The sequence below is a fragment of the Oryzias latipes genome, chromosome 20, assembly GCF_053564925.1.
Source record: "Oryzias latipes strain Hd-rR chromosome 20, Olatipes_Hd-rR_3.1".
Lineage (NCBI taxonomy): Eukaryota > Metazoa > Chordata > Actinopteri > Beloniformes > Adrianichthyidae > Oryzias > Oryzias latipes.
The window spans coordinates 27,177,949-27,400,023 of NC_136256.1; the positions used below are offsets into that span (position 1 = coordinate 27,177,949).

General features: G+C 40.2%; 3 protein-coding genes and 2 long non-coding RNA genes across 10 annotated transcripts in view; 3 read left to right on the plus strand and 2 right to left on the minus strand.

The window, feature by feature from the left end:
• Positions 1-3,056, plus strand: part of LOC144988262 (uncharacterized) — a 3,305-nt gene extending 249 nt beyond the window's left edge. Inside the window, exons 1-3 of the long non-coding RNA XR_013652114.1 lie at positions 1-1,620; positions 2,055-2,201; positions 2,643-3,056. The exon at positions 1-1,620 is cut by the window's left edge and continues 249 nt beyond it. This is a non-coding gene — a long non-coding RNA (uncharacterized LOC144988262). The remainder of the gene's footprint in view (positions 1,621-2,054; positions 2,202-2,642) is intronic.
• A 9,686-nt stretch (positions 3,057-12,742) lies between these two features.
• ralylb (RALY RNA binding protein like b) lies at positions 12,743-164,796 on the plus strand. Of its 6 annotated transcripts, XM_023950099.2 has the most exons (11): positions 12,758-13,164; positions 13,625-13,687; positions 13,793-13,894; positions 104,139-104,412; positions 142,568-142,643; positions 143,486-143,533; positions 148,922-149,103; positions 155,710-155,823; positions 157,477-157,646; positions 159,979-160,017; positions 162,845-164,796. In XM_023950099.2, the coding sequence occupies exons 4-10, from the start codon at positions 104,157-104,159 to the stop codon at positions 160,009-160,011; spliced, it is 879 nt and encodes a 292-aa protein (XP_023805867.1). In that variant the 5' UTR covers positions 12,758-13,164; positions 13,625-13,687; positions 13,793-13,894; positions 104,139-104,156; the 3' UTR covers positions 160,012-160,017; positions 162,845-164,796. The 6 variants fall into 6 exon arrangements, with proteins under 6 accessions (XP_023805868.1, XP_023805867.1, XP_078794444.1 ...); XM_078938318.1 differs by lacking the exon at positions 13,793-13,894; XM_023950100.2 differs by lacking the exons at positions 13,625-13,687; positions 13,793-13,894 and having other exon boundaries at positions 12,743-13,164.
• On the minus strand, positions 130,532-149,578 carry LOC144988193 (uncharacterized). Its single transcript, XR_013652025.1, has 4 exons — positions 149,349-149,578; positions 131,221-131,276; positions 131,042-131,085; positions 130,532-130,962 (listed from the first exon to the last, which is right to left on the minus strand). It is a non-coding gene; the product is annotated as an uncharacterized LOC144988193 (long non-coding RNA).
• A 35,280-nt stretch (positions 164,797-200,076) lies between the features above and the next one.
• rbis (ribosomal biogenesis factor) lies at positions 200,077-202,353 on the minus strand. Its single transcript, XM_004081169.4, has 4 exons — positions 202,202-202,353; positions 200,879-200,994; positions 200,693-200,809; positions 200,077-200,617 (listed from the first exon to the last, which is right to left on the minus strand). The coding sequence occupies exons 1-4, from the start codon at positions 202,275-202,277 to the stop codon at positions 200,549-200,551; spliced, it is 378 nt and encodes a 125-aa protein (XP_004081217.2). The 5' UTR covers positions 202,278-202,353; the 3' UTR covers positions 200,077-200,548.
• Positions 202,354-203,503: 1,150 nt separating this feature from the next.
• On the plus strand, positions 203,504-208,862 carry LOC101168081 (carbonic anhydrase 1). Its single transcript, XM_023950104.2, has 7 exons — positions 203,504-203,751; positions 203,972-204,169; positions 205,162-205,280; positions 205,832-205,924; positions 205,997-206,059; positions 206,141-206,296; positions 207,615-208,862. The coding sequence occupies exons 1-7, from the start codon at positions 203,718-203,720 to the stop codon at positions 207,732-207,734; spliced, it is 783 nt and encodes a 260-aa protein (XP_023805872.1). The 5' UTR covers positions 203,504-203,717; the 3' UTR covers positions 207,735-208,862.
• The last annotated feature ends 13,213 nt before the right edge of the window (positions 208,863-222,075 follow it).

Sequence of the window (222,075 nt, forward strand, 5' to 3'; positions counted from 1 at the left end):
GATGTGTGATTGAGGATATTCCACCCTGCGACAGACTGGCAACCAGTCCAGGGTATCCCTTGCCTACGCCCAAGTGGCCGGGATAGGCTCCGGCAACCCCGTGACCCAGAAAGGGAATAAACGGTTAAGAAGATGAATGAAAAAAAAAAAAAAAACATTAAAAAGGAAACGAGATTTCTACAAAATAATGTTTCTGAAAACACTAATTAAATACATTATGGCCTGCATGCACTACCCTACGTTATGACCCTCATTACTGCCTTTCTGTCACTCTCTGCCCCCACCCCATAACTGCAATGTGTCCAATTGATAAAGACACATATCAAAATAGCAGCCTTTCTCTTGGTTTTATCTCCATAGCAACCATTTTGTTATTTGGGTTGACAAACAGGTGCTTTTTAGATGAATGGGCCAAAAAGTGTTTTGTTAACCACGCCCACATTCCTAATATGGCCATATCCTGCGTCATGTCATTTTTGTTCAGCTGGAGCCACAGATTTACGTTTCACATTTTCACAAAGACCTTATGAAAAAAGTGCGAGTAACAGTTTGCGAGTAATTGTCAAAGTAGCTCCCCAATGATGGTGGAGGAGTCGGGAGGCGAGAGATTTAAATAGTTTTGAATAAACGAAAATGTTTTTGTTTTTTTTTCTTAGATAGCAGCCTCTGCTTGAGGTCAATGGTCAAAGAAACTTCGACGAAGCTCAACAAAAAACACCTCCCATTCGTGAGAAAAGGCGCAAATCACTAAATTTCCCTTCATGCCAGAAAACGACCAGCAAGCTGTTGGTCCCATCATTTCAAAACTTCCTTTGGATCCAACGGCACACGTCTTTTGGTTTCAGCAGTTGATTTTGAATTTTCCTTTTCTCCTTTCATTTTTTGGAATGGTTTCTCTGCCTTTGATGTCATCATTTCTTTTTTTTAGGGGGGGGGGGGTCGTTCACTGTGTCAAAAATTCATTTTCAGCAGGTATGTGAGTTTCTTGTTTGCTGTGGTGGGGAGGAATTTTAGCTTAAATGAGCTGAAAGAAAGAAGAATGCTAAAACAATTATATATATTTTTATTTTTTTTATTTTGCGTTTTTAGACAATGTTTTGAACATTGAATGTCTGAAAGACATTGTGCCAACTTGCATTTTCTCATTGTTTTGAGCAAACACAACTGAGTTTCTTGCCATTCTGTGCACTACTGTCACACACAACAACTGCTATTGGTAACTCCTGATGTCAACGGTTACCTTGGTAACAGCATGCGCTGTTTGACACTGCAGGAAAGCCGGTGACAGTTAATTTGTCAGAAAATATCATGTTGGAGCAGGATGTGAATGTGTTTACAGTTCTCTCAAGCAAACAAATGTTCCTCAAATTGTTTCCTACCTTCCCCAATAGGACGGGGGTGGTGGGGGGATGGGGGCGGTGAGCTGCCACAGGGATGAAAGTGGCGGCTTTAACTCTTCATCCAGCCACTCAACAGGCTGCTTCTTCTTCCTCCGATGTCTCAGAGAACCCCTCTGATGGTTCAGTGGATAACAGCAAGTTGCTTCTGCTTGTGTTGTGGAAGTTCTCAGGCGCGTAGCCGGAGGTGGTGGTCTTTGTCTGGCGGTCTCGTGTGACTCAGGTATGGAGGAGGGTTTAGGATTTCTGCCTCTCTGTTCCTTAACAGCTTCCAGTCCCGTTTCCTTGATCTTCCAATCTTTTCCGCCATCGGGGAGGAAGCCCGATATGTGTTTAAATGCCATCTTTTATGGGCAAACATATATTTGGATCTGCTGCGGTGGTCACAGAGGAGACAGGACAGCTAATACAGTCATGTGGGCTGGAATGTTGTCTGGGTCACCAAGTAAGTCCTAAATTGTGAGTTTTATAGAACAAAAAAAAAGCTTTTACAAAGTGACTGTTAACAGTAAGAAAACTTTACACAGAGGGTTTCAAACTCAAATGTGCAGCCAAAAAAACCAAAGTTCAGTCTCACCTTGGATTAAGCAAAAGACAAGCAAAAACAATCCAGCTACCAATGAAACTGACAATGCTTTCTGTGGTTTCCCTTTCCAGACTCCATGGCTTCATCTTGTTGCAGATTTGGAAATTACACCTACAACAGACACTCATCTAGAGAAGTGAAATTGCACTTAGACGACAAGTTTGAAAATACGTGTGAGAAGGAAGGAGGCCCAATTCGACATATTTGTCTTTCGTCAGGTAAATTAAAAAAAATAAAAGTGCAGAGTTCCTAATAATAATAGAAAAAGAGTCAAACGACAGTTGTCAAGGCTGTGACAAGCCTCACCCTTTGTCGTGTTTCCCTGAACACAAATGGATCAGAAAAATGAGGGAGCTTGTTAACGTGAGTGACACTTTCAGGGGAAAACACTGATTTATGATGAAACATGTAATACAAAAAATGAACCTGTTTTAATGAGGGTATGAATGCCTTCTGTCGTCACCGTCTCAGCATCTTATTAATGCTCTTTGATGTAATTGCTTTAGGTTGTTTAAGGGGCCTACAGCAGTACCTGTTGTGTCTCGTAAGTCTTATGTTTTGTCCTGACTTGTGCACTTCTGGTCATTGTCTGTCCCCTGTGTTGTCTCGTGTTGCAGTTCGTGTTTTATTTTGAAATACTAACTCTCCTCTCGTTTCAGGCCTGGTTACTTCCTGCCCTACAGTATCCCTACAGGTGGGACTGTCTAATCCTCCATGGTTGTTTCCACCTGTGATTCCCTCCCTCATGTCTTAAATAGTCTTAGTCTCCCTTTGTCCTGACAGTACACAACGCTTGGTGGAAAGAATGTTAGATCAAGGCTTGTATGTATAAAAAATTATATATATAAAGAAATAACAAAAGAAAAGAAAATGGAAGGGAATTTGAAAAGTGATTTATTAAATTTGGTCTGTTGGCCTTTGGACCCGGATCAAATATTCTCATCAACGGTCACAAAAACAGCAAGCAAATATGTAACCAACTCACAATTTGTGTGCGTTTGTGTCTTGTTTGTGAGAATACGAAGCCACTAAACATATTGTTTGTCTCAACAGTCCGGGGGGGGGGGGGGGGGGGGGGTGAGTCAGCCAGCTCAGAGTGAAGCCATTGACAGAGATGAATGCAAATGAAGAAGCAACATAAACATGTGGGAGAAGCTTTCATTCCTGAACAAAACATAAAATCCATTGGATGACATTTTACCGACTGACCCAGCCTACACAGGCATATTTTCAGCCTTTAAATATCCACACTGCTGTGAAACCAAACCCAAAAAAGCCTTTTATGTTATGTTTCTTGCTAAAACTGTATACAGTTGATGCACAAATGCCTTTGGAGCTTATTCTCATTTAGAATTATTTGATATAATCCTTCTACTTTGGTTTTATAATGTCTCCAATTTATTGTAATGAGCATTAAATCCCCTTACAGTTCTATGTGCACACTCCAATTATGTATGATTGAAAGTATCCTACACATTTCCTGCAGATTCGTTGACGAATGGTAATTATTGAATACAAATAATCCCATTGGTTCAATAAGCAAAAGTAATTCAGTTTTGTGTTTGTGACGTGTGTGTTATGACAGAATTTAGAGACCAAAACCTCCTAAATGAAATGCCAGACAAGAAGAAAAAAACACTGCCACATTTGTTGTATTTTTATGAAATAAATAAATAAATAATGCTCCATCCATCCATCCATCCATCGTCTGGACCTCCATCTTTACAAAAACTTCCTGTAACCCTACTGGTAGGACCAGAAAGTATTTTTGGGAAAGCAGAAACAAGTGTAAAGTCCTCCCCTCTGGAACCCCTCCCCAGGGAGAAATTGGCAGCAGCTTTACACCAAGTTTTTTTCTGTCACAAGTGTCCATGACGTTGTTCTTTCGTTCTTAACCCAAACCTAATGGCCACAGATGGTAAATGGCGTCTACCTTCCTTGAAGGCCCAAAGCTCCTTACAGTCACAGTCCCTTTCACACACTCGTGGTGGCTTCGCTGACAAACACTGGCGCCAACCTTCCACCAGAAGCAATGTGGGGTTCAGTGTCTTGCCCAAGGACACTTCGACAAGCAGGCAAGGCGAGAAGCAAATCTGCTATCTTCCAACCATTTGACCCATTCTGGTGATTTGCCTAAAGCTTGGGGGGGCCCTGGACCAAAAGAACGGGGGACCTCAAATAGCTTCCATGTCCGACTCTGCACCAATCAGGATCTTTTCTGAGAAGTTTCAAAAGCTGAGGTGAAGAGCAGTGATCTGTGAGGCTGTCAGAAACTAAGGGGAAGGAAACGACAGAGAGTTCTGCCGATAATAAGTGTGTCTTGTTTAGCCCGCTCTGCTGGTCCTGATGGGGCAAAGCTTACTAGTCTGCTGTTGCAGTGAGAGCTCTGGCAATCCTCAGACTTTGCTCAGCAGCCTGAATACAAATAACTAACTCGGGGCAGCGCTTGTTATATTGCTCTCCAAGCACACACAGACACAAGTGCTTTTTTTTTTCTAGCACTGCTTTACTGGAAGCTTCTCCAAGTCTACTGTAAACACCGTCTCAATGCAGAGAAGAAGAAAAATATCAAGTATTCTCGAGTCCTGAATTTCTGTGTCTGCGAGCTTTCTTCCACCTTTGCACCAAAAGAAAAACAAGCAAGACATGAGATTCTTTCAAATCAAAAGCTTCAAAACCAAAATACTTCCTTAATAATGTGTTAGCCTGAAAATAAATCTGAAGTCAATCTTGAACTGCAAAGAAGTTCTTTCAAGAAATGAAATATTGGTCCTACAATGATAAAAATGCTACACAACCAATTTTTCACAACCATTAATTTATTTATTTCTTGTTTTTTTTCCTAAATTCTTAGCCACAACTGCCCTTAAGCGTGGAAAAGTCATGCCAAGAAATATCAAAGTCATAGATCGCAATGTGAGGGTGTAGAGTGGGGGTGGGTAAACCTTTTGACCTGTGGGCCACAAAGGCTTCTAAAATTTGACAGAAGGGGCAAAACCAGGAGCAGATGTGTAGAGTGTTTCGGGAATCCACCTCAGAGAAAGAAATAATATAGAATCTGGACTTAAACCTGCTTTAATTTTGATTGAAAATTGGTATTTATACATTATATATATATATATATTTTAAAATAGAACCTTTGGGAGTTTCTTATTTCAGAATTGTGACTTTTGTTCTCATTTTAGTGCCAATGGGTTGATGTACCTCAGGGAAAAATGCAAACATTGCAGAAATGGGTGTATTGTGGGAACGATTGCAAAAATGCCCATCCAACTGTGAAAGCACGTACAATTGTCAGAAAAACAAAAAATCTTCCAACATCACATGAATGCAGAATAACGTTCAGCACCTGAACACAGATCGTTGTATTTGTAGTGCATCATCTATGGGGAAACACTAGAATGACAGGGAAAATAAAACAATTAGGATTATCAAAATAATATATTCCATCTGGATGGGCTGGATTAAACAGTTTAATGAGCTGCATATGGCCCTCAGGGCGTAGTTTGCCCACCCCCGTCGTTGAGAGTATCGCACAACACCAATCACGTGTATGTCATAAGTGCACCTGTAAGCCTTATGAAACACCTCACAATACACTTACCACACGCATGACAATGGTACATTCCATTGTCATGACGTACAAGCCTCAAGGTAACTGTGAGTGACACCTGCGTTCCCCTTCAGATACAGCCCATCCACGGGCTTTGATAAGCCAAAAACCTGCGTCATCCGGGTGAAATCCCCGTTCTTCCTGCAGGTAACATCCATACATTATCAGCGCTCTTGGATCAGTTTCTACGGCCTCGTTATAACGTGATCAATGCTGGATCTAAAGAGCTTTATAGTCAAACAACATTTTTTCTAGGACTGGATTAAAATTGGAGAACTCGAGTGTTTGCATAATTTTTAGCTTTTGCAACAATTGAAATAATAATAATAATCAGTAAAAGCCAAAAACTTCAAAGGCTCCAGAGTTTGAAGCTGATTGAATGTGTTTGACGTAAGGCAAATGTGGTCCTTCCACAGCACAGTGAGTCTGGCTTTTATTCTGGGTGATGGATTATGATGATTCCTTTCAGCCTCATCTTTTATTTAATGTAGGGAGCGACCACAGCCACATTCACAGAGGCTGAGGCCAGAGATGGCTGAAGGGTGTGGAGAACGTGTACTTTTGTTGTTTTTATTGGCACCGCTTGTGAGCTCCTGGCAATCCAGCCATGTCAAAAGGTTGAGATGACTGATATGTCTTCCTTCAGATATTCATGAAAGTCATCAACCTTGCAGATCTCATTGCGATGCTCTAGCAGGGCTGATAACTGGAAGAACCGGCCTCAGGATTAACACATCTCCAGTTTTCCTGCTGATATCTCCATCATGTTGGGCAAGACTGATATTCTTTTTTATCTGTATGTACTCCACAGTGGCCAATGAAAGTTGAAAACTAAATTAAACTGAAAAAAAAGGCTGCTTGTAAAGATGTCAGATAATGTAGAAAGTTGTTTTTGGTCAGAGGAAGCAATAACTGTGTGCGTGAAACGCCTGCTTTTATTCATCTTCCTGCATTAGATGCAGCATTTTGAGTTTATTTGTACAATGGCCGACGCTCTCTGAACATCCCGTCTTCCATGACAGTGTGTGCTGTTTCTGAACAAAGAACCACAGGAAAAAAACAGGAGGAATATGTGATTACTGTTATTGGATGGTAAGCATTAGTTATTCTTTAGGGAGCACGGATTTCATGTTGTGTCTCCTAAAAGGCTTGGATGAGATTTGAAAAGTGAATTTAATTAGACAGGGCTTAAGGTGGACGCAGAGCACCAACTACAGTCCTGACAAATGCATGGTGACAGTTGTCTGCAACATTGTGTGGAAAACGGATTTGTTTGGAATTCTGTCTGACAACCACAGTCAGGCAGGAAGGCATCAATCACACATTATTCGTTTCCTGCCCTGCACAATCAGCAATAACCTACATTTGTCAGGTGTCTTTATTTAACATATGAGGGAGAGGGAGACAGACTGGGTATTTAAAGTCGAGTAGTTGCTAGGAGACCAAAATGACATCAAGATCCATCACACACCAGTTTGGTCTTTTAGTTGAAGAGAACTGGAAAAAAAACACCAAAAAACATCAATAAATCTATCAGAAATTCCAATCATTATTTAATAAAATATTACTGACTAGTTCTGTTTTTCTAATATTTTTCCTCAATCTGAGAGTCCCCCCCCCCCTTATTTATCAGACAACGAATAAACACCAGCTTCAAAATCTCCAAAAATCCTTCATTTTGCTCTTTTTTAAAATAAGCCGTCTGAAGTCGTTTTTATATTTTATCTTAAAAATGAATCAACTCTGGGTCTACAGCAGGCACGCCACAATTCTCAGGATTTATGTTCAGGATAATGCACGACGAGGTGTTCATCATTCTCACACTCATCTGTCTCTAGAAAGACAGACCACACAGAGGCCTGAACTGTCTGATGCAAAACAGATATACCATAGTTACTGTACTTACAAAATAAATGTGTATTCTATCAATACTTTGATCTTGTTATTGTTAGGTTTAAATTGCTTTTTTTTTTTAAAAAAAGATGACTATTTGATTTGTGGTGGGATACTTTGTCATAACAGCCTCGACTGAAAGCCACAAAGGAAAGCGATATATGTGCTGATCGCCATGATAGGTTAAAAAAAGCATCAGTTCAGAGAAAAGTTCACGTCTTACCTCCAGATGAGGAAGCAAAAGTTTGTTTCAAAGACACAAAGCCTAAAGTAGAAATGGTTCAATTCTCGTGTCGTATTTTCCTCTCTCTCTTCTGCCGCATCCAAGTCTTCAAAAATGATCAAAACAGTTTAAAGGAAACTATAAAATCACTCGTCTTTTTCTACTGTCTGCTGTTGTGATGAACTGTGGAAAATGGAATGACAACCTATGTGTGTTTTTAATTTGTTTAAAAAATGTTACCTGGAACACAATCTGACGTTTAAGACGGCGCAAATATGTGACCAGTACTTCTTTTTTAGTTGTGGTGCATCATTCTAATCCCCACCCTGCAGCCAATCAGAATCCAGCATTCATCAGATCGTAGCATAATTCTTGTTTTAATACACTACACCAAGCTGAGTATAACCCCATAAGTTTTTCTCAATTGTTTCCTGCTTTTTAGCAAATTTAATCAAGTATTTTTCCTTTCTTTGTTTTTGTTGTTGTTTGGCAATAAGAAAAAATCATTAATCAAGCCGAAACAAAACTGTGACCCAAAAATCAAGGTTTGATCCGAATCATGAGGAAAGTAAGTCGCTGCATCTACTGTAAGTAAAGCTCATCTCAAAACGAACTTACATAAAAAATAAAATGATTCTGTTTGTTTGTTCCTGTGCTATGTTTGACATTGTGATGAACAAAAATTACGTCACTGCAATGTAAACTCTATTTGGGAATTATATCCTTTTCCAGTTTATAATCTTAACTTTTCAGATAGATTCTGTCCGTTTGCAAAGAGAAGAAAAAGCGGAAATCCCGTAAATTTTTGGGAAAAAAATATCAACAGGAAGTTGTTTTAGGTTTTATTATCATCGTGTTAAAAAAGGAAATGCATGTAAGGACCTGATCCAATTATCTTCAAAGTGTTCCCAGTGGTAATTTAATTATAATTATGTCGTTTTAGCCTAAATCAAGTGAAGTGTTGTTTTCAGGGACATAGTTCCTGCAGAGCAACAAGAGCCACTTAGAAATTCACCTCTGAGTTGTGGTACCATTGGTGCAGAGGAACCCCGCCCCCCCTTCCCTTCCCCCGTTGAACAATTTTTATAAAAAAACAAACAAAACAAAAAAGCACACCTGGTTCAGGTCAAATTGAAGCAGCCGGATGGTGACTGTTATTGAAGGCAGGTGTGTCTGAGCAGGGGAACAATGTTTGCAGCTCGATGGATCCTAAGGAGCAGAGGTGAGAGACTCTCATGGTCTAAATCAGTTGTTCATTATGAGATGCTAAAACTAAAACAACCTTAAAGGACAAAACACGTGAAACAGTACTTTGACAAACACTTAAAATTAGCACACAAATTTCTTTTCTTTTTGAAACTTTTGAAAGCATCTGTGTGCATTTACGATCCACCATGTCTGCCTGTTTGATCTGCATGAACTGTGGTCTGAAGATGAAAACAGAAGACACAATTAAAGCTTTTCCATGTCGTTTTTTTTAACCATTTAAAACTAATTATTTGAAAGATTATATCAACATGTAGAATATGTTTAAGAAAATTGTCTTTAGGAGCAAACAGCCAAGAAAAGAAATATCAAAGCTGGAGAGCAAGAAACAAAAAATGATAAAGTCTTGTATTTTTTTTTACCACCAAAATAAAACATAAAAATAGAAGTATGTGCAACCCTTGTGCTGTCCTAGGCACTTTAACGTTGGGAGTTGGGTCATCTAGACCCACTAGACAGTGCACTGAACCATTTTTCTTCAATGATTTGTGATCTTCACTGGTGTCCATGGATTACATGAAATCTTTCCACCTTTATCCACCTTTGTCATGGTAGGGAGAACACGTCAATGGAAGGGTGGGGTCATCTAAGATAGCACAAGGGTTAAAAATCATGAGGCAATGTATGAATTTTCCTACCTACTCCCCAAGCTCAAAAAGAAACCTAAATAATGTGAGATGATCTAGTGTCCTGGATCTGGACGCCATGCCCACTACTTTTATTTTTTTTTAATGCAAATACGAGGTCAACGATTTCCTGAAGCAAAAACCTAAAAATAATTATGAACACATTTATAAATATGAACATTTTACTAAGACTATTTATAAATCCACTGTGTTCTGATGATTAAAACTTGTATGATTTTTTTAAAAAGCTAAATTTTCAGGTGAAAAAATGAAGTTTAAATAGAGTGCACTACTTAGCATCGATACACACTGGTTTTTTGCAAAGACTTCTGGGAAATTTCTAGGAATCCATGTTTTGTTCGTTCATTTGTTACTTAACCTAAAATGAAAAGAAAAAAAAATTTACTTGATTATCAATTTATAAACTATCAAAAAATGAACACTTTAATGCATACTTTATCGTTGCTTGCTTTGAAACAGTAAAAGAAAACTTGGAGGTCTGAAAATATGACAACGGATATTAATCGATTCTAATGATCTCTTCTTTTTTCAGTCACATCTTTCTCAAAATGTTAATTCAATTTGAAAAACAACTGAAAAATGAAACACGGATTTCAAAGCACTCTATTTTGGAATTTTCGATTTGGACAGCTCCACAAAACAGCAAATGCACTGAATTGTGCACTATGTAGTGAAGAAATTCAGACACAGTTTTAGAGAAAATGACAAACTAAAAAATATCTGCTTTAAACTCAGAATGATGGCAGGCTGTAGTGGAGGTTTGAACATCTGGGTGTTTTTTTTGCAGCCACAGACCTTGAACACCTTTAGTGAGTCAGCTATGGTCTCATCTGTGGTTTTCAGAAGGAAACTTGAGCTATTTTCAATCAAAAAAAAAAAGGTAAAGATTCATTTCTGTTATGCTACCCCATTCAGAGAGTCGCCGTTGTGAAGGCCAAGCATAAACAAACACCCATAAACCGCAACCGACCAACAAAACATCATAAAGAATAGTGAGCCGAAAAATCTTCCTCTACATTATAAACGATAATGTCATCCTGAAAATGATGCCTCTGTTATTGTAGCAAAAAGTGATTACATACGCCACTGAATTGTTGTTTTTAACACTCTGCTCTCGCACTTATGCAAAGCTTTTAAGTACATAATTACAAGGCATGATACGCTGGAAAGTCTTCTCAGAAGATATTTTTTGTCTGCTTTTTGATTTTTGGTGGAATGACTAGACTTTGCCTAACATTGTCGTTGAAAAAGAGGCATTGGGTTTTATGCAGCTGCATGTGAAGTATGATGTCTCCTCTGCACACCATTTCAGAATCATGGTCACTTTTGGAGGACATCCGATTCAAAGGGAAGCCACATGATGCAGAGCCGTTTCTACACTTTCAATTGAAAATTCGGAGGCCATTCATCAGCCTGAAGTGCTGTTTTAGTCGCTGTTTCAAACTTAATGCCCCCTTCGTCAGATTTACTTTAGGAATCACTAAGTAGGGAGAATAAATTGGACAAACGCAGCCATGTTTGCACACTTTGCAGGGATTGAAAGCTTTCAATATTTTGACTGTTTTCCTTGTTTAAAGTCATTTTTAGTTGTTGGGCTGCACGGTGGTGTAGCACTTAGCATTCTAACCTCACAGCGAGAAGGTCCTGGTTCCAATCTTCCTCCAACAGTCCTAAAACATGGTTCATAGGTTAACCGATGTCCCTAAATTGTCCATAAGTGTGCTGCTGAGAATGTGGCCCTGAAAAACAAACAGGTGACCTGTCCAGGGATGTACCCAACAGTTGTTAGGATTGGCTCCAGCAACCCCATGACCCTTAAAAAGGATTTAGTGGCTTCAGAAAATAGATACATAAATTAATAATTCAAACTTATTTCAACTGACCTCAGCTCTTTGGATTTACCTTGTTTACATCAGAACTTTACATGTTGGTCATAAATTATTTGTTCATTTAAAAAAAAGGGATTTACACCAAAGCTCATGAAGTATTTAACGTTCTTGTGTAAATAATAAGTAAACAATAGCTTTTGGAATGTTGCCTTTTATCTTTTAAGACAGTGGAGACATAAAGTGAAAACGATTTTGGAGCACAATATAAAAATGAACTACCATACATAATTTTACAATAGTAAAAGAAATTAGCTCCAAAGCTGTAGGCAGCATTGCTCACATTTGAAATCATCTATCAACACACACTCTCCTGCAGCTCATAGAAAGCCACACTGAAAAACTGAAGACACTAAATGACATCCTTCAACAGGAAGAAGCTTTAACTGTCTGAATTTCCAGACAATCTGAGAGTGAGATGTAAACGCTTATTTTCCACAACGCCATTGTTGTTGTCCGCTCAGAACAATAAAACCATTCAATGGATGTGACCATTTTCAGTATCTGACAATGACCCAGAGCTGCACAAATAGTGGTTGGCGCTCAGAATGCCCTGGTTCAAATTGCGGCTGGGATCTTTCTGTATGGAGTTTGCATGCTCTCCTTGTGCATGTGTGGGTTTTCTCTGGGAGCTCTGGCTTCCTCCCACGTTTCAAAAACAGATTGATTTTTATTTTCAGGCTAATTGGGTGTCTCTAAATTGTCCCTATGTGTGCTTGTGAGTGAGTGACCTTGCAACATGGCGACCTGTTCAGGGTGTACCCCGCCTTCACCCAACAGTAGTTGGGTTGGCTCCAGCAACCCCGTGACCCTGAAAGGGACTCAGCAGGTTCTGAATGATGATGCCTCCTGTTTGTCATTTGTCTTAAACCAAGCAGAAGTCTTTAGGTCTAATTTCCCAGGATAGTTTATTTAATTGTTCAATGTGCACGTCCTAAATGATGAATTCATTGCTATTATTATTATTATTTTGTTGTACATTTTAGGTTCTTCTGGAGTTTTCTTTTACCCTGAATGTTGCTCAGATTATATTTTTTAAATGGCATTTTAACATTTTTTTACAGTCCTTTATGGTAATGTTCAATAACTTGAAGATATGTATCGGTATGAGGCATGTACAGATGTGGGATAAACCTTCGTTTTGTGGCCATTATCTTTGATTAAGTAACGAATGATGTGGTGCTTCTTAATGCAAACCTTCAGTTTCAGCAGTTTCTCCTGAGTGCATTCTCCCACTGATTTCAGCACCACGGACAGCGCCTTTCATGGCGCTGTCTTTCAGCACCACGGACAGAGCTGACCGTCTCGTGTTTTTCCCCCGGTCCACAGAGCAGAGAAGAGGCACGCGGACCCCCGCGAAGGAGGCGAGTGTCCGCGTGGACCGTGACTCCGTGAGAGGGCTGCATCTTTAAAACGGCAGCAGAAAAGCCCACAGCCGGCTCAGTCGGAACCGCGGCTCGTGAAGGACTACCTCCTTGTGAGGAGAGCGCCGAGCATCAGCTGGACTCTCATTGCTGGAAGTCGAGGCTAAATCAGTCACATGACAGGACTGGAGGCAGAGCGCTAGAGAAAAGGCACAGCATTCGGGCTCGCACCGCCATACTGTATTTTGAACCATTTCACATTTTTATTGCAACATTTTACTCCCGCTCGGTGAGTACAGATTTCCACTGGCCTCTTTTTTCTAAAGCATTTTTTGTCTTTTGAATTGCTCCCCCTTTTTTTTGGTTATTTTTCCTCCTTTTGCTGGTGTTTGAATCGGGCTTTGACGTGGTGGTTTTGAGCGTTTTTCCCATCAAGTTTTGAGCATGCAGTCGTTCTGATCATCCGGAGTGCCAGCAGGGTAAACGGGTGCGTAATCGGTCAGGAGACAGCCTTGACTCGCTTGCAGTTTTGTTTTTAAGCATCAGGAGCCAAACAGGTTTGAGCGGTAATGAGATTTTTCCAAACGTTTTGATTTTTTTTGTTGCTGTCGACTTTTGCAGTTGCTGTGCCTGGGTTTGCATTTTGCAGTGGTGTTGGTTGCCTTCGAGTTTTGTCATTTTCCTGTCTCGGGGGAGTCTCAGCGATCCAACCCCTTCGCTTTTACTTTGTTTCTCTTTTCTTTCTAAAGGGAAACCTTTTTAAGCCCCCGTGACGTTTTAACCTGGTACTTTTCTTGCAGCTGAGCTCACAGGTTTGTGTTTTTCTTCCTTTTTTTTGTGTTTCTCTCATTTTTGCGTTATACTTTTGCTGGTGACTGTGTCAAGTATTTTTTGGATGTTTTTATTTTTCTGACTAGATGATTCTGGGTGGACGAGGGGAGTTTTGATTCTTGGGGAGAGTTCAATGCGTTTTTCTTTTCTATATCAACGAGGATGAACAGACACTTTTCCCCTTGCAGGTATATACATACATCCATACATATATATACCACTATAAATGTGAAAATGCGTGGAAAACCTGTGTGTGTTTGCAATAAAGAATGAGGTGACAGAAATATGCACCTGTGGCTGACGTGTTATTTTGTAGAGCTGGCCAGAGCGTTCATCAGTCTGAGAACCTAGTGCGTTTTAAATCATGTGCTGGTGCTCAGCAAGGAGATTAAAAATCGCAGCTGATTCCAACAATAATAAATGTAAGCAGCTGATAAAGATGGAAAGGATGCAAAAACGAAGATGTTTTCAATATGGATGCCCTCTGCATAAAACAAATAGGCAAAACTGCATGATGTGCAAATATCTTGCAAAACTAAAGTACTCTCTCCATGGTTGCACAAACTCAGATCAGCTTTTGCACGCATAAAAACTCCTGGATTTTGTCAAATCAGATTTTGCAGGAAAGAATAGAGCTACTGATGTGCCTAAAAGAGGACTTAATGTGAATTAATCCCTCAAAAAGGCAGCTTTACTTCAGATTACTGGTGTGCTGCAGAAAAGGCATAAACAACCTAATAGATGTGATGTAGTCCTAGCATAAAATCAAATGGAAAGGCTTGCAAACAACAGCTGGATTCATTTGCTTTGGCTTTCGAGTCACTCTGCACATCTGCAGGACAATTCCCTAAGTTTGGCGCGGAGCGGTGAACGTTTGGACGTCAGACGTCGTCAATTAGCTTTCCTGGGATCCACATGTTTTCATCTTCACAGAGCAGGACGGAGCCTCTGTCAGTGTGACATCGCAGACTCGTAAAACACACAAGAGTGGGACCATTAGGTCTGAGTATAGACTGTTAAGTTTCAGTGTCATTAAACAGGCTGCCACAGTAGATCACAGTCAGGTCAGCTTTAATGCGCCGAAATGGGATAATGTTAGACATCGACTGCAGAGCTCAGAAGGGGGAAGCTCCATTTTTAATAAGGCCGAATGATTACAGCAATTAAGAAGAAACATTTGATCAGATGCTGAAGGCTTTATCGGGGATCGATTTCCCTGTTCAGGCGGCGCAGGCCATAAAGCAGATGTAGATGAAGAGATACAGGGATGTTTCCATGCGTTTCCAATTTGTGAGACAATTTGGAAACAATGTGTAGGCGTCAGTCGGTGTTTGCGCTCATGGCGAGATCATTTATGTGTAAATCTGCCTCTCACTTATTGATATTGAGTTGACACAGTTTGATAACACTTCTTTGCTTGGACTTTTTCCCTAAAAAAGAAAAGCAGCCACACTTTTTCGTGTCGTTATTTAGGATGGGAGACGTGAAAGTGGTTCACTGATAATTAATAGAATCTTTTTCATTTTCAAGGCTTTTTGTCTGTTTTGGCTGGAGACCATTTCAATGCATCCAGATGACATTTTTCAGCAAATTCTCTCACTTTCCTCCGTGTTTCTTGTTTAATGCACCTCCTTTTTGCTTTTGTGCAAAATGTAAGATCATTTCATCTGCCAGCTTTTCCCTGGTCACTGCATCCTGACATATTTGGACGTCTTCAGAGGACCGGCTGAGAGGCGTTTCTGCCGCGCCACGCTGCCACGAGCTCCCCGTTCATCTCTCCTGCTAAGCATTATGATAGAGTCCATTACGTCCTGCAGTGCTGTGTCTCCCTTCAGGCAGGTTCTCTGTTATCTGGGCCAAGCCAGAGCTGCACCGGAGACTTACAGAGAGGTGTGATAGCTCATGTGTGCCTATACCTCTGCTGGCATGAATAAAACATCAGATGGGAACCAGCTGTATGCATCAAGCATGTGCAGACCATGAGTCTGTGACAGCATGCTTGTAGGCGGGAGTGGACTTTCAGCTTAATATAGTCCGAAAATTGCAGGTTACAAGCAGGCTTTGGACTTTAGACGCTGTACAGATGCAAACAGGACTAACTAGATTGGCTTTGATGCCATTTATCCTAAAAATCCTTAAAATGTTCAAGAAAGAGATCTTGTTTGAACCTTTAATCGTAAGTGATTCAAAGGAAATTCAAATTTCTGCTGATTTAAACTTTTTGCTTCTAAAACGTTCCTATGAAACACCTGTGGAATGCGTTACATAACAGAGATCATGCGTCAAGCCATCACACAGACCTCCACTAAGACAAAATGAAACCTGATAAATTTGCAAATAGTTTTGAATCAAACACTCCTCCTTCAACAATTTGGACTCTCATGTTGGAGCCAGATGTTCTCCCACGGCAGTGATTGGTCCGAGTCGGTCTGAGTTTTTATGGCAACCACTGTCGCCAATCAGGAGTGAGCTTGTTGGAAGGCCACACCCCTACCACTTGTCACCCAAACAACTTGGCACCCAAGTCAGGTGGTCTCCATCAGGCTCCACCTACTTTTATTGAGCCATCTGATTGGTCAGTTTATAACTTGAACTACACAAAAAATATCAAGAACATGTTTTTTTTTTTTTAAAGTATCAGACCAATAACGGTTATCCTGACCAATAAAATGACTAAGAAGCTGCTTAGACGTCTATGGGATTTTGGCTTCCCGGAACCAGCAGGTATTTCCTGTTTGGACTGCCAGAGGGGAGGGGTCACTCAGTCCAGCTCTCATATAGTGTCAATAAAAGCAGTAAAATCCGTAAATGTGAAATAAACCTGGAACCGTACTGATACAAATGAGATTAAAGCGATAGAAACAGGTGGGAGGAAAAAAGTACAGCAGTCTGGAGTTTAACTATGAAATATCTGATATTCAATTTTAACCAATGCAAGTCGACATACAATTCTTAATGTTCTTTTAATGCTTGTCTGGTGTCATCACATCTCAGAAACAGGAATAGAATCATTCAGTTCTTTTATTTTTGACTTGCATAGATATTTAAAATGGACCTCATGTCTGCTAATAAAGCTGATGAGGATGGTAGGATTTAAAAAAGAGGAAAAATGGAAAACAAAAAGGTGAGACCAGAACATTTCACAGGAAACAAAGCTGGTGAGTTTTAGCTGACAGTTGTTTAGAGAGGAGATGTTTTCTTCTGCAGCCTTGAAAATGGTGTAGTTTGGAAACACATAGGCGGATATTATCTTCATTTTAGCATAAAAAGCAAAAGTCAAAGTAGATGATGGCAAAAATAAGTACAACTATTTCAAAAAATCGACAGGAAAGGTTGGTTTAAAACCAAAACAACTGCCAGAAAATTGGATCTATGTGGATTTTGTTTAAATTATTTTAACATTTATAACATTTGAAGTATTTACTTGCTCTTTTTTGCAGAGATATACTAACAAATTTAAAATCTAAGTGTAATAAAAATATTTCTGAGGTAAAGTATGTCTGTAAAGCTGCAGGAGAATAGACAGAAAATATTGTTTTCTTGGCACAATCTCTCTTGACCTTGAATTAAATGCAGCAAAACAAGACGCACACTGAGAGCTGCTGAACTCGCAGGCGTGTTTCTCCACGAGAAATGGCTCCAAGCTGTATTAGTGCTGTTAAATTGGGGCCAGTTAGGCTGCAATTATGTTTTCCTTTATGGCAAGCGAGCTAATTTGAAGAGAAATTACTTTCTTTTCTTCGGAGGGAAATAAGGTTTGTTCTGTCTGATTAGGAGTAACATATATTCACACAGAAAGCTTCACATGTCACTTAACAACTTCCTGTTAGAAAGGCAAAGTGGGATCGGTTCTGTTGTCGGCCCGGTGGTATTGATCCGACTAACCCGATGGCTTGCAGGCCACGCGTGTCAGACTGAGTTAACATTTACAGCACAATTTTCTAATCAAGTCCTTATCAAATTACGGCGAGCAGCAGAACCGCGTGGGATCATTGAAAATTAGTTTTTAGATTACATATTGATTCACCATTTCTACCAGGTTACATACAATATGTTTTGTTTTTTTGGAGTTCAACATTAATATCCGAGCTTTTCTGCTGAAAAATCCGCGTTCCGAAGGGACAGCAATTAATGCGCACTTTGTAAAACGGGATTTCAGTGGAGGTGCACGCGCTTTATGCAACATCACACTAAACTTCTTTGGATATTAATGCATGTCTCTCCCATCAGTCTGCCAACAACTATCATTAAATTTTAACCCTCAGGCAGGAAAAATCCCCGCTTTTTCTTCTCCGGCCTGTCTTTTTCTATCAAAAAAAGAAGTGATGCCTCATACATATAAATCTATGGCGGTATGTTTGAAATGTCGCGGCAGAGCGCCCTGAAGTAGCAGCAATATGCAGAGCAAACAGGTCATGTCAGGCTTTTGCTGTTGTTAACCTTTAAATTCGTATTCAACAGGAACTTTTTGTTTTTATTTTTCATTTTTTTGCGAAATCTGTAATGTAGCCTTTAAGACTCCTCCCTACTGCTAAAAGGAAAACAGATTCTCATCAGATTTTCATCACCATTATAAAAACTGTTGTAACCTAAAAAAGGGAAGATACATTAAAGACCCACTTGGATAAAAGGATAAAATTGTCTTTTTGGTGTTTACAACACATTTGTTGTGGTATTTTTCTGATGATGGAGGACACGTCTTAAAAAAATGAAGGTCAAAATTGCATTTCTGAAAATTTCTTTATTCAAATTGTTGTCAATTAAAGATGCCGGTTAAAATATATATATAAATATATTTATATAGATCATATTTGTGAAGTAGAAAATACGATGTGTGGGCCAAAAGCTCACTGCTCCACTCCATTCTGATGCATCCACTTAAGGCCGTGTCACACAGCCACTATGTACATTTTGTGCATACTGCACGGATATAAATTGGTCATACGTGATTATACATGGAAAAGTGCGAAAAGTTGTAGTTCTTTACGTGAAATTTTCACAGATGAATCACAAAACCATGGAAGAATGAAGATAGAACGAGCGATTATATGCAATTTATTGGTGATTTGTGTGTCAATTACATCATTTTAACGAAATATGTGCATCAAATAAAAGTTAGACATCTGTGGTACATGATTAATAAGTCTGCTAGACAAACGTGGAATGGTTGTGGAAAGACACAAATCACACACAATTATTTGTGTATAAACTACGAAAAGATACGTGCAAACTGCGTGATTCTCAACTGACCAAAGATTTTGAACATCTCAAAACCGAATTCAAGTAAAGACCCGTCGGCCGAAACCCTCGACAGACGTCTGCACACGTCGACAAACGCAAGAAACACTTATGAATGACGTGTGTCACGCACGGATCACGAAAAACTGAAATTACATTTGTGAAAAATGCACAAAATAGCTGTGTGATACGGCCTTTACAGATAAAAAGATCCATGTACGTCTTTGTTTTTCTGTGCTGGCATCTGGATCGTAACTGTACGGCTGGATAGAGAGCTCTGGTGTTCCTCGCCATTTTTGTTGCACCGCAAATGTTAGCTAAAGATGTAAGCTAGCAGGAGAGTGTTTAACAAATAGATGGATGTCGGGAAGAGTGGGCGGTGGGGTTGTGCCAACAGTCCCGCCCACAACTCAGAGGTAGTTTCTAATGGATTGCTGCTGCTCTGCAGAAATTGTGTCCAATAAAAACTTTTTGTTTGATTTTGGCTAAAAACTGCCAAATTTTAATTAAAGACCACTGGGAACATTTTAAAAATGGATCAAGAAGGTGATCTGCGTGGGTCCAACCGGGTGAGACTTCCCCATCAACCTAAGTTACATTTTAAAGACGTTTATTGTATTTTGTTTGAATTCGAAACAAGATGAACGCTGATTTTTAAGGTAATTGTTACCTAAAGTCAAACAAAAGTTTAAAGTTTGTGCAATTAAGTTTGAGTGATTTTTTTCTTTTATAAGGCTTGCTCCCACAGCTGTATTTTAAGCATTGAGCTGCTCTTTTTCAGGCTGATATTGTGCGTTTAAGTGGATGTGAGAGGTTAGCTGAAAAAAAAAAAGGCTGAGAAGTGGTGGAGAGCCTTCCGAAGCAGGTGGCGGAGCCCTCCAGATGCCACGGAGAAGCAGCGAAGCAGATAATGTCCTGCCTAGATTACCTCAGGGACTTGATTACGGTGGAGAGTCCCCCTCCAGGTCAGCTCCAAGCTGGTTTCTGCAGCGATCAGCTGTTCTCACTGTGGTCCTGCAGGCCTCAGCTGTCGCTCACCTGCTCCAGACCCGTTTCAGCCGCACAAACCCCCATTACACCAAAGATTACCTCCCTGTATCATGACAGACACAATTGCAAGTTTAGCCACACTTTGCTGACGTTGCTTTGGGGCAGATTCTGGGGCCGAGGCTCAGTGTGACCCCAGGGTTGTCCAAAGGGTCTCGCAATGAGAGGAAAAAAGACTTCAGTCACACAAACTCAAAGGTTAAAGTCTGTTGATGACAGGAATTGAGTGGAACAAAGAAAAAAAGCCAAAACAAAACCAGTAAAAAGAGATAAATTCTATGTACAATTCTACACAGAGGATTCAAAAGGCGGGGAAAAACTTCAATGCTCTTCACCGGAAGGCAAAACAGAATTGACAGAAAAGACGCATAGAGAGGGACGAAATGACCACAAAGACAAAAGAAACAGGTGTAAACACGGCATAAAAGACCAAAGAAAGAAAGAAAACTGTCAGTAATACCTTACAAAAACAAAATGATGGTTTGAATCAAAGATGAAACCACAAAAAGGGTAAAATAACTCAAACATTTTGCATCAAACAACTCAGAATTAACTCTGTCATTAACTTTTACTTCACAAAAGGAAATGTTTGTTTCAAAACTTTTGTTTGATTTATTTGATTGGGATGCTTTGTTTTAAACTAATGTAGTTTGATGCTAAAAGTAAATTGGATTTGAGTCATTTTCCTATAAAACCTATTTAATGTTAATTATAGGTACAAAATACAATAAGTAATTCTATTGGCAATCATTTAAAAAAAACAGCCAACAATGAAATCTACAATTGGAGCAAATAAATGGTTTGCATAAAGATTCTAAAGTGATTTCAGGAGAATCCTCAGGATCTATTTTCAAACCCTTTTAATTATGACAAAGCCGATTTTAGCCTAAATCTAAAATCCTGTGTTGTTTTCCAGGACATAGTTTCTGCAGAGCAGCAGGAGTTCCTTAGAAATGTACCTCTGAGGTGGGATCTATGGGCGGGACCACCCCCTTCCCCTCCCTGTTGCAGAAAGCTCTCTGTTTACATGCTAGCATACAGCCTTTCACACCCCAACCTAACATTAGCGGTGCAACAGAAATGGCGAGCATCAGAATAGAGCAGAGCAGGGAGCTTGTGGCCCGCCCAGCATATGCAATTTTTAGCTTAATTTTCTTCATATATGTCCTTCGTCATCAGCAAAGCACCAAAGGTACCATTTTCATTGGACGGGGTCTTTAAATAGTCCACAAAATTTCACAAAAGCTGGTGTTTTTGTTTGCCAAGATGATGCTGCACTCCTCAAACTTCTCCAATGCACACTCAGATTCGTGGAAAGGACCCACAAATATTTTGCAGGAAGGATGCTCAGTAACAGACAGACTCTCCGGAAGCTTCCCGAGCAGATATTTGCAGGAAACCGAGAATAAAGAGATATTTCCACATAGAGGCGTCTTGACTGAGAGACTCACGGGGAGCATGACCTCAATTTTCAGCGTCTGCCGCTGGGAAAGCACAGGAGCAGTCCGGGAGCAGTGCTAGCTGGCTAGCTGCATCTGTGTGTGCTCTCGGGGGCAAGACGATGTCCACGGAGCAAATCTTTTATGTTTCTTTCAACAATTGCTGCACTTGAGGAAGCAGTGACCGTGCAAAGGCAATCCATCTGGCATTAAAAGTTTGATTTATTGACCAAATTTAAGAGAACTTTGTCCACATCTAACATAAAATGAGCTTCTTCTTTTTTGTACCGTGCAGTTTGTTTTTGTTCTCCTCGATTTTAGGTCAGGAGCAGGATTATAGTCAGACTTGGAGGCCATCTGAGCTTAATCTAAGTTCTAAAACAAGCAAACAAAAGCTCCTCCATCTGTAAGTACAGCGCCACACAACAACACGTTTATGAGCAGAACGCCGTCATTTCACTTCCCTCCTTAGCAACAAAAAAAGCAATCAACTGCTGAAACGCTAACAGCTTGTTGACATCTTGCAGTGAGGCGCAGTCTATCAGGTGTGTGTAAATAAGGCTTCGTTCTCTGTATTGATTTTTGTTCCAGGTTTTGACATCTGAGGGAGTCGAGCACGCTGTGGCGTGTTTGCAGGGTTTCCAACAAGCTTTATTTCTGTTTCCACTTATTTTTGGTCTTAAAAACCATAAAATGTAAGATCCTGCAGAAAAAATACCTTCAGAAAGTTTTGCATCACATTATTTTCCTTTTGTTGTTTTTCATTTCAGTAAAGTAAATAAAGGAAAATCACTTGAAAGGTAAAAGACACTCTTCTTTCACTCTTTTTACGCTGCATACAACTAAAAACCCATTTATTTTTGCTAAGTTAATTAACCAGTTAATTAATCTGTTAGGAAAATTGTTTTTACGTGAATATAGGTATTTATTATTTACGATTTATGTTAAAGATTAAATAAAAATGTGTCATTTTTGAGTAAAGGGTAGAGAAATCATCTCTGCTTTTTTAAAGAAAACAAACTCAAAAAGTTAATCATCTTTAGGGAGATTCACAGGTTTAGAGAGGATGAAATATGTCAAATAAAGTTTTTAAATCATAAATATAATTGTTTTGTATTGTAGAACCCATGTAAAGACTTGCTCGTTTGACGAAATCCTTGTGCAGTGGTCCCCATCATCTGGGCTGCGGACCGGTACCAAAACACTCTGTTTTATTAATAATCTGAGTCTGAAGGAAGTTTGATTTTGGAAAACTCCTGGATTCTCTCCACCACATCCCATCCAGCCAAGTGGGCCTCGTATGGTTTAAAAACGGGCGGAAAATGTGGGCCCCGAATGGGTTCGTCCACAGTTTCTGTGGTGGCCCACCTGTGTTTGCCCACATCGGCTTGAGTGGGGCTACGCTAGCCAGCCGCCCAGTGGACGGCGTCGAAAGATCCGCTGCCCGTAATCCGTAATCCCATGCGAGCGGCGCCGCCCAGAGGCCGGCAGAACTGACATCAAGCCGATTTGTTGCCTGAAAAAGAGGTTGGAGACCACTGATCTAGTGGATATTTGACAAACTGAATGTGACTCTAAAAAGCTTTGCTTTCAACCTGGAAGTTGTCGTCATTTGGTAGTCAGTATCGCCTGTTTGGAAAGTTTTGTGTTTTTGCATCATGTGTCCAGAAATTAGAAATATCAAAGTTGTTAAACCAGTTCATTATAGCCAATAATCTCATTTGTCTTTTCTTTGTCACAGTGAGTACAGAGGTAAATGATTTGCCAAAATAAACCCAACATTTAAGGTTTGCTCAAGCTCCTGCGATGTTTCTGAATCTTTTCTTTAAGCTACTATCAAGTATAAAAAATAAAAATAAGCTCTCAAGAGTTAAATTGACTTGAATTGATCTGTCACAACTCAAATTCCTGTCAACATTACAGCATATTTTGATTCTAAAACTACTAAAAACAAAAAAACTTACCATAATTTCCGAACTATAAGAGAGTTTATCAACTCAATGTATGGCAACTGTTTATGCCCAATAATTAATAAGCCTACACGTATAACCAAAGAATCAGCAACGTTGCTAGATAACATATTCACAAATAGAACTGATAAAGAAATTTTGGGAGGCCTTTTGTTTTGTGATATTACTGATCACTTGCCTGTGTTTGCAGTGTTGAAAAATGTGTCTTCAAAGAAAATGTATACACAGACCCAGGGAAAATGGATAAGGTGTTGCAGTTCTGATAACATTGATTCATTTAGGAGGGCTCTATGTAATCATACATGGAATGAGATCTATGCTTCTACCAATGTGAATGAAGCTTATGATGCCTTTCTGCATCGATACATAGAGCTTTATAATTTAAACTGTCCAAAAATTAAAATTAGTCATAAAAAAAATAACGAAAAGCCTTGGATAACCAAAGGTATTGAAAAGGCTTGTAAAAAGAAAAATGCACTATACAGACAGTTTGTAAAAGAAAAAAGTAAAGAAGCAGAAAATACATATAAAAATTATAAAAATAAATTGGTGAATATAATAAGAAATTCTAAAAAACAGTATTATCATAAGTTAATTGAGCAACACAAATTACACATGCAAGAGACTTGGAAAATAATAAACAAATTAACCAAAAAAAACAATAAGAAACAAGAGTATCCAAGTTATTTTAAAAAAAATGATATTCAGATCAGAAACACAATGCTTATTGCAAATGAATTAAATGAATACTTTGCTAGTGTTGGAAATAAACTTGCAATGGAAATAAAAGAGCCAATAAAGAAGTTGAAAGAACTTAGTATCCAATCAAACAAGTTCTCAATGTTTCTGTCTGAGGTTAGTTCAAATGAAATACTAGAAATTGTAAGAACATTTCAAAATAAAAGATCCAAAGATTGGAATGACATTGATATGTCGTTAATTAAAAATTGAGTTCATTTTTGAACCATTAACTCATATATTTAACATGTCTTTTAGGGAGGGCATTTTTCCAAATAACATGAAAATAGCAAAAATTATTCCCATTTTTAAAAATGGAGATCGCCATATATTTACAAATTACAGACCAATTTCATTATTATCCCAATTCTCCAAGATATTAGAAAAACTTTTTGTTAAAAGAATGAACAATTTTATTGGAAAGTTTAATTTATTGCATGAGGATCAATATGGTTTTAGGGCTGGTAGATCTACTTCAATGGCGATAATGCATCTAGTTGATTATATTTCTTCCTCAATAGAGAAGAAGAAATTTACTGTAGGCGTTTTTGTTGATCTTCAAAAAGCATTTGATACATTAAATCACACTGTTACTTAGTAGGTTACAGAAATATGGTTTTAGAGGAATAGCATATTCCTGGTTAGAAAGTTATCTTATTAACAGATGTCAGTATGTTTATTTCAATAACGAAAAATCTGATATGTGTCCTGTTACATGTGGAGTACCCCAGGGGTCCCTGTTGGGTCCTATATTATTTATTTTATACATAAACGACCTTTGTAAAGTTTCTGATTTGTTAAATTGTGTTTTATATGCTGACGACACTACTTTGTATTTATCTGGAGATAACCTGGAAAAGCTTCTTTCAGACATAACAAAAGAATTATCCATAATCAAACAATGGTTTGATTCAAACAAACTGTCTTTAAATCAAAATAAAACCAAGTACATTATATTTGGCTATAGAAAACGGGAAAACATCTCTGAGTTAAAAATTGAGGATGTTGTTCTTGAAAGAGTAAATGAAATAAAATTTCTGGGAGTAATCTTGAATCATACATTATCATGGAAACCACACATAACTTATATTCTCTCTAAATTGTCCAAATCATTAGCCATCCTACATAAAGTCAAATATTTTTTAAACACAGCTACATTGTATATTCTATATTGTTCCTTCATGATTCCTTATTTGACCTATTGTTTAGAAATCTGGGGGCATAGTTACAAGTCAAATACAAAACCTATTTTTATTCTGCAAAAAAAAGCAATTAGAATTGTAAACCACTCTTCATACAATCAATCCACAAAACAAATATTTCCTAAATTAAGGGCAATAAAATTTTATGATTTAGTTTATCTTAGTACTGGAATTTTTATGTTTAAAGTTAAAAAACAATGTGTACCTGCCAAAATACTGAGTTTGTTCGAAATAAAAGTTGATAATTATGATTTTCGAGGTAAAGATATGTTTAAAAAGAAAGTGGTCAGAACTAACGCATTAAGGAATAGTATTTTTGTTCAGGGGGTCAACATGTGGAATTTATTATCAGACGAACTGAAAAATGCAAAATCCATACTGCACTTTAAGAAAATGTATAAAGTTAAAATGTTTCAAAAATACCTTCTGGACTGAGAGACTTTGGTGGTTGTGAGGTCATTTTGAGAAGTGTTTGTTTTGTTTTTTGTTTTTGGTTTTTTCATCTTTTTTCTTTTCTGATTTAAGGTTCTAACAGTTTGTAGGTAGATGTAATGTTTGTATTCAGGGTTGGGGAAATAAGCCTTGGCTTCACCCAACACCTTTTTCGGTTAATTTTGTTCAATGTTTATGTTATGTTTATTTATTTATTATTATTATTATTATTTTCAATGCTTATGTTGACATTGATCAGTGTCAATGTTTATGTTGATGTTTTTAAGTTTGTTTGTTTAACTTAACCGAAATAAAGTTTCTCACAATGTCAAAAAAAAAAAAAAAAACTATAGAGTGCACCTGATTATAAGCCGCACCCATTACATTTTTAAAGGATAAAACATTTTGTACATACATAAGCCGCACCTGTCTATAAACCGCATGTGTTCACATTGAAACGTGTTGTAGAATGAGGATGTGTGTGTGCTTAAACCAGGCGCCACGTGTGTAAGAAAGAGGAGCGAGCGCTCTCACCCCCTCCTCTTACACACCCACACACACACACATACTCTTTCTACAACACCTATATAGTTAGTTCATTATTAGATAGTTAGTTGTTACTGTTATTTGTTAATAAAGAATAGTGCATTGTAATTATTACTGGTACCGGTATATTTTTGCCGCCTGGGGGTTTTGTGTTGGGGGGTAAACCGCGACACCGCCACTCCTACTGCTTCATCACTGCGATGATCAAAAATCCCTGTGACGCGGCAGTAACAGGGCAGCAATATGGTAGTAACAGCACCAGGGCTGGTTAAAAAACCATACCGGTAAAAGTCACTGAGAGCAGCGGTAACTTATAAACACGCGCCTCCTGTGCACTGAAACCATGGAAGTCTTCCTCCTCAGTGTCGGATTGGAATAGCATCAGATATTCTTCGCCACAGACTCTCTCAGTGTCTCCTTTATTGTCGTTGTCAGTGTCCCTCTGAGGTAAATTCTCTCCTGTTCTTGCGCTGTCCTCTCCGTCACGCAGCAGAACGGCTTTTCCAAACCCATTGGTGATGGTGGATTTTTTCACACTGCTTTTAATGATTGCTTTTAACTTGAACGCTGCATCAAGTGCATTTCTTCTTACTCATTCACAAAGCAGGAATTTACATTAAACTTGCATCTTCCTCGACACATATACCGTACTCCCCCGTCTCACTCTTACCCTTTCTGCTCGAGCGCCCCTAGCGGTTGTTAGAAAAAATGCATCAGTGAACAAGCCGCAGGGTTGAAAGCGTGTGACAAACGTAGCGGCTTATAATCCGGAAATTACGGTAAATCATTTCTTTAAAAGCCTGTATTTTTCTATCTTAAATGGCCTTTCCTGGGGTTTGCTCTTCATTTTTGGTCAGACTGGAAGGATTTTTGGCCTCCCTCTATTCTTTACATACTTGGTTCTTATTGTATATGAAAAAAAAAGGCTGAGTACGGGAATGAGGCAGGTGTGAGACATTTGTCTCGTTGTCCCTTTGAGGACACGCATGTCAGGTGGAATTGCAGCCGATTGTTCCTGGAAGGGTTTTGCAGAGGAAGCAAGAAGTGAGGGTCGGAGGTCACGCAGCAGATGAATACTTTGCCTAGTTGGTGATCAACTCTCAACGTGAATGGACACATCTTCTTTATTAGAGGAGGTATAACTTGTAGTTTTTCTGAAAGACTCAAACTGATAGACCTCAGATTGGAGTTTTACGCATTATGAAGTCAAAACATTGAAAATATTAAATAATCCAGCTTCCATATCGACTTAACATGTTCTCCTCTGACATTTTGCATTTTTCTTGACCCGTATCTGTCAGTAAATCACCTTAATGGTGCTTCTAGTTAGTATATCTTCTACAGGATGCAGTAAAATATTTTTTTGTTTTGTTTTTGGCATCGTTCACTCAAAGACACCTGTCCCTGCCAACAGTAGGGAATGCAAACATAATTAAGTGATCAAGCAGACACATTACCAGTTTAAATAGCATTAATTGCAGACATGGGTTTGAAATATTCATTCAAATTAGTCTCATGATTTAGGCACGGATCTCATCCGAGCGAGTGCAATCATGCCGCTAATTAGGTCAGTCAATGCTAGTTGAAATAATCTCAAAAGCAATTTCACTTTCCAATTACTTATAAGCAAAGAGAATGAAAGCAATATAGGCTGAAAATGTGTGAAGGAACAGGAAGGGCAGAGCGATGACAGAAAAAATAAACAAGTTTTAATCTTTACTTTTATTATAAAGAGCATGTCTTTGGATTAAATGCCGTCGAAACCGCTGGTCACTGCTTCCTTAAAGTAGTTTCCCTTCTCGGGGAATAAAATAATTGATGTGAGATTAAAACCTTCGCTTCTATAAAACATTTAAAATATTTATCTTGTTTTCCTGAAACCTTCATGACTCAGTTTCTGTGTATAAACAGTCAGAGATGTTGGTTGGCAAAGATTCATCCAGTTTTATGGACGTGAGGAAACGCAAAAACCTTCGGAGCTTAACTTTGGGAGGTTACCATGACAACACGATGCAAAAGTACCACTTACAGAAAGATGTGTGCTGCTTTAGGAGAGTTTTTCTTGCATGATGGGAATTAGATACCGACCTGAGATTCCTGCTGTACTCTCACATGAAAATAACGTGTAGGTTTTATTTGCTCTCAACAGACGCGTGAAAGTCAAATATTCATGATGGTTTTTTTCCTGCTATGCAGCTCCAGCAGTTCAGATGAGTCAAAGCAGAAGCTGCTTCTGATGCTCTTTATGAGTCTAGGTAGTAAAACGTCAGGAGCTTGTAGGCTCGGATCACTACATAAAGTCAGTTAAACAAAAATTCATGAAATGTAAAAAATGGCTCAGGCTCAGGCGGTTGAGCAGGTCGTCCACTGATCGAAGGGTCGGCGGTTTGATTCCCGCTCCCCCCAGCGAGCTGTCGTTGTGTCCTTGGGCGAGGACAGTGTTTTTGAGTGGTTCCATCAAGAGTCCTCTACAAAGTTTATAGTTCACACCAAATTATTTATTAACTAATCATACTCCTTTTATGAATCCACTGTGTTCTGATGATGAAAACTTGAATGATTAATGAAAAAAAAAGATGTCTGTACATTTTTCCCAAATGACAAATCATTGAAACGCATTATGGTTACTATTCGCCAAGTAAGAATGGATGCACACTAGTTTTTTACAGAGACTTTGGGGACATTTCCAGGCCTCTGGATTTTGGAATTGCAGTTTTGGACAGCCGGAAAAAAATGGAGAACACCTCAAAAATGTCATGTTCTGATTTCTTTTTCTATCATGTTGTTGTGTCAAATGCTTTAATGGTGATCTTATTTCCTGCTTTTTAATAATCAACTATTGTATTTTTTAGTGCTTTTCTATCATAATGTAGCCATATAAAGTTTGTGATTCTATATTTTGGTCACGGTTTTCTTGTGCACCTGCTCAGGGACTGCGGTTGCAAATTAGCATCAAAGCTATAATCCGTTATGTTTACATCTATGACTCTCTAAATAGATGCTTGTTAATATACATCGTCCCTATGAAATAAATAAACCTAAACGGTGCACAAAGTAGTGAGGTAATCTGGACATGACTGTCTCCAAGTTGCATTGTATTTAACCACAATGCATTGCGTTTTAACAAATTGTGATGTATTTTTTCTAAATCAAGTTTTCACTATCAGAACATAGTGAATTCACAGGAAGTCGTCGTAAATTGTTCATATATTTGAGGTTTTTACTTGAAAAAGAGTGATGTCACATTGATCCTATATAAAAGTGAAAAAGGGGGATTGGATTTCGGAATTGCGTTAAAATCCAGGACACAAGAAGTAGTGAAGAAATTAGGATTAAGATTTAAAATGGACTATAGCAGGAGAAATGAAGTTTATGATCATTCATGATTTCTGCATACATTTGTTTCTTGACTTATCGAAAAGAAAAAAAATTCAAAAATTCTAAGTTTTTATTTGGATTTAAGAGACATAAGTCTTTAGGATTTATTAGACGTTTATGTTAAATTTCTGTGAGCAGGACCTGTGACTAAAGTTTCTCCAAACAAAGCATTATAATGATAAAAAGAATCAAGCTTCACAGTCTTTTTTATAATTTTACTTACATTTTAAGGCTGATGACCTTATATCTAAAGCAGGGGTGCCCAAATCCAGGCCTCGAGGGCCAGCCTCCTGCTGGTTTTCCAGAAATCTTGCCTTATTTGCTGCTGATTACCTGGATCAGCTGTGTTTGGTCAATAAGGAGCTTCGATGGCAGGATGGTTGGAAAACATGCAGGACGCTGGGCCTTGAGGCCTGAATTTGGGGACCCCTGATCTAAAGAAATACCGGTACACCCAGCCCCAGGAAAATTCATCCAAAAATAACCGTCAATAAAAACCACAGATTGTTGGACATCTTTCTTTTTTTGTTGGCAGCTGTCTCCTCTCAGTGTTACCATGGAAACACAGTTCACTTAGCCCGTGGGCTTGTGGATAAACACTGACGAAATATGTCAGTCTTTCTTTTCATAAGTCTGTCAAACTTCTTTGACTGTCCCATTGGTCCGGGGAGCAGAATCCAAGCCGGTCCTTGCTTCCACGAGCGGCCATAGCTCTGTCAGCCAGCCAGTAACGTTGACTTCTGCTGGGCAGGGACGAGGAGCAAACTCCGGCTACGTCTGAGTGGAGCTAAAGAATGGCTGCAGCAGATCCCCCAACGGCGTTGCCGTGCTACAAACCAAAGATGAAACATCTGCGCGCACAATGCGATCACAGGTCTCCTGCACTTCTTTTGCCCTCTGCTTCCACACCTCTCCAGTCACATTATCCTCATTATCACTTTCCTCCTTCCCAGAGCACTTCCTCACTTCTTCTCCCTCACAGATCTCTCCACAAGCCTCCAGAAAGACAGCTGCTCCGTCCATTCATTCAGTAATTACATTCCTCTGCCAGCTCTTTTGCAGGATGATTATTTAGCTGTCTGCTGCCTTCTCTTTATCCTCTGCCAAACCCCTTTTTCCACGCTGACTCGGAAGCACAGATGACGCTCCTGAGCATCGTCCTGTCTCTGTTCAACAAAACCAACCTGAAAATTAACAATTGATTGATAACCAACTGAAGCGACTTCAAACCAGAACATCTGGGGAACACAAGCTGCTCCAAATAATTAGTTGCTTCTGGAGTCGCAAGTTAAAGTTAGTTTGAGAGTTTTTGCAGAGAAACGGGAACGCTCAGCCTTTAATTCTCGCCTTTTTAGTTTTTTTTTCTGTCTCCTTTAAAGTCAGGGCATCACCAGCTGTTATGGCAGATGGTCAAAGCAAGCAACCAATTTAACTCCTTCCATTTCACTTCAAGCACAAGAGAAACACGCCTTCTGTCTCTGCCTGTCTGCCTCACCCTCTGGCTCTGCCTTCATCTAAGCAGACTCCCTCCTCCTCTTCACCGAGGATGCAGCTTCGCTCTTTGATTTCTGCTCACAGATTTGGCCGGCATCGAATAAAAAGACGGCCCATATCTCTACTATATATTATGCAGTTGAACCCTATATACTATCTCCACTTGAGATTAAGGGGAAAGTGTGGAAAAAAACCCAATCCAGTTTGGAAAGAAAGGAAAGTTACTGATTTGCATGATTAATCGATGAGATGAATCCATCTTTTGGAACACAATCCTCTTGGATTTAGTCAGTTATCATGTTTATCCACATCCATTTACTAAAAATCACAGATTTTGTTGCAACTGATAAACAGCCTTGCTTTGATTGCATGTAAATACCCACAAAAAACATCAACTTTTCCACGGGGTCGAATCCAGACCAACTTAAGATGAATGAAAAACTAGGTTGAAAATGTAAATTATAATATATATTTCTATATTTGAAGGAAAACACAAAACCTGAATGAAAACACTAAATAGGCGAAAAATGTTGCCAAATGAAACATACTGCTGTTTTGTGTTTTTTGCTTTTCTTTTTGTTTGTTCTCAGTCCTGAGTTTACTGTTTGAATTCAGACTTCACTTTTTTCTGAGATGACCCTAATTTTACGTTGGGGCGGGGCTTCAAGCCAATTGGCTACCGGGGTATTATTGGCATCTGGTGATGGAAGTTATGGTGATGTCATTTTTACTCCAGAACTGATGATGCTCTTCCCAAGTTTGGTACATAAAGGAGGGATGACAGCGGAAATGACGTAACCATAACCAATGGGCTCAAAGCCCCGCCCCCACATAACATTACCATAAACCCAGAAAACGAAAAGTCTGAATTGAAACTGTAAATTTAGGACTGAAAGCGAAGAGGAATCGACACGATAAAACAATAAATGGGCTCAGTCTTTTTGTAAATTTTAATTTTAAACTTTTTAGTTTAAGTTTTCCACATTTCATCAATTATATTTATTTTTTAAATGTAGAATTTTTTCTTTCAAGTTTACAATAAGTTCCACCAAAAATGTTCTTTTTTCTCCTATCCAGTGGAGATAAATGAAAAAGGCTCCTCTTTATGTGTTGTTTTTTGGTTCATATCCAAAAAATAATATTAATTAAGATAATCAAGATACTTAAATTTTGACTGTTCCCTTTTTTTTTTTTTTGAGTCTTGATTTAGTTCATAACGGAAATAATCGGTTGTTAGCAGTAATAAAGTCTGAGTTCTATGGTAAACCTGATGCTTTAGATATTTGAGTTAAAAAACATGAGTTTGTGACAAAAATGAAAACGGAACCACTGCAGAAAATATTATTCTGTTTTCATATTAATGGAGGCGGAAAGAAGAATAAAAACATTCAGAACGTTTGTAGGAAATGAAAAAGTTTCAGCATTTTTTAGGCTGAATCTTCACATTGAATCCACAATAACCAGAGCAGAAACACCTCAAAACTAAACTTTGATCAAATCTTATCAGCACAGTAGTTACTGATCACTACAGAACCACAATGTTTTTCATCTATTTTAAAACAAAAAGATTTAGCTACGTTTAGCTTCAGACCACAAAGATGGATGCTGATTCTGGCATTTTTGGGTAAAATGCTTTGGAAAAAACTAATATTGAAATTATTCCTTTCAAAAAATTGAAAAATATTTTTATGTAAACATATCCAGGTCTGTCTTGTTTTGCAATCTAAAAAAAATAAGTTTTAGAAGCAGTTTGAATAAAAATAGCAGCCGTTGAAAGTTGTGTAAGATCATAATGAAAACCCATAAAAGTAAATAATGGGTTTAAAACGATTGAGCTTTGGAAAAGCCTGCATGGATGTCCAAAAAGACTAAGAGGAATTGAATGCTGGTTTAAAAAAATGATTTTTTTTTTGCTTTTACAGTTATGCAAGCTTGTTTTTAGGTCTACCCCGTTGAGTTCAAATCGAATGTTGTGCTTCTTCCTTAGCAGTTTTTTTACTTTTAAATTTTTTTATAGTATTTACTTGAAAGCGCAGTCAAAGGGAGGGCAAAGGGTCCAGCTCTGGGATGAAGGTGACTCAGAAGGCTGAACATGTAAAGGATGTCATACAAAGATTTTATTTGATCTTTTTCACATATTCAACCAAGAAGAAAAGATGTAACATCCAGCTGCTAAAGCAGAACTAACCAAACAGCTTGGTAAAAACGCATCCCAGTCTTATAGAGTTGAAAAAAGGGGAAGGTGGTGTTGGATCTGAAACAGTGAGTGTTTGTACACCTGCACGCCTTTATTAATACCGCCTCTGTTTGCCATGAACACCGGCTCGGTCCTTGGTGACTCGGATTCCACAGAAGCTTTGATACATTCCTCTGAGATTCAGCCGCACTTGATTTGCTCGCTGAGCGCTGAGCTTACACGCCACCGCCGTCCCAGAGGAGCGCAGCTCCATTTAGTCGTCTGCATCAACGTGCAGACGGCAGATCACACGTGCAGCCGTGAGGGGGTCCACGTTGGCTTCAGCACATATGACAATTGCTGCAAAGGGAGGGGGGGGGGTCAGAATGTTGGATGCTATCAGTCCTGCCATTGAACTTGGATTCCTCAACTCGTGCTGTGTGTTTTCTAAATGCCCACTTTTCCGAGCTGAAGCCGACTGTGCAGGGAGGGGGGTCCCATTTCCACTGCTGGTTGGTGGACGGGGTGGGGGGGGGCAGCAGGTTTCTCAGCAGGCTTCTCAGCTGCTGCTGCAGTGCAGTGGACATTTTCCTTCAGAGATACTTGTCTGCTCATTATGTGGTGGAAAGGTGGTTATCTGCTGCTCTCAGACCTCAATCCCAGCAGCTGCTGCGTTTTTCAGGAAACCAGCTTTGAGGGCCGCACCGAGACCCTCAGCAGAGTTCAAACCGCTTTGATCTAAACATTAACTCTACATCAGTACCTGCAACCTCACCTCACACACACTGACTGTATAAAGAGAACTGGACAGAGCTAGTGAGACATCGCCTACAGAAAATGACTTACTTCAACTTCCAACCAAATGAAGTCAATTCAGTTTTTCCGCTACATGTCCGTCACCATGTTGGAACATGACGTCCTCAGTAAGCTGTGAATGGTCCAGGTCGCTCTTAGTCTACATTTCTATGGCAACCCCTCTCTCCAATCAGTAGTGAGCACGGTAAAAGGCCACACCCCTTTCACTGTGAGTGTTCTCAGAGGGAGAATCTGTCAATCAAACACTTCAAACAGCTTTTATTGCGGCATATAAATGGTCAGCTTGTAATTTGAATAACTTGCACTACAAAAAAAAAAAATTAAAATAATGATTAGCAAGAACATGTTAAAGAAATAGCAGAGCAAGAAGGGTTATTCTGATAAATCAAATGACTGAGTAACAGCTGTTTCTCTATAGACGTCTGTGGGGTTTCCGTTTTGGGGACCAGTGGGAACTTTCTGTTTGGAATGTTGGGGGGGGGGGGGGGGGGGGGGGGTTCTCTTGGATACAGTCAATGTTCAGACATGATTAGAAATCCACTCTGGCAGTATTTATTTTAGATGGCCCGCAATCTACCCACAAATCCCTTCTTGTGCACCCCTGGTTGTGTCCCACAGCCATTTCGGACATTCTGCGCATTTTCCACATATTAAATTTCAGTCCCTCGTGATACATGCGTGATATAAAGGGAAAGTCCCATTTGTTCTCCGCATTTGACCCATCCCCTGGGGGAGCGGTGAGCTGCAGACACAGCCGCACGTTGGGAATCTAACCACTTAATGCTGAGTGTTTGGGTCCCATTTTTAGTCTTCGGTATGAATCGCCCAGCAATGGGTCTTTACGTGACTTCATTTTTCACCTCTTTTAAAATTTTTGGTTGGTTGAGAATTACAAAATTATTACATAAATCTTACAATTGTGTGTAATTTCTGCAAGACCCATATAAAATTTTGTGGCTTTCCATGGCCGTTTCATGAATGTCTAACAGACTTTTGATGCATGTTCCTACCAAATTTTAACTTTAATAACGCATATATAGCGAACATATGATGTTAAAATCCTGTAATTAATACACAAATTTTTAATTAGATTTGGCTTTTATCTTTATTTATGTGTTCTTAGCGTGTTTTATACATACTTTTCCATGGTTTTAATGTGGTTCATATGTGATACATCTGTGAAAATGTCATCCAAAGACCAAATCTTTTCGTACTTTTTCCATGGATTGTCACGTACGACCAATTTATTATTTACTTTTTTATACATTTTCTACAACAAACCGAAGTCCAATATTGGCAAATTCACTCGCTAACATCACATGTTAGAAGCTGTTCTGAAGATAAAGTTTGCATAAATTACAATATTTATATAGCTTTTATTTAATCTATTTGAATTCTGTAATGTAGAGGCATTATTATTCTGTTGTGTGGTCATGTCGTGATGCAGAAAAAGACCTGCAGAAGCATAAACATGGAATTTTCTGATCTTATAGTCACAAAAAGGGGATGTTTTGGAAAGAGAACTGTTGGAAATTAGGTTTCTATTTAAAGTTGCATTGACCTTTTGGGCTTCTTGCATGTGTGAGTTTGCTGCCACAAGCAGTGATATACAGAAGGCATCTTGATGCAGTTAAAGCCCAGCAACATCATAGTTAAAAAGGAAACAATCAGATGTTACTGGTAGAGTTTGCCTCAGCTGGGGGCACACACGCATACAAATGAAGGCAAACTTTGCTTGTTTTTTTTTTGCAGACCGGACTTTATTGTGAGTCAGCATGCACAGAAACAGTGCAGCAAATTGATCAACTCCTTTAGCACCGAAAGCAAAAAGAAAAAAAGTTTATGTTTCTACTGGAAAATAGCCAGAAATTGATTACTTATATAAACTGTAATTACAGGTGGGATTTAAACCCCCAATGCAGAAATTTGCACTTTAGAAACATGCAAAAACCTGTAGAAGTGTTAAGGCCCTGTCACACAGCCACTTTGTGCATTTTCCACATATAAAATATCAGTCTTTTGTGATTCATGCGTAATGCACGTAATTCTAGTGTTTCTTGCTTTCGCCATTCGTCGACGTGCGCAGATGTCCGTTGAGGGACGGGTCTCTAGGGGAATTTGGTCTTGAGCTGTTCAAAATATTTGGTTGATTGAGAATTATAAAGTTTATGGGTATTTTATGTAGTTTACACACCAATATGACATAAATCTTATGCCAATGTGCGTGATTTTTGCGACATGTTCCACACATGTTCATGTTCTATGTTGATGTACGTGTTCTTTGTGTGGTTTATTTGTGATACATCTGTGAAAATTTCACGCAAAGACCACAACTTTTCTCACTTTTTCCACGTATATTTACGTATGACCATTTCATCTGTGCAATATGTGCAAAATAGTACGTGGTGGCTGTGAGACACGGCCTTCAAAGTGTGCTCATGTTGCACAGAAATCTGTAACCCATGTGAAGTACCATTCAGCTTTTTAAAATAAATAAAAAAGCTTTTTCTTTTATGCACCATGAGGCTTTTTGTGATCAAAAATGACAATTCCACAGCCCGTGTTTGTAACCGCAGTGGAATGTCATTTCCTCAACAAAGTGCCTACTTAGTGAGCTAAAAATGCGGAACATTTTTCAAGCAGCTCTGCATCATGTGCTCTCATGTGAGAAATCAACACATCAGAAGCAACAGAGAACCCGGCATAAACTCTCTAGATGGGTTTTGTTGGCCTTGTTGTGCTTTCAAGTCTCGCCTTCGGATGCCGGCGTCACGGTAACGTGTGGGGATGTGTCGTCTTCTTATCTAGGCAGCACTCTCAGATGTCGAGGGTTGGCTTCTTTTGTGCAGATCTGTTGGAATTCTGCTCACAGCCTGCTTATTTTTAGACAGCTTCTTCTTCTTTTTTTTGTCGTTGATTGTGTTTTGAGTGATTCGATAAGTGTCTGGATTTTTGGGATAAACTTTTCAGGGCTGCAGGCAACAACCTGAAAAGGTCAGCAGAGATTAGTGAAGTAGAATGGCAACGTAACCTTTCCCTGCATGGGCTGACTGACGAACAGACAGAAGTGACTTGATTGCAGCCATTGTGTACTTTTCACGTTTGATGATAATTACAGATGCTGTTGTTTGCTGGGATCCATAAATATTTCATGAGCTTTCATTACAGATTTTCAAAAGATTAGAATATTTCCACAGTCCTACAACAGAACGTTGGGATAATAGATTTTCAAAGGAGCCCTCCTGCGTTTTTTCTGCTCTTAATGACTTCTCTAAGTGCAAGCATTTCTGGCCTCCTGCCCTCAATCTTTCCCATTTCTGAATCTTCGCCTAATGTGAACCATCTTGCAATTTCTCCTCACACTTTAAGCCACTGATTTGTGTGTCATGAAAATGTGATTAAAGGCAAACAATTCCTGAAAAGAGTAAATTGGTGGTTGTTTTTGGAGAGTTTTTAAAGGCTTCTTTTCTTGCTTTTCTATTCTCAATATAGAGCTGGAGTCGGGGCTTTTTCTTTCTACACCTTCCTAAATCACCTCCAATCATCTTCCTCAAAGTCTCACTCCGATCACCTCCTGATCTATTTTCACACATAATATCGTTTTTAGCCAAAAGCTTTCAAATCTGTGTCATTTTTAGGACATAGTTTCTAAAGAGCGGCAGGAGTTCACTAGAAATTCAACTCTGAGTTGAAATAAAGTAAGCCCGCTACCACTTCCCGTTATCCCTTTGTTTACATACTCTTCTGCTAGCTTACAGCCCCTAACAACTCCAGCCTAACATTACTGATGCAACAAAAATGGCGAGCAATATCGGAGCTATGCGATCCAGATTCCAGCTCAGACGAGGAAAACAAAGACGTACGTGGATCTGTTGCATTTTAATGTTGGCAGTGTTAGCAAGCTTGTTGTGCGTCAGTCAGGCTATGTACTAGACAACAATTGTGTGTTTTTCTTTTTAAGTTCGTCTAAAAATGTCATAATTTTAATTTAAAAATCGGGAACATTTTTAAAATAGAGTTGGACTTTAAGTTTAATTTTCTTTACACGTGTCCTCCATCATCGTGAAAATACTACAAAAACATGCTAAAACACCACATTTGGAGTGGGTATGCTATCAGTAAAAACTAAATACGTAAGGAAAAGGTTGTGTGACATAAAACCACTTCGGTTGTCTTCATAAATCAATGGTTTGGCTAAACTCCAGGAAGTGGAAAGATTGTTGCCGCTGCACCGTCTTCCCTGCTGTGTCAACTTTACAGATTGGTCTGAGTACAAATTTGACAAATGACTTAATTAGTGTGTTTAGGAGACCAGCTGTAGGCACATGTTTTTAGTCTTTAAGCTAATTAGCCGTGTTGTCACGGTGAGTACACAGATGTTGACTTTGTCCTTCCAAATGTACGTCTGGTCCCACAGGATCCTGCATACGTGCAACATCACTTTAGATTTACTTTCAAATAAGAAGTTACAGTTACACCTAATTTAGATGAAATTTTTTCTATTTAGCTCTTTCAATCTTCTCTATCAAACTCAGAGGGGACAAGAAAAGTCTCTCACCAGTCTTTGTTCAGATAAATTCAGTGAAATTTGGTCCTTTTTGTTGTTTAATTTTTTTCTTCTTTTTTCTCTTCCTCCTCACCCCTTCACCCTCAAACAGGCAGCAGTTCCTGTCACTTTGTCTAATATTTCAGTTCTTTCAGCGGATCTAACTCTGGAGAACACACACAGTAAATATGGGTTGTTGTTTTATTCCTACTTTTTAATTTTTATTATTAATCCATTTTCCGCTGTTTCTGTATTTTTCGCACATTGTGTTGCTTTGGACAACAAGTCACAGGAGCAAAAAAAAAAAATCATATAATAATTTTAGAGACAAATTACAGGACCAAGAATGGACATTTTATCTGATTTTATCATTATCTTGAAAGGCATTGCAGAATAGAGTAATAGGCTGAATATGTGCACGTTTCATTACCATAACTGCATCTACCTATCTTCATGAAATATAAGAGGAATCTAGTATATTAGGGCAACATATGAAACATTATTGAGATAACCGTTGCGAAAAGAACTTGTGAACAAGTCAACTAAACTCTTTATATCACAAAAAACCCTAAATTCATTGAATTCTTTACCCTCTGGGACACTTTGGAACAATTTCGCCTAGGCTGGCATAATACCACGCTTACGTCGGCCTCGGAAACGTGCGACCACTTCCAATGAAATGGAAAACTGTAGCGTTCATACAAAGCAATGCACGTTTTTGAGTCTGCTTTTGAGCAAAACCCTCGGCCGCTGAAGGCACGTTGAAAGTTAAACCCGTTGAACTTTGACCAACCAGGGACTTGCATTATTACACAACACCAAATCGTTCATATACAGAACTGTGAAAGAAAAAGTCTGGAGCAAGATCCACGAGACTTACACCGCTTTGACATTTCACACCAAGATTTTTTCAACTGTGAGTACAGGCGCTAATATTTGGTAGCGACATTCCAGTGCGAACATTGTTTGCCATATGCACATCACACGCCTGGTGTGCACGTAGCATAAGACTACACTTGTCTTCCATCAGTGTCAGTAGCAAATACTGATAGGTCCTCTATTGTTTGTTGCTATATATTTTTCAAAAATCCTACCTGAGTATAAGTCACAACTTGGGCTAAAATGTGATGTGAGCTAAAGAGAACCGCTGCAGACCGGCAGCTTCCTCGGTCTCAGTGTCCAGAGATCTGTCTCCTCTGTTTACGACGTTGTCACAAACTACCATATTCATCCACCCGTACTGATCGGCAGCATAAGCATAAGGAATATGGCATCTGGAGGCACGCTTGGATGTTGATGAAAGCATTTCTGTTGGACATCAGAGAGTGAATTCAGCCAAACGCTGTTTTTGTTCTGAGCAGAATAACATAATCTTTCTTTTCCGCTAAACTCCACTGTGATGAAGGATTTTCAATGTAATTTAGATTTTAAACCACAGCCTCAGTAACTCTTTTTTTTAAATATTCGAAGTTACTGTGGTTTTTTGTAGTTTATACAAGAACATGTTTATTTATAAACACAAAGTGTATTAGGGCTAACGAAACAGTAGTTATAAAAGTATCTGTCAAATCTGGTAAATTTACGAGAATTAACTCGTAGAATCACGAGTTAAATGGCCAATAATTTATGATAATAAGGGTATAATTGCATACGTTATAAATTGGTAATTTACTAGATTAAAGTCATTTAATCGGCAAACGTATGAATTTATGACTTTTTTCTCATAAATTTCATACTACTCCTGTGAAATTACCTTTCTCATAAATATATTACTTTATTCTTGTAGAAAAATGAATTTTCATTATTAAAACTTTCCTCACAAAATTATGAATTTTTTTGTTTTTTTATGATTTTTCTTTTTTTTTACAACCTTATTTTCATGAAATTACAACTTTTTTCTAAAATTTTTTACAACGTTTGTATCGTTGATGCTACTTTTTTCTTATTATTACAGCTTTATTCCTGTAAAATTACAACTTTTTTCTCATAAATTTACAACTTTATTTACGTGAAATTATGACTTTATTTTAGTACAGCAATTATTTTTCTTGATAAAAATGTATATGTTTATTTATTTTTGTTATGGCTCCAAAACTTAGTTGTTTAAAAATGATGCATTATGGTAAACTCTTAGTTAAGGTTAACTCATCAGCTCCCATGGACATATTTCCCCTAAATGACTAAATACTATATTAGTGTTGATTAAACCTGAGTTCCCAAGTATGTGAATTGAATACTTATTTATACAAAAACTCTGCCTTTTGCTCTTGAACCACTCGGTTTTCTCTTAGCACTTCAATCAATCAGCAGTAGGACTTCATTGATAGACTCCGTTAATCAGGGCTTGTTGCAGCAGAACTCCTGGGTGAAGGAGCATTTTTTTGTGAGCATCAACGTCACTAAACTAAAAGGTACAGAACGCCGTCTGGAAAATTAGATGAAACGGTGACCTCTCCTTCCAGCAAGGATTTTTCAGACCTCTCTGCAAAGAGGATTGCTGCTGAACTTCCTGATGTTCTTCTGAGTTTTACTGAAGAATTCTTTCAGATTTTTATTGTTTCCATCTTTAAGATTACAACCTTAAGAAAATCTTTACTTTCCCACACAATGCATTATGAGATGAAAGTGTATCGTTTGATGTACTGAAGTCACTGACCAAGGACGTTTCTTCTGTTTTTAAAATAAGTTTCACCTTTGGCCACAGAGCAGCTTCCTCTAAATACTGCATGGAGCTGCATTTTTTGCAGCTTCAATAGGCAAAATGTATGCCTGTGGGTTTATAGATTTATATCCTTTAACAAAACAATTGTTTAAATGATGATAATAAAACACAAAACTGCTGAATCTTCTAGAGAAACAATAGCTGTTCTTACATTATCCTCCTGAAAAATACCAGGGTAAAATGTTATTTTTGGAACATCTTGTGTTTTTTCTGCATCTCTTTTTATGTTTCAGAGCATTTTTTTTAATAATAATGCACCGTCGGTGACTGTTACAGCTCCGACAGGCAAACCTGTCCGAGTCTAGGTGAAATCACAATGGGGCCATTACATATGAAAGATGGACACCAGTAAGTTAAGGAACACAGTTTATTGAGTGGAAAAAAGAACCTGTGTCCTGTGTCCAGCCCCGCTGACCGTCGGAGTCAGCAGCTCCCTGCTAAGGCTGCCTAACAGAATCTAACTCCAGACAGGTTTTGTGGTGGAATAACTCAAACCTTTTGCAGCCCAGTACACGAAAAACAAACGCTCCAGAATTCTCAGGTTCATCATCACAGACCCACCTTTCCTGTAAAAGGTTTGCCTTGGTAGTGTGTCTGTTGTGGATGGCTTCTGTGAAGTGATACAATAGATGCATGTTTAAAGGAGACCGATGTAGTGCATGGTAATGGGTTGTTGTCCAAAGTGACCTGCTCAGATTGTTCGTCCATTACCAGAAGCTGGTACTGTAGTCCATTCCTGCTTTGGTTCCTTGGAGCACCTATTACTAAGTGAGAATGGGGTGTTAATAAACGGTCAAACATTTGTTTTGAGGCCAGTTTCTTCAGAGGGAATGCTGTTAGTCCCTTTAAAGCAGTCCCAGAAAAGGGTAAACATCCAAGCAGAGACGGATCAGAGACTTTAGCCTCATGGCCACCAATGCGAACATGAAACTCGACTGGCTGCAGGTTTCAAGATGAGCCATGAAGCTGTCACTTAGGTCTAGAAAGTCCTTTTCTGTAGATTCGTCCTGCTTCTGCACTGTAATAAATCCAACTTAAATTTTTTGACTTAATAAAATCTTTTATGTTGTAATACCTCTATAATCTAAGTTCTACTAATCAATTCAACAATTTAAGTCAGTTCAGCAAGTTAAGGTAGTCGTACAGTTCAACATTATTTACTGAGTTGTCTGTACTTATATATCTAAGTTGCAGTTCTTTACAAGTGTGATAAATTTCTGTGAACTTATCTTTTTTAATTGTGAAATACGGGAATGCCAACTTTTGGAGTTGGCATTGTCCACTGAGTGGTTTGTCAAAAAGTGTGTGCAAAAGTTTTAACTCTTATTTAATGACATACGTATTAGCAAGTACATATAATACGTTGTATCCCACAATTCCTTGCGGTGCCGATCTAACAGCAGCATCAAAGTTACACCTAGTTAATTGAATTAATTTGAATTGAAAGTAAAATAACTGTCTGATAACCACATGTCATTTTTAAGATGACTAAACAAAAAAATATATTTATCTTGACTGAAGCAAATAATTAAGTTAGATCGGAGTAGTCAAAGTGGTCTTATCACCCTCTCACAGTGGAAAAAGTATTATCTGAGCTTCTTCATCCACTAAATCATATTCAAATGGACACGCTATGCTGCTTCACCTCTCTGTAAACAAACTAACCTTCAACTAAACCTGCTCCGGACCAGGTTATGTTCAGAGCATGAGTTGATATGGCAACTTAACATACCATGAAACATACCTCCATTTCTGGAACCGAAAGCTGAGGTTATCAACTTCCTTAGCCTCAAAATTACCGTTATAACTATAACCTGCTTTCTGAAATACCCCCCAGGGCTTCAGCCATTTTGTAAACGTTTTGGTGAACTGGGCCTTAGCCCCGCCCATGGCAACTAAGACTCATGGGAAGTGCTGATTCCCACACCATGAGTTAGCGAGCTGTGAAGAGAAGTGACACCCATGTTGTTGCTGTCATAGAGTATGGTCAAATGTAAATATTTGTCTTGCTGCATACATGCAGGTGATCTGTGACTGCTCACCTGTGCCTCAATGACCTTGAAAAGATCTGGGTTGAATGTGGAAATGTCTATTTTTGGCAAGGTATAAATTATGTGTGTCAAGAGTAAGTCAAGAACAGAGGTGCACTTAAATCTCAAATTTAAGTTTTTTCAACCTTTGGTCAAGTCACCAATAATTGGAATTTACAGGTGTTACAGCCTAAAAATTTTAGTTTGTACATCTAAGCCTGAGTTGTGAAAATTAAGATTCAGAGTTAGGATTACGTGACATTTTAGGTCACTGTAACTTACATCTGAGTTGGTCAAAATTGTGATTCAAAGTTAATCCAACTTGAACTTTTAAGTTCATACAACTTACAACTGAGTTAGAAGAACTTAGATAAATGAGTTTGAAAACTCCAACACAAAACTTAAAATATCGAGTTTAGGTCCTTAACTCAAAATTCTACCGAAGTTTGTTGCCTTACAATTTTAAGTTCTACGAACTTTTCTTTTTTTGCAGTGTGCCTTCCGGCTCTGGCAGGAAAACCTTCAGGATGTTTCACAGCCAAATCAGAAACCTGATTAACAGATACGGGAACGACATGTTGGTTTATCAGAGTGTTGTCCACAGCTAAATCATTTGTTTTCCTGAGAAATCCAATATCTCCTCCACAAACCCCAGGCTTAAGTGCATATGCATGTAGTACCACAGCCTTCACCTTCTCATAGTCCAGACTCGCAGTGGCTGGCAAGGATACCAGTGCTTCCTGTGCCTTCCCAGTAAGGACTCTCCGCAGCAAAAGTGGCCAGACAGTTTTAGGCCACCCTAGCAGCATGCTCAAACAGAGCAAAATAATCATTAATGCCCCTGTCACCTACTGGAGGCATAAATTTAACACATTTGTCCACATCAAATGGTGTCAAACAGAAGGAAGGAGGTGGCTTGTTGCAGTTTGAGCTCCTTTAGGCAAATTTGCCTTTGGTTTTCCTGCTTAATTTTTCTGAGCTCAAACTCATAACTAACTTCCTTCTTCTTTATTCTCAAACAGAGGAGTTCAACCTCAAGCTCCTTAAGATAGAGAGATTTAGCAGAAGCTTTGCTGTCCCGCAAACTCATCCTGCCAACCAAATTACCTCCAATGGGACCAACAAAATTTCACTCAGATCAAAACAGTTGGTCCTCAGTAAACCGACATGCAGGGGCTTAACAAAGGAGTGAGAGAGAAGAGAGGGAGAAAAAAACTGAGGCAGGGGCAGCAGACACAGTACATAAAACCACAAACTGGTTTCCAAAGATGTGCAAACATATTCACACAAATGAGCAAAAAGGCTCAAACAAAGTGTCCGCACGAGGCACAAAAAAAAGCGCCCCAAAACGAAGTGCTAACACGAGTCACAAATGCGCATTTCAGCGCCCAAAAACCCAGGGCAGATAACAAGGACAATACAGGCTGTATAAAGACAGACCTCCAAATAAGTATTGCCACAAAAAAAAACTGCTACTGGTCAAGCAAAATATATCCCGGACGAGCCCCCAAATATGTTACAGCCCCGACAGGTAAACCTGTCCCAGTCTAGGGGAAATCAAAATGGGGCCATTACATATGAAAGATGGATACCAATAAGTTAAAGAACACAGTTTATTGAGTGGAAGAAAGAACCTGTGTCCTGTAAAGCAGAAAATAAATAATTTCTGTGCAGAAAATAAATAATTTCTGTGCTGGTTCCAACAAAAAGACAAAACCGAGGGATTGGAGCCTTGGCCAAACATAAAATAATTCAGGGAGACAACTGACCCAACCAGTTTGACCAATATTGTCATCATTTGCATATTTGTTTGTCCAACAATAACTCTCATCTTGGCCAGAGATATTACCTCTGTTTTTCACACTTGATCTTCTGAGTATTTATTGAGAAAATCTGGTTTTGATCCAGTTCCTTTAAACGTAGTTCTAGACTAAGTTCACTAAAATGCTTAAAATGTATAAAAAAATTGAAAAAAGACCTAAAATGAACAAATAAACAACACAAAATAGAACAGGGCGGCAAAATCCAATACAAATAAAAAATAGAAATGTAGAGGAAAGTATTTTTGGGGTTAAAATTGAGATCATTGTTTTGGTAGAAAGTGAAGCCAAAAAATAAATCTGATAAAATGTACAAAAAATGTAACTAAATAGTATTCAGTATTCCCTTAAAGGAACTATTCTAAAATATCTCTAAAAGACACAATACAACACTGAAGGGAAAGGCCAAAACCATCCTTACTTGGAAACACACAAAAAGTCTGTCAGAAATCTAACTTTAGCAAAAAGTGGCATCCAACTATTGGAGCAGAAAAACAAACCGAAAAAATATATTTTAAAAAGCAGATCAGTTTCTGTTTGACTTTCTTAATATATCAAATAACATCAGTTTCTTTTTACTTCCCCACTTTAATCATCTTTTGATGTATATTCAAATCAGTGGTCTTTTAATTAGGAATATACCAGATTTTAGCCAAAAATAGCCACATAGTTTCTGCAGAGCGGCAGCCGGTTATTAGAAATTCACGATTGAGAGAACCCCTCCCCCTTCCTTGTTGCTGAGAGCTCTCAGTTTACACTCTCTACCACTAGCTTACAGCTCCTCACACCCCCCAATCTAACATACAACGCATAGAAATATAGTTGCAGTTGTCCTTCACGTCAGATGGTTGTTTCCCCGATGAGCGTCAATGTCTGACAATGCAGACAATTATTAGAAAATTACTCTTGAATATAAGCGTAATTTTAAAAATAAAAATATTTTTAATTAAGCTATTAATAAAAAATCCCCTGTAGAACAAATTAAACCACTTATGTGGCCATGTATCTGTCAAGAGAACAAAAAACATGTTAACATGTCAAACCAATCAATTCCAATAAGTTTATTTAACAACTAAACCAAGAATTGTTGAAAATTGTAGTTTTTCCAGATGCTTTTGTCTTGATAATGACATTTAAAAATATTCTACTTGAAAGCGGGTCAGAGCGACCCCATTTTTGCTTTGTTAGCACAGCTTAAATCTTCTGTTGCAGAATGGCAAACAAGACACGCTTTTCACAAAAACAACAAACTAGTCTGCCTTTCCTTCACAGGAAAGGCAAAGAGGTGAATTTCAAACATTATAGTTGCATGCTGATACAAATAACATTAGCATTTACTTACAGAAAGACATTATAATAGTCACATTAACAGCCGACTTGCAGATACCATAAAGACCCACTCCAGTGTAAATTGTGTTTTTAACATCCCTCTTGTTGCATTTTCTCATAATTGAGGGCATTATTGGAAAGAAAAATGTAGAAATATAACTTAATTTCCTTGTATGCCAATTGTGATGAATCTGGAGGAGTGAGTTCTGGCGTAGAAACTGAGATAAATCAGATATTTCTCTCCATTTTTTATTGTACTGCTAATGTTAGGTTGGGGTTGTGAGGGGCTGTGAGCTAGCGGCAGAGCGTGTAAACAAAGAGATGATGGGAAATGAGGGTGGGCTTACTCTGTGCCAACAATCCCAGTCACAACTTACGGATGAATTTCTAGTAAACTCCTGCCGCTCTTCAGAAACTATGGCCTAGAAAACGATATGGGTTTGTTGATTTTGGCAAAGAATCAAAGACGATCGGGTCAAATCAAAAGTTGATCAGAGTGGCACTTTATGTGTTATTGTGAAAAAATTTTGAAAAAGGAAACAAAGGCCATGAGAAGCTGTTCAGTAAGCTCTATGTACAGCTCGCCAGGGAAATTGGTGCTGCAACATCAGTCTGCTACTTACATCTTTTTGTCATAAAAATCAATAGCTGGGTAATTCTTCCCCAAAAGAACCTGCCAGTCTCCTTTAGAGACAGAAATATGACTGTGAACCGAGGCATCGTGTGGCGAACACCCCTCCTGAATCCTGATAACAGAGGATTTTCTTTGGCTTCCAGTCCTTTTTCGACAAAATCAAGACTTTTTTTTAATCATGAATGTCTGCAGTTACATTAAAACGTGGTTTAAATGGGTCATTTATATATTTGTAAAGATTTTATTTTAAAACAATTCATGAAACAGGGTTGCACAGCAGAAAGATGTGCGCCTGAAGTGAAGAATTGAGGAGGATCTGTTGGCAGGGATTCTCATTAAGGGGAGCTCCACTCAACTCCCACTGAACCCACCAACTGGGACTAGAATTAACCGGGTTATGAGCAACTTGCGCGGATCGATGGATGTTTTTTTTTCATAATGAAGACTCTGAAAAACCTACATCTATCTACAGATTACATACAGGGGATCTCATCTGCTTCTGTGCTGCAACGTCACAGCAGATCCCCAAAAATAGACCCAACACCGTTTTTAGAAAGGGCCTTTAATTATTAGTGACGGTAGATTCTCCTGCGAGGGAAAAGGAGGCAGACGGTGGTTTTTGCCGCAAATCATCACGAGCACTGAGGCCTCTCTGTTCTCACGGCAGTCTTGATAGAAGCAAATGCAAATCTCCTCTGCCCCTTCTCTCTTCATCATGATATCCTTCATCATCTGACCCCAACAGAAAACATGCTTTAGATAAAATACGTCCATTTGAGTCATTGTGAGGCGTAAACATGTCTGTTATGCGTCTGGTTTGCTTTAAAAAAAAAAAGAAAGTTTTGTGTTTCCATATTTTCCATCATCAGAAAACATTCAGGCATTCATAACAGAATCCTAGCTACGTTTGCTCCAGTATTCAAGTTATAAGGATGGGAGGTGGAGTGGGTTCCATAACTTCAGACAAAACTGAGATCTGAGACATTTTTCTTTATTATTTTTGATGGATGGATGGATGGATGGATGGATGGATGGATGGATGGATGGATGGATGGATGGATGGATGGATCTCAAGTGTTAATTGTAGTCAAAACAATGAAATAATCACACAGATTTATCAAACTCATTACCGCAATGATGAAATGCACAAGTAAAACAAATAAACAAAAATAAAGACACCCTGAAGCCTCATTTGATTCATTAAAACAGTGATCATTAACTAAAGTCATGTAGAGTTTGGTTTATTGCTATAAAAGAATTGAGAAAAAGTGAACTTTTATAATCCCACCCCAACGGATTTAATTCATTTTGTAGTTTTGTATAGTTTTCGTATTTGGGGTCTGATCAGATCAAGCGAAATCAATCAAAATAAAGTGGTTATTGGTGATTGATTGATGATTTCAGTAAAACAGTAACCTGAATCATATACCATGTAACATATATGTTATACTCTTTCATTGTAATCAGAATACAATTTCATTAAATCCAGATATCATTGCTACACATAGCAAATTAAATTATCAAGTTACAAAATCGAGTCCTGACTCAGAAACAATTCTTACGTCTTTTCAGGAAAAAAATAATGATTCACATTTTAGGCGACCAATATGTAATTATCATTGATTATAATGAGAACACATGATCACATTAAAAGCTTATTAATAGCTTATTCATTGTAATTAAAAAAAAAATCAATAATCATTATTGCACATTATACAATGTAATATTCGTTGGTTGTAATAAAAGAGCTTTAATTATTTTACGACAATCAAGTTCACACATGTATTTGGAATTATTCAAACACCTGTTGATCCATAACTCCTCTTGTCTTCATATCCTGAAATCATTTTTTAATACTTTTTCTTGAATTTTTGAACATTGTTTGAGCTCATTACTTAACCCGCTCCAAAGTTTAGTGCCGCACACCGACACAGAAATATTTCTTTGTGGTTCTTATCTATTTGAACCACAAATTGTAGAGAATCCTAACAGTGTGTCTTAGATGAGGCTCGTAAACCCACCTCAATCATGAAAATGGAACATATCATTGTTGTGCATGTGGTAAGTGTTTCGTGAACTATTTGTAAGAATAAAGAAAGGTGATGCTGTGGTACAGTGTCCTCTCTAGCTGTTAGTAAGGTGTGCATCTTAGTCTCTTACTGACCATGCACATGCTTCATGCATGAGGTAGAATGTCTGTTGGATGTAGGCACAGACTGCTCTCTGATTGTCTAATTTTCTCATTTCTAACAGTCAGGGTGCACATGAACAACATGAACGGGCTACTCACAAAGTACACAGGATTTTCAATGGGCATGTTTGAATTTTTTTGGCAAATGGCAGGGGTCTCCAACTCCAGGGCTGGAGGGCCATCTCCCTGCTGGTTTTCAAGAAACCCTGCCTTATCTTATATGGCTGATTACCTGGATCAGGTGTGTTTTAACCAATAAGGAGCAATGGCAGATTGGTTGGAAAACATATCGGACACCGACCCTCGAAGCCTGGAATTAGACGCGCCTGGTGTTCACACTGGAGTGTCGCTACCCAATACTCGCTCACGTACACAGACCTGGAAGAGGTGTAAAATGTTAAAGCGGTGAAATCTAGCTAATCTTGGTCCAGGCTTTTTCTTTCACAGCTCTATTCCAATATATGAAAGACTTGGTGTCATATAATTCTGGCTGGGCACAAACTGCAATTATTCGATTTTGGACTCTACGTACAAATTGTGCATTTCGTAAGCTACATGTTTGTTTGTAGAGCCCGAAAACGGACTTAAAATCTGGCGTAGTGACACGTGGACGGTAGAGTTTTGAACGTGGTAGCCTGAAACTTGAATATACGCTCGCTTACACAGACTTTTTATTATAAATGGTCACTTGAACGTGAATTTCTGCGTTCATTTCTACGTAGCGTGAGATGTTTCATTGTTTGTCAATACCTGTTGCTCACAGCATGCCCAGGAAAAAATGTACTTGAACATTTTCTCTCTATAGTCTCACTGAGCAGTCTAAGACCTTAGAATTTCCACCTGCGTGACCTTTTTACTGGTTAGTCCATTTTTCGTCCACAGACATCCATCCATAAGGGCAGTTGTAAGGCATTAACACGTGAAACTTTAACCAAACTGCAAAAATGTTACTTTTTTGTTGCTTAAAATCAAGGGGGAAGACTTGATGTTGCAGGACAGGAAGAATTTCAGCAGCACTTTGTGAGTGTAACTGTTTGACCTTCTTGAGTGATTGGCTTTTGTCATGAAACCAAGGACTTCTGCTGACTTATGGAAGACAGACAGCTCTTTAAATGCTTCCTAAGTCAGTAAGCAATGACAGATGAGCCGTTTTCTCAAACTATGTCAAGGCTGTTGAGTTGAGCTTCACACATGATTTATTAAATGTCATACCTGAGTTAGCATTAAAGTCATGTCATTTCCGTAGTGTTTGATCACAGCAAATACTGTCTGTGACGCAAGGAAAAGGGCAAAATCACGTCTTCTAGATAGAAGTAAGCTAAAGATGAAAGAGGCGACGGTGACGGCAGCAGTGAGTTTAAGCATTAACTTGCCAGGTAGACATGTATCTTGAGAGGTTAAATGAGAGTAAATGTTGAATATAGGCATGTCCAGCCATGAATCCCGATGATTGTCAGTGTGGCTCTGCGTCCAACGCAGCAACTTGCACCACAGTGTTTGCAGGCAGAACAGAAACTACCATTCATTTTCTTTTCAAAGGCTTGTTGTTCCCGCGAAGAACTTCGGCTGGTTGTGTTGTAAATGGGAGGTAATGCATTTTCATCTTCACTGCACTCCAGCTTACGGACTTTGGTGTTGCATCCCTAAAAGTGTCAGTCATCAGATGAAACCTCAGGAACCAACTTTAGGGACAGGATCAATAAAAGGAGATATTATTTGTGTTGTTTGGGACAGATTCTTGCTGTTTTAGATCTTTGTGGAGAGCAAATCTGCAAAAATAACTGACAGATGCTTTGACTTTATATGAGACTCATCAATACCGTGAACAAAAGAACATCATGCTTTGTGCGTCAGACACATATGGGCTAGAGCATTTTACAATAGGGCATTTGTGGGTATACAGGTGCTTTATCAAAACACAACCTCATACTGTTTCTCTTCTACATGTAAGCTGCATCCAACCCAGATGATCGCCACTGACGCCACAGAAATCCACAGAACGTGTTTCTTATTCTCCGCAGTCCGGTGGTTGTGTTCTTTACACAGGTTAATCTGGTGTTGGGCATAGGGCTTAGTGACGTTAGGCTTTAGCTCACTGACCCATACCATATACCTCCTACCGCAGCACTTTAATTATGGTTGAAAGGAATATGGGAGGTTAAGAAAATGGATGGATGACTTACAATATTGATATATTATAATTGAAATAAAATAACGTTATACATTCTGCATTTCTTTTTAGTGATGTATTATTATTATATTACTTTTGACAGCAGCACATACATGTTCCTTTCAAAATAAAATACATCCTGTTTCAAATAAGATCCCGCTGCAGTTGTTTTGCAATTTTACTTTAAGAACTTTGCCTCTGAACTGCAACAAGACACAAGATAATATTAGTTTAAATGTATTCTGATAACAAACCTCTGACAATAGACCATCTCCTCATTTTGTCTAACGTGTGCACTTTGGAGGAATGTAAATCTCTCAAAGACTCTTGATTTAGTTTAATGTCAGCAGGTAATTTTTACTCATGTAAGATCACCTCAATTAAAAAATTCTAAAACTAGATGACAAAACGTAACTAACAAACCTTTTATTAATTCAAATTGTTATTATTTTCCTTCAAAACCAGAGAGCCACAATGGAGGATTGCCACATGAGCTTCTGGAGCCTCTGCTGAACTGGAGTGTGATACGTTATAAGTGTTTGTAACGTCCATTAGCCTTACAAATACTTCATGATACACTTACCACAGGCAGGAGAATGGTGCATTCCATTTTCATGATGACCCTTGGGGGCTGTACGAGCCTCAAGGGAACGGCAAGACACCATTGTGTTTCCTTTTTCTCTCTACGGAAAACAGAAAAACCAGCAGCACATGTACGTAAGTGACTGAGCTTTAGTCAGGGAATCAACTGTGTTTTGGATTTTAATGACCATCTAAAAACAGCTATATGTGACTTCAATTCTGCTTTATGGCTGCTTTGCATCCATTTTTTCTGAAAAAACAAACTATTTCTGCAAGAGGCCATGTTGGGACCCTGTGCATGGGCGATATCTGACATTCCAACATCTGACATTTGACTTTAGCGCAGCTGAAAAACAGACCCAGTGGTGTTTGCTTTTAAATGTGGCCCATCGACCCGAAAGCGGTGACCAACTCGAGCCATCTGAGAGTTGGAGTTCATGTGTTGCCCTTAAGAGGATGTGAGCATTCATCCACAGCTAGCCTTTCATTTTGATTCCTGGCTCCAGCACAGAGCTTTAAGGCTCACAAGTTGAGCTCATGCTAGAAAGACCTGAAAGCTCTCAGTCGTTTCAAGGGCTTCAGATCCCGTTTTAGATTTGAATACCGCTTCAAAAACAGAAACGATAAATTGGATAAAATAAAAATAAATACGTTTTTTTAAAGAATACTTTATGTATTTTTTTCTGCGATGGCAATCACTCCAAGATAAAAGGTAGCATCAGTGTCTGCATGAGTGATGTCTAACTTTAAAGGGACTCACTTCAAGTGAAAATAAAAAAGGTTCCCTTCTGAAAAATGACAGCCCCTGTTTGTTTGAAACTCCTCAGGGTTATTGGTGTAAACCATTTGCTGCATTGATTTTATTCTGTTATTTGAAGAAGAGAAGAAGTGCAGAGGGCAACAACTAAAAAGAAAACCGCAAATCTTTATCAGCCTCTTTTGCTAGACAGAAAAACAGCACGTCCTGTCAAACAGTCACAACTTGGACTTGAAGTTTTGTGATCGCCCTGCTGTGTGAAGCTTCTTCGTCTGTGATGCCTGCGCTGTTTGTCTGAAGCTGCAGGACTGGCCTGGTGGTTTCTGTCCAAGCTGGACCAGATTTGCATGCTTGTATGCATATTTAATCACGTCTGGCTCTTTTGAACAGGCCTCCTTCTCTTATCCCTTCAACTTAAGTTCCCCTTTTTAAAGTTTGGGGTCAATAAACCCAGCTGGGGTGGAACCAGAGGGCAGATCACAACATGCAGCATTTGTTGCTTGCGCCGTCCATCTGGAAGTAGCATTAAAAAGACATGCGTCTGAGCCTCTTCACTGAACCTTTTCTTGTTGTCTCTGGAGTTCCTGAATTATTAAATACGTAGACATTCCAAGTAAAGACTTTGGCTGTCAGCAATTATAATGACTCCTTTAATTGCACTTTGCTGTTACACTACAATGACTGTGCAGCCAAAGGGAATTGAAATGAGGGGGTGTGAGAAAGTATTTACAAATGGAGTGGGTGGGAGCTGAATGCAGTCTGCTAATTAAATATACATACTGTAGATTACATTTTCTGTTCATCTGTTGTGTGTGGTTTTTTTTTTTTTGTTTTTCTTCTGCTGGAGTCTGTTGTTTATTGCAGTTAATATTCAGGGTGAGCGGATGAAATGTGTCATCGTTTGCAGTATAACAGGGATGTTGGCACTTTTGGGACTCTTGCGTTATTGAAATTCTGCTCTTAAACGCAGGCTTTCTGAGGCCGCTTTGATTTGGAGCGAACTCTGCCCCTTCACCACAGGGGGTTGCTCTGATATGCACATTTTAAAAAGAAGGGAAATCAATTGAATCAAACTCCCAGTGAGCCCGGCTTTTGTCTTTATTTCTTTGCAGCTTGCAAAAAAGGTTTTGATTTGCTCACCTCTTCATATATCACTCCTGCTTGCACAGGGCAGCAGGGGAATGAAACCACTGCATATCTAATTCATGGCTTTGACTTGCTTTAGGACTCTGATGTAGAGCACCTTTATCGACTGAGGAAACCCAACATCCTCTATCAACTGATTTCAGCCATGAATTCAGAAAAATTGACAGCATCGAATGAATAAAACTAAAGAAGTAAAAAGCAATAGCAAGTGTTCAAATTCTCAAAAGCATAAAAACACCATACTACATGGGAAATAATTTAAACTAGATATTTTGTGAAAAAAACTAGCGCCAGGTTTCAAGCCGGCAAAGTTGTGCACCAAAGCTCACGTCATGCCACTACGCCACCAAGCAGGTGCAGCGGACAGGACATATAATCCATATTATCCTGGAACATCTTGAAAGGTTCAAGGATTTGATGAACGTAAAGGCATAACTAGAAAAAACTGAAAGAGCTGAATGTTTTATTAGTTGAATGGTTATAACAGCAGAAAAAATGTAGGAGTAAAGCGCCCAAAAATATACTATAATAAACCAGAAGAAAATGCAGGGTTGAATGCTATATTGCTGAATGAAAATGAAACTTAAAGGCTAATAATTGCCAAAAAAAGAAAGAAAGAAATGATCAAAGTTGACCATAAATAAAGTAAAAACAGCACAATCGCAAAACAGATATGTTTGTGAAAAATGCCAGAGCCGGGTCTCAAACCAGCGAGCTTCTGCACCAAGGACGCTCCGTGTATTTCAGTGGAGGCAGAAATCCTGGAAAATCTTAAAAGTTTTAGGATTTGAAGGAGCAAAATTCAAAGCTGGAAAAAGTTGAAAGAGCTGAACGTCTGAATAATTGGTTAAAATAGCTGAAAAATTGTAGGAATTAAGGAGTTAAAAAATGGCAGAAGATACTATAATAAAGAAATAAAGAGAAACAGGAAAACAATGGGTTGAATGCTTTATTGCATTCAACCAACTACTGGATGTTAAAAGCATTACGTTTTGATTTACAGCCAAAACTAGATATAAAAGAAGAGCATCAGAAAATAAATCAAAAACTCATACTAACAGCAATAACCATTACCAACTGTTAAGCACAGAGGTGGAAACATCATAATTTGAGCTGTTTAGTTCTTTAAAACACAACCTATATGCCTAAGTATGTAATTTGAGTCAATTTACTTCAAACTAGAAATGGGTCATGAAACTGGGTTTTATCTAGCGGAACTCTTCAACTGTTTATGCAATTAACCCACTTCCACTGGATTCTGAAGCTGAGAAACGTGGCTGTGCTGAAATGCAACACAGCAGAAACTGCTTAGCACAATAAACCAGATGATTCCAAAGCAGAGAAAAACCGTCTGGCACCAAAACTGCTTTTCGCTACTTTAGAATACATTGGAATGTCTTTAATTGTGCAACTGACATTGCACGTCAAATTCACAAAAGCCACCTTCCTTTTGACTTGATTGTGTTAGTAAATTTGACACTCCAGACGAGTGTGGGAGGAGCTTTATTTCAAAAGGCGTTTATTTTCTGTCCTCTGGGAAAGATTTGGTGTTAAATTGTTAAAGTTATCCCATAAATCCATTGTGCAGCAATTAGCTGAGAAGGGAATGAGACTGATTGACAGGTGTTGATTTTAAGGATGTTTGCTGCTGAGTCATGTGGTTTTCATCTGAGGCTCTTTTTTGTGAATAAGTATTAGATTTTTTAGTTTTCTCTGGATCATTTTATTTAGAAAAAACTAAACAATGACCAAACCTGCAGAAAGTAAAAAACATAATTTCTGTGACCCAGATGAACGTCCAAGATCGGCACTAATTCTCAGTTTACTGTAATTTTTGACTCCCTCCTCTAACGGCAAATTCATTTGACTGATCGGTTCTGCCTTGGCTATAATTACCGGGCTTACCGTTTCCCCTCAGCGAGGGACGGCCTTTGTCTCAAGTAGCTTCCGGCGTTATCTCCTCTCCCTTCCCGACACCTCCGCGGCAACAATGAGGATGTTTGTGCGCTGCTTTACACGGCGCCGCTATCAGTTCAATCCTGGGCACGACTTTGAAGATTAGTCACTGATCCGTGAAGAAGTGTTTGAATCGTTGGAGTTGCTTTGAAGCTCGAGATGAGGCGCTTTCATTTATTTATTTATTTATTTTTATTTCCCCCCCCAACCTTGTCAAAGTGTTGTAGAAAAGTTTTCCTGCTAGCTTTGAACATTTAAGCAGCAGTCAGCAGCAGGAACGACACGTGGCAGAGATTTGTATCATCAGCGTTTATCTGAGGGGCTTTCATGCTTCAACCTTATGTACATACCTTACAGGTCCTTTACCACTCGGCTGTCTGTGCTTCCTTTTAGACGCTGGCATCTCCTATAACCACAGGAGTCATGTGACAGCATGTCTAGACTGTTGTTGATCAAGTTTGTTACCTTTATTACTAAAACAAGCACAAAAAGCCTTTTATCCAAAATCACAAATGTTTGCAGTGAACATGAATGAGCAAAACAAACATTTTGGACTAAACACGTCAATCCATTTAAAACACTCTAACCCCGAATTTACACTGGTCCGTCTCATCTGCATGTCACTGTAAATATGAAATTAAGCCTTTTAAAGTTTTATTTTGAAAGTACAAACCAGGACCTGTTTCCGGTTCACCAGCTTTTTGCCATGAAATTTACACGTCGACGGACTGAAGTAGAACTCCTGCGTAAAGCTTTCGGTGCGGCACGGAGGGACGGACGTTGAACGTAGACATGATGGGACAACGTAAACATTATGATTGATTCATCAACGTTCTATTTTTTCGAGTCAACGTAACGGAGATGCACCACAGACGAACTAGTTCAAATCATAAGTCAAATGTACCTATACGAGAGTTGACCCGTACAGATACTACGGGTTTTCGGTTGTCCTGGTCTGTAAAGAGGCCGCATCTTAAGGGAAGCTCAGATTTGTCAATAGTTCCCTTGAGGTTATGAAAATGGAATGTACCATTGTGGTGCATGTAGTAAGTGTATCATGAAATCTTGAAGGCCAATGGAAGTTGCACACACCTATAATGTCTGGATAGCTCCAATATTGCTTGCCATTTTTTTTTGCACCGTTATTGTTAGGTTGGGGTTGTGAAGGGTTGTAAGCTAGCGGGAGACGGTGTAAACAAAGGGATGATGGGAAATAAAGGCAAGCTCACCACATACCAACAGTCTCCTCTGAGTTGTGGACTCAGAGGAGAAACTGTGCCCTGGAAAACGACACTGGTTTTCTTATTTCAGCTTAAAACTACATCATCAGATTCAAGAGACAACTGGGAATGCTTTAAAAATAAATCAAAAGACGATCGGAGTGGGACTTTAACATTTTTTTTGTGCTTTTTGCTCACCTCCAGATCAACATGATCATAAAAGCTCTTCAGTATTTGTTCTTCCTGTGGGGAGCAATAATTGACCAAAATAAACGTTGCCCCTATTTTTTACTTGGCAGTCAAAGACATTATGAATAAAAATGAAATTGACTTTGGAAACATTGAAGTAGGACAACCTGCCAACTGAAACCTGACGGTCACAAAAACAAACTCCGGGGCCAAATTTTCTTGGCCAACTCTTGGCATCACCGCTGAGTTTCCCTGGCTGCTTACGTCCAATTTGAAACTGATGAATTTCCCGTAGGGGGCTGCACGGTGGCGCAGTGGTTAGCGCTCTTGCCTCACAGCAAGAAGGCCCCTGGTTCAAGTCCCGGCTGGGGGACTTGAAAAATACATCAATGGGGGACCTTTCTGTGTGGAGTTTGCATGTTCTCCCCGTGCATGCGTGGGTTTTCTCCGGGATCTCCGGCTTCCTCCCACTGTCCAAAAACATGCTTCATAGGTTAATTGGCAACTCTAAATTGTCCGTGAGTGTGAGAGTGAATGGGTGTGTGACTGTGGACGTTCTACCCTGCGACAGACTGGCGACCTGTCCAGGGCATCCCCTGCCTACGCCCAAGTAGCCGGGATAGGCTCCGGCAGCCCCGTGACCCCGAAAGGGACAAAGCGGTACAGAAAATGAATGAATGAATGAATGAATTTCCCGTGACTGGATTGATTGCGTTGCTCGCGGCGTGAACGCATGACTGCTGCATTTCTCAGCAGATGGACAGCTTCAAAGTGCTTTGAAGGCATCACTCTCAGATACACAATCAGCAGAAATTTGCCCGCAGATTCTTCAGACACTTCCTACAAAACGGCAGCCGTCGCTAAAGGCAAGGACAGCAGCTGCCGAACACGGCCTCTGCCGACACTAGGGTCAAAGCGGCACTGCAGATGGCCGACAAGTTGAGCCGTAGAAACCACCAGAGAACGGGCGATGCCAACTACGCATTTTCCGTTTCATCCCGGACTGGTACAAGGGTGATGCTGCGCAGCCTGTAATGAGAACAAACCGCATAAAAAGGGGAAAATGTGCTTATACTGGTGACATTATAGAGATATAATTCCTCTTTTCTGCTTGGTAATTCTATAAACAAACCCTTTAATTTGAAGGTCATTTAAATTCCTCTGAGCTGCTGCCAAGCCTTTGAAGCCCAAAAATTGCCTGTCACTCTCTTACAATGAGGGCTATTGAACAGAGCGGCGCTCACGGGGCTCCCATAAATGAGAAATATCCTTCCTAAAACTGTTAATTGTTGGAGAGCTCAGAACCAGATTAATCGAAATGCCCCCCCCCCCTCTGTTGCTGCTGCATGGCTGTTGCTAACGCTAACGTCCAGGTTGCGGTTTGTGCTTTTAATTTTTGGCAGCAGAAAAGCAGCGACCTGCGCAGTTCCAATGACTTGTTGGCACTTATTGAGCTATGAAGGGGGCGGGGCCTTGGGTGCTCAGGACAGACCATCACATGGTTAATGTCTGTTGGTATGGGCACCCATCAGCCCGCCATGTCACTTTGGTTGGCCATTGGAGTTTCCCTCCTATTTGGTTATAGGTCTGAAGAAGTAAAGCGGTCGACCTCTGATTGGAGGATCGAAGGTTCAATACCTGCTTTCCCTTCCTATGTGTTAAAGTGTCCTAGGCCAGTGTTTTTCAACCAGTGTGCCGCGGCACACTAGTGTGCCGTGGGAGATGGTCAAGTGTGCCTTGGGAAATTGCCCTCATTAACTGATCTAAAAACATTTTCCATCTCCATGATTTCAGCTCTGTGTTCATCCAAACAGGCCCTGATAAAACACTGAGGAGTTAGGAATATCAAAGATCATAAAATACTTTTTCTTTGCGTTTATTTTATTTTATTAAAGACATTTTGATAAGGTACCGCGATTCAGCTGCACCTTCGGCTGTATTTTGGAAACGTCCCGTCCCTTTAACTGTCTCCACCAATCATTCTTGAAGGCTTAATCACATGTCATCATTCTGACCAATCAGAAGTGGTTAAAGTCTTCACTTCCTTGTCCCGATTTAGCTCGTAAAGTCGCTCAGTTCTAAAAAAATAGCAGCTAAAGCTCGTCTTTAGCGGTGTAGCTTCCCACAGAATCCGGTATCAGACCGTGGAACAAGTGAACAAAACAATGAAGCTCCGAAAGCAATCTCCGGCCGTTTTACGCACTACATCTCCCATGATGCATTGGGTTGTGAGAGTGACAGCGCATACGGAGATCTGTTGTTAAACGTCTTGAAACCAACGAACACACATCAAACTGTTTTTAAATCTTCTAACTTATCTTTTATTGCATCTTTTAGAAAAAAACAGCTGCAGTTTCCAGCTTTTTCTGCAACAATTATCTCAAAAATGCATGTGAGATTGTGGAGGGGCTGTAGATCAATACAGACTATGAGTTTCTCCTTTTTTTTTTATTTTTGGATGCTGGTGTGCCGCGGGATTTTATTTAAGGTTAAAGTGTGCCGTGGCTCAGAAAAGGTTGAAAAACACTGTCCTAGGCAATACACAGAACCCCTCATTACTCCTGGGGGTTATAACTTGGCGCCAGTGTTGGGTAGCAGAGCCACTATCAGTGGGTGAATAAGACTGTGACTATGAAGCGCTTCGGATCTTAACCCTTTTACATCGGAGCTTTACTTCCAGTGTTTACATCCTTTCAACTGTTACTCTTTAGCTGTTTACCCAATCAATGAAATTCCAGTGGATTCTGAGAAAAGCAGCCTTGTTCAGATAAACTGTACCTGTGGAGCACTTCATGTTAGTAATGTGTTGTATACTGGTCCAAAGCCTCCGCATCAGAACCAGATGATTCACCAGATGATCGATTGCATGAATTGTGGAAGAGTTACTGTAGGGGCAGCCAGCAACATCTCAAATGGTGAAGATTCAAGATTCAAAGGCTTTATTGTCATATGCACAGTAAGAAACGGGTTTCTCTGTACAATGAAATTCTTACTTTGCCGTCCTCTTTGAATGCCAAGGTTAAGTTAAATAAAACGAAGAAAAGATAAGAGTATGATATATACAGGAAACTGAAAATTCACTACAATGAATTGCAGGTCCGGAGGTATAAAACTGTTAAATCCGAAATGGTGCAGATCTTCAATGTGAAGCAGTGCCTGCCTGTTGTATGCCAGTCCTGCATGGCATCTGTGCAGTGTAGTAAACACACAAAACACGCAAAAAAATAACAAAAAGCCGGCAGAGGAAACACGTTCGCCTCAGGGGCGCCATGCAGGAAGAAAGTATAGAAGGGTCAACACTTTAACACCGGAGCTTTAGCTCCATTCTTTCGACTACTGTAATACTTCAGCAATTACTGTTACGCAATTCATTCTGAAGTGGAGAAAAGCAGCTGTGCGCTAATATGCAACACCTTACTGCACTGAAGTGCATTCATTGTAAACCAGCTGACTATGACGCAGATAAAAGCAGCCAATATGAAAAGCCACTTGTGTGATTCTGAAATGTGTCAGAATCAGCTGATCCAAGTTGATCGGGTAAACGGTTGAAGAGTTACGGTATGTCAAAGAGCTTGCATTATTTCGGTGTTGCTTTTCAACATCTCTGGTGTTAAAGGGCTGAAGCGAAGTAGAAAAGCGCTATGAACAAATATGCTATTTACCATTTACGGGTCAATGTGACATCAGTGTGGTAGGCTGGCATCTAGGAGGGGCTTCACAGCACCCATTCCTCAGAGTACACCTGCTGGGTCCCAGCGTCACGGGGGGTTCCAGCTGTCTGGTTTTATTGGGTGAGTGTTTTTGCTTTTAAACTGTTGCAGAAGGCTGCCACATCTGGCACCCCAAGTGTTCCTGGAGATTGGGAAACAGTTTGCATGATCTGGGAACTCCACTTTTTAAGTTCCCTTCATGCAATTCCATTAAAGTTACGTTAGTAGCGTAAACGGTCCAAGAACTACTGTGCTTCAAAGAGCATGTGTGATTTTTGCTGTTGCCAGCCAAAAGCTCTGGAGTTAAAGGCTTAAGGCCACTGCATGCAGGCGGCCTCAACAGACTAGCTATGAGACTCCACTTGCCTGGAATTAACAGAAACCAGTCGAGCAGCTTTCCTGTGCATAAGAATCCACTAAAATAAAGTTAATTGTGTAATTGATCAAAGAGAGATTTCAAGGTTTGTGTGTTATTTTGCTGTCGGCTGTGACAGCTACAGTAGTAGAGGGTAAAGCCCAAACTTGCTTAGAAATAATGGAAATCGGTAGATCTGCTTCTGGTCATTTTGGAATTAGATTGGAAAATTGGAGTCTCAGGACAAAAGTTCAATTAAGCCTTGTTACCACTGAGCGGTATGGTACGGTCCAGTCTGGTTTAGAATGGTCCAGGAAATTCAGGTGATCATTTCCACTCAAAGTTGCACCATCATGGCGATTGCGGGGTCAAGTTATCAACAATAACAATGGAGGGCATCCACCAGCTCATTTATTTCCCTCTTGGCTTTTGGTTCTCGGTATATACAAGTCATTTATTGTTGTTGAAGAGAAGATTTCAGGCCGCAAAGAAGAACCTTGGCGCTGGTTTGGAGATTTCTTTTGTCGTAATTATGGCCCGCAGCAGTCATAGACTGCAAGGACCATATTGTAACTGGTACGAGGGTCGAACACCCAAAAAGTCCAAAACGTCGAAAAAACGCGTCAAAACGCCAAAAAATGGGGTCAAATGTCGCCCAAAGCATACAACGACACGACAATTGTGTAACGGAACAAAAATAAACACACACACGCACAACACCCCCGCACAAACGACAAAATTGTAGTCGCAAAAATGACGACAAAAACACAAAAAAGCCCCAAAAAGCCCTCAAAAGACGGGTTTAAAGCCAAAAAGACATGCCCAGCCTATAGTAAAAGACAGGCCGCATTGAAATACATAGGCCACCTGACTGCAAAAACTTCTATATTGTTTCTGCTTCGTTTCATTATTATTATGGCCCGCAGCAGTCATAGACTGCAAGGACCATATTGTAACTGGTACGAGGGTCGAACACTCAAAAAGGTCCAAAACGTCAAAAAAACGCGTCAAAACGCCAAAAAATGGGGTCAAAAGTCGCCCAAAGCACAAAACGACACGACAATTGTGTAACGCAACAAAAATACACACACACACGCACAACACCAACGCAAAAACGTCAAATTTGTAATCGCAAAAATAACGACAAAAACACAAAAAAGCCCCAAAAAGCCCTCAAAAGACGGGTTTAAAGCCAAAAAGACATGCCCAGCCTATAGTAAAAGACAGGCCGCATTGAAATACATAGGCCACCTGACTGCAAAAACTTCTATATTGTTTCTGCTTTGTTTCATTATTATTATGGCCCGCAGCAGTCATAGACTGCAAGGACCATATTGTAACTGGTACAAGGGTCGAACACTCAAAAAGGTCCAAAACGTCAAAAAAACGCGTCAAAACGCCAAAAAATGGGGTCAAAAGTCGCCCAAAGCACACAACGACACGACAGTTGTGTAACGCAACAAAAATACACACACACACGCACAACACCAACGCAAAAACGTAAAAATTGTAGTCGCAAAAATGACGACAAAAGCACAAAAAAGCCCCAAAAAGCCCTCAAAAGACAGGTATAAAGCCCAAAAGACATGCCCAGCCTATAGTAAAAGACAGGCCGCATTGAAATACATAGGCCACCTGACTGCAAAAACTTCTATATTGTTTCTGCTTCGTTTCATTATTATTATTATTATTATTATGGCCCGCAGCAGTCATAGACTGCAAGGACCATATTGTAACTGGTACGAGGGTCGAACACTCAAAAAGTCCAAAACGTCAAAAAAACGCGTCAAAACGCCAAAAACTGGGGTCAAAAGTCGCCCAAAGCACACAACGAGACGACAATTGTGTAACGCAACAAAAATACACACACACACGCACAACACCCCCACACAAACGACAAATTTGTAGTCGCAAAAATGATGACAAAAACACAAAAAAGCCTCAAAAAGCCCTCAAAGAACGGGTTTAAAGCCAAAAAGACATGCCCAGCCTATAGTAAAAGACAGGCCGCATTGAAATACATAGGCCACCTGACTGCAAAAACTTCTATATTGTTTCTGCTTTGTTTCATTATTATTATGGCCCGCAGCAGTCATAGACTGCAAGGACCATATTGTAACTGGTACGAGGGTCGAACACTCAAAAAGTCCAAAACGTCAAAAAAACGCGTCAAAACGCCAAAAAATGGGGTCAAAAGTCGCCCAAAGCACAAAACAACACGACAATTGTGTAACGCAACAAAAATACACACACACACGCACAACACCAACGCACAAACGTCAAAATTGTAGTCGCAAAAATGACGACAAAAAACCAAAAAAGCACCAAAAAGCCCTCAAAGAACGGGTTTAAAGCCAAAAAGACATGCCCAGCCTATAGTAAAAGACAGGCCGCATTGAAATACATAGGAAATCCTAACCGCAAAAACTTCTATATTGTTTTTCGAATGTTTATTATGGCCCGCAGCAGTCATAGACTGCAAGGACCATATTGTAACTGGTACGAGGGTCGAACACTCAAAAAGTCCAAAACGTCAAAAAAACGCGTCAAAACGCCAAAAAATGGGGTCAAAAGTCGCCCAAAGCACACAACGAGACGACAATTGTGTAACGCAACAAAAATAGACACACACACGCACAACACCAACGCACAAACGTCAAAATTGTAGTCGCAAATATGACGACAAAAACCCACAAAAGCCCCAAAAAGCCCTCAAAAGACGGGTTTAAAGCCAAAAAGACATGCCCAGCCTATAGTAAAAGACAGGCCGCATTGAAATACATAGGAAATCCTAACCGCAAAAACTTCTATATTGTTTCTGCTTCGTTTCATTATTATTTTTTTTTTTTTTATTCTTCTTCTTTCTTTCTTCCACTTTGAGCGAAAATTTGACCCCCGCCACATACCCGAAAACTCACCAAAATTGCCACACAGCTGGGATAAATTGAAAATGAATTTTCGGCAAAGAGAACGTCACCCCCCCCACGATGATGACATCACGGCGAGCGTCCCCGTAAAAAAAATGAATGGGCCGAAAATCGTTTATGGGGCCAAAAAAAAATATTTTGAAATACAGTTACGAAACCAAAACACATGTATTGGAGATATCCCAAAGATGTTAGGGTTAAAAATCATTATGGGATGGCCACACAACCTACGGCTTGGCGGCCATTTTGTGGCGAACTCAGAGAAATGGCGATTTTCGTGTTTTTTCACAATATGGGAAAACGACACTTTTGTTCAAGCGATTTTCACGAAATTGCACACACATGCCAAGACCATGATTCTACAATAACCAAAGAAGTTTCGTTGACCTTTGACCTTGGCAAGGGGCGGCCATCTTGAGTTTTCAAAAAAAAGCACCTTTAGTAACGGATACAAACGAAAACTCGTCCTAGGGATTTTTATCGATCTTTTTGAAACTTCTCGGGCATCAATGGCAAGCTACTGTGGACAAAATGTTGGAATTAGAAGTTGTAGAATTTGAAACGCGTGCGCGTGGCGAATTCGCAACCGTCGCCATTTTAGCTAGCTCGCACATATTTTATCGAAATATCCTGAAACTGAAATATGCAATAACCTGGCCCACACTGAACAAAACGATGTCACATACGGCAAAATTGATAAAGGAATGTGGCCGTGGTAAACAAAAAACGGTCGCAAAAAAAAGTGCTGACTCGGCTAAAAAAAAAATTTCGGATTTTTTTTTAATGAATCGGCTAGCGAAACCCAGATAACTTTGTCGGGTATATCCAAACAAAGTTTTGAAATCATTATGTGATGGCGACACGACCTACGGTTTGGCGGCCATTTTGTGCCAAAATCCGCCATTTTGAGTTTTTCGCGTTTTTACACAATATGGAAAAATTAACTTTTTTTCGAGCGATTTTCACGAAATTTGACGCGCATGTCCCTAGTGTAAGTTTACAATCACCTCTGGAGTTTTGTCGACCTTTGACCTCGGGAAAAGGCGGCCATCTTGAATTTTCTATAAAAAACACCTTTACCACCAGATTCAAACGTAAACTTGTCGTTGGAATTTTCATCGATCGTCTCGAAACTTTTTGGGCATCAACGGCAAGCTACTGTGGAAAAAATGTTGGAATTAGAAGTTGTAGATTTTAAACGGCGTGCGCGTGGCGAGCTAGCAAAGTGGCGCACTGTTATAACTCCCATGCATTTCAATACAATACAGTGAAAATTGAATGCATGCATTCATGCCTGAAACAGATTACATTGAAAAACACTGGATATGGACATATAAGGAATGTGGGCGTGGTTAGCATAAAACCACTGTTGCTAAGGACGACAAAAAGTTTACTTTTACCGATTTGTCCGAAACTGACGTCAATCTGTTCGTCCTCCCATGGGGACCAAAACATAAAATGGTTGCTATGGAGATAAAATCAACAAAAAAGCCGCCATTTTGGAAAAAGTGGTTTTTTTATCAACTTATGACATATAGCTTTCACCAATGGAAGAATTTGTTTTTCTGAGTCAAATAATGATGCTGATCGCTATGCTAGCACTTTTAACTATGTTAGCATAACTAGCATAACTAGCATAATTAGCATTTTAGGTAATGTGTTTTTCTGAGTCAGTTGATGATGCTGATCGCTATGCTAGCACTTTTAGCCACATTAGCATAGCTAGCATAGTTAGCATAATTAGCAATTTAGGTAATGTGTTTTTCTGAGTCAGTTGATGATGCTGATCGCTATGCTAGCACTTTAAGCTACATTAGCATAGCTAGCATAGTTAGCATAATTAGCATTTTAGGTAATGTGTTTTTCTGAGTCAGTTGATGATGCTGATCGCTATGCTAACACTTTTAGCCACATTAGCATAGCTAGCATAGTTAGCATAATTAGCATTTTAGGTAATGTGTTTTTCTGAGTCAGTTGATGATGCTGATCGCAATGCTAGCACTTTTAGCCACATTAGCATAGCTAGCATAGTTAGCATAATTAACATATGAAGTTTTGACTAGCCATTATCAAAAGTGGGCGGTGAGGGCGGTTGTGCGTAGAGTTGGGCGTGGAAGGCGGGTTGCGTCTGCGGGCCATACAACGCCGCTTGCGGCTTTAATTATGGCCCGCAGCAGTCATAGACTGCAAGGACCATATTGTAACTGCTACGAGGGTCGAACACTCAAAAAGGTCCAAAACGTCAAAAAAACGCGTCAAAACGCCAAAAAATGGGGTCAAAAGTCGCCCAAAGCACAAAACGACACGACAATTGTGTAACGCAACAAAAATACACACACACACGCACAACACACCCGCACAAACGTCAAAATTGTAGTCGCAAAAATGACGACAAAAAGCCAAAAAAGCCCCAAAAAGCCCTCAAAAGACGGGTTTAAAGCCAAACAGACATGCCCAGCCTATAGTAAAAGACAGGCCGCATTGAAATACATAGGCCACCTGACTGCAAAAACTTCTATATTGTTTCTGCTTCGTTTCATTATTATTATTCTTCCCGTTTCTAACGGATCCGTAGATCGCAAATTTGACCCCCGCCACATACCCGAAAACTCACCAAAATTGGCACACACCTAGGATAAATTGAAAATGAATTTTCGGCAAAGAGAACATCACCCCCCCCACGATGATGACATCACGGCGAGCGTTCCCGTAAAAAAAATGAATGGGCCTAAAATCGCTTATGGGGCCAAAAAAAAATATTTCGAAATACAGTTACAAAACCAAAACACGCGTGTTGGAGATATCCCAAAGAAGTTATGAAATCATTATGGGATGGCCACACGACCTACGGCTTGGCGGCCATTTTGTGGCGAACTCAGAGAAATGGCGATTTTCGTGTTTTTTGACAATATGGGAAAATTACACTTTTGTTTAAGCGATTATCACGAAATTTCACACTCATGCCAAGACCTTGATTCTACAATAACCAAAGAAGTTTCGTTGACCTTTGACCTTGGCAAAGGGCGGCCATCTTGAATTTTCATAAAAAAGCACCTTTAGTAACGGATACAAACGAAAACTCGTCCTAGGGATTTTTATCGATCTTTTTGAAACTTCTCGGGCATCAATGGCAAAGCTACTGTGGACAAAATGTTGGAATTAGAAGTTGTAGAATTTGAAACGCGTGCGTGTGGCGAATTCGCAACCGTCGCCATTTTAGCTAGCTTGCACATATTTTATCGGAATAGCCTGAAACTGAAATATGTGATACCCTGGCCCACACTGAACAAAACGATGTCACATACGACAAAATCGATAAAGGAATGTGGCCGTGGTAAACAAAAAACCGTCGCAAAAAAAAGTGCTGACTCGGCAAAAAAATTTTTTTTCGGATTTTATTTTTAAGAATCGGCTAACGAAACCCAGACAAATTTGTCGGGTATATCCAAAGAAAGTTTTGAAATCATTACGTGATGGCGACACGACCTACGGTTTGGCGGCCATTTTGTGCCAAAATCTGCCATTTTGAGTTATTCGCGTTTTTACACAATATGGAAAAATGAACTTTTTTTCGAGCGATTTTCACGAAATTTGACGCGCATGTCCCTAGCGTAAGTCTACAATCACCTCTGGAGTTTCGTTGACCTTTGACCTCGGGAAAAGGCGGCCATCTTGAATTTTCTATAAAAAACACCTTTACCACCAGATTCAAACGTAAACTTGTCGTTGGAATTTTCATCGATTGTCTCGAAACTTTTTGGCCATCAATGGCAAGCTACTGTGGAAAAAATGTTGGAATTAGAAGTTGTAGATTTTGAAAGGCGTGCGCGTGGCAAGCTAGCAAAGCGGCGCACTGTTATAACTCCCCTGCATTTCAATACAATACAGTGAAAATTGAATGCATGCATTAATGCCTGAAACTGAATACATTGAAAAACACTGGATATGGACATATAAGGAATGTGGGCGTGGTTAGCATAAAACCCCTGTTGCTAAGGACAACAAAAAGTTTACTTTTACCGATTTGTCCGAAACTGACGTCAATCTTTTCGTCCTCCCGAGGGGACCAAAACATAAAATGGTTGCTATGGAGATAAAATCAACAGAAAAGCCGCCATTTTGGAAAAAGTGGGTTTTTTTTATCAACTTATGACATTTAGCTCTCACCAATGGAGGAATGTGTTTTTTTGAGTCAGTTGATGATGCTGATCGCTATGCTAGCACTTTTAGCTATGTTAGCATAACTCGCATAGTTAGCATAATTAGCATTTTAGGTAATGTGTTTTTCTGAGTCAGTTGATGATGCTGATCGCTATGCTAGCACTTTTAGCTACATTAGCATAGCTAGCATAGTTAGCATAATTAGCATATGCAGTTTTGACTAACTATCATCAAAAGTGGGCGGTGAGGGGGTTTGAGGGCGGTGAGGGCGGTGAGGGCGGTGAGGGCGGTGACGGCGGTGGTGCGTAGAGTTGGGCGTGGAAGGCGGGTTGCGTCTGCGGGCCATACAACGCCGCTTGCGGCTTTAATTATTTTTATTCTTCTTCTTTCTTTCTTCCACTTTGAGCGAAAATTTGACCCCCGCCACATACCCGAAAACTCACCAAAATTGGCACACACCTAGGATAAATTCAAAATGAATTTTCGGCAAAGAGAACGCCACCCCCCCGAAGTCGATGACATCACAGCGAGCGATCCCGTCAAAAAAATGAATGGGCCGAAAATTGCTTATGGGGCCAAAAAAAAATATTTCAAATTAGAGCAACGAAACCAAAACACGCATGTTGGAGATATCCCAAAGAAGTTATGAAATTATTATGGGATGGCCACACGACCTACGGCTTGGCGGCCATTTTGTGGCGAACTCAGAGAAATGGCGATTTTCGTGTTTTTTCACAATATGGGAAAACGACACTTTTGTTCAAGCGATTTTCACGAAATTGCACAGACATGCCAAAAACACTATTCTACAACTACCAAAGAAGTTTTGTTGACCTTTGACCTTGGAAAGGGGCGGCCATCTTGAATATTCATAAAAAAGCACCTTTAGTAACGGATACAAACAAAAACTCGTCCTAGGGATTTTTATCGATCTTTTTGAAACTTCTCGGGCATCAATGGCAAACTACTGTGGACAAAATGTTGGAATTAGAAGTTGTAGAATTTGAAACGCGTGAACATGGCGAATTCGCAACCGTCGCCATTTTAGCTAGCTCGCACATATTTTATCGGAATAGCCTGAAACTGAAATATGCGATACCCTGGCCCACACTGGACAAAATGATGTCACACACGACAAAATCGATAAAGGAATGTGGCCGTGGTAAACAAAAAACGATCGCAAAAAAAAGTGCTGACTCGACAAAAAAATTTTTTTTCGGATTTTATTTTTAAGAATCGGCTAACGAAACCCAGATAACTTTGTCGGGTATATCCAAAGAAAGTTTTGAAATCATTACGTGATGGCGACACAACCTACGGGTTGGCGGCCATTTTGTGCCAAAATCTGCCATTTTGAGTTTTTCGCGTTTTTACACAATATAGAAAAATGAACTTTTTTTCGAGCAATTTTCACGAAATTTGACGTGCATGTCCATAGCGTAAGTCTACAATCACCTCTGGAGTTTCGTTGACCTTTGACCTCGGGAAAAGGCGGCCATCTTGAATTTTCTATAAAAAACACCTTTACCACCAGATTCAAACGTAAACTTGTCGTTGGAATTTTCATCGATTGTCTCGAAACTTTTTTGACATCAATAGCAAGCTACTGTGGAAAAAATGTTGGAATTAGAAGTTGTAGATTTTGAACGGCGTGCGCGTGGCGAGTTAGCAAAGTGGCGCAGTATTATAACTCCCATGTATTTCAATACAATACAATGAAAATTGAATGCATGCATTAATGCCTGAAACTGAATACATTGAAAAACACTGGATATGGACATATAAGGAATGTGGGCGTGGTTAGCATAAAACCACTGTTGCTAAGGACAACAAAAAGTTTACTTTTACCGATTTGTCCGAAACTAACGTCAATCTGTTCGTCCTCCCGAGGGTACCAAAACATAAAATGGTTGCTATGGAGATAAAATCAACAGAAAAGCCGCCATTTTGGAAAAAGTGGGTTTTTTATCAACTTATGACATGTAGCTCTCACCAATGGAGGAATGTGTTTTTCTGAGTCAGTTGATGATGCAGATCGCTATGCTAGCAATTTTAGCTATGTTAGCATCACTAGCATAGTTAGCATAATTAGCATTTTAGGTAATGTGTTTTTCTGAGTCAGTTGATGATGCTGATCGCTATGCTAGCACTTTTAGCTATGTTAGCATAGCTAGCATAGTTAGCATAATTAGCATTTTAGGTAATGTGTTTTTCTGAGTCAGTTGATGATGCTGATCGCTATGCTAGCACTTTTAGCCACATTAGCATAGCTAACATAGTTAGCGTAATTAGCATTTTAGGTAATGTGTTTTTCTGATTCAGTTAATGATGCTGATCGCTATGCTAGCACTTTTAGCCACATTAGCATAGCTAGCATAGTTAGCATAATTAGCATTTTAGATAATGTGTTTTTCTTAGTCAGTTGATGATGCTGATCGCTATGCTAGCACTTTTAGCTATGTTAGCATAGCTAGCATAGTTAGCATAATTAGCATTTTAGGTAATGTGTTTTTCTGAGTCAGTTGATGATGCTGATCGCAATGATAGCACTTTTAGCCACATTAGCATAGCTAGCATAGTTAGCATAATTAGCATATGCAGTTTTGACTAGCCATTATCAAAAGTGGGCGGTGAGGGCGGTGGTGCGTAGAGTTGGGCGTGGAAGGCGGGTTGCGTCTGCGGGCCATACAACGCCGCTTGCGGCTTTAATTATGGCCCGCAGCAGTCATAGACTGCAAGGACCATATTGTAACTGGTACGAGGGTCGAACACTCAAAAAGTCCAAAACGTCAAAAAAACGCGTCAAAACGCCAAAAAATGGGGTCAAAAGTCGCCCAAAGCAGACAACGAGACGACAATTGTGTAACGCAACAAAAATACACACACACGCACAACACCACCACACAAACGACAAATTTGTAGTCGCAAAAATGACGACAAAAACACAAAAAAGCCCCAAAAAGCCCTCAAAGAACGGGTTTAAAGCCAAAAAGACATGCCCAGCCTATAGTAAAAGACAGGCCTCATTGAAATACATGGGAAATCCTAACCGCAAAAACTTCTATATTGTTTCTGCTTCGTTTCATTATTATTTTTATGGCCCGCAGCAGTCATAGACTGCAAGGACCATATTGTAACTGGTACGAGGGTCGAACACTCAAAAAGTCAAAAACGTCAAAAAAACGCGTCAAAACGCCAAAAAATGGGGTCAAAAGTCGCCCAAAGCACACAACGACACGACAATTGTGTAACGCAACAAAAATACACACACACACGCACAACACCAACGCACAAACGTCAAAATTGTAGTCGCAAAAATGACGACAAAAACCCAAAAAAGCCCCAAAAAGCCCTCAAAAGACGGGTTTAAAGCCAAAAAGACATGCCCAGCCTATAGTAAAAGACAGGCTGCATTGAAATACATAGGCCACCTGACTGCAAAAACTTCTATATTGTTTCTGCTTCGTTTCATTATTATTATGGCCCGCAGCAGTCATAGACTGCAAGGACCATATTGTAACTGGTACGAGGGTCGAACACTCAAAAAGTCCAAAACGTCGAAAAAACGCGTCAAAACGCCAAAAAATGGAGTCAAAAGTCGCCCAAAGCACAAAACGACACGACAATTGTGTAACGCAACAAAAATACACACACACACGCACAACACCAACGCAAAAACGACAAAATTGTAGTCGCAAAAGCGACGACAAAAACACGAAAAAGCCCCAAAAAGCCCTCAAAAGACGGGTTTAAAGCCAAAAAGACATGCCCAGCCTATAGTAAAAGACAGGCCGCATTGAAATACATAGGAAATCCTAACCGCAAAAACTTCTATATTGTTTCTGCTTTGTTTCATTATGGCCCGCAGCAGTCATAGACTGCAAGGACCATATTGTAACTGGTACGAGGGTCGAACACTCAAAAAGTCCAAAACGTCAAAAAAACGCGTCAAAACGCCAAAAAATGGGGTCAAAAGTCGCCCAAAGCACACAACGAGACGACAATTGTGTAACGCAACAGAAATACACACACACACGCACAACACCCCCACACAAACGACAAATTTGTAGTCGCAAAAATGACGACAAAAACACAAAAAAGCCCCAAAAAGCCCTCAAAGAACGGGTTTAAAGCCAAAAAGACATGCCCAGCCTATAGTAAAAGACAGGCCGCATTGAAATACATAGGCCACCTGACTGCAAAAACTTCTATATTGTTTCTGCTTCGTTTCATTATTATTATGGCCCGCAGCACTCACAGAGTGCAAGGACCATATTGTAACTGGTACGAGGGTCGAACACTCAAAAAGGTCCAAAACGTCAAAAAAACGCGTCAAAACGCCAAAAAACAGGGTCAAAAGTCGCCCAAAACACAAAACGACACGACAATTGTGTAACGCAACAAAAATATACACACACACGCACAACACCACCGCACAAACGACAAAATTGTAGTCGCAAAAATGACGACAAAGACACGAAAACGCCTCAAAAAGCCCTCAAAGGAAGGGTTTAAAGCCAAAAAGATATGCCCAGCCTATAGTAAAAGACAGGCCGCATTGAAATACATAGGCCACCTGACTGCAAAAACTTCTATATTGTTTCTGCTTCGTTTCATTATTATTATTATTATTCTTCTTGTCCTCTAACGGCGTCTTTGAGCTTAAATTTGACCCCCGCCACATACCCGAAAACTCACCAAAATTGGCACACACCTGGGATAAATTGAAAATGAATTTTCGGCAAAGAGAACGTCACCCCCCCCACGATGATGACATCACAGCGAGCGTTCCCGTAAAAAAAATGAATGGGCCGAAAATCGCTTATGGGGCCAAAAAAAAATATTTTGAAATATAGTTACGAAACCAAAACACGCGTGTTGGAGATATCCCAAAGAAGTTATGAAATCATTATGGGATGGCCACACGACCTACGGCTTGGCGGCCATTTTGTGGCGAACTCAGAGAAATGGCGATTTTCGTGTTTTTTCACAATATGGGAAAACGACACTTTTGTTCAAGCGATTTTCACGAAATTGCATACACATGCCAAAAACACGATTCTACAACTACCAAAGAAGTTTCGTTGACCTTTGACCTTGGCAAGGGGCGGCCATCTTGGATTTTCAAAAAAAAGCACCTTTAGTAACAGATACAAACGAAAACTCGTCCTAGGGATTTTTATCGATCTTTTTGAAACTTCTCGGGCATCAATGGCAAGCTACTGTGGACAAAATGTTGGAATTAGAAGTTGTAGAATTTGAAACGCGTGCGCGTGGCGAATTCGCAACCGTCGCCATTTTAGCTAGCTTGCACATATTTTATCGGAATAGCCTGAAACTGAAATATGCGATACCCTAGCCCACACTGAACAAAACGATGTCACATACGACAAAATCGATAAAGGAATGTGGCCGTGGTAAACAAAAAACGATCGCAAAAAAAAGTGCTGACTCGGCAAAAAAAGTTTTTTTCGGATTTTATTTTTAAGAATCGGCTAACGAAACCCAGATAACTTTGTCGGGTATATCCAAAGAAAGTTTTGAAATCATTATGTGATGGCGACACGACCTACGGTTTGGCGGCCATTTTGTGCCAAAATCTGCCATTTTGCGTTTTTCGCGTTTTTACACAATATGGAAAAATGAACTTTTTTTCGAGCGATTTTCATGAAATTTGACGCGCATGTCCCTAGCATAAGTCTACAATCACCTCTGGAGTTTCGTCGACCTTTGACCTCGGGAAAAGGCGGCCATCTTGAATTTTCTATAAAAAACACCTTTACCACTGGATTCAAACGTAAACTTGTCGTTGGAATTTTCATTGATCGTCACGAAACCTTTTGGGCATCAATGGCAAGCTACTGTGGAAAAAATGTTGGAATTAGAAGTTGTAGATTTTGAACGGCGTGTGCGTGGCAAGCTAGCAAAGTGGCGCACTGTTATAACTCCCATGCATTTCAATACAATACAGTGAAAATTGAATGCATGCATTAATGCCTGAATCAGAATACATTGAAAAACACTGGATATGGACATATAAGGAATGTGGGCGTGGTTAGCATAAAACCACTGTTGCTAAGGGCAACAAAAAGTTTACTTTTACCGATTTGTCCGAAACTGACGTCAATCTGTTCGTCCTCCCATGGGGACCAAAACATAAAATGGTTGCTATGGAGATAAAATCAACAGAAAAGCCGCCATTTTGGAAAAAGTGGGTTTTTTTTATCAACTTATGACATATAGCTCTCACCAATGGAGGAATGTGTTTTTCTGAGTCAGTTGATGATGCCGATCGCTATGCTAGCACTTTTAGCCACATTAACATAGCTAGCATAGTTAGCATAATTAGCATTTTAGGTAATGTGTTTTTCTGAGTCAGTTGATGATGTTGATCGCTACGCTAGCACTTTTAGCCACATTAGCATAACTAGCATAGTTCGCATAATTAGCATTTTAGGTAATGTGTTTTTCTGAGTCAGTTGATGATGCTGATCGCTATGCTAGCACTTTTAGCCACATTAGCATAGCTAGCATAGTTAGCATAATTAGCATTTTTAGTAATATGTTTTTCTGAGTCAGTTGATGATGCTGATCGCTATGCTAGCACTTTTAGCCACATTAGCATAGTTAGCATAATTAGCATAATTAGCATTTTAGGTAATGTGTTTTTCTGAGTCAGTTAATGATTCTGATCGCTATGCTAGCACTTTTAGCCACTGCATAGCTAGCATAGTTAGCATAATTAGCATTTTAGGTAATCTGTTTTTCTGAGTCAGTTGATGATGCTGATCGCTATGCTAGCACTTTTAGCCACATTAGCATAGCTAGCATAGTTAGCATAATTAGCATATGCAGTTTTGACTAGCCATCAAAAGTGGGCAGTGAGGGCGGTGAGGGCGGTGAGGGCGGTGAGGGCGGTGGTGCGTAGAGTTGGGCGTGGAAGGTGTGGAAGGCGGGTAGCGCCTGCGGGCCATACAACGCCGCTTGCGGCTTTAATTATTATTATTATTCCCGTTTCTAACGGATCCGTTGAGCTCAAATTTGACCCCCGCCACATACCCGAAAACTCACCAAAATTGGCACACACCTGGGATAAATTGAAAATGAATTTTCGGCAAAGAGAACGTCACCCCCCCGAAATCGATGACATCACAGCGAGCGTTCCCGTAAAAAAAATGAATGGGCCGAAATCTCTTTATGGGGCCAAAAAAAAATATTTCGAAATAGAGCTATGAAACCAAAACACGCGTGTTGGAGATATCCCAAAGAAGTTTTGAAATCATTATGGGATGGCCACACGACCTACGGCTTGGCGGCCATTTTGTGGCGAACTCAGAGAAATGGCGATTTTCGTGTTTTTCTGACAATATGGGAAAACAACACTTTTGTTTAAGCGATTTTCACGAAATTGCACACATATGCCAAGACCCTGATTCTACAATAACCAAAGAAGTTTCGTTGACCTTTGACCTTGGGAAGGGGCGGCCATCTTGAATTTTCTTAAAAAAGCACCTTTAGTAACGTATACAAACGAAAACTCGTCCTAGGGATTTTTATCAATCTTTTTGAAACTTCTCGGGCATCAATGGCAAGCTACTGTGGACAAAATGTTGGAATTAGAAGTTGTAGAATTTGAAAGGCGTGCGCGTGGCGAATTCGCAACCGTCGCCATTTTAGCTAGCTCGCACATATTTTATCGGAATGTCGTGAAAATGAAATATACGATTCCCTGGCCCACACTGAACAAAATGATGTCAGATACGACAAAATCGATAAAGGAATGTGGCCGTGGTAAACAAAAAACGATCGCAAAAAAAAGTGCTGACTCGGCTAAAAAAAAAAATTTCGGATTTTTTTTTTAAGAATTGGCTAGGGAAACCCAGATAACTTTGTCTGGTATATCCAAATAAAGTTTTGAAATCATTACATGATGGCGACACGACCTACGGTTTGGCGGCCATTTTGTGCCAAAATCTGCCATTTTGAGTTTTTCGCGATTTTACACAATATGGAAAAATGAACTTTTTTTCAAGCGATTTTGACGAAATTTGACTGGCATGTCCCTAGCGTAAGTGTACAATCACCTTTGGAGTTTCGTCGACCTTTGACCTCGGGAAAAGGCGGCCATCTTGAATTTTCTATAAAAAACACCTTTGCCATTGGATTCAAACGTAAACTTGTCGTTGGAATTTTTATCGATCGTCTCGAAACTTTTTGGGCATCAATGGCAAGCTACTGTGGAAAAAATGTTGGAATTAGAAGTTGTAGATTTAGAACGGCGTGCGCGTGGTAAGCTAGCAAAGTGGCGCACTGTTATAACTCCCAAGCATTTCAATACAAAACAGGGAAAATTGAATGCATGCATTCATGCCTGAAACTGAATACATTGAAAAACACTGGATATGGACATATAAGGAATGTGGGCGTGGTTAACATAAAACCATTGTTGCTAAGGACGACAAAAAGTTTACTTTAACCGATTTGTACGAAACTGACGTCAATCTGTTCGTCCTCCCGAGGGGACCAAAACATAAAATGGTTGCTATGGAGATGAAATCAACAAAAAAGCCGCCATTTTGGAAAAAGTGGGGTTTTTATCAACTTATGGCATATAGCTCTCACCAATGGAGGAATGTGTTTTTCTGAATCAGTTGATGATGCTGATCGCTATGCTAGCACTTTTAGCCACATTAGCATAGCTAGCATAGTTAGCATAATTAGCATTTTAGGTAATGTGTTTTTCCGAGTGAGTTGATGATGCTGATTGCAATGCTAGCACTTTTAGCCACATTAGCATAGCTAGCATAGTAAGCATAATTAGCATTTTTAAAAATGTGTTTTTCTGAGTCAGTTGATGATGCTGATCGCAATGCTAGTACTTTTAGCCACATTAGCATAGCTAGCATAGTTAGCATAATTAGCATTTTAAGTAATGTGTTTTTCTGAGTCAGTTAATGATGTTGATCGCTAAGCTAGCACTTTTAGCCACATTAGCATAGCTAGCATAATTAGCATAATTAGCATTTTATGTAATGTGTTTTTCTGAGTCAATTGATGATGCTGATCGCAATGCTAGTACTTTTAGCCACATTAGCATAGCTAGCATAGTTAGCATAATTAGCATTTTAAGTAATGTGTTTTGCTGAGTCAGTTAAAGATGTTGATCGCTAAGCTAGCACTTTTAGCTATGTTAGCATAACTAGCATAGGTAGCATAATTAGCATTTTAGGTAATGTGTTTTTCTGAGTCAGGTGATGTTGATTGCAATGCTAGCACTTTTAGCCTCATTAGCATAGCTAGCATAGTTAGCATAATTAGCATTTTAGGTAATGTGTTTTTCTGAGTCAGTTGATGATGCTGATCGCTATGCTAGCACTTTTAGCCACATTAGCATAGCTAGCATAGTTAGCATAATTAGCATATGCAGTTTTGACTAGCCATTATCAAAAGTGGGCAGTGAGGGCGGTGAGGGCGGTTGTGCGTAGAGTTGGGCGTGGAAGGCGGGTTGCGTCTGCGGGCCATACAACGCCGCTTGCGGCTTTAATTATGGCCCGCAGCACTCACAGAGTGCAAGGACCATATTGTAACTGGTACGAGGGTCGAACACTCAAAAAGGTCCAAAATGTCAAAAAAACGCGTCAAAACGCAAAAAAATGGGGTCAAAAGTCGCCCAAAGCACACAACGACACGACAATTGTGTAACGCAACAAAAATACACACACACACGCACAACACCAACGCACAAACGTCAAAATTGTAGTCGCAAAAATGACGACAATAAGCCAAAAAAGCCCCAAAAAGCCCTCAAAGAACGGGTTTAAAGCCAAAAAGACATGCCCAGCCTATAGTAAAAGACAGGCCGCATTGAAATACATAGGCCACCTGACTGCAAAAACTTCTATATTGTTTCTGCTTTGTTTCATTATTATTTTTTTTATTACGTTTCTTCTTTCTTACGGATCCGTTGAGCTCAAATTTGACCCCCGCCACATACCCGAAAACTCACCAAAATTGGCACACATCTGGGATAAATTGAAAATGAATTTTCGATAAAGAGAACGTCACCCCCCCGAAGTCGATGACATCACAGCGAGCGTTCCCGTAAAAAAAATGAATGGGCCGAAAATCGCTTATGGGGCCAAAAAAAAATATTTCGGAATACAGTTACGAAACCAAAACACGCGTGTTGGAGATATCCCAAAGAAGTTATGAAATCATTATGGGATGGCCACACGACCTACGGCTTGGCGGCCATTTTGTGGCGAACTCAGAGAAATAGCGATTTTCGTGTTTTTTGACAATATGGGAAAATGACACTTTTGTTTGAGCGATTTTCACGAAATTGCATACACATGCCACAAACACGATTCTACAACTACCAAAGAATTTTTGTTGACCTTTGACCTTGGGAAGGGGCGGCCATCTTGAATTTTCAAAAAAAAGCACCTTTAGTAACGGATACAAACGAAAACTCGTCCTAGGGATTTTTATCAATCTTCTTGAAACTTCTCGGGCATCAATGGCAAGCTACTGTGGACAAAATGTTGGAATTAGAAGTTGTAGAATTTGAAACGCGTGCGCGTGGCGAATTCGCAACCGTCGCCATTTTAGCTAGCTCGCACATATTTTGTCAGAATAGCCTGAAACTGAAATATGCGATACCCTGTCCCACACTGAACAAAACGATGTCACATACGACAAAATCCATAAAGGAATGTGGCCGTGGTAAACAAAAAACCGTCGCAAAAAAAAGTGCTGACTCGGCAAAAAAAATATTTTTCGGATTTTATTTTTAAGAATCGGCTAACGAAACTCAGATAACTTTGTCGGGTATATCCAAAGAAAGTTTTGAAATCATTACGTGATGGCGACACGACCTACGGTTTGGCGGCCATTTTGTGCCAAAATCTACCATTTTGCGTTTTTCGCGTTTTTACACAATATGGAAAAATGAACTTTTTTTCGAGCGATTTTCACGAAATTTGATGCGCATGTCCCTAGCGTAAGTCTTCAATCACCTCTGGAGTTTCGTCGACCTTTGACCTTGGGAAAAGGCGGCCATCTTGAATTTTCTATAAAAAACACCTTTACCACCGGATTCAAACGTAAACTTGTCGTTGGAATATTCATCGATTGTCTCGAAACTTTTTGGGCATCAATGGCAAGCTACTGTGGAAAAAATGTTGGAATTAGAAGTTGTAGATTTTAAACGGCGTGCGCGTGGCAAGCTAGCAAAGTGGCGCACTGTTATAACTTCCATGCATTTCAATACAATACAGTGAAAATTGAATGCATGCATTCATGCCTGAAACTGAATACATTGAAAAACACTGGATATGGACATATAAGGAATGTGGGCGTGGTTAGCATGAAACCACTGTTGCTAAGGACGACAAAAAGTTTACTTTTACCGATTTGTCCGAAACTGACGTCAATCTGTTCGTCTTCTCAAGGGGAACAAAACATAAAATGGTTGCTATGGAGATAAAATAAACTAAAAAGCCGCCATTTTGGAAAAAGTGGTTTTTTTATCAACTTATGGCATATAGCTCTCACCAATGGAGGAATGTGTTTTTCTGAGTCAGTTGATGATGCCGATCGCTAAGCTAGCACTTTTAGCCACATTAGCATAGCTAGCATAGTTAGCATAATTAGCATTTTAGGCAATGTGTTTTTCTGAGTCAGTTGATGATGCTGATCCCTATGCTAGCACTTTTAGCCACATTAGTATAGCTAGCATAGTTAGCATAATTAGCATTTTTAGTAATGTGTTTTTCTGAGTCAGTTGATGATGCTGATCGCTATGCTAGCACTTTTAGCCACATTAGCATAGCTAGCATAGTTAGCATAATTAGCATTTTAGGTAATGTGTTTTTCTGAGTAAGTTGATGATGCTGATCGCTATGCTAGCACTTTTAGCCACATTAGCATAGCTAGCATAATTAGCATAATTAACATTTTAGGTAATGTGTTTTTCTGAGTCAGTTGATGATGCTGATCGCTATGCTAGCACTTTTAGCCACATTAGCATAGCTAGCATAGTTAACATAATTAGCATATGCAGTTTTGACTAGCCTTCATTAAAAGTGGGCGGTGAGGGCGGTGAGGGCGGTGGTGCGTAGAGTTGGGCGTGGAAGGCGGGTTGCGTCTGCGGGCCATACAACGCCGCTTGCGGCTTTAATTATTCTTCTTCTTTCTTTCTTCCACTTTGAGCCAAAATTTGACCCCCACCACATACCCGAAAACTCACCAAAATTGGCACACACCTAGGATAAATTGAAAATGAATTTTCGGCAAAGAAAACGTCACCCCCCCCACGATGATGACATCACGGCGAGCAATCCCGTCAAAAAAATGAATGGGCCGAAAATCGCTTATGGGGCCAAAAAAAAATATTTCAAAATACAGTTACGAAACCAAAACAGGCGTGTTGGAGATATCCCAAAGAAGTTATGAAATTATTATGGGATGGCCACACGACCTGCGGCTTGGCGGCCATTTTGTGGCGAACTCAGAGAAATGGCGATTTTCGTGTTTTTTGACAATATGGGAAAATGACACTTTTGTTTAAGCGATTGTCACGAAATTGCACACACATGCCAAGACCCTGATTCTACAATAACCAAAGAAGTTTCGTTGACCTTTGACCTTGGGAAGGGGCGGCCATGTTGAATTTTCTTAAAAAAGCACCTTTAGTAACGTATACAAACGAAAACTCGTCCTAGGGATTTTTATCGATCTTTTTGAAACTTCTCGGGCATCAATGGCAAGCTACTGTGGACAAAATGTTGGAATTAGAAGTTGTAGAATTTGAAACGCGTGCGCGTGGCGAATTCGCAACCGTCGCCATTTTAGCTAGCTCGCACATATTTTATCGGAATAGCCTGAAACTGAAATATGCGATACCCTGGCCCACACTGAACAAAACGATGTCACATACGACAAAATCGATAAAGGAATGTGGCCGTGGTAAACAAAAAACCGTCGCAAAAAAAAGTGCTGACTCGGCAAAAAAAAAAAATTTCGGATTTTATTTTTAGGAATCGGCTAACGAAACCCAGATAACTTTGTCGGGTATATCCAAAGAAAGTTTTGGAATCATTACGTGATGGCGACACGACCTACGGTTTGGCGGCCATTTTGTGCCAAAATATGCCATTTTGCGTTTTTCGCGTTTTTACACGATATGGAAAAATGAACTTTTTTTCGAGCGATTTTCACGAAATTTGACGCACATGTCCTTAGCGTAAGTCTACAATCACCTCTGGAGTTTCGTCGACCTTTGACCTCGGGAAAAGGCGGCCATCTTGAATTTTCTATAAAAAACACCTTAACCACCGGATTCAAACGTAAACTTGTCGTTGGAATTTTCTTCGATCGTCTCAAAACATTTTGGGCATCAATGGCAAGCTACTGTGTAAAAAATGTTGGAATTAGAAGTTGTAGATTTTGAACGGCGTGCGCGTGGCAAGCTAGCAAAGTGGCGCACTGTTATAACTCCCATGCATTTCAATACAATACAGTGAAAATTGAATGCATGCATTAATGCCTGAAACTGAATACATTGAAAAACACTGGATATGGACATATAAGGAATGTGGGCGTGGTTAGCATAAAACCACTGTTGCTAAGGACAACAAAAAGTTTACTTTTACCGATTTGTCCGAAACTGACGTCAATCTGTTCATCATCCCGAGGGGACCAAAACATAAAATGGTTGCTATGGAGATAAAATCAACAGAAAAGCCGCCATTTTGGAAAAAGTGGGTTTTTTATCAACTTATGACACATTGCTCTCACCAATGGAGGAATGTGTTTTTCTGAGTCAGTTGATGATGCAGATCGCTATGCTAGCACTTTTAGCTATGTTAGCATAACTAGCATAGTTAGCATAATTAGCATTTTAGCTAATGTGTTTTTCTGAGTCAATTGATGATAATGATTGCTATGCTAGCACTTTTAGCCACATTAGCATAGCTAGCATAGTTAGCATAATTAGCATTTTAGGTAATGTATTTTCTGAGTCAATTGATGATGCTGATCACAATGCTAGCACTTTCAGCCACATTAGCATAGCTAGCATAGTTAGCATAATTAGCATTTTAGATAATGTGTTTTTCTGAGTCAGTTAATGATGCTGATCGCTATGCTAGCACTTTTAGCCACATTAGCATAGCTAGCATAGTTAGCATAATTAGCATTTTAGGTAATGTGTTTTTCTGAGTCAGTTGATGATGCTGATCGCTATGCTAGCACTTTTAGCCACATTAGCATAGCTAGCATAGTTAGCATTATTAGATTTTTAGATAATGTGTTTTTCTGAGTCAGTTAAAGATGCTGATCGCATTGCTAGCACTTTTAGCCACATTAGCATAGCTAGCATAGTTAGCATAATTAGCATTTTAGGTAATGTGTTTTTCTGAGTCAGTTGATGATGCTGATCGCTATGCTAGCACTTTTAGCCACATTAGCATAGCTAGCATAGCTAGCATAGTTAGCATAATTAGCATATGCAGTTTTGACTAGCATTCATCAAAAGTGTGCGGTGAGGGCGGTGAGGGCGGTGGTGCGTAGAGTTGGGCGTGGAAGGCGGGTTGCGTCTGCGGGCCATACAACGCCGCTTGCGGCTTTAATTATTATTATTATTATTACGTTTCTTCTTTCTTACGGATCCGTTGATCGCAAATTTGACCCCCGCCACATACCCGAAAACTCACCAAAATTGCCACACAGCTGGGATAAATTGAAAATGAATTTTCGGCAAAGAGAACGTCACCCCCCCCACGATGATGACATCACGGCGAGCGTCCCCGTAAAAAAAATGAATGGGCCGAAAATCGTTTATGGGGCCAAAAAAAAATATTTTGAAATACAGTTACGAAACCAAAACACATGTGTTGGAGATATCCCAAAGATGTTATGAAATCATTATGGGACGGCCACACAACCTACGGCTTGGCGGCCATTTTGTGGCGAACTCAGAGAAATGGCGATTTTCGTGTTTTTTCACAATATGGGAAAACGACACTTTTGTTCAAGCGATTTTCACGAAATTGCAGACACATGCCACAAACACGATTGTACAACTACCAAAGAAGTTTTTTTGACCTTTGACCTTGGGAATGGGCGGCCATCTTGAATTTTCATAAAAAAGCACCTTTAGTAAGGTATTCAAACGAAAACTCGTCCTAGGAATTTTCATCGATCTTTTTGAAACTTCTTGGGCATCAATGGCAATCAATTGTGGACAAAATGTTGGAATTAGAAGTTGTAGATTTTGAAACGCGTGCGCGTGGCGAATTCGCAACCGTCGCCATTTTAGCTAGCTTGCACATATTTTATCGGAATGTCGTGAAAATGAAATATACGATTCCCTGGCCCACACTGAACAAAACGATGTCAGATACGACAAAATCGATAAAGGAATGTGGCCGTGGTAAACAAAAAACGATCGCAAAAAAAAGTGCTGACTCGGCTAAAAAAAAAAAATTCGGATTTTTTTTTTTTGAATCAGATAGCGAAACCCAGATAACTTTGTCTGGTATATCCAAATAAAGTTTTGAAATCATTACGTGATGGCGACACGACCTACGGTTTGGCGGCCATTATGTACCAAAATCGGCCATTTTGATTTTTTCGCGTTTTTACACAATATGGAAAAAGGAACTTTTTTTTGAGCGATTTTCACGAAATTTGACACGCATGTCCGTAGCATAAGTCTACAATTACCTCTGGAGTTTCGTCGACCTTTGACCTCGGGAAAAGGCGGCCATCTTGAATTTTCTATAAAAAACACCTTTGCCACTGGATTCAAACGTAAACTTGTCGTTGGAATTTTTATCGATCGTCTCGAAACTTTTTGGGCATCAATGGCAAGCTACTGTGGAAAAAATGTTGGAATTAGAAGTTGTAGATTTTGAACGGCGTGCGCGTGGCAAGCTAGCAAAGTGGCGCACTGTTATAACTCCCATGCATTTCAATACTAAACAGTGAAAATTGAATGCATGCATTAATGCCTGGAACTGAATACATTGAAAAACACTGGATATGGACATATAAGGAATGTGGGCGTGGTTAGCATAAAACCACTGTTGCTAAGGACGACAAAAAGTTTACTTTTACCGATTTGTCCAAAACTGACGTCAATCTGTTCGTCTTCTCAAGGGGACCAAAACATAAAATGGTTGCTATGGAGATAAAATAAACAAAAAAGCCGCCATTTTGGAAAAAGTGGGTTTTTTATCAACTTATGGCATATAGCTCTAACCAATGGAGGAATGTGTTTTTCTGAGTCAGTTGATGATGCCGATCGCTATGCTAGCACTTTTAGCCACATTAGCATAGCTAGCATAGTTAGCATAATTAGCATTTTAGGTAATGTGTTTTTCTGAGTCAGTTGATGATGCTGATCGCTATGCTAGCACTTTTAGCTATGTTAGCATAACTAGCATAGTTAGCATAATTAGCATTTTAGGTAATGTGTTTTTCTGAGTCAGTTGATGATGCTGATCGCTATGCTAGCACTTTTAGCCATATTAGCATAGTTAGCATTGTTAGCATAATTAGCATTTTAGGTAATGTGTTCTTCTGAGTCAGTTAAAGATGCTGATCGCTATGTTAGCACTTTTAGCCATATTAGCATAGCTAGCATAGTTAGCATAATTAGCATTTTAGGTAATGTGTTTTTCTGAGTCAGTTGATGATGCTGATCGCTATGCTAGCACTTTTAGCCACATTAGCATAGCTAGCATAGTTAGCATAATTAGCATTTTAGGTAATGTGTTTTTCTGAGTCAGTTGATGGTGCTGATCGCTATGCTAGCACTTTTAGCCACATTAGCATAGTTAGCATAGTTAGCATAATTAGCATTTTAGGTAATGTGTTTTTCTGAGTCAGTTGATGATGCTGATCGCTATGCTAGCAATTTTAGCCACATTAGCATAGCTAGCATAGTTAGCATAATTAGCATATGCAGTTTTGACTAGTCATTATCAAAAGTGGGCGGTGAGGGCGGTGAGGGTGGTGGTGCGTAGAGTTGGGCGTGGAAGGCGGGTTGCGTCTGCGGGCCATACAACGCCGCTTGCGGCTTTAATTATTCTTCTTGTCCTATAACGGCGTCTTTGAGCTTAATTTTGACCCCCGCCACATACCCGAAAACTCACCAAAATTGGCACACACCTGGGATAAATTGAAAATGAATTTTTGGCAAAGAGAACGCCACCCCCCCGAAGTCGATGACATCACGGCGAGCGATCCCGTAAAAAAAATGAATGGGCCAAAAATCGCTTATGGGGCCAAAAAAAAATATTTTGAAATACAGTTACGAAACCAAAACACGCGTGTTGGAGATATCCCAAAGAAGTTATGAAATCATTATGGGATGCCCACACGACCTACGGCTTGGCGGCCATTTTGTGGCGAACTCAGAGAAATGGCGATTTTCGTGTTTTTTGACAATATGGGAAAACTACACTTTTGTTAAAGCGATTTTCACGAAATTTCATACACATGCCAAAAACACGATTCTACAACTACCAAAGAAGTTTTGTTGACCTTTGACCTTGGGAAGGGGCGGCCATCTTGAATTTTCATAAAAAAGCACCTTTAGTAACGTATACAAACGAAAACTCGTCCTAGGGATTTTTATCGATCTTTTTGAAACTTCTCAGGCATCAATGGCAAGCTACTGTGGACAAAATGTTGGAATTAGAAGTTGTAGAATTTGAAACGCGTGCGCGTGGCGAATTCGCAACCGTCGCCATTTTAGCTAGCTCGCACATATTTTATCGGAATAGCCTGAAACTGAAATATGCGATACCCTGGCCCACACTGAACAAAACGATGTCACATACGACAAAATCGATAAAGGAATGTGGCCGTGGTAAGCAAAAAACCGTCGCAAAAAAAAGTGCTGACTCGGCAAAAAAAATTTTTTTCGGATTTTATTTTTAAGAATCGGCTAACAAAACCCAGATAACTTTGTCGGGTATATCCAAAGAAAGTTTTGAAATCATTACGTGATGGCCACACGACCTACGGTTTGGCGGCCATTTTGTGCCAAAATCTGCCATTTTGAGTTTTTCGCGTTTTTACACGATATGGAAAAATGAACTTTTTTTTGAGCGATTTTCACGAAATTTGACTCGCATGTCCCTAGCGTAAGTCTACAATCACCTTTGGAGTTTCGTCGACCTTTGACCTCGGGAAAAGGCGGCCATCTTGAATTTTCTATAAAAAACACCTTAACCACCAGATTCAAACGTAAACTTGTCGTTGGAATTTTCTTCGATCGTCTCAAAACTTTTTGGGCATCAATGGCAAGCTACTGTGTAAAAAATGTTGGAATTAGAAGTTGTAGATTTTGAACGGCGTGCGCGTGGCAAGCTAGCAAAGTGGCGCACTGTTATAACTCCCATGCATTTCAATACAATACAGTGAAAATTGAATGCATGCATTCATGCCTGAAACTGAATACATTGAAAAACACTGGATATGGACATATAAGGAATGTGGGCGTGGTTAGCATAAAACCACTGTTGCTAAGGACGACAAAAAGTTTACTTTTACCGATTTGTCCGAAACTGACGTCAATCTGTTCGTCCTCCCGAGGGGACCAAAACATAAAATGGTTGCTATGGAGATAAAATCAACAGAAAAGCCGCCATTTTGGAAAAAGTGGGCTTTTTAGCAACTTATGACATATAACTCTCACCAATGGAGGAATGTGTTTTTCTGAGTCAGTTGATGATGCTGATCGCTATGCTAGCAATTTTAGCCACATTAGCATAGCTAGCATAGTTAGCATAATTAGCATTTTAGGAAATGTGTTTTTTTGAGTCAGTTGATGATGCTGATCGCTATGCTAGCACTTTTAGCTATGTTAGCATAGCTAGCATAGTTAGCATAATTAGCATTTTAGGTAATGTGTTTTTCTGAGTCAGTTGAAGATGCTGATTGCTATGCTAGCACTTTTAGCCACATTAGCATAGTTAGCATAGTTAGCATAATTAGCATTTTAGGTAATATGTTTTTCTGAGTCAGTTGATGATGCTGATCGCTATGCTAGCACTTTTAGCCACATTAGCATAGCTAGCATAGTTAGCATAATTAGCATTTTAGGAAATGTGTTTTTTTGAGTCAGTTGATGATGCTAATCGCAATGCTAGCTCATTTAGGCACATTAGCATAGCTAGCATGGTTAGCATAATTAGCATTTTAGGAAATGTGTTTTTCTGAGAGAGTTGATTATGCTGATCGCTATGCTAGGACTTTTAGTCACATTAGCATAGTTAGCATAGTTAGCATTATGAGCAAATCCAGCCTTGATTAGCTTTTAATTTGTGGGCGGTGAGGGCGGAGAGGGCCGCGGTAGTGCGAAGAGTTGGGCGTGGAAGGCGGGTTGCGTCTGCGGGCCATACAACGCCGCTTGCGGCTTTAATTATTATTATTCTTCTCGTTTCTAACGGCGTCTTTGAGCTCAAATTTGACCCCCGCCACATACCCGAAAACTCACCAAAATTGGCACACATCTGGGATAAATTGAAAATGAATTTTCGGCAAAGAAAACGTCAACCCCCCCACGACGATGACATCACGGCGAGCGTTCTCGTAAAAAAAATGAATGGGCCGAAAATCGCTTATGGGGCCAAAAAAAAATATTTCGGAATACAGTTACGAACCCAAAACACGCGTGTTGGAGATATCCCAAAGAAGATTTGAAATCATTATGGGATGGCCACACGACCTACAGCTTGGCGGCCATTTTGTGGCGAACTCAGAGAAATGGCGATTTTCGTGTTTTTTGACAATATGGGAAAACGACACTTTTGTTTATGCGATTGTCACGAAATTGCACACACATGCCAAGACCCTGATTCTACAATAACCAAAGAAGTTTCGTTGACCTTTGACCTTGGGAAGGGGCGGCCATCTTGAATTTTCATAAAAAAGCACCTTTAGTAACGTATACAAACGAAAACTCGTCCTAGGGATTTTTATCGATCTTTTTGAAACTTCTCAGGCATCAATGGCAAGCTACTGTGGACAAAATGTTGGAATTAGAAGTTGTAGAATTTGAAACGCGTGCGCGTGGCGAATTCGCAACCGTCGCCATTTTAGCTAGCTCGCACATATTTTATCGGAATAGCCTGAAACTGAAATATGCGATACCCTGGCCCACACTGAACAAAACGATGTCACATACGACAAAATCGATAAAGGAATGTGGCCGTGGTAAACAAAAAACCGTCGCAAAAAAAAGTGCTGACTCGGCAAAAAAAAAAATTTTCGGATTTTATTTTTAAGAATCGGCTAACGAAACCCAGATAACTTTGTCGGGTATATCCAAAGAAAGTTTTGAAATCATTACGTGATGGCCACACGACCTACGGTTTGGCGGCCATTTTGTGCCAAAATCTGCCATTTTGAGTTTTTCGCGTTTTTACACGATATGGAAAATTGAGTTTTTTTTCGAGCGATTTTCACGAAATTTGACTCGCATGTCCCTAGCGTAAGTCTACAATCACCTTTGGAGTTTCGTCGACCTTTGACCTCGGGAAAAGGCGGCCATCTTGAATTTTCTATAAAAAACACCTTAACCACCAGATTCAAACGTAAACTTGTCGTTGGAATTTTCTTCGATCGTCTCAAAACTTTTTGGGCATCAATGGCAAGCTACTGTGGAAAAAATGTTGGAATTAGAAGTTGTAGATTTTGAACGGCGTGCGCGTGGCAAGCTAGCAAAGTGGCGCACTGTTATAACTCCCATGCATTTCAATACAATACAGTGAAAATTTAATGCATGGATTAATGCCTGAAACTGAATACATTGAAAAACACTGGATATGGACATATAAGGAATGTGGGCGTGGTTAGCATAAAACCACTGTTGCTAAGGACGACAAAAAGTTTACTTTTACCGATTTGTCCGAAACGGACGTCAATCTGTTCGTCCTCCCGAGGGGACCAAAACATAAAATGGTTGCTATGGAGATAAAATCAACAGAAAAGCCGCCATTTTGGAAAAAGTGGGTTTTTTAGCAACTTATGACATATAACTCTCACCAATGGAGGAATGTGTTTTTCTGAGTCAGTTGATGATGCTGATGGCTATGCTAGCAATTTTAGCCACATTAGCATAGCTAGCATAGTTAGCATAATTAGCATTTTAGGGAATGTGTTTTTTTGAGTCAGTTGATGATGCTGATCGCTATGCTAGCACTTTTAGCTATGTTAGCATAGCTAGCATAGTTACCATAATTAGCATTTTAGGTAATGTGTTTTTCTGAGTCAGTTGAAGATGCTGATTGCTATGCTAGCACTTTTAGCCACATTAGCATAGTTAGCATAGTTAGCATAATTAGCATTTTAGGTAATGTGTTTTTCTGAGTCAGTTGATGATGTTGATCGCTATGCTAGCACTTTTAGCCACATTAGCATAGCTAGCATAGTTAGCATAATTAGCATTTTAGGAAATGTGTTTTTTTGAGTCAGTTGATGATGCTAATCGCACTGCTAGCTCATTTAGGCACATTAGCATAGCTAGCATAGTTAGCATAATTAGCATTTTAGGAAATGTGTTTTTCTGAGAGAGTTGCTTATGCTGATCGCTATGCTAGGACTTTTAGTCACATTAGCATAGTTAGCATTATGAGCAAATCCAGCCTTGATTAGCTTTTAATTTGTGGGCGGTGAGGGCGGAGAGGGCCGCGGTAGTCGGTAGAGTTGGGCGTGGAAGGCGGGTTGCGTCTGCGGGCCATACAACGCAGCTTGCGGCTTTAATTATTATTATTATTACGTTTCTTGTTTGTTACGGACGTTTTGAGCGAAAATTTGACCCCCGCCACATACCCGAAAACTCACCAAAATTGGCACACACCTAGGATAAATTAAAAATGAATTTTCGGCAAAGAGAACGTCACCCCCCCGAAGTCGATGACATCACGGCGAGCGTTCCCGTAAAAAAAATGAATGGGCCGAAAATTGCTTATGGGGCCAAAAAAAAATATTTTGAAATACAGTTACGAAACCAAAACATGCGTGTTGGAGATATCCCAAAGAAGTTATGAAATCATTATGGGATGGCCACACGACCTACGGCTTGGCGGCCATTTTGTGGCGAACTCAGAGAAATGGCGATTTTCGAGTTTTTTGACAATATGGGAAAACGACACTTTTGTTTAAGCGATTTTCACGAAATTTCACACACATGCCAAGACCATGATTCTGCAATAACCAAAGAAGTTTCGTTGACCTTTGACCTTGGCAAGGGGCGGCCATCTTGAATTTTCAAAAAAAAGCACCTTTAGTAACGGATACAAACGAAAACTCGTCCTAGGGATTTTTATCGATCTTTTTGAAATTTCTCGGGCATCAATGGCAAGCTACTGTGGACAAAATGTTGGAATTAGAAGTTGTAGAATTTGAAACGCGTGCGCGTGGCGAATTCGCAACCGTCGCCATTTTAGCTAGCTCGCACATATTTTATCGGAATAGCCTGAAACTGAAATATGCGATACCCTGGCCCACACTGAACAAAACAATGTCACATACGACAAAATCGATAAAGGAATGTGGCCGTGGTAAACAAAAAACTATCGCAAAAAAAAGTGCTGACTCGGCAAAAAAAGATTTTTTCAGATTTTATTTTTAAGAATCGGCTAACGAAACCCAGATAACTTTGTCGGGTATATCCAAAGAAAGTTTTGAAATCATTACGTGATGGCAACACGACCTACGGTTTGGCGGCCATTTTGTGCCAAAATCTGCCATTTTGAGTTTTTCGCGTTTTTACACAATATGGAAAAATAAACTTTTTTTCGAGCGATTTTCACGAAATTTGACGCGCATGTCCCTACCGTAAGTCTACCATCACCTCTGGAGTTTCGTCGACCTTTGACCTCGGGAAAAGGCGGCCATCTTGAATTTTATATAAAAAACACCTTTACCACCAGATTCAAACGTAAACTTGTCGTTGGAATTTTCATCGATTGTCTCGAAACTTTTTGGGCATCAATGGCAGGCTACTGTGGAAAAAATGTTGGAATTAGAAGTTGTAGATTTTGAGCGGCGTGTGCGTGGCAAGCTAGCAAAGTGGCGCACTGTTATAACTCCCATGCATTTCAATACAATACAGTGAAAATTGAATGCATGCATTCATGCTTGAAACAGAATACATTGAAAAAGACTGGACATGGACATATAAGGAATGTGGGCGTGGTTAGCATAAAACCACTGTTGCTAAGGACGACAAAAAGTTTACTTTTACCGATTTGTCAGAAACTGATGTCAATCTGATCGTCCTCCCGAGGGGACCAAAACATAAAATGGTTGCTATGGAGATAAAATCAACAGAAAAGCCGCCATTTTGGAAAAAGTGGGCTTTTTAGCAACCTATGACATATAACTCTCACCAATGGAGGAATGTGTTTTTCTGAGTCAGTTGATGATGCTGATCGCTATGCTAGCACTTTTAGCCACATTAGCATAGCTAGCATAGTTAGCATAATTAGCATTTTAGGCAATGTGTTTTTCTGAGTCAGTTGATGATGCTGATCGCTATGCTAGCACTTTTAGCTATGTTAGCATAGCTAGCATAGTTAGCATAATTAGCATTTTAGGTAATGTGTTTTTCTGAGTCAGTTGAAGATGCTGATTGCTATGCTAGCACTTTTAGCCACATTAGCATAGTTAGCATAATTAGCATTTTAGGTAATGTGTTTTTCTGAGTCAGTTGATGATGCTGATCGCTATGCTAGCTCATTTAGGCACATTAGCATAGCTAGCATAGTTAGCATAATTAGCATTTTAGGAAATGTGTTTTTCTGAGAGAGTTGATTATGCTGATCGCTATGCTAGGACTTTTAGTCACATTAGCATAGTTAGCATAGTTAGCATTATGAGCAAATCCAGCCTTGATTAGCTTTTAATTTGTGGGCGGTGAGGGCGGAGAGGGCCGCGGTAGTGCGTAGAGTTGGGCGTGGAAGGCAGGTTGCGTCTGCGGGCCATACAACGCCGCTTGCGGCTTTAATTACCTTTATCTTTTGATGACAGTGGCAACGTACGTTGCATTTTTCTACGGACCTGCAACCGACAAGGAGTCCAAAAATGGTACAGTTTGGTCTGGTCTAATGGGTCTATTTTATAATGAAAACACTCAAAATACTGGACCGTACCAGACATTTGATTGGAAACAAGGTTCTAGTGTCCTGTGCATCATCATAGACTCCTGGACTGCTATTGTGATCCACATTAACCATGGGGTTTGGGTTTGAGTTGCAGTTGGTTGCTGTGAACAAGTACAATAAATGTTCATCTGGACGGCACCTGTCTTCAGTCTCCGCGTCTAAATGAGCTTATGTAGATTGGTTAACCGTGCGTAAAGCGAGTGTGGGCGGTTTGACCATCTGCGGCGGTGCCCAACGCTGCCCTTCGCTGACATGCTCCTCCTCGTACTGTTTCAATCGCACTGCTAAAAAAATATCATAATGTTGTAACGACAAACAAGGACTTTGCTTTACCTTTACCGCCGTTTAGGTGTTAACGAATGCTAATTTGTCCTCATTAAAATGTGTTCCAGAAGCAGCTGTAGGATGCTAATGATGACACGTCCGATTTAATGAGTGAAGGAGTCGTGAACGATGGTGCAAACTTTGTTAGAACGGACAAAATCAAATACTTGTTTTGGTGTCATTTCATGTGTTTTTTAGACTGTAGCTCATTTAAAAGTGACAGGCTCCTCTCACAAATTATAATGTGGATGAAAAAGCTGTCAAATAAACCTTCATGCAGTCTCATCTGAATTTGGGTATGAATTTTTGATGGTGTGCAGTGAAGTTTTCCTCTCAGACTTTTGCTTTTATGTTTTGTGTTTTTGGAAATTCTTTGCTTTAGTTATAAGCCAACATTTTGGTATAACCCTTTTATTCCATCACTCGGTTGAAAAGTATGTTTAATTCTGATTTGATATTTATATAAAATCGTTATTTTTGAGAAAGGTTTTAACCTTTTTATAGTAAGGATATTTTGAATGTTTCAAAGGCGCCTCGCGTTCATTACAGTCACCTGAAGTGTCTCATATCAGGCAGATTCCAGTCTTATCAATCAAAGTGGAATTAGAGCAGATGGGCTGATCTTTCTGTGCCTGACAGCTGATTGTGTTTGACAGGATTACTTTCAGCTCTGCAGAGCCAACTGCAGAAAGATTCATCTCTGAAGAGTTCCTTATGTGTCACAACCAACGGACTTCCTCCAGACAAAAAGAAACGCCACTTATTATCCCATTTCTGCTTAATCTCGACGCAAACGACATAATGCACATCTCCCCTGAGCAGATAGATGAGAGCCGGCAGAGGAACGACACGATTTGCATGCTAGCTAATTGTGTCATTGCTCCAGGCGTCCTACTGGTCAATAATCTTTCAAAGAAGAGAGTTGGGAGGGAATAAAAATGGTCCAAACTGTAAACCATGTAGCCCCTATTTGTTGTGAAATGAGGTTTGCTGTAGGTAAAAGAAAAAAGGACCAGCTTTGAAAGGCTGTGGTATTGAAGCTGGAAAAGACAAATGAGGCAGAAACAGAGCATTCTTTATCCTGGAACCATAACCACCCAAGTAAAAAAGGGAAATATTAGTCCTTCAAAAAAACTAAAACAGAGCAGCTGGCATATCTTTCTAATGAAGCCGGGATGCGCAATTTATTATATTTTCTAGTCAAAAATTACAACTAACATTGTCGCAAAGCAATTTTGTACTTCTGTAAAAGCCTTTGGAGTTTAAATTTAAACCAATATAGAAATATTGGCCATTAAAACTTCCACTAAATGCAACTATGACTCAACAGCCGATGTCGTTTCTTTATTTAAGACTTTATTGTCATTCCAACATACAGATATAAAGTAATAACATTTGTAAACATTTAAACTAAACTTCAGAATGGAAAGTCAAATAAAAAGAGATCAAAACATTCCTCTTTTCTCTTTAGCTGCTTCTTTTCTGGTTCTCCTCAGCAAAGTGTCTCCATCTAAGCCTGAATGATCTTCATTTCCATTTTTCATGTCCCTTGTCACTACATTCCTGCATTTTCTTCTTTTAACCTTTTTCATAGTTAGATCCTGCTGAGAGCAAACTCTCTTTATCAAGAATATCTTGTGCACATTCATGACCAAGAGCTGCCCGGTGCACCCGCAGATCCACAGACCCACACATCCACAGATCCACAGATCCACGTCATCAACCACCACACTCCTAATTCCAGCTGTTGATAACCAGTTTCAGTTGCTTTACTTTGGTTTTCCCTGGATGGGTCAACAGTCCATCACAGGGCCACACAGAGAGAGACAACCACAACTCCTAAGGGACATTTTACCACCACCAACCAACCATTGAAGCATGTTTTTGGATTGTAGGAGAACAAATGCATACACGAGTAACACAAACTCAGCTTTTATGTTGCATTAAATGCTATTTATTATTGTCTGCATGTACAGTCATGTGTTAACAAATCTTTTCATAATTCAAAAATAAATACTCCCTCAAAGACAGCATGACTCTAATTCTTTGACTAAACTAAGTGTAAAAACTGAATTGTTCTGATGAATGTTACTTTTTTGTGACTTTCTGAAACGTTTCTGCGGGTGAATTTTAGTTGAATTTTCTTCACAGCATGCAGGATCCCGTCATCATTTTAACTATTTATAAAATGTTCCCAGTGTTGTCTTTTTATTAGGATTATGGTGTTTTTAAGCCACAAATTCAAAAACCTATGTTGTTTTTTTAGGACATAGTTTCTGCAGAGCAGCAGGAAATCCTTATAAATTCACCTTTGAGTTGTAGTTGACTGTTGGCATGGGGTAAGCCGGCCACAACTTCCGTCACCCATCTCTTTACATTCTAGTTTACAGCCCCTCACATCCCCAGCCTAACATTACTGGAGCAGCAAAAACGGCAACAATATTGAAGCAATCCATGTATCCAGATTTCAGCTCAGACAAGGAAAACAAAGATGTCCCATTGATCTATTTGAATAAAAAATACAATTTTGAACTAAATTTTCTGTATATATGTCCTCCATCATCATAAAAATGTCACAATAACATGTCAGAAAAGACTATTTTTAGTCTTTAATGAGAACAATGTCAGTTTAATGTGTGGACATCCCTACACTTTCATTTATTAGTCTTGTTGCAAAGTATTTTTTTATTTCCTTTTAGCAGAACTGAAAAAACACACAAATATTTACATTTCTATATTTTTATATGGTTATTAGAGGCAGTAAGTGCTTGTGTCCATTTCACCACTGTGCTTGACTGATTCCAGTTTGATCCGGTTTGCTTTTGGCCAAACATCTTTTGGTTTCTACCTGTCTAGAGCTTCTAGTTCCAGAGTTTTTGGGGCTCTGTGCCAAATTCTTTTTGAAAACTTTCTTTGGCTTCTTTCCTAAGCAAATATTTTGGCAGCCCTGCATGAATATTTGGCATTCTAGATGTTGTTGGAGATGTGTAGATTTACTGTTGTTTATTTCTCGTTGTTGAACGATGAGTTTACCATTTTTGCACACTTTAGCCTGTTTTTCTGCGATACAGAAAATCATGGATGATCATCCACAGCTGTCTTCATTCCTGGTCATTACCCTCAGTCTACTTAAGCGTCTGCTTTTCAGTTCCTCCTTGTTTGGTCATCTGTTTTGTCACCTCTCTGCTGTTGTCTTAGGTCACAATTTTGTCAATTTTCAGTTTATTTCTATAAGTTTGTGCATTTTGGGTCCTCCGCCACCACTTCCTCACATGTAGAAGTAAAACCCTGTGATTAGTGATTAGCTGCTGCCATTTATTCTCCCTTTTGCTGGAATGATTAACAAATCATTAGCACTTAAAAAAAAAAAACAGTCCATACCACTGACCCTTGGTGTTTTATTGGGATGAATAGAAACCTTTGTTGCTCACATGCATTCAGTTATTATAAATTATCAAAGAAAATACACTTTGATGTTGTTTTAAGTTTGAGGTGGGATTTTTTTTTGTAATTCGGAAAATCCTCAAACAAAAAAAACAACAAAAAGAATTAAAATCCAACAAACCTTAAGCTGTAATGTCAAATGATTTGTATTTTCTGAAGAACAGATAATGGAATGTGATGCTGAACCACATGAAAGTGGTCCCTCTTTGATGCCTATTTGTGAATTTTTAACTGCATAGCAGAACTCTGCTGTGTACCTTGACTCATAAAGCCAAAGGGCAGAAGCTGATTGAAAATGGGAAGAAAATGAGTTTTACGTCTCTCCATCTTCTGGACGGGATACATTTTTTTAGGCTGCCTGTGGAAATGGGAAACGTTTCCTATGACAGTTTATTCGTTTATGGCCTTCATTCTGTTCATATTAGATTTAATTTAGAGACTTTTCCTTTTCTGTCGAGGATGACAAAATGTTGTGACTGCGGTTTGTCTTTTCTGGGGCAGAGTGGTTTCAGGCAGAGAAGCTCGCAGATTTACGGCGCTCTGCATGGCAGAGATGCTCTGCAGACTACAATAAAAATAGAGGCATTGATTCGCAAATAGAGGGAACCTTTTTCACAGCCGTGGCTGCCGCTTTCACCACAGAAAGACACTCATACGGACAAGGTGTTAATGGACAGAACCCATGAAGCAATTATTTCAGCTCTGCACTACATGGCAGCAGCGCCGATGGAAAAGGTGTATCAGGTTACCACTCAGTGTTCTGTTTCAGCGAGCAGCTCCTCCACTCCTTCCTCAGCCTGTCAAGCTGCCTTGGCAACAGTCAGAGCAGAGGAGGTTGAGACGTGGTGGAGGGAAACGTACAAAAGGAATCCTTTCACAGAGCTCCTTTCCTTCATGAAAAACGTATAGAAATCAGGCAGGTGGTCAGATCCAAGCAATCTTTTAAGGTTCTGTTTTCTCAGACGCAATGCACTTAGCCATTTCTGCTTTTTCACTTTCTGCTTTCGACTACCACAGTAAAAAAAAAAACATTACACTTCTCCCCTTCTTTTTTTCTCGTCAGCTGACCTCATCTGTCTTTGTGTCAGGACACTGATGTTCATTTTCCTTATTTTCTCCAACTTTTTCTTGTAATGCCAGAGCTGCATAGTCCACACAGAAGACGCCCACCTCTTCCTGAAAAATCTAGCACCTCTTCTGATGTGAAAATGCTGCTCTTTATGATAAAATGCAGCGCGGTGTAATCATTTTTAAGGTCATCATTCTTCTCTAAAGGCAAGAACATTTTTGGGAATTCACCCCATATGCCCTTCTGTGTCCCTTCTGCACTTTTCCCACATGCTTTTTTTCCCCCCATGAACCCATCACCTAAAGCAGATGAGAAGCCCGATGGAGGTTGTAAATTCCCCCTCAAAAAAAAAGAAAAGCAAGGTCAGCAGAGAACCATTCAGGGGGATAAATTAGCGTAAAGAAAACAAGCAAGATGGCAGCATGAAATATCCCAGTGTGGAGCTGTAAAATAGCTCCATGACCACCACCCCCCTCGTGATTTATCTGACAAGAGAAGCAATCTTACGCTTCTCCCCTGATTTGTCATGTTCTTGCGACCTGTCCACCAACATCAGTATGGGATTTGTGTCAGACCGTAACTTTAAAGTACTGTCAGACGTCTGGAGTGCACGCATGTCTGCGTACCTGCACTATATAAATTCTTGGTAGCGGCTGCAGCTGATAAATATCAAGGCTGCTTGATAGATTGCAGGTGGCAGCTGATACCACACCAATGCACACACAGAAACACATTCTGGTGCAGCACTACACACATTCACTGTCAAAGCAGTCACAAGAAGTTTGTTTTGCTGTTTGACTCCAAAATTTATCTTTTTTTTTTTCTTCTTCTTTAGCCGTGACATTAATGCATTTCTTGTTTTTAGCTTAAGTGCTTCCTCTTCTGTCACATCAACATTCATGCTCTCTACCTGCAACCAAAAAACTTATCTTTGTCTCCATCTTCTCCTCCTGGAGCACCCTGATTATTTGGGGTCCATGATTTGCACATAACCTCAAGTACTGACCATTACTTTGTCTCTAAAATTAAGAATTTCAAGGATGGGTATTGTCATTTCACCACAGGCTGAAACTAAATTTGTAACTCTGGTCCCAGGCCAGCCAATAACGGAGCAATACAAATATCAATGGGATAAAAAACTGTGCTTAAGCCAAACTGTCCTAACATAACTTTAATGCAAAAAAATAAAATATTTCTAATACTAGATAATTCAAAAAACCATATATAGTTTTTATGTTCATGCACATTTATTTTCTACAGGCATGCTGACGGTGACAGGTTTTACTGTACACTTATACAATACGTAAAGGTGAAGTAGGTGAGACGCAGGCAGATTATTTTTTATTTTTCAAACCTGCAGCTCTATGCTAAGAGCTGGTTATTGCTGTTTACGTAATAAGTACACGCTTGACTGTTGCACTATGTTCAAAACAGGTTGGGAATGCAGGTCCAAGCAGCCACTTTCAACGTAAACACACATTTGCATGCTTCAGGCTTCCGCATCCAAAATTCTTACATCGGAAGCTCTATAAAACACGCGACCATTGAATGAGCAGTGAAAGTGGAATTTCGACCAATCAGGGACTTGGATTTGGCAATGACGTAAGGATGGCTTCTCTTTATTTCACGGAAGTGACGACCGTTTCATCATTTATCATAGAAGAGAAGTTAATAATTGTGGTTTGTGCCTGGCTAGAATAATATCGGAATAGAGCTGTGAAAGAAAAAGACTTGGATCATTTGCGCCGCTTCAACATTTCACACCAAACCTCTTTCGACTGCAGGTACATGTGCCATTGTCGGGTAGCAACAGTCCAGTGTGAACACACATCTGTGCATTCTTGTGTGCCCATCAAAACAGTTACTGTAAACATAGGAAAAGAAATTAGGCAATAGGACAATCATAGCGTAGGTTGTGTGGACGTCCTATAGGGGTCCTACAGGCTCTTACATATCATGTGCATGCACTGAATGCACCTCATTAACATCTGGACTCAGTGTGACGTAAGGACACCATACCACATCATTACTCGTAAGTGCGTACAATGTAGCCTTACAAATACTTCACAACACATTTCCCACATGCACGACAATGGTACGTTCCATTTTCATGAAGTCCCTTACGGTGCCCACAAGGGAACTGGAAGACACACCTGCGTTTCCCTTCAGATGCTCCTTTCTGCGACCCTCAATGGGCAATTGGACAACCCAAAAACACCCGTACAGGTGCATGTGACTTATGCTTGAACCATGTGACATCTATTTACTCTTCTCAGCTGCCACTTCTGCACATCCTGTAACCACTGTCCCCAGCAGGTCCAGGCATAAAGTGAGACAAACACCTGGTCAAACCATCGAAAAGCCACTACTACTGTTGGTGACAATTCCCCAAAATGCATTGTCTTGTCATGGAAAGACAGTCATGTCTACTTTCAAAATAGACTGCAGTGTGCTCTCCTTAGTGCTACTTATAAAAATGACAAGTACATGATACACTCCTCTCACAGTAATAAGAGAAAAAAAACAAAATGAAGTTCAATGCCAGCGCAACTCTGGAAATGAGTGTGCGTAGGTCACTGGGGACATTTAGACCTGTGAGTTTAGTATGTGTCACATGACACTCAGTTAAACCAACTGTCCTTGTTTATATGTGACGAGTGAATGAATGGATGAGAAGCAGACTGATCTCAGGCTCTGGAGTAATGAATTCCTGAGAAGTCATCTTTGGTTAAAATTGAGAGGCGACTTCTCTGGTTTCCTGGATGACTGGCCGGCTTCATTCTCCCTCTAGTGGGTTTTAAATAAAGCCTCTTTCCTGTAGAATCCAGTTATCTTTGGGTTTTTGAATTACATGTCCTCACAGGATTTTTTTCCTGCATAATCTCATCCCAAATAAAAAAAAAGAGAAAACTGAAATGTTGCAGGGAAAAAAAACTACGAATGTAAGAGTTAAAACACTCAATGTATGAAGTTTTTACAGCAAAAATGTTAGCTGAAGATCAACAGGAATACTAATAAGAACAAATTCAAGATGTGTGTACTTGGGTGTGTGTGTGCACACAATGGTCAAACAAATGTTACCTTGGTAACTAATCCTATTTACTGAAAATTGAATCTATTATTTAGGTCCTCCCTCTCAAAACTGAATAATTCTTATCCTGGCGTGCCATGGACAGAGAGATTGAATACTTAGTGTTTTCCCAACAATATTTCAGAGTAATTAATGCTCTAAATGAAATCCATTTGAGAACATTAACAGGATTAAATATGCGGATATCCATAGTGATAAAACACACAGATGTTTGTTTGCAATGAAGGGGGGGAATCAAAACAGGAAAATGCTAAATTGCTTTATTTCTTTTGATCTACCGCTCTAATTTATGAGAATTATGGTCAAACACTTTTACATACAAGGACAAACAAGCCAAGATATTTAGAAATGTGTAAACTGAGACACACCTATGCTTTAAAAAATATAAAGCAAACAAAGTGTGATTTGAGACTGAAACGTTTTCCAAGTGACTAAAAAGAGAGGAAAACCCTCAGAGAGTGCTGCTCCTTCTTAAGCTGCCCTCAGCTATTCAGTGGCAGCATTTCAACCATGCAAAATGTTACGTGGATGAACAGTTGACTGGCCAGTGACCCTGTGTGTCACATCCCATTTGCTGTACAAACGAAATTCCAACCACAACAGTCTACAAAAAGTGCCCATATATTCATTTAAATTCATTTTTTTTATGTAGGTATGATGTGCCATGTTACATTCTTGATGAAGCTGAAGTTTCATGACTGTTTTCTGACCGTTTCTTTCAGCTTGTAACTTTTGGTCACTTTAACTGTTGCTAAAAAGCTCAGTGAAAATCTTCTGCTGTTAACCTAAATTTGTGCCTTTTTCATGCAGAACACATTATAAAAGAATAATGATAACATTTTACTTTTTCCCCTAACAAAGTAATAAAAGGCAGTTGTCTCCAAACCACGGGTCGTGCATCGGAGTGTGTCAGTTGGTACCGGGCCACAGAGGGGAAAAAACCTGACATACTGTTTTTCAGTTACGCTTCTAATCTGTTTCTGAAGGAAGTTTTATTTTGAAAAGCTACTTGACTGCACCACAGGTATTTAATAGACAAAATCCAGGAGTCTTTACTCTAAATTTATTGTGACAGTTGTTGCTGAATGATATTCAGCAACCGGCTGTCTAATGTTACAAGGACGCTGCTAATAAAGTTGTTAAAACGATGGATTTACATTTATGATTATGTTTAGGTAATACCAGTTTTAGTGACCGCCTTTTTCAGTTTGAAGTTGGTAATTTAATGCTTTTTGTTTATTCATGTAAAATTACATTTCTGGGTTACACTTTTTTAGCCTTTACAGACTAAAACACTTTAAGTTTAGTAGTTTTTTTTGTCCTGTTGTTTCACAGAGCTGTCTGTCTTCCTGTAAGCTTGACGCCGTCTTAAATCTGCTTTTATTTAGTCGAATTTTTATTTTATTTTGGTTTTTCTGTTTGGTCTGTGTTTCCCTTTATAAGTGGTGAGTTTATGTATTTATTTTTATGGACTCCAGCTGAAGGCTTTCATGACCTTGCACCAATATTTAAGAATATTATAAATTGTCATTTTTACACCATGCATATTTAATATAAATGGAAAAGAATTTGCTGTATTTGTCATTTCATATTTTATCTTCTACTTTTGCATATTTTACAAAGAGTAATATAAAAGTAACATATGACTAAATACATTTTTGAGAGTGTAACACTAATGTAATGGACTACTTTTGAACAACAAGTAACCTGTAACGTATAACCTTACTGGCTACCAGACGTATCAAACTGTCAGAAGTCAAAGCATCCCCCCACGTCCCCCTCTAGTCACCTGCGGGAGCAGTCTCCAGAGTACTTCATCTCCCAGCAACCCCAGCGCTCCAACGTCCTGGATGCCGCACACCTCATTCATACTGAAGCTCATTCATACTAAAGCTCATTCATACTAAAGCTCTGCACTGAGTGAAGCTCAGCATGAAGTACCATTCTGCCTTCATTACTGAGTGTTATATCTGGACCGGTAAAGGTACCATAACCGTTCGGCCTGGAACTTCCTTCGGGGTCCTTCGGGGTCCTGGGACCAATGCTGACGTCACATCATGTGATTGGCTGTACGTTGGTCCGATGACGTGTCAGATAGTGATTGGTCTTAACAAATCACGATACTACCATAGAAGAAGAAATTATGAAGTCTGTTGTAAACAAATGTGCCTTTATGTTATGATTACTATTAAATGCCTGTTCGTTTATAGTTTTTTTAATCCGTGCGCCCAGTGCTTTATTATTGGCAGAACGGACCCGGAAGGACAGCATTTAGCCGTGCTGACAACATTTTCAGCCACGGCTGAATTTATACTGGAATAACAAGCGGATTGTGGCAAAATCTCTTTATGAAAATTACAAAAAATACTGTCAGACACAATTTATGAGGGAAAATAACTTTAGGTTACAAAAGGGAACGTGAAATGAACATTTGTAGAGCCCGAGCAGATCTCCACGCTACGTAGTTTGTCCAAGTGGGGTTACCGTAGTGTGACGTTACCTTCAGTCGAAAGGACCCCAAACGGAAGTTCCAGGCCGAACGGTTATGGTACCTACACCGGATCTTCTGTCTTCTGACCCTGACTGTTCACCTGCCGCCTGCCCCGACTCTTGCCTGGATCCTGACTACCCCGTCTCTCCTCTGATGATCTTGTGCCTGTTTTCAAACCCCGCCCTCCTGATGACGATTTAACTTTGTGGACTTTTAGTTGAGCTAATAAAGCTGCTGCATTTGGATCCAGCCGTCTGCCTGTTCCTGTGACACAAACACAGCAGAGGGGCTATGATTACAATCATTACACATCTGAATGCTGCTTCATTGTATTAAAGGAACAATCCCATAAATCAACCATAATCCAATTTAGTCCTAATATTCAATCTGTCACAAAATGAAGGGTATTGTTTCATAAACAACTGTCTACTCTGATTTATGTTGCAGAAGAAAATGTGTTTTTAGATTCAAGTTGTCTCAAAAGGAGCATCAAAATAAAATCACATCACAAAAACTTTACATTCAAGTGAACTGGATAAGTTTGCAGTGTTTTTTTAAATGTATTTAAAACTTTTTTTATTTTTTATTTAAGGGACGAAATCTCTGCGGTGAATCTCTTAAAGGAAATGTGTTTAAGATTAAAGTGAATTCAGCTGTAAGTCAATTTAAAAATGAGACCCTGATATTCAGTTGTGAGGAACATAATCTCTATTTATCCATGAGCCCCGATGGATCACTGATGGGGAGTCAACTGCTCCTCTGTACCAAACAGAAACATGCAGAGAGAAGATGAGAAACGTTTTCTCACTTTACCAGCTGATCATGAGCTTAATCACTTGATATTTATTCACTCAGAATATTTGGTGCATCCAACCTCTAAAGTTTCCGCCTCTTTTTTGCTTCCCAGGAGGGCATCTGGAGGAGAATGACTGGTAAGACCCAGACCAGCAACGTGACCAATAAGAATGACCCTCGTTCCATCAATTCCAGAGTCTTTATCGGAAACCTCAACACAGCTATCGTAAAGAAGACAGACATAGAGGTCATTTTCGCCAAATATGGCAAAATAGTGGGCTGCTCCGTGCATAAGGGTTACGCCTTTGTTCAGTACATAAACGAAAGGAACGCACGTGCAGCTGTGGCGGGGGAAAACACCAGAATCATCGCCGGACAGCCTCTTGGTGAGTCTTCTTTTTTTACTTATCAAGCTCATAAAAGACACTTTTATCGTAAGTTTACTTGATGATCGTTAGATAATTTCAGCTGGGATCCACTCCTGGCTGTTAATGCTCAAGCATCTGGATTGTTGTCAAGCCGTTTTGGAGAAAAGCCTGCAGAATCTGCTAAATCGTCCACTTGCAGATGGAGGCTTGATTTTAACATTTTAAACTGGCTAAAAGCATGCGGCAAAGCATTTAGCACAAAGTATGATATGCTAAGTGGCATGGGACGTTGCTGCATTAAGCCGTGCAGGCATCTACTTCCTGCACTCTGCAGAGGGCTCTGCAGTGGATGCTGAGTGACTGTGAAATTGTTTATTTTCACATTTATTTTGCCTCATGGATAAGAGGCGAAGCATTTCATACTGGCATAAGAAAGACAAACCTCGAGATGATTTTGAAAAAGGGGTTGAAAAATCCAGTCCACTCTGATTTTCTCTTTTGAGGCCAACAGAAGTGTCATTCAAGTTTGAATTTGGGATTATTTTAGGCTTAGCGTGCCCTCCTGAGGGCTGATGAAAATTACAGAGGTTCAGCACATTGTGTTCTTGTATATTTGATTATTTGTTTGAATGTTTCTTAAGGAGAAGAAAGTGTGGAGACAATGAGAGTTATGACTAAAAAAACATTAAAGTGATCAATGTACGTACATCCCAGCACACAGGAGATATCTGTATCCTGATCGCGTCGCTCCTTACATAAATGCATGGACACGCTGACTTGGGAGTAGAAGGTGGTTAAAAATAACTTTTCTCACGACGGTGTGGGTTCAGACGGGCCTGAAGAAGTGCAGCCCACCACCATCCTGGCATCAAACATGGGGTCAGAGACTCGGCGAGATGTAGGAGATGCTCAGTGGATATCACCATTTTCATCACTCATCTAAGCAAGGAGAGGGACCCGGGGACAGAATCTCTCCCAAGTGAGCAGATTTAAAGCCACAAACCATATTTTGGAAGACAATGAGGTGGAGATGCATCACACTCTGCTCTGCGCTTCAAGGAGAGAGCAGGGCAAATCCCTTCAAGGCAAAACTATATTTCAGTGATCTAAGACGGCAGCGTTTGATGTAAAATGAGTTACGTTTGTGGATTGATTTTTTTTTAGAGAAACAAAGTAGAAGTAAAAGAGAGAGCGGACTGCAAATTAGCCACGAGTTGATGTCAGGCAGTTCAAGGTCAAGCCTGCAGAGCAAAGTTAGGGTTGGTGATGATAATGACATCACAATAAATGAATCTATACGCTGAGCTCTAAAGGAGGAGTGGAGCAAATGAGTGTGTCTGCTGCTCTAACCATAACCGATGACATCATCACGAATCATGTGACCGTTCAGTCTTATTGCTTTAAACATCAGATAGCTTCATAAAACGTGTTAAAATTGAGTTCATCATCTACAGTAACAGCAATCCTTTTGCTAATTAAAATATTTTAAAATCCACAAATTTGGTACATATAGTATTTAAAAAATAATGTCTAAATTGCATTACCAGTGTTTACCCTGTAATATGCACACAAATAAACAGAAAATATGATATAATGCCAGACTTTATAAAGCAATACCATATTTTTCCATACTTTTAGTAACAATGTATATGTTATGTTCCATATATCGAAATAATACTGCAATTATTGCTGTGTTCATACAATATATGGTAATATACAATGCAATACATTCTGATTTATGCTGAAATGTCCTACAATATATTAACTAATATATACTATATACACTGACCAAAAATATAAACGCAACACTTTTGTTATTGCTCCCATTTTTTATGGTATGAACTCAAAGATGTGAAACATTTTCCACATACACAAAATAACCAGTTCTCTGAAATTTTGTTCACAAATCTGTCTAAATCTGTGATAGTGAGCACTTCTCCTTTGCCAAGACAATCCATCCCATCTCACAGGTGTGCCATATCAAGATGCTGATTAGACAGCATGATTATTGCACAGGTGTGCCTTAGACTGGCCACAAGAAAAGGCCACTCTGAAATCTTCCGTTTTGTTTTATTGAGGGGATCAGGGGACTCAGACAACAGACAGTCAGTATCTGGTGTGACCACCATTCATGAAGTGCGACACATCTCCTTCGCATAGAGTTGATCAGGTTGTCTGTTGTGGCCTGTGGAATGTTGGTCCACTCTTCTTCAATGGCTGTGCGAAGTTACTGGATATTGGCAGGAACTGGAACACGCTGTCGTATACGCCGATCCAGAGCATCCCAAACATGCTCAATGGGTGACATGTCCGCTGAGTATGCTGGCCATGCAAGAACTGGGATGTTTTCAGCTTCCAAGAATTGTGTACAGATCCATGCAACATGGGGCCGTGCATTATCATGCTGCAATATGAGGTGATGTTGTTGAATGTACAATGGGCCCCAGGATCTCGTCATCAGCATCTTGATATGGCACACCTGTGAGGTGGGATGGATTGTCTTGGCAAAGGAGAAGTGCTCGTTATCACAGATTTAGACAGATTTGTGAACAATATTTCAGAGAACTGGTTATTTTGTGTATGTGGAAAATGTTTCACATCTTTGAGTTCATACCATCAAAAATGGGAGCAATAACAAAAGTGTTGCGTTTATATTTTTGGTCAGTGTATTGTAATACATCTCACAAAATCATTCATACCAAGTCATATATTGAAAGATGCATTATAAATACATTTACATACATCATATAATATAAAATATAATATACCCTGACTCATGTGATGTTATAAATATATAGCTAACGCTGTGACTCAAAGACATGTTTTCCTTTTTTTTTTGATGATTCAAATAATCATTTAGTATTACAGTCAATGACATTTAGGTAGATAAATTATTACAAAGCCATTTGTGGTCCATGTGTCTCTTTATAATGAGAAATCTGATTTGGAGATCCTGTTGAAGACGCATAAAGAAAGGTGTTTTTTTTTTTTTAAATGGTTCAAAAACTCAACAGACTGAGTACACGCAGAAAATGTTTAACAAACAAAACTGCTATACGAGGTAATGACGACAACAACATTTTATTCCCTTTATTCCCTGCCCCCCATGCCCCCTCCTCTGTAGGGTGGCTGGGCGCTCCCTTAGAGATAGAGTGAGAAGCTCGGTCACCCGGGGAGAGAACAGAGTAGAACCGCTTCTCCTCCACATCCAGAGGAGCCAGTTGAGGTGGCTCGGGCATCTAGTCCGGATGCCTCCTAGACGCCTATCTGGAGAGGTGTTCCGGGCATGTCCCACTGGGTGGAGGCCCCGGAGAAGACCCAGGACACGTTGGAGAGACTCTGATAGTGGTGGCTGGAAGGCGCACAGCAGCCACATGAAACCACAGCTAAAACCTCCGACTTTGGTTTTGTCCAGACCTGTAAGCCAAAAATTGAACTTTTCGGCTGTTTTGGCGACTTTTGTCTTTTCATTTCCACTGGGCTCCCAACACACATGTCAGAGTGTGAGTGAAGTCCAACTGTAAATGTTTTGCTCTCCACCTCTAAGGCCCTTAAATTACCCAGGCACCACTTGCACCTACCCTACCCTACCCCCACAATCACCCAACCCTCCAAGTAGAAAAGAACCCAATCTAGTGCTTGAATTCCATGGAAGAGATGCATATATGTCTGTCACTTTTTTTCATTAGTAGGACCTCAGCTAAAAGAACTACTGATTTGATAATAATAGCAACAATAATAATTCATATTTTTGATCCTTTCAATTGTAATGACCTTCTACACTTGTTACCCCTTCAAAGTCTTCTGCCCCGCTCCCCTCCCGCAGCCCTATTTAAAATGTTCTAGCGGTTGACTGATTCTTTTTTACATTTTATAGAAAAGTGAGGCTCCTGTTTGTCATGTTTTCCTGTGTGTTTTGGGGAGGATAGGTCCCTGTCCTTTTTCATTTTTCTCAAATTTATGGAGGAGGTTGTTTGAACTCTGCCCTGATGTGCGGCTCAGGGTGCTTCGGCATGTCTGCCTGCTGGAGCGGAGGAGAGTGATTGGCAGGTGGTGATTGAAGCCGTGATGGAAAAGGACAAAGAAACACTGACACCAGATACACACACACACACACACACACACACACACACATATCTATATATATATATATATATATATATATATATATATATATATATATAGATAGATATATATATATATAAACATATAGTTTTGCAAACCGGAGGAAGAGCAGCACACAGCAAACTAACAGCATCTCTGGAGGGTTATGTGGTTACAGGTACACACAGCTTATTCTGAGTAGCCTGACCCTCCCTGAGGAGATCCACATTCCCTTCACCTGGAAGTTTCATGGTGAAGGTCCATCCCATTACAATATTAATGACCACAGTGAAGGATAATGTGTGATGGATCACCAATCATCCTGCTTCCAAATGGCATTGGCAAGAGTTGGGCACATAAATAATAAAGTGATTTAGATGCAAAATCCATCCTAAGCGGATTACAAAAGCAGTGGCACTGCAATCAATCGTCATTTTGGTCCAGCATGATGCATAGCAAGCAGCATCGGACACGGAGAGTAAACCATACGGGGGGGAAGGAGGAAAATGAAGAGGGACAGGTAAAAAAGAGGAGCTTCATTTCAAACATGGCCACCAAACTGCTCTGGTGGTGATTCATAATCACCAATCACAGTTTTGTCTGTGCTGGCCCCGGATCGGGCTGCCCGGCTTCTCAGAGGCTCTTTTGGAAAATCAGCTGGATGACGACGCAGGAAAAGCAGGTTTCTGTGTTTGTGTTGACATTCAAAGTTTGGGGGTCATCCTGCGACTTTCACAGATGTTCACTGGACCGAGTCTGGTCCCAAATCCCAAACTACTAAATATGGCTATTTATCTTTCTCTTGTCTCCGCCTTTCATCGCAAATCCTTCATCCTGTTTTTGTCCTGAAATCTTGATGAAAAGACACAAAGTTCAAAGAAGTTTTCACTTTAAATACCAAAAAACTGTCAAATGCAGTTTTTCCTGGTCCTGGTCCTGGTACCCCTCATCTACATTTGCTACAGTTTTTTCTAATGCACCTGATCCAAAGAACCACCCATGTTTATCAGGTGTGTGCAGAGGTGATGAAGACATTCAGGTGTGTCAGAGTAAAGCATGGCGAGCTGGGATGCTTAAGGATTTAGGTGAGCTAGTTCAAATTCCATCTTTTCGGAAAACTTTAATCTACTCACATGAGTATCAATCTCTTTCATCAAAAGTTTTAAGTGTTTTCTTTAAAAACGACATGTTTTCTTTTGCTTTATTGTAAATAGATTTGCCTTTGATTCAGACCTAACAGCGCGTTTTTAACATCAGGTGCGTCCCGCGGTCTAGTTTTGGTGTGTTTTGAGCGTCGCGGGACAATGTATCCACACTTCAAATATCTTTTGGCAAAAAATCTGTTTAGCCTCAACCAATCAGGATCTCATATTTAGTTGTGGCGTGTCAAAGATGTCCTCAGCTGGTGGAGTTTAAACCAACATGGAGGAGAATCTGATTCTTCTCCTTCTGAACTTTACATTTATTGTATTAGTATGAAGAAAATAATGAAAAAGCCTTTTTTCTTTATTCCTATTTTTGTTATTTCCCTCCTTGGACTAAAGTGGGACAGGAGTTCATCAAACTGGGTCACAGAGACAGAAGTACAGCTGAAAGACGCAGCTCCTGCAGTAGATGGTAAAGCTCATCGTACCGGGAGAGTCTCTGAATGATCTCAAGAGCCCAGACATGGTGACGTGGTTAATGATGTTTTTTGAAGAGCTCTTTAAAACAAACCTGATTTCTCAGTGTCTTCCATGATGTAGCGATGTGGCTAAAGACTTTGGACAGTAGCTCCTCCCACACGGGGTGGGAGTATTAAGTCTCTGAAGACGTTTTTGTGTCAAGCAACGAATTTGACAAATGTGAACGCATCATTGGGCTCTGTGTTGCTTCAGTTCAGGCTGTTTTCTCTGGTTTTAATCACATGGCCTGTATCTGTTATTTTTGTTAATATTTATCCTTATTAGCCTTCCGATTTTCTTGTCACATTGATTTTCGATAGTCTTGTCTGCATTGTGATCGAGTTTAGTCTTTTGTCGTTCAGCCACGCCTCTCATGTTCAACCGTTTCACCACAATCATCATTTCAGTCTCATCCCTAAACTTGAGCTCTGCAGACTTTTCTGCAGCGGCTGCACCGTTTGTGCAAACTTTCAATTTCAGGTCCGGGCTTACAGGTATGAAAAAATGAGAAAGTGCTGCAGCTGGATGAGCCAATACCTCCTGATCCACAGGACGGAGCTTTGCCAAACCTGACCCCATAAGGTCCTCTGTGTGTCTTTCATGTCCCTGCCTGTGAGGCTGTAAGTATGTCTAGTGTGTCTGAGCGCGTCTGTATGTGGGCTTTGAGGAGATGAGAATTCAGGCCCGTGCTCCATTCGATTACAGGTTTCAGTATGAACCACAAAAACCCCACAAATTACAGTATCAGTATGCACGCTCCTGCTCTCCGCTTCCTGCCCAAGTCCGTCCAGCCTTCCGTATGTCTGCGTGTCCTTGTGGGTGATTAGGATGCACCCTGTCCGTCCGTCTCCTCTTTCATTAATCATGCTCCCGGAGCCGGGGCTGGACATCCAAAGCACAGCGATCCTGACCCGGCGCTCCACCAAACCATCGATAAGAGCAGGTACTAAGCAGCACACATGCTCGCAGTCATGTCTAGCAGAGAATTAATCTGAGCTGCAGTGTCTTCAGGAGGAGCAAGAACAAGGGTCTTTTGTGGTGACAACACTGAAGAAATGTTAAGTTTGTCATTGTGAACCTAATAGGCTTTAATAAAGCCACCCAGGATTGGAGGAAATCACATTTCCCTGCAGGATCTCTCTCCCTCTCTCTCTGTCTGTCTGTGGCTGCTCTCTTTTTTTTTCTCTCTTTCATACAAACTGACAAACGCTTCAAAGGAGCTGGAGCCACAGTGTGGACAAAGTGAGATGGATTACTGTGTGGATTTTGGCAGAGGGAACCACAGCTAATTCTCTGATTAGAAACCTGGGTTCAGAAGGCAGAGAGCACTGAGCCGGTCTCTGCGGGCCTCAGCCAACCAAAGGACAGTGTGTGTACGTGGACATGTTCGGTCCGTAGGTGTCTCCTGAAATTGATTATGTCTATAACATACCTAAAATGTACCTCTAATTTACCCTGCCACTCTCAATAATTAAAGTTAAATTTATCTTTGCCTGACCGGACCATTTTTTTTTTTGCTGCGTTAGATTGAAATCACAGTCGTGGAGGAGGATTTAAGTGACTGAGTGGACTTCACTAGAACCAATTATGTTGGAACGTCGTGTTCCCAGAACATAGATTGTGCCAAAACCTTTCCAAAAAACACCCGAATGCAGCACAAAATAGCAAGAATATTTGATTTTGGTTAAATCTTTCACATTTATTGAAGTTGAATGTTGTTTCTGCTCTTGTTTCAAATTTTAAATGAACTGTATTTATTTGACTTTTTCCAGTTTTGCCTGACTTTGTCTCACATTCTGTCACAGTCTGCGTTTTTTTTCATAAGTGGTTCTGTCTCAAAACAATGGTAATGTATTTAAAAAAAAAAAAACGTTTCATGATTAGTCACAATAAGACCATATTTATTAAAAGTTGTGTGCTGATTTTTCATGGAATATGCAAACATTTTATTCAGAGGAAGGATGATTTAGAGAGACATGGATGGAAATCGCCCCAGTGGGTGGATTTAGGACTAGAGTCTTCTTGGGGACCTTTGTGTAAAATGAGATCTTCAGGAGAACTGATGATGACGTGAGACTGAAGGATAGTCTGGATGTGATGGAGCAGAGATTGATTGGAGCTGAAAACAGAAGCGTGGTAATCAGTCCTCTTGTTTGTAATAACATTGGGCCTCAGAAAAGGCGCTCAGAGCTTTTTCTGACAGTTTCATGACTCTTTCCATCAACAGAGGGACTTTGCTGAATGAAACTCTGCGGTGGGTGTTTGTGAACCTGGAGAACTTGTGTCTGAGCGCTCTGTTGTAATCTGGCGAGTAGATTAACAAAAACAAACACTGGTCTTAAAGACCCACTCCTATCTTTTTTTGTTCTATTTTTAAAGCGTTCTCAGTGGTCTTTTAATCATGATCGTGCACTTTTGAGCCAAAATGTAAAAAGTTTTCTTGTACATAGTTTCTGCAGAGCAGCAGGAGTTAATTAGAAATTTGCCACTGAGTTGACTGTTGGTGCAGAGTAAGCCCACCCTCATTTCCCATCATCCCTTTGTTTATACTCTCTCCCGCTAGCTTACAGCCCCTCACATCCCCAACCTAACATAGTTAGGAACAGTGAGCAATATCAGAGCCGTAGATTCCAGCTCAGACGAGAAAAACAAAGCGTATTGTCTTTGTCACAAATACAATCTTTTAAAAAAATGAATTTACTCATCTGCTCCTGATTCACAATGATTTAATTAAAAATCATTCATCTTTATTGGTGTGGATTAGTGCATTTTGTTTAGTCTTCTTGGTTTGTAACACATCGTGTTTTCTTGAGTTCAGGTTTTTTTCTATAGTCTGTTTTTTTTTCTCTCATTCACAGTAAAGTTTTCAACCATCACAGCCGTTCCCTGTTCTTAGGAGTCTGTCTTCGATCACCTGTCCTATGAGGCAACCCCAGTTTTGTTTCGCCGTGATTAAAATCCAGTTGTTTTTCTAACGTTTAAGTTCATTTGTTGAAGTTTTGGTTTTTTGGGTCTAAAATGAACAGAAGCAGGTTCCTTGTGTCCTTTCTGTTGTCCTTCTAACTAATTGATGTCCATTCTGAACAGAAACCTCCAGAAACGGCATGTAAAATATCATTTCCTGTTCCACATTAAACAGATATCCCCATTTGCAGATCTCATTTCACAATGTAAACAAAATAAAATGAAACATTTATTATCAAAGTCATTGTTGTAAACATTGTTTATAAAAATTGAAGAGTACCTCAGTCAACAAACATCAGGAATATTTTACAGTAAGGGTTAATGTTTGTTGATGCATAATTAAGCATAAGTTAACTATTAAAGTGTTACCAGACAGGTTTATGCATTATTTAATACATTAATTCCCATTAGTGAACTAATGTTTATGACTCAACCTTACATAATGCATTAAAAAGCTTTGAAAAAAGGAATATGTATGCATCAACTGCATGTTAGTTGATAAATTCAGAAAGCCTTAATGTATAATTTGTTGTTTGTTCTAAACTAGGAGTTAATAAGTAAAGGTTTAGATTACATGTTTGGCCTGGTGTCACCCTTAATAAATGCTAAAAAGCTTCATAAGCTTTACTTAAGCATTACCTAACGGTTAATAATTATAATTAGATAACTGGAACCAAATATCTACGTTTTTATCCGGTGGAGGGACGGTCAGGACCCTCCTCATGAGAGGATCTGATGTAAATCCCTGATTCTCTTGGAGATGCTTCACTTTTCATTCCCGTCATACTTTTTTCCAGCCGAGCAGTCAGCCACTTCAGATTTCCCAGAAATCCTTCTTTCCTTAAACTGTCGCGATCATAAACCCCCTTTTTTTTTTCACCCTCCCTCTCTTTTCAGTGATGGCAGTCTCTAAACTTGTCTGTAAGGCGGGAGTAGGAGATAAGCAGAGTGCTGGACAGTTAGAAACAGGATTAACGTCGGTCCTAACAAGCATCCTGCGAGTGTTCATCAATGTTGTATCTATGTACGGATAAAAAGGGGAAGGAGGGAGAGGAGATTTGAGCCGATGAGCCGCTTGGCAGTTCTTGCATAACCAATGATGCCGCCGCACTGTAGAGGGTTTAGCCGCACACTGAGCGCATTCCCATGCAGACAGGATGAGCTAGGATGATCGCTGGTTGATAAAGTTGGACTTTTATGCTGAAAATCTGCATTCTGGTTTGGAATGAGTTGCATACCAACGGGCAGATCTTTGGCTTGTTTTGATGGATACGACTCCAACAGGTGTGGGATGGGAGACGGTGGCTGCAGCACTGACCCTCCAGTGCATAACCTGCCCCCCAAACAATTCCTGCTTATCGAGCCTCGTCTGTCCTTTAATTCCTGCTGCTGATGTGCTCCCCTGGTTAAACGACTGAGAAGACATTCCAGCAGTGAAAGTGGGCCGTACGGCGTGAGTAATGGCCTGTGACCCGTGATTACACATGCAGCGATAATTGCTGTGACCCTGGAGCCTTTTCGGATGGTCTGCACAGAAGGGGGCCGCAGCGTAAAACCCGTCTGACTCCCCCGTGCACGAGCTCAGAATCCCTCTGACAGAACCGCAGTCTTCTGTGCAGACACAGCACACCAGATAAAATTAAAAACAGCCCACAACCTCGCCGCGAGCCGTATCTTGCTCTCGCATGTGTTTACTTGTCACATTTCCTATCTTGACTTTGCGTTTATTCCCCCTCTGTCTTCCCCCCTGTGTTCGGCTCCCACCCTTCCTGATTTCTTCACACTAATTACTCTGCAGAGCTAAGGGCTGGTGACTCATGCATCCAGCGTTGAATCCCCATAGCCGGAGATTCTGACCCGGCCGCAGGCGCAGTTGCTCCGTAAAGGTCGTCCCAGGCAAGATGGTGGCCACCCACCTGCAGTTTATAGCCATTCCCATCAGTTGCATTCAGGAGTGACCCCCCCTGATATCTATGAGTTTAAAGTCGGTCTATAACCATCCAAAGGTGCTGGCGTGACAGAACCATCTTCTTCGTCAGTCTTTGCAGAATCTTTCATTTTCTGGGGGGGGGGGGTCTGCAAAAATGAGATTTTCTCCCTGACAAAAGAACAGCATTTGTCTAATTTCCTGATTAATCGGGACATGTGACACAGCCCCCTGCAGAATATCTTCACTTCAAGCTTAAAAGCGTTTCCTCAAACTCAGCTTTTCTCTCCTTTATCGGCGTCTTTTCCCCTTTGTGACCGTGCAGATTTAATTAGTGACATCAGCAGGGGGAGAATGACTTCCGCCTAAATCAATCTCTTTGCAAAAAAAAAAAAAAAAATGTCCAGAATATTTTGCATAATCAGAATAAATTGGATTAAGACACTGAACTGCCTGCTTGTGTGGTGAACCTCACTTTAGATAAGAGTTAGGTTGTTAGGAGCCAAAGACATTTTCATTAATAAGTGCACACTGGACTGAGCTGAGAGGGGCATAACTCACAGATGCTTGGCCTGGGTCTCTGAAGAAGAGACCAGCAGACTGCAGTTTCTAGTGGAATGGAGATGTTTTCCATAGATAGCGTTGTTTTGAAGAGCAAACTTGACCTTGACGACTCCTTGTGGCCCGTTCACGCCGTCCCTGTTGGCTTTGTGGCGTTGAGGACCATGCTGGTAACATGTTGGAACACTAACTTTTATTTTTTTTAAAACACTCAGGAGCAGCCATTAAAAAACGGAAATTGTCAGGTTTAATCAAATCGGATCAGATGAAAAGTTGAGTACTTTGCAAAAAATATTAACCAATGACCCTCAAAACTTAGTTTTCAGAGGAAAACCTCTGCTCTCGCAATCAGGAAGTTGCGAGTCTTGGCCCATAAAGTGTTTCACGGGGTTGTCAGGGGCTTATCTGTGTGACAGAACTATTAATGAGCTGTGTCTGTATTTATGCACCTCATCTAACAGGGGGAGATGGGCCGCCTTCGCAGGACACGTCCTGTCAAAGGGAATTTCAGTCGCGGCGAAGATGCTGTCAAAGGAAAAAGCAAATTAATTCAGCGTTCATCTGCTTTGAAATGAGGGGTCAAGACAGCATCAGTCTCATCTGTGCCGCTCTGGAGCTGTGTTTGTGGTCTTGCAGCGCTACGCTGTGGTAGGCAGCTGCTATTACATCGGTCTGCACCATGAGACTGTTTTTCTGTCGCTTTGGTGCATTTCTCACAGCAGTATTACGGTTTGCAATGGGTGCAAACTGCAAAACACAGTAGATGACCTGCAAAAAAGAGTCAGTAGCTCAAAAGACGAATCAAAATCGATCGTTTGATCTTCAAAAGTATTTCTGTCAATGAAAGTCAAAAGTTTTGAGCCTGTTTTCATCGAGACAGATTTCTCTGGAAGGGCTTCCCAAAGCCTTATAAACTGAAGACAGCGTTATCTACCACGCATGGCATTTAGAGAACTAGAATCAAAGAAAACTCAAGATGCTGAAAATGCACCTTTGCTGCAGAGTCAAAGGGTGACCTCTTCCACTTCTTTTAGGTCGTCTTGCAATAATTCTTGACGTGCAGAGAAATGTAGACATGCTAAATATTTACAGTACTGTAATGCAATACTCAGTATTACAGTACAGCAGAATATACCACCCTAAATGTGAGCCACCGTATAGAGTGACTGACAGCAAATTAGTTTGAACTACGTGTAGGTGAAGGTTCTAATTGATCCTGGTGCCGCTGTCCTAACGTTGAGTCATAACAACTGGATTTAAAAAAATTCTTCCTTTAAACGTTTCGCCCTTCATCCAAATGGCTTCATCAGTCTGAGGGGGGCAGGATTTGGTCCCCATTTGTATCATTCATGCAATTGACTGGTTCATTATGCCTCTCCGCTTGTAATCCCCCTTACCCCATCATAGGGTTGTTGAGTGTGGTTGTGTGGCCGCAATGGAGTTTTGGTACATTGGAACTAATGGAGGGGCAAATAGGAGACAACTGAATAACTCTAAGTTACAATTTGTTCCCCTGTTGTCCTGATCAAATGTCTGTTTAATGGAACTTCCAACATTTGGCTGCTGATGACTGGCCATGATTTACCACATGATCCACAAGTGTTGCCCTGATTTCATCAGGAATCTATGCGGTTGGCTTTTTCTTCTCCCATCAGGTTTCGCCCAAACGATGACATGTTATGAAGGTTGCACTAACGGGTTGTGCAACGTTTAAATCCGTTGCGCAGCAAGGTGACTGAGAAAGGCAGTAAAATAATTGCTCTGCAGCTATGATCAGGATCTTTATGAGGATAGGCTCCAGCAAAATCCCCCTTTATCAACGTAATTATTTATAAGGAAAATACTTTCTAGAGAAAACTACACGAAATTTAATTTAAGCTACAAAAAGAATTCTGGTAACAATTCTTGTCAGATGTTGACAATCACATAAAGGCTTTCTTATCTTTCTTATCCACATGCTTGCCTCAGGATGGATGGATGGATGGATGGATGGATGGTCATTGCTCTTAGGTCAGAGCATCATTCTAAAAAAACAAATTAATTTATAAATGTATTAACTTATAAACTGCAATTTTAAAAAATCTATTTGTATATATATATATATAAAAAAAAATCAAATATCTAAATAATTTGCACCAAATCAAAAAGTGCATCATTTGGTGAATTTAAAAAAAAAACGAATTTAAAACTACAAAAAGGAGAATTCACACAAAAAAAAAGAGTCTGCAGTTTCCTGCATTAACTCGACTCATGAGCAACAAAACTTTTTTTTTCGCTTCTTCAGAGGTTTTTAAGAAAGAACATGATGTTCAAAGCAGAAATCTGTCTTTAGATATTACAAAAATAATAGTAAATCCGCTCTCAAAAAATGTGAGGAGAGGAAAAAGTGAAGTGTTTACCAATACAGAGTTGGTTGCTATGACAACACTGACTTGGATACTGAACAGTTATCTGATATGGTTTTTGTTGTCTGCAATATGATTTAAAAAAATAACAAAGATTAATAACAAAGATTAGTCCCACTCAGATGGAGCCACGCACATTTGGAGTATTTATTTTATTTATTTGACATCAAGCAGCAACGCCAACTTTGAATCTTTTTGGAAAGTTTTCTCTTTAATCGTATTTTAAAAAGTTTGGGCTTTAATTTACAGTTAATCTTTTGAAATTTTGGAGAAAAACGCCTTTATTTTCAGTTTCTTTTTTCAAATTATTATTATTTAAGCTGACAGTAAAAATCTTCCTGACATATACATTTGGATTTGGTAGTCGGTGGATGAAGAGAAAACCCCTCAGAATATTAGAACATGATTTAGGATCATGATAGCAGTTCACGCTAATGTGATTTTAAAGCTGTCCAGGTCAGATGTTTTTGTTGAATCGGTATTAAACCTCTAAACCAGGCAAAAGATTTGGATCCGTTTTTTGTAAAGTTGCATTAATGCCAACCCCTGAAATCTACTTAGTCTCATGAAGGTTTTTTTTCGTTTTTCCCTGGAAAGCAAACCTGACAATCTGCCGTTAATCTTCCCGGCGGTGACTCCTGAGTGCCTCTTCTGCAGCTCCTGTCAAAGGATTTACAGCCTTGTTAATCTCGGGGGGGAAAAGGCGGCAGAAGAAACGAAGGGAAAATGTTCCCCCTCCACCCTTTTCAGGAGACAAGAGTTCACTTCAGTTGTGGCTCCATTACATCCAGGAGACATTATTGTCTGTGTATTGGATTTTTCTATCCCCTGGGGTTGACATTATCACTGCTGACGGGATGAATGGATGTGGCGTTGATGGCACTGAAGTAGATCTGGCAGCCTTTTAATGCTTGTATGAATACCAATTGTGAGGAGTTCAACATTTGAATACGAGTGATTGTGATTTGCCACACTTTGTGACCTGGCAGATGGGGAGGAGGGGGAGGAGGAGGAGGAAGAGGACATGCAAGAACGACTGTTGTTTTTAGTTTCCACCTGAGCAATTAAAGATTCATTTTATCATGTGATTTATTTTTTTCAGGAATAATTTATTCACCTTTTGAAGAGGTTCTTGTTCTTTTGGTCTTGTTCTCGTTTTAATCACCTCTAGATTTTAATTTATTTTATTGTCGTTGGACCATGAAAGCATCTTTGTGCTTCAGAATCATCAGCATTTGTAACTATATCTAACTAAATGCAGAGTAATCAAATTATTTTTACGGGTTGAGTTAACCAACCTTTTTTGTTGTAAAAAATCTATGAATGTTAATTTGACTGTGCCATAAAGTATTTTAAAGCTCTAAAGGCTGCTGTTGATGCTCTACAGGCTATATGGCGTAATTTCCGGAGAGACAAAATTTAAAAAAATATCCACAGCAAAGCATTTCTCTTTTATTCTTCAGGGGTTTTTAGTTGTTCCCTTGTGAATTTATCCAGAGAAAGAAAGTGCTGTTATCTTAAAATGAAAAAAGAAAAGGTCGTATCGGAAGGGTGCAAAAGGATTTTAAGAAGCGTGGCCTTAATTTGAAACCGTGTCCGCTCATTTCATCCCCATTTTTTAAATGCAGGATTCTTGCTGAACTCTGTGACCGAGCACTGATGCAGCTACGTTTGCTCCAAAGAAAATTGAAAAAATTATCTTTTCATATCCTCACTGACAGCCAGAAACCAAGGTTTTGTTTTATCTTCGACTCAAGAATTGAGGCTTCTGTGGCCCTGAACAGAAGAAAGTCCTTAAATAAATGAAAAGGGAACATTTATTTCATTCCATTTCCACAAGGACCTTTTGGAAAATCCTACAAACACAACTTTAAGTTCACCGAAACAGCAGTTTTATGGCAAACACAGGACTGAATCATAAAGAAATGCGTGCAGAAAACCAATCGTTTTGTTGTTTTTTTGTAGATTAATTGGTCATATCATTCCTGCAGTCGTAGTTGGTAAAAATCTTTCTCCAGTCAAGAGGAGATGTCCTTCTTCATCCCCCCACTAAGTGGTGTGATTTTCCTTTCTTGCAAATAGCGTAGAATTTAAAAAAAAAGTCCTTTGGAGACATTTCCTTCAGTCAGTCAGACCTACAGTTAAAAAATGGAGGCTTCCATGTCGTTGTCACCTCTTGTTTAAGCCTCACAGCCAAAAGCCGATCGAAAGACGTTGATCTAAATTGAAAAAAGATGAAACAAAACCTGACATTGGAGCGTCAGGAAGTGCTTTCTGGTCCAAACCTTTTTTTTTTTTTACTGACTCTAAATAAACAGGCTAGACGTGAGCACAGATCATGTGCTGTCACCTACAGCAGTGATGTGCTGCTTATTACTTGCTGCCAAAAGCGGAAACTGTCGAACGAGAGGCTGTGAGTCATCGGCCTATGAGACGGAGACGTCTGAGCGGTTTTTGTCCATCGGAGGAGGGGGCTCCCTCTGCCTCCCTCCATCGCTGCCTTCTCTCAGAAGAAGATGAAGGCGTCATTTTGAATGAAGGACCCAGGTCACCTCACATGACCTCAAAGGTGCACCTTCACTGTGTGGCTCCACGGGATTCACCCAGAAACCATGAGTCTGTGCCGCAGCCGTCCTGGACTGACGGACCAGATGGTTTTATCTCTTCTTCTTTCTATCTGTGCTCTTTGAGCAAAAATGTCACAGACTCAAACGCTGTGTGTAAATTCCTTCCCTGCGTTTGGCGCTGTGTAGTGCCGACTGAATCTGCAGTTCCAAAATCCAGAGCCCTGGAAGATTCCCAGAAGTATTTGCGAAAAACCAGTGTGCATCCATGCTCACTAGATCGGCAAAAAAGACCACAATGCATTGCGTCTGAACAATTTTTGCCCCAAAAAAGAGTATTTACATCTATTTTTTTAATAAAAAAAGAAGATGGTGGATTGAAAAATGATCGTCGTAAAACGGTCTTCGTGAAATCGGCCGTCATATTCTACTAAAAAGTAGTAAGAGTGGCGTCCGAATTGCTTTAAAAATCCAGGGCACTACATAATACCACTCCATATAGTTTTTTAGTAGTTAGGGGTTAGGGCGGGAATTCAGACACAGCCGTGTCATCAGTACGGCGGGAAAAAGCGTCAATAAATGAATTGGAACAAAATCTTTTATGGAGGCTCAAAAAAAAAAACGTCAAAATTCACCAAACAAAACATACGCGTTAGGGATATTCAAGGAACATTTGATATTATTATGGGATGGCCACAGGATCTCAGCTTGGCGACCATCTTGTAAAGTGTAAAATTTGGCGTTTTTCACATTTTCACACAATCTGGGGGGAAAAAAACGTGTTGGGGTGATCTTCATGAAATTTCATACAAACAAGGTTAAGTCTACAGCCAGAACTGATATTTCGTTGACCTCTGACCCCAGAAAGAGGCCACCATCTTCATTTTTGTTTTTTTTTGTTTAAACTAGTCCGTGGGATCCTGATCGATCGTCTCCTAACTCGTCGAGCATCAGTGGGAAGCTGCTTGGGAATGAAATGTTGGTTTTAAAGTTTGTCTATTTTAAACTGTATTGGCGTGACAAACTTGCAGAATTGGCGCTCCCCTGTTGCTCGCACATTTTTATTGGAATTTTGTGAAAATGTAATACTAGAATCCCTGGCTCAAGCTGAATGAAATACGACATTATGAAAAAAAAAACCATCAGAAATGTGGGCGTGGTTAACAGGAATTCTCCGTTGCCAAGGAAATTCAAAAATGGACTTATGCCGATTCTTCGAAAAAATACATAGACCTGTTCGTCACCCCTACACCACCCAAAACTAAAATGGTTGCTATAGAGACAGCACCAACAGAAAGGCCGGCATTTTGAAAAAGTCTCATGTAGCTCTCACCAGGGGGGCAAGGACCGAGGTGGAGACACTTTAAACTTCAACCTTTATTGTAATTATTTTCTATTTTAACATATGTGTGTGCATATCGTTAAGCTGCATCATATAGTTGATGCCTTAAACATGAATTGATTAAATTAGTCATGACACAGGAGTACCTATCGAAGTGCTTGTGTGTTTTCTGCAGAATACAAATCAATTATAGAAATTCTGCAGAAAGATTGCTGCTTATTTCTTATTTTACACATTATTCATCTTTTGTTTCTGAAAAAAAGTGTTTTTAATGTGTTAAAATATTCAAATTGTGGGAGAAAAATACTGAATATTAAAAACACTAGAGAAGATGAACATTATATTTTAATTGGTATATTCCCGTCTGGGATTCATTACGCTGAATTGGATGTTTTTTGCATAAAACCGCAAAGTGGTCAGACAGTTTCAGTCTGGGAATAAAAAACTATCTTTTAGGGTTTTTAATGACTGATTCTTTATTGCAGCCATACATGTTGAGTGAAGGTGCATGACAGAAGGTGGAGCTGCTGGCTGTGTGGATCGGCGGTGGACAGCAGGTGTCTCTGCTGCACCTTGAAATGCAGCTTTGTGTGGTTTCTGCCTGCAGATGAATCCAATTTGTTTTTAATCTTCATTTCTGTTGCTTCCATCCATAAAAATCACAATTTCAAATGTCAGCAGCAAAGGTATAAAAGCCAAAAAAAAAAGAGGGAGAGAAAATGTACAGTTACAGAACAGCGCACAGATTGGTAACAATATCTCCTCTATTGATTAATTCGATTCAGCCATTTTCATATATTCTTCCCCAGAGGGGTTTCAATCTTTCCGGCTTTAAAGATGCTAAAGAGGAGCATTTGTCGCCAGAGCGCCGGCTGATTCAGACTTGATTCCTTTTCCTTTCATGAATAGATTTCTTTTTTTTTTTCCCTGCGTGTTTGATCTATTAAACATGTTATTTAAATCACAGTACAAAAATACATTAGAGTGGATCACAATTGCACAAAATCAGCATCCTTTCTGCTTACTTCCTTTTGTCTCCATAGCAACACAATTCTGTTTGCTTGTAAGAGGAAAAATTCCTCCTTTTCTGCCCAGAGGTGGGGTTAAAATGTGGTTTTAATGTCTTGGTTTTGCATGCACAGGGGTGAGATGGTAACAATCAGAGGAAGTAATTATCAGTGAGCTAATGGCAAATGCTCATTTTTCTTATAATTTAAGAAAAAGGGTCCTTTTGTTTTTCACTTGACTTTTGATTTTGGTTCTTTTTAAATGTCTGAGCTTTTTAAAAAGATTTAATTCAATGAAAGGTTTTTTTTTTCAAGGATTAAACCGAATTTGATCACTAAGCCATGAATTTTCGTAAAAAGTAATAGAAAGTCACGTAGAAATGTATGTTTTACTGAAATACATCATAAACATAAAAAGCCCAACCTTTGATTTTGGACCAACTATAAGTTTTTAAAAATATCTTTAGCTGTTGTTCTTATGTTTTCTCATTTTTCTATTTCGAGGTAAGTTTTAAGGTTATTTTTATGCAACAGCACTGACTTTCTTTGTAGACGCAGACTCTAAAGAAACCACTTCAAATGAAATCTCCCTTTCAAAAAGCAGCCATGTCTCTCCTGATACCACAACTTCAATGTCTCCCGAAGGTCCTTTTTATTTTTTTTTATAAACCAACTTCAAAACATTCATCAGTAAACTGTTTGTCTTTCTGAAGCAACACTCCAGGTAATGTTAGCTCTTAAGGAAGGACTTAGAGCGTTTTAATTTGTCAGAACAAATGTATAGCAGCCTCTTTTGAACATACCTGAAGTGATTCATTAGCCGTCGACTGGGCTCGTTTTATAACAGAAAATGTTTCACCTCCAAGAGGCTTTTGCAATCCTCAGAATGAAGAAATCCCGTAGATTCTGAGAATCAGACATGAGATGAGTGGAGCGTTTTATTGATGCTTCTGATCTTCCTCAGGCAAATGACGCATTTGGTAAAATAGCTCAGGAAATGTGCAATCAAAGAAGCTCAAAAGATTTGGAATCAGGGAAAACGGTTGGTGAGGATCGTAACTTGATAGTGTTTCCAATAATAAAGCAGAATGTGTTTCTAACGGTTGTGTTGTCTAAAGAAGGTGTTTTGCGCGTCTGAGTCCAGTTGTAGTCTGGATCCCAAAGTGGAGAGAATTGGAGGAAAAAGGCTTTAACCCTTGTGCTATCTTAGATGACCCCACCCTTCCATTAACGTGTTCTCCCTACCATGACAAAGGTGGATAAAGGTGGAAAGATTTCATGTAATCCATGGACACCAGTGAAGATCACAAATCATTGAAGAATAAAGGTTCAGGGCACTGTCTAGTGGGTCTAGATGACCCAACTCCCAACGTTAAAGTGCCTAGGATAGCACAAGGGTTACAGTCAGAATGGAAGTTTTTTTTAATATTTAACCAACTTAGAGGTCAACAAACTTCTTTCTGTATTATTAAATCTAGGAAAAATAAAAATTCTCATGAAAAAGAGAAAAAAACTATAGTTTGGGTTAAAATGAAAACACTATGACCCAAAATAACTAGTAAAGTAACCCAAAATGTATTTGAATAACCCAAGAATTGGGTTAAAGAGCTAAGCTAAGTGCTTAACAATAACCAAACCAAATAAATGTACTTATTTTCTACAATTCTTGCCTAATTTGAGCAAAATGAGGATGTCTGACTTAACTCAAGGAGAAGGTAGTTTGTTGGCTCCATTCTAAGAAGACAATGGAAAGATTTCCGCGGCTCATTCTCTTCAAATGGATAACCAATCTAAGGGAACAGACTGTAACTGCAATGGAACTGTCTGGGATGTGATGGAGAAGACTTCCAGCTGTAGTTTGATTTTTCCATCATCAATACGGAGGTTGAGGAAATATAAATGCATCGCGGTCTGTCTAGTCTATTGTCTTCCAAGAATGGCTTAAAGTTCCACTCCGGTCATCTTTTGATCTATCATCAAAGTGTTCCCTGTGGTCTTTTAATTTATGCCGTTTTTGCCGAAATCCTCTGACTTTATCCAGGAAATAGTTTCTGCAGATCAGCACTTTATTAGAAATTCATCTCTGAGTTTTGGGCGTGACGCCCGTCCCCACTTCCCGTCACCCATCTGTTTACGTGCTCTCCTCAAAACCCTAACGGTGTGGGTCTTAACATGAACAATTATGACGAACTCCTGACTTTCATTCTCTTTGTTTTAGGGAAACATTTGTCAAGTCTTTGCTGTTCTTTTAGGAGTTATTATGATGGTAAAGTGAGTTAAATAGATGTAACGAGTCGCCGTTTTTCCTCTGTCTGTGCGTCGGCGCTCCGGTGTCTGTGAATGAACCGCGCTGAATCCCGCTCCCCCCCCCTCCCGTTTCCACGCATGGTATGCTCCTCGCTGGAGAAGAAGCGCCTCCAAATCTCCGTCTGAGCGCCTCATTTCCAGTATTTCCGCTCTGCGCGCAGAAGTTCGGACCCTCTCCCGCCGTCTCTTTGTCTGCTTGTGAGCAAACCTGGACCCTTACATAATGACGATGTACAAGGGGAAGCGTCGCAACCACCGATGTAAGTTTACACGGCGTCGCTGACGGCTTGATGATGCCTAAAGGGCATCTGTCCTCCGTCTGGTCGCGCGCTGCGCTTTGCGTAAAAACACAAGTTGGATAAGAGGCGCGCGTCTCCGAGCGGCTGGTTTTGACGCCGCTGCGTTCAGGATGAATTTCTTTGCATTTTTGGCAGTTTTGCATTTGACGGAAATTTCTTCTTTTGCAAATCTTAAAAAAAAATAATAATAATAATTGAGGACAAAAATCACCTGCTGCGCACAGACAGCACCCTCTTCCATCTGCCGTTTGATCCTTTATGGCCTAATACATGACCAAAGTCAAAGTAAATAATTATTCCAGGCTACATTTTGAGTGGTATGGAACTTGATTTGCTAATGCTTTTTTTTAGATTCATGCATCCTGTGATTACTCCATCCAGAACTCTGAAATATTAGAATGGAAAGAGAACAGTTTGTAATTGAAAAGCTTAGCTCGTGTTTTCTCATAATGTGGATTTTTGTTAATGATCGTAGTTTGAAGCAGATTGGTGACAGTGTTCAGTAGACAGAGGATGGAGGAGGTCATGTGCTGCTGTTCATCTGTGCTTTGATGCTGCACTGAAACAGTGAAACGTGAAGTAAAAAGCACAGAGTGTTCGGTCAGCCCCAGTCTGCGGAGTAAAAGATGGTCAAAAAGCTGCTGTATGGGGTTGCTGAGCTTCACTGTTGAACTCAGGTATACAAAAACATGCAAACCCCAGTGGACAGAAGCACCTCCTGCTCGTTTAAGATGTGTGAGAAAACCCAAAATCAAGCACAGAAGAGTGAGTGTTTACAAAGAAAGCCAGGTGCTTCCAGGCAGAAGAGGGAGAGCGTGAAGACGGCGCTGAATCTGTGCGAGCTCAGACTGATGAGGAGCTTGTTTAAGAGCTTGTTGTGAACTCTGCCTGACAGCTATTAGGCCAGAGAGAGTCAGTCGGAGGCTGGTAGCAGCTGCAGATACAGGAGAGGGGATGCTTCCCTCCTCTTCCTCCTCCTCCTCCTCCTCTCCAGCTTGGCCTTTGCGGATGACAGAAACAGAAAACCTAATGGTCCAAAAATAACAACCCTAACAGTTATTGTTGCTTCAAGACAAGGGGGATGCAGCTCCAACCTTTTATGGGGACCTTTTGCAGGAAAACTGCAAATGAACGGCTCAGCAGGTAGGAAGGTGAGCCGAGGAAGGTGAAAAAAAGGAGGAGATAAGTGAAACTTCAAGACGCCTCACTCCGCAGATTCAACTGAACTTCTGCAGTGTCAGACTCCTCATAATTTACGACATCAGCTTTTGAACAGTAACCAAGCCACAGTCATTTTGATTTAAAAAAAAACTTTATCTGGTGTTTTTACATTCAAATCTGTTGTTTTATCTGTATGTAAACTCATTACATCACCTGTTTTGATCACATTGACATAAAAACATCTCAGTTTGTAGGTTTTTATTCCGGATCCTTGAAGCAGACCTTGTTTGTGACGTGAAGTTGTGAGGATTATAGGATTTACGCAGCCAAATGTTTAAAACATGCGATGCAGATGCATCCTTTGAGGACCCTGACTGACACAGAACTTTTTATTCAACATTTTATTTATAAAAGTTTGACAGTCATTTAATCCCATCGTGTGTCAGATTAAAGTCTGTGAACGACACATGGAGGATTACGTCAGTGCAGGGTTTACGTTGTAGAGATAGTCACGGCTGGGCATGAATCGGTCATTAACAGGGGGTCAACTTCAGTTGTAAATTATATAACAGTCTGGTGCATTTGGGTGGTGTTTCACGCTCAGATTTTGCCCCCCGCCATGACAACACTTGGCAGCGTGATGGTGCAGTTGTGCCTTCTCGCAGCTTGGCAGAGATGTTTTCGTGTTGACTTGGTTTGCCCTCCATGTTTCTAAGGGGGGCTTCCATGACTTCCAGATTTCAAAATGAGTACGTTGGAATGACTGAAGTGACTGGGAGTGGGGTTTTAAGTGGGATGGATGACCTGCATATCCACATCTCCACCTTGTGAGGTGTTTAGCAGTTTGGGAACAAATGCCAGCAGTTGCTTTATATCCATCATCTAAGGATGTTGAGTTAGGGAGGAGCTTAACCCCCATCCAATCCTCGATGATGGGTAATGAACAGAGAAGCATCATTCTGAAAATAACACCTTTAAAGTCTTTTCTAATCCGCCAACTTCCAGTTTGGACATTCCTTCACTAAACCGCTGAGATGGAAGCAAGAAAAAGATGCTGAAAGGTCCATGATGCCAATAGATAAAAACACCGCATAGGTAGAAAAAAACAGATATATCGTTTCCCAAATGTAATTAGCGCAGAAAACCTTGCAACCCTCTCCCAGAATGCAGTGCGTTCTTGTGTTTTCACTGCCTGCCTGCAGAGATTTGCATGTTTTCAGCTAGAGGGCTCCCAGCGCAGCAAACCTCCCAGAGCAGAGAGTTTGTATGGGGACCAACGGTCTAACGTCAATCTACTTTAACGATTAAGATGCATTCGTTTCCATTTCCACCATAATTTTCAAACATTCAAAGACATCCATGATTTATTGCTAAACTGGTTCCCATTTCCTCAAGAATTAAGTTGTGGATCCATTTTTAATTAATTAAATTAATGACTTTGAAAAAGTGGAAAAAACACATTTATGTATAGCAGATAGCTTTTGATAAGGTTTGTTGTGTGTTGTCATGTGGTTAAAACATCACTTTTATGGTTTCATGGTTTAGTTTGTCATTATTATTTACATAATGTACAACATAAACGACCAATAAAAGCATATAAAGCTTACTATATGCCTATCCTTAAACTTTGCTGTGGACTCAATGCCCAAAATTTGATGAAATTTGCCATCATTAAACCATCTCTGAGTCCTGAGATGGTGAGAAATGTTCAAGGCTGCAAATTCATCTTTTTATTAGAATCATTGGCTTCCATTAAAAAAAAAAATGCCCGAAGCATCGTGTGATCATAAATTAATCTACTGAGGAAAATCCTGAGGAAAAACAGCCAAAACCTGCATCCCTGGAACTTTTTAAGGACACAAAATCCATTCAGCCAAACACATTGATCCAGAAATCAGATAAAATTAACATTTTTCTTTTTTTTTAGGAGAAATAAAAAATTTTCTTTAAACATTTTTTCTGTTTTATGAACATGGTTAGTGTATTTTACCACAAGCCTGGTGGATTTCTGACATTTCTGATATGTTACACTGATGACCATTGGTTCTTATGGGTTGAATGCTTTTACTTCATTAAGGTTTTAAGGTCTACCATCCAGTATCTGCTTTTTGTGCCCAGGTCACGACAGAAACACTGGGGCGTCCAGCCCCCCCTGTGCACATCATCAGAACTAAAGACCTACTTTTGAATAATCACTTATGTATTTTATTAAATCTTAAAATGTTTTGTTTTTATATGCTCAATTTTAAGATGTTCTTTATACTTTTTTAAGTGTACAGCACTTCAGCATCGTGATTGTAAAGCACTATAGACGTAAAGCTTCATTCATTCATTTTTTAATGACACATCCTCAGAGGATTATTGCATTAAACTATTGTTAGAAATAAAGAGGAATAGTTGAGTCATAAATGGTTGACTCTGTCACTCCGTCACATCTTCCCTTTGCGGTTTTGTGTTGGTTTTTGGTATGTTGTCTCTTACATTGCGGTCATTTCCATACGTTATCAACCTGTGATTGTTTAACTCAAAAGATCTCAATGGAAACAAGATCAGCATTACTAATAAATGACTCTGCAAACACATGAGCTGCTCATCTCTGATTCTGATGGCTGCGTTTTTGCTGGATTTCACCATTTTAATTCAGTAAAAAATGGTGCTGTAAAAACCGTGGTGAGAAGATCCACACATCTGTCTCTCCAGCTGCTCCTCCAGCTCTTCTGAGACGAGGTCTTCCCAGTCCAGTTAGGAGAAGTCTGGAAATCTTTCCAGCACAGCGCTGTCTCCAACAGGCTTTCCTTCAGTGAGAAATGCATCTGCCGACTCTCGAAAGGAGGTTTCGCCAGATTTCCAAAGCTCCTCAACGGGGTCCTCTGGACGTGGAGCCGAGGCTGCTCGTCTTCAGTTCCTCTAAGCTTCACAGGAGAAAATTCAGTCTTTAGTGATCCGTTCATTCACAACAAACAGGTCGTGATCCCAGGTGATGGTTGGAACATGAACTAGCAAATTAAATGCTCTGCTTCCACTTTAGCAAAGTGGTTTAAAGCCTGCTTCTAATGTGTTGAAACCCTATTTACCTGATTTTCTGTAAAAAAAAAAAAAAAGATCTTCTTTCATCTCTTTGCTGCAGCCACTAAATAGAGACATCTCGTTTAAACGAATTACCATAGTAACTGTAATCCTGAGCGACCCTGTCATGTTTTCCACTGGCTTTTTATTTGACAAGGTGGATGTAGCAGCTGGCAAAGGAGAGGAGAACTTTAAAGAATCCAAATATTTATTTACACCCCGTAAATAATTATGTTCCCCATGATTATGTTCCTGTAATTTTTCAAACCTGCCATCCCACCTGCGTTACCTGAACTGGTGACAGTATGATGTCCCACAAGAGAACCCTAGATTTTGAGACCCCAATTCAGACATAACACCCCGCCGTCAGAGGAGCACCCATGAGCTGTTACCTAGCAACAAGGAGGACCTGCAAGTCTGCCCGGGAGAAGCTGAAGGTCTAGTAAAGATGCTGTTATGAGGCCACATTAGCTGACTTCTTTTTACAAAGAAATGTACACTGCTCATTCACCTGGCTTCAAAGCCAGCGCTGGGGGGGGGGGGGGGGGTGCAGAACATCTGAGCTTCTGCCAAATGTCCTCCATGCATCTCAAAGCATGTCAAAAAGCAGGAGTGGATGTGACGAGTTGGTGAGAGTTTGCTGTCTGCTTTCCGGACTTGAAATATTTTCTTGCTTTGCCTCATTTTACCTTAAGTTCTTTTTTTTCGTCTTTTTTTTTTTGGAATATGGCCACGGGAAGGAAAACAAATCATGCTTGACACAATCTTTGGTGGAGCTGTCAGAGTCTGCCGCTCTCTATTTAATCCGTTCCACACGCTTTGGCCGCCACATAAGATGCAGTTAAAACGTATCCAAACTTTTATCCATTTTTTCTTCCTTTTATGTGGGCAAGAAAAGACATCCTGCGGCTTTTATTGGTGATGAAAAAACTTGACAGAATTGTCATGAAATGATATTCTCCAAGACTCCTTTGTACTTTTTTTTTCAGGTAGCATTCAGGATCTGTATGCAACGAGAAAAAGCAGAGCGCAAACAAGTAATAATTGAGACCCTGTTCTGTATACGTTCCCACATTCACCCAGCCCTGACAGAAAGGCCGTTTCATTTTCTTGCTTTTGTTATGAAGAAGCAGAACATGCAGAGTGACAAGGCTATGATGGGATTGGGTCCTATCTGCAAAGCTCCGATCAAGCAGTCTGACAAAGAGAAATACAGACGTCAGTCATGCGTCGATGTGAACGTGCTGAAACATGAAGATGAGGACGGACATCTCACTCCATTTTCTTGCTTGGGCTCTTCTCTTTGCATGCAGGAGGCTCCTGCAGAGGATCATTTGTTTTGAAAGTCACACATTATTGTCAGGACTTCACAGTTTTCTGGTATAAAAGAAACCTAAAGGTCCATATAGGAATTTTAGGGCAGATGCTAGGCATTGTAGGGAGGCGTGACCCTACCTTGCCGATTTGTTGTTGGATTCTTCTCCATAGCAACCATTTCATTTTTGGGTCACCTGGGGAGGACAAACGGGTTTATGACATTTGTAGAAGAATCAGCAAAAGTACATTTTTTGGATTTCCTTGGCAACGGAGGTTATTTGTTAACCACGCCTGCAATCCTAGATTGATTATATCATGTCATATCGTTTCATTCAGCTTGAGCCAAAGACTCCCATACCATATTTTCACAATGTTACAGCAGGAAAATGTGCGAGCAACTGGAGAACGCCACTTTTCTGTTCTCCTAACTGCTAACAGCGTTTAAAATCAAAAACATTTTTTTCCCCTAGTAGCTTCTCAATGACGCTGCGATAGATCAAAATCCCTAGGAGGAGTTTACATTTGTATAGGCTACTACTTTATTTTTATTTGGTTTGATTTTTTTGGTGGGGGACAAATTCAAGATGGCAGCCTCTTCACGAGGTCAAAGGTCAACGAGACTTAGCTGGTAATGAGTAGGAAGGATCACTCGAACCTTTTTTCCCGTGTTGTGCGGAAATCTGAAAAGCCACTAATTTCACAACTTGGCCACAAAGTGGCTACCAAGTCAATGGTCCTGTGGCCATCCCATAATAATTTTAAAACTACCTTTGGATAGCCCGACTCCTGTTTTGGCTCCATTAGAGGATATTTTAATCTCATTTTTATTTATTTTTTGAGCCCCATAAAACATGGTGTCCCATTTTATTTTTTTTATGGTCATTGCCCGTTGTGATGTCATCATTTTGTGCATGGATTTTTTATTTAATTTGGGGGGGTTGTTTACTATCTCAGAAATTCCTTTTCCTCGGGTGCTATGTGCCTAGTTGTGTGGGATTTTGTGTATGTGGTGCAGTAATAAAGAAGAATTGGGAAAACAACCTGGTTCTGCGGTCCAGGACGGCTGCAGGACAGAATTACAGGTTGTGGATTTGAGAAAAGACAATGGTTTGATATTCACAACAGTTGCTGTTGCTGTATTTGTCTTCATCCTTCCCACTGAGTCGTGCTCATCTGTCCGGCAGCCCAAATCGTACACCTTTTGAAGTGCATCCTTCCCAGCATGCACGAGGGTTCTGACGGGGTCTGCAGGTCCCACAGAAGGACGTAGTCTCAAGCGGAGCCTTAATCTGTTCCGCCAGTGCCTGAAGCGGTCAGGATTATGAGCTCATCCCACTGGACCTGGATTTGTGCAGCACCAAGGGGGTGAACCGAGGCAGGGCAGCGGGCGGAAAGTCAGACTGTGAGGCTGCAGAGCAAAAGGTTGAGATGCAGCATGGATGTTCGAAAAGGATGTTTAGTGGAGATTTATCTGAGACAAGGTGTTAAAAGCGTTAAAAGCAGCTCACATTTTTTTAAGCTTGTGCATTTAAATTAGGCTATGGTAAAAAAAAACTGTTTCAGCGGTTAGCTAGGGTTTGTAATCTTTGCAGTGGATTTTTCCGTCCCCCCATATCAGCTCGTTAGTGTTGTTCAGTAACGCTCATCGCCTTTTTTTCGGACCCTTGTACTCATCCCTCTGATCCATCAGGTCACTGAACTAGAATCTATTGCTGTGAGGTTCTGCAGAACTTTGGCCCGCTTTGCCGATAGAATTTCAGCTGATGCCCTCGCAGCTGCAGCGCTTCACTCGTTCTTATCTGAGCCGCTACAAACCACCGCAATCCTCGTTTTTATGATACTGGCAGCAACATGGCACAGAGCTTTGGCTCTGTACCCATCCCAAGTAAAAACGAAGCAGTTCATGTGTCATAACAGCAAAACAAGCTGCTTCTCAGAGATCTTATAGTTTTTTGTGTAGGTGTAGAGCTGCTATAAGAGGCTCAGTGTGCGATGCTGCCAACTAGCGGCTGGGGGTTTGAGTGGGAAACAAGAGTCAGACGCTGAAGGGCGCTCATAAGTAATTAAATACATATCGCCTTGACAGGATTTTAAATCAATACAAGTATCACCAAATTAAGTTTCATTTAAACTTTCTCTTTACCAAAAAAGAGAGCAAAACATTCTTTGAATTGGTATAAAAAAGAGCCCCCACAGGCTGAACAGTCAAAGAAAATGATGTTTTGTAATGGCAGCCCAAACTGCACCAATAAAAATGACCCGGGTTAAATTGTCTTTGCACCATGAAAGATCGCAACATGTCAGTGGTGATTTTAAAGTTGAGCAGAAAACTGTGGCGAGCCGTGGCAGCATCTAATGACATTTAATTCACGGTCCACCTGAACAGGTCTTTTTATATATTTGATCTTCAAAGATCATAGGAGCTGAGCCTTTGAAATGCTGACCGTCCCTCACCTCTCCATTCTGCTTCCACGTGATTAGACGACTCCCCACTCTGCTCCTGCTGAGAGGTGTCGGTAAACAAATCGATTTTCTGTTTAAAATGTTCTTTTCCCCTCTGAGAAAACATCATTGCGGTTTGACCTTGACTGCCGGCTCCTCGGGCACAGAAACATTGTGCTAATGTCCAGGAAATGAAAGCAGGAAGTGTAAACACCGAGAGGCTGGAGGACCTCATTCCAGTTATCCCATTTTATTGCATTCCCTTTGAGATTTTCTCTCCAGCTTACACCTGCACGACGGCCTTTTATCAGTTCATACTTTAGATGAAAGGAGCATCTGTTGAGGTCCTCACGAGGAGGCGCTTCGCCTGCAGCTCCTGATTTTTTGGCACCGGGCAGCAATATCTTCATCTGATATCTGGTGCTTTCCTCGCTCGCAGACCAGTCCAGCTCGTCGCTTCAGCACGGAGCTCAGATCAAAGACGTCTGAGCTTAATCCGGCAAAGAGATGAAATTCCCCCTGTGTTCGTCCACCACCTCCTTCATACTTTACCCTCTCGTGTGATTTTTCCTCAACGGCAATTCACAGCTCCCGTGTTCATTAATCAGGTGGTTGGAACGTAGACGACAGTCTTCTTTCCTATATTAGCTGCCTTTGCAGTGCTCCCTCTCTTACCCTGTTTTTTTAAGTTTACCTCATCAGACAGTTGGCTTTTGTTCAAAGAGAAGGAGGAGGTTAAAATGAAGGAATACACAAAACAGAAAGTGACAAACGTCATGTGAATCCACCTGTTCTCGTCTGTGGGGATTCTTTTTTTTCCCTGGCTTTCTGCAAAAGAAAAGAGCGCATTAGTCATTCAGGGAAGGGTCTCGCTGATGTGTCTCAAAAAGGGTTTATTGTAGTCAGTCACCTGTGCGGCATTTCTGCAATTTGATGTGCAGCTCGAGTGACAGCACAGCTTTTGGTGAGGAGAGAGGAATTAAATATTCCACATTTGATGCTTAGGAAAGCAGAATAAAAAAAGTGTCATCATTTTTTCTGCGTTTAGGAAAACTTTGTGATTGTAGGACCAAAGAAGAAAAAAAAGTGACGTTCTCCCTGAGAAACAGCTGCTAACCCTTTTTTGCTTGTACTTGTAATGTTTTGTTTGAGCTCAATCCAAAATGAATAATGCAGCTGAAGTCAGAACATGGAAGCAAAAATCACTAAACTCATGCCACAGTTATTTTTAACTCAAGATTTGTTTTAGCATTTTAGTTATAGGATGGCTTTGTTTCAGATCTCAAGAAGTAAATAAAAATACAGAAAAGCTGATGAATTTATTGCAGTTTAAATGCATGGTTCCAACAAAAAGCAGTGGAAAAACTATAGGTGTATCATAAAAACTTACTTTCTGTCTTCCAAGAACGGCTTCAATAGCAAAATAACCTCAGTTTGAGAAAACTGAAGTAGTTTTAACTTATTTATTTATTTTTTCTTACCACATCATTTGCTTAATTACAGAAAATCTGCCAACGAGGTAAAAAGTTTGACTTATTTTTAAGAGGCCTGTTTTTTTCTTTGCAGTGCACCTTTTGTTTTTGAGGGTTGGATGATGAGCATCAAGTTAGGCCCATCTATTCTTAACCCGCTATCTCCCTTTTGGGATCGTGGGGTTGCTGGAGCCTGTCCTGGCTACTCACGGGCGAAAGGGGAGTAAACCCTGGACGGTCTGTAGCAGGGCACACAACAACCACTCCCACACACACATTCACACCTAGAGACCCTTTAGAGGGACCAATTAACCTATGAAGCATGTTTTTGGGGAGTGGGAGGAAGCCGGAGTCCCTGGAGAGAACAAACTCACGCATGAGGAAACGTGCAAAAGTCCACATAGAACCAGGGTCAGAGGCAGGAGTGCCGACCGTTGTTCAGCCTTAAGTCGAGGCTTACGCACAATGACTTACCAGTACTCACCAATTTTCATAATGACAGCTTTTGTGCTGCATCACAGCAGCGTCCGGTCAGAAACCGCCAAAACCAGCTGGATGTGGGCTGCTGAGCGTTTTGTGTCACCCTAACTTAGCCTGAGCTGCTTGTTTGAAATTTCTGTCCCTCAGTGGACGTAATTCTGATCATGGTCAATTTCATCCTAATCATAATTTAATCAGGCTGTCTCTCTCATCTGTTTTCCCGGTGAAACCTTTAGAGCAGAAAGGTTTACAAGAACACACATGGCAGAAAGGTACCAACCTATAAATAAACAAGACTTGAGTCAGTCAAATGGGTCAAAGGAGCCTTGCAACAAATCTCTGCTTGAGATTCAAGCATCTTCATGAATAATAAAGCTTCATTGGTGGTTTGTCTCATACACAGATCCATCTGTATGTTCCCATTTTCAAAAATAGCCTGTGTTCATTTTTCTGTTCTGAATGCTGAGTGCTGTTGTCGGCGTGTCTTTCAGGATGCTGCCTGTGTGCATTGAAACCCTCTTTGTCTGTCTCTGCTGCTCGGTGGCCTTGTGTTAACTCCTCATACCCGTTGCCTGCTAGCTCTTCTCTAAAGCCTCCGGCTATTTGCTGTGTTTTTTCCTCTTTCTGTCAAACAGAGGAAGACATGAAACAGCAGAGGCAATGATTGTGCATTTAGCCTGTGGTGGTCACACCGGACAAGCACAAGAGAAGGAGGGAGGGGCTTCTTCTACTTTTTACTACGGCCACCAACAGTTGAAAGAGTCTTGGTGCAAAATGTCAAAGCAGTGTATATTTGGTAGTTTTACTCCAGACTGTATGTTTTCACATCTCTTTTCCGATACATGAATTCTTCATTTTCTAATCCGTTTGGTCCCTTTTGGGGTCACGGGGCTGCCGGAGCCTATCCAGGCCACTTGCGGGTAAAAGCAGGGGAGGCGTCCATCACAGGGCAGCAATCACTCACCATGCACACTCACATTCACAGCTAGGGGCAACTAAGAGTAACCACTGAACCTATGAAGCATGTTTTTGGATGGTGGGAGGAAGTTGGAGTCCCTGGGGAAAACCCAGGCATACACGGGGAGAACATGCAAAGTCCACACAGAAAGGTCCCCCATTGATGTTCCCCAGCTGTGGGGACCTGAAACCAGGGGCTTTCTTGCTATGAGGCAAGAGTGCTAACCACTGCGCCACCGTGCAGCCCAAATGAAGAAATTTGTGTCATATAATTCCAGCTGGGCACAAACCGCAATTATTACATACTCGCCCATGTTGATGTTTGCTGGCACTTCCGAGTTTCAAAAGGGACACAACCCAAACATCACTCCCAAATCTGAGTTCCTGATTGGTCAAAGTTCAGCTGTTTCGCAATTTAAAAGTCAACTGAAGTTAAACTAGTTGAAATTGCAGTGTGCGATCAGTGAATGGCCAACTAGTACATAGAGCCTGAAAACGGACTTAAAAATGTGCGTAGCAACGCGTGAGAATTCTGAATGCCGAAGCCCGCTATGTAACCGTGCCATTACATAGACTTTTCATTAAAAATGGTCACTTGAACGCGAGTTGCAGCGGCCGTTGTGATTGTAGCTTCACACTACTAGCAACTCCTGCTGTCACGTTTAATGCATTAACAACGCGTTAACGCAAATGTCTTAACGCAGTTAATTGCGTGTTAAAAAATAAACGTTTGCCCTCCTCGCACTGAGATAAAAAAACAACTAAAGCTAAATACGGCTCTTCACTTATAAGCGACTTCCAAACTGTTTCTTTTTGCCCCATCCTCATCAGTCCTCGCATCTTCGGCGAGCTTTCTGCGACTTAAAGAAGCTGTTTGGTTGGAGAACACACGGATCAACTTTGCTTTTTGCACCACGGTCTCATCCTTCTTAATTAGGACTACAGTACTGACGATTTAAGTCACTCCTGATTTTTTTTAACTTTGTTTTAATTACTTGTCAAAACTTCAGGGACCTTCTTATTTATTTTGATCTTTATTTGACCTTAGAAGACATGCTAGTGTGCCAAGGAACTCCCTGCACTTTTTGATTTCGTTTAAAATTATTACAAAGATAAATAATTTAATTTATGTTGAAGTTTTATTCTATTTACAAGGAAAACTTGTAGCAAATTCGTTTTTTTAACCTAAAAAATAAACTAAATTGCTGAGCCTGTTATTCTCTGCACTTGTAGGAGCTTTTTATTTTTTAAATAGAGTTAATTGTTGATGTTTGTGTTATTCTAAATTTGATGGCAGTACATTCACTTCTACTCCAAATACCACTTATCTTCCTTCCTAACTATGAATAATTGATATCTGCCCAAAAGACAAACAAATAAACATGTCCTTCCTCCTTTTTTCCGGACTCACTCGTTTTATTCAGATTTATTCAGAGCCTCCATTACTGTGTTGTCGCTCCCTTCTTGTTCATAAAGGAAAACGCGAGGCTTTCATTAGCAGCTCAGGTGCCACATTGAAAGAGCCTATAGGTGATGCAGAGTGCTTAAATCCATCATAATGAGCGTTCTTATGGCAAAGAGACAAAGGAAGAATACGTGACAGGAAGGAGGGGTGGCAATCAGGCTTAGTGAGCAAGAAAAAGGCAAAGTGATAAAGAGAGGCAGGAGCAGACATTGAGGGATGGGGTAAAGACGAGGGCCGAAAACGAGGCACGAGGAAGAGCAGTCTGAAGGTGACAGAGATGTACGGCTGCAAATGAGAGCAATAAAACACACGGGCAGCTTCCTTCAGGGAGTCACGGGTCCTTGTTTTCTTGACAGAGAAGCACAGGTCTGTCTGCAGTGATTACTTATCCGTCGCAACCTCTGCAGTTCACCCCCTTGATTTGTCTCCCTGATTTCTCAGTCAGCAGCGACGCAGCCTTAAATATTTATTCATGCTAATGCTGCGGCGCTATCTGCAGACAGACACAGAGTCTCCTCTGGTGAGAGGAAACTCAAAGGTATCTGAAAATATTGCCCGAGCGGGGAAAACACACATTTCTTTGTTCACGCATCTGCAAGCTGGTGCATGTTTTTGTTTTCTGCGCGGACAGAACATCAACCTTAAAAACCCTTGGAGACTGGTTGGCGCCGCAGAACCACGGTTCTTAGCAAGCTGCAGATTGAGCTGCCAGACAGTCAACGATACAAACTAATGAACACGAGAGAAGTGACCAAAATACAACCAAACCAAACCCTACAGTTAATATTAAAAAAAAGTTGTAGTCCAATTACCCAGCATGCTGTAATCTGCTGTAAATCCTTTGTGATCACCTGTCAGTGTGATTTCATCTGTTAGACTCCTTTCTGTCTCGAAAATCAGTTGATCGCAGATTTCCTCTTTTTCTCAGCATAGTTTCCCAGGGAGAATCATCTCTAAATTCCTCTAATGGGCTCAATTTTTGAGTCAAATTTCTCCTGACGGCTAATATCAGAGAAGCTGGAGCTCTCCCATCCTCCAAGCAGAGGCAACGAGGCAAAACTCCACCAGCTTCAAGACAAAAAACCAGAGGAGAGCGTCCAACCATTCCTCTGATTTCATTGAGTTTGGGATTTAAGTTGCCAAATCTTTTGTAGTATATTTTGCATACTTTTTTTTTTATATATATAGTTTGGCCAGGGGTGCGACAAACTCAGTTACATGCGATCAAAAAAAAACAGCAACCACTAGAGGGCACTGCTGGTGTGTATATCAATATTTGCTACTGACAGCCATGCAGAAGAAAAAGAGCTGCTCTGTCCCATTCTGGCTTCACCTACAAAACTCTTGTCCACTGAACGTGTAATGAAAGCTAAATCAGTAGATCTTTGACCAATCTAGGACTTGGATTTTGTAGTAACGCATTGGTATCATACTTTTTGATTTATGGAATTACCAAAAATTGATTATGAAAGACAAATGGATTTTTGCAGTTTGTGTCCGACCGAAATGATTTGACACCAAGTCTTTCAGGTATCGGAATAGAGCTGTGAAAGAAAACTGTAGGTACAAACACAAAAGCGCGTTCAAGAACCAGAGTTGAGCGCATCACGTCGTGCTCTGCGGAATTGGTCCAAAGCAACGCAGTGGATAAAGATCTCAATGGATTGAGTTATTTGAAGTGATATAAAGAGTCTAGTGGACTTGTTAGCATGTTCTATATGCTACGGTTATCTGAATAATTGTTGATATGTGTTGCCAATGTACTCAATTTCTCTTGTGTTTCCTGAGGCTAAAGGCTGTGTCACACTGCCACTACTGTAGGTCCATTCTGCGCAGTGTCCACGCATGACGCTTCAGTTTTACGTGACACGTGTGATATATGTAATTCATCAGTGTCCTTGCATTCCTCGATGTGTGCAGATGTGAGTCGAGGGTTTTGGCCGACGGGTCTTTATTTGAATTCAGTTTTGAGCTGTTAAAAATGTGTGGTTGGTTGACAACTACTCAGATTACACCTATTCTACGTCGTTAAACTACGCATACGTCTAACAGACTTTTCACGCATGATGTATAACAGTTCTATCGCATATACGGCGCACACATCACCTCAATATTAGGTAATCTGCACATGAATCGATAATGAATTGCATATAAACAGCGCATTGATCACGCACGGTTCAGGTATTACATTGCTTTATGTGTTCTTTGCGTGGTTCATTTATACTATTTGTTCAATGTGGTTCAATCATTCGTGAAACATCAGTAAAAATATCACATAAAGACCACAACTTTTCCCACTTTTTTACATATATTTATGTATGACTGATTTTTTTCTGCGCATTATGCGCAAAATGTACGTAGTGGCTGTTTGACACGACCTTGTATAAGCATCAGTGTATCATGAAACGCACATATATTCATCTATTCCTATATTATGATTTGCCTTTAAGGTGAAACGTCTGTTCTTTTGTTGAATACATTTCTTACAAAAGTTCAACTTGTATGTTTTTTTTTTCTTCTTTTACTATATATATATATTTATATATATATTTTTTGGGCTATACTTATAGCCCAAAAAATACGGTAAATTATTAAATGTTTTGGCAGAAAATATTTCTACTACTACAGCAGACATTGCAGTTAATGGGCAAAAACTAATGTATTTCTTAGTTGTCATTATAATTGGTTCTTAACATGTTCTGTGAGGTCTGCACGCTCGTTTGGTCACACAGTTGTAGGAGTACGATCAGACCGGAGTTTAATCCTGTTTCTCACTGGAAGATGAAGGAGGCAAGACTTTGCCAACAGCTTTTTTGTTTCCGGCCCGGTGCGATTCCACTCCTGGGGATTTGGGTGCTTCCTCTTATTTGGCGTTGGCAGGAAGGACAGACTCATAAATAATTGAAGCAAATGTGTGCCGCTCGAAGGGAAAAAGTGATGGTTGGAGCAGCGTTTGCAAGCAAAAACAACAATATGTGTGAAGGAGCCTTTAAAGTGATCCGTGTAGCTACAGGCGCTTCGCACAGTCCTCTTCTTTAAAGTGACTTCACAAAAAGCTTTCTCAAGTGTGCCCTGATGATTGCCAATAGCTGTTGGTATTAAACTCAAATTTTATGAAACGGCCACTAGTGGCTCACTGCCTACGAGCAAAAGGTTGTGAGATAGTCTGGACAATAAAACACGGGGATTCGGCCACATTGGAAACTAAATCTTCTAGTTTTCGCTTGAAATGATCCGTTTCTGTTGCCGTCACTCAATGATAATGATTCATGTTGTCCTCAGACTAAATCATGTTTTGTAATTATGTGTTCTTCTTAAAGTCGCTTTTTTACTTAAATTTGCATTTTGTTTTTCCAAATTTCCATTTGTAGTTTGCACCTGCATGATGCCAACATGTCTGCCATGCTGTGGACATTTATTTAATCAGCATTTAGGTTTGTTTGAATGAGAGTGGGAGATTTCAGATGTCCTCTCATGCGTGTTTTCGTCTCAAGGCACGGATGTCTCCGACATTTGACAGATGCGCTTGAGGCCGGAACGGAACGCTTCGTGTCTGCATCCAGGAAGCTGCTCAGCTCTGTTTGTCACCTTTTTCACGCCTTTTTGCTTTGATTCCGACCGGTTGGCTGAAGGGCAGTCAGCCTGCCAACAGAAAGCATAAACTCTGCAGCATGAAAAGGAAAGAACATGTAAAATGCTGCATGACTGAGTGGTTCTGCTGCAAATCTGGTAGAAAAGTTGAGTTTATCTAAAGGAAAAGTTGAAGGTTTGAGCGCTAGACTTAGTTGTAGGTAAAAATGTCTGTTGGATCCTTTTTTGCACATTTTTTTTCTTTCAGTTGTTGAAAACGTAATTCTTTATAGTGGTGTGCAGCCAGGTTTCCAGTTTTACACTCTGCCTTTTGAAATTTCAGCCTCAATCACGACCTGAATGGGTGCTTCAGGTTGTTGGGGTTTTCCGGGACCGTGGACTAGAGGGCTGTTTGTTCAAGGAGTGGTTGCATCCTAATAGGAGTGCAGGTGTGATTGCAGGTCGGTTGAGGCACATACCTCAAGAGACATTCAAAAAATGGAACGTACCGTTGTTGTGTGTCGTGACGCATTTATAAGGTTAATGGAAGTTACACTTCAATGAGAGACATCTTGAAAGTGTGATTGAAAGATTTAAGAGTGAAGCATGAATAGTCCGTAGTCTTTGGCGGTTGGGCTCTGGGCCGCAGACATGCATGTGATGACCTCGGACCAGGTGAAGACCAGAGCCCAGACGTCGATGGTGGTCAAGGCCAGATCAATCTGAATCAAAGAGCCAGCAGGAGAACGGGGAAAGGCCATTCTGGTTGCTTCTTTAGTTTACTCCTGATGGGTTTTGAGAACAAGAACAACATTTTACCGTACTTAAATTCTTAGTCAGTGTTATTTGGGGGGTCTTTAAACAGATTTTAGGTCAATTTTCAGTTTTCAATTTTCAGACTCTCGATAAAAAAAAAAGAAAATAATTTAAGAATCTGGGATGAAAAAAGAGTCTAATCCAACAAATTTCATGGACAATCTTTAAGTAAAAGCCTCAAATCAGGGGAAAAAAGACAGTTACCAGTAGTGCAATGTGACTAACTCTTTAAAATCCATCCATTAATTGAGATTTTGTCCTTTTTTTTTTCTTCTTCTTACAGACATAAACATGGCAGGTGAGCCAAAGCCATACAGGCCTAAGGCGGGCTCCAAACGGCCGCTCTCAGCAGTTTACAGGTAAGATCTGCTCCCCTTTCAACATGCAACGTTTGGGCTCCTGTTATGAATATTATCCACCTCCTGCTGATGTAACTCTCAGTAATCTTCGGATCTCAGGATCTTTTTTTCTCTTTGCCTCAGTGTTATGTTACTTTTTTTTTTTTTTTCGCTGAACCTCAGCCTTGGTTGAACTCGAACAAACCTCTCCTTGTGTTGGGTTGTCACATAGAAGAAGGAGGTGAGACAGTAGAGTAAAAAACAGACTCAATAATCATTCCTGAAAGAAAGTTATCCTGCTTTGTTTGTTTTCCTGTTTGTTTTGGTCCCAAACTTTGTTGCCGTCCTTGCGTTTCGCCGTCCAACATGGACGCTTTTTTCCGCCGTTTCTATTTGATCCGTTTATTTTCTGCCTCTTTGTTCTCTTCAGGGTTAACTGGTTGGGTTTTGCATAAAGCCTCATTTGTATTTTCCAGCCGCAGCTGTAAAGCATCCAGGATGTGGCATGGTAATTATGGATCAGGAACAGAGGAGGCGAAAACCAACGGCTCACTTATTTTAGATTGAAATAGTAATGCATTAATCCTTGTTAAGATGCCTGACAAGTGAGAAAAGCAGCTCCTTTGTTGTGCCTCCTGGCTTGATTTTATTTAGCTCTCTGCATTCTGCATCCGTCACCATCCTCAGCTTCTAACATTGATTTTCCTCCCCAGGGTGGAAGAAAATATCTTGTTTTTCTCTCGTTTCTACCTGCGTTTACCCCTAATAATGTTGTATTTTTAAAGATAAGCGAGAGCATCACTGTTTAGAGTTTGACGTGTTCATCAGATTTGAACTAAACGTTGCTCCTCTGTCTTTCACAGCGGTTATGAGTTTGATTACGATTACTACAGGGATGATTTTTACAGCAGGTGCGTATCTTTTATCTCATTTTGTTCTTATTTTCCTAAAATATTCCAAGTAAACTGAGTCCCGTTTACTTGTGAAACTTTGCACATAAAAAGGTGGGTGTTTGTTGTGTTCCACACAATAGAATCTGCTGTTTGGTTCAGTGTTTGATCAGAAAAAAGGGTTGTTCACTGAGGCAAAAGGAAGCAGGTAAATAAAGGATGTAAAAGCCAGGATTTGTATTCAGAAATATTTTTATTGAAAGCTAGAAAAACTATAGCTGTCTTAACCCTAGAACACTATAAAAAGTTACCCCATCACTTTTGCTGGGTAGTTTTTACCAGATATAACACACCCGACAAAAAGTACTTGTCATAAAAAATAATAAAATGATATTAGAAACTTGGTCTTTGGTCCACCCATTCCTGGGACATGAGAGACTCTCCTGGTGAAGGCGCAGACTCCTCGACACGCGTCATGTTGAAATTCATGTAAATAGTTTTGCTTCTGGTAATTGTCAGCCGGCGATCGGGTTCTAGTTATCATAAGAAGGAACATTTCAGAATGAAATCCTTCTCCACGCTGAAGCACTAAAATCTTTAAGTGAATTTTTTAATTATATGAAAAAAAGTGTTTTTTTCTGTTCAAGGTGAAGCTAAATTAAGTGGAATCCTGTATGTAAATTGTATAACGTAAATTAGCAGCAGACAGTGTAGAAAACGGCATTTTCAGTTGTTTCATTGCATGTTTATACTTGGATCTCTCTAAAAAAAAAGACTTGGGTTGTGTCAGAATTCTTTTACTTCTTAGTCCACTATAGGGCTTTTTATAAGATGTCCAAATCTATAATTCCACAATCCACTCCCATAGAAATGACCCAGAAGTCTTTGTGAAAAACCAGTTTGTACCGATGCTCACTAGATTGGCAAATATAGACCAATGTAACACTCATTGGTTTTAATTACAACCAATGAGTGTTACATTGTAATGTGCAATAATGATTACTGAAATGTTTAAATGTTTAAATTACAATCAATAAGCTATTGATTTTATTTACTTGATCTGCAATGTGTAGCAATAATTTCTGGTTTAATCTTATCATGTGTTCTAATGATAATCAATTATTATTACATATCGGTATCGTTACTGTTTACTGAAATCATGAATGAATGTTTTCTGAAGATCATCAATCATTTCTAGGCACTGGATTTTGTTACTTGAAGAGAATCTATCTGATCAGAACCGGATTTAAAACTCTGTAAAACTATCAAATGAATGAACTCAGTAGGGGTGGGATAATATAAGCTTGCTTCTTCCCACTCCTTTTCAAGCAATAAATCAAACTCTACTTATACTTCAGTTAATGATCACTGTATTTAATTAAGCAAATGTGATTTAAGTGACATTTTTGTTTTGTTTTCTGTCTTTTTAATCTATGCATTTCATCATTTCTGTAATGAGTTTGATAAATATGTGTAATTTTTTTTATTGCTTTGACTACAATGCTTGAAAAAAATCAATAAATCAAATCAAATCAAATAAATGCATTGCATTTGAACAATTTTTCATGTAGAAAAATGTATTTAAATTGATTTTTTATAAACCATCTAAGTTTTTATCATTAGTGGGTTCATAAAAAGTTTTGCAAACTTTGGGAAATCTGTGACATCATATTTGCCTTTAAAAGATAAGCATGATGTCCAAAATGCTTTTCAAACTGCTTTTTTGAAAGGGTATTTAGACACAGACTAAATTTTCTGCACTATTATGGCGCACCGCCAATGAGCGGTCTTTTTCAATTTGTGGCCGAAGCTGAATTATAATTTTAAACGCTTGGCAAAATACCAAATAGTTTTCAAATATGGATGTTGAGTTTTACATAGTGTCTTACATATTGCATTCAAATTTGTAAGAACACATTTTAGACATGTTCGTGCTGGTTGGCGGCGCCTTCCATCCGTGAAACCAGGGTTCGACTCCGGGCTGCTCCCTGTTCCCTTCTCCACTTCTGTGCCGGTCCCAAGCCCGGTTGCTTTGAGAGGGTTGCGTCAGGAAGGGCATCCGGCGTAAAACATAGCCAAGTTTACCGTGCGACTCATTCGCTGTGGCGACCCCTGATGGGAAAAGCCGAAAGGGAAAACAAACAAACATTTTAGACATGTTTTTCAAATGTTTACATCATATTAAAACATCAATTTGAACAGTAAATAGGCTAATAAAATAAAAACAACAGAAAACATTGATCCAAGTAAAGAACACATCCCAGGACAAATAAATGTCAATAACAGTACGGGATTTTCAAAATAAAAGGAAGGAAACCGTTACGTCAGAAAACTCGTATAACTGTTTTAAACAGACAAATCATTAACAACTGTGCTTATCCTCTTCAAATCGACATCAGTAAACAACCAGAATCAACCCATAAAAAAGACACTCCGGATCATTTTGGAAAAAAATTGCGGCTTTTAGGTGCAGAAAACATGCTACTGATGCTTCGGAGGAGCAATGAAAATTAAACTTCTCGGGCTGAAAATTGCTGGATTTTGCAGGCAAGCCCAGATCCAAATGTGTCCTTAAATCCTGTCATATGTAAATATATGAAAAAACACATGTAAAAGTTTATTTTAGGCCAAATTATAGACTTTTAAGTTTGTAAACAAAGAGAAAACATATGGAGAACCCTGTCACCAATCTGTAACTTTTTTTAAAAAATGGTGAATGTAGCAATCCTTACAGCTGGAGATTCCCACTCCGATCATCTTTTGATCAATTTTCAAAGTTGCCTTTTATTTTTTTGCCGCAATCCTAAAACCTGTTCTTTTTTACAGAGCGGCAAGAGTTCATCAGAAATTCACCTCTGAGTTGTGAGCAAGCCCGTCCCCCTTTCCCCTCACTGTTGCCGAGAGCTTGTAGCAGGGAGCTTATGGCTTTCCCAGCGTGTTTTCTATCTCACAAATTCAATCAGCATTTTATCCCTGATTGACAACAATATGAATAAAGAAACAATGAAAAAACACAATGTTACGCCTCATTTTCTTAGCATCATTAGAAAAAGGCCACAAGAACATGTTAAGAAACACCCACTGTCATCTGAGTGGGTCTTTAAAGACACATTTAAATGGAAATGCTAGCTTCTGTTAATTGGCATTCAAAGGAGAGAGTGACGGGAATCCCATTAAAACCCCTTTATAGAGACGCTTTTACCAGACATTTTTCCATCTTACATCATTTTTCTCTGAAATGACATTTTATTCCAAAATAAACAAACAGATGATCCCTGTGGTTTGTTGATGATAAGCAAACTGATAAATTGATGTAGGAGGCAAAGCTTTTTCCCAAAAATTCTCCTAAATTTAAATTATGGCAAAAAAAAATCCATTTGCGTTTACAATTTTCCATCTGAGCTTGTTAGCAAGACATGCATAAGCCTTTAATTAGAGCCACTAAAGGACAATTTAATCCTCTCCACACACTTCTGCTCGTTTGACTGGATCTGTGAAAGGCTAAATGAAAGCCTCACTTCTCTGCACACGCCACTTTAGAGCATACAAATCTAAATATTCAAGGCCAGCATTTTCAACAACAACAGAATAATTACACGCCTCTCCCCGCCGCCTGGCATCCGTCTGAGGTGGGGGTTTGGCAAATGGTCAATCAAATCGTTCTGAGCGACTCGTCCTGATTAAAAGTCTCTCTTGTCAGGAACAGTCCAGCAGCCTCATCGGAGAGGCTTAATGAAGTAGTCATCCTGTCAAAATGGCCGCACTCATCAAGCATGCAATTTCCACATGTCCACGGAGGAACGCTTGTTTTTCTTTCTCATTCATTTGCCAGCAATCAGAGCGCTTTACTGTGGAGACATTTTCTATTTAGTAAATGTCAAACCTATGGAGGGCTGTGACAGTCTTCATTTAACATTCAGCACTCTCCTCTTGGTTCATTTTTAGGGAATATTAGATTTCTCCTCAGTTTGAAATTACCCGATTTGAGCAAAAATTCCAGATTTTGTCTTAATCTGATTTTTATAGGAAAAAATTTGATATTTCTTCGAATCTGTTTAGAAACGATTTCTTAAATAATGAGTTAAAGCCTTTAGGACGGAGTGCACGAATCCTCTTTATGCTTTGCAACAAGAGTTTTTGAAAGTAGTAAAATGTGCTGTCTATGCAACAAGTAATTAAGAAATCTTGTCCAACTTTTTGCATTCAAAAAGGCAACTGTTAGATAAAATTACTTCACATGCAATGCTATTCTGCCCAGTAACAAGTATGTTTTGAGTTTTTATGAGTTTAATTGTGGTTCACTCTGATTATAGTGACAGAAAATCGAGTGTAAAAAGTAAAAATGACAGATTTTTGAACAAAATATGAACAATATTATAATCTAGCTGACTCATCTTAAAAAAATCCACATAAAATCTAAAGCTAGCACTTATTGTTGGAACATAAATCTACATTTATGTTTCCAAAATGATGTCTTTGGATGTCTCAGTCCTAAATACAGTTTTTCTATTGTCAAGAGGATTTTGATTTATTCTAATGATAATTTCCAATTTTCTAGATGATTGTTTTTAATGAGACCAACATTCTTGATAGTGCTGATTTTGAAAAAAAGCATAGAATAGGTGTAGTGCTAAGAAAAGTTACATCAACTTGGTAAAATTTCTTGAATGTGTAAAATAAAGCTTTACAAAGGGCAAAGAGTTTGCAGAATTTAGCTGTTCAACATCAGTAAATAAATTGTTGGAATCAGATGATGTGTAGGAATTTCGTATTCCGATAAAGAAAAGAAGTCACATCTAAAATATTCCTACAATAATACATCTTTTGGTCCTGGAATCTTGCAGCTCATTTTCACATTAAAAGAAAAAACTGTCGGAGTGAGACCCCTCACTATCATCACTATATCCATTTAGGTTATTGTAAAAAACACAAATTTTAACATGGAATAAAAACATCTTTGAGAATAATTAAAGATAACTTTTACACGCAACTGAGTCATTACAGAGATTTATTTTCTTAAAACAAGTTTAATAACCTCACACATGCAGTCGTTTGTCTAAATATTAAGATCGTTAAGATTTACAACCAAAAAAACCTCGATTTGAAAAATTTGCAGTTTATATCAAAGGTTCACTGCAAAAATTGAGTCTTAAAAAGACCCTCTATTTAAGAAAATCGACTTATTTTATTTATTGCAAGAAGAATAATGTTACTATAAAGTTTTTCCAACATGAAAATAATACTAGAAAACATCACTAGAACTTTTTTCTTAAAAGAGGAATTCTTGGTAAAACAATTTTTCCTACCGATTGGCGTTTTTTTCTGCTTCTTTCAATTCTTTTAATTTTATTTTATGAATTTTTGACTCATTTTTACAGGTTTAATATTTGAAGTTTTTCTCCTCTTAAGGCTTTTTGACTACCACGGCAGAGTGGCTCCCCCACCCAGAGCTGTGATCCCCCTGAAACGCTCCAGGGTGCTCGCTCCTTCCTCTCGCCGTGGGAAGACCTCCTTTCCAGTGAAAACCTCCTCCTCCTCCTCTTCTTCATCCTCCAGACCTCCTACATCGTCTTCCTCGTCGGGCGTCAAGCGTAAGCGTTTCTGCTGGCCTTTGTGTCCGCCAGAGTTTGCTGATTACTGTCCTTCAGAGATCGCAGCCCAATTATGCTAATGCAGTTTTGTCCCTTCTAAAGACTAATGCATCGGCCCAAACTGTCCCCGGCAGGAGGAAAAAAACAGCAGCATAACTCATCTGTGCATTAGAAAAAGCCATTTCATTCCCAAGAAACCACACAGCAGAAATTGCAAACACAATTATAAACTCCAGCTCGCTTACCGGCAGCCAAAAAGCAAACAAATCCGCTCTGGTTACCCAGCATCCATCTGGATGTCATTCAGGCCTCTCATTAACTGCAGATGCATTCAAATATTTAAAATGTAATTAATGTGAGATGGGAGGGGGGGGGGGGGGCGTTCCTGCAGAGCGGCGGCTGGTCAGTGGGCTTTTTCTCCGGCGTCGGTCCGGATCTGTTTTGGGTGAAAGGCTCTGCAGCGTTTGTTTCTCTGTCAGGGTCCAGGCCGGCGTTATCAGCAGGAGCAGCTTGCTGGGCTCTGTCAGCTGCTGGTATCACCTTAAAAGGGAAAAAAAAAGAAGAGAGGGGAAGTGCTTTTGATAGGAGTCGGTGAATTCTGTGTCACAGCAGAGCCGCTCTATGCCAGGGAGACTAATTTGCTTTTTGCCAAGACCATGAAAAATGCCGGTTTGTATTGACTTTGGCTGAGACGGATTGAACAACAAAATGAGGTTAGGTTGTCCAAACAGCAGGGTGGGTTGGAGGGGCAGCGGGAACCACTCAGGTTGCACAGGACTAGGCCAGCCCAGTAGCACAGACCAAAAAGGCTGCATTTGCATGACACACTGCCAGACGTTTTCAATTTTTCACCTTTGATTTTCCCCTTTTCTAGCTTATTTTCACAAATCTGGGGTCAGTTTTCTCTGTTTATTCACTGTGCAGAAACAAAATCAGTGATGAAAATGAAAAAACTTTACATGGGTTGGGATTATGCAAAGGGACATTAAGGTAATTTATGAGAAATTAAAAAGTCCTTCATTTAAAAAAAAAACTTGTCTTATTAAGAAAGTCTTTTAAAAGCAAACTAATGTTAATTCAAGAAAACGTGTCTTACTGACAAGAATAAAATAAAAAAATTTCATGTCTATTGTTCTTACCCCACTGGCAGCATTTTTACCTCTTTAGGGAAAATGTTTCCAATTTTAACTACATTTTTAGCAGGATTAGGCGTATTTGGGTGAAATCCATGAACACATTTGTCAGATCTTATCTTTTGATTGGGTTTTTCTTTGAGCTTCTCCTAACGTGCTAAAGTCAAGTGTCGTTGGTTGTCACCCCTGACTTTCTTCCTCTAGATTTGGCCCGTTTTCTGAGACGGGAATCTTTGAGCAGAATCTTTCAGGCTTGGAACCATCTGGAGATTTAACCCCCCATCCCAAGTAGGGAAACACTGAGCCAGGATTCACACTTTTGGCAATGCTATACTGAGAAATCAATCCTTTATAATTCTAGTAGGTCAAAGCTTTCTTAGCCTGTTCCCTAAACCAGTGGTATCCAACCCGCGGGTCGCAGACCGGTACCAGGCTGAAAAAAAACACGACCTGATGTTTTTCTGTTTAATTTAAATCTGAAGGAAGTTTTATTTTGGAAAACCCCTGGATCTTTCACCCACATCCAACTCATTTTTGGCGCACGGGAAGTCGCTACTTTCTGAAAGCAGCTGCTCCTAACCCCCCCAAAGTGAACAAAGAACAAATTTCTTTTGGCAGAAAAGATCCAGAGTGGAAACAGGAAAAGAGCCATTGACTCCAAAATAAAAGAAATCTGCATTAAACAGACAAAAATCAGGAGTTTTTACCCCACATATGGATTTGTTTGTGACAGCTGGTCCAACAGACCATAATAATAATGCAGAATATTCAGCACCCAGCTGTTTAATGTGACTATTATGCTCCCTATAAAGTTCTTCAAACTCTGTATTCACGTTTATTACTGTATTACGATGTTTTGTTGTTTTTATATTTCACACCCTAAAAGTCAGACGAGGTTTAAACTGTTTATTGAACAAATAAAGTTAGCCCTCGTCATTTCACACAGCAGTAAAAAGCAAGACGAAGAGCCTGCACACCAACCGCTGGGAGGCTCTTTTTCCACGCCGGCTTTATTTTAGCAGACTTTTCTCTCCCCACGCTGTCTTGTCTCGGTCAATGTGCACTCCTAAAGGAGCCTTACTAGTCTTTTTAAAGGCCCACTGTGATGAAAATGCTGTTTCTAAAATGTTCTTGTAGCGTTCTTCTGATGATGGAGGACAAATATAAAGAAAATAAAGCTTAAAATTGCCTTTTTAAGTATTTCTTTATACAAATTGTTGTGAATCAGGAGTGTGCTGTTTAAAAAAGATCATAGAAAATACACAGGATGTGGGGAGAGGAAAAGGGGACGGGGTTGCCCACAACTCACAAGCGAATTTCTAATGAACTCCTGCCGCTCTGCAGGAACTGAAGAAGAGACACCGGTTTTTGGATTTTGACTAAAAACTGCATAGTTAAAAAACCATTGGGAACACTGAAAGATGATTGGAGCGTCTGGTAATTTACCAGAAATGACCACAAAATATTGCAAGTCCAATTAAAAGATGAGATTTGTGTTCAGATTGTTTAAAATCCTGGAAAATTTGGTTGTTTTTTTGAAGTACATTATTTAAAAAAAAACGTATTTTCTCCCAAAAAACAATTAATGAAAATATTTGCTAGAGAAAAATGTCGATATCGGTCCAAAAATGTGTTGAAGAATTATTATGAACATTTGTACCCCTTAAAACCCTAAAATCCTCAGTGCAGTGAACCTCTGATCCTCCTTTTGCTTCCAAGATTAAAAGAAAAAGCCCACAGTTCGTCACCAGGCTCTAAAATTAGATCTATTACTCATTCTTTAAATCTTTTCTAATCCTTATTCAACGACAAGAGCACTGCAGCCACTTCTTTCTTTGAACCCGGGGTATCATGAGATAGATAAGCTTGTGTCTATTTTTTTCTCTTTTGATTACGTGGTTGATAGCACAAAAGGAAAAAGGCCTGGAGGTCCAGATAAATTAAAAACTGCCTCCTTGCTCTGTCTTATCGTCATGAGCTGCCCGGAGCGAGCTCCTATAATGCAGGACTCAGAGAAGACGGCAGTTGTGGCGAAGGGGGTTCATGGATGCTGGTTTAGGAGGCGGGTGATGCTTAGAAGGAGATGGAGACGCTCCAACACAAAGATAGGATTTCCCTAAGAGTTGATAGCAGCTTTAGAAAATACGAGAACAGCTTTTGAGGTTTCCGAACACGTTTTTCCATCAGTGGAGCTTTATTTGCTGCGTCTCTCTCCCTTTTTTTTTGCCACGGATGCATTAATCATCCTGTTGTGCTATAAAAGAAGCAGCACATTGGAAAACATGGCACAGTGGGCGCTGGATCCTGTTGTTTTTCAGAATGAATTCTGGTGAAAGATTAGGATGTCCTCCAGGGGAATCCACTTCAAGCTAATATATCAGATTCCTTTCTTTCTTTTTTTTCTCCTCTTACTTTAATCATGCACCGACAACTTCTCTAATGTAGAAGGTCATGTTTTATTCATGGCTTTAGATCACGTGTGTTGTGGCGCAGATGCAAATAAACCTAAACCACAACATCGATGCAGTTTTGAGCGTTCCTCCTGCTCAGTCGCCTTCACGTCAGCACAGACTCAACCTGATAGGTGTCAAAGAGGATTTCATGTTTTCCTCTCAACGTCTGCCGCGCGCATCCTCCCCCCTCCTCTACAGACGGCACTTCTCCTCTCCGCCGAGTGTAAAGAAATTAGATTATCTCATTACTTTATGGTGTAAAGTCTCCAATCTCGGTGGAAGCTGCAGAGGAGCACGCCCACATTTCTGCAGCCCGGATAACTACGTTTAATTTCAGCTGCTGTGAGCTCATGACAGATCAAGGTTAGGACCGTAACTTTGACGGGATGCAGCCACGCTTCATTAGGCCGACGGGTATTGTTGGAGCGGCTGAAGGTAATTATTCATGAGCCAGTAAACAGAAGCTGTGGAAGCTTCTCTGCTGCTGATCAGACAAGTGGGAGGAACTGAAACAATCCTTCCTGCATCTGTCAGCGGAGGTTATTTTTCCAATATGAATATTGACCATTAACATTTTTAATGCCCTTTACGAGCAGACGAAATAAATCCTTTTTCGGGATTAAAAGATAAATATTTGGTGGACAGTAACGTTCCATTTTTCTATGGACCTACAATCATCAAGGGCCCAAAAACGCTACAGTTCCATTCGGCTTTAGTTTTATATTTGAAATGCTCAAAATACTACTGGACCGCACAGTGAAATGAGGCTTATGTGAACATTTTTTACATCTGTCCAAAAAATATTTATAAAACAAAGTCCATATGTACACCTGAGCAAAGGCGTTTTTTTATTCTTTTTCATGTTTTTTCAGCCCCAAACTCCTCAGGTGAATGTTCTAAACTTTTTAACCCTTGTGCTATCTTAGATGACCCCCCCCCCCCCCTTCCATTGACGTGTTCTCCCTACTATGACAAAGGTGGATAAAGGTGGAAAGATTTCATGTAATCCATGGACACCAGTGAAGATCACAAATCATTGAAGAAAAAAGGTTCAGCGCACTGTCTAGTGGGTCTAGATGACCCAACTCCCAACGTAAAAGTGCCTAGGATAGAACAAGGGTTAAATAAAGTCTTAGTCATTCCAAAATGTTTCAGTTTTATGGATATTCCTAGTTTAAAGTTTTTTGCTTTGAGAGGTCAATGATTTTTTGGTATTAGGATGTCCTGAAGGAGCTAAACCAATGTGTTACTATCACATTGGTTGAGATAGTTCAAGTTTTTATTTTTATGTTTTTTATATAAAATTATCACTTAAAAACCTAAATTTATTGTTTTAGAAAGTCTAAGTATTGGTAAAAAATCAAATGTTGGAAAGTCATAGAGTCCCATTCTAATCAGTTCAAAAGTTTCCAGAGTCTTTAACCCGTGTGCTATCCAAGACATGTTAACGCTGGGTGTGGGGTCATTTTGACCCCACAAGATAGCAAAAGTGTTAAATCAGAGGTCACCCGCCTTCTCTCAGCCAAGATCACCGTCAGAACAGAAGAAGAAATCCACTGAACCTCTGTAGGCTCTAAAATTCTAGACTAGTTATCAAAAAATGCTTCATTATTTTATGAAAAATCCCTTTTCATTATTTGATGAACACACTTGAACACTCAAAAACACTTTGTTCTAAAGTAAAATCACAGAAATGTTGTTGAGAGGAATTTCCACAAGTGGAAGCATAAAAACAGAGTCCTGGCATGCTGGAAGCATAAATGTGATTAGTTTCAAAACATTTACAAAGGAACTAATGAACACAAAGAAACCATGGCACTGAAAGTCTTTACTGCTCCACATTTGCACTGTAGTTTGCATATTCAAACACACAAACACAAGATGCTCCTTTGTGAATTATTGACAACATCTTCAAAAACAATCTGCTGATAAGATCAGTAAACATTCAATGAAAAATGAATCAAGGGAACTGTGCTGAGATTCCTTTGCTTTGATGGAATCTATTCTCCTTCTTATTGGTATTATTACACCAGAGAAGTCCACAACGTTACCAACAAACGCTCAATGGATGAGACAATGATAGATTATGGAGCTGTGGAAAGTCACTCCGACTACGGACACACCAGGCATGTGACGCACCTGCAAAAACGCGCTAGCTGCACATTCTTGAGTGCAAGTATAGTCTATAGTGTTCACACTGGACAAGTAGGGTTGGGCTTCTTCATTTTTTTTCTTTTTCTACAGTTTACTAGGGCATATTTGCCAACTACAGTTAGAACAGGCTAGGTGCTAAAGGTTGTAGCAGTGCAAATCTCGTGAATCATGGTCCAGGCTTTTTCTTTCACAGCTCTATTCCGATATATTAAAGACTTGGTGTCATAGAATTCCGGCCAGGAACAAGATCTACCAAATGCGAGTCCCCGATTGGTCATAGGATGACCTCGTTAAGTTTAACTTCTTATTCTGGGCCTAAAAATGATGGTAGAAGATAGTGTAGCTGCGTGTAAACACAAACACCAGCGTTTTGAACCCAAAAGAATGAAATGTGCACTCACGTGTTTACATAGACTTTTTATTGAATGTGGCCTCTTGAACAGGCATTTCTGAGGGTGGTGTGAACGTCTCTTTAGAAGGCCCCAAGTGCTTTGCTGTCACTGTCACACACTGATGTCAACCTATAACCATCATGAGCAATTTGGAGTTCAGTGTTTTGCCCAAGGACACTTCTTCACATGGGCCATCAAGGCGGGAACCAAATCTTCTGATCAGAGGTCATAATAAAAATAAAAATCTGATAACTCAACATCATCTGTGTCTTCCATGCATTGACTGGATATGAGATTTAAAGTTAAACAAAATGCTTCCAAGCTTTGACAGAAGCTCCTCCCCCACGCGTCAGGAGTTCATGAACACATTTTGGACAAGCGTCCAGCAGGGAGTTTTACGTTTGGTGTGAATGCAGCACAAGAGCGGAGCAAATCGAAACCAAAAATTAAACGATAATGTTTTCCGTCTGACAGTGAAGACGGACCAACTGCAGACCATCAAGAGAGAGCTCACTCAGATCAAGATGAAGATCGACTCCTTGCTGGGACGACTGGAGAAGATCGAGAAGCAGCAGAGAGCTGAAAATGGTGAGCAGCTCATACGCGTCAGAGACGGTCACTGTCTGCCATGGAGGGAGGGCGGGGTTTACATCCACCAACCACAGGTCGCAGTGATGTGTTTACATCGGGAGCAGCAGAGCTCTCCATCTCATTCACAGATGGGTCGCAGCAGGAGGCTGACTGGCTTCATGAAGGATCTTTCTAGATGTTCTACACTGTGAAGCCAAATGCAAAGGTTTCTGAGTTTTTATAACCAACTGTTCTAAAGTAGAGAATGGATTTTCTATTATGTGTCACAGACAAATGAATTAATCAAACTTAAAGCTGTCTTTGGAGAATGACGCTGCCAGAAGTGAGAATAAAATACTTCTATTAGGCAGTTTATTCTATATATTTTGCACTGACATTCCTGCTTATACTCATACCTTTCTGCATTTTAACATAACCAGCTATTTTCGCCTGAAAACAGCAGAAGCCGAAGCTGTTGCCAAACAGGATTTGTGGATTAATGACTTTCTGTGCTTCTAAAGCAGAACAGCAAACTCAGTTTTTACATCTAAAAGACCTGATTGTTTGATACCACAAGCTTGAAACCCTGAAAATGAATAACTATGGCACAAATAAAAGAAGGTCCGACTGTTGATACGAACGTATAAGCTCCAACGCTGAGACTGTTTGGTTTGCAGACTCCAAAATAAACCGCAGACGGAACCCAGAGAATGAAAATAATGGGTTTATTATAAAAGAAAGTCGACTAATGGAGGAATCTTAGGAATAGCGAGCATGGTGCTGCAGCAAGAGCAGTGAAAAATCTCACCAGGCACGCCGCACACAAATGTGAGCGGTTAAAACAATGCAGGACTCGCAGACGGGTACACTAATGTTTCCATCTCAGCGGGGAAATGGAGGCTGCTTTGAGTCCTGTGGTGCACAGCTCACTGCTGTGGGCCATCCAAAGTAAAACACGTCAAAAATACTCCTTCCTTAAAAAAAGGATATTTTGTGGCACAGGTGTGCATCCTTTTTTTTATTTTATTTTTTTTGTGAAGCTTTGCTGTTTGTCTGAAAATTAAAGTGGGGGAGAAAACAGCTTTATTGTTATACGGACACTCTCATCCTTTATTTTTACTATTTTTCTCCTGAACCATATGCCGAACAGCTGCTGTATTTGACAAACAGAAATCTGGCTTTGCTTTTAAAGCAGCGACTCAAGGTCATCTTCGCACAAAAGCGGCGTCAGCCGGGTCAGAGATGCATTTGCATGAATTTCAAAAGATTCACAAACAAAATGATAAACGAGATCAGGCGGACTGCAAAGATCCACTGACGCTTTAATTAGAATTTTACATTAGGCTCATACTCTGCATGAAGAATTATCACTTTGAGGTCATTTTAAAGCATTTCTATTGACAAAATGAGAATAAGAATTAATGAACAAATACAACATTAGAGAAAAAAAATCACTGTATTTTAAGACTTATAGTTAAATTCTGCAATTTTTGTGATGAAACATCTGTCTTTTCCCATTCTTCAGAACAATTTCTGTCAACCAGCAGCTGCTTTTGTGGTGGAGTTCAGCCTGCAGACACCAAAAGTGATGTCATTTCTGCACAGCTGAAGGTGTTGATTTTAATTAAGTCATCCCAGACTCTTACATTTGGATGTTGTTCTTGCTTTCAGAGGCTCAGAGAAAATATGAGGACAACTGTGACTCCCTCCATGAGGAGTCTGTATCAGAAACGGCGGAAAACTCCGGGGAGGAGGCTGGCGAGGGGGCACTGGACGTGGAGGCGGGAGAGATGACTGACGGAGGAGAGGACGACTACGACGAGGAAGGCAGCCACCATCTGGTGAGCGTGGACACGGCTGACTGGGGTGTGGACTCTGGGAGATCTCAGATGTTCTGAAAGTCTGCACCAAATAAGAGTTAATGATCCAGAATTATGCATTGCCTCAGATCTGAGGGAATCGAGCCTCACATGAGTGAAAGTTGAAGGCGGCTGGACTGACAGCATCTCCCTGTTGATTCTGGCTTTGATGCGCGGGCGCACCACAGGCTCCCACATACCTACAGACTTCTAGGGAAAAGGCAGGAACATATAGAAGTATGTTGAAGGTCACTGAAAGAAGAACTATAGGTGTGAAAACCGAAGATGTCGTTTTTGGAATGCTTTAAAAAGGCAAAAAATCTGTTTTTTAGATTAAATCAAGTGAGCAGTGGGGTCAAAAATTATCTCATAATGTCATTTTTTACAAAAATACTAAATTGAAAAAGAGAAAAACCATGGATGGACCAGCACCACTTTACTGAGACTTAAAGGATGAGTATTGAGCCGCTTTTGACTGTATTTTTGGTATTATTCTGAACCAATTACTATGTAGAAATTCGGTTTATTGCCAAAAAGCTTGAACATTAATGTCTTGTAGTTGCAAAAAAAATACCTCAATGAACATTTCGAATGAAATGTTTGAGTCTGAGAGTAAAAAGCCAAACGTCTTTTTAACTTGACATTACAAAAAGGGACAACAAAGCTTCAGTAAACCACCTCAGAGCAAAAATCCCAAGAAGACTTTTCAAAGCACAGATTAGACCAAAAGAAGGTGGTTTGACTTTACAGACCCATTCTGTGGAAAATGGTATTTCAAACATGTTCTTGTGGCATTTTCCGGTTGGATAAATTGCATTTATGGTAGATATTAGTGGGCACACAATGTTTTTATAAATGTATACATCTAAAATGGCAGGTGAGGATCCTTTCAGGTGAGGCACTGCTTCAAATGCCTCCCCTGACCGCACGTCTCCAATTAAAACATGTTTTAATAAGGAACTAAAAACCATTCAACCGATCCCCAAACCGCCTAAATTATGTCCACCTACTTAGAGCAATAAAAAACGCCCAATTGGGCTGGAAACCGCCCAATCTGGCAACACTGACTGCTCGCTAAGAAGTTGTAAGTCTCTCGACTTGCTGTTGAGTGGACTATTCCATTGCTGCAGCGGGACGGGGGAGGACGAAACACTGTCACATAGTCCTCCTTATGCCATTTCAGTGATTTGGGTGTTTTCTATGACACAGTTAAATAATGATGGGCATAAAAAAATATATTTTCAGCCACTTTTATTAAGTCTTCAGCTCGGGGCCCCAAGTGCTAGAAATCACCTTTGCTAATGGTAAGACCGGCTCTGGTGTTAAAGGACAAGGGTCTAATGCAGGGGTTCTCAAAGTGCGGCCCGGGGACCAATGGTGGCCCGAGGGAAGATTTTTGTGGCCCTCAATAAAAGCGAGCCAGAGCAGGTTCCTTTGAGGAAAAACGTTGTGTTGGCGAAAAACAAACGGCGCTTTCAAGCTAAGTGGACACATGCTTACTTTGTCGTACCTTGTGGGCTGGATAAAGTCATGTGCCTTATTTGCAAGCATCTAAATGCAATGCTCAATTGCCCCTCTGCTACAAAAACTTTGGGGAAGCCCTGGTCTAATGGATAAAAGCAAATTTAGTTGTTGTTTTTTTTTTTTGAACAAATGCAGAAAAGCAAAAAAAACAAAATTGCATTTGTCACTTTTTCTGCCTCTATCTTTTAAACTGAAGGTGTTTGATTGGTTGCAGCATGGCGGCTCTATCAAAGCGCATTTTGATTGGATGCAATGATCCACCCTGACGCTCATTATTGCAAAGGATAAGCAGAAACACAAACCACTACTAGAAAAGGAGATTTTAGTCCTTTGGCGAGTCAAAATAATTTGGTAAAAATATTTTCCTTTACATTTTACTCTAAACTCATCTAATATTTTTACACCACCTTATTTAAAAAATCAGAATATTTTAAGCTTTAGACTAACTTTTTTTTAAGTGACTATTCGTAGTCGGAGCTCAATTCCTCGCATTAGTGACTTTCATTTCATCCGTGTAGCCGCGGCCTCGCCCTGGCTTTGTTTAACACGCTGCAGCCTCTCTGTCCCCGGTGAAATCTTTGTTCACACTAAAGGTTCAGGTTATTTTTCAGCAACACATCGGTGAATGTTTGTGTTTTGAAGGTCATGTTTATCACAGTTTATGGTAATGGACCACAACGTCTGCACTTCATGTTGGAAAAGCTTCTTTTTGTTCCTCATAACTCATGAGTGACCTTTAAAATGTTCCAACCCAAGCTGTCGGCTCACTTCCTGCCTCTTTCTTTTTCAGATAGAGAACCACGTTTCGGATATTGACAACTGAGATGAGGTGAGCCGTGGATTCGCTTCTCAAAGTATCCATAAGAGCATTTTTAAGATGCTTCTGCAGAACATCTCAAAACATCCGTAAATCATCTCTCTGAAGTCATAAGCTCCGTGACATTTGGAATACCAACTTCACTGAAGGGCGGCTAATGCAGAATTTGGCTGAGGGAGCTTTAATGGCGTTTCAATGGGCCAGAACTGCCCCTAAACAACATTCATATAATTGAATCTGGAGAAAGGGGGTATTAATTGGGAGACCTAAGGTAAAGGGCTTCCCGCCTCCAACCCCCACCCCAGTGTGGGTAATGAGGCAGCACTGACATCATTTGCATGGCGCTGACTGGCTCTTCATAGCGGGGTATTTAATCGTCTTTATGAGTGGTAAACCTTTTGTTGCAACGTTGGAAAACATCCTTTAGCTCTCTGCTGAGGAAAATTTAAAAAAAAAAGTGCTTTTGATGATTTAGATCAGTGATCCCCCACCTGTCTGAAAATATTTTCATTGACCGACCTGTACGAGGCTGAAGTGGACGTCCGATCTTTTAGCTTCCAGTGAAACTACATTCTCTGTAAAATAGCAGCTGCTTTAAATTTTAGGTCTTCCATGTGTGGATCCAATAAAATGTGATCTAGATGTTCTCTTAGCCCACAACTTAGTGAAAAAGTGAAAGCTAAAAAAGTAGACGCCAACTTCAGCCTCGTCCGACTTTTGAGGTGCGACGGACGCATACAACAAAACGTCAATAAAATGTATAATAATAAACAAAAATCCCCTGTTTGAACAGCAGCATCCTTGGAACATGAGGCAGCCAGTTGATGAATATTATGCATCACTAGTATGATCTGTGGGCACAACCGTATGTCTATTTTTGGAGTAAAGACTCCTGGTTTTTGTCTGTTAAATGCAGCCTTACTAACTTTACTATCTGCTTTAAGAAAGAAGCAGATGTTTATTTGACACGTGCTTGAGTGACTTGACATGCTTCAAGATTAAGTCAGCTGCAGTGAAGAGAATCCGGTCATTTTCCAAAATAAAATTTCCTTCAGAATCAGATTAGAAATGAAAAGGGAAAAAAAAATGTAGGTCATCTTTGCAGGTTATCCTCTGCAGGAAGTTGCCTGAGGCCCAGGGAGTTAGGGGAAACTGATTTAGACTTTAAAATCACATCAACAAATCTCTCAACGCTAAAACATTTTAAAGATCACGACGACAATCAATAGAACAACAATTTACATTTTAGAAATCAAAACAAAATTCCACAAAAAAAAAGAAATGCTGTTTTTTTTAAAGGCAAGAGTAATTGTCAGAAATTCAAAAGGAAATGTTAAAAAAATTAAACAAAGCACCAAACAGAAAAGGTAGTTTTTATGGGACATCACTGGTTGGATGCTGATGTTTGAGTTGTGAAGAAAAGGGAAAACAGAAGGATGCAACAGAACTGTGGTCCATAGTTGATTGATCAATCCCCGAACCTTTGCAGTGGGCGTGACCAGAAGCATAAAGGGCCTTTATCATGCCTGAGTGATTTTTACATTTCATTTTCCTACCCAGAAGTGAGACGACTCGATCTCTGAGGCCCCGCCTTTTGCTCCTCATGGGTGCGTGACGTCATCCTAGAGTCAGCCTCGCCAGCGTGTTTGTGTTTCTCGTACACAAACAAACAACATCCGAACTTTTGCAAAGATGGGTGTGAATATTGTGCATACAAAATAAAAGTGTTGAGCCGATCACCGCTTGCTCCGTGGAGAAAGTGGGCGTGTGTGTTAGCCTGGGGGCGGGGCTGACAGTGCAGACTCTTCCTGAAAGGGGCGGTTCTCACTTTGTGACGTCACAGTGTGAGGACCCAATCATGTTCTTGGATTGGGAGGGGCTGGTGCTCAGAGAGCAGGTTTTTTAGGAAAAGAAGGAATGCATCAAAATACCACTTTTTGTGAGTAATGAACATTATAATACAGTTATTATACATGTATTATTATACAGTTAATATAGAAGATGTCCATGATAGAGTGAGGTGGAAAACGATGATTCGCTGTGGCGACCCCTGATAGGAAAAGCCGAAAGAGAAAGAAGAAGAAGAACATTATAATACAGTTAAAACTCAAAAAGCTTGCTGAAGTCCCTTTAGAATAAAATTCCTTCCGTTTGAAGGTATCCCCACGGGAAATACGTTCATGTTGAAAAAGGGAAAAAACTTCAGTGGCGTCCCATAATACCTATCTTTACCGGGGTCTTGTTTTTTTTTGTTTAATTTTTTATAATTCCTTTTTTTTGATAAATGGAAATTAATTTTTATTTCCAATTTTTTTTTTTTTTTCTTGGTAGCATTTTGGTTTCTTTGGAATTACGATTCAGTTTCAGGAATTTTTTCATTATTTCTAACAATTATTGTTATTTTAATGATTTATTTACTTTATCACTAGTTGTTTGCATTGAGCGTTTTTTTTCATGTGATTTGAACTTCAGGGCCACCGTAGGCGGGTGATTTCTGATTAATTTAGAACAGAAGGATTGGAAAATGGACAGATGGAGTGAGCGATGTTTAAAGCCTCTGCTATTGAAGAATCATCAACATTGTGGTGCAGAACGATGGTTAAAAAGGATGTTGCACACGCAGCCGTGAAAATCTCAGTGAAAAGAGCCTCAGTTTTCGGTTTCATGTCCATCGGGAATTAGAAGGAAACAGCAGTATCTGGAAACATTTCTAGAATATTTCCAAGGCGACTTAAATAGACGGGTATTAAAGCTGCCTACTCCTCATCAGATTCACAGAAGCACCAACAGTCTGGAGGAGAGCCTGTCATAATATGTGCTCTCTTCTTTATCTGGTCAGTGTGAAGAAGCAGACTCTCCTGGTTGACAGTATAAGAATTCATCATCACTTTTGAGGAGCGGAGAAGATGTGTGGGGGATCGAGACACCCATTCAGCAGGACTGCGAGTCATGTTTTGATTCCCAACTCTGAGCACGAGCCGAGTGTGAGGTAAATAGATGCAAGACCATTTTTAATGCATTGGCCCGACTTCTCCTAAAGCGTAGCCCGAATCTTCTTGGAGGACCATTTCCATGCTGAGAACATCAGATGAACTGAGGGAGTCAAGGATGTTTTTTGTTGTGTAAATGGGTAAATATAAAAAATACATAAAAATGTTGCTGCTTTCATGAAAACTGCTTGCGCTGTAATTTCCAAAGTGTTTTTCATTCAAACCTTTCATTTTGCTGATCCGAACAAATATAGTGGGACGTTTTGGCAACGGCTGTGTGATTTGCAATGGAGCATCACTGCCGTCAGGTCTGGATTGAAACGGTAGGCATTAGCTGTGAGCATAACCTAATCCCACTGTTTATCACACTGATGCCCCGCTGGGCTGTTCCATCATCAATTCCAACTCCTGCCAAGTTCCTAAAGCAGTGAGGAGCTGGGGAGGCAGGAGCCAATGCTGCCAGGGACCAGTGCCCCACCCACCCCCGCTTACCCCAGCATGGACCTGTGCTGGAGCAGAGGTCCATGCTGGGTTCTTTCCTTCAGACGGAAGAAAAACACTTCTATCATTTGCAATTTATGTGGACTTAAACCAATTATCCATGCATATGATGATTAAATAATCAAGAACAGCAACAATAAAACTGTAAAATATTTTAGTTTTTCCAATTGGGTCGAGGTTCCATGGTAAAAAAAAAAACAAGGATTTTTCTCCTTGTAAATATATCACCAGCCAAATGATTTTAATTAGCAAGATTATAAATAAATTGTGACTGATTAAATCATGTAAGAAAAAGTGGATTTCAGCAAGCTGTTAATAATTCCACTTAGGTTCACTCCACCTTTGTTTTGCCAGTTGGATTTTTCTGCTGGAAAGTGATTTTATTATAACGCTGGAAGAGGCTGCCAACCTCATTTCTCACTATTATATAAAAGAAAATAATTTTGATGAAAAATATTGAATTTTTACCACCACTTACAATCAAAAATGTTATTTTTTTCATTCCTTCTCATTGGTAATATTTTTAATTTATTAGAAAACGGTTTAATTCCTCACCTTTAGAAAGCTCCTGATTGCATTTAATGTTAAATATTAGCATTATGTGGTTTTATAATCTTTAAGATGAGATTGGACTCATGATTGGACAGAGGATCTCTGGGAGGAAAAATTAAACTCGCATAACTGCATTTAACAAACCTGGCAATGAAAAAAAACTAACATAAACAGAAAAAACTGCCTTCATCTAATTTTAAGGGGTCTGGTGAACAATGACAATGTCAAATGACATCTAGTGATGGTTTTTGGAACCAGAAACCTGGCAAAAGGAGACAACGCTCCGCCGCCCGTTTACTTTTTTATGCTGGTTACCTGTTATTTATTGAACAGTCTTGTATGCGTTTTGCAAAAATCATAACAGACTAAAAACAGCCTCTAACTGTGGTAACCTCTCTGGGTCACGTTGAAACATTTCTGGCTCATCACCTCCTTTGTTTTTGCTCTGTAAATAATCTTTTTCACATTTGTTTTTAATGACTTTTGTTATAAAACTCTGTGCTGACGGTTCGGTGAAATCATTGCAGGCTTAAGCAAAGAAACATGGGACTTGTAGACATGTGTAACTGACTACTGTTGTATAGAAATGTACATTTTGTGTAAAGATATTTTGATCAAATGGCATGTTTACTGTATGTATTTTTTGTTAAAACAAAAAAGGTATAACTGTTGTGAGCTTAGAGGACTCATTGTCATTGTAGATAGCTATTTGTGTTCTTATCAGTCAATAAAACTGTGTCATTACTAAGTCAAATGTTGATTCAGTAAAATAAAGAAATCTGGAAAAAACAGGAAATAAAAAAAAAACATCCGTCTGTTCATTTATCTGTGATTTCAGTTTTTTTTTTTTTGCAGGTTATTGACCATGGCTCTCATGAAGGTGACATTTAAGCTCAACAGTGTTTGATTTTACGTCAAATTATAGTCAGTCGGCAGAAAGCTGGACGGCCGGATGTCACGTTGTCATCTCCTGTTAAACCGAAGCCGTCAGTCCGACTGACAGCCAGTTAATGTTAGCGAGGGGTTTCAAGATGATGCCCTGAAGATGTGTGAAGACTGTATCTAACGGCCGTGTCACACAGACACTACATAGATTTTGTTCATCTTGCATATTTGAACATTGGTCATACATGAATATACGTGGAAAAAGTGAGAAAAGTTCAAATCCCGGCTGGGTTCTTTCTGTGTGGAGTTTGTGTGTTCTTTTTTTTTTTTTTTTTTTTTTTTTTTTTTTTTAACTTGTCCTGTCCAACAGCTAGGCAGACAGATGAGAGCTGAGGGCCTCTTGGGTTGGACATATTTTACTTTAACAAGAGGGGTTATTAATCTTCAGACAAACCAAAGGTATGTCTGAATAAACCCCTTTTGTAATTGAGGCCAAACTTTATTAATTTCAAACATGTCTGAAAATCTTTGGTGTTGGACCGGACGGAAAAGGAAAGAGGGGAAGAAGAGAGAGGGACGTTAGAGAGAGGGGGGGTAGGGGGTGATAATAGGAGGGGAAGGGGGATAAGACCATGAAGCAGCATAAAGCAGCAAGTTTACTGGTTGTTAATCATTATGGTAAGGTTCAAATGAAAAAAAAAAAAAAACAAAAAAAAAGAGGGCGGAGCCTGTCCACACACACACTCAAATGTTATAAACACACCTGTTAGTTGCAAAAATGTCCACCTGTCGACATGTACACAAAACAGATAGTGTTCACACGCATACTTATGCCTTAAAACCAACTAGTGTGAAATATTTCAGTCATTCAGTCTGTTGAGCTAACACCTGTGCTCAGGTGAGTGTTTATGTTCTTCTAAAATGGATGGTGGAACGTGAAAAGAAGGAGGGAGAGTGCCCAGCCATCCCCACCCCAAGACCCCCACCGCACCAGCAGCGGCAGCCGGAATCCCCCCAACGCCACACGGGAACCGGCAGGGAACAACCGCCGCCCGGGCGACCAAGCCCGCCACCCAGGCCAGGGCCAGCAGGGCCGCCGCAAGGCCCCCAGAGCCAGAGAGCAGGGAGGCACGGAGGGAAAGAGGGCGCCGCCCCAGCCCAACCAGGAGAGCAGCCCCCCCGCCGCGCCGGGAGAACCCAACGCAGGGCCCCACCGGAGAAGGACGCCCCCAGCCCCAGACGAGCACCCCACCACCACCCAGGAGTTCCGGGCATCCCCCCGCCCCAACCCCAGGTACGAGCCAGGACCCCCCAAGGGAGACCCACTCCGCACTCCAGGCAGCCATCCGCCCGGCCCACGGTTGGTCCAGGGAGGAGCGAGGCAGGGGCCCGCCGCCCCCGCCCAGAAGGGGGGAACCCCGGGGAAAAAAGAGGGCCCACAAGGGGTGTTGTAAATATGGCCCGACCAGGCTCGGCCACAGTTGGAAATTTGGCGGGGCCCAGCACTCAGGAGCAAGGACCAGAACCCACCCCCCAGGGACACGAACACCCCCGGCTCAGATGTAATGTGAACCCCCCCACCGCGCGGAGAGAGCACCGCCGGGCCCAGGAGGCCAGCACCCCGGGGACACAGCCGCCGTTGCAAAGGGGCCCGTACCCCCCACCAGGGAAGAGGCAGGGGACAGATGGTCCCAGGTCCCACCTTCCTTGCAAAATGTGTGTGCGTGTATGTGTGTTTGAGAGAGTGGGTGTGTGCATGTGTGTGTGTTTATGTTGGGATGTATATATTGAGGGGGGAGGGGTGTGTGTACTAAGGGGGGTGCGGTTAAAATTGGCGGGTAGGGCACTAAGGGGACGTCTCCTGATTACTCACAGTGACGTCCCCTCACCCTCCCCACCAAGGGGCCCTAAATGTCTAAGGTGCGGTTAAAATTGGCGGGTAGGGTGCTAGGAGGACATCCGCTGCTTGCTGGCAGTGATGTCCAAGCACCCCCCCTACCAAGGGCCCTACATGTCTAAGGTGCAAATAAAACCGAAAGAGGGGGGGCCCACTCCATACGGCAACCACAGGAGGGGGGTCACTGCCTAGTAAACCCCCCCCCCAAGGCTCATCGCAGGCTAAGCCCCCCACCCCCTCACCCTATTATGAGGTTATATGAGGAAGGGGGTAAGTTGGGGACAGATGATAGACTGTCCCCCGGTGGTCAAACAGCCGTCCCCCGCCCCCCCCCCCCCCCCCCCCCCCCCCCAGCAAGGGGGCCAGGCCCACCCAGCCCCGGGGCCCCACCCCCGGAGGCGCAGACACCCCAGGCCCAGCACCACCACCCCCACACAGAGAGAGGGGAGCCAGAAAGCGCCGGCCCCCCCCGGAGCAAGCCCAGGCCCCCACCCCCAAACGCCGGCCCTAGTTTGTGTGTTCTTCCTGTGCATGCCTGGGGTTTTTCCGGTCTCTCCAGTTTCCTCCCACAGTCAAAAAACATGCTTCAGGTTCATTGATGATTCTAAATTGTCCCTAAGTTTCTGCATGAGTTTGTGCCCCTGCAACAGACCAACGACCTGTTCATGGTCTAACCACCTTCATCCAACCACTGCTGGGATAGGCTCCAGCAACCGCATGACCCCGAAAGGGATTCAGGAGGTTCTGAAGATGGAGGGATGGATGGATTTACTTTTCGGGATAGTAGTTAAAAGGCCAAGATTATCTGACATCCATCAATTAAGCCAAGCTTTCATTAAAGCTCAGCCAACAAACTAAGCAACTACAGGAAATATTCAACCAAAAACATTTTTTAAAAGACAAAGAAGAAGCAGATGTCTCACCATCACCCCAAACTGCTTATCATTTTTCTACAAACTCAAATTGCTCACTTCCAGACAAGACATTTTAACTTGAGCACAACTATAAAAATGAAACTGCAGCCTAAAAATCCACAAACTGTCAAAGTGGAAAAGTACATTTCTTTCTTCCAGTTTTTAAGTTTCATTATTTATTAAAGTTCACAAAACATCTGCTGGAGAAGAAAGAGAATCTCCCAAATTAAATCCACTGAACATCATAATAGAGTCCAGAGGATCAGGCAGATAAACGGCTGTTGTGACATCATCGATAAGAGCTTATGGACGTGACCAACATGCATTTAAGTGTGATTTTTTCAAAAAGACAAACGGTAACTCTGTCAGGAAATGGGAAGATTGGAGGAATATATGTTGAACTTGACTAATAAATTCTGTGTTTCACTGATAAAGCTGTTCAAATAAAGTCTCAGCATCGGCGGAACCATATTGATTACCTGACAGAACAAGGTGCCCCTTAAGATGGTGAAAATCGCTGGCATTTTCTTCAGTATGTGTTGTTGTTTTTGCCATGATACCAATATAGGTCATTTAAATACTCATGCTTGCAATCATAGAAGGTGGAAATGATTCAAAAACATCTGTAAGGTGGATAAAAAATGTTTGAGCATGCTGTGGGTTTAGGAAAGCTCATTGTTAGGCCTGAAGTTGTATCTCTGGGAAAGCTCTTCCCCTCCACGACTGTCACAGTTCAGGCTTAAGATCCCACAGGAGAGCTCTCTCAGAGCTGCTTGTCAGTCACAGTCATGCAGAAGAACCCTTCAGCCAGGCATATGAGACCTAAATGTACGTTTCCAGGTTCAGCGGCACTCTCCAGACTCATTAAAATCCCTCTTTTTTTTCACTGAAGTGGCGATCCAGATTACTAACGCAATCATTTTAAGGCTAATTATAACCCTCACATGTTTCACTTTTTTGACACTTTCAGCAGGGTAGTGTGGAAAATTGATATCAAACTTTTTAAAAATTAAATCCACTAACTGACCGTTCCATTGTTTCCACTGCTGACTTTTTTTTTATTGAAACCCATGACAGTGAAGTGTCCTTAAAGCCGTGTCACACAGTCAATACGTACATTTTCCACATATGAAATTCCAGTTTTTATCGTGATATGTGCATGATATATAATGTAAGTGTTTCTTGTGTTCGTCGAGGTGCGCATTTGTCTGTCGAAGGTTTCGGCTGATGGGACTTTCCGTCAATTTGATTTTGATTTTTTTTTAGTCTGCTGAGAATCACGCAGTTTATGTATATTTTATGTACTTTATACGCAATTATTATGTAAATCTACCAAAATTGTGCGTCTACCGGACTTTTCATGCATCTCCCACCGATGCATAACTTTTATAATGTGTATACGTCGCGCATATTACGTTAAAATTAAGTAATTGCCGTACGAATCGCTAATGAATTGCATATAAACAGCGCAATAATCACACACAGTTCAGGTTCTACATTGATTTATATTAAAACTGTTTTATTAAATTTATCGTTATAATATATTTGCTTTGCTTTTCACTCTAACTTAGATCATAAGACAAATGACCCTTTGAACTTTGTGTGATCATACTTGGTGCAATGTGTGTCTATACAACCGTTGCTTGCAGAAGACTTGTCTCCAGGAAAGCAGAAATGATACTACTGCTTGTTCTGCTGTTGGAAGTGAGTGACCTCTGAAAAACAGGACGTGTGCGCCATGCCATAGGGTGAGCAGCAGAGCACCCCTCATAGGGGCCGTTAGTATTGCCAAAGATGCTGTGCAAGCGGTTTTCTTGTTTGCATTGTGATTCTGTGTTCCTCCCTTATATTTGCAATGTATGATGTAACCAGGGACTGCACTGTTTTCAATACATATGGAGAGCAGACATTGTGAACTCAGAGCAGATGGGAGAATTGCTTGGCTCTCCGGTAAAAGGTACCAACTGAGTCGGTGTCCTTTCTTCCTTCTTGTATATGTTTGAGAAATGTTGGTTTATCTCTAGTAGATCGAACAATTTACGTTTTCTTTGTGTGGTTTATTTGTGCATCCGCTTGCAGACAAATACAGTAGATCCATGAATGTCTTTGTTTTCCTCATGGATCTAAAGTGTACAACTGCTAATGTCAGGTTGGGGGTGTGTGAGGGGCTGACACATGGGTGATGGGAAGTGGGAGTGGGGTTCCTCAATACCAAATAGTCAATCCCTCATCCCAAAGATGAATTTCTGAGGAACTCCTGCTGTTCTGCAGGAACTATGTTAGAGAAAATGACAGGGTTTTTTTTCTTATTTTGGCTAAAAACGTCATAATCAAGCTTTGAAAATAGATCAAAAGAGAACAAAGACGAGTAGAATCAAGAGCCAAACCTCCACCAAGCAGATCTCTTTTCCTTGTAAAAGGTTCCGATGTGTCACTTCCACTCTGTTACTGTAGATGGGTGATGGGCTCCAGCAGATGGCTGATTTAAAGCCCTTCATTTATGCACAGTGAAAGGTGATGCAGGAAGGTTAATTAGGGCCAAGTTTGGAGCCACACACAATTAGCCCGCCGAATGAAGTCTGCACCTCCAGCGCTCGGCATGACAGCACACAGCTGTTCCCTCAAAACTCATCCTGTCTGATGAATGCAGCAGACTTTATTCATTTATGAAGCCGCGTCTACAGACTCTGACGGACACTCCACAACAGCAGAGCCCTCAGGATGAAACCTTTTGCTCCGTTTTAATTTCACTGAAGCTCTTGGGTTTTGCAAAATTACATTTTGTGCTTCCAGTTTCAAGGCCTTTCTTAGAAATGTGTTTCTGAAATTTAAATCGATGGGATCCAGCTGTCAGCTTTCACGTTTACAGCTGCTGATGGACTCTCGTCACAAAATCCACACTTTCCTATCCTATTTGAAGACAAATGATGGGAAAGCTTCAGCTTCCAGTTTGCATGTCGGGACACAAACAAACCAACATATTTACATTGCTGTGATAAAAAGCAAACACCATCTGGAGCAAAGCCAGCTGAGAAATATGTTAGGAAGCTTTAAAAAAGCTGTGTTTTTTGTGGCGGCTGCTTCCTCCTCTCATTTGTATGTTTTCAGCTTTATCAAAACCCTCTTTTCTCTGACAAAGCTCAACAAATATTTGTACAGGGAAAGCTTCAAAAGCCCCAACCAGAATGTCATTTGGAAGGAAACGCATTTGCTCTATTGCAAATATTTGTCTGTCTGGCTCACTGCACAAACCGTTAATTAACATTTATATTGTATTAGCTCAGAAGAATGAAGTGTTGCAGAGTCATCGGGTTCAGGAAAAATCCTCCTTATTCACCGTGGGTTCCCATCTTTCCAGCTATTTTACAAATGCTGGATTAAAGTTATTTAATCACTACAAAGTAAAAGCATTGGCTCCCATTCTTCTCCTCAGAATAATCAGACATAATAGTATCGATATGCTGCAGTGCATCTTTCTGAAGTGTTTTATGGCACAGCCTGAATTTTATTGATCCAGAAGAAAAAGAATGAGACTGGACTGTCGTCCGCTTCATGCCATCGATTCCATTGTGAAGAATTTTAATCTGAAAACAGGATCCAGTGATGATGAATGCTCAAGATAGTAAATATAGTGGAACTCCAGTTCAAACTCTTCACACAGAGAGTCAGGGGCGGCTGGAGTTATCACAAGACAAACGTGAAAAAAATTAGTAACTCAGTTACTGCATCGTAAAAGTAATTAATTACTCAACAAAGTAAATTGATTTACTTGTTCTTTGCCTGGTTTACTTGTACTTTCTCTGGTTTTAACGTAGATCATTCATGATCCATCTGTGAAAATTTCACGTAAAGACCACAACTTTTCTCACTTTTTCCCGTTATATTCACGCATGACTAATTCCATCTGTATAAAATGCACACAATTTACATAGTGGCTGTTAGACACGACCTGGACGGGTCACGAGCTCCCTGCTCCGCTCCATTCTGATGCATCCACTTGCAGACAAATAGATCCACGAGTGTCTTTGTTTTCCTCGACTGAGCTGGAATCTGGATCTAAAATGTACGGCGGGATAGCTCTGATGTTGCTGCCATTTTTGTTGCACTGGTAATGTTAGCTTTGGGCTGTAAGCTAGGAGGAGAGAATGTAAACAAAGCGGTGAAGGGAAATGACCCTTCACTCCGTACCAACAGTCCCACCCACAACTCAGAGGGGAATTTCTAATGAATTCCTGCCACTCTGTAGAAACGTGCCTTACCCCCACATTTAACCCTCCAAACAGAGAGTTATAGGAAAATAGTGTCTTATAATTCAGACGTCACTCCCACATGACGAAGCCATCAAAAGTCGCTGGTCATCCACATTAACACGTAGCTGCCAGCACTCAGAAAATGCATGACAACATCAGAAAACGACACAGTTCTTTAAATTTTGGCTAAAACCTGCCTAATTATAATTAAAAGACCAGTGGGAATACTTTGAAAAAAGGTCAAAAGATGATGGGAGAGGGTCTATAAATATAAGTTACAGGTCAAAGTCTTTTGTTAACAAGAAGAATAAACAAAACTATAAAATCAGCCAATCATCTTTCCGTGTTCTATATAATTTTCCAATTAAAACCAAAAGAGGGGCAAATTAAGCTCTTCTTTTGTTTTTACATTTTAAAATGGTTTTGTTCACTCGAGGCATAACTTCAATAAGAATAATTAATAATAAAGTTGTAGCATTTCAAATTGACAAAAAAAAAAAAAAAACCGGGGAAAAGAAAACGAAGCTCATCTCTCAGCCAGAAATAAGCAGGAGTGTTTCCTATTACCTGTGTGGGCTGTGCCCCACCGCTTCTACGCTAATGACTGAATCAATGAAAGTGGAAAATCTAAAGCGCTTCTCCGTCACATGGAGGCCCAGAGAGCCTGTTTCCTGCAGAAGGAGGGACTTTTATTGATTTTTGTGTATTTCCAGGAAGAACAGGAGGAACGTCTGCCATCAGAGTTAAGACAGACGGACGCATGACTTCCTTTGTTGTGTGTCAATGTCAAGCCAGAGGATGACAATGTGAACACCTCTGAGGCCTACAGGTTATGCTGTCAGTGCTGATTATACTGCATGTGAGTCTCCATCTGACTCTCCATGGAGGCAGTCATTAGCTCAGTGGTTACATCCTTAAACAGGGAAAACAAAATTGTCTCATTACTATCACAACAGTGTGTCCACATAAACCTTTGAGAAGCCACTTTTGTTTGTCACTGAAAGGAGCTGCATGTTTCTAATGGCAGGACTTTGAAAAACATTTAAAAGATAAAATACTTTTTTAAGTTTCTATTATTTTCTGATATTTTCCAGTTCACTTCATTTTGTTGTTTTCATCACTGTACTCACACTTATTAGTACACATTTTTATCTGTCGTAGAATGGAATACAATCATTTAGCAGTGTTTGTGTTTAATATGATGTTTTTTTGTATTACTTTTCTGTGATTTGAAACAGCAGGTAATAAATAACAGTAACTTGACAGGAAATCAAAGAGAAAAGGTACACTGTTTAAAAGAAAAAAGGAATACCCAAACAACTCAATGTTACTCCAGGCCAATCACACTTCTGTGCAATGAAACTGTCCAAGTAGGACCCAACACTGACCTACAATAAATTTCACATGTTTTTGTTGAAGTGGAATAGACAACAGGTGGAAATAATATGCGATCAGCATGACACTTCCAACAAAAGACTAGTTCTGCAAGTGGTGACCACAGACCATCCTTATGTTTTCTGCCTGGTGTTTTGGTGACTTTTAAATGCAGGCAGTGCTGTCACTCCAGAGGTACCATAAGATGCCATCAACAACCCACACAAGTGGCCCAGGTAGTGCAAGTCATCCAGGACGGCACACCAATGCGAGCTGTAGCAAAAAGGTTTGCTGTGTCTGTCAGCGTAGTGTCCAGAGCATGAAGACACTACCAGGAGACACACAAGTACACCCGGAGATGTGGAGAAGGCCGTAGGAGGGCAACAACCCTGCATCAGGGTTGGACCACTATCTTCTCCGTTGTCCTAAGAGTAACAGAAGGAGCACTGCCAGAGCCCTGCAGAATGACCATATATATACACATACACACATACACACACAAACGCCCCTCTCACCCTACGCGGGTGGTTTCTCCTCCAAGCTCGGGTCCTCTACCAGAGGCCTGGGAGCTTGAGGGTCCTGCGCAGTATCTAAGCTGTTCCTAGCACTGCGCTTTTCTGGACTGAGAGGTCTGAGGTCTTTCCAGGTATCTGTTGTAGCCCAGAGTGCTACTTTCTCCAGTTCTTCTCTGAGTCCCTGGTATTTCTCCAGTTTCTCATGTTCCTTCTTCCTGATGTTCCCATCGCTTGGCACTGCCACATCCACCACAACGGCTTTCCTCTGTTCTTTATCCACCACTACAATGTCTGGTTGGTTCGCCATTACCATCCTATCAGTCTGGATCTGGAAGTCCCACAGGATCTTTGCCCTTTCATTCTCTACCACCTTCTGAGGTGTTTCCCATTTTGACCTTGGGGTTTCCAGTTCATATTCTGCAGACATGTTCCTGTATATTATTCCAGCCACTTGGTTGTGGCGCTCCATGTATGCTTTCCCTGCCAGCATCTTAAACCCTGCTGTTATGTGCTGGATTGTTTCAGGCGCCTCTTTGCACAGCCTACACCATCAGTCTTGTCTGGTGTGGTAGATCTGAGCCTCTATCGCTCTGGTGCTCAGGGCTTGTTCCTGGGCTGCTAGGATGAGTGCTTCAGTACTGTCCTGTAGGCCAGCCCTTTCTAGCCATTGGTAGGACTTCTTGATATGAGCCACTTCAGTTATGCTCCGGTGATACATCCCATGCTGGGGTTTGTCCTCCCATGAGGATCTGTCCTCCAGCACTGCATCCTCTGCTCTCCATTGCCTGAGACATTCACTGAGCACACTGTCAGTTGGGGCCTTGTGGGGGCCGGTTTAGCTCATGCTGGTTTGTGGCGCCTTCTGTCCGTGAAACCAGGGTTCGACTCCGGGCTGCTCCCTGTTCCCTTCTCCACCTCTGTGCTGGTCCCAAGCCCAGTTGCTTTGAGAGGGTTGCGTCAGGAAGGGCATCCGGCGTAAAACATTGCCAAGTTTCCCATGCGACTCGTTCGCTGTGGCGACCCCTGATGGGAAAAGCCAAAAGAGAAACAACAACTGTCAGTTGGGGCCTTGAGCTTGATGTACTCATGCACCTTGGATGTTTCATCCTGGATAGTGGCTTCTATGCTCACTAGTCTTCGGCCTCCTTCCTTGCTAGCATACAGTCTCAGGGTGCTGGATTTGGGATGGAACCCTCCATGCATGGTGAGGAGCTTTCGTGTTTTAACATCCGTGGTCTGTATCTCTTCCTTTGGCCATCTTATTATTCCTGCAGGGTATCTAATAACTGGCAGTGCGTAGCTGTTTATTGCCCGGGTCTTATTTTTGCCATTGAGCTGGCTTCTCAGGACTTGCCTTACTCGTTGGAGGTATTTAGCTGTTGCAGCTTTCCTTGTTGCCTGTTCCAGGTTGCCATTTGCCTGGGGAATTCCAAGGTACTTGTAACTGTCCTCGATGTCTGCTATTGTTCCTTCTGGGAGTGAGACCCCTCCTGTGTGGACTACCTTGCCTCTCTTTGTCACCATCCGGCTGCATTTCTCGAGCCCGAATGGCATCCCGATGTCAGTACTGTAGATCCTGTTGGTGTGGATCAGGGAGTCAATGTCACGCTCGCTCTTAGCATATAGCTTGATGTCATCCATGTAGAGGAGGTGACTGATGTTGGCCCCATTTCTGAGTCGGTATCCATAGCCAGTGTTGTTGATTATTTGGCTGAGGGGGTATATATATATATATATAACCCCAGGTGACAACAACATGCAATGGTTGCCATGGAGATAAAACCAAGAGAAATAAAAAATAAAATAGAGTCTTTTTATGAATGTGTTGTGAGAGTGGGGGCTGTAGCAGAGGCTCAGGCAGTGAGGCTGGTTTAAAAGGTGCCGGCGAGGATGGGGATGGTCGTGCAACACCGCTCACAGCTTGAATTTTCTGTATTTCCTACAAATCTGCACCTTGAATTCTGCACCTTGAACTTCATTCTGCAAACGTTTTAGCAAATTAAAAATGTTTTACTCTAACAAAAGGCCAACATCAAACTTTCTAAGAAGCAAGTGTATGTTTGTGTATGTGCAGTATGTTTATTTTTTTAATATTCTAATATGGAAAAGTTGAGTGCACTGCAATAAAAAGAGGTGTAGGAGGAAAACAAGAAGGGTTGAAGTCATTTACATTCAAGTTTCTCTGCACCAGCAGCGTCTTTTGCGTTCACTTGGTGACGAAAATAAGAACTTCCAGTTTTAAATAAGCCAAAATATACGTTGTGCATTTAAAGAATAATCAAAAACCATCACTCTGAGCCTGTTACAGTTCTAAAGTCACTGATGTGTAGTTTATTTACAGTACTGGGACAAAATGTTCGTCATGCTTTTTCCGACTTCTCATGGATGACAAGCGTAGAGAATAAAATGAATTTTCCCTAATCCATTCCAGACACCATTCCAAGGCCAAATTGGCTATTGATCTTCATCTCTTTGTCTATTAAGGGAGAGCCTTGAATGCTAAAATTGGTCACCGCGGTGACGGCAGCCCATATCTCAATGCTGATTGATTCTGTGAGAGCTGCGGCTGACAGAGCCAGACCGGGATTTATAGGAGAAGGGATGAGGATGATGGGATGAGGTTACGCTCAGCCTGGCACTTGGGTGCACATGATCGGCAGAGCAGCAATCCACACATAAAACCGACGCCGCACTCAGGTTCCTTGGACCAGTCTTTCCATTTTCCTTTGTGTTCTGGCCATCAGCTGAGGGGAAACGGATACAGAGAGAATGGCTTTTTTTCTTTCACCCGTTTGGACAGACCTGGTGCAATCAGAGCCGACCGAAAGGAAAAGAAAGGACCGAGCGGACGCTGAGCCTAAAGAAGTATTAAAGAGAGGCAAAAGAAATCACTCTGTTGTGATTTCACAGCATGAACGACAAAATGATTTGAAAAAGTTTTCTTTAGAGTCTCTTTTTATGGATTACAACAAGACTGGCTGTCACAAATGTAGCTGCCTTTTGCCCTGAATTTAATTACAATAAATAATAAATAATCTAACATTTGTTTGCATAAATACCTAAAGGCAAGGTTTTCAACCAACCTTATTATTCTGCACCAATACATATTAAAATAATTTGTATATATACTATTATATATTATGGATGGATGGATGGATAGATTACAAATATATTACAGTGGGTTTATTCATAAATTAAACTTTTCTTTAATAAATTTAAATGGCAAATTTTAGACAGTATGTACATTTTTCTTTTTTAATGTTTTTTTTCTGAGAATTTGTCCTTTTTTATTCACTTCTTCAGATTTTTTTTAATTTCTCTGTTGTAGTCGAGTTTCCATTTAGGCTCCCAGGTTTTCATCTTCACACCAGGTTTCTCTTTCTAATCATCACAGCTGCTCCTGATTCACTGATCGCTTCCCTTCTGCTAATATAAGTCCTTGGTTTCAGGGTTTCTCAGCCACACCTTCAATTTGTGTTTCTCCTGCTTTAGTGGTTGTTTTCTGGCTCAGTTTGTCATGAAATTACTTTGTCAAAGTGTTTTTCCCTTTTAGCTAAATGCATGGTGTATAATCACTGACAAAATATGGTTTTAATATCCTCAAACATTTGAGGATTGTACCAAGGATGGAGAAACCAAAAGTTTTCAGAATAAAATTGTATTGAAAGGGTTCAGGGTTGTTAAGAATTTGACACACTGAAACTAGTGACACACTGACCAAACTATGAAATTGCAATGGAACAAAAAAAGACCACACAACGAAGAGTCATTATGTGTGTTAAGTCATGTGTAGCAATTACTTTTTATTTTAGAATGACTTTTTAACGTTATAAAACTGATGTTATGCATTTTCCGAGCGCTGGCAGCTACTTTCTAATGTGAATGACCGGCGACTATTGATGATGTCATCGAGCTGGAGTCACGTTCAAATTGTAAGACACTATTTTTTCTGTAACTCGCCGTTTGGAGAGCTAAATGTAGCGATAACGAAAGAATTTGGAATTGTTCTATGAAATGACAATATGAGTTGGAACGAACATCGTAATGAAATAATTGTATGAGATTAAATGATGATTGTAAAATTATTACATTAAAAAGGTGGGGCCTTGTGGAGTCTAATACTCCACAACGTTCAGTGATGTCATCAACTAATTTCAACCGTTCGTCATGGTGGCTTTCTGTGTTTCCTTCATTTTGGATCATTTAAACCATTTTTTAGAGATGGCCAGAAAAGAATACGGCAAAAAGGATTTCCCTGTCGTGTAAAATTTGCAGTAAATCTGTGGCACCAATTCCGATCCCGCCTTTTTGGGGTTTCAAGTTCACTAGAAACGCGACACATTCTGTTCCCATCATGTCCTCTTCTGTCTTGTTGTCAAAGGTGTCCTGTGCGTGATGAAGGTGATATACAGACACGGAATTGGGTTTGCACAACGGTTTCAAACGGAGCAACCAAAGTCGAGTTGGCTTCCAAGGTCATAGCCGCTTTGGAAACTATTAAAAAGATTCTCCAAAATCCCATCTGTCCCTTCCCTTCACCTGCTTCATCTGGTTCAGGGTCGTGAGGTGGAATTGGAGTCTTTTTGAGCTGTCACTGAGTGAGAGGCAGCGTACACCTCGGCCAAGGCAATCTCTATTCTCGAGAGCGTGTCTTTAGGTTCCTGCAGGGACAAAATCCCCAACACAAACACATTCGGCTGTATTTCGAAGCGCCTGGCTATGAAGTATGAAATTAAGTGAGATGTTAAAATTTGCAGTGTTGTTACACCGCAGAGGCAGATCAGAGGCGAAAACCCAGCAACTGAATTTTTTTAATTTTTATTTTCACTTATGCTACATTTACAACAACTTATGGGACTCCAGCCCATAATTTACTCCAAATGTTTTTTCAAAAGTAATTACTGCAAAATTCTTTGGAATTGATAAATTTGTTTTTTAAAGGTCCTCAGACCAGAACTTGTGTCTCTTTTTTTATTTCCTAAAGGAATTCTTTAATAAATAAAAAAATCCCTGCTAAGCATAAAAAACCCTCCATAACCGAGATTGTGATGATATTGAATATCTGTTATCTCCCTACCATGCAGCTGGAGCTCTCCAGATTAACTTAAAACTCCCAAAGTGTGCAGAATCGATGGCAGATGTTTGGATCAAAGAACCTCTCCTTCACACAAGCTCTGAAATCTCCTGTCTGCTTGAGAGCAACAATAAATCCATTTAAAATGGCCTCTTTTTCTTTTTTTTTCTTTTTTTTTTATTCAAGAAACAAAATCTTTGTAACATTTTGATTCATTGAAAAAAATGTCAATGTCCACCTTTTCACTGCGATTATTAAAAAAAATAATGATATATTTGTATAGCCTTACTCTCCCTCTCTTCCCCTGCCACCCCGGTCAAGAGCTGACAAATTGATGAAAAACAACACTTTTCTTTTCAAATTGGCAGCTTTTCTGTTGGTTTTATTTCCATAGCAACTATTTTAGTTTTTGCTTGTGATGGACAAATCTATGTAATTTTTAGAAGAATCATCTAAAGTAAATTTTTGGATTTCCTTGGCAACGGAGGGTTCTTTCAACTACGGCCACATTTCTATTATGTTCATTCTGGGCGTTGTATCATTTTGTTCAGCCTCAACCAGCGACTCGTGTTAGATATTCACAACATTCCAAATAGGAAATATGCAAGAAATAACGGAACGCTACTTTTGCGAGCTCGCCACGCCGACACTATTCAAAATACAAGACTGCGACCTCTTCCTGAGGTCAAAGGTGATTGAAACCATGATTTGAATTCGTGAAGGTCACTTGAACAAAAGCTTTCTTCTATCTGTGGGTGTGGCCATCCCATAATAATTTTAAAACTTCCTTTGGATATAAACAAAAAAATAACCATGTACTAGGTGCGTGCAAATTTTGGTGAAATTTTTGTTTAAAGACGCAGAAAATAAATTCCAAAAACAATCTGATCCTTAGTCCAGGACTGCTGCTGACAGAAATATGTAACTTTTCTTATTAATTATTAGCCTCCGTCGGTTAAGGTAATGAAATTAAATTATTTAATGAAGTGCTTTTGCTGCCATTGAAACACACAGACATGTGGAGCATTTGCCGGCTGCAGAGAGCCCACTTTGACTGAGTTCCACCCACTCGTGCTCTTCAGGAGGGTCCACTTTAGCAAATCATCCCAGTGCTGCAGCTGCTGCTGCTGCTGCTGCTGCTGCAGGTGGAGTGGAATATCCTTGGGCAAGAACATGAGCAACAACGCTGAAACTGTTCGTGTTGGTATTAGCATAATGCACTTTGCAAGCGTCCATGGTGATAAAACACCTTTATTTTTCCAGCTGTTTGCTGCATTCGGATCATAGTTTCCTGAACCAAAAATGGAAATGAAATCCAAACCAAAGGCCTACGATGAAGGTCAGAGCAAATATTGTGTTCCTGTTATATTCATATTTGTCACGCTCGGTTAGTTCCTATTACAATGCATGTTCTCATCCTAAAGATGCTGCTCAGACTGCTTTTTGCAATATTTTTTCTGATCATTAAAGCTAGCTTTCATATCCTGAATCTTTAGAGAAACAGACTTGTCAGCAGAAGAGGCTTTGTCTAAAAACTGTCATCGTCCGTCCATCAGCCGTCAGAAATCCCCAGAGCTGCCGGCTGCTTTTTTTGTTTTGCTTGTTAGTTCTCCAAATTAATAGAAGACAGTTTCGATCATTTTAGGCATTAATTGTGAACTGATTCCTGGAAAAATCGTAAACCTGCAGAAAAGTTGAGGTCATGGGGAGAACTTCCACCTCTGTGCCGGCGGAGCAAATGAGCCGTTTCTGAAATGTCCAATGAAACGCTGCGACCTTTTGAAAGGTTAAGCCTAACAAGGGAAGCCCCACTGTACCAACACCAAATGTCTGACAATCAAACCTTACCCAGATTAATGCTCCTGCAGACGGCAGAGCAATGAAGAAGTTGGAGTGATCATAAACGGATTCAGATCTGACTTGATCATTACAGTGATATTAAAAAAGTATTTAGTCAGCCACCAAATGTGCAAATTCACCCACTTGAAGATGAGAGGCCTGTAATTTTCATCATAGGTAAACCTCAGCTGAGAGACAAAATGAGGGGGGAAAAATCCAGAAAATCACATTGTCTCTTTTTTTTTTAAAGAATTTATTTGTATATTATGGTGAAAAATAAGTATTTGGTCAAGATTGAGCAAGATTTCTGGCTCTCAGAGACCTGCAACTTCTTCTGTAGAGGATCCTCTGTCCTCCACTTCTTACCTGTATTATGCTTCTCTGCGGCTTCAGCGGGCTGAAACTGCTTCTCCTGTTTCGAAGTTCTTTCAGATTTCTTTCCTGAATTCCTGCTGCTTTTTCTTTTAAAGAGACATGTTTGTAGACTTTAAACAGTGTTATCGGACGTGTCAAACATGTCCTCTAACTGCAGACATGCGTTAATCCTGAGTGAAAGGCTCCAGAAACATGCTGTAGATGAGATTTCAGCGCATTTCCTCACAAATGCTTTATCAGGAAGTGATTTTCAGCGCTGAGGCGGAGAGCAGCGGAGCCTGCCGGTCGATAGTTCATTGGAGGGAGAATTTGCAGTCAATCATGTTGACTTTATTGTTTGCAAACACTGCTGGATGTCACATTTTGGAAGCAGACGAGATCAATGTGCACAGTAAATGCTGCGAAATGTAAAATATGTCTCTAAATTACCATTTGACTTGAACATTAGAGAAAAATGCTTCCTTTGACTTTGACTTCAGGCCGTCGTTTTATTGTACCAACAAGGAAAAAACAAATACAATATTTTTGATGCCATAAAACCTTTGAACTCCCACTCCGATGATCTTTTGATCTATTTTTAAAGTGTTCCCGTGGTCTTAATTAGGATTTTTGCAGTTTTTAGCACAAAAAAACAGTTGTTTTCTAAGACATCGTTCATTAGAGATTCACCTCACCGTCGGTGAGTCAACAAGCGCTCATTTCCCATCATCCCTTTGTTTACACTCTGTCCCACTAGCTTACAGCCCCTCACACCCCCAACCTAACATTAGCGGCACAACAAAAACGAACTAGCAATATCAGATCTGTCCATCCGTAGAGTTCTGATCCAGATTCCAGCTCAGACAAAGAAAACAAAGACGTTCATGGATCTATTTGTCTGCAGGTGGATGCATCAGAATAGGAAGCTTGCACCTGATTCAAAACTATTTATGTAATAATCACAAATGCAATTTTTATCTAAATTTTTTTAATGAATGTCCTCCATTGTCAGAAATATGCCTCAAAACCATGTTAAAAAGACTATTTTAATTGGAGCGGATCTTTACAACAGGTTGGATGCACCTTGACAGTGAGACGGCACCTCGATTATTTCATTAAAAAAAAATTATTTAATTATTTGTTTATTATTACTTTTTTGTTGCTACTGTTTTTTATTTAAAATATTGTTTTACACTAGAGAACTGACTTATACATTAATTATATTTATCTAATAGGGACACAATGTCTGGCTTAATTTTTTTATTTTTTCATGTTGTCGTATCTGTAGTTTAAAACTTAAGTAAACTGCAGCAATTTTAATCCCCAGTTGCAGATGCCAACTACAGCGATGTTTTAAACCATCATTACGCTGAAGAAGGAAAAAAAGAGAAAAAGAAGACAAAAACAGTTTTCCTCTTCCCTGAAACAAAATAAAAAGAAATCCTCGTCCAAAGAAAGTGTTTTAGCGTCTTTGTTTCATTCAAATCCAATCTTTTTTTTTTCTGAATTTTACATTTACATTTTTATTTCAAAAGTCCTCCTCAAGGTTACCCTGGAAACATTTCAACTAAAACTCCTTAAACTGCCGTTCATGAGCTTGAAGTCACAATTTCCTGGAAAGTCAAAGAAAATAAAGGCATCAAAAATGTATTCAAATATTTTTTAAGAATATTTTTCCAGAACATCTAACGGAAAATGAAATAAAATATATGAATCAATTATGTTGAGGTGAAAAAAAAAGCTTACCATATTTTTTCTTTTCCATTAACAAACACCTTCATAAAAAGCCTAATAAGTGACAAGAAATATTTGAATCTCATTATGAATTCAATACATATATGTACCATTAAAACACTGTCAAAAATATAATTAAATCTGTCACTTTGAATGGGTGACATGAAATAAGCACACATTCTGTAATTAAAAACTGTCAGAAAATAATTATTGTCATTAATAGATAAACTAAATCTTACCCTGTGGTTTATTTTCCTGTTAAATTCACTTTGTATGTTTAATTCGATGCTGTTCTTTTTTTAAAACATTGATTCTAAAACAGGATTTTGTTTATAATACCTTTTTCATTGAAACATAAATGTATCATTACTTTAGAAGGTTTTTGCTAAAGGTCATAGTTCAGGTCAGAATTTCTTTCCTTTTTTCCTCTGGAGGTTTCTTCCATGGAGCTCCAGAGTTGGTTGAAATCATTTGTTTGTGAATCAAGGCTCATTTATTTTTAGTACATTTATAACACTTAATGTGATTTACATTTAGGACATTAAAAGGTTTTTTTAACACAAGCAATTAAAAAGTAAACGATGAAAAGACAAACTAAAGGAAATGGGAGCAGAGTGCAGCGAACAGAAAGGCTGAATGATGAAAGGAGTTTCAGTTTGAAAGCACTGATGGTTTTTCATGGACCTGGAGTTTGTTTTTCTCCTGTTTGGAGCTCACAAATTCAACGGTGCTCTAACTCCTTTCTAGCCTCACAAAAGGAGAGAAGATGTGACTGCAGCTTGTCAAAAGCCACTGTCTTTACTACTTCCATTATAAACAGGACGGGCATCGTGAAGGACAAGAAGGTCAGAGGAGACCCCTGACCTCTGGACGGATGGGATGAACACATGAAAACTACAAGAAAGATCTCAAAGACCAGCCTGACTGTCATCAAATTAGTAAATCAGAGAAATAGAAAGCCAATGAAGAGCTTGATGAAGTCAAATTATAAATAAATCAAGTGGTTTCAAATGACTTTTGGGATCTGTCGAAGGCCGGTAACCAGCCACTCAGGCAGCTGCATTACCTAATAAATCTGTGAGGTTTCAAATGAATCCATGAGGGGGGAAAAAACGTTTGCTAAAAGAAAAGCTCAAACTGGAGAGACGATGGCAGCAGCAGCTAAAGTCACACAGCCACTACGTAGATTTTCCAAGAATGAAACTTCTGTCTTGTGTAGTTCATAATTGTTTCTTGCGTTCGTCTTTCGACGATGAGTGCGAGAATTTGGTTTTGAGCTGTACAAAGTTTTTGGTCGGTTGAGAATTGCGCCGTTTGTGCATATCTTTTCCTAGTTCATACACAATTATGGAAATCTCGCGCAATTGTGCGTGAATTGTGCTAGATGCACACGCAAACTTGTGTCTTTCCACAACCGTTCCACATATGTCTAACAGACTTTTCAGGCATGTGCCACCTACGTATACGGTGCACAGATCACATTCAAATTACCTAATAGATGCACAGATTTGGGGCCAGATTTGGCTTTTATGTTGAATTATGTGTTCTTTGCGTGTTTTATCCGTACTTCCTCCGTGGTTTTGGGTTTACATCCGTAAAAATTTCACGCAAAGACCACAACATTTCTCACTTTTTCGAAATATGACCAATTTTAATTCGTGCACCAAGCACAAAATGTACGTAGTGGCTGTGTGACTCGGCCTTAAAATAACAATTCTGAGGTGAAACTGAACAAACTGGCTCTCCTGCAGACTTGCAGACTTTAGGTTGTTTGCCTACAATCTGTGTTAATTCACTGATTAGCTGCTTTAAATGCATGAAATTATGCTAGAGGGTCCCTCGGGGGTTTATCTTTCTGCATTCCTGGAATCCATTTCTCCACAAACCCTTCTAGGTTTCTTTACTTCCCAGAGGTGCGACAATCTCTTCATCTTTCATCTGCCTACAGTGCATCTGGAAAGCCCCCTCCCTTAACTCCAGAGTCTAGAAAGGTCCAAACGTTGAGCTGAAAGTAGGAATTTAAATGTCACTCATGAAGAAGTTCTTTGAGTGGCTCTGTGTACATGTGCCTGACTCCATCCAGCACTTCTCAGAAGATAAGAAGGGTCTCTGCTTAAAAAACGTAAAAGATGGAAAGTCCTAGCTTTGCAGAGGCCGTCTCAACACACAACTTCAGTTAGTGATCAAAGGCCCCAACTAGAAAAATGAAAAATGGGTCTTTTAACCTCTAGAAACCCCCCTGTGAACCCAGAGTTGAGCTGGAGCTGATTGAAACAGAATTTAGGAGAAAAACACGAGAAGCTGGGAGAATTTAAAGCTAAATGCATCCCCCCTACCAGTAGAACGAGACTTTCTGCACCTGAACTGCATCTTTAGCACCTACTCTGATGAAAATGGGGTTTAGCGTGTTTTTATCATGTTCTTGTGGTACTTTTCTCATGATGGAGGACATTGTATAAATTCAATTTAATTCAATTTTATTTGTACAGCCCAAATTCACAACAACAGTCGTCTCGATGGGCTTCGTATCGGTAATTGAAAAAGTGAAACATGAACTCAAAAGGATCATGAATACATGGAATTCAATAGGAAAACACTAAAATGAACTAACAAACTGACTAAAGAAAGTGTGAAGAATAGTTAGAAACTGCCTTTAACTTTTATGACACTAATGGTTTAAACTTAATTCACTGAGCATGTATTGTCTTCTCAAAATTATATTACATTTGAAGAAAGCACAGCCAAACTATTGTTCTCAGAGTTTATTCTCATCCTCCCTGTTTTCTGTGCATATGTTTTCTGCTGAGCAGGCCTCAGACTTATCTTCACTTTAGCCTTGGAGCTTCTCTCCAGCAGTAACCTGTGGGCGTGATTTTCACACGAGGTCCATCGGACGATCTTCTGAATATGCAAATGCAGGGTTTTTATACCAAGCCCATCCCTGAGCTCGTTGGTTCGGACTTTGAATGCACCATGTTCATCTGCCTGTCCCTTTCGTGTTTGTACGAAGTAAAACCTCCACAAAAGATAAGTAACTGTCTCTGAGTCATTATACATTCATTTCTGTGTGCAAGAAGCTGAAGGGGAACAAACCTAATTTACCTATTTTACAGTCCTGTTTAGAATCTCCAGTTTCCTCACAGAAAGAATGAAGCTCAAAATTGTATTTCTGAGTATTTTTATTTTTCAAATTGTTGTGAATCAGGAGCAGATGAAAAAATGCAGTTTGAAAAAGATCACATTTGGAAAATACGCTGGGAGAGCTCCCTGCTGCGCTCCATTCTGATGCATCTACTTAAATATTAATCTGTTCAAGCAAAAGCTTTATTGCAAAAGGAGGGAGCCTATTAATAGGAAAAGAACTTAGATAATAGTAGAAAGTGGATTATCTGTTAATGCAGCAAGTTATTTTTACTTATCAAGAAACCTTAAAATAAAATATTAAAATTTAGGAACAAGGAAAAAGGAAAACAAAGGATAAAGCTAAAAAAGCTAAAAAGGATTTAAAAAAAGCTCAATGTTAAGTAGAATCACTTTAAATAGAATGTTAAACACCTCAATAAGTTTTTTTTAACTATTTCTATGCAAATAGTTTGTATTCTTCAAGTTTATGAACCAAACTGTAGTTCAATTTGATTACTGTGAAAAAAAACTAGTTTTATACGTGGAAATGACTCATTTTAGATCAAAATGAGAATCTTAGAAGTTGTCCCATCTCAATAAGGTTTCTGGAAATCTAAAGCTGGCACTTATTCTTAGATCATAAATACATATTTTCAAATAAACGAATGCCAGTCTAACTCTTATTGGACTTTAAAATAACATTTCTAAAATCAAACCAAAAATTACAGAGCAAGTTGAGTTTTAAATCAAGGTTTTGTTTATTATAGAGTTTGGAACATAAAGATTTTCAGTCATTTAAATAGTAATTTCCTTATTTCTAGATCTTAGCTCCTAATGAGACAAAATAATTCTCCACTGTGCTGATTTAAAGAAAAGCTTGGAAAGGTGCAGAGCAAACACGAGTCCAAACCTGGTCAAATATCATCAATGTCTAAAAATAAGGTTTGAGATTTCGGCAGGAAGCAAGTACTTTGCAGAGCGGATGTTAGTTTTGAGTCAAAACCCTAAATATTCTCCAAATACTTCTAACTTTGTGTGGGTTTTATTTGTCTGTCTTTTCCTTTTGTTTTTAAATTTGATCATGTTTTTATGTAAAGCACTTTGAGTTGTAAAAGTGCTGCACAAATAAAGTTTGATTTCATAAGTCTTGCTGACATGAAACATTTTCAAATCAAGATGAAATTTTCCATAACAGTGGTGGTAAAATCGGTTGTTCCGGTCGAGCGCCTGATTCCCCGCTGCTGCTGCTTCGGGGTCGTCCGCTGACCGGCTCGCCTCCGTCGGAGCAGCAGCGTCCATTCTTCCTCTGAGAGCCGGTTTCATCAGCAGGTCCGTCACGTTCGTCTCTCCCCGTCCAGAACCACAGACCTGCCTTCCTCTGCTGGGACTGAAGATGTCTCAGCCCTGCCACAGAAATGCATGAATAACAATTGACTTGTCCTTGTCCTCAGAACAACTACTCTATCAAATCACAGCTGTTGGCTGCTAGGAATTGTGGCGTTGCCCATTACTCACAGGAAACCTTTTTTCTTTTTATTTCAAACTTGAAGGAGGTTTTCTATCAGATTCCCTTCAGACATTTTCATCTGAAATGTCTGCTAAAACAAGACCTCTATGCCAGATTAACAAACTCTATTTCTTTTTATTTATGTTCTTCAAACCCAAATGGTATCCAGATTTCCATCTTCCACGATCATAAATGCAGACATTTTTCTACTCTGTGCCGTTGATGCTACAATGAAATAAACGCAGTAAAGCGGAGGGAAAAAATGGTGTTTTATCAAATGCGAAACTCGTCACAGAAATGCAGAGCAGGAAACTGGTTTTGTGGGTTGGTTTTGGGTATGGAAACACATAATGGTGAATGTAGGGAAAAAAGAACCACTCTGAGTTCATAACAGAAGACAATGTGGGAAAACAGAAACAAAAAATTCATCAGTTTGCATAAGACGAGCACATGGAGACACAGGAGGAAGCAGCCATTCTGTTCACCACCAATACGTTTCTGATGATCTTTACAAGTTCAATTAGAGCAATTTCACCATAGTTTTTTTTTTTTTTACCTTTGCTTCAGTCTTATTTTGCCTCTTTGAGTAAAATGATCCCCACAGCATGATGCTACCACCACCATGTTTGACAAGAAGGCCATGAGGAGAAAAGGAATTCACCAAAGGGTATTTATCTAAAAGCTTCTATCTTGTTTTTTACTGTTACCTCTTCTCAGTTTTACAAGTTTTACTTTGGTGCTGCACAGATTCATTGCATTTTTGACCCATGGAGGTTCAGGTCTGAATAGTTCTTCAGAGGCTTGCCTTTGACTCATTAGGCCTACGTCCTAAAAGTCAATTAATCACAGTTTCTGATGCAGGTTCTTTTTGTCTCTTCATCTAGAAAGAAATGTGAGAAGAAAAAGGCTGGAGCACTTATGCAAATGTGATATTTTAGCAGTTTGTTTGTGCTTTGACATTTCGTGCTTTTGTTTGCAGATTAATGAAGGAGATGATCCGTTCAGAGACTGAGGCATGGCAAATTTCCCAAACCTCAGAAAGATTGAGGAACTGTGAAGAGTTTAACCGGCTTTGCATAATGTGGCGTGAGTGAGTCACCTTTAACATCTATGTGAAAGGAAGTTTTTAGGCTGAAAGAAAGCCTAAACTTTATGGAGGAAATTCGATATGGAGACATTTTTAGATGGGGACATCTGCCGAGGGAGGAGCCAATGAACAGAAGTACCTTGTTCATGTGTCTGACAGCAGAGCCCCGTCCACCACCGCTCCCTTCCCCTTCTCCCTGCCCCACACCAGCCTGACTTCACTGCAGTTGGGGTCCTGGGTGGCGATTTCAGCAGCGTTCCCAGGATCCCATTAAAAAAAAGCACCTATGTCCTCTCAAGTGTAAAGCCCATTCCATTCCATGAGCCAAACACCTCTCAGAGGAGTGACGCTCCACTGCTCTGCTGCAGATGGAGAACACAGATTCAGGGTCTGGAGTTTGTTTGTTTGTTTGTTTGTTTGTTTGTTTGTTTGTTTGTTTGTTTGGGCGTTTAGTTATGATGGAGATACAGTCTGATGCCTGCAGTCAGAGAAGTGAACGCCAGGCAGGGAATTCAAACTCTAATGCACGATTCAGGTTGTCAAGACAACATAGCCGACCAAATTGTGTCTCTTTTTTTTTTTTTTTTACTCTGCAGCCAGTGAGTTTTTAAACGCACTAAATTTACATTCCACATTTTTGTCCCTACAAGGCGTGCTTAAACACGATGACCCTGAGGTGCAAATCACGTGCAAAAAGAAAGATACAAGTTGTACAAAAAAAATTTAATAAACATTCTGAGAAAAGCAAAAAAGGAACATTACAATAAGATTTTAGGTTAAAAAAAAGCATTAGATCCACATATAGTATACTAAACAAAGTAATGGGAAATAAGATGGAATCAGACCGACCAAAATACTTCATAAAAGATAATAAAACTGTAAAAAAAATATGGATACTGTGGTTAATGAATTTCCTTTTTTTTTTTTTGTGAATAGCAAATTAAAATGCAAAAACTCAAAAGGGAAAGTAAGATGCAGTCAATGTATTTATCAGAGAAAACAGAGATACTCTCTGTGGTAGAAAAATAAAACAAGACTTCAATGGATAGTGATGGTATTGATGTGAAATTTACATAAAAGACCATTGATTGTACTGTCAGACCACTATGTTCTCCTGTAACCCTTGTGCTATCCTAGGCACTTTATCGTTGGGAGTGGGGTCATCTAGACCCACTAGACAGTGCTCTGAACCTTTTTCCTTCAATGATTTGTGATCTCCACTGGTGTCCATGGATTGCATGAAATCTTTCCACCTTTATCCACCTTTGTCATGGTAGGGAGAACACGTCAATGGAAGGGTGGGGTCATCTAAGATGGCACAAGGGTTAAAGCAGGAATTGTCCCAGAGAGAATGAAAACTGAAAATTTATCATATTTCATAAATCAGGCGACAAACATAGACCAGTATGACTGCTTTCAACTTTCTAAAATATTAGAAAAGTCGTTTGTTCCCAGACTGACTTGTTTCATTGAATTCATATTGAGGGATCATCAATTTGTGTTTCGGTCAAATCAACAGCCGTACTCATGAGGAAAATACGAGCAATCGATGAAAAGAAATACACAACAGGAGTGTTTATTGATTTTAAAAAGGCATTTTAAACTGTTGATCTTTCCATTTTAGTTTCAAAGTTACATCTGTTTGGGGTCAGAGGAGTGTCCCTTAACTGGTTACCCAGCCATTTGCATAAAAGGCAGCAACATGTACCGTTTGCTGGTCATTCCTCAAAATGCATGAATATTGAATGTGGAATCCCACAAGGGGCACAAAGGGTCCTGTTTTTTTAAATATATAAACGGCATTTGAGAAGTCTCAAATGCATTGAAACTTGTTCTTTTTGCTGATGACGACAAGTTTTTTCTGTGGAAAGACATTTAAAACATTTATTTGAGGATGTTCAAATTGAAATAGTTCAACTTAAATATTGGTTTAACAATAATAATAAGAAGAAGAAAAAGCTTTCATTGAAGTTTATGTTTTATACTATTAAAAAACAGGTAGAGGTGAAACTGTCTCTTGATGGAGCAACATTTAAAAATGTCTGCGTTTAGATTTCTTGGGGTACTTCCGGACCACAATTTGTCTTAAGCCTCATATACAAAATATGTTAAATGTATTGTGGCTAAAACTGTATTTATTGATTGTATTTATTGTATACAAGCGGCTGAAATGAGCCTCCTCTGTAGGGTGGCTGGGCGCTCCCTTAGAGATAGGGTGAGAAGCTCGGTCACCCGCGGGGAGCTCGGAGTAGAACCGCTTCTCCTCCACATCCAGAGGAGCCAGCTGAGGTGGCTCGGGCATCTAGTCCGGATGCCCCCTGGACGCCTCCCTGGAAAGGTGTTCCGGGCATGTCCCACTGGGCGGAGGCCCCGGGGAAGACCCAGGACACGCTGGAGAGACTACGTCTGTCGGCTCGCCTGGGACGCCTCGGGATCCCCCCAGAGGAGCTGGAGGAAGTGGCTGGGGTGAGGGAAGTCTGGGCATCTCTGCTCAGTCTGCTGCCCCCGCGACCCGGTCCCGGATAAGCGGAGGAAGATGGATGGATGGATGGATGGGTATTTATTGTATTTACTGACCTGGATTATTTATTAAATCAGAAACTGAAAATCAGAGCAGGGGCCTGTTTCAGAAAGGAGGTTCAACCAACTCTGAGGTTAAACTTGAACTCTGAGTTGGTCAATTGAGAGATTAACAACTCTGAGTTTTCTGTTTCAGAGAAGCTGATCGGAGTTAGGTCAATCAACTTTGAATGGACTGATTCAGAGTTAAGCGTGCGCACCGCGACTATAAGAAGCCATTATCAATGGAGCGCAGATATCACGAGTCACCATGGCAACCGTGAAAAAAAGAGGTCTGCGTATTTTTCGCCAGCTGAACTTGACGTGCTGCTGCAGAGTTACAGTGAATATGAGCACATATTCCAGAAGAAAAGCAACACCGCTGCATCTGCAAAACAGAGACAGTTAGCGTGGAAAACATAGCTGCTCAAGTTAATGCGCAAGTTTGCATTTAAATCATTGTTATAAAATATTGGCTGTAATAACTTTCTAAATAGCGTAAGGTGGGAAATAAAAAATGGTGATATTTAGGTGTACTTTTGAAGTGTTATTCCTGGTGTAATTGCATGAAATGCTGCATAGTGTACAGAACCAATCTGGGGGAAAAATGCATTTAACGTCGGTAATGTTTAGAGGACTTTTTTGTTAACCTTCCCCTCTTGCAAACGTTGGTCAGTTTAATATTAATACATGCAATTGTGTTTTTAAAAGTGAACTTTTGTCTACTGTTGAACCTTTCGCTGCGCAAAGACTTCCTTCTTTTCTCTCGTCTTTCCGACCGTGCGTGGTCAAAAGCGCAGGGGAGAGATTTCCTTCAGGGCTGAAGGGAATTCTCCTTCGGGGTTCACTTCCCGTTGGAAACCCTCAACCTCCAGAGCGGATTAAGAATGACTCCAAAACAGTTATTCTGGGAATGACACCTTCTCTTTATTTAACTAAGTGCTCCGTCCTCCGAGCACACAATATATACCACGCACACACCTCCGCTCCGTCCTCCCCCCCCCCCCCCCCCCCATCTGCAACTGCAATCGCCCCTCCCCTTGTCTCTCGTGGATCGCACCCCGCTCAGCACACACACGCTGCAACACTACCCTTGTATTGATCAAGTGGTATAGGTTTATACGGGATTAAGAAAGTAAGCAGTGCTAGAAAATTGTTTCCAAAAAGTAATTGTTACATTAATCTAATTCAATGTCCCTGATTTCATTTTCATGTAGATGCAATCCTGCAGGAATTAAAAGAACATGGCAGCAGCTAAAAATGAAGTATAAAAACATAATTCAATCCGGTCAAATGTGAGCATGTCATGGATGTAGGCTTTGTTGACAATATTTGACATGTGAAACATCTACATAGCAATACCTAATGTTGTTTTCAATGTATATATGTAATTGACTGCAACGAAAAACGGTAACGCTCAAACTAAAACGACAAATGACAAAAAAGTCTTCTCAAAATCCTCGTACGAGGTAAATATAATTCTCTACGAATTAATGCAGCCTCCTCGTCTATTGGGTCCTCCAAAAAAGGACAAGCCATTCTTGTCACTTAGACCGTCTCTGTGTGACGGAAATGTGGGCAATGAAGGTTAAAGCGAAAAATATCGCTTTGTCTTTAAAAAGGGGAGGGGACCGGCAGAAACCTTGAGTTTAGGGAATAAAACCTGCTCCCGACCAGGTTAGGTTCACAGCATAAGTAACCATGGACACTGACTCCGAGTATAAGTTACCTCTCTTTCAGAAACGGGTTTGACTTACTCTGCTTTCTCTGGTTTAACAAACCTCCCATTCTGAAACGGAAAACCCAGGGTTTCCCTGATTTCAGGGTTAACGCACTCAGAGTTTACACTTAACCTCCTTTCTGAAACAGGCCCCAGGAGATAGGATTTGAAGTTTCAAGTTGCTCGCACTGCTTTAAAGCTTTTCTTTGTGAGGTGACATTGGGGCAGAAATAATAGAAGAACTTATGTTCTTCGTTTCCAGTCATGGAGATGTGCGGACTCACGCAGTGTGCCGAATATGTTGGTGTAATGTAATGTTCATGAAAGGAGTAAAACAAACATCAAATCACTCGACACCAAAACATTTAAGTGTTCACAACGACAATAAAAACAGCAAAAATATTATTTGAAATTCCAGAAAACAAAACGAAAAACCAGAAGAAAGGATGATGACATCCAGTATCACTTTCAGCTAAAATGACGGGCAAACGTCATCATTGTTTTGCTTTTTTGTTGTCGTTGTGATCCTTAACCCTGCAGAACCCACAGGGTCAAATTTGGTCACTATTGTGTGTTTGTTTTTATTTTTGTTGGCATTTTTTTTTTGTGGCTGCTGTTAATTGCTTTCTACCAAAAATGAGTTAAAATAAGACAAAAATACCTAAAACATAGTTGTTCCTGGGCTGTTTTACCGTGTTTAGTTCAATAAGATATGCAAACAAGGTCGTTATGGTAGATAAGTCAACACGGCTAACGTGTCTCAGTGTCGGACTGTGGGTGCAGGTATCCTTTGTAGTTCGGTGCGTCTTATATATGACGTACGTTAAATAGACCATTCATGGATGTCCTTAAGTGCATTAAAAGACATTTTGTTTAGCTTCTACTTCAATTCTTATCTTGAACATGTTCTGTCCAGGTTCTGTTGTGTTTGTGTCTTTGGGGCTGTGGTGCAGCAATCGATCAGTATGAAAACAATAAAAAGGCTTCTAGAAAAAGTCAACTTTGAATGGAAACGTATGGGACAGATCTTCAGTAAAGGCCAATAACGCTGCAAACTCAGAAAAGAATTAAACTACAGGAACGTTTGAAATGGAAATTCTAAAACTTTTGCAGGGATATTTACATCTTTGTCCATCCAGCCCCTTCTAGTTGCAGATGTTCAGGTTATGTTGGTTTTAGGCTCCCCCACCAAAGGGGCCCCTCATCACAAACGGTCTAAAGCTAAGCTTTAAACTAGCGTTTGTAAATCATTTGGCAGAAACTAGAAAAAATAAATAAAAGCGCAGTAAGCACTCCAGCTGTCAATCTGCACTTTTTTTTACAATATTCATGTTTTTGCAAATCTTAGACGCCGGCTGTCGATTATCTATAAGATTAGTTTACATTTCCTCTTTTCATTTAAGTCCCTATCTGTGTGACAGAGTTTGGCCTAATATGCAAATAGTCTTCCAGACCCTAATGGATGTAAATCATAAGCCTTCTTTCCGCTGTGGACACATAGAAGTAAATGAAAGTCTTCCTGGACAGAATCAGATTACACAGAAAAGTTTCTCATGGTTTTGTGGAATAAAGAGGAGTCGAGTTGCATCATGTTCTTCTGGATAACAACCTTCAGGATTTCTTTTGTGCTTCTTTCTGGTCTCGGTTAAGGCTTTCATGTACGCCTTTTATTGGCTGCACTCATGATGGATGCGTCAGTTTTTTCATGCCATTGATGAATTATGAGACAGAGGTATTTACTTTTAATAAAGAAGCTTCCAGTATCTGCACTGGGATGTAATTCTGACCCATCTTCAGCAAAAATAGCTGAGTTGGGCAGCTGGAAACAAGAAGAGAAGCCTCTCCTTCATTCAGTGGTTTGAGGATGAAGTTGGTTCTACTCTGTCATATTTGTCACTTAGAGAGTAATTTCATTTAGTGTGGATCCTTTTCTGAGTGAGAAAAAAAAGCACAATTTGAACAATCTCTGTCAGGATAAGGACAGAACAGAAAATTCAATTGTGTATTGATGAAGCTCCATCACTCTACTCTTCTGTCCAAGAGAAAAAAAAGAGGCCAGGTATGGATTCCAGGATTTATGAGACCTCCAACGTGAGCGAGTGGATCAGGGAGGATGTGATTCTTGTGCACGTTTTTCACTCATTTCAGTGCGAAACCATCTACCACTGTTATTCTACACAAAAGTCACAGAAATGATCAGACATTGGATGCAGGTTTACAGAAAAGTGGTCCAGTAGGATTCCCGCTTGATATATATTAACTGAATAATTTAGGGGTTTTTCATTTCAATTTTAAACAAATGTAAGTTTCTGAATGTATTTTTTCTTCCAAGACGAACAATATTCAGCCTCTCAAGGTGGTCGTTCATCCTTAACCTTGAACTTTCCTCTTTCTAAAGCGAAATCATTGCAGAAGAACTTTTTTTTTTTCCTGCACATGGAAGAAAAATGTTGGCAGGAATGAATCAGGGGAATCCAGACCATTTCAGTCATCACAGCTATCGCTCTGATGCTTTCATGAACTCAGCCAGGAGTCCTAATCAGGATTTTCAAATGCTCTCCGGTTGAACAGGACTGATGGCCGCAGCAGTCAAATTAAATCCAACCCCCCTGAGTTTCTTTTTTGGTTTCACTCCACCCTCACCCTGTAAATGTAAAATATAGCATCTTAAAGGCACAGGCACAAGAAAAGCTCCCAATTCTGGTCTGGTCTTTGGATAGAAGCTGCCGCTTTTTGATCCTGATCTTTCTTTTTTTTTTTTTTTTAAGATGTTTTTTTCTGTCAAGAGATTGAAACCAACAACTGGGATTGAGTGATTTCTTTGGAGACGTTAAAACAAAATCCGATAGATGGATAGATAGGACACGATGCCCTCCACTCTCCCCTTCTACCCCTGCCACTCTGGTCAGAGCTTCACATAAACAAATTCAAAAAAGCAACTTTTCTGTTGGTTTTTAATCTCCATAGCAACCATATTATGTTTTGGTCGTCTGGGGGTGACAAACGGGTCGATAGAATGATCCGTTTGTCACGGATCATTAAAAGTATCAGGATCAGTAAAAGTAAACGATTGCACAAGATTCCAGTAAATGTGAGCAAGCAATTGGTGAAAATCTACCAACTTTAAAACCAACTTTTTTTTTTTTCCAAAGTTGCTTCACAATGATGCTCGACGAGTTCAGGGGACAGATAAAAATCCATAGGAGGAGTTTACCCTAACCCCTAACCCTAAAGATGACTTTTTTTCTGTTTTAAATTGAAAATGGCGGCCTTTTTCCAAGGTCTAAGTTCTTTGTGGTTGTAGACCTGACATGGTGGCATGTTTGTGAAATTTCCTGCACGTTTTGGTGAGTTTTTTAATGGAGGGGGTGGACTTTTTGCTCAAAATTCCGGCATGTAAGTTACCTAAAAGGACAGATTGAACTGTAGCGTTTCCACATTTTGGACTGAAACTGTGTGACACCAAAGATGTTTTAGATGTATTTAAACTTGAATATGAGAATGTAGTGAAGCATGACTTATTTCTGGAAGACACCAACAAGTCATCAGCCCTCGTCCACCTTGGCTTTCACAAAAACGCTCCTATAGCGCATCATTGGGCGCCCCCTGCAGCCTCCTCACAGTTTGCCCCAAAGCTGTGTACAGAGTAAAAATTCATTTACGGGTCGGCCGTTAGCCTTTTACGAATTCTAACCTAAACTAAAATGTATTTCTGATCTCTTAAAAACAACCTCATTTGTTTATTTTGATTCTTAGAGGATGAAGTTCTGATTAATCGCTTCTCCTTTTTCCGCAGAAAGACAGATTTGTTTCTGTTTGGCGGGGAGAGGTGTGGATGCTCTGACCTTTCCTTGTACTCCTCCTGTCGGAGCAGAAACCCAGCTGTGTGCTGGAGCGACATGCTGCATGCAGCCCTTCAGCTTCTTATTAGGATTCAGCGAGCCCGCCGCCTCAGTCTCCCCCTCAGACACCCTCCTCCACTTGTCAGCCTGCATACTGATAGGGCCGTCCAGAGCACCATCTTGTGGATGCTTGCCGCTGTCTTATCTGCTTCAAACTGTGTTTTTAGGGCGTCTTTTAAACCTGATTTTGAGGATTTTTGAAAGGTTTCCCCCTCTGGCAGATCCTCCTGCCCCCTCACGTCCTCCTGCAGATGTAAACCCAGTGTGTGCATGTGCTTCCGGGACACCCATTTTCCCCCAGGGGGTGCAAAGTGGTCCTTCTCCGCCGCCCGAGCTCTGGTGCAGCCATCTGGATCGCAGCGGGGCGCACCTGCTGGCAGGCCGACACCTGAACGCAGCATCTGCTTTGTCAGCTGATGCTTTCCAGCTTTTCCAGAGAGTCGGAAATAAACACGTTCAGCAGAAAAGGGCCATTTCCCAGACACTTCTGTCATTTTTAGAGCAGTTATCGGGGATAAAAAAGAGGATTTGAGCGCTTTTCACAGTTTGTTGGTGTCAGTTACATATTAACATGTTTTTAAATGCAAAAGATTTTGATCTCACCTGCTTTTCTGTCGTCTGACATTTGCTGGCAACCAAAAGTCTTTTCCTTTTCCTTTTCCTGCAGGCTATTGGACCGGGATTTGACAGTACTCCTATTTCATTTTCTAGGACTTAATGATGACCACTGATGTTAAGAAAAAAGAAAAAAAAATGGTATTAAAAACGATCATTTCATCTGGATTTGGAGTATTTTACCTTTCCCAGGTGAAAGCCTCACAGATTTCTGCCTCTGGGAAGCATTTTGGAGCAGCTAGAGAACCCAAAACCTCCAATGTAACTCACCGAGTCCACTTTGGTTTCAACATGTGTCTTCAAAAAAGGCCTTTAGCTTAATATGACAAAACTAAAACGGAGCATAGTGATGCAAATATAAGCAAAGCTACAAACGCCCCTCTTAACCTGTGACGCCCCAGGAGGTTAATTAAAGAAAAATGTCAGAAATGAATCTCTATGCTCACAGGAGGACAAACACTGAAGAGCTAACGGCTGAAAACAGCTTTGTTCTGAAAAATCCCAGCATTCAATAATGCATTGGCTCAGCAGCAGCCCCCCCCCCGAGGAGCATCTGAAGAGACACCAACATTCGTTTAGGATGTGAGTGATGTGTTCAAACACCTTTTAGGAAAGCGATGATGCAGGGATCCATTCATGCCCAGCTTTAATCCCCACTTTAAACAGAGAAAAAACCTGTTTTAAAAACTTGTTTCTGCTGCCCCCAAGTGATGAGCAAAAAGCAAATTCTGGCTTATCAGAAGCATCTTCACTGCGGCGGGTTAAAACCATCGCTCCAGAACACATTCCTGCCGTGTCGTCCTCACCTTGAAAATCTCATCTCTTTGCTTATTTATGGCAGCGCTGGATTGTTTACCAGCCTCACTCCAGCTCACAGGAGATTTATTGACCAGGCGCTTCTGTCCGAGGTCATCGGGGAGAGAACCAATCAGCGAAATGCTGCTGCACCCCTGACCTCAGACCTGGACTTAGCCCAGCAGAGAGCAGCAGCAGCAGCAGCATACTGATAACAGTTTCTAAAATCTATACTTTATCTGTGAATGCAGTGCAGAGAGAGATGACAGCATGAGCCGCAGCACTGAAGACAGTTTCTTCGTGTGTGGAGCAGCAGGATCTGTTATATAACGGCCTTAATAGCAGGAATTGAACTGCCAGAAATTAAAACCCTTTAGTGCTCCACCTGCATAGATTATCCATTCTTATTGCATCACAGCTTCCTTGGAGCCCTGGCCAAGGAGCAAATGTTTTGATGGTTAGAATTTTGTAGTTGAGTGATCAAAAAATAAAAAAAAGAAATCATTTCAGTATTTACTCATAAATAGATGTGAAACTTTTGTTTTTAGTAAATTAATGTCCACTTTTGCAGATTCTATAACTTTTAATGTTTGGTGAACACGGAAAAAAAAACGAAAATGTTGAATTTTTTTTCCCCTCTAATGTTCCTCACTAAATGAAAATATTTACATTCCTATAAAGCTAAAGCCAACCAGAGAACAGAAAGATGTCAGTATCAGAGGTCTCTCTTGAGGCCGCCTCACACAGTTGCTACTCTCATTTTGCGTTCAATGCACAGATGAAAACTGGTCATATGTATGTTTACGTGCAAAAAGTGAGAAAAGTAGTGTTCTCTCAGTGAAATTTTCAGATTTATTAGGAATGAACCACGTCAAAATCACAGAAGTACGACTGAACCCCACAAAGAACACAGAAATCAGCGTAGAACATTTATTTGCTGTTTATTCATTAACGACTTGTGCTCCAGTTGTGTAATTTGAAGGTGATATGTACACTTTTGCACTGTTTATCCTTGAATCTATGCAGTACCTCCTCCAATATTTTTAAAAGACTTTTTTATGTGCCCTTCCAGTTTTCTTTATTTTTTTTTAATCTAATGTGTCTTTTTTTAATTGGTTCAGCCTAATGTGTATAAACCTCTTTTTGTTATTTGACAGCATGTTGAGAAAAAATGCTGAATAGATCAAGGGATTGACAAAGAATTGAACAACAACATCATACTATTTGTCTTAATTTGATGCTATTCCTGGAAATAAAGTCTGTACATGTTGTTATTTTTAGTTTTCCTCAATGTTTGAACTGTAGATAATGTCTTTGGCTGCATGATCTGTTGTTTGTTGGCCAGGACTCCCTGGAAAAGAGATCTGCTGTTCCAAACCGGACTTTTCTGGATAAATAATGGAGAATTGAAAAAGAAATCAAACCAAATTTTAAATCTAAACACTGAACTATAGCTTCATATTCAACTGAAATGTTAATAGCAATCTAAATACTTATTTTAATTCAAAAATTGAAGCTAATTGAAGCTGAGTCTATATATTGTTTTCTCAAATGCTTGTGTTCAATTCTATAGTCTTTGTTGTTAAAAGTTAATAATATAAATTAAGACTCTACAAAACACTGAGTTTGTGTTTATGTTTTTTCTAAAGATCGTCCAAAAAAAGGTTAATTTCTAGGGAAAGGCTTGAAAATATACCTTAATTTCAAACCTTTATGGAATCAGCCTCCATTCTTTCCATCATGTTCAGCTTCTTAAAACAATTAAACGGTAATGATACGGTTTCATTTTCCAGCATTCTTCTAGATTAATTTGATTTTCCTGACAAAATGTTTCATCTGTATTATCACATCTGAGTTTTCAAAGAAACTTCAATTAAAATCAGATTTTTCATTAACTTTGATTTATTTTGCGTAATAATAAACCATTTCTATAATATGCTGTGAAGGCATTCATGAAACAAACATCGTCAGCAGCCTTCTTTCTAATAATTAACATGAAACCAAATCCAAAGGAAGTCTGCGAAGCAATATATAACAATTTTTTTTCATATTTGTTGATTTACAGCAATTTTTTGATTTTTGTGAGTCAGGAAACCGCTCTTTTCCCCAGTATTTTTAAAAAGAAATCATAAACTAAATGTCCTTTGACTGTTTTCCTGAATAAAGATGACGGCGTGAGCGTCCTGGCGTCGGCGTGAGCGTCCTGGCGTCGGCGTGAGCGTCCTGGCGTCGGCGTGAGCGTCCTGGCGTCGGCGTGAGCGTCCTGGCGTCGGCGTGAGCGTCCCGACGTCGTTTCAGCACATTTCTTGTGACATGGGAGTCCGTTAGAGAGGCATTCTCTGCTGATTCTGGTCCATTAAAGCTGAGAAAACAGGCGGGCCGCGTTGTCCACATTCACTGGTTCTTTCGGCGGCTCTTTGATCATCTGAGAGGAAAAACAAACATTATTAATTTTTTGTTGGAGTTGAAGCGAAAACGTTTGCGTCCCTCCTCCCGGTACCTGCGCTGTCCTCTGTGGTTGGCGTTGGGTCGTCTTGGAGACGCTGGTTAGGTCCCTCTGAACTTCAGAGAACATTTTATTCAGGCTTTCCACCTTCTCCTTCTTCCCAGCGTTGATCTGTGAACAAAATTACACTTGAGCGTGAAAGAAGCAGGGCGGATGAGGGCGGCACACGGAAGAGCTCACGTGTTTGAGGGCGGTGGTGACGGCTTTGGCTTTGCTCTTGATCTTTATGGGCTTGTTGGCCACTTGGAAGACGTTTTTGGGTTTTTTCCCCTTTTGTTTGTTCTTCCCCATGCTGCCTGTGAAGAGGGAATATGGAAATCTCATTCAAAGCAGTCATTTCTGAACTGCTGGACTTTTGCGTGTTGAAGTTCTAGAGGTCCTGCTGGACCCTGACAGAAAAACCATGAAGTCAATATGGCGTTCAAAGACAGACTCAGTTGAATTCAGTAAAACCATGAATGAAAGACCCACTCAGAAAACGTTTTTAATATGTTCATGTGGCTTTTTTCCTGATAATCGAGGACATTTATAAAGAAAATTAAGCTTAAAGCTGCTTTACTAAGAATTTCTTAGATGAAAAAAATGCCGTTAGAAAAAGATCCTATTTGCGACATACAAAATACGCTAGGTGGGGCCGCAATATTCCTGCTCCGCCTTAATTCTGACGCTTCCACCTGCAGACAAACAGATCCATGAACGTCTTTTGTTTTCCTCGTCTGACCTGGAATCTGGATCCAAGCTCTCTATTGGCTCTGATTTACCAAAACAGCTGTGATGGTAGGTTGGGGTTGTGAGGTTGCTGGAAGCTAGTAGTAGAGCTTTTTAAGCAGATGGATGATCATGGGAAGAGAATAGTTCGGCCCACAAATCATGAACTCCTGCCGGTCTGCAGAAACTGTCCAAGAAAACTACAAATTTGATTTTTTTTTCTTTGGCTGAAAACGACATAATAATAATTAAATGACCACTGGGAAGGCTTTAAATAGATTAAAATGCTTATGTTCCTATTTTGTTTCAACTCTTAACTACTTTTGAAGGCACAAAACAAAACGTCCACCATTCCTAAAGGTGCATTTTTCCTTTGGCGTTTATAAATATGTGATGCTGGGCACCTTTTGGTTCCTGACTGAACATAAATGTCAGTGTTAGATAATGATGATGACCACGACACCACGTGATCGGACTAAACCAAGCAGATCAACTTCTGTGTTACAGAAAATGCCAACGACCCAGCAGCAAAACCCGATTTATTTAACTTAATAGATGAAGTTAAAATAAATAAATAAATATTTTAGATTCGCGGATTTAAAATTGTGGAATCTATAGGAGCTGGGGACACGAACATTCAACATAAACGTATTTCTCTGTTAACGAAGGTGAAATTCTACATTTTGTTTACGGACAATCAACATGACAGTTTAATACCATTTAATTGAGAAACATGCTCATATTCATACATTACTGTTTAGTTTTGCTTTCCTTTTAAATAGTGAAAATCCTAACCTGTTGTCGGAGCTGTTTTGAACTCCCATGTGCGACCGGAACGTGTCTTTGACGTCACAAACATGCGACTGCGCATTTCATCGTCCTTCAAAATAAAAACAACGAATCTTGTCAAATCCAATATTAAATCTTGCAGTAAACATTTTTCATTTGAATCGAAGACTGAAACGTGACCTTGTGTGAGATTAGCTTTATTTTTTAAAGGAAAAAAAGTTAAACCGAACAAAGGGATGTGTTGAACTTCAGAAGGACTTTATTTTGTAAAATGATACTATCACACACATAAGTAACTTTTTCCAACATTTTAACCCCTCAATATATTATTTATTATTTACACGCCTGCACTTTCTGTGGTTTATCTTATTTTTAGGCTTTTTTCAAAAATTTAAACTCAAATTATGGCATTATTACAGCTAGAAAGAATTAAGAATTGTGACACACCCTGTCAGTCATATGTTTACCCTAACCCAGTGCTTCTCAAACAGTGGGGCGCGCCCATGCGATGCCGGGGGTTTTATAATACGGGCAATTGCTGGTGACAGCGGCTCAGTCAGTGCTTGGAAAAAAATCTACGCAAACATTGGTTTCCAATTATCTGCAAAAAAAATAATTGAGAAGCACTGTCTTAATCCAATACGCCTAAAAGAGTTTATGTAATTGAAGTATGGAGCTGGTCAAAGGGATGAAAATAATATTTATTTTAAGTTTACTTCTTTTAACTTAAAAAGGTTTTATATGTAGTTTAAGGTTTATACTTCCAGAAGGGTATTTTTTTTCTTTGATTATTTCTTTTGTATTTTATTTGTTATTGATTTTAATTATTATTTTTTTACTCTTTACAAGGCGTCTAATGAAATAAAAATGAAAATGTATTCTATATAACTTGTAGTTCATCTGAAGTGCTGCAGGTGGCGTCATTACACCACCACAGCTGACATTTATTTTGTGTGTGTGTGTGTGTGTGTGTGTGAAAAAATTCTGTCACTGCAATGAGCTGAAGTGGCCAGTAGGAAGCAATTAACCTTTTTTTTACTATTATTATTTAAAATGTTCATTATTTTTCATATTGTCCGTTTTCAACAAGCAACCATTATTGATAAAATGTGTATAATAAAAACAAATAATTAGAATTATATGTGCATCATCATTTTTTTAACAATATAATTCATTAAATGCTTAATTTTTCCAGATTAGAATAAATCCTTTGTTTTGCCAGCACGCGCTCGTTTGTTGTTGCATCCCTTGAGACCGGAGCCGCGGCTGCATGCTGATGGTTGATGATCAACAGCTACAAAAGCCTCCAGACGCGCGCACAGCTCCGCGTTGACGCACCCGGAGCGCCGCGGCGCAGGGAAACTCCTCCCGGTCTGCGTGAACATCGTGTGCCCAACACCAGCCCGATGACAGACACGCCGCGCGCACGCGGGACTCTATATAAGCTCCGCAGCTGTCAGGTGGAGGACACTGGCTGCTCTGCACCGGGCTTTAGAAGATTACTGCGCTGCACTCACTCACTATGTCTCACTCTTGGGGATACGCACCGACTAACGGTGAGGCGCGCGCGGCTCGCACGTTTCTGTAGCGATGCGCATTCTTGGAGAGCCTGGCTGGCAGAAAACATTACCCCCTTTTTTGTGCTTTCATTGCGCATTTTTCCCCCTCTCAGGCGCATCCCCAATCATCCTTCATTCCCGCCGACATGCGCATAAAAGTCCCCCCGTGCGTCCAGATGATTGAATGACCCCTAGTGTTGTCATATCATTTTTTTAGGACCAGACAAATGGGGGAAAAACTTCCCCATCGCTGACGGAGTCCGCCAGTCTCCCATTGACATCGTGCCGGCTGCAGCATCCTACGACGGGGGCTTGAAGCCGCTGTGCCTGAAGTACGACCCGTCCACCTGCCTGGAGATCCTCAACAACGGACATTCCATCCAAGTGACCTTCATAGATGACAGCGACAAATCCAGTCAGTATTATATCCAATTATTTGAAAAAAATAGCATATCTGCAGAGTTCAAGATTACAAGGATGAAGTAATAATGTGCTTATATGCATGCACCACTTTCCCTTTAAAGGGATTTTTGCAATAACATTGTCTTTTTATATCTTAAAGTTTATTTAAAATCTGCAGGGTGTTTTTTGTAAGATTAAGCAAACAGGCTGCACTGAAAGGCCACGAAGCCAGAAAATCTTGACACAACTCAACCTAAACCCTTTCCCACGCCAGATCTTTCACGCTCTTGAGGTCAAACCTGCACAGAAACACAAAGGTTACTCTGCACAGACGCTGGTTAACTATTAATCTGCCAATACTGAGGGAATCCAAAGGCAGAAAAAAAACATTTTTTTCATTTGTATTTCCACTCAGATGAGATTTTAATCCCAAAGGGAATTCAATCAGAAGGGGAATGTGATTTTTTTTTTTTAATAATATTTCTGATTGCTTGTCCTTCAGCTGAGCTGATTCTGGATGAACATTTCACGTCAACGCGCTGCTTTCAGGGGGGGCGGACAAAGAAACAGAGCTCAGAATGTGACCTAGATGAGTCGTTGTTCCTCTGCAGCTCAAGCCTTCACCGCCTCTAAATAAAGGAAGAGCTGCCTGCCTGACATGATCATGAACAAGCATCATGCGGGAAAATATTATTGAAGTAAAAAAAGAACTGCCTTCTGATGAACAAATATGTGACAGATACGCTGGAAAATGGGACTGGGACTATTTTTATGTCTTTGTAAATTCTATAAATAAACTAGAAGGAGACACAACTCTGGACTGAAGGGAGTTGTCTCACACAACAGGAAATTAGTTTGTCTTAATTAAAAAGGAAGTCTGCTTGTTTCACGTCGGTTTGGTATTTCCTTTTGCTGATCTTTTCTCCCCAAAAGGTGTGACTGTTGTGGACGGGGCCGTCCCCAAACTCAGCTAATTTGATTGGAGCTTTTGTTCTTCTGCTGCAGCTCTCACAAACGGGCCAATCTCAGGCGTCTACAGACTTAAGCAGTTTCATTTCCACTGGGGGGGTGCTGACGACAGGGGCTCTGAACACACGGTGAACGGAACCAAATACGCTGCTGAGGTGAGGGGGGGGCTCTGCATCACCCTCACGAATTCAACGAACGACAAATTATACACGAAAATGATTTTTATTTATTTATTGTTTTTTTATGTCCCAACAGATCAGAGCAAAAGTGTTTGTTTTTTATTATTGCCTAATATGCAACTCTAATTCTTAGAATAAAAACAAGTCTGCTTTCTTTTTTTTCTTTTTTAAGTTTTACATTTCTATTTTCTCTCGGTGCTTTCCACCAGCACCCTTCATCCTGTTACCATGACAACAGCACACCATTTTCAGCTCATTTCCCTCACTTGGTATCCATGCATCAATTTTTTACAATAAAACTGTTCATCCCTAAAGAAACTATGGATAAATAATTGAGCTGTAAGGAAACACTTTTCTCACTTATAACATTTGGTGATGTAAAAAAGTTTTTTTTGTTTTGAATTTGATTCCAATTCTGGAACCGTCACAAAAGGATCAAGTTAACAGTTGAAAAAGTGTTTTATCCTTTCCTGAGTGAAGCAAAATCCTGTTTTTTTCTTAAAATGTGTTTTTGAATGTTGTTGCAGCTTCATCTGGTGCACTGGAACACCAAATATGCAAACTTTGGTGAAGCTGCCAGTAAGCCCGACGGGCTCGCCGTCGTGGGAGTTTTCCTGAAGGTGAGCCGGATCCCTTCAAGCCTTGGCCTTGAAACCCAAAATCCCAGATGCTCACGAGGTTTTGTCTTTCAGGTTGGTGATGCAAATCCCAATCTGCAGAAGCTTCTGGATGCATTTAACGGCATCAAAACCAAAGTACGTAACCATGACAACCATGCTTTCCTAAAGTGAATACAATTCAACTGATCCTTCTTTTGCTTTTGGTGTTGCCTTCAGGGCAGTCAGACGTCGTTTGCCGGCTTCGATCCTGCAACGCTGCTCCCCGGCTGTCTGGACTACTGGACATACGATGGCTCTCTGACCACGCCCCCTCTGCTGGAGAGCGTCACCTGGATCGTTTGCAAAGAGCCAATCAGCGTCAGTCCTGGCCAGGTACGAGCAGAGCTCATTTTTCTGAAGCAGAAAGGCAGGCTTTGTTCCTGCTCTTCTGAAGAACTCTGTGTTGAAGCGCTTGATTGTTGAGATTAGCAGTTCAACCTGAAAGGGACGACAAACAACTTCTGGTTATAGAAGGCAACTAGTTTGTTTGAAACAGTAAAATAGAAACTTTTACCAAAACAGTGAAAAGAAGAAGCATGAACAAAAGTTCAGACGCAGTTGGTTTACCACAGACTCCACCAGATGTTCTGGAACAAACAGATTATGTAACCTATGGAACCAAGTTTCAGCAGAATTCCACTTCTAACCACCATCGCTTACAGGAAAAGTGATGACTGCATTTTGAACATAGCAGTTATGATTAGGAGTGGGTGAAAGGCAAACCTGCGAGGTGTGTCGGCATAAACTTTAGACTCCTTATCAGACTTACTAACAAAATATTAATGATTAATTCATTATTTATCAGTTAATTCTGATTTAGAAGAGTTTACTGCTGCGTTCCTGTAAGCAAAAGATTCAGAGTTAATGGCAAACCCTTAATAACCCTTTTCTTCATTATTGCAAAGACCCACTCTGATGAAAATTGGGTTTTTAACATTTTCTAGTGGCATTTTTCTGACGATGGAGGACGTATATGAAGAAAATTAAGCTCCAAATTGCATTCCTGAGTATATCTTTGTTCAAATAACCAGGAGTAGACGAAAAAATGAAGTTTGAAAATGCTTGTAGCACTGCAGATAAATAGATCCATGAAAATCTTTGTTTTCTTTGGCATCTGGCTCAAAACTGTGCGGCTGGACAGCTTTGTTGCACCGCTAATGTAAGGGTGGGGGGTGTGAAGGGGCTGTAAGCTAGTGGGAGAGTGTAGACAGATAGATGTCGGGATGGCGCCAACGGTACCGCCCACAACTCGGAGGTGAATTTCTAATGAACTCCTGCTGCTCTGCAGAAACTATGTCCAACAAAACACCTGTAGATTTTTGATTTTGGCTAAAAACGTCGTAATCATAATTACGAAAGCACGGAACGCTTTGAGCGCAAAAGACCATCGGAGTGGGACTTTAGGTGGAATGTACCTTGAAAACAGGTAACGCTAATGCACCACCTTTTTTACCCCACCTGTTTTTGCCTCCCTTATTTCTTGGATTTTTTTTTTGATGAATTTCAACCAAGTACTGGCATTTTGACTCCAAATGGAGCCTCTCAAGCCTCCAGCAGCGCGGTGAATCGACCGTAGTTCACGAGTGTGACGTGAGTGACAGTCACAGGAGGCGCGCTGGACTCATTTCTATCCCCTTCTACCGTTTCACAGATGGCCAAATTCCGCAGCCTGCTCTTCTCCGCTCAGGGGGAGGCCGAATGCTGCATGGTGGATAACTACCGTCCTCCCCAGCCGCTCAAGGGTCGCCGTGTCCGAGCTTCCTTCAAGTAGAACCCCCCCCCCGCCAGTGCCCTTTCTGCCCCGTTGCCCTTTCCCCTCCCTTCCCCCTCTCAAATACCTCTTGCTAAGAATCTCAGAGCACACATAGGAAGCATAAAAATGACTCTTACCCAGCATTCACTTGGATGACGACGGCGGGACGAGTCATGATTCATTTCCTAAAGCCTGCATGGTTGCTGCAACTCATTAACCAACATTGTCTGTCTGGTGGTTTAGAGACGAGCTCACAGGAAGTATCAGCTTGTTGCAGTGCATGGGGGGGGAGGATAAGACCATATCTCCATCTGTGAGAGGAGTGAGGTGCCAATGGTGGTCATTAAATACATAGGACACCCCCTCACCCCCTCCCCCCGACTGCCAGTCTGTAATCTCTGCATCCCAGCAGCTTAATGAAGCTGCTTCCATCGCTGGCGATCGACTCCCAAAATCCCCCTCTGGCACACATGCAGCACATGCAGACCCCCCCCTCTCTCTGCGGCCACTGACCTGCTTATTGATCCAGACTGTACAGTTGAGGGGGGGGGGGGGCAGATTGCAGAGACATGGCAGTGACTCGCATATCTGTTTTTGTGTTTGGCCCTCAAAATCTTACCTGTGCTGGTCATACAAACGTTTGTCCCAAATGTTTTTTTCAGCGGGTAGATTACGCCGTTTAAGGGATTTCTGCTGGATGTACTGTTACCCCCCCCCCCCCCGACCCCCCCCACCAAAAACACTCCTCCAGCACCAGAGGCGATGACCTTTTCCCACAAAAACGAGCAGAAGTATGTGAAAAAGTACGATTGCTAAAGCTTCAGTCGTCGTCTGGCCGTCCAGCTAACGCACAAAGCCATCAGAGAAATTACCTGACCACAGATGCCAAGGAAACAAAAAACTGCCAATAGACAAGATTATAGAGCGGACATGGTGGCGGGACCCTAAAGGAGAACGAATCACCAACATTTCACCGAAGCCTCGCAAAACGTCATGGTAGAGGGAAAGATTGTCATTCATGTTGGACAGGAAACAAAGCCTTTAGTCGTTTAACTTCAGGGCTGCTCCATGTTTGTGTCAAGTTTTTGTTTTGTTTTGTTTGGAAGTGGGCATTTACTAGTTAAATAAATATATTTTATGACTAAATTGCCTCTGGGGTTTTTCTTGTTTGTCTAGTTGCACAAATCTTTCCACAAACTTCACTTCATAAGTTCATATGGACTTTTTCTTTGTTTAGCTCTTTAGCGCCTAAAGAGCCATTTTGTCCAAAGCCCAGTAAAAACCGCAGTCACTGATCAGTAAAATATACTTTATTTATTTTATTGTGACCATGAGTCAATTTATTTATTAAACCTACAATAATTGAGTTATTATAATTTTCCTTGAATAACAATTTCACTTCTCTTACTTTTGAAGTTCCCTTCAAAATAAATACCCTTTGTGTCAAATAGGATCCTGCTGCTGCAGCTGATTTATTTAAATAAAAAATGCAAAAAAAAAAAAAAAAAACACGACATTTTCTTTCATATATATCTGTGCACCTTCATCCTTTTTCTCCTGGAAGGATGAAGGAACTTGTCAGGATTCTCTTGGTCCCCTCCTCTAGGGGTGTTTGGACATCTGGGATCTGCCCTTTTGAGGAGGGGTACTGTAAGGATTCAGTGGTTTGGTTTTGTTCTTGGTCACGTTTTTGGTTTTCTTTTTGTCAGTCACTCCACCTTCAGGTTCAGGATTCACAGCTGTTTTCAGTTCAGTTAATTACCCTCAGCCTATTCAAGTGTCTTGGTTTCTGTTTATCCTTGTCAGGTCATCTGCTCTGTTTAGTCACCGATTTGTTTCTTCCCATAGTTTTTTCATGTTTCAGTTTGTTTATAATGTTTTATTTCCTGTCACCAAGCTTGGTCTCGTGCATTTTGGGTCGTCCACCACCAGTTCCTGACAGAACTACATGCAGCTCCAGAGCCTCAGGTTCATTATTTTCAGTTAAATCAGTCCAAAAATCAACAGATTTACTTGATTTTGGTAAACGTGGGCGCAATAATCTGAGCACATGTCTCAATATGAGTTGTTTTTGTTTGACCTCCTGCAGGACCCTTTAACTGACTAAACTTGCTAAAACTTGAACGTCCACAGAAACCACCATCCTGGGCGTAAACCATACCATCATCTGCAAAAAAGTGATGTTAGCCTATTACTTGTACACTTTTGCACACATTTCCAAGTGCAAACGTTGGTCGTTCTTTTTTTGCTGCAAACTTTTTAGATGCACACATTTTTGTGATAGTCATAACCGAGAATTGATTCAGATTTTGAAGATTTTTATTTTATTTTATTTATTTATGTAGGCCTACTTTACAAAAATGAAGCATGTTATGAGGAAGAATTGATGAATATGTGTTGATTTGACTAATTTTAATGGTTTAAATGTTTTTTTTTTAAACTAATATTGTGGTTAATTTTTTTTTTTTATTCAAACTCCTTCACACATTTACATTCTTGTTTGTTATCAGAGGACTTCCTGTGTTGATCTGGCAGGTAACAAATGCAGTGTAGACGTCATCATCTGGTCGCTCGGGAGATTTAATCTGTGGAGTTTCACATCTGGTGTGAAGATGAGCAGCATTAGACTGCTCACCTCTTGCACAAAAGCCTGACAGACGTGTGAGATGTTTTCCAGCTAACTGTGAAATGGTTTGAGTGGTTGTGCATGTCTGTTCTGTGCAGGAAGCGACTAACCCTGAAAATGGAGCTTCTGTCAGAGTCATGTCGAGGTAAATTCCAGCCCAAACGAGTTATCGACTGCTGACGTCTGCATCCCTGACCCAGCCAGAATCAATAAGGGCCTTACAGGCTCTAACCATATCACAAACCTGCATGAAAAGTTTTCTATTGGTGGTGGGGGTCACATGGAGGGCTGTTCTGCTGTTCCAAGGTCAGATCTTCAGTGGGTCAAACCAGTGTGCCACTAGAATAATTGATTTACCAGGAAGGGTAAAGGGTAGGCCACTGTCTACATGGATAAAGTCAAATTTAAACTTCAAAAAAATATAGAAAAACTTGAATTGTAGTTGTATAGATGTCTGAAGATTTCTGCAGCCTGACCTTGTTGGCAATTCCAGTGAAATGCCAACAAGTCTAGTTCATTTTTGGAATGCCCACAAACTTTTTTTAAGATCAAGGAATAGTTGTAGTTTGAACAGGTTAGGCTACCGCACAACCCTCATGCATTTCTGCTGAAGTCGACCTTCAGTGCTGAGAAACCGTCCTGGTTTAAGTGTGGAACTGAGGATTTCTGCTTTCTTTCTCCTTTTTGTTTTTTAGCCAGACTGGGGTTTTTGTGCTCATTGTTCACGACAGATTCTGTTCCGTCTGCCTGCAGATCCAGCAGAGATGTGGATGTTGCAGCAGCGGTCCTTTAAAACATGCTGTTATTAAATGGGACAGATCCTTCATCTGTTTATTTATATTGATTCGTTTTCCCTCGGTCTGCTTTCCGCTGCATGCAGCAGGCAGAGCAAAGTGCATTTCTAACACGATTACCACTTCACTGCTGTGCTGCTGCTTTGCAGGTCGGTTGCATAGGTTGCAGCGTAAAGCAGATTTTATTGAGTCAAAGAATAGAATGCAGTATAGAAGTCATGTTTACACTTATTTATATTTTTTATCTTTGATTGTTTTAATCTCTTAGATGTTTTTAATGTTACTAGGCTTTTAATGTTTGACTGAAGTAATTCTAAGGTGCCATATAAATTCATAAACTTCAACTTTAAGCAATGCAGGACTGCAACAGATAAAGCAATGAAGCCTCGTAAACCACACCTTAGTCGCTCACACCCTCCCAGGAAATGCAAAACGGTTCTGAAGCCGTCACAATACCCAGAACCGACCCGTCAGTTTGAACTGTTCCACCCACGATGCATCTGTATAGACTTGTGAGATAAGTTCCAGGAAAGCTCTAAAAATAGATACAAATTGGGCTCTTTGAAGTTTAAGGTAATTATTTACGAGGAGTTTGGATGCATTTTCTTGAGTTACAAAAGTACCACAGAGCATTTTGCATCGACAATAAGAGCAAAATGGCTTCAATTATAACTACAAACAACACACTTTATAATTTGTTTTTGGTAAAGTGAACACACTGAAAGAACAAACGGAGGAGAAAACTTCACTTAAGTTCATGACATTTGAGTTTAAAAAAAAAAAAGAAAATTAGATCTCAAACCAGAACTTGAGCGCGATCGAGCGTGACTTGGAAAAGCACAGAAAAAATATTTCTAACTTAAGGCTGGTCTTAAAACTAAAGGTTTGGGATTTCTCAATAAAGTTTATGTGTTGATTCTTAATTCTAGCTCTAATGCAGAAGTCATTATGACACGGACAGCCAATTCAAAATGCCCCATGACCCCACACTTAATGCATACAGGCACGAAGAAATGACTAGTATTATAAAATCATAAATCAATTATTTTTGTCGAGAAACGGTTCTCGAGATTCTTTACTGGAGCAAGAAGTACCATCGACAATCATACGACTTTTATAACAAGGGACACTAACCCCATCACAGCAACAGCCGTTTGGAGAAATGCAAAATAAACTTTATTGTTTTGCAAATTGAGACCCGAAGACTTTAACAAAGCCAACATTAGCCCGTTGTAAGCAGTGATACTAACAAAAGTGTTGGAGCCAGAAGACCCGTGTCATCTGGGCTTACTGGGCCTTTCAATTCATAGTGAAACTAAGGCATTTCAAAAGCTTTAGTGGAACTGAGTCACAGCTACAGGGCGACTCTGTTCCAGGAAGTGCCTGCAGGGCGAATGCAACAGATGTAGCTGTAGCACGCCATTCGGAAAACTGTGGAGTAGGCGTGCTCCACCTGCCTAATGTGACCAACCAGTACTACCTGCAGCACACAACGATTCTGTCATCTCTATCTTTCTGTGTTTGTTTCTTCAGTTTCTGTCTAATTTAAGTAGTCAAAGACCCTGTAATGGTAAATGGCGTATACTTCTGTAGCACTTTTCTACCTTCTTCGAAGGCCCAAAGCGCTTTACAGTCACAGACCCGTTCACACATTCACACACTGGTGGCCGCTCTGCTGCCAAACACTGGCACCAACCTTCCACCAGAGGCAAAGTGGTCGTAAGAGCTGTACAGGTCCATAAGGTTTTTGGGTTGTCGAGGTCTTTACAGCACACTAGTCATTAGTAAAGTGCGAGTACTGGCTCCTCACTGACGTGATGCTGAAGTCCATTGGACATCTGTAGGACGCCCACACTAACAACACTCGGGCTGCACGCAGGGAACGTGCACGTGTCAGGTGAACAACACGAACGAGCTCCTTGCACAGGTTTTTGGGGGGGAAGTTAGAAAAAATTAAAGATCCCAAAAAACCATTCACTCTCTTCACAGGGTCGTCCAGGATCCTAATATTTCGTGCGGGCCACCTGGGTGTCCCATACAGGTTTGACCATTTTTCACCTGCAGACAGCCAACATTCCCCCTGCAAATGATGCGCTTAACACATCATTTTGCAGAGCGACAGACTACGCAGAGTCAGAGCGACGAGTTTAAACTTCTGGAGTGACAGCATGTTTGTGGTCAACAGTTCAGTTGGATCACATGTGTTGATCATCAGATAAGGCTGAGCCTCCACTCTGGTATGTAAACATCTGAGGCTTTGTCATCTTATCTTTGAGGTGAACTTATTGCATATTTAGGCTGTAACGTCAAGTAAATGCTTTTTATGGCTTAAGACATAGAAACGTGACAACAATGAATCATAAACCTCACTAACACCCACTCCTTGTCAGAAGCATTAATGTCTGAAGCCCTCACGCCACCCAGAACCAGTTAGCCTGCATAGTTCCATCTTGTGCGGGTTTGTGCCAACTTGTGAAAGGATTCCTGGAAAGTAAAGCTGTGGGACTGAACCAGAACAACGACCTTGGTTTATTCACACACCCTAACGTACAACTCACTGTGCCGAGACGCGAGACGCGCCTCAAAAAACCAGTAACGGTTTTGTATCAGGTCAAAGGCCAGCCGGAAAAAAGCCGGATGCAAACAAAACAAATCTTTAAGTTCATCTCAACTTACACATTGCTGATTCCTAACTTCTGTGGATAAAGTCAAAAACCTTTGGTTGTTTTTTTTAATTTGGTTACAATAAAGTTTTATGTCCAATCCTATTTCTTTTATGGACACTTACTTACAATACAAATCTAGACATTTATGCAGTAAAACCTCTTTTTAAAAACAAACTAGAGTAAAAGCTTTGTCCCTTAATGTTAAAAAGTGAACGTAAACAAAAGCATGTTCATCAAAGCGACTTAATACTTCATTCTTCAGCGGCCTTGACTTTTTTTAATCTGTTCCCGTCTTTCTGAGCATCTTCTGACAGCATCTCCAGATGTTCTCCCACATTTTAAATTAATTTAAAAACTAAGTGAACCGCACATTTAAAAAGCATCTATGGCACCAACAGCCGTCCTGTCAACGGCGTGAAGGTCAAACTTAGGATTTGTAACCCAAACGTGGACAAAAATGCCCACTTCCGATGCGGATCTCCCCCTGCAGCTCTTTATCTCACTTCTTCTGCCTTTGACTTGCCTCTCATCATCTGGCTGGGTGTTGTGACAGCTGGATGAGAGGACAGATCCTGCTGATCCATTAGTAGTTCATCACCAGCACGCCGCTTCATATTTTGACGAGGCTCTAATGCATCATCAGGTTGTTTAGTCTGCGGCCTCGGCGGGAGTCTGCTTTGGAGAAGTCACTGAAACAGGAGTTTGCCACATCGGAGCAGCATGTTTTTGTTCATGAGAAAAAAAAAGTCATTTCTTCTTTTAGTGCTTATTAAAATGCCCGACGCATTTGTCGGCGTCATCAGGCCAGTGGTGACGTTTGTTGCATAATCGAGTGTTTCAGCCTGATGGCATGGAGGAGATGGGAACTGCACAATCATCCGTTCAGTCTGAGAGGAGGAAATGCAGAAAGCAGCACTTTGGTCAAACCATCTGACGTTGCAACTTTTGATCAACCGCTAATGTTAAACTCCAACATGACAGGAGCTGAATGTTTTTAAAGACCCACTCCAGTAAAAAATTTGGTGGTTTTACACGTTTTAATGGAATTTTTCTGATACATATGAAGAAAATGAAGCTCCAAATCGCATTTCTGAGGATATATTTATTCAAATTGTTGCCAATCAGGAGCAGACGGAAAAAACGGGAAAAGATCGCATTTGTGACGTAGAAAATATGCAAGCTCAAGCCAAAAATGAATTTCCAATGAACTCCTGCTGCTTGTCCTTGTTTTTGGCTAAACATGGCATAATTAAAGAATGAATTGGAGTGGGACTTTGAGTGGAACCATGGTGGAGCATGGAAATGAACGCGGATAACATCAACCATCCCTGATGGACTAAAACTGCGGCTCAATCCCAAGAACAATCAGCTGTTCTCTTTCTCTGATAGCAAAGGTTTTTCTATTCAGCCTGAAAAAAGACAAACATGAACATCATCTGAAGTCGCACAGAGGAAATAGGAGGAAGAACATGGATGAGAAGATTAGTGACTTGTGTCACAAAGACAGATGATTCCTTAGGAATAAATGTTGATGTCCTCAAAACCTTTAGTAGAATTTTAGGGAGGTTTATATCCTGAGGTCAAGCAATAATTCAGAAATATTTAAGCCTGAAAACAAGAACAAACCAGAGAGGAAGCCTTTGATTTCACGCTAGTTCCAAAGCAATGGAACTTGCTGATCAGAAAATGAGATGTGAAATGAAAAGTTTATTTAAGATTTGATTCACTAGCTGAAGGGGGTGTGAGATGATCAAAGACGCCTCAAATTATTCATTTTTATTTCATCTTTTGTTCATCAAGCTGAATTAATAAAGTGGTTCAACTTTATCTTTTTGTTCAGTGTTCTGCGTTTGATGAATTGCATTGATTAAGATCTTGAATAAAATCTCGCCATCGTTCTTTATTGAACATGAAAATCCTTTGCAACTGCATTTTTGCTATGCAATTTCAAATGATCTATATGTGCTGCTAAAATAGGATTTTATTGTTGTTCAACATGCACAAATTGTGGGAAAATGCATAATAAAAATCATGTTTGTCCAATTAAAAACTCCAGTGAAAAGAAATTATGATTTATGTCCACATATACTTTTATTTTGTCTTTCTTTTTTTAAGCGTAGATGTTATTTTATTGTCGTATATTGACCTCCAGGTTTGCTGTCTATGAAAATATTGGGATCTGAAACGTGTTTTGATGTTAAAACCAAAGTTTTGGACAAACAAATGTTTATATGTAACAGTTTGATTTGGTTTATGCACAAAAATAGCAAGACAGTTAATTTTAAAAAGTGTATATATTTTTTTTTATTATCTCATTTCCCTGCAGTATCTTAGTTATGAAAATGTTGCATTGATTTCTAAGCTTCTCCCTATAACATGTTTTCTGTGCTCTGGTGACAATAGTGTGCATGCAAAACCATCAAAGCTTCAAACGGCGTTCAGGAAGTCCTCCACTTTGCGCCGATTTGTCAAATCTTTGAAACAAGTGGCTCCATCTAAACATTTCAGGAGCCGATTTCCTTTGCAATTTCCTGCCCCCGTTTTCAATGCTGCTTAAAGTAAACATCTTCTTCTTCAGATCTGTTCCAGGCCGACGTTTCAAACAGCTGATGCCAAAAACCTCCTGTTTTCTCTGGCAGGATGGTGTCATCTGTGGAATAAGTTTGAACCTCCGGGGTCCCCTTAAACAAAGGTAAAAATGAATGAAGGAAAACCTTCTGAAAGACTTATTTTCACATGTGATTGTAAAACATGTCCAATTATTCCTCATTAATTCAAGCAAACCTCAAATTCATTATTTTAGTTTCTTTGTGTTGGATGAAAATAAAACATCATAAAGTCTCTGTCTTAAGCTCTTCTGACATTATTTGGTCCAACAGGAACTCCACGGTAAAAAGAAGACAAAGCTGTGCTTCAAAGCTCAAAACCTTCAGCAGATTTTGGATTCACCAAATCCTGCAGATTTTAAGAAGCAAAAGAAAAAGCTATAAATTACTTTGAAACAATTCATGAAAATTGGATTTAATCTTTTTGTAAAACCAAATCAAAAGAAACGATGAAGGTCTGCAGGAACTGTAGAAGATCTTAGGAGCTTTAGCAAGAAAAATGCTGAAATTTGATCCAAGCTTCTCTTTGAATTGACAAACATCTTCTGAGATGGATCTTGTAAAACACTCTTCTGGATGAATTTGTGGAAAACGTGTTTGCCAAAACACCTTTTTGTGAAACTTTGTCCTAGAAAGGTTGATGGATTTTGGCTAAAAAGGGCATCATCATGATTAAAAAGACCACTGGGAACACTTTGACAATATTTTCAAAAGATGAAAATAGTCCAACTGATCTGCTTAAACTCATCTGTAAATAATGTCACTTTAATAGGATTATGGGATAGCTTGTGTTTAAGTCAGAGTCATGCTCGTCTGAACTAAACCTTCCTCTGCAGCTGAACACGGTGACTGCGGCTCCATCCGCCGACAGGATAAGTTCAGCATTTGTTATCAGCTATTAGTCAGTGTCTGAGGTGATAAATGTGACTGTGTGGGCACACTCCAGCTGTCTAATTCAGTTTTTAGTTTGACTAGTTTTTGGATCTTTTAAACTAAAACATTTACAGAAACGTAATGACGGCGTTTAATATGCAAAAAAAAGAAGATCTGAAAGTCTTCTGTTTTCTCACAAACACTAACACAAACAAAGAAGAAAAGTCTATAAAAATATTCAGTTTGCTTTGAAGGAGGACTGGATTTAATAAGCCAACACTACATTATGAATTAAAGGCCCATTAAAAAAAAGATTGATCAGTGCTGTTTGCACATTTTATTTTGAAAGGGCGAAGAAAATTATGACATTTTATAAAAATAAAGAAAATGACACACAGAGCAAATTCTTGCACTTTTAGGATTTGTAAAGATGTTTTTCTACTACAAATGGTTGTTTCAGAACATCAGGTTCATCTAAACCACGTTCAGCGATTCTATACATTTCACTCCCATCTGGTCTTTTTGTTGAAAGATGAGGAGAAGTAGAAGATGTGAGATGAAGGCCATGCAGGCTCTGCTGGTGCACCGGAATGCACCAACAGACCCTCAGGCCTCCATCCACGATCCTTCCTGCTGATAAGTGCTGGTCGTTTTTCCAGCCAGACCAACCGAGGCGGAACCAGACCGATCATCTCTGGCCGCTTTGAAAGTTGTTTGACATACACTACTCACAGTAAGTTATGGACATAATGAAGCTCATTTTGTCAGCATTCAAACAGCCATGAACACACAGCGTCATTGAACGGCACCACCTGGCCACAGTGCGCCTTCGGGTTGGCGGGAGACAGGCAGATGTTGCAGGTGGACTTGACTTAAATAGATTTCACATCTTTTCTAAGTTAGAACGTTTTTTTTTTTTTTACTCTTATGTTTTTTGATGTTTTAATCACATCATTTTATCGTTTTATTTGTTTAATCTAGAATTTTACTCTATTTTTCATGATATTTTATTACATTTTTATTTGTTTAATGTCTTTTAGCCAAGTTAGACTGTTTACGCGTGTTTTCTCACCCTTAGCTGGGGTGTTTGTGTCTATGCTGACGCCAACAGCAGGACAGGGCAGACGGCGCCTTCTGGGTTCTCTCCTCTTTAGCTTTGTTCTTAAGTCATTTCTCTTTTACTTGTGTTTGTTTTTGTGGCTTATTTAAATATTACATTGCATGAATGTGGATTGGTGTTTTCTGCATTCTTGTTAGTTTTTATGTACAGCACCTTGAGCTGTTTGTTTTTTACTTGAAAGGTGCCATAAAAATAATTTGAATTTGGTGAGTCTCAAAGTGTCATCAGCAGACTTTACATTAAGACTCAGATCTACTGTCAGAGTTTATGGCAGACCCAGGAGTGGAGCACCCCCAGGGACAGACCACAGCCATGACCAGAACCTAGGGACCTCAGACGTGGTTTAGCAAACGCCACACAGCTGCAGGCCTGCTACAGCTACAGATGTGAGGGGCACTAGGGTTTTCAGACAAACTATTTGACTCCACCACTTTAGCTTGGATGACAGAAAACCGCTGCAGGTGACTCCACTGACACCAAGATGCCACAGTGAACATTTAAAGTGACCTGAACAATGCAGCAATCGTCCACCGTCCTGTTCGCTGATGAGGGTTGGATCACTTCGCACAGAAATGATGGTCGTCAGCGTTGTTGAAGAAGGCGAGGTGAGTGATATGCCGAGGTCACCGTGGTCCTCAGGGATGCTTTGGTAGAGGAGGTGTAACAGTCCGGGCAGGCATCGCCATCTTACCTCAGAGACATCATAGAATCATCAGCATCGCCAATTTGACCAGAACACCAGAATGTTCTCTTCATGAATGATAAAGCTACACCACATGGTGCCACAATTGTCACAGCTGGAGTGGCCTCATATGGTACCAAAGTGACCTGGCAGAAGTGCATGTAGCACCTGGGAAAGAGTAGAACACCTCAGAACCTCATCATGAGGCTAGTGAGGAGCGTGAGACGTCGCTGTCCAGCTGCCATCGCAGCAAATGGTGGAACTGTCTTCATTTTTGAGATAATAACTAATGAAAATGATGTTTCTTCTCATTAATTATCAGGAAAATAAAGGAGAAATTTGACGTTTTTCATAAAAATTCAGAACAAGCAGTTCTAAATCTTAGTCTAGATTAGATTATGCAGCAGTCAACCATCATCTGGAGTCCCTGGTTCAGCTGGTGTCACTTCAGCAGGAATTTGCATGTAATACTGCAGACCAGGCTGCAGGCTAGCTTTGTTATGCAACATCCTGCAGCAGATCTATAGAAGTTTCCTCACGGCACATTCTGCTCTGTCCTGTCCATGTCTGGGTTGATAAGGACATTGGTCACACAGCATCTTTACCAACAGAGTCCCGTGACCAAGCATGAATCCTCCTTCTGACCCCACCTATGGTATCTCCCGACCAACACGTTGGTATTTTCTGCTGATAATGCTGCAAAAAGTGCTGAAAATAAGGGGCTGGACCTCACACTCACCTCAAACAGCAAAGAAATAATCTGATCTAGGTCAACCCCAGAGAACACCGTGTTCTGTTCTAATGGCATGCTAATGAGAGGACCATCAGGCTGGAGGCATTTCTGTGTCTAATTGGATGCTTTTTTTTTTAAATGGCTGACTAATTTCTCCACGAGAAGACCAGCTGAGCTGTTCAAATCCTTTATCAGAGCTCTCTTTGTCTCTTTTTCTCCTCTTTATCCTTGTTGCACGATTTCATTTTTTATAATACGTCTCTACACGAAGCCAGAAGTTGCCGGATTTCTGTCCCTCTGCTCTCCACGTTGTGCTGGTTAGCGTTACCGAGTGGAGTAAGGTTTCCTGTCAGGCAGCGGGAGGTCATGTCGCTCACATTACCAACTCCCACTACCAGACTCATGCTGCAGTGAACGCAGGAAGCCGGCGAGGAGACGCCACTGCTCTTCTGCTTCTTTTATTTATGTAAAGTTTGTGATTTTCTGCCAAAGTTACTTAATCAACAACATTAAGAGTTGCTTCTACTTCTTATTTTTGTTGTTTTGTTATGTTTTATTAATAAAATAATATATTGGAATTTGATTCAGTTTAAATGCTTTCCACCATAAATGTTGTAAAAGCATTTTTTTTAAATAAAAACAAACAAAAGATAAATCAGCAATTAACTCCAAAAACCATCTGTCAGCCCTAAAGTCACAACACAGAAAGAGCACTTTGGAAAAAAAACAAAAAACATGTTTAAAGTACATCTGGCGCCAATGAAGGAGCATTCCTCAACGTACAGCATGATTGTGCGTCTGATATGAACATACATGAAATAGCGATAGTGAGGAAATGAGGGCTGATGTGATTACGTAACAACGGGGGCCCATTAGCCTCCAAACAGGCAGGACTTCCTGGATGGGCTGTTACAGTTGTGGGTGACAGAATAACAATTCGTAAGCAAACAATTTCACAGATTTAGAGAATCTTTTCCAGTTTTAGACGGTTAAAAGACTGATTTTGTTTTTTTAAATACAATCAATTAAAAATTCTATCTGGGAAACCAAAATGCGCAAGTTTTTTCCCCTTTATGAGAGAAGCCAAGACTGCATTTATTTGTATGTTTTGCAACCGTTTTGCATGAAAGTAGCTGTTTCCATGCAAAACTGCACACGTTCCTTTTTACCAACCAGTCACGCAAAATATCTTGGAGCCTAATTGAAGCAGAATTTAAATAAAGCAGCAACTGAAAGAGAAAGTCCTAAAATGTGCATCACAGGAGCTCCTTGTTTGGCTCCAGTCCTGTTTGCATACAGCGTGACCAAAGCAACCACGACAGAGAAGCTTTTCACGCGGAGCCTCAATGTCACAACCTTTGAGGAAGTTGAGTGTTCGCTCACAGACACTTAGCCACAGAAGGTTTCACTCTGACTGTCAGAAATACGACGTCCACACTGATTCTCACGGATTTTTTATTTTTACTAGTCAGAAGCTCATTAAGTTGTTGACACAACTGTCCTTACGGGTGGATACGAGCTGGTGAAAGATGGTCACGCCACTCATCGACCGCTCAGTGAACCCGTACAGAGAAAGTGTTCATAACATTTTTATCTACAGCACATAAGAACAGTTATGAAGACAGTTGTACAGTCTCTGGTCTTGTCCGGTCATTTGGTCCAGTGCTGGACAGGGGCATCTAAATAAATTACACCTTGCCCAAAATGGAGCTGCCAGGGTGGCTCTTGGCTGTTCTTATTGGACCAATGTGAATGAAACGGTTGGTTGAGGGTAAAAGACAAATTACAACTCAGTTTTCTATGTTTAACCCTTGTGCTATCCTAGGCACTTTAACATTGGGAGTTGGGTCATCTAGACCCACTAGACAGTGCTCTCAACCTTTTTTCTTCAATGATTTGTGATCTTCACTGGTGTCCATGGATTACATGAAATCTTTCCACCTTTATCCACCTTTGTCATGGTATGGAGAACACGTCAATGGAAGGGGGGGGGGGGGGGGTCATCTAACATAGCACAAGGGTTAAACTGCAGATTTTGCAAGTCAACATTGATGTCATCCACCAAGAAAAACATTTGTAAAAGCTTCAATATGTGCCAAACTATGATTCCTTTAGAAAATATATGGTGTCAAAAGAGGATCAAACACTTACATTTGATACCTCGCAAACATTTGAACAAAGAAATGCCCGGAAACAGTTAATTTTCTTAATATATGTGCTCCATCATCAGAAAAATGCCACAAGATGCTCAAAACACCA

Coding starts and splice junctions, on each gene's coding strand:
- LOC101168081 (XM_023950104.2), top strand. CDS start 203,718: ATGTCTCACTCTTGGGGATACGCACCGACTAACG. Junction 205,925..205,996: donor TCGTGGGAGTTTTCCTGAAG/GTGAGCCGGATC, acceptor TTTGTCTTTCAG/GTTGGTGATGCAAATCCCAA. Junction 206,060..206,140: donor TTAACGGCATCAAAACCAAA/GTACGTAACCAT, acceptor TGTTGCCTTCAG/GGCAGTCAGACGTCGTTTGC.
- ralylb (XM_023950100.2), top strand. CDS start 104,157: ATGACTGGTAAGACCCAGACCAGCAACGTGACCAATAAGAATGACCCT. Junction 142,644..143,485: donor CCGCTCTCAGCAGTTTACAG/GTAAGATCTGCT, acceptor TGTCTTTCACAG/CGGTTATGAGTTTGATTACG. Junction 157,647..159,978: donor AGGAAGGCAGCCACCATCTG/GTGAGCGTGGAC, acceptor TTTCTTTTTCAG/ATAGAGAACCACGTTTCGGA.
- rbis (XM_004081169.4), bottom strand. CDS start 202,277: ATGCGCAGTCGCATGTTTGTGACGTCAAAGACACGTTCCGGTCGCACA. Junction 200,995..202,201: donor CAAAACAGCTCCGACAACAG/GTTAGGATTTTC, acceptor CCCTCTTCACAG/GCAGCATGGGGAAGAACAAA. Junction 200,810..200,878: donor TCACCACCGCCCTCAAACAC/GTGAGCTCTTCC, acceptor TTTTGTTCACAG/ATCAACGCTGGGAAGAAGGA.